The sequence below is a fragment of the Pieris brassicae genome, chromosome 6 (genome assembly GCF_905147105.1).
Source record: "Pieris brassicae chromosome 6, ilPieBrab1.1, whole genome shotgun sequence".
NCBI classification, from domain to species: domain Eukaryota; kingdom Metazoa; phylum Arthropoda; class Insecta; order Lepidoptera; family Pieridae; genus Pieris; species Pieris brassicae.
The window spans coordinates 8,900,185-9,108,754 of record NC_059670.1 but is presented as its reverse complement, the minus strand read 5'-3'; the positions used below and the strand labels follow the sequence as shown (position 1 = coordinate 9,108,754).

Below are 208,570 nucleotides of genomic sequence, written 5' to 3'. Positions count from 1 at the left end.
GAAGGACGCATAAAATGATTGGTCGATTCTACGGCAATTTATTTCCAACACAAAAATATATAGAACAGATGTTACTATTAGTATATCAGTAGCTGACCCGTCTTCGTACCGCCTAACAATCAATGAAGGTCCTGTTACAGTTTCGCTGAACTTAATTTATGATTTGATGAAAGGAATAAAGTAAAAAAAAATAAAAAATATTAAGTACACTACTATCACCGAATTTCAATACTCAACGCCTTGATTTGCTGTATATTTAAAAAGCTTGATATATTTTCCTTAGTTTACATAAATTACATTTCTGAACGTACGCATAAATATTTGACAACCCATATAGGTATATAGACTAGGTAGTCTAGCCATAAATACTGAAACCTTTTTCACAAAGCACATCTCAGTCACTCCTTCATGGTAACTCGTGGGGTGTTGTTCTTAACTATAACTGAAGTCGGATAGTGCCCACGTTGCACTCTGTCAACTAATTCGAAAACTTCCTTAGAGCTTTGATCATAAATACGGTCATTTTGTTTGTTAAATGTTCCTCAGTTGCGTACCGCTTCAGTAGTTGTTTTCATTTTACCACCCTATTCTTTTTTTAATTATCAGTAAAGAAATGACCAGTACGTCTCTTATAGGCTACAAGTCCTAAGTCATCTTTTAATATATGCGACATGTTTCTAGGTAGGTTCTATCTTCATCTCCCGAGATAAAATCTTTTGCTTTCGGACAGGACCCTTTTCGTACGAACACTACGTGGACGGCCAGATCTTTTTCTGTCACAAACAGAGGAGGTCTCGTTGTACGTATTAATCGGGCTATTAACACAAATATTTTTCTAATACCAAGCGTATGGAGAGATTTAAAAAGGTATTTGGCTCCATACCTACTTTATGTAATGCAATCACGGCGATTCGGTTCTCTTTATCACCCCACTCCATTTTAATTATATAAAAAATATTAAACAAAGTATTGGCGCCAAAATGAGAAAACCCAATGAACAATCATATTAAAATGACAGGTCAATTGTAACGGTATACTTATGGCCAGACTAAGTATATCAATCCTATGTCATTACTGTCATTATTCTACACTTTAAAAATATGCCATTATATGAATGTATTGACAGAATGAACACTAAAAGTTTGACAGTTACGAAACCCTTGAACATTTTTTTTTCGTGCGGTGAGAAAGATTCCCGGAGCCCATCCCCCCCCCCCTCTACAAGAAATATGAAGGTGCAAAAGAATCAGAATCTACTCCAGGGGGGTACCACACGCACTTGCGGTGGAGAATCCCCCTCTGGGCGTCCACCACCGGGACACTCAGCACCCGGTGGTGGACGCACAGGCTGCCCTTCGTATTCTGGGGGGGCCAATTCTGCGCTCTTTAAAAAAAATATATCGGTCTCGGGGCAAACGGAGCAATCCAACAAAGGCACCCCCATCCACACTCACCGTGGACTTCACAAATATTAGGGGGCTCAACTTCAACATCCACGCTGTCCACTATCATTTAGAGACTGCGAAGCCGGCCTTGCTCTTTCTTACCGAGACTCAGATTTCCTCCGCGGCTGATACTTCTTACCTCTCCTACCCGGGGTACAAATTGGAACATTCATTTGTGCCGCGGGCTGGAGTTTGCGTGTACGTCAGAAAGGATATCTGTTCTCGTCGCCTCGGGACGCTTGAAGGAATCTATCTAACCCCTGGCTGCGCGTAGACTGCGATGACCATCCGCGATTCTACGCATGCCTGTATAGGTCCCATAGCGGAAATACCGAAACTGACCGACTCATTGAGCACATCCAAATGATTATACAGATTCCCTGCTCGAAAGGATTCCTACCGCTGAAATCGTGATACTTGGCGATTTTAACGCCCACCATGCCGATTGGCTCGGCTCTGAAACCACCGATAACGCGGGAAGATCCTTTCACGACTTTGCTTTAGCCTACGACTTGACGCAAATGGTCCCTGTGATTACGCGAATACCAGATGTGGATGGTCATAAACCTTCTTTGTTGGACCTTCTGCTGACTTCACATCCGGAGACCTACCAAGTCTCTGTTGACCCGCCATTGGGTTCATCACATCATTGTGTAGTACGGAGCATTGTGCCGTTCACGCGCCCTTTACGGCCTAGCTTTGCGGGCTGTCGCCGTGTGTGGCACTATAAGTCAGCAGATTGGGACGGGATGCGGTCTTTTTTTGCGTCCTACCCTTGGGGGCCCATTTGCTTTTCGTTGAGTACTCCGGATGCCGTCGCTGACTCTGTCACTGATGTGGTCCTGCAGGGCATGGAACTTTTTATTCCATTCTCTGCGGTGCCGGTCGGTGGCAAGTCCCAGCCTTGGTTTAGGCGATCGTGCAAAGAGGTTTTGCGCCGTAAGCGTGAATGCTTTAAAGCCTGGGCAGAAGCGGCGAACATAAAAAAGATTACAATTCAGCCTCTAGGTCCTTCAAACGGGAAATCGCTAAGGCAAAGTCAGAGCATATTGCCAGGTTTGGTGAGAAATTGGCCCACCTTCCTTCGGGAACTCGAGCCTTCTGGTCTCTTGCCAAAGCTGTCCAAGGGAATTTCTGTCAGCCCTCTATTCCACCACTGCATAGGGAGGATGACTCACTGGTCCATACTGCAAAAGAGAAGGCCGATCTTCTAGGGTGTCTCTTTGCGTCGAACTCAACTTTGGATGATCAGGGGAAGGAACCACCGACATTATTGCGGTGTGATACTACGATGCCTGAAGTTACATTCCGGCAACGTGCTATCCATAAACATTTATTTTCCCAGGACATCCATAAGTCGAGCGGACCTGATGGCATCCCCCCAATTGTGCTGCGTACTTGTGCTCCTGAGTTGGCTCCGGTCCTAACGCGCCTTTTCCGGTACCTGTACTCCCTCAACACTGTTCCGAAGTGCTGGAAGACAGCTTTGATACATCCGATCCCTAAAAAAGGCGATCGCTCTGATCCGTCCAACTATCGCTCAATCGCAATAACCTCCTTGTTCTCCAAAATAATGAAAACCATTTTTAAAGGCCAGCTCTTGAGGTATCTAGAGGGCAGCCAGCTGATTAGCGATTCTCAGTACGGCTTTCGTCGTGGTCGCACAGCTGGTGATCTCCTTGTATACCTTACACATAGGTGGGCAGAGGCAATTGAGTCCAAGGGGGAGGCGCTGGCGGTAAGTTTGGACATAGCGAAAGCCTTCGATCGGGTGTGGCACAGAGCACTGCTCTCGAAGCTTCCGGCCTATGGGCTCCCCGAGAAATTATGCAACTGGATTTCCAGCTTTCTCGCTGATCGGAGCATTAAGGTCGTCATCGATGGAGCATGCTCCGACCTTAAACCCGTCAATGCTGGTGTCCCACAAGGCTGTGTCCTATTCCCGACCCTGTTTATTCTGCATATTAATGATATGTTGCAACTTAGCAACCTTCATTGCTATGCGGACGACAGCACTGGGGATACTTTTGACACAGGCCGGGCAGGTATTTCTCGGGCTGTTGTTGATGAGTGCCGGAACAAACTTGTGGCTGAAGTCGAAACTCTTTTACGTGGAGTCTCGGGCTGGGTTAGACTAAATCTAGTCCAATTTAACCCCAAGAAGACACAAGTCTGCGCGTTTTCCGCTAAAAAAACTCCCTTTGTCGCTACTCCCCTCTTTGAAGGCACTCTCCTTAAAGCCTCAGCTAACATCGGAATATTGGGCGTTGACATATCCAATAACGTCCAGTTTCGCGGTCATTAGCGGGAAGGCTAAATTAGCCTCCAAAAAGCTTGGTGTGCTCAGCAAGGCGAGACGGTACTTCACTCCGGGCCACCGCTTACAACTCTATAAAGCGCAAATTCGGCCCCACATGGAATACTGTTCTCACCTCTGGGCGGGAGCTCCCCAGTACCAGCTCCTTCCACTTGACAGTATTCAACGAAGAGCGGTTTGAATCGTCGACGACCAATCACTTTCCGTGCGGCTTGATCCCTTGGCGTTGCGTAGAGATGTTGGGTCCCTCTGCATCTTCTACCGCATTTACTATGGGGAGTGTTCAGAAGAGTTGTTCGGTCTAATACCCGCAGCTGAGTTTCATTATCGGACGTCAAGGCAAAATACAAAATACCATCCGTATCACCTTGACGTCCGTCGTTCCACAACTGAGCGTTTTCTAAGGCAGTTTTTGCCGCGCACCACCACTATGTGGAACCAGCTGCCCACTGAAGTATTTCCGAACCAATTCGACTTAGGGTCCTTCAAGAAAAGAGCGTACCAATTCTTGAAAGGCCGGCAACGCACTTGCGAGCCTTCTGGCAATGTGAGTGTCCATGGGCGGCGGCATCGCTTCACATCAGGTGAGCCTCTTGCCCGTTTGCCTGCTATTACATTAAAAAAAAAAACCAGACTCTGGAACCTCTCTCGAAAATACGATATCTATAACACAGTAATTTATGAAAAGGGTGAAGGAATAGCATCGAAATGCGCCGTAGAAATGATCAAGCGCGGAGCGTCTTTTCAAAACTAAAAAAAGGACTTTGTGGCAAGCGCCTAAATTTACAGCTTAGAACAGACGATTTTACGTACTCTACTACTACTGCTCTACGGCGTAGAATTTAGGACGCTGACTTGCATGCATTATCGACGTATGCTTAATATAACTTAGACAACCGCATAGGAAATACAACCGTGCCGGACAGAAGAAGAACAAATAAGTTAAGAAAAGGAAACCTAAGTATTTCGAACACGTTTTACGAAACACCAAAAAATACGAACTCCTTCAATTAATCATACAGGGCAAAGCGGCAAGTAAAAGAAGACCTGGCGGCAGACGCAGGTCTTTGCTGAAACACCTTAGATAAGGGTTTGGTCAAAGCACCAAGTCATTGTTTAGAAGCGCAGCATCCCACATTAAAGTAGGCATGATGATCGCCAACTTTCGAAAGGAGATCAATTTCCAAATTGCATATAAATACAATGATATTAAAAAAATATTTTAAAATATTTCCAAGAAAATCGATTAGATAATTAACAATTATTAATAATATAGTATGACGATAATCATTAAGATTTAATGATAAGTCTATTTATTGTTCTGCATGAAGTTGTTTTTATTAAACAATTAATAAAAGCGCTGAAAAATTACCTAATTATATGTTAACTTTTTACATTACAACCATCATGTTGAATGATTGCGGATACTTAAGTATTTTTCTTAAATCGTAAATCTTCTTTGTGGAATATAACATCATTGTTAAAATAATAAAAATTTCATAATAAATACATCGAATAATAAAAGTAATTTAATTAACAAAATACTTCATATAAATACTAAAATTATGCCGGCATATTTATAGGCCGTGATGGTTAGTTTTTTGTTTAAATAAAATTCTAAATTCTTCTAAAAACTTTTCGATCACGTTTTTATTTACGACAACGCACTGTAAGTCTTAAATGTGCATCTTTCCTTTTGTGTCCGTATTATTTTCAATTTACAAATATATTATCGTGATAAACGTTATTTAATTAATGATTCATCTATTGGTGTCGGTTGCATTGTAAAACTTGTACTAGACATCCGTGTCCGTTACCATGGTTACGATGTTTAGTGTAAAAACAACGGTAACAAACTGAAAATACTGTTAGAATATAAAAGTGAAAATGGTGATACGAAAAATTATATTTTGTTTAGTATTACAACATAATACTTGAAGTAAAGAAAAGTCCCCGTTCTCAATAGCAGGGGAGTAGATCGAGAAGAAAAAAAATTAAAACATTGGTTGGTTGAGATAAAAAATTAAAAATATTTTATATTTTATATATATTATACGAATGAAGGTCGCATTGAAACAGAAAAGGATTGTACTCTTTCAGGGCCAAGAGAAATCCAAGTGCAAAACGTACAATGACGCAATATTGTTTTAATATTAATTTATCTTTTATGCTACTAATCCATTTTAATGAAAGTATAAATTTTTATGGCTCTGTTGTTTGATAAAAGCATATCCCTACGTTATTTTTGCATAGAATTTTTTAAGTACTCAGTATGTTAGATTTCTTTAAGAATTATTTATACATCGAAACAAGCACAACGAATGTTTCATTTACCAAGTACAACTTTTGAAATTATTTTATTAATTACAACACAATAATGCATAAGGCCATTAAAGAATATTATGTACAGGTCAATTACCACATTCATAGAGACATATTATGGATTCTTCCATTCTACAGTTTGAACCAAGAACGCCAATTAAGGTACAATTTTGATGTTAGACAAATTTCTCATTATTTTTTACATCAGTAAAATTATATTTAAAAAAATGGCCTCAAAAGCCTGCATTGTGATTTAACAAAATTGACGTATTGTTTGTTGTATCACGTTCCATAAGGCAATAGGACAGATTAAATTAATCAATTTGCAGATATATAACACCTCCTGTGTTTCAGCTTTCTAAGCCGGCGAAGTCTAACTAAGTCGTTCGAAGGACGGGACACGTTCGGGTATACGCCATGTCTGTTACCAACTAAACCACAAAGACGCACGTACTTGTTCGGGAAGTAATAAAACTCAAGTCACAAATCTAATCTGTTGATGAATTTGATAGTAACTGTTTGTACATGTATTTTGCATTTTCACCGCTTAACCGATAAAAACAATGTAATGAACTTTGGGAAAGACGGGCTAGTCTTGCGCTAAGTCTCCGCTCTGAATATCAGCCTTATTGTTTTTACTGTACGAAGATGACATCGCGAGAATTTACGCTATATGTTTTTGAGACTAATTCTGGAGGCCAAAACGAAGGTTGACTGCTTGAGGAAAATATTATTCTCACAGCCTCGAAATGTTTAGTTTAATAATTACTATACACAGAAGCCATTGTTAAAAATTGTTATCTAAACATGTATATATTTTTAAACTGTTTAGTGATAAAATTTAAAAATCTGTCTCTGATCGTGTCTGTGAATCCAAGTAAAAGTACTTTTATGCAACTGTATGTTTACATAAGATAAGAAATCCCCAAACGCACTTACACTATTCACTTTACACAATATCTATTTCACAGTTCACTATACACTTCTTCCGAATTGTTATTAAAACATTTTATAAATGAACGCGTCGTGGTTACGTTATGCTCATGCGCAGCGCTCAAAGGCACGTCTCTGACTGTGAACGTATATCCGCCGAGATCCTACTAAAGCCTTTCTCATTTAACCAACTATTAACAAAATGATATCTATTTAACCAACTTCATATTAACTTAATAATAATTAGGATTATATAATTTAAAAGTACTTTCTCCTGAAACTAGGCACAAAATCTTATACATTTATTTATTTTAAATTCAACTTGTGAATATATAATTTTATTTACATAATTTTGCAATAAAATGTCCTAAATTTTATTAATTAATTGCATTGTAATCCCGTAGTATGGATTTTCGAGTTTATTTAGTAAATTAATTCATAGTAAGTAATAAAATATTCTTCTGTTTGTGCAGCATTCATGGTACACTATTTAAATATATTATGAAATATTATCGAGGAAGCCTCGTGAATCATAGGAAAAAAACAGACCTAGATAATGTCCCTACAGATAATATTATGTACTTTGCAACCGCCCCCTTTAGCTTAGCGTAGTCAAAGATAAGCAGCAAACAATGGATTGTTAGGATTGGGATTATCATTTATAAAAGCAAATGTCTTTTAAATATGTGCTGATTATTTCGATTTGAAAATTAGGTCACATAGAACGTTAACTAAATTCATGCCTTTAACTGAACATCCGCTAAATATTCGAAATATTTATTTATTTTTATTATTGGGTTCTAAAGCTGAGAGCTATTTGAAAAGTGCGTGACCAACTGAACTATAGAGCCGCTTGTAAGTACAATGAATGTGAAAGTAAATGTTCGTTCTCAGGTAATGAAAAGGCTCAATAGAGAATTGCATTTTTTTTGTAGGATACATCGACAAAGCCGCCTAACATAATGATTCCTTTGCGACGATTCGTTTTTCAAATTGTTTTTTGCTCGAAGACAAGTTCCACATATAAAAAAATACTAATGGTATTGGTCGTTGTAACTAGATACGCAAGAATCATTCTATCTTTACTAAAAAAAATCACTTAGATCTCATATTATTTGCTTAATGTGAGTAAAAACCCAATCAATTATCTAAAGGTCATTCATGTGTTTATTAGTAATTTTAAATTCTTCAGAATGTTATAACCGCCTCCCCGGCTAAATAAGTTAACGAACATAAACTAAAAATAGAAATCCTATATGATTTCCGTGAAACAATTTTGGCTGGTCGGTAGAAACTTCCTATTCAACAAATATATGGGATTTTAAAAATACATCGCAATATACTTTCCGTGAAATCGAACAATATTACAACAGTTAAAATGACAAATATTATAATTATAGGAAATATATAAATAGATAGATGACTAATGTTATAAGAACGTTGGACTTTGACGAACTTATCACTTCACGAATCGAAAATATCATTACAAAGATTTTATCTCATTTGACGTTTTTTCAGATAAGTGTTAATTAATGGTAAGTAAAGTGGTTCTGTATGCAAAGTGTCCCACTTTCTCAACGGATGTTGACGGTGACGAAATGGCAATATGCATAGTTGAATTTCAATAGTCCTATATTGTATTTAATTAAAGATAAATTGTTTATATTACCTATTATTGTACCTTTATATTCTTGGTAGATAAATACCAATTGGCAAGCTTCTTTTGCGCACAGGAAAATAGCACATTTAGGTATAATTAGGATGTAAAGCGATATAAAAAGGAATTTACCCATTACTACTTTATTTGTATAAAGGCAAGATAGACACTAATTATATTAAATCTTAATTGGAATTAAATATTATCACGAACTACTGTTAAATATTTTAAAGATTTCTTCGAGCTTTTAAAAACTGACATGTACATACACGATAACACAAATAAGTAAAGAATAATTTGTGCTACACACTTGTCAACCTTACATAAGTTGACAGCCTTTAATTTAAAGTAAAAGCTTAGTCATATAAAGTATTACAGACTCTTTTAACTGTATAGCGTTAGGAATAAATCTACAAACAAAACAAAATTCACCAGTATCATCGACGTCCGTCTTTCCGCAATTAAGCGCTTTTCAAGGCTTTCTACTACCACTGGAACCAGCTGCCCGCTGAAGTATTTCCGAATCAATTGCACTTACACCTACCAGATAAGAGTGTACCAATTCCAAAGAGACTGGCAAAGCATTTGTGAGCCTTCTGGCAGTGTGAGTGTCCATGAGTGTCAGTTAACATCAGATAAGCCACCTGGCCCCTGTTTTATAGCCGCAACACGTAACACCGCCACAAAATTTTAAACTTTATATATAATCTTACTTGCGTAGTATGTAAGAAGATTAGATTACGAAAACTTCCCCATTTGACATTCGATATTTATGGAACCTATCCATATTTATGAAGTATTTACCAGTTTTGTAAGAAGAGGGAATTTCCAACACTGATTAATCTTGACAACAAACAAACATGTTAACAATATGTATCGTGTTTATCAGTACATATTTTGAATGGCATCTAAAGTCGTTAGTTAGTTTATATTTAGGTAAGTTTCGTAATTTATATAAATATAATAAAGTTTAACAATATAATTAATGAATTATTAATCAACGCACAGATATTTCTCAATCCATAGCATAAACACAATTTGACAAAAGACAAATTACAAGACTTTTTTAATTTAAGAATAAGAGGCATCAAACTTTATAATTTTATATGGTAAGGAAAAATTACTAATAAACGAACTATGCCTTCAGTAAACCCGCAACTAACAAAGCGAATTCTAAGCTTAAATAGAACCAATCTCAAAACAATGATAGGTACAATTACGGGCCACTGTCTCCTTAATAAACATATCTAAGCGCGACAGACAGCCCCTTGTGAGAGGTTGTTTCAGCGCAGAGGAGTTAGCCACCCACCCCTGGAATGCGACGCTGTGGCTTAACAACGTACAGAAATCCTCGGAGCAGATAAGTCGCTCCGTGAAGCGTGTCAAGAGCCCAGGAGACTTCTGTGTTTCTGGAAGGAGTTAGGCTGGCTAAATTAGCCAGGACTTTACGCACAACGGACCAACTGTGAGTCTTAGTGCAGAAAATCCACTAACCAATACCCATTGGTAAGGAAAATCTAAAATATCAACATACATTTCTCATTCGTGGGCTAACCGGTAACAAGAAATGGTTTTTTATAAGCTATATTTCGTGTTTGGTAGTACAAATCATATTTTCATTCTTAAAATTCAATAAACAATAATTGGTTTAAAACTTTCGATTGTATAACCTTTTTCAAACACCTGAACAATCTTTTAAGAATTATAATATGGAACAATTGACCGCCGATTGATTATGCGCAGAATTAAGGTCAATCTCTGTATTAAAAAATATTTTTGAACACTAATTCGCATTATAATAACATTGTTTTGTTACGCCGCAAACGTGATGCAAGTATAGAATATTATCATAACAAGTATTCAACCGTGGTGTTAATGTTTTAAACATTACACTTATCACGTTCGCCGACTCGGTTTTAATCAGTATTTTATTACTTCTCAGTTAATTATGTTTACTGGCTTACATCTTAGAGCAGTTGTATAAAGTATGACGAGATATTCCTAATTCAATCGTTTGTATAATATATTCTTACATTTAATATTAAATACATACACATATTAAATTTAACGCATTTAGCCTTACAAATCTACTATATATGTATGGGGTAAGCAGAGACCATCTCTACTGTCCTGTCATACGTCTCTACCTTCATCAGCCTTCATAACATTCACGATGTGTGCTCGTCGCCAAATTAATAACAATTGGTTAATTCTTAAATATTTTTTAAACAGTCTGTAATAAGAAATCTAAGGTATTCAAGGTTGGCAAAGAATTTGATTTTGTATTGAATGTGACCCATTTAGGAAGCGTGGAATAATGTTATTGCAACAGCGTACCGTTCGTCGAAAAAAAATTTTCTTTCCTGCCAATCGTGCAACATTGGCCATCACCTTATTAGCGCCGTTTTCTGACATTTTTGTCTGCGTTTCCTTGTTTATGTGTTCAATTAATATTTTTATATTCAATTACTTGAAAATATTAAAAGAAATTAAACTGTTCAAGTTTTTGTAAATCATGTTGACAGTCAAAATATGACATACCGTAAAATACTCCAACTTTGCCACCAGGGAAAACTTTGCCCAAAATACAATTTCTAAGGAATTCATCTCATGTCAAAAAAGTATCAAACTTATGACAACATTGATAATATTAACAGAAAATAAAATATACATGTGGCAACATAGAATAACACGTGTGCTTTCAACTAGACTCGGTTACCTGTCGGCACTTGTTAAAGATGGGGTGTGCTTTTGCGGGCAAATTTCCGTGGATATTTGGAAGTGGATTGTGCGTCATGGCGAAAACACCGATACGTTTAATGGATTGTTTGACATGTAAAACAATTTGATGAGTATTTTGATAATAGTTTCGTTGCTGTAACTCATGCTTTACCAAAGTTATGATAGCGGGCAAAGTTACTCAGTAATGTGCAGCAGTATCATTGTCAACATTGCCCGCCGTCAAAAAACATCTAGGGTTGTCAATTTAGTTTCATTTTATATGGCTGCCAAAAAATGAGAGTAATGTTTTCAGAGTTTATGTCTGTATGTGGTATTTTATATTTCACCAGTCATCCACATAATATATTATATATAAATAAAATAAATCAATATTATTATGTAGGTATGATGTATCGTTGGAATCCTTACATCATCTAAATTCTCTACAAAAAAGAGTGTAAAACACTTTGTAGCTAACGTTCGTTCGATTAATAGTGTAAATCATACAGTAATTTATTTACGAAAATTTAAGAATCTAAATGTGATACAGGAATGACCTTTTCATATCCAACAGTTGATGACATTTGCACCATAAAACATTTTGAAGATATTATAACAGTTTTACCCGAGCCAACTATAACTCGACGTGGTCAAATATTATTTCACGTGGATTTTAGTAATTTTAACATACAATAAAAGTTTACTCGACGGAATTTGTGTAAATTTTAAAATAAATAAATTAAAATTCAGTAATTAATGACTGAATAATTTGATTAAGACTATATTTTAACAGTCATTTAAGAATAAGAATAAAATTATTTTGTTAAATGAAGAATAAAATTATTATGTTAAATGACTGAAGTGATATCTTAATGACTGTACTGTCCAAAGAATACTTTTAATAATAACTGAGAAAAATTGAAAATGCTCATTTCACCTACTCATAAAATTGTTTTTTTTTTAAATTTACGTACGACACAAAAGGAAAGGTACGCCTTGAACTTTTGAGGTGTACATCTCTAAGTTTATGTTTTGTTACAAGCACTTGTTTAATTTATTTTCAGATTTTTTAAATGTTGATTTTTGAAAAAAAATACAACTGTAACTATTTTACAATAAGAATTTAAGTCTTTAATAAAAATAAATATTTTTTATTTATTATATCTTACTTTCCTCTACTTATGTAGGTATTTTCTTATTTACTCAAATATTACAACCCTAGCACATTTAAATCAATACAAACCGTTTGTATGGAGAAGTGAAAATATATCAGGGTAACATTGCCCACTAATTTTTGTAGAAAAATATTTATGATTTCGAGTAAATCTTTTGAGAGAACGCTTTCATTGCCAAAATGCTTTTACTAGTTCTTTTGGCCTCCAAATAAGTGCTATAATTCGGCTACATATCATCATGGGCAATGTTGGCTAAAAGTCCAGATAACTTTGCCCGCCTCAAAAATTGTTTATAAAATGGGGAAAACAATGAGTAAAGTGATATTTTTTATAAATCAATGCATGGTTATGATCTTTCCATTGCCACAGATAAAAAATATGTTGGGGGCAACATAGAAAAAACTTGAAATATTTAAGTTTATTTTTAAAATGTGGGCAATGTTGGCATGTTTTACGGTACCTAGTATTATTTCATAGCATTCTAGCAGGTATACTATATAAGGGCAAGTATTACTTACGTCCATCCGTGGTGCAACCGCTCATTTTAAGGATTGAGATGCTTTCTTAACTGTATCAGTCATTTTACAGTTTTGGAAATGATATATGCGAAAACTGTTTAATTACACAAAAAATCCTCAATCCCCAAAATCATAAAAAAATGTTTTTAGAACTTAACTAAGCTTGACTAGTTTATAATAATTTACTAAAGAGGATATTATAAACGTTAGGCTCAGTATTTAATTAATTTCTATGGGAAACAAATAAGTCTATATCATAAATTATAGAAGCGTTACCTGTTAAACGACTCTGTATCCGGAGTTTTGTCGTCTCTGATTCCTCTGTTGTTTTTAAGTGTAACAGTGTAATATGTAAATAATAAGAATATCTGTTTCAGACGTTTTAAAACTATTAAGGTTTAAAACAATATATGTAGAAACAAAAAAATATCCTAAGGTAAAAATCAACAAAGCTTACGTACAATACGTCAAGGAAGATAATTAATAAATTATAATAATTTGACCCATTGGAATACAGTTTAATGTTACACATTGATTGATTAAATAAATACCTTTACAATTTTAGCAGTAATATATAAGGCGGCTTAAGAATACATGTTACAAATATGTAATCCGATGTTACGCACACAGAGACATCTCGTTATTCAAGTGTTTAAACGTGTTAAAGAACGGTAACTCCACGTACCTGGTACGACGTAAATAAACGTCGTATTACAAGAATTTCTACATTGAGACCGCGTTTATATAAAACACAATAGCGTCCTTTTGATACACAAAAAATGGAGACTTTAATAACAAAATCCAAATACCTGTGTTAGTTAAACTTTACGTTTAACTAACACAGGTATTTGGTAACGTTTAAAACACAAACTGAGTGAATACAAACAAAGCAGCTCCACTAATCAGCTGATTTCCTACAAACGCTTTCAATTTTGATGTCTGGCGACAATTCACGCTGCGATGTCATTAATAGAATTGTTACCCGACAACAACGGAAATTCGGCAGTATAACAGTGCCTTAGTCTCAATGTGCGAGATGGGTAAGTCAGGAGGCGATATCGTCCGACGTTACTGTGTCCACGGTTAGAAGTAACCTTCTATTATGACATTATTCTTATTGTACTTTGATGAGTGGCAATTCTAGATAATATTTGATAAATTATATAAAGTTTTTACAGATTAGACGTGGCGGTGATGCCCCGCATTTGCCTCGCAATCGCGACGTCACTTATTACTTTACTTTAGTAACGGAATTGAAGCTGCCAAAGGACACCTATCAACTACTTTCAGTCTATGACTCTGAACTTGTTCAAGCCCTCGATTGTTTTAGTAAGTCCGAATCGAATGAATCCGAGGATTATTAAAGAAGAAAATAAAAGGAATCAGATAGGATAATGTTTAGGTTTGTTTTAATCTGACTGTGAAAAGAAATCAAACAAATAACTTAAAATTTGGAAATTATGTATTTTATTGGTATTCTTAATTAGGGAACAATACAATCGTACACGGAATAATGTAATATGCTAAACATATCAATTATTATTTACAGATTTTTTACAAGATACTGGAATGAAGATATTGTTTTACATAAATAAAAATTCTTGCAGAAAAATACTTTAATACTTGTTTCATTATTTATCAAAAGCTAAGACATAATTTGACATATCATTTCTTTTCCTTCTGGAACACTAGACGTCGCTAAGCTAAAAATATTTTTTTCGTTTGTTACAACATAAATTAAAAGGGCTATCTTTACCTAATTGTGCATCTGACTTTGTATGTGTTGAATTATAAAACTTTAGACTTCTGTCTAATTAATCATGTCGATTGCCCGTCGTCATTTTTTTGTAGGTATACAAATTGTCTCGGTATTTCCCCTTTAAAAAAACAGTGGTGAAACCACCTTATATATATTTTCTGTATCTGTTTCCTTTTCTAGTAGGCAAGTAGGGTATATCAACACTCTGTGCCTGACACATGTGTCATCAACTTTTTGGATCAAAGGCATGTATCCAAAAATCAGGTACAGCCGGGAATTGACTACTCAACTTCAGATTAATGGTGGTGGTTGGTGAACAAGTATTTTACAAATATCTTACAGAAAAATATTTCCGTTCATATACAACGTGCAAGAGCTCGTCTATCCGGACCAGTGACGCACGGCACTCAGTCGTCGTCCTTGGTCCGGAAAAGTCATGTGACCAAGTGTGCGCTAATGTAATTCCGATACATTTTTTTACAAACTTTACAGAGAAATTTGTGGTTTAATATTTATTCCTCAAACTGCAATCTCGTGTAAATCTAATTGACTTATAACATACCTAACATTCGATAAAACAGTTCAGCACGGTTTGCTTAAAATAATTATTGATATATTATATAAATAAGTCGTAGTCATTATTATCTAGTAAGAATTTCATATCTTTCTAAAACATTTATCTAATTCCCTTGTAATACTTATAGGATATATAAGCGTCTACTCCATGAACGATGCCCACCACAACTCCAATATACTGGAAATAAATGAATTGTTAATTTAAAAAAAAATTCTCTCAATATTATTTTATCGGTACGTGGGACAAACATAACCACCAGAAAGTTTAACACATTTCGTCTTGTGTATTCAAATAGGTATTCAAAGTTTTCAATAAGTCGTCAAATTGGTTTCGGTGTTTAATAATGAGGTTATAGCAATAATTTATTAAATATCTTTGAATTCAATCATCTAAGGTAGATAACAGGTATGTGATTGTCAAAATACCTATTGATTACCTATTTTTTCTTTATTCACAATACAATAACTGTTTCTTAAAACTTTCCACGCTGTGCGTCTGCGACATATTCCATGAACACTGTTTAACAGAATCATTAATTACAATGAAATATGTCACCATCGCCTTGGTCATGTAGCAATAAAGCAGCTCTCTGTTAGTGAGTTAATTTTAAAATTCAGTGTATGCACGCCATCTATGGTCGAAAACATCAAAATGTTTACCATACAATGGTTTGTACTAATAGTTTAAAGACGGAAATATGTTTGTCCCAGCCCCACTGCGAGGTTGCGGGATCTTAAACTTGCGTTACTTACATATACGGCAGTCATAGCGGGATATGCGGCGTACATATTCACAATAGCATAGCGTGGGTAAAGATATATGTTTACGGCAACGCCCATGTACGATGACGCCGACAGGTACATGAAACATGCTACCGAGTTAAATACGCACTCCTGAAACATAATATCTTTGTATAAATTAAACTATAGGTTACCTTGCTATCAACCTAGATCGTACTTTAGAATCACGGCTGAGAAGCAATGTGTACGGTAGCCCTGATACGGCATACCTTAGACCGAAAAGGTGTGTTGTGTAAAAAGTTGAACACCTACTTATCTATAAATTAACTATCAAGAAACAGATACACTCATCTGAGGCCAAGACCAAGAGTTGTAGCTTGTTGGTTTATATAAATGGAAAATAGCTTAACAAACAATAATTCCAACCTATACGAATGTAATTTGTAATTCTTGTTTTTCCTTTTCTTTTGTATTGCCGTTCATGAATCCGTGAGATTGGCTATTAGTTTGTTTTATTAATATTTTTTGTATTATTTTACATTAAGGTTGTATATTCTTTTTTAAATCTTTGGTTATACACTTCTTTTACTTTACCCATCACATTTTTCCCTTACTAAGGTTGCCTGGATGAGATCGCTTGTTAGCGATAAGACCGCCCGTTACATCCCTAATTATTTTAATGTATTATTTCTTTTGTATATGTATAAATGTAACGAAGTGAGAATAAATAAATAAATGCTTAAATAGGAAAGAACACGCATTGTTTCGCTATAATAAAAAAATCATCATAGTGTCATAAAATGTTTATATTCTCTTACAACGAAACATTACATACACAGTACATTGTAAAAGGTACAACAATGGATATTAAGGTTATCATTGTATGTCTTAGATTGCATTCATTGCAACACAGGTTGCATAAGACAAACTCTTTCGATTCACTATTCATTACTTCTCTAAAATATAACAACATCTAGGTATTAGGGTACAATGTAATCGTAATGCAAAGACGTATGTCTTCTTTGCTTTGACTGAGTTGAATTCGGTTTAAATAAACTGCAATTAGTCGCACTTAATTTCCAAAACAAAATGCGATCCACCGCGTTGTACGCTGTTATTTCGTTAGAGTCCATCTACCAAAAACACCATGGCGTATTCCAAACGGCTCCACTACTACATCTACTAGTACTAGATGTATATGATTGGTATTATGTGCCTGCTACGTATGGGATTGAAGTTAAATGTAATACTCGTGTGTATTTGGTTATGTGTTTTTTTATATATCTGATATGAACCAGCGTCTATGAAATTATTACTATATTTTATTCACACAATAGTTACATAGTTTATATTTTAATATTTATAGAGCGACTAATATTTCTATTTTATATAGCTTATTTTGTAATAATTTGATAGCACGATGTACACTAACGTAAAAGTTAAATTTTCACTTAGTGAATGATTTTCAGAAATAAAGTATCTTTGAACCGAATGTACTTTATATCTAAAACTATCAATATACATAGTTTTTATTAAGTATATCCCATTATGATTAAAGTATTACGAAGTAAGTTTTCAGTAGAGAATGTATATTAAAAGAATTGTAATTATGAAAGGAGTGTATTGTTTGTATTCACATATAGGTTTGCAGTATAATTGTATATGTTTTCAGTAAAAGCATCTTAAATTATAATTAATTTAAATCATCATAGTGCCAGTTTCTATATTTGTTAAGCTGTTGAATAAGATGTAATTGTTGTACTTTGAATATATTTTTTAATATACTTACGAATATTGACTGGCGTATTAAGCTCTGTGAATTTGATGAGAGAACATAACAAGCTATGAGTAATGATGTTGTAAGGAGACAGGCTGATGCAGTAGTAAGGAATCCGTGGAAAGCAGAGCCCATGCTGCTGGCTTCCGATAGACCATACTTCACGAGAAGACTCTGGCACAGGGAGCCCAATAACTGAGGAAGAAATATCGATATAAATATACAATCTTCAAAAGTTTATAAGCAAAATTTGATGCGAAACTGAGTGGAAAGAGTTAAGATAACCATTTCTATGTCGCTTTAAAAAGCTTGGGCCAAACAAAAAATGGGCCTTGACAACATGCGTATGTCTCAAAGTTAAAATGTTTATTGTAATTTAAAAAACCATAGGATCGCTCCACTTCAGGTTTGGACTAATAAAATAGCTAATATTTCTTTTATTTTGGTATTACTTTTAAAATGCAATAAAAGTAACAAAGTATTTCGAGTGAATTATTTTTTTACAGTTAAATGAACTAAAATATGGGTAGATCTTAGCAAACATCAGAAGCGGATTTACAAATTTTCAAGATATAGGCTATGAAGTTTTTGCCGCCCTTGCCTATACAATTGTCATGTCCAAGCTCATTTTTAGAAGCCAACAATTATGTTGCACGTAAAATAATTTAATAAAAATAATAATTTCTGGGTTGAATTGTTGAGCACAAAATTATACACAAAGCATCCAGTTCACAGCCTCCCACTAGTAGGACTTACATGTATAGGTTGATAGGAGAAGAGGAAAGAGGGAAATACACTTTCTGCAATTTTGCTCTTTTCATTCATACAAAAGCGCTATAGGCGCAGAGCGTCATGCAAAAATCTGTTTGATTTCTGAGGTAGCAAAAAATTATGTTCCCATAATTGCCGCCCCATAAATCTGTATATAAAGGCTCCAGACTACTGAGCCTGCTGGTAAAACCGCCACTGGCAAGCAGACGCACAAATTGCCATGAATAATGCTTTAGGGAACTTATTTAATTATTCTTACTCTTTTGTTTTCCAATATTCGGTAAATATGGATCAAGTATCAGTAATGCGGACACATGATAGTCTTTGATGTTTTCTGCTATACATAATTAACATAGTATTCATAGTACTTACAGCTTCCGTTAATTTAATTAATCCATGTTGTGACGTCAAATAGCCAAAATTTATGCATTCACAGCATCTACAACAACAACATTTAATACCACGACCAGAATTCGGCGCCACACGCACTATAGTAGGACCTCTGGTCATTTTTAACCAAATGTGTGATTCCCAGACCGGTATACGCGAAACAAACAACTTTGTTTGACCCGGCAGGAAATTGAGCTTACACTCGCGCGTTAGTCAAAAATATTTTTAGACAATTTTCGCACGCACACAGTTCATTAAACTCACTGTCCTAATAACACAATTGCTCTCGATACAATTTAGTTTTATAAATCGAACAACCACACGATCAGAATAGTTGGTTTGACTACTGCGCGTGTCAGGACTATATCCTAAACGAAAATAGATGCGCACGCGCTGCAGGAGGGTGTCCTCTAATATACATTTACTCATCCCATTCTTTGTTTTAAAAGCTATAAATACCTTATGCATAGGCCCGTGCCTTTAACTACATATTATAGTAAAGGGTTCAAAGAGTAACCTAGGCCAGTTTTAAAATATAATGTAGTTTATTAAAATATTAGAAATGTTAAAACTCTATAATTTAATATATATAATCTCAAAAAGATTAGATTTTCGTTTTATATTATCTAAATACCCGTCGGAATAGGAATAAAATATAGTAAGTAAAACACGTATTTATAAAATTATAAATGTAAATTTTTTAGATATATTTTTATAAAACGTCCATCAAGTAAGCTGAAACATAAGTGTTAAGTTACAGAATTACAATAATGTGCTTAAGTAATAATTAAGACAAATCTTACAAGCTAAGATTAATTCAACGAAGAGACTAGTAATTCAGTGTAACAATTACAACGTACTCATTGTATAGTCATTCATACATCTACCTCAATATCAGTATTAAAAAGCCGTAAATTTACCCAAAACGGCGTTATAAACATACGTACCTATAACATAAACATTAAACATAAAACAATGCTTGAAAAGTTCACTCCTGCGAAAAAAGTTGTGCGGAATGACAGCGCTCCAATTTCTAACCTTTTCAATTCTGCGTATTTATATACTTATAATATAATATATATATTATAAGTGTACTGGCGCTAATTAAAGATTTAAGTTTGCGCCTGCTTTTTAGTACCGGTGTTCCCAGAGGTGCTTTCCTCGCTCAACGAATAAGTATCGCAATAAAGCGAGAAGATGCTTTGCAACAGGGACCACGCTTTTTAAATTTATCCATTTTTATTTTTTTTAGTACGTAGGTTACGAATATTATAAATACTGTATATTTGTGTGTTGGAAATAAACATGTCTGATGATCAATGTTTTTACTTTTACTTTGTTTAATTGGGAATGCTAAATTACTCATCATATCATTTTAAATACATGAAGACTAGATAATCTGTTTTTACGTGGCTTTTGTTGCTAATAGTCCAATTTATAATATAAAATTTTTGCCTGAGGGTAAATCAGCTAAAACATTCACGTCAATAAGGCCCTGCCGCAATTGTTTTATGCCCAATTCTATGTAACGGTCTGAAGTTTTTATATGTTTCTCTCAGTGAACATGTTAAATAAAAAGTTTAGTAACATTCAGGCTTAATTGTTTAACGTTTATATAAAGAGTTCAATAAATATTTTGTATATAACCTTCCTGTATGTCCTGTGTATCCTAGAGGAGTAGAAGTGGTAAAATATAAGATTCTGTTATAAATACAATATAATTTATACTTCCAGTTTTGTGCTGGACATGCTGGCTTAAAAATGTTAAAATATATAATTCATATAAGAAGTACGAAAACACGTTATTAAATATATTAAAAAATATAGTGTTTGAGAATTGGTCTCAAAAGCTTATAATTTCAGAACAGTATATCCTGTTTTATTCGAGTAAAGGCATATTCATTTATAACTATTTTATATACCAAACTATTTTCAATGGCAAGTCAATAGCCAAGTTAATTCACCAATATATAAATATAAAAATACCCAGGTATTTTGGTAATATACATACCATGTACATACATTTTTTGGACAATCGATTTAATTATAGCAAAGACAATTTAAGTAAATATACACACCATTGCAATGGAACACCGGAACACTCATGGTTTATAAAAAAATTGACCTACACCCTGGCGAGATTGCCAATCTTTGAATAGCGACGACTGAATAAGTATCAACGTAGGCGCGGCAATGCAATGCAAAAATTGTATGGGATGCGGGACTTAAGATTTATAAAATTATTCAAAAAAATTCTTATATTAAATGATATCGTGGATTTCAGCTTCAATGACGTCATCCCACTCTATCCAGAATTTTCGGTATATTTATTTTTAAAAACACATTGCTGGTCTATTACTTGAATTGTCTTTGGTTATACTTTGTAAAACTGTATATGTGAGTACATACAAACCAACTTAAATTAGAATGTGTTGTTCGTGCAAATATCATAATGACAATGTACAATTTTTAGCATCACTTAGAGTCTAGACATTTTAAATATTCAAAAGCAACATTAATATTTAATAAAAATATCGTTTCATTAATTTAAATTTATAAATAATATTCTCCGATTACAGCTCAAAAATATTTTTTACTACTTTTAAAAAGTAAAGAATATTTTCGCTTGTATGAAGAGAAATTCTCAATGTATTGTCAAATGTAAATGTGAACTTCAAACCTGTATAACATGCGCTTATGAATGAACTTATTCCATTCAAAACCTTATACAACAATAAATTAGTTCTTAATTAACAATATTATACTTATTCGTATAAGTTATAAGCCTCTGTAGGAGCGGTTCGCTAAGAATGTACTGAATAAATAAAGGATTGCCATCACGAGACCCATAACCTGCAAAAAAACGGTGATAAAAGTTAAAAAAAAACTATAAGTATTGCTGCTTGTTGATTGTATTGAAATATTATTTATAATTTTTTTAATGAAATTGTCACGATTTCACTATTTATCCAATTGGACTGAAACGAAGGAACTCTTTTTATTGTAAACTAAAAATTAGTTCATGTGACTTTCGTTTACACGTAAAGAAAATCTTTGGAATTGAAAATCAACTATTTAAAAAATAATAATAACCACTAAAAAAATACTAGAACCTTTTTAGTCCTAAATCTCAGAATTCTGTATCTGTTTCATGGTCATTTGTCAATCTAATAGGCAATTACGTAATCAGCCTCTTGTGCCTGATACATTCCTTCGACTTCTGGATGTATCGCAAGCCTGTTTCCTCATGATGTTTTCCATCACCGTTCGAGCTGATGTTTAAAGAATACATAGACATAAAGTACCAATATTGGTACACATCCAGGGATCGGACCTACTCTATACTGATCTCAGGGATGAGAGTCGCACGCTGAAGCCACTAGGCAACACTATAAACGCTAAAGGATTTTGAATATGCTTTGAAAATGTTCATAAAAAAGACTAGATACACTTACAGCGGCAGCTAGGTAGGGTTCGAAGTCATTCCTATAGCCAGTTCTCCGATGATTCACCTCTATCAAAAGCGTAAGACCCGCCGCTAGGTAGAGCACGAACGCAATCCCGTGATACACGACTTCCTGAAATATAACCATCAATAAATATTCTGACGTCACCATGTCAATGATATTTCTCAGAGGGTTAGTGTAATTCTTTGAGAGTATTTGATATTGATTTTTATAGTTCGGACGTAGCGATTTTTCTTATAATTTATATAGAATTCGTTTAGTCGTGATTTTTACAAACTACGAATGACTGGTTACAGAATCTATAGCTTTTAATTATTTTTTTAGTTGTTGTTATTAATTGATTTACTTATGACTTCTCCAAAGATACTTACATACAAAGTTTTGGATATCATAGTAGCTGTTGAAAATGACATGACGCACGACAGAAGCAAACAGAATGTTCCTATTAAAAATGCCACTGATATTAGAAGGAAGAATAACTCTGGTTTCTGATCATTGTATTTAACATATCTCGGCTCGAAGTAATAGCTAACCACACCAACGCAGGCCGCTCCAAGTATCTAAAAAAATATACTCAAATAACTAGATATCTTAACAAAATCTGTAAACCTGTAAATGAATGAAGAAATAAATGAGTAAGTTGTATTGAACAACCACCGTGGCGTAGTACTTAACGCACAACAGGGTCGGAATTCGATTTAAGCCAAGTATGGCATAATGAATTGATAATATGGTACCTGCGACCTGAGTTAAACGTAAATTAATCAATAAATTTATAAATGTGACGATTATTTACATGATCATTGGGATTGATTTCCTCCAGTTCAAATATTAATGGCTGATCTGCCTTACAAACAATTTGTATGACTTGGCGATTAAAAAGAGTGGCGGAGAGTTTCTTGCCAGTTCTTCTTGCCCGCTCTACGCCCTTGACTTGCAAAATGGTAGTAAATGTAAATTTAGAATCAATTTAACATCTTTTCCGTTGACGTTCATAAGTGTACTTGGTTTAGTACCATAGGTAAATTTAATTATTCTCTCAAAATAACTCTTAATAAGTTTGAGAGGAAATTGGTTTTCGAAATATTCAATATTTTGTTAAACTGAAAAAAATAGAGCTTTATACGGAACAGCACATTGTTTATATTCGATAGCGCATCGGAATGCTTTTTTAGAATAAACATTAACATATGTTTCGGAACCGTCAAAACGTCTTCTAGCCTCAGGTATCGATTCTTTCGCCAAAGCCAGTGTATAGAGGCGTAAGAAAAATGTTTCTATTTCGTGGGCCCCAAAATGTGAAACACAAACTATTATTTATTAGTTGAATTTATGCATTCCATTACATTTATAAATAAAATTACATTACGGTTCTTTTCCTGTGTTTCAAATAATTTTTATTTAAGTTTAAAAGATCGACCTTTGGTTAGACCTTAAAATCTTGTGTTAATAGGAAAACATGACATCAACAATACAGTATCATTCGACATTCCAACTATTTAACCCTGTAAAAGGTCAGCCTTACTCTTAAAAGACAAAACATTTGAATCTTGTAATGCAAAGGTCTAATGCAAATAAAAATCTCGGAATCCTATGTCTTCGCTAGTCAAAAATATCTTTGATATGCTCTCGCATTATAAAATTGAGTGAATTTATCCAATAACGGCTCCACCTACAAACAGCTCCAAATGCTTTTCTATATATCTTCATCACTCGACAATAGTGTAGTGGCATATCTACTTTAGCCCTATATAAATTAATTAAAAAAACATGATTTGACAAATGAAATGAAAGAAGCTCCAATTTTTTAACCTACCCCGATCACAAACACACGATGTACTTTGAAACATCTGTTAAAATAAAATGACCTTGCTATGTATGATTTATAACAATTAGAAAACTTGTATTGTAACAATTTTAAATTAAGGACTTTTGCCCATGTAACAAAGATGCAAGGAACGAAGGAGGTGTCAAAAAGCCACTTCTTCCTTGCGTTTTTATCTTTCTGTGTGACATTATTGTTTAGAGTATAAGCTCATCCATAACACAAACGCCACTGAAATGAAAGAAGATAAAATCCTAATGTAATTCACTGGGAGCAGAGACAACATCATGCATGTAATATTATCCCTTGTTTGATTTTTTTAAGTCGTGTAAAGCCATGCGCCTCCTTATTATTACTTGACTACATACAAGTCGTAAAGAAAGATAAAATTTGGAGCTGTTTTCAAGTGATTACAAAAATCTTGATGAAAACCTTACTCCTGTTATACAACTCGTTGATGTTCGACAAATCGAACATCAACGAGTTTTATATCAAAAATAATAATTAGAATTTTTATATATAAATATTAATATGTGAAATATTTGATGGAGACGGTAGAACTACCGATGGCGACATGACATCATTGACAAATAATTCAAGGAAATTTGTTTGAGGTGACTAATTAAGACAAATTTTATTGTTTTGCAAATTTTATATACGAACTTTTTATAAATTTAAACATATAAAGACAAAACCAATTGTGTCTGCACTACAATATATTTTTAAAGTTCATCATATATAAAGTAAAATGAAATAATAATATAAGGAAAATAATGTTAAATGTTGACATAGCTTGACCTAATTTTTATAAATGTGTACATTTTACGTAAGAAGTCTTCCAACGATTTTTGTAACGGTAAAATAGGTCAATTAAAAATATCATATCCTCCGTGGCTTAGTGGTTAATTGGCGTATAACCTGGTTTAGTTTCTAAACATTATTTGGTATGCGGAAAGCTTCAGAAATTGTAAATGAACTGCCAGAAATGTCACAGTGACATTGACATTAAGGATTTAATTTAATAATTTGTAACAAACCATTCTACATAACCTACATATTAACTGATTCATCAAAGAGGATCTTCAACCAAATAGAAATATACCCTTAATAAGTAGTACATATTTATATACATCTATTAAAGAGTAGTTATATTGTTGTTTATTATTTTTAGTATTGAATGTTTTCTCTATCTCGTGTATCAATTTTTGTACATATACTATAGAAATATTTTGAAATACTCGTTAATATAATAAGGTATTTGAAATTTAACGTTTCAAAATTCAATTTCGCGCGAAGGAATGTGAGTCATAAACTGATTACAACTGACCCTTTTAAACCAAAATGTTATCCCGAACATTGTTATAGTCGAACAGATGACCATCAGACTAAATGCATTAACGAAAATATTTGACCCATATAGTCACCACTCAGGGCAAGCAGGCACTCTCAATATGACGCAGTATTCTACTTGAGACTTTTTAAGAACCATACCAGTTGTGCTAATTTAATTAAGCCAGGAACAGTGCCAAGGTAGCCAGTGTTGACAAAGAGCGGCGTTCCCGATGTGGTAGCAGTTGTCCTGGTTATGGTCACCGTGTGAGACATTGCTGGTGGCTGTAAAAAAATGACGATTGTGTATAAGTGCGACAATGTTTGAAAGAACAATACACAAAATGGCATGTATTTTTAATGTTTTATAGCCTAGGATAGAACACTTTATGCCGAAATGAAATTTCTGTAATTAAGTGTAGACTTTGTCTATGATTTGTATAATCATAATAGATGTATAATGATGAAATGTATGATCATACAAATCATAGACAAAGTATAATCTGCACTTTTAGAGTAACAAATTACCATTATTCCAAATTTAAAGTGGTGTGAATAAGTTTTGTTACATTCGAATTATAAATTATATTCTAAACGTTTATTATTTAAATGTATAAAACTTAATAGGCTCAGAAAATAAAATCTTATATTTGGGAGGTGCTGGTATATATAGTGAAAAATAAAGCATGTATATAGTACAAATAGTAGTAGATATTTATAAATACTAATACTAAATTAATAATTTTGCTATTCACAGCAACTCTCATTCAGTTTTACAAATGTCCTCTATAGTAAACGATATCAAACTGCTTGCATGAAAATATACAAGTAGGTACACAATTGTGATGTGACATAAAATGAAATAATTTAAGAAACGATTGTAAAATACTTGGTTACCGTTGATAGTGAAGGGTACGGTCGTCCGGAAATCGTCTGTATTGAGGACCTATTGCGAAAAGTGCGTATTTATTTTTTAATATGTCAATAAGTATTACTCCATCACCCAAAATGTTCGGTCTAGGTCAACGCGTTGGCGTGCCGACGCGAGTTTTATGAGGCGAGGCCGCCTGGAACCGCGCGTATAAACATATCATTGAGTACCCATGGAATAACAACCACGTTGAAACATCTGGCACCATATTGTAAATTAAATTAGGAATTATAGTTTGACGCTAAAGCATTTTAATGTCAAAATATAACTCGTTAAAGTATTTATACTCTATGATATACAATATCAGTTATGCCGACGATAACAGGAAAGAGGTATTAAACTCAAATAAATATATAATATATAAAAAACAATTGTTAAAGGATAATTGTATAAATTCATTAACTTTATAAATAGAAATGACACATAGGTATTATTAAGTGACTCGACGTACTTACATGTTTTATAGATTCCAAAATGCAAGTGACAGTGTAAATCTGCGAAAATAGCGCGCAACTCTGCGAACCGCGACTGAACAACTGCTGATTGCAACAAATCAGACGCTGACTCACTTGTGGCTTTGCGCATGCGTAAGGCTATACAATAATCCTATATAACATATACTCGTAACTCTCATGTATATCTCGCAAGATATACAATGCCCCTATTGTTAAGGTTTTTTATTAAGTAGAATAAAATCCGTAATGAGATATGGTGCAGGCTGCGTTTTTAACTGACAATTTATCCGTAAATGTGATCAGCAGCTTTTGTGGAAATTCTTTTAGGTCCATCCTAGGGCGCAGGCCTCCTCCAGTCTCCTTTTACTTCGCCGGCGTGGCGCCTTTTAACATCCTGCATTCTTTGTGATGTTGTTAGTCCATGATGGTCGTTTGTTCTGCCGAGGTCTCTATTCAAGGAGCCTTCGGGTCTTGTAAATGCGCGCTATATTAAGAAAAGTACGTTGTTGTTATCGTAAAGAAGCAAATAGTATCCAATGCAATTGTTACCCAGAACAGTACATAATATTAATTTTTCGATCTCAAGAGGTTTGAGTCGTAACCATATTTGGTTTTGTTATCGAGTCTCAGTTCGAAAGATCTTATTGTTTTTATAGCCAATATCAACATCAATGAGATTAATATCCATATTGAATTCAACGTTGGTTAAAGGTTTTATCATAATATTTCGTATCATAAGTATAGGATATTTCTTCACCGCTCGCGTCAGGCTGCAGTTACGTCATATTAAACATGCCGTCTCCAAGAGCGTGATTCCCAGAGGCTGAATGCTTAACCCCTAATGCCTATTTTAACACTTTATTGAAATGATCTTAAAAATTAAGTTTCTTAGTATACAACATCCTTTTTATCGGAAACGACACTTCATTAGTGACGGGTTACGGGTTCTTGTTATTCGGTTCTGTACCATGATTTGAAAAGTATTGTTACAAGGAAATATTCGTTTATTTATATATTTACGAACTCATTAAATATATTTTTAATGTGTCTGATATCATTTCAATTGTTCAACTATAATTGTGTCGTAAAATACAAAAATATGACTAGAATATTTATATATTTGGAGTCGAAAATACATCTGTATTGGCACATTGAGTCAGTCATTATTCAGTTTTAGAAAACAATTAACCTACCCATTGTTTCTTCTTTAAGAATATTTCATCAGACCGAAAATGAACTGTAAACGGCATTATATTGAGGGCCTACAGGTGAGATTCAAAAACGATACGAGTTTCGTATGATAAATGCCAATACATTTCCTAACCAATTTTACTTCACAAAAAGAGCGCACCAAGGCAACAAAAATTTTAAAAGGCAACGTAATTGCGAGCTCTTGTATTGTGAGTTTCCATTGTTACTTAACATTAGGTGAGCTTTCTGCCCGTTTGGCCAAAAAAATAGGTAATGGAGTCAGATATAGTATCTGAATGAAATGTTGTAACCAATAGCCTTTTTACACCATCTAATAAGGAATAAAGTGTTTTTTCTCTTATTTATGCTTATCGTAGTTTTTCCTTCACTCACAGGTCAAATAATTGCCCAGAAGAACCTCTGTAAATTTAAAAAATGGAACAATTGTTATTAATCAAAACCGAGACGGTCGCGCTCTCGTTGCGCGTCGCTAATTAAAGAAACCAATAAAAGATAGCTTTGTTAACATACATTTATTATCTTTTTACAAATTAGTTTATAAATTAATCTAATATTGTGAAATATACTCTCAGAAGGTACTCGATTTAATAATTAGATATAACCTAAGTATAAGAAACTTCTCATCGAAATTTAATTATATTCGAGATAAAAAATTTAAACTCCGTAAATCTAAATATAAAAAATGAAATGCCAAACTGTTGCCTTTTCTTACGTAACCCTTTAAACCCCCAAGTAATACATATAAAGTATATAACAAGTAACCTTTTTGAATATGAATTAATCCTTATTCTCGACTAGGCTTTATAATTAAAGAAATGTGCAGTCATGCAAATACGTGTAACTTTAATAAACTATGTCAAATGACAACAAACTTGGACGGTGTATGACGTACTCAGTACAAGAAACATTAATACCAAAGCTCACCGAATATAACCGTTTAACCTCGTGTTAATGTAAGCTTAGTGATATTTAACGAAAACCTGTGAACTTTGGGCTAATAGCTGAAAGTATACACAAACATAACTTAGAAAGCTAGAAGCTGAATTTTCAATCGTTTAACAAAAATTCAAGTATTCTTTTTAACTACAAAACTCACTAGATTATCAGAGAAATCGATAACAGTTTCTAGTTTCCAGTAGACAACAACTAAGCTGAATTCGTGCTTATTTATACATTTGATATTTATATATAAAGATCATTTGTTTAGAGACATAACAAAATGTATGAATTTGGTTTCTTTTCCGGGAATTAGTCAAACGCAGTCAAACTACGCTATAGATTTAATGAGATGAAATTAAGTATTAAGGGTCAAAGATAAGCGTTTGAAAGGCGCGTTAATGATTGAAAATTCAGCAAAAATATAAAAGTTTCAAAAGAAAACAATAGTCACGATGAACACAATCAGAACAATAATAAATATAACCTGTAACCAATATCATTGGTATTTTATGGCCATTAAAATAATTTCAATTTCGTTAATAAACTAACATTAAATCTTATTAATTCATAAAAATCGCATATTAATTCGTCAAACGGTGCAAAACTATAATATTGGCTGTACATTGAGATAATTTTAAAATTACAGCTAAACCATAATAAACTTAATATTGTTCGGAGGTTATTTGCCGCTCAAGCCTTATTAAGCTCACGCCAAGCCTGAGGCACCGTTTCTGTGCTCATTGTACAGCAAGTAGGAGCTGTAGCCATATGCCAGGGTGTTGAAGATACCGAATACCTGTAAAAAATATTAATATGTTAACTTAAAACTATGTTATTTTTTTACAGAACAAACGAGCAGGAAGCTCCTAATTCTAAGTACCGTTGCCCGTGTACACTGTCAATGCGATTGGGTTGCCCGTTAAGAAAATAAATGTGTGGAATATCGTGCTTGATTTTGATCAGTACTTTAATGAAATGAAAACTCGGTAAATTTAAGAACGAGTTGACTATTTGAAGTATTAATAAATTGCGTTCGTTAAAATGCTCAAAAATATTATTGTTATATAACGTGTTTCGTAACAGCGTATCGATAGTATAAGATATAGCTTGAGTTAGCTAAGTCACAAATAGTATAAAAACTATGCCACCCTTTTTGTCATAATTAACCTGACACGTTATGTTTATTGTGGACAAATATTATTATTTGTTGCGTGAAGAGAATTTTTATTTCATTATATACATACATAATATACAATGTTAGGTTTATCAAAATCAAGTTCGCAGTACAAAACAAATAAACCAGGTAATTTTATCGAGAAAGCGAGTTTATGTTTTGGTGCACGTAATTAACTTGTTTATAATAAGAATTGGTTAAAGAAAATATTAGTCAGACATTTTAAGCTCGTGACTAAATCGTTCGATGATCTCAGCAAAGGTGAACACTTGTTTCCGAATGTGATTAGATAAGACAAATTATAACGTCATGTATTTTTTTATATTCATTTCAGGCATCAATAAATTCTACAATATTATTATTCGTCCAAAAGTGAATTTGTTTTTAAGCGCTTTCTGACTATAACTATTTCAATAAATATCTTAGAAAATAGTTTTGAAAAAAATCCCTAAAGATTAAAACTTTTCCTTTGGTAATTTAGAAGAACCACCCTCAGAGCAATTCACAAATTCAAAATCATATTTTATTCATATAGGTAACACAAAGTACACTTATGAACGTCAAAACAGAAATGTATATAAAATGCTTTCAATTTTACATTTTTGCCAGTTCTAAAATCAAGGGCAGAGAAGAACTGGCAATAAACTCTCCGCCACTCTTTTTTCTATAGACTATAAGTCAGTATATTGTATTTCTGCATAGAATTTTACTTACTGCAGCAGCAACGTTGCGTCCATAGGTGCCATATATCGATGTAAACATCACGATAAAGGCTATCAGGTAGAACAGCGTCTCTATAGCGGTGCTTATCAGCTCCTGAAAACAATGAAAGTCGAATTAATACATTTTTTATCGAATCGGTTGAATCTCTAGTATTTTTATTACCTTAAAATTACTGCGCGCTTTGTTCTGTTGTATTCATTTTACATAATATGGAATTTTGAAAAAAAATGGATCATTTTAAATATTTACATCGGATTTGATAATAATAAAATAGGTATTTGTCATAATTGACGTTAATAACTTTTGAACTAAATTTTTAATTAAATTTGTAATGATGTCATATAGGTGCGTATTGGTGTGAACTAATTAGTTTTCCAATTATAAACGACTTTGATAAGCATTTAGGCTATAGATATTATGGTTGAATGAGAACATAAAGTTAGAAAAAAGTGCTTTAATTTGTTGCTATATTTCTATTTTACTTTACATTTAATATCTTATGATTAGTATCATATATTATTATTTTGTATGTACGTTTTCTATTATGAAAACCCAAAAACAGATACTTTGTAGTGAAAAAAATATAATGGAATAATTTAGTATAAAATTAAAATTATATAAATGTTTCTACGTTTTGATGCTTGTGAGCTTCGATAACTTATAGATGTACTATTAGTCAAAAATTTAGTATTATATAAACTCATCTAGAACTTATGTAAAAAATATTTGTTTTATGGTCATTCCTGTATCAATGGGAGAAGAAACAGACAAGTTTAGGTGCCAACCCAAAACAATATAATAGTTTTGTCCGACCCCGTACTATGTGCCGAACCATTATATTTATGGTCTATAGATTACTTACAGATAAAACCCAATTGATCGGTATCTTCAAAGCGTCCTTGACACTCAGTAGGTACACGAAACTCCACATGAGAGTGGTGATAAATGCAGTCACAGCCACGAACACGTACCATGACGAGGAGTATGGAGTGCCCAGAGACATACATATTATGCCGACAATCTGGAAATTTAAAAATGGACCATAAAACTTTTGTTAGAGCCGTTAAGATCAAAACTGTAAAAATCATGTATGAGCAGAAATCCAATTTGTTATACCATATAAAAAATATAATGTATATGTAGGTAGGTATTTTTTTTTTAATACGTAACAAATAATAACTAAAGCCTTCATAAATTTAATAATAGTTTCGTCACTCGACACACATCTCCCGTCTCTATCAATTTGACGTTTGTTGTTTATGGTAAAATAATAGAACATTTGTGGCATCAGTTAAATTCAACCAATATTTAATTAAATTAACCTAAACCAATGAGATTTTAAATTATTCTATTTTTTATATACAGCCTACGTTTAGATTATATTTTAACTAATTATTAATTGTAACCTAGTTGTAGTTTCATTTCTAATTAATCTTTGTTATTTGGTAAAATATTTAAAAACTGCTAAGCTTTATTCTATTACAATTACAGTAATGTAATTCATCATTCTTCCTTTTCTCACAAATACTGACCCTCTAGGTCGTTTTAACATTTAACTAAGAACATATTTGACCGTCTGGTTATTGCACTGGATGAAGCATCCTCATATTCATTTCCTAATAGGATTTAAACTACAGGCAGTCTAGACGTAATCTAGTCTAGACAATAATATTGATTTAACAACTCTTTAAAAATGGTCACAAATATTGATTTTCCTGGTCCTTGAACCTGACCTTTATAAACATGTTTAATAACAACGACAAATGTTTAATGAATACTTTATGTATTACATCGTGTACGTATTAATTAAGTAACTTTAAATTATCAAATAACTATAAATAATAATGAGTTAGGTTTCGCGTTCTCTGAAAGCATAGTCACGAAACCAGCAAAGTCTGTCATACTATATCTTAAACATTACACATGCATTTGACTATATAGTTGCAGTAGTATGTTACAATAACTATAAAATACCTTTTGAGGTTGGATCACATATACAACGAATATATACAGAAATCGTAATCGTAAATCGTACGATTTAAACTTAACTATTACTAGAAATTATTCATAAGGCGATACAAAACAGCTCCATAATATTTACAATTGAACAGTTTGCTTAGTTAATTGAAATCTTAGCGGTAAAACCCTAGTACTAGGGCAACGGGGCCAGGTAAATGGACTCCGGTGCCTCCCCACCGGCTAGAACCGGTTATAGCCGATGCCGGAACATACGCGAGCTGCGTGTCGTAATGTTCGCAAACAGGTGTTATTTACACTTTTGACAACTTATACTCGGTTTCTATAAACAATTTACCAGTCGTTATTGCTACGAATCGTAATGCTATAGATACTCCTTTAGACAGCTGTTATATAGTCATAAAGAAACAAGATGTTGATCACCTAAAATATGAATTGAACAAATTGTCTTACTAAAAGAGTAAAAATTATCAGTTTAAGTTTGTAACCTGTGTGCTCAGATAAAATAGTAAGGTATTCATACAAATTAGGTAAGCAATAACGATTTCACACTGCGCCATTTAAACTAATGCGTTTGGAAATGCAACAAAGACGTTGAAAGTAAACGAGGCCAAAAATCGATGTCATGTGTGCGACTCGTGCGCCGGTGAAAGTGCGTACTCCAATGTGCCACGCATTCACATGGGACCCCACCTCCATATATCAATGGTCATACATGTTAAAATTTCGCTCTAAATAACAAGTACCGGATTTCCGATACAACGATAGAATGATAACTAATCTGCATGTAGATAGTGTCTACCAGCGAATTGATAACGTAAATTCTGATTACGGAGAAATCTCTCTTTTTTGACTGACTTCAAAAACGTACTTATCATTTCCAATTTTTTTTTTTAAATTAAATTGGGGGCAAACGGGCAGGAGACTCACCTGATGTTAAGTGATACCGCCGCCCATGGACACTCTCAATGCCAGAGGGCTCGCGAGTGCGTTGCCGGCCTTTTAAGAATTTCTACGCTCTCTTCTTGAAGGACCCTAAGTCGAATTGGTTCGGAAATACTTCAGTGGGCTGGTTCCACATAGCGGTGGTGCGCGGCAAAAATTGCCTTGAAAAACGCTCAGTCGTGAAACGGCGGACGTCGAGGTGATACGGGTGGAATTTTGTATTCTGCCTCGACGTCCGATGATGAAACTCAGCTGCAGGTATTAATCCGAACAACTCCTCTGAACACTCTCCATGGTAAATGCGGTAGAAGATGCAGAGTGTCTCCACATCTCTACGCAACGCCAAAGGATCAAGCCACTCGGAGAGGGATTGGACATCGACGATTCGAATACTATAATAATAATATTAATATTCGATACTGTCAAGTGGAAGGAGCTGGTACTGGGGAGCCCCCGGCCAGAGGTGAGAACAGTATTCCATGTGGGGCCGTATTTGCGCTTTATAGAGTTGCAAGCGGTGGCCCAGAGTGAAGTACCGTCTCGCCTTGCTTTTTGGAGGCTAATTTAGCCTTTCCCTCCAAATGACTGCGAAACTGAACGTCGTTCGATATGTCAACGCCAAGTATTCCGATGCTGGCTGTGGCTTCAAGAAGAGTGTTTTCGAAAAGAGGAGTAGCGACAAAGGGTATTTTTTTCGCGGAAAACGCGCAAACTTGTGTCTTCTTGGGGTTAAATTGGACTAGGTTTAGTCTACCCCAGTCCAAGACTCCACGTAGTAGAGTTTCGACTTCAGACACAAGTTTGTTCCGGTACTCATCGACAACTGCCCGAGAAATACCTGCCCGGCTAGTGTAAAGAGTATCCCCAGTGCTATCGTCCGCATAGCAATGAATGTTGCTAAGTTGCAACATGTCATTGATATGCAGAAGAAACAGGGTCGGGGATAGAACACAGCCTTGTGGGATTCACGGGTTTAATTCACGGAACATGCTCCGTCGACGACGACCTTGATGCTCCAATCGGCCAGAAAGCTGGAGATCCAGTCGCATAATTTCTATGGAAGCCCGTAGGCTGGAAGCTTCGAGAGCAGTGCTTTGTGCCACACCCGATCGAAGGCTTTCGCTATGTCCAAACTAACCGCTAGCGCCTCCCCCTTGGACTCAATTGCCTCTGCCCATCTATGTGTAAGGTATACTAGAAGGTCACCAGCCGAACGACCACGACGAAAGCCGTACTGATAATCGCTTATCAGCTGGTGGCCCTCTAGATACCTCAAGAGCTGGCCATTAATAATGGATTCCACTATTTTGGAGAACCAGGAGGTTGTAGCTATTGGACGATAGTTGGACGGATCAGAGCGATCGCCTTTTTTAGGGATCGGATGTATCGAAGCGGTCTTCCAGCACTTCGGGACAGTGCCGAGCGAGTACAATTGGAGGGATACCATCCGGCCCGCTCGACTTATGAATGTCAGCGGTGGAATGGATGGCTGACAAAAATTCCCTTGTACAGCTTTGGCGAGAGACCAGAAGGCTCGAGTCCCCGAAGGGAGTTGGGCCAATCTCTCGCCAAATCTAGCGATGTGCTCTGACTTTGCCTTAGCGATTTCCCGTTTGAAGGACCTGGAGGCTGAGTTATATGCTTTTTTTATGTTCGCCAGTATTGGAATCACGAGATATCGCCGCTTCCGCCCATGCATTAAAGCATTCTCGCTTTCGACGCGATGCTGCCTTGCAAGAACGCTTAAACCAGGGCTGTGACTTGCCACCGATCGGCACCGCAGAAAATGGAATAAAGAGTTCCATGCCCTGCAGAACCACTTCGGTGACAGAGGCAGCGACGGAATCTGGAGCTTGCGACGAAAAGCACATAGGCCCCCAAGGGTAGGACGCAAAGAAAGACCGCATCCCATCCCAATCTGCTGACCGATAGTGCCAAATACGGCGACAACCCGAAAAACGGGGCCGAGAAGGGCGCGTAGTAGGCACAGTACTCCGGACCACACAATGATCCGATGAACCCAATGGCGGGTCAACAGAGACTTGATAGGTCTCCGGATGTGAGGTCAGCAGAAGGTCCAACAAAGAGGGTTTATGACCATCCACATCTGGTATTCGCGTAATCGCAGGGACCATTTGTGACAGGTCGTAAGCTAAAGCAAAGTCGTGAAAGGATCTTCCCGCGTGATCGGTGGTTTCCGAGCCGAGCCAATCGGCATGGTGAGCGTTAAAATCGCCAAGTATCACGATTTCAGCGGTAGGAACCCCTTCGAGCAGGGAATCTGTAGCCATTTGGATGTGCTCAATGAGTCTGTCAGTTTCGGTATTTCCGCTATGGGACCTATACAGGCATGCGTAGAATCGCGGATGGTCATCGCAGTCTACGCGCAGCCAGAGGCTAGATAGGTCCCTTCCTTCAAGCGACCCGAGGCGACGAGAACAGATATCCTCTCTGACGTACAAACTCCCGCCCGCGGCACCAATGAATGTTCCAATTTGTACCCCGGGTAGGAGAGGTAGGAAGTATCAGCCGGGGAGGATATCTGAGTCTCAGTAAGGAAGAATAAGGCCGGCTTCGCAGTTTCGAGGTGAAAGTGAACCGCGTTAAGATTAGAGTTGAGCCCCCTAACATTGGTAAAGTCCACTGAGAGCGTGGAAGGGGATGCCTTCGGTAAATTCTTCCGTTTGCCCCGAGATCGAAACCTAAAGTTAAAGTTTTTTGCGCAGTTTTTGCCCACCCCAGAATACGAAGGGCAGCCTGTGCATCCACCACCGAATACTGATTGTTCTGATGATGGACGCTCAGACGGGGGATTCTCCACAGCGGAAACGTGTGGTACCCCCCTGGGGTAATCTCTGTTTAAACTGCATCTTCATATCCTGGGGGGGGGGGGAATTGATGGGCTCCGGGAGTCTCACTCACCGCACGAAACGCAAGTACAATAAGATGAACATATTGGTGATGATGGTGATGGTGGCGTTCAATAGGTGATGCCACCTGTACTTATATTGTTGGAATATGATAAGGTTAGACTTGACATTTTCCTATATCCCACGAGGGGCAGAACGCGTCCACAATGCATCGCCGTCGCGTTGTTTCTTGAGCTACGCAGTTAACTTGGCCAAACCCAATGGCCTCAAGATTGTTTACGGCGGCCACGTTTCCTTTTTCCTTGGGGAGTCGAATCTACACGTTTAGGGATGTTGTAGGGCTCCCTTCTAAGACTGGATAAGATCCATATCGACTTAAGATGAGGTGGCTGATTAGCGTTTCGCTGTTCATCTGACTGTTCTATTTAAGCAAGTATAAAAGGCGCCATGTATAAACAATAAATTATACCGTTTTCCCCTTTTCATTTGACAGATATGTATATGAATTCGGTTATATTTGTTTTAATTACTTTTATCTATAATTTACTTTTGATTATTAGGAAATCCAATATGAAATATTTATCCTTCATGCTTGCATTATTAAGCTTAGCTTCATTGCTGGAAGTACATAATAAGCACAATTGTTAAATTACGAAAACTGCAATTTTAATAGAAACCTATGCAATATAAATATATTTTAAAAGGCATAATTGATTAATACATTGATTAATAGATCTATTTCTAGTTAGTCGGCATAAGAAAGTTATGTTAATACTATACTTATCAACGCCCAAATATAAATAAAATTCAATTATCATATTATATATTCGAGGTCAGTGAATTTCTCACCCGTCGATGTAACCTTTCGCCATACCCTTTGTTTGTTTTGTTCATTTTAATTCTAGTTGGTGCCAGCGATTTCATTTGGCTTAACACAAGCAGTTCCGATTCGCATCCAGGGTAAGCATTGGTTTAATAGACATGCTAATTATATACGTAATGTTATAATGAAGTACTCGTACATTGTTTAAACACTTTCCCATTTTCCTCCATACCGCCAAATGACCATAAAAATATCTGATAGACGCCGCACGACGCTTTCGAGAGGTGCTGCTGGCAACGTATGTTGCATATTCTATGGACAGCTCATAGGACCAACGTCTAAAGTCTTCAAAAACTGCAGAAACACCAAGAGAATTTCAAGCATTTGTCTCCAGAGTGTTGCAATATTTTGGCCACATTGCCAGGAAACCTCATGACAACCTTGAAAAACTTATAATAACCTGGAAAATGGGAAGAAAGAGACCAAGGGGACGCAGTCCACGACGATGGACCGATCAGATATCAAAACCTGGCCACTAATGTCTCGACACCATTTACCTAGATGGAGATTATCACAGATGGCAGCAGAACAGTAATCGGCCTCAACAGGGTTGGCAGCATCACGACTCTCAGAAGTGAGAAAGCGATAGTGTTATAACATAATTGTGTCATTATATTTTTTTTTATCCAAAATGCGATTTGTGAAGCCTTTCAAAAGGCTAGAACTTTCATTTACTTTTTCAGTGGCTCTATGTTACTACTACTAATATAGACTATTGCATGGTAAAGCATATTCGATTTGTCAAACAGGAGTCATGCTGCTAAATCTCAGCTCTTCCTACCCGTATATTTATATACGATTTCCGTGCCCATAACGTGCCCAACGAAAGTGCATGGAGCGAGACAGGTATGTCTGGACCGTAGCAATTTGAGATCCGTGGTCCCTGTCCTACACCTTCGCAGACAATGCGAGATTATGTAAAAAAAAAACAACGTAAAAAAATGTCGGTCAGTTGTGAAGTTGAACTATAAATAGTTTTACGGTCAATGACCCGAGTCAATATACGCTTCCCGTTACCACACCTCCCAGTTGCAGCTGTTCCCCATAGCAACGTAAATGGCTTTGTGTAAAACCTTATTGTATATATAAGCAGTCTACCGTGGCATCTACAGTTATTGAGGCATACAAGGATTTGTTCTTGAGAACGCCTTAGTTCCCGTTATTCAAGTTAAATTAATAATTAAGTTAAATAATTTTTAGTTAAATTTTACATTTACACCATTATTAATATGATTTTATGAATTGTATTTCAAGAAAATATCGTTCGACTAAATTAACTGCAACTGTAGAACACAAAATCTTCTTAACGTTTCCACCTACACGTATTACGCAAAAACTACTTAACGGAACGGAAGTTATGTGGTTTAAAGCATTGTGGGAAGGAACATAAAAATGGTACAAATTAAACATTGAAAAGCCTTTTAATTGATTCAACTTAACTGATGTTCAAGGTTATTTATTTAAGTACTTTTTACAATAATAACTTTTATGTTTTTTTTAATACAACTCTTAAAAGGACTTGTAATAATCCATAGATTAGTAGACCTAGGTTCGATCGAAAGGCATAAAAGTCTGGTTAACTTGAAAGAATAACAATTTAATTAATTAATTCAAAGCCTTTTGTTTTCTGTAACAGAGGGAAAACATGCAAGAAGCTCATCTGATGTTAAATGATACCGCCATCGATAGACACTCACATTGCCAGAGGGCTTGCAAGTGTGTTGCCGGCCTTTTAATAATTTTTCCCCTTTATCTTGAATAATCCTAAGCCGAATTGGTTCGGAAATATATCGAAGTGTAGCAGTTTCCATAGTGATAGTGCGCGGCAAACTGCCTTAAAAACGCCTGTATTATTAAAGATACTTATTTATATTCATATTTTTATATAACGACCTACTGCAAAGCCAAAATTGGATGTAACCCACCTTGGACCAACAAATCACAATTCACATATTTTATCGCCTACATGCAGCTACAGTTAGAAGTTTCGTATATTATAAATACATTGTTCGAACAATAGCTGGTTTACAACCTAAAAGATGCATTACATTTTCCTTATATAAAATGCATTTTGTTTAGTATCATTTAAATAGACGATTTAACTGATACTTATTAACAGCTATTTGTTAAGTAAAGGTAAACATCTTAAGGAAACCGACAGGTTTTTCTAAAAACAATACAGAAAAAAATTTATCTGACAGCTAAAATTATGATTCGCTTTTGTTTATTTGGACAATATGGCGCAGGAATCCATGGACGCTTAAATCAAATTGTCCTATTTTTAGCCTTTTAACAAATACACATTTTATGATTTTGGCCACTTTTCACCGATTTTAAATAAATCTGAAGGTGGCCTTTTCCATCTGTGCCTTGATGATTGAGGTGTCATATGATTCAACTCGGCTGCGAAATTATGCCACAGTTATATTATTTCATAATCTCAGCGAATTTTTGAAGTAATTTAATGAATAAAATTTAAAAACAGATAATTTTTCATCAACACTATGAGTTATAATATATTAGTATATAGCGTAGAAGGTCTATAATTATTCAGAAAAAAAAGTACTAACTGTTTTTGTACATTAAATGTTGCGCAGAGTAACAATAAACAATCTATTATTTGTCTGAATTTCAATCATAACACTTGCGCGTTCAATTCGTTACAGATTTTAGCACAATATTACGATAATGAGGTCTATCTGTGCTAAAAGCCAACGAAACATGCTTAACATACCAATATACAAATATATATTTGACATCAATACAACTTTACGTGACTTCAAGAATTTGTTAGTATTATCGACTTGAATGTCGTGTACAATCGCATCGAAGTGACCTTGGCAAGACATACAATACTTTAGTATACAAAGTGTTTAGGTATGTATAGGTACATCTGAAAGACATTCTTGATACTAAAAAAATTTCGTGATACTGTAATGACCGATTCACTGATATCTTCTTATTACAAGTTGAAATGATAATTCAGCACAAGTGATCACATATATGCATGGGGCAGGCCTTAGATCTCTTTCTTTAGCTTTTTAATATGATTGGGGCAAACGACCCTACGGACCAGCTATAATACCTACTCGTGGATGGACAACCATGTTAGTGGGTGCGATGCCGGCCTTTTAGAATATTCTGAATAAAAGACTTGAAAATATGTTTTTATTGAAAGTATCTCCAAGAATATACAGCTTAACATCCTTTTCAGGTACTTTTATATTTTATATCAATGTCAAATAACATCATAATTGGATAGACCCACGTTCTTTCCGTTTATAACCACTAACCAAGAAAATTAAAGTATCCTCGTGAGACACCTATTTGTCTATTGTTTAACTAACAAATGCTATAATGCGCTCACGGGTTAATGTTGAAGTTGTGTAACTATTTTAATAACACATTTTCACATCCTTTTTGTTGTTAAGTGGCCTAGCAACGGTAATTGTTAATTAAGAGATCAAAAGTCACGGCTTGAACCTTTTTAATACTTCTTAGTCATCACGCTTCATTACATACTTTAAACCTACGCGTAAAACTGACGAATCATAATCCTTATTTTGTTGATGATATCCTCGAAAACCGATAAAATAAAATTTACAAGGTAAGGGATATAAAATATCTCTATTTCATTATATAAAACAGTATTTATATAATGAAATAGACGAATTTCTTATTATCTCAGACAATCACATCCTTGAACATTCCTGCGCGGGAAAGATTCAAAGCCAAATCTGACTGTAAACTGACAAAAAACTAATGTTAGGGATCCCATATTCATAAAAATCATCATTTTAGTAAAAAACTGACGCTTCTTATATTTAACTCAAGTGTTAACATAATATGACTGAAACTGATTTTATTTTATTAAATAAAGAGCATAAATATATAAGATGCGTGAAATAAATGCAAAATAACCTTTATGTTGATGTTGTTTACCAGATACCTTGATAATTTCATTGTAATTGAAAATAACTAAAAGAAAAAGCAACCAGATCCAATAACAATAAATGTTTTAAAATAAAAATATGCCGACACTAAATAGCGTTCAAAGTTTAAATAACTATTCGTTTATAAAATTAAAAAGCAGAAAATCGGCCTAGATACTGTAATAAAGACAACAGTTTCTAAAAATATCAGTTGCTGTAAGATCCCTAAATATCACGGGTGTTAACGTTTAAAATTGTGCGTGACATAATGCTCAGTAACAATACATCTGCTTATTATTTAACATTTATTTAATTTCTATTTTAATGACGATTTCATCAAGATTTTGTGCCAACCCAAATCCTTAATCTTCGCTCCACTTCGCATCGAACCCAGAACCTTTTCAAGCTTCATGTAAGCTACCACTAATGCATGGTGACGGTTAGGAAATGGTATAACTAACCTATTAATGCCTGTTAGTGTTATTGTCTGTGTAATTAGTATTTTACGTTTCTCTTTACACGCTTCGATAGCTTGAACATTCTTGAGAATTCTAACACGAAAACTAAACGTTTTTTAAGACCAGTATGTCACTAATACTGAAATTGTTTAATAATTAAATTTATGATTAACGCCCGTTTAAACATATTTAAGTCATCCGTAACCCACAACGCACTAAAATACTTTAACTACTATCACAGCAAATTAGTAGTTTTGGAATATGTTGCATTTATTATATTTTGTACTTGTTTGCCTTTTATAAAATAAATCACTAACTTTGGTATTTTTTTTCTCAATATATAAAAATCTCTAAACAGGCCACACGGTATCCACTTATATGTACGAAAAGTGAAATGAGAAACACCAAGAAATACCGGTCAATCGTGTCAACATCGATCGGCACACGCGTCACCGTTGGGCCAGGCTTCGCCAGAACTACTTTCACAGCTTTCACCCACCTGATACGTAAAGTTATGTGTGGCTTTATATAAATACGCTCAAGTAAAACATTGCTTGTTTATCATATATTTAGCCAATAAAAGGACAAATCAAGAAACATGAATAACTAGTGGATTATCGTTGACAAGCGACCTCTTCTAGGCAAACCAAGTACAGAAAAATTATAAATATGGGAAAATAATTAAGATATAATTTTTACGGCAGAATAGCAATTTTTTTGCTGTAAGCAATTTATGCTGTAGCTGAAGGAGATTTTGAAGGAACAATTTATGGAGGAGAATCTAAAGTACCAATCATATTCACTTAATCCGTATCAGATTTTTATAGATGTTATTTGACACGCGTTCATTTCTATAGAATCACCTACGACTCGTAAGAACTCGACTCAGTATATCTTAATATTATAGCAATGTTTGTCCAAAGATCGAAACCTTTGTAATAGTGATACTTACGGGAAGTTGAGAATAGATGATGCAATTGGTTACTCCTACAAGATCAAACTCAAAATATCTTTATTCATATAGGTAAACAAGTACACTTATGAACGTCAAAAAGAAGTTAAATTAATAGTAAAGTTACATTTACTACCAGTTCGCAAGTCAAGGGCGTAGAGCGGGCAAGAAGAACTGACAAGAAACTTTCCGCCACTCTTTTTAATCGCCAAGTATTGAGTCATACAAATTGTTTGAACTGGATCTAGTAGACGTACCTATACATTAACTTTGATGTTTAGTTATAACAGTTTACTATTATAATTTTGCAACTTAAGACTTTAATTATCTGATATTAAATAATGGTTGTCATTTAAAACAATTTCAGAAAATTTCGAACAGATTTCACCATTTTTAAATGGTTGTTATGCATTTACGCAATTAACCGGCACAGCTTTCTCTCAAAATTAAAATTTGCCGCGAAAATGGCAACTCGCAAAAACATCGTTTTGAGGAAAATATTCATACGTTAACGTTAACTGTACTGTATACATGCTGTCATTTAGTGATGTTTTATACAAATATAAACTCATACGAATATATGTTTATAAGTTATTTTTATGATAAAAAATATTGATTCGTTGAAAGATGAACCAAAACGTCCTACGCCATGACATACCACTATGGCCCAGAGACGGTAATTTTATAAAATACTATTTAATACAAATGTGATACACACATGACAACGTATTTTTAGTTTCTGTAATAGAAAGCGAAATAATCATACAAAACAACAATTCCAGGGCTTCTAAAGAAAACTGTAGCGTAAATTGGTCACACACTTGATATATGTATTCGACGTAATGACTGATGGTTGTCATAACTCCTAACGACGAGTTAAGAGAAAAAAATCGTATGATGAAAGATTAAATTACTAAAAAAAAATTCAATATGGAATGGACCCTCTGAAAGATTAAGGACTTTTATTTACCGAACGCCTACAATGTTTCTTCAACGTGATTTATTATCGATGTTGATAAGGAAAATCAGAAAATTCTTGAAATTTCATATGTACTGATTTGAACATATTGTTAAGCAGAAATAAAAACTTACTAGAAATAATTTAATCGTCGTCGTTTCAGTATATCTTATACTAGTAGATTGTCGTATTGACTATGAAGCACATTTATTCTAATTAATGAAAAAATACCTGAAGGTGAAACTGTTTAAACTAAAAAAATGATCTTCTAGAACATTCTTCTATATATTTGTTCGTTATTGTAGCAAGCGTGGGCGATATTACTCGGGTTAGGGGTCAATGTTTTCACTTTCCTAGCAATTAGTTTTTAGATGCGACCTTTAAGCGTGAGGTCAAGTAATTCCTTGATATAACCTTAAGATTTATTATATTTACACAAAAAAATAGTTCCAACTCTGCCTTGGCTACGTAAGCTAAACAGTGCGGTAGAGGACCACGAAGACAAATGCGTTAACTGGTATGAGGCGATAAAGCGATACGACAGTAATTTAAAAATAATAGCTATAATTTCTAGGATTGTGGTACATAAATGTTTCATACTTTATATTATTTTTCACAAATATTAAAGTACATATTTTCCGTTAGCAAAAAGTAATATACTGCAATATAGTTTCGATAATGATTACGAAATAATGCCATTACTTAATAAAGAGAAATTAAGTAATTAGACTGAGTAACTTATAATTAATCACATTACCGAATTATATATATAATACGTGGTATTTTTACCATGTTTATCCTTAAATACCTGACATATTTGTAAACGTCATTCAAGTCAGAGCAAGATAATATAAATTCAAGGTCGTCCTGTTAGAATTTTCGTGACTTAATAGTTATGAATCATTTGACCGTATGTATTATGTTGAATTTTATAAAATTACATTTATGTACACAAAACATCTGTTAAACCATGGCTTGGGACAGTCGACAGACACATTTTGCAAAGCTTTACCCAACCTTTATTATGAGTAACCATAAAGTGTGTTCATTTATTCACCGATGATGTCAACACTACATCTCGGCACAGCTCCCAGTAGTCAGAACCCACCCACAAAATATACCTAAGTTTCAAACATTTTATGTAACTTGTATAATAATGCTTATACTGAAATTCCGTCGAAAATTCTTTCATCTAAATATAAAATTACAACGTATTTATTTTATTAATTGTAACTTACTATGATTGACAAGTGAGTCGTTATTCTACGTCCGTCTTAAGTAATAAATAAAAGGCTGGGTTTATTTGTATGTATGAACGCCATTCCTCAACGTAGTGACCAGCTCTCGAAAGAAAGTCTTATGTGGTGCGCACAAACAAGACTTTCTTTCAAAGTAGTAGATATTTTTCACGTGACCTCGATAATTACAACTTAGATGGAGGTGACGTTATTACATAGGTAAGATACCTACTAAGCACCGGTTACAGAACAGCTAACTAGACACAAACGAAGGACATTTGTCAGGTAGGTTCGCTAAACAATATATAGATACTTGTCATATCTTACAAACTGCGCAATGCCACTTGCAAAGATTATAAATAAGAATTAACACATGCTGCGTTCTCATGGGTGTTAAAATTATGAAATAAGGCGAAACGAACGCTATTTACAGCCTTAATAAAATGACGCGAGATATTATTTTATTTCAATGATTACGATATTTAAAAAATACATACCAATTCAATAACTTTTAATAAGCCCGGTGTTGATTTAAAGTATTCTACGTCGATTTTGATCCAGTCCAATGCACCGCCTTGTTGCTGTTGCGGCGACGCCGCTTGGTTAGCGGGTTTATTACTACCATCGACTGTTACCACTGTCTCGGGAGCCATCATTATTTTTCTTTAAACTTTGGGTATTGAAAAATGTATATTTATATTTCGGCACACGAACACACACTTAAAACTTTAGCACATTTAAAACGCGTAATACATTTTCGTGCGGCTTGATCGTAGTATAGTGCGTACGGCGTGCAACTATAGAATGGCGGGGTACGGTGGTATTGGGTGGCGGCTGGCGACTAGAATGTCGACCGTCCTCGCGTCCCTCGCCGTGCTGCCTCGATTACCGCTAGAGAATGCACTCATTCAATGAAATCACCGATTCTGCTTGCATGACATGAAAAGTTCTTGGTTACAGCCGGTTTTTATTTAGAGAAAAGTCCACAAAGAAGTTCAAAAAATAGCTTAAAACAAAAGAAATAAATACATACAATATTACATGTAACTTAAACGTTATTGTGTATGTTTGTCATAGCTTACAACCTGTAGCATTTAGTAAATTTTCGTGCGGTTATAAATCGCATTATTTAAGTAAGAGCATAGAGTAGGTAACTTACTCTACAAGTTATCTACTACGATGGTCTAGACTCTAGAGCAACACGGAGCATTTTTTTTTAATACAATGTTATTGCTAAGTCAAAAACGCACGCCATGTCACTTTTTATAGCAAATATGTAGTTCATTTTGAATAAAATAATAAGCACCATCATTGTTTAAGGCGCAAATAAAATTACATTTATAGATACAAGTAGCGGCACGAAACTCTAGCGCTGACCGTTATTGCGCAGAAGTAAAAAATAAGGTACCTGAGGGGAGTGATCATGTCGTGGATTTGGTAACAGAACAAATCATTATTCATGTCGATGGAGATAGTTCCGAGGATAGCAATGAAGATGACGCTAGTGCCGACGAACGATGCAGTCCTGAGCCCGGGCCCTCAGTAAGCAAAAGGCCTTGTCGCGAGACCATTGAAGGCGTGATACCGTTCTCTGATTCAGATTAATAAAAGATTTTTTTTTATTTTTCTACATCCCATAAACTTGTTAAAATATCTTAGGTCTGTTTTGGAAATACGTTCTATGTACAGACACTTTTTTACTGTTGTGTAAAAAAGTGTCATATTATATCTTATAGATAGGTAATATTACTTACATGCGCGACAGTAATTATGCGCAGCACCTATCCGTCACATTTCGTTCAGCTTAATATCGTTATTTAGGTAATCATTAATCAAAGTGGCATATAATGTATTGCGTGCGCGACTGTACACATGCGCAGCAATCCCCTCCACGTATGGGCCAGCGCTAGACTTACGTGCCGCTGCCTATAACATTACACATTAAAAACAAAGTATTCTTAATAGTAGTATGCAATGGTACATATATCATTATAGAACACCACTACGTTCATTTTCGTTGTAACTGCTAATTTCACAGGGAGGACCCGATATCGCCATCAAGTTATACTATTCCAGTGTAGACTAATTTAGGTTGCTCATTGTCACATGTTTCATCAAAGATAAGATAAATTGAGCGTGCATCTCCCATTTGTTATTTTGAGACACGGATTTTTAAGGAGACACTAACTTACAAACCCTAACTAAATCATAATGTTTATAATCAGACATTTCAACCAAAAACCACTTCAAATAACAATGATACTAAAAATCTTAAAGCAAATCTGTGGCGCCATCTTGTATGCCAAAGCATGAATGTACCAAACCAGAATTGATACTTTGTGTACAGTGAAAAAAATTAAACAAAGAGTAAATTTTTAATGTATATTAGATTAGAAGAAGAAACCTAATATTTTGCCTCCAAGATGTTTTCTTCTGGCTTCTTCATGATCCATGATACCTCCACTGGTTGTTAGCACTAAGTATCTATAAAATAATAAAAGAAATATAAATTAAATTTATCCACAATAAATTTTCTTCACTTGGAAATAAAACAAACAGGTGTGTTTCTTTATTCACCATCCAAAGTATATCTTAACTAAATTTATGATTATTTTATGTATGTCTATGTATCATTTGAGATTAATGTGAATCGAAAGCACTCTGTATTATTAACCAAATAGTTTATTAATTAGTTATTTCAGGAAATTGTTAAACTAGTATAACAAAGTTATTTTTACTCCAAGATTAGGTGAGAAGACACAGGCAGAGAAGGTACAGCCTTAAAAATAAATGTTATTTTCATACGAGCATACCATTGTGTACCTTGTGATATGGTAACAATGAATTTACAATTGCTACACCTATTCTTTCCTAAATATTTGCAATTAAATTTCTCCCTTAACTTGTTTATTTGCATGATGAACATTATATCTCTATGACATAAGAGACAATGTTTACTATAGAGTTACATCAAACTCAAACTATTCTAAGTTTGCACAACACATCAAATAACAAACAACAAGAACTTTGGGAGATTTGCAGTAGTTTATATAACAACCAGTATATTAACTATTTTGTATGCCTCCTTATATTAGGTAGGTTAATTAAGTGATATTTGTGTACTTTTTAAATTTTGGAATGTTGACACTGTTAAATATTTTACATGACTATATATTAATTCGTTTAATTTACACGCTGATTTTTTTGCTTATTGCAAGCAATAATTGGCACATGAGATATTGACAATTTTACCCCAAAAATAACCAATCGTAAAATTAAACCATAGTGTTAATGTTTGCAGCCAATTCAGAAAGAAGTCAGTCGTTGATAAGATCCAGGTAAATTACTTGTAGTACTATACGAAACAGTATCCAAAATTTAAAAAAAGTGCTTACCCGAATTGTCGAGAGGGCAATAAGTTAGTCCACCTTTCTATATCATTGATTGGTACATCAAATCGTGGTGAAATAACTCCGCATTTGTTTAATCTGCCTGTCAAGTTGACGACGATTTTTCCTGCTCTGTGATCGTCTACAATCTCGAATTCTCCAATGTAACCATGCTTCATCATCACAGTAAGAAACTTCACAATAACTTTAGAACAAGGGCGGATGAGCACTTGTCTTTTGCCTCGCTTTTCGGCATTGTGGATTGATTTAAGAGCATCACTCAATACGTTCATGCGCACCATGGCTGTAAAGATTTAAAACATTTATTATAATGACCACTGAATACATGTATTATAACCTCGTAACACCGTAGGCTAAACAATAATACACTAGGGCACTTTTCGGATTCCGCACTAAGTTGAAGTCAAAATATTGTTCCCATTACACAAAGTAACTATTAAATACACCAAATATTAATAATTCTATACTTATTTTTCTAATAAAAGGGTGATTACCTAGGATTTAAAACCCGCCGCAACTTTCCGTAATGACAGGCTAGTTGAAAAAGAAATATTTTGGCAATTGAGATCATCTATTGTCAATGTCAAGATGTCCAAAGTCAAAATACGGTTCTCTGTAATGTTGCCAACTTGAATATAGGACAGACCATACATAAATATGACGATACCACACTTTCAGGGCTTTATCAAAAATTCATAAAACTAAAGTAGTCTAATTAAGATAATCTAAAATATTTATGTTTGGCAAATATATTGTTGTTGTTTTTCGTTCGTAGTGTGTAATATATATTCCTCCATCAAACGTTGTGTGGTCAAGTCACATGCTAAGGTATTGCAACCCTATGCATGCAATAGCAAGTTTATATTTATAATTAATATTAGTTAAAAAAAGAAATTGATTCATCGTACGTGTGTAAAATTTACATGGATTACCTTCCTACCTTTATATTAATAGCAAAAATATATTAATATTATGAAACATAGATTATATTTTATATGCTATTTCATATTCTGTGGTTTTATTAAATACCATTTTATGGTATGGTACTTCCATAGCTTCGATTAATATTACTCAGGCACTCTGTGGACCAGGCACAGATAAGTGATGCTAGAATTGAAGTGAACCTCGTTACTGTCCGCGAGTCTGCGACAGATATTGTAACATACGGTTGTGTTTTGTCTCAACTCTTAGCTTTTGAGTTTAGAGCGTCCTTCGGGAAGATTGCGAAAAGAAGTTAATGAAACTTTCGAACTTTAAAAAGTTTTTTTTAAAGAAATTCGTATACGTCACAGTCTGTTAAAACTTAAGGAAAGTGTTTTGTTTCAATATATGAATGTATAAAGAGAATTTAAGTAAAGTTAGATGCTTTATGGGACAAATTATAAAGTTGAGTGAACTTTTGTACTTTGCTGGCAAATGGTAATCCCACAGGTACTAACGTATCCTTCTGTTGTGGTGAATTTAAAGCATAGCAACGCCTAAAACATGAGCTTTTATTACTTAAAAATATCGTTGGGTATTTGTATAGTTAATAATGAGGTAAACAAATAATGTGCCTGTGTAGTTCTAAAATTGTGAGTAGTTTTGTGCTATGGAAGAACTTGAGCGGTGGAGAAACATGTCGCTGAAATTAAAAGTATTTGTATTTGTTGCCTGCTTCGCACGAATTTCATCTTCAGCAGAAAGTATAGGTAAGTATTTTGTTTTGAAACAAAAGGTTTTTATGTAAACATACATACAATGACTTGTTACCTTGTACTGTAACAAGCAAATACAGTTAATTCCTTCCGAGTTGACTAATTTGTTACATTTTTGTATAATAATATAATTGAGTCACAAGATTACCAGTTGCTACTTTCATTCATTCCACAGTGCACAATGATTATAAATTAAACCGGTAATTACCCTAAAGTGACTCACTATAGAAAAATGTTTGGAAATTTTTCATTCTTTAACTCACTGGGCATATAATGGGAAGAAATAGCACAGACTGATGACTACTCACTTACCTTTAAAGATAAAGAATCATCATATGCATAATTAGGCTCCACTGTGCATTTATTATAGGGCTTCCACTCAAAGACTTCTAACTAGGAAAAACATCTATGTTAACTAGAAGGGAAAATCTTAAAACCTAATTACATCATACTTGTATCATACTAAAATCCTTATGCCTTAATCTGTGTCAGGCAAACTTTACAGTCAGCTCCATCATAATTCTTAATGAACTTTGCCTAGTTAAAGTGCTGTTCAAATATTCACCAGCAAATTAACACTAGACAATGACATATTGCTTATTCAGAGCATCTTAGCTTTATATTCTGTGCCACAAGTTTATTTCAATGTTGACACATGTAGCTGTATTACAAAACTAAATGTCATATTAAAACATAATACTTGAGTGAATAATACATACATTCACCAATTTTACTGATATTTTCTTTATATTTATATACCACATGCATTGTATATACCATGCCACATTTTTTTTCATCTGAATGCGCAACATATTTTCACCTTGAATGTCAAAAAAGCGTAGTTTACAATGTGACGATTTTCAAACAAATTGTTCTTCGTTCATCATTATTTTGACGTTTTCGGACAACTACTTTTTATACTACATATACAATAATAAGAAGAAAAGCACATTCATGGTACCGGAATTTTATTTGTTTTTATCCTATATAGAAAATTTCACCCCTTATTTAACTGAACAGATGTGCCTGTGTGCTGTATTTATTCAAATTAACTACCGTTAAACCATATCCTATTCTTAACGCCTTTTAATACTGTCAAATTCGGTGATGCTACTATGCACCTATTTCAGAGTGATATGGTTCATCATTTGGATTAGCCTTCAGTGGCGGCAATCGATGTCATTAAATTAAGATAAGAAGCCATAAACGATACCGACTAAGCCACGGAGACGCTAAGTTATTATGAACGATAAGAATTTAAGCATTCAACCCGTAGATTAATTCATCTAAAGTACGAGTATTACATGTGTGGAAACTAAAACAAAAGAAATAAGTAGGACAAAGCAAGAAATGTGGGACAAAGTTCAAGAAAGATTTTAGAGACTGTAAAGCCCCCCCACTTTTTTATATTCACGACGCTATCAATAAAATACAAGGATATCCTGTATTTCATTGATTACTTTAGTATGAAAGGTCTATGTATCGTCATGGTTTAGCTTGTCTTCCATACAAAAAAATACATCGTGGGTATAATGCATGCCAAAATTAGTTAAAATTGCGGAGCTGTGTATGATCTTTTGTGGTTTTTTTTGTTTTAGCCCGTAATAAACTCAACTGTCAGCATCATACGTAATTACATAGTAAATCCGTTCTTTTGTTTACAAATTGGGATTGCTTGGACGTGCTTTATCAGGCCTCAATATCGCAAGATATGAATAAATAAGTAAAAAATACAATATAACATACTGGTCCAGCAAAAGGCGACAGACGAAATTAGCAAACTAAACGCAATAGTGTTGGATTACTTAATAATTGATTTTTATGTAATTACTAACACTAGTCTGAAATAAACTTTTTCTTTCTTTCGTTTACACTGTATACATATGTATATGTATGTGTACTCAGACGTTGATATTTAGAAATAATATGATCGGTTAATATACATACATACTAATGGAATAGAGACCATAGATTGAAGTCCTTAGTGCATTACAGCTATAATGAACTTAGTCTATGTAGAACCTACTGCCGCAAGAACGAGACCTGTTTAATAGGAACGTTGGGAACAAAAAGCAACTTCGCATGCCTAACAGCATTCCAGAGTTTAGATTCAAGCAAATTTCTGAAATAAACTTCTGGTTCATTCGAAATTGTTTCCGTTTTCTCGGCGTCTACCTGTCAATGGGTCGCTACTACGGCTTATGATTATGACACTGTGTGACTGAATAACTCTTTGAAAATCCTGAAGGGCTTGAGAGTACTAGCCGTCTCACAAAAATGCATTCAGGAGCATGAACGCAAAGTGCCGTGAACACACATCAATGCATTTTCTTGCTCGATTATCCTGTGTAATGAAAATAGTAACTAAAGTTTAATATATTTTTTGACTTTTTTAGCTCAGTCTTTTTATTTTATAAATCATTATTTGAATTAATAAATATAGTTGCTACAGTAACGAACTAAATCACTATCTCCTTTATTTAAAATTTAATTTTCAGTTGAACGTATCTAACTCGTAATAGTGGAAAATCTTTGTTACCATTTGAATAAAACCACTGACCATATTCGAATTTCAAACTTCACTAATAGCAAGCGAGCAACTAAGCTAATTAGCAGCTATAAATTCACAAAAGTGCATACGTGTTCATCCTGTATGAGCCAGTGGCAACCACGGTAAACATCGTCATAAAAGGTTCTAGCTCTCGTAACTTCAGGAGCGCCTAGAACCAGCTGAAGCTTTCTTGTATGGGGTGTTATTAATATTAAAACGTGTGCGCTGGCCGAGTAAATACGGGCAATGAGCCATCGCTCCTGTTAAGGTTCAATGCCTTTCTCCCTATTTCACTTGTAACCTTATCGCCATTTCAAGAAATTAGATAACATTTTTAACCTCTTTAGTTGTTTCATTTGTAATTTGTAGTATAATTATTTCACACCATACACGATAAGAGTTTACAGTTTTGTTGGGTCGCATTTAAGGAATTTAAAATATTCTTTAATGTGTTTTATACGTTTAAAGTATTTTACCGACTGAAGTTTTTAACCAATACGACTTATGGTCTTTAAAGGAGCGTAAAAATTCATTGAAGGCCGGTAACGCGCTTACGAGCATTCTGGCTGTGTCCATGGGCGGCGATGCCACTTAACATCAGGTGACCCACCTGCCCGTTTGCCCCTTGGTCCACCAAAAATGTAATAAATTTTAATTCAATGTGTTTATTTCTACACTACACATGTGTTACTACGGTAACTCCTTCCTTAATTGATATCTGTGCCAAATTGAGATGCCGATTTGCGTACTAAATTTGAACTTTATACAACCGTACCTACAAGTTGAACTTTCTGAAATTGAATTGAAGACCTTGCTCTCTATTATAAAGATCCCTAACATATGTGTAGTCGGTTGCATGCAAAAATAACCCTTTAACCTGAATTGTGTTACGTATGTAGTTGTACCTTAATACTATACATATATGCGTTTCCAGTGTATTGCAATACCTAGCTGGCTATTGGGTTAGGAACCCTTCTTTATTATTCAAGGTGAGTTGGGGAAGATCCCAACAATTGAGTACCGTGGAATTAATTTCTAAATATTAATATGAAATAGATTTCGTAGTGTTAAAAAATACTAGCTATTAAATAATATTACAATTCAAATTGCAGGTATATGTTAAATTGTTCATATTTAGCCGTAAAATATAAACTTATGGGACTCCACGCGCCAGCGTTGAACTTCCTTGCTAATCAATAATTAATTTACGTTTAAATTGCGGCGTAATTATAACTGATGTGGAGTAACTTTATCGCCTTTAACCTTATGCTGCCTTATGAACGATCGCCCAGGTTAACGATTTCCATAAATCTCAAATAATACTGATTAATGCGGAAGGAACTCCATACTTTTATTTAAATAAAGGTATGTGTAAATTATTGTATAATTAAAAATTCAAATAAGCTTTAGGCTTGTTCATAACTATAGTAGGGTTTATCTCAAATAGTTATATTCTTTTGTCAGGTTTATGTATTCGAAGTGATAAGAGTGTTAACACTCCTGTCTTTCATTCAGGAATTTATTTCTAATATTTATTTAGGCATATCTCACAATTTCGGTCGTAAGGCAACATTGCACGTTTCTATATAAAAGACCCTGGTTTTTCTAAGATAAAACGATTTTTATCGTTCAGTTTGTTTGATAATATCAATAATGTGCAGATAAAATAAAATTGTTTGCATTATAGTAGCATAACCGCTCAATGCATTAGTTTTCTTTATCATTGCTTTTGAAATGCCGTGATAACGAATGGTAAATGTATGTATAATTCCTTAAACTGCGATAATTATGAAGAAGTACATATTAGTAACAAAACATCTTAAGCATGTGCTCAATCTTTATTTTAGTGTCATTTATATATGAAAATGAAAACAAAACTTTATAGTGATCGTATTTATTTTCAAACATTTATAACTATTGGAACGCCTCAATAGCGTTTCTATTGTGAGGTATTGTAGATTAATAAAAGTATTGACCACAACATCCATCAGTACTTGATGGACACATTTTACATGAAAATAATTTTAGGCTCAAATGTTAGCATCCTTTGTTAATCATTACACCCGAGTGACCGTTGCCTCTCAACCGTGCTACGTCCGAGAGTAAAAATAGAATTTAATCGATCCTATAATACATGTCACTTGTCCTTAACAAAGTCAATAACAGTTTTTTAAGGTTCTAACTATTCTACTCTGTATGGTTATTTCATATATATGTATCCCATGAAGGCTAAGGAAAAGTGACTTTGAAACTAAAGAAGATTCTATTTTCAAATACTGAGTATTTGAGGCACTACATGTTCGAATTTCGAACCTAATGATGAAACTAAAAAAAGGTTTAATACAGATTAGATTTACAAATATGACATTGACTTTCATAAATATGGAATAAAAATTTGAAATCTTGAAACAAACTAATTTAATTATAGAAGTGCAAAATACTATTGGAACTAAGGTTATATACAGTTGTTTAGTGTTCGTAAAAAAAAATTAGGTAAAGATTTCTAACGCATTCGAAATTATGACTCGCCGGTAGGTAATCTCGTCCGATGATCGTTTCACTTTAGAACCAAAGAAAGTAAGTAGTGGCCGTTAAAATATTTTCTTTGGTTCTTGCATTCCTTCGATATCTATGTTGTATTAAATAAGTAAACTATAATTTTTAAAATATATTTGTATACATATAATATCAGATATTTAGGGTGTAACTTTAATTTGGTCAATCCGTGACCATGCTCTAAAACACAAAAAGTTGAATAGTTTTTAGAATTGTTTATTCAAATGTTTATTTGAACTGTGTGCTCTTCATAAACGCAGTGTATTTTGACGATTTAAATGATAGCAGTGTTGGACGTTTAATAAAAACTGGAGAATGCCTTAATTGGTTGGTTTAAGTCGAGTAAGCACCAAGTCGGGATGCCTGAGAGTTCAGCAGATGTAACGGGATGATCGAATAGTTACGCGGTAAATGTATAAATAATACATATGAGTTAACGGTGAACTCGTATTATAACCAATTTACTCTGATACTTTTTGCTTCCTTTTTGTTTTTATAATAAAATATTAATTAAGCAGATGTTCCTAAATTAAAGGTAGGTTAAGAGTCGCGACTTACCCAAAAGTCGATTGTCAAAATATATTTGATTTGTTTACCGAAGTTGTACTATAAGCACAATGGCTATGATATAGAAACGTCAACGTTATATCAAAATCTCATACATTTTTGACATTCGGTAACACTAATTATTGGTATTGAATCTCAACCAATGAGCTATGGGCATGCCTTTCCAGTTCCATATCAACAAAAGACCATCTGTCTATACATTTTTTCGCTGTAGACATCGGACTATAATTTTATAAATAATATTTACCTACATTATCGTTGATGTAAGTTTTTGAAATTCAAAAAGTTTTTTTTTTCTGGGCTGGACTCCCCTTATTCTCAGACAAAATACAGTAATTTTCATAAGAATCTGCTGAGCCGTTTCGGAGGAGTATGGGAACGAACATTGTGACACGATAATTTTATATATAGAGATACTGAGAGATGATCTTTTGACCGAGAGCTTTGTCTAATATACCAAATTGATATAGCGTGCATTTCAAGTTTTTTCTTAGTTGATCCGGTTTCGATTAGAAATGGCCAATTAACACAAAATGCCGTGCGCCAAGGGCATCTACTCAATAAAATTTCTTATATTTCTGAACTTCTGCTGTGAAGTAAAATAATTACCAGCATTTCTTTCTATTGATTTTTATAATGTACCTGTACCTAAAGATTTTTCAGAAATAATAAAGATGACCGAGGAATGTATGCAATGTAAACAAGCATACTTAGTAAATTAATATTGTGATGTGAAGAGTATTTATTCTGTTTTATAAAATGTTGATTTCTATATTTTTAAGTTACTAAATAAATTTACAGAAGGCTGTGTACTCAGTAAACCGCCAAAAACACACTTTCTTAAAATAATACAATTGTTTAACAATTAAAATGCATTCTCTTGCCATTTAACATCGGATTGGGTAAACTTTTAATTACTAAACCAACGAACTGTTCAAATCTGCAGCATCGCAGTTTTCACCATGTTGATTCCCGAATCGGTTTTAATTGTATTTCAATAAATTTCTTGTGCCATTGCTCATGTAGGTTAATTTTCTATACATTGAAAATAATTATATTTAATTTAATATTAAGTATGCCGCGGGGAATTAGGGCAAACCTTTAGCATGCACTGTAGCGGGCAGCGGGCACGATATTCTGATTATACATCACTCAATTTTTATTTGTTGTGATTTTTAAAAGGATTTATCAAAATACTGTTACGTGTTGGAGTGGTCATTCCACTGATCGTGAGTCATTAGAGTCGAGACCAATGTTTCATTGCCTGCTGGAGCATTTCATGAAATCTTTATTATTTTATAATATAAAAACTAGTACAGAATCCTGAAGCCTTGTATAACGATATTACTGTACAACTAATAGTTTTTTGTAAGCAAGGAAATTTCACATGAGTTTTATAACTTCGACTGGAAATATTGTATAAGTACATTTATGGTTAGGCTTAACCGGAAAAGATGACGGACAATGTTCACTTATTCAGCTGACTATGACTCAAGACCCGAACTTCGAGTTACGTATTCTAAATTTAAAAAGGAACGTCGTATAGTAACTTGACAGGCTTCGTTCACTCGAACAAAGCATGCGATGGCGAAAGGTTTCTCTGGTCAATACAGAGTACGCGGGTGCGGTATGTGGTACAGCTCGGATTACAAGACCGGCCCAACTGGCGAGTCACATTGCGATTACAAAGACTTTGTGTCTATTGCTACAAATAGAGATATATTAATATGTAATTATGTGTGTGTACATTTTCATTAAGAATTTGTTCAGATTCAAGAAAATGTATCATTTATAATTGAAGTTTAATTACGATCTTACGTAAATAGTCTTTACGCAGAACGCTGATTTTAATAGGTCCGAATCTACTTTATTTCCTTGATTGGGTATGAAATGTAGCGTTTCTTTGATAAAAATCTCTTGTCTGCAATAAATGTTTCTTTCTAACCAAATGCGCTTGAATTGTTAAGACATTTCACGATGCGCTTAGAATTGTTATATGTATTCAATCATTATTAAACGTCCTGAATTCCCCGAATAAAAAATGGCCTTCTGTGGCTCTATTAGTATGTTAGTGGTCTTTACGATACGTGCCAATGCTATGAGTCACGTAACGGAAATGCTGCTTCACTTTGAAATGTAAGCCTCAATGAATTTTACATAATATATTGGGATGTTTTTCTTTAGAATATTACCTTAGGTTATCCTTTTAAAAGAATTGCTTAAGGCGATGTATTAATAAGGTCCTTTAAAGGGCAAGGCAAGTAACTAGAACCTTACCATGAATCATTAACGCCCAGTATAGTTGTTGAGGCTTACTTATGCGACCATAAAGTAGAGAGTATTTTGACCACTTCCGTGGCTGAGGTGCCTACTGAGATAGTTAATATTTGATCTTGAGGAGGATCTTGAAGTTTCGCAGACCGAACCGCCCAGGGTTTTCGGTCTATATAATAATACTTTAGCGGGAATTTTGAGGAGACCTATTAATTCTGCAAATACAATAATTCATATTAGTTTTAGTACCGAATAGTTGGTATGTGCATACTTAAATCATACTTCTCACATAGGTAAGGCTTTTAACTCTTTCCTTACTTACCCAAACATCTTAATAATTAAATTCTCCTCGATTAATCTGGGCTCAGCTGTGACATACTTTAATAAAAAGTAAGAAATGGGAGTTCCCTAAATAAACTTTGTTTGAAATAAAAAGTTTCTACAATAAAATGTAATACAAAGCTCTTCAAACAACAAATGGCTTGGGGCTTTGGTTATTAGTGATATATCTCTTTTATATAACCACCACTAAGCATTATTTGTTTATATGCAAGGAACAACCAAACTATTTTCAAAACGACGAATTAATATAAATAAATATATGTAAAATAAATGTGTTATCATAACTTTTTTGTTCTACATCCTTACTGTATTCTTGTCCATTTTCCCACAATATCTTATTCATTATATTGCATTACTTGTAATGATTAATAAATTCCTCAATAATAAGTTTTCGTAACGTGTGTACGTTACTGTAAATCCTTTGATCAATTTGAATCCTAGTCTAGAGCGTTATAGAATTCTATTTATTTTATAAATATATGATTATAATTCGGAGATCGAAGTTATGTTAACAAAGTTTGATTGAAACTTGAACAATGGGACGTAAATACTTTAAGTTTACGAAACAGTTCAGATGTTGGCATTTAGCCAGGGGTAAGCTTGTTATATTGGAAATGCAATTACTAGAAAACGCGTAAAAAGTTATAAACCACAGGTGGTCCGGAGAACTAGAATAGTAAGATATTTATAATATTATTAATAAGTTAGGTTTAAGCAGGTTTCAATGCGGTCAAAATGGTTAAGAAATTGTTGTATTTTTCGCCTTATAAAGTAGTATTATAGTTATTAGTTTTAAATGCTTTTATCTAATGAATTTAGTTTCCGCTATGTTATATTTCCCATTTAAAGGGTGAATGAAGCTTTTTTGAATGAGGCAAGATTGTCTGGAAATAATTATTGTGTCGCCTGGAATCAAACCTAGGACATAGGTAAATGGATTTAATTATAGGTTACGAAGGCGTTAAAGCTTAGATAATTGTACAAAACTGAATGTTAAAGAAGTATTTACCCAATAAATGAAGTATGAAAATAATTGCTAACCTTAAAAATTGTGAGCAATTTACGCGATAAGTAAAATACAACACACGTGAACACGCGATGCAAGTAACAAGTAAATGCTAGTAAGAGCGTTAATGCTATAATCAGAGTTCATGTACATTCTTATATCGGGTTCACATTCTTACTGTTCTTTTAAATAATTTTAGTGTGTATAATTTCGGTAGTCGGTCATTAGTAAATAATAATAGTGGATGCATGTCCATTGTTTTTGATACAATTAAAAACATCCAAAGGCAATCTGGCATAGCAATGTAAACGCTTTGCAAGCATAAACTATATTTAAATATGATAAAATACATATGTTTATATTCCGGAAATCAGAATTTACCGATTAAAGAATTTTCCGAAGAAAGAAGAATTACAGAATTTACAGTAAAACCAGCTTAAAACGATTTCTCACGGACCCTACCAAAAACGCGGCTTAAGCGAGAAAACGTATTATGCGGGATAGGAAAAATAAAACGTACTACATACTATTATGTATTATGTTCTAATTTTACATAATAATAATGTAATACATCATATTACATCATAATTTATACAATACGTACGTACGAACATATTGAACTTTTAATTATTACCCAGTGTAATGTACATTTTCAATCAAGCAACACGAGCAACTTCCGTCCAACCTATTCATATCTGATGTGACCTGAGGCATTAGGTAAGGGACCTAGGTACGCTCGATTCTGCATGTTTGAATTGCTTTAAAAAAGTTGTTCTAAACTCGTAACCATTCTACTACCACAATGAAAGTATTAATTACAGCTTGTTAGCTGCTAAACACTAAATTAAAACAAACGCTACAACCTTTTAGGATCACACATCAGATTTATGTATCTGTTTCGTGATAATTTATTCTGTGTCTGACTTACGCCATCGACGTCTTAGTCTCAAGGGATGCCGGTTACCTCGCGATGATTTGTTTCACCTTACGTGTGATAGATATCACAGTCTAAGACACAAAGTCCATTAAATCACAGCCGGTGGGAACCTACGGCAAGGGATCATTGTCGCACGCTAAAGCTACTAGGCCAACATTACTCACTAAACACTAGGAATCATTCATATTCCTCTACAATCCCAAATATATCACTATTGTGGTGCTGGTGACGTTCAGACAAATGGATGAAAAAGGACGTCTGTAAAGAAGGGAGAATCTATGTGAAAGTTATTGGATTATGCCTAACCAAACAACGACGACAAACAGCATTTTATTTAATCGCGATGAATACAATAGAACTAAACCGGCAGTATTTAAAATCGCTTACTTTGAGTGATTCCTGTACTTGATTGGTTTCATTCATTCAACTTAATGTAATTGGACTAATATTTTCATGTACCTACCTTCACGTTTGACTGTAATCCAATTAATATATAATTGTAATGAACGGCAAGGCAATTGCCGCATTTATTGATTTCGTAACGAACGTCAACAAAATATATATAAAGACTGCTTTAATAGAGGTTCAAAAGTAGTTAAACAGAGTTATCAAGAATAAAGTATAATCGCGTCGTATAAGGTATTGAAATATTGTCTATGCGTAAATGGGTACGAGAGATTTTGACGAGTTCCAAAAAATCGTGCCAATTAAAGTGGGTTAGGCGTTGAGCATATGATAGCTTATCTAACTTTATCAGTTTAGATTATAACCATGCAGTCCCCTATTCATTACATACAATAGCTTCATTTATTATGGTTCATGAACTAGTATGAATGAATTGTCCTTGGTCTAGTATGTATAATCTGACACTATACAATTTAGTTTTGCTATGTTTTATACCTGAAATAATAAATACAAAATCAATGGTTCAAAATTTACATTTACTGCCAGTTCTCAAATCAAGTCGAAGAACGGATGAAAGAAACTGGAAATAATCTCTCTGTAGTTTTTTTAAATGGCTCAGGTTTTCTATACCAAATGTATGTAGCCTGCAACCACCTCACACGTTGAAGTAATCGATTGTAACAATTTTAATAATATTTCTATTTATATATTTTATTATTCCAAGCTCTATAAAAATCATTTGTTTAAACACGAGTTTGCCGTCGACTTTCTGCTTATGGTCCTTATGACTTACGTTCCTTCTAGATAAGAGCGTACTAATTCCTGAAAGGCCAGCAACGCATTTGTGAGCCTTCGGACAGTGTTAGTGCCCATTAGTGACTGTATCACTTACCATCAGATGAGCCTTCAGCACGTTTGTGTAGAATAAAAAAATTGTGGTTATATGGAAATCCTTATATTTAAAGAATTTATTTATTTTTTATTCCACCTTTTACGACATTTCGCTAAATATATATGTAATTGAAGCATCTTTAAAATATGTAATAGGTCGTTATTGTTTGGTTCCTTCATGAGTTATTGTTGCACGACACATTCAATGGCATAGTTCCGTTTTGAAAGAGGAGCTTCACTTCCCCGGATCCGGTGAAAAGTCTACAAAAAACTTTTTAAACCAAGCGGTAGTTTTAGTGTACTATTGATGTATCAATGCACACATTTTTATATTTACATAACATTACTTTTTTTTTCATGGAAAGGAAATTAAACTAAGAATAACAGTTATATGTTCGACTTAGCGCGCACTTAGATTCCCGTATGTCAAAAACCCATACAGTTATGAATTTTTGTCAGCTCAGCTTAGAACTTAGATCTAAGTCTTGTTTCTGAAACTTAATGATATACTCGCGGTTGTTATTATTTATTTTGAACGGCCAAAGTGTGTTTTATATATATAATCTACTTAAAAAGAAGTAAAATTAATAAAGACGTGCAGCTGGTCTATATCATATCCCTACCACAACTCAGAGAGGAGTCAGGCATGGCCCAAACCTTCCGTTTCTTTTTGAAGTCATAAGATAGAAAAAAAATATATAGAACTCGATACATCATCCGGATATTGTGTAAAAACTTTCGTAAAGGTTATAAATTACGCTGAAGCAGCATATATCGTAACACGTGTTGAGTGTTTCTGGGCCAGTTACTGCAGTCAATCAATAACACACAAAACCAAACAAATTACACATCTGGGCATAACATCCCTTTTATTCTAATTCCCTAGAATACATTATCATAAAGTATTTTTAACTATTGAGGTTAACTATAACGCCCCGATTTATTAATTTCGCAGTGCTCTGTAATACATAATGTCTTTAATCCGCATCCAATGCTTCACTAGCTGTATTGGGGTTAATTTGATCTTGGATAAATATTAAGATAGACAACATCGTAACTGCCCGATCTTTGCATTAAAGATACTTTAGAATGAGAGCTCTTCTGCATCAGTGAAGAAGCTGGTAGCGACAGGCAAACTTTATTAACGAAAATCACAAGAATTTATAGGTATTTCAATTTTAGGAACTTGCAATGTCTGGGCATATGCTGCACTGGACTAAACTGCACTAAAACCCATGTATCAAGATTTAAGTCAGTAAAAAAATCCATAACTTGAATTGTATTTTTCTGTTGAAGGATATGTATGTTCTATCTAAAGTGTATAAAAGCAATATTATATATTACAAATTGTAATTGGTCTTGGGTTAGTAAGTACTTTTGAATAAAAGACAACATAAAACTAGATATTTAAACGCGGATTGATACCCACGGTAAGATCTCTGTCATCGCTATTCCGCTATTGAGTGAAGTCAATTATCACAAAAAACGTGTGAAGCCATAAGTTCCGTATCAATTCGAAGAGAAAATGCTATCAGTAAGGTTTTACGCGACAAATACGAAAGTTTACTGACTTACTACCCTTCAATAAAACAATAGGGCTTAGAACTTTCGCGTGAAAAAATATCTGAAAGGAAAAGACAATTTAAGTACTTACAAAACAGTGATTTTCTTTATCTGTTTCGTTACATTATTTTGTTTAACAACCATGAAGGTGATCAGGCTTTTGGGTTGTAGATTTTTGGGACTCTTGATTCGAACCCACAACCTCAAGTTTGAGAGGCGCTCAAGCCACTAGGCTAACATTGCTGTTTTGAGTTAAAAGGATTTTCTTATAGAGATTTTTTTGTTCATGTTCCTTTTATTGAGGTAACAAAATGAAGTCACCATAATTAAAATATGTTCTTAAAGGCGTATACAACATGTCATTATAAAAAATCCCGCATCCACTAATGAGGAATTTTATTGAGAATTTCAACTCGCATAAGTTATAATTTCAACCAATAGTTATAATTTGTACCAAAATTGAACAAGTTACTTACTACAGTACTTATTAAGTTATTACGTAACTTATTATTTAAGGTAAGACACTTTGAATTGGCGAGTTTCTACTGATGATACTCTTATTATTTTTCTACTTTAACTTCTAATAAAAAAAATATTTTTAATCAAAGCTATACGTATACTTTTTATTAACTTGCTAATTTACGTATTTGCTATTTGTAAAAATTTTTTTAGACAAAATTGCATATATCATTAAATACAGTACCGTTTAAGATTTAAGAAGTACCAATTCTTTCGACTGTGCTACTTACAGACCAATTTCTGAATTAGCGCCGCGGCGAAGCTTCTAATTTTCACATTTTTCGTTTCCTTGCTCATAAGGATGAATTTTGTATGAATACATACATTCATGCATGGCTATAGGAATTTAAGAAACTACGCTTGTGGGGCCTGGTCCCGAGTGATCCGCCTTCATTAAAAATTACGATGTTTGATGACGCAGACTTTCGAGTCCCAAATAAGTTTCTCGGAAGATGCTGAATTAATAATGTCATGATAAATAACTGGCCGATAATTGTAGGTAATTAGAATTGTAATAAGAAATTAAACAGTTCTAGTTATAATTAAATTATTTTTCTTTTTGTTACAGCACAAATGCAACCACCTAGATTCACCACGCAACCATCTTCCTCAAATAGCATTGTCAGAGAAAGTACCACAAAGATATTACAATGTTCTGCAATCGGTAAGAAATTCAATAATATAAAACATTTTGTTGGTATTGTCTTTTGTTAAAATAGCTTTTACACATTAAGAAAAACACTTTTTGACCGGATTAAAGCTATGTATTATTATAAAAACTTATAGTTATTTACACCGTCACCGTGACCACGCACGCTGAAAAGCACGCGAAACGTCGATAAAAAAAATTAAAAAATTAGAATTATGTGAACGGATTAAAGCTATGTATACATACATACATATACATAGCTTTAATCCGTTCAAAAAGTGTGTTTCTTAAACATTTTGTTCTTTGTTTGGTATGTATTCTGTATGTACTCATAATGTTGTAGGTATTCCTCAACCGATGTACAGGTGGTTAAAAAACGGTATACCACTTGGAGATTATTCATCGGAGCTCTTTTATAAAATTCAGAATACTCAAAAGGATGACGCCGGAGCCTACCAGTGTATAGCAAAGAATGACGTCGGTGCTATATTCAGTGAAAAAAACAACATTTTTGTTGCATGTAAGCAAGGAGGTTTTAAACCAACTTTGATCTATTGAATTTAAAAATAATCTTTTACTCTTGTTCTTTTTATTAATGTTTCGAGAATATTTATTGCGAAATGCGTGCAATTATAATTAATGACAATTCTTTTTATTTGGAATCATAGATATGGGAATGTTCGAAAATACTGTCGAATCAGTTGTGACTGTAGAATCAGGAAAGGCTGCTATCCTGGACTTTCCACCGATTGATTCCGAACCACCTCCGACAGTTGTATGGCAGGATGAAAAGGGGGTTAATGGAGTGCCTAGCTACGACCAAAAATATGCTATCACTGATAAACATCAACTTGTTATTTTGTGCGCTTCTAGGGAAGATCAAAAAGCGTATAGGTAATAAATAAATAATCAAACTTTATTTGTGTATTTCAACTTAATTATAGAAAACTGGCATCCCTAGTAGTATTCTTTGGAAATGAGTTGGTAATTTAAATGTACCCTAACAAAAACTCTAGTTGACCACCATGTTGCTTCGACTTATACATGAAACATTGCGTTTTAAACTAATTTGTCTCAAACTTAATAATTTTACTCTAGACGTGTAAGGTTTCTTGTAATTTTCATAAACTGTTTTTGCTTCAGAGCTCGTGCGATCAATACTCAATTAGGTAAAGTAGAAAATAGCCCTTACATCAGATTAAACGTATACGGGGACGACAATAAAGAAATTGCCCCAGAAATTATTATAAAACCTCAGGACACTAAAGTGATTAAAGGTCAAGAATACACAAACTTATATTGCATAGCCAATGCTCGGCCTCTGCATGAACTCGAAACGTTATGGTTCAAAGACGGCATATTGATCGACTGGGCGGGAATCACTTACGACTTAAATGACCAATGGAATCGAACATTAAGTCTGATATCCGCCAATGCCAAGCACACGGGAAAGTACATGTGCCAAGCCAGGTTGAAAACTGGGGGCTTCACAACCGTCACCGCCGCTGCAAGTGTGACGGTATTCGAAAAGCCCATTATGCTTACAAACCTAAAAACTGAGACATATGGAGAATACGGAAACGCAATTGTATTGGAATGTAACGTACAAGGTACACCTTTACCTGGTATCACGTGGTATAAGGACGCCAGGAAAATTGCGAGCGTTGGCGCAGATGCTGGCGAAGCAGATAACGCTGATGTCGACGATGGCGGGGGAAGGTATAGAGTTGAAGTTGATAGAAGCCTTGTTATAAACGACCTTAAAATGGAAGACATGGGCATTTACCAATGTATCGCAAGTAATGAAGCCGGAGAGTCATCCATTTACACTTGGTTGAAAATTAAGAGTAAGTACAGGTCTCCGTTTAATTGGTACTTATAACAATTATATTAATAGTTAAAACTGTCGCAGCATTGGATGGTACACGCATCCGACGCAGTCACATGAAGTTAATTCGAATGAGGACTTCTGATAGAAAAACTAAAACGTTTAAATTCGATGCCGGCAGTAAGCGACCAGTTGGTGTATTCCTGCACTTTTACAATTTTTATCACAGTGTGGATGCTTTTAATTTTTAAGTTCATCACCAACACGTAGATGCAGTTTTGTCATCGTTATGAATATAATTTGTTCGCATGTGACAGTCATAATTTTATCGAAAAGCATGAATCAGTTTTGTTTTCGCGAAACTATCATCGTTCAAAAATATTACGAATAAAATAACGTGATATTGAGTTTCTTAATAGACTAATTAAGGAATGTTATTTAATCATTAAGACTCTGCGTTGAATTAATCTTACGGATCCTTTTATTAAAATTTGTGAACCTTCAACCAAAGAATGCCGCATCAAAATATGTCCGTATTTTAAAACGTATTTCTAGACGAAATGTATTTGTTGTAAATGTTTATTAGATGTTGGAACAGAATCTAAGTCACGTTTTTGGAATACCGGTATTATATTCGATCATATAATTGTTTATGCATGCTTAATTGTAATTATAATCTGCTTCGGTATTTACGATCACCGTGTGTAAACTAACATTAGAACAATGCGAATAACACATGTGAAAGAAAAAACTACGCATCAATATTAATGAGCTATTTGGTCATAACAAAATCGCACATTACCAAAACTTAAAAATATTTTCTTCCATATGTAGATACCGCATTTTATATTCATATAGTGTAAATGTGTGTCTGTAGACTAACTGATTGTGTGGCTTGTAGCGTCTCCACCAGTAATGCAAAGTGCGCCATCAAACCTCACCGTTTTGGACGGCAAGGATGCCACTATCACCTGCCGGGCTGTAGGAGCCCCGACGCCTAACGTCACTTGGTATTTCAATGGTAAGATCCACTAGTTCTGTACATACATTAAAAAAATATAGTTAAAAATGAAGGCAGCTATTACATTTGTTTGTAATACAATAAAAGATTAGGTTAGATTAGTTTCAATGTCAAAGAGATTTAAGTATAAATATGGCATTACCTACAAAGCAATTATTCATTCGTCCATTATTCTAGTGCCAGAGAAATTGTTATGGTTAAAATTTTAACTATTTACGCAAAGATTTTCTATGACAATTTTCCACTGTCCGCTCTATATAGTTAAACCTCTTTGAAAATAATTGATTATTATTGTAATTACAATCGCTAGTTTTTCGCATCCTACAACAATGCTTAGTATTTGCTTGAAAGCAGCTCATCATAAGGTAGAAATTGTATAGTTATTTTCTACAATATGATATATATTTTATGTCGTAAAAAGTATTTTATTTATTCAAATATCTAATAAATGCACACATATATCGGAAGAAAAGATACCCTTAACTTAATGTTAACCAATTAGTTAAATTATATTATGCTCATTTAAAACGTAAAAAATATTACAATACTAAATTACGACTTAATTAATGAATTAGTAAGTACTTAATGTATAGCTTTTGTGTGATAAATTTTTATCTAAGTGAAGAAGACTTATTACTTAACTATTTTCACGCAATAACGCCTTTTTTATAACGCGTATTAAACATTGAATGCTTATTTTTTTTATAAACATACCTTTTTACTAGAAACATAATGATTTACAGACTCACTAATAATAAATTTATCTGGACGGCTGCAAGCCGTGGAAGAAGGCGATCTGCTAATAACAAGTACTACCACAGCAGATAGCGGGAAATATACGTGTAAACGTGCTAATGAAGCGGGCAGTGTTTCGGGAGAGGCTTTCCTTACTGTGTTAGGTAAGTTAAAATGAGAATTAGTTTAGTTTTATATTAAAACAAACTGGGTGATATTTATAACATTTTCAATCCGCTTTTATTTTCGTATATAATTGTTATATTGACTCTAACTATAGTGTAGTTTTTAGGTATAAGTACTAATAATATAATATAAACACACGGGAATCCCTGCAGACGTTTTTGTTTTTAGTGCCGTTGGGATTATATGAAATTTATTGTTAAGATAGCAAATTATTTATATATAAGTCCCACCAATGCAGCAAGTCACAGGTATACCAGAGATTCTATGGTTCCGGAGAAACAAATAGTATTTCGGGTATTTAGGTACAAAATGCCAATCGCCTATTATCTTTAATGAACATTTTTTTTGGTTACGGACTTATATTTTTAATTAAAATTTACTCTATGGTAATTTAATAATATATAAGCATGCATTTAATGTATTATTCATTTAATTTCCAGTAAGAACTCAAATCATCGCACCCCCCGTAGACACACGCGTTCTGCTCGGCCACACAGCGACGTTGCAGTGCAAAGTATCGAATGACCCCAACGTCAAGTATAATATAGACTGGTTCCACAACAATCAGTAAGTATTTTAATTACTATATTTATTTGAATATTCCGTATATTCAAATAAAGAATATCGTTCACATCTGTTTATCATATACTGAGATTTATGCTGATAATGAATGCGATCTCAATTCTCAGTAATCAGTGATTTTACTACTCCGGAGAAACTACATAAAATTATTTTCAAGAAACTGAAAAATTATTATAAAATTTATAAAAATTAAAATAATAGAATTTCCTAATCAATATTAATTACATAAATTATTACTAGATGACCAATTTTTTATACAAGCGAACAAAAACCGGCAACGCATTCGCAAACCCTCTGGTATTAAGAGTGTCTATGGGCGACGGTATCACTTAACATGAGATGAGACTCCTGCCCGTTTGTTCTATAAAAAAATACAATAATGACGTGCTAGTTACGTACGTTAAATGATAACATCGTTCGTTCGATCATCGATGCATGATCACATCACAGAATAATTACGATCGCTTTTTGTTTTTATTCAACAGAGGTAATTCCTATACAACAGTGCCAGTCTAACAAATCCTAACAGTCATTACAGGGTTATTATGCGTATTAACCCCTAGTTATTAAATTACAGACCAATGACCGCAGGATCCCGAGTGTTGGTATCGGGCGATGGTGCTTTGCAAGTTCAAGCGGTACGAGCTAGTGACGCGGGTGAATACAAATGTATAGTGACGTCACCGGGGGGAAATCACACGAGGAGAGCTTTTCTCTCCGTCATCGAGCTGCCATTCTCACCTACGAATGTGAGAGCGGAGAGATTGGACGCTACGCCGCAACGCGCCGTCAATGTCTCGTGGACTCCGGGCTTCGATGGGAACTCACCGGTACAAAAGTTTATCGTGCAGCGACGGGTTGTACCTGAATTTGGTAAGCATTGTCAACTTATTCATTTTCGAGGATTGATATAGTAATAATCCAGTGGCGCTTCAACCGTAAATAGGTTTTGGTAATTTTATCATTTTTATTTCATAGATAAGTAGGTTTAGCCTTCTGTCTGACACATGTTGAAGATTTTTGGATTAGTTTCATTCTCGCGATGTTTTCCTTCGCCTCAAATGCGCATACAAACAGTCCATTGGTGCTCGGTTCCATCAGCCTATGCGTAGTTATTAGATAATATGAAACTAATACTATAGTTTTCCTTTTCGTTAATATTTTATTAGCGCTAAAGACTACAGTCGAAGTCTATTAAGGTAAATATTACTTTATAAAAATGAGACAAAATAATCCTTATTAATGACCTGCTTATGTTAATAAGTTGACAGTTGCTAATATGGACGGGATTCTCATTACCTCGGTTGAAACTTTTAACCAATCTCTCGAGTGGTTTCATAAATTTCATGATTTTTTCATTCGTCCAACCCAGATTAGGTAATATATTCTTAATCATTCAAAAAAATTACTTGGCATAGTGCGCGCATAATAAATGGTGTTGTATTCGGTGCAAGACAGTTCGCAAACAACGTGTGTGTGCGCGTCGACACGAGCCCACTACTTGTAGCGTGTGCGCGAATATTTCAGCAAATTTGTTAGTGAGTCGACCAAAAGAAACATTTGTGCCGTACGCTGTGCAACACTGTGTCGGACAGTTCAGCACACTGGTGAAAACGTACCTCTTTAGATTTTAAATGAAAAGTAAAAACAGTTTGTTAAATTAATATGGTTGAACGATTAGTATATTTATTTGAGTATGTAGTTTCTTTAAATAAGTAAGAATCATATCGCTTCACAATGATTATCCATGATAACTCACAATTAAGAGGCGTTAGCGATCTGGTGATAAAATACTTACCATTCTATACTCACATAGGTCCCACACCAGATCCTCTTCTGAACTGGATAACGGAGCCAATGAATGTGTCAGCAAATCAACGTTGGGTTTTACTAACAAGCTTGAAAGCGGCAACATCTTATCAGTTCCGAGTGTCGGCCGTGAACACTGTGGGTGAGGGACCTCCGTCCGACCCAACAGATGTTCTGACATTGCCACAAGAAGGTAACTTATTATTATATAAATTTTAATTTAAATACTTTTACGTCTGTTGTCTTCTAACACTCATCAACTGTAAAACTCGGAGTCGGAAGCGAACTCTTTTTGCGGTATACGGGAAATAAAAGGGAACATATGATATAATATAGGATAACATATATATATATATATATATATATATATATATATATATAGGATGTTTCCTTTAACCTTACATTTTGAAAACTATCCAAATGGGACGGCCCGGACTGAAAAGGGCTGCCTTCAACGCAAGGCTAACACTGATCTGTCAAAGTCAAAGCCAAAAATCATTTATTCATAACGATAACATGGTGTACATATGAACGTCATAAAAAAAGAAATATACATTAAATGCTTCTAATTTTACATTTACTGCCAGTTCTCAAATCGAGGGCGTAGAACGGAAGAGATGAACTGGCAATAAACTCTCCACCACTCCTTTTAATCGCCAATATACATATTAATATATAAATTATTAACATTACTGTTTTGTACTATGGTTGTTTAATTTAATTCGATCTCGGAGGTTGAATATAAAGGCTAAGTAAGGAACTATGTAAGTAGGCTATTACCCATACTATTAATATATAAAAACATTTATCTTGATCATGATCATTTTTCATTCATTATTTTCTCTCAAGCAGCCAGTGACATTATATGCTGCCAAGGTATGCAGTAGGGTTAATATTTCTATATTCGTATTAAAAATATTCCTGTTTAATATGCATGTCACGCTAGCATGCTTGTCCTCTCATTATATGTTAATTACGCCTGCACTGCATGACAATGTTGTACAAGAGATACAAATAAGTAATTTGAAGAAAGTGTATCCTAAATATTACATTATACTATTTCTAATTTTATATATTTCCCTACCGATTTTTTAAATAGTTTACAAATCACAAATTATCACCAAAATCCTCATACAATCGTCCTTATTTGGGTCGAAGTCCCTTGAAGTGTATTACGTATTGACTTACAGCGCCATCTGGACCGCCGATTGGGTTCATGGGTTCTGCCAGATCTTCCTCAGAAATTATAACACAATGGCAACCACCGTTAGAGGAACACAGAAATGGGCACATCTTAGGTTACGTTATACGATACAGGCTAAAGGGTTACGATAACAGTCCCTGGACGTATCAAAATATAACGAACGAAGCTCAGAGAAATTATCTCATACAAGATTTGATCACTTGGAAGGATTATAACGTACAGATCGCTGGGTATAACGATAAAGGCGTTGGAATGTTCTCCGATAGCTATACTATAAAGACAAAGGAAGGCGTGCCAGAAGCAGCACCGGATAGTGTACGTTGTGAGGCATTTAATTCTACATCAATAACAGTTTGGTGGACACCGCCTACTCCACAGAAAATTAATGGAATTAATCAGGTATGTCTGTATCATTTTAAATTTTAATTTAACGTTCCGTACTGCGCAGGTTTTAATGATTATAGAAATGGATGTGTCTATACAAAGAACTCGTGTCATTTTGTCCACGACCTAGTCATGATAGAAGTACTATTTAACTTAAATAGAACCAAGCAATACACTTAATTTTTATCGATTAAAAAGCCTAAAAAAAATGATAATTGATGATGCTCATTAAAAGCGGTTGTGCGGAAAACTTTTTAAATTGTTAATCGACAAACCTCAGAATCTGAATAAAGACCCCTCTAAAACTCGTACAATTTCTTTTCTGTTACAGGGATACAAAATTCAAGCCTGGAAATGGGATGATATACAAAACGACAGTTTAGAATATAAACTTGTGAGCGTACCTCCAAATTTGTTGGATCCATTAACTGAGCAGTCTTCCATTATGAGTGGTCTCGAAAAGTTCACTGAGTACAATGTGTCAGTATTGTGCTTCACCGAACCTGGTGATGGACCACGAAGCGAGTTTGTTGCTGTGAGGACTAAGGAAGACAGTAAGCAAATAGTGTTTATTTGTCACCTTTAATTTATCTTTTTAGATTTTTCTGTTTAAAAAAATAAGCTTCCATAACAGATTACTCCAATACGGCAACTTTTTACATTCATATCAGATACAGGTTATACATACATATGGAAAAAACAGCACAAAATTAAACAGTAATTGATCAGAATATTTACATAATGTTTCTTACAGTACAGCAACTGTCATGAAGCAGACCTTTTGCCATATTTGATAATAGTATATAATGAATTAGTCTAATAACTCTTTGGTGAAATCTATGCAATTGTTGCAGCGAATATCTTTGTAAAAAAATAATAGCTTTTGTAATTAAAATTGGTGTTAAATATCTTCGTCTTTAAACCAGCCATTAGCGCCTGATAACCTTATTTTTATACTTAAGCAATTAATAAATAGGGACTGCTATTCTTAGTACGTAAGATTGTTAGAGACTTGAACCTTAAATAATTTCATTTTTAGTGCCTGATGAAGTCGTCAACCTTCAGTTCGACGATATATCAGATAGGGCAGTTCGCGTATCTTGGTCACCGCCAAGGAAATCAAATGGCGTACTTATTGGCTATAAATTATCATACCAAGTGAAGGAAAACCCAGACACGTTAAAGGAAGAGATATTGCCTCCGAATGTTACCAGCATTCATGTGGAACATTTGCAGGTTAGTTATGACATTGTCACTTTTGAACCGTTTAGTAGTATATTTTAACTAAAATTCAAAAGTGAGTACATATTTATGAAAATCGACATATACACTGTTTTCATTAAATAAACATAATTTGCTTTCTTTGACAGAATTTTTCTTTCATATCATTGTTTTATAGGCGAGTACACAATACAACTTCTGGGTGAGCGCCATGACTGGAATCGGTGAAGGTCCACGCAAGTCGGCCTCCATACAGTCTGGAGTAGAACCAGTGTTACCAGGTGCTCCAAGGAACCTCGCTCTGTCCAACATTGATGCGTTCTCCGTACTCTTACAGTTTACACCTGGATTTGATGGAAACTCTTCTATAGCGCTTTGGACCGTGCAGGTATTTGTCATTAATGACTAGATAAGATTGTGACATAAGTCTTTTTGGATATGAGTTCCCAAATAAAATTATTTACCTACGCGACGATATATATATTTCTGGATCTATTTCATTAGGAAAGTAGGACATCAACATTCTGTGCCTACCTACCCACAATAATTATTATTTTTACAGAAACTAAAGCTGGACCTCCGACACAAAGTCCCTCGACTTTATACACGGTTTTCACACGGGTTATATTTAAAAAAAAACCTCTTTATAGGCACAAACAGCACGTAACTCGTCCTGGGTGACAATATATGAAGTGAGCGCACCAGATGCTCAGTCCATCGTGGTTACTGGCCTAGTACCATTTACTACATACCGGCTTCGGATTATTGCGACCAACGTTGTTGGGACTTCGCCCCCTTCGGAACCCTGCAAAGAGTTCCAAACAATACAAGCGCCGCCCCAACATCCGCCAAGAAATGTCACCGTTAGAGCTGTCAGTGCCAATAATCTTCGAGTGAGATGGATCGTAAGTGATATATCTTATGTACTAAGGAATATAATTTGTGATAAAAAACCTATACTGGTGGTATAGATTGTGAGAATGCCGGGCTTATAAAGAATTGCTGAACTTGGAACCATAATAATAAATAGATATATAATTTGTAAATTATATATAACAAATTAACAGTTATAATATATTGTTTTAAGTCTCGTTGTTATACTACCTATGCGAGTCACGGAAACATTAGTACAGTGTTCCTTAGTCTATACATAATATGATAAAGAGTATTTTTTAAATGAATAAACTCAAAAACTTCTGCTTTAATTTCGAAAAACTCCACCATTTGAATGCAGTTCTGAGTCATGCGTTAAGGCAAGGCTATATTTATTTGCAAAAAGTCGAGTCGAAGTTTAGTCGAAAAGTTCACGAATTCGAAAACAGGTTTTTAAATGCAACCAGATATAATACTAACTATAGACATATGTATAAAGAGTCGCGTAAAATTCGTCGTATATGTTTGATGTGTAATCGTGAATCGCAACTACGTATTTGAATAGAATACAAAAATTTAATATAATTTGTGACAATGATATCTTTCATGTTCATCACAAGTGAAAACAATAGTATATAGAATCTATGAATGTACACATATCCGGTACATAAACACTAATGGTACCTCACATTACAATAAATTATTAACTGTAACTTCGCGAATTTCTTTTCGCCTTATTTTTTTTACTTAGCCTTCTTTTTAGTATCTACGTACCAACATAAGTAACATTTTTCTCTGCTACCCTACAGAGACTGTTTGCTTTCCGACATAAGATCCTAAGTATCAAATAAAACTAAATATTTATATTTTTCAATATTTCCTCTCCATCAAAACCTTCCTCAAAGTTTAAGGAATAATTTAAAAAAATATTCAAATTGGTCCAGCCGCCTTCGAGTATAGGCTAAGCAACATATTCTGCGATTCGTTTTATTTATATATATCCTTCAAAATGCCAGAATGTATAATCTTCAGCCTCGACATAAATTAGTCTCTGACAACGGCAGATAATCTAAACGAAATTATAAATTATGTGGCTTATTCCTTGTGGGTTAACGACTGTGCCACCTTATTAGCGTATACAGTGGTGGCTGATTATTTGTTTAAAAAATACAAGTAGTAATATTATTACCATAAATAATAGAAGATATCTTTTATACCTCACAGGACTTAAAAAAACAATATTACTAGTGAGTAGTGTAAGTCGTATATATAGACAATTAGTTCATGCATGATATCTTTTTTCTTACCACAGCCTCTGCAACAAAGTGAATGGTATGGCAATCCAAAGGGATACAACATTACCTATAGAAGAAGCGGTACAAGTGATACATTGTATGCAGTTATTGAGGACCATACAGCAAATTCTCACGTGCTTTCAAACTTGGAAGAGTGGTCCCTCTATGAAATTCGTATGACAGCCATTAACGAGGTCGGAGTTTCTGAGGAGAGTCCTATTGCTACCGAAAGGACGAGGGAAGCTGGTAAGAAATATTTTAATTTTACACAAACTAAGAGAAATATTGAAGAATACTGTATTTATTTAACGAACTCGTTTATATATTTGACATCGAAAACAGAATAAAATTGATAAATTTAGAAGGGGTTATCTAGGCATTGCCATTTTCCGCTAGTATAAACCGTACTGCGTGGTCATACAAATATATTTTACATTTTACGACAAAATTTACATTCTAGTCCACCCTATATACACCGATAAACTTTATACATGCCTTAACGAGCTTTGAATATTTAATATTATCCGAAAAAATATTTTCCAAGTTTAAATATTTAACAGAATCCTCCGACTAAATAAAAGATGCTGTATTTCCTATTCTTGTATGACAGTGCCATCCAGTGGACCAACGGACGTCTCGGGCAATGCCACGTCGTCGACTACAGTTGTTGTACTATGGGGTGACATACCAGTGCAAGATCAGAATGGTCTCATAGAGGGGTATAAAGTCTGCTACGCGGCTGTAGTCCCTCCACCCCAGAACCATAAAAAGGTTGAATGTCAGGCCATACCATCAAACCTGACGCATACAGTTACATTAACAGAGCTGAGGAAGTATGTGGTGTACCATATACAAGTATTGGGCTACACTCGTCTTGGTGATGGAGCGCTTAGTGATCCACCAGTTACCGTCAGGACGTTTGAGGACAGTAAGTTATCTTGTTCAGCGACTGTTTTTTTCTTGAAACGAAACAATATGTACCGATATATTTTAGAAGCAATTTTACAAAAGTTATTTATTTGTTACATTTTTAAATTATTGAAAATATATTTTAATTTGAAAATGCAATTCATAGAATTTATTTCATATTATACTCTTGACTTTAATTGTAAAATCCCAATATGTATAGACTATAATTCTACGCTGATGATATCGACAGATTGATGCTTTGCCACGTAACTTACTTTTTAATCTTAGTTTACAGACATTAATATTATTAAATTTATTTACTCAAACGTCAAAAAAGAAATAAAAAGTCTGTTAAAATTACACTTTAGCCCGGTTAAATCGATACGCAGTTAGTTAAAACCTTTACAGTAACTTTAAGGGTTAACTAATTCCGCTACTAAGCTTGCCAACTTATATTAAAACTGTGAAAGTATTTCTTTTGTTTAGAAATATATTTTTTTAAATACTGGTGCATAAAAACCTTGGTCTTACAGTTGTCTCTTGTTTAGCTATCGTTAAATCTTTATACACTGTAAAGCCATAAAAGTAGATTGAGAATAATCATTTACAGCTCCCGGACCACCCTCGAACGTATCTTTCCCCGATGTGTCGTTTACATCTGCCCGAATTATATGGGATGTTCCTGAAGACCCCAACGGTGAAATTCTCGCGTATCAGGTCACATATCACTTGAACATATCAACGCAACACATGTTCTCAAGGGAATTCCTACCCTCGGACAGGACATTTAGGTATGTTACGTTATTGTGTAACAAGACATTTTATTATGAAAATATGATTTATTCTCATATATATTCTTATTTATATATATAAGATTCTAATAATGAGTTTTTTTTTTGAAATCTTATTAATTGCGAAGTTTTAAAATGTCAAGATAGGATCTTATGCTGTATAAATATTAAACTAAACTACTTATTTAGTTAATCCAAAAGATATTTCTTCAACAGAGCAACGGAACTATCGTCAGAGCAATACTACCTATTTACGGTGCGTGCGCAAACGCGTCTAGGGTGGGGTGCGACTGCACGTGTGCTCGTGCTAACGACGGCCAATCGCGCTGCGCCTGCGCCACCAGCTCGACCACATCTCGCTCGCTCTTTACTTCAACCACATCAGATCACCTTCTCTTGGACACCGGGCGATGATGGATATGCGCCGTTGAGGTATTTTATATAATTTTTTTAATGATAAAAATTGGGGTGACGCTCGGCCAAGTCGCTAATCCTTTACTACTGTACTAATGTATTGACTTAAATAATTTACTAAATAATTTACTAAAAAAATCTTTTATGTATATTATGAGTAGATATGCATAACAATGTGTAATATTTGGGAAAAAATAATTGGTAAAAAATACCTGTCAGGGTTCCCAGCTCTTCCATAAGTTAATATATATACTATATTTTGATTGTACAGATACTACACAGTCCAGCAAAAAGAAGACGGTGGGACCTGGCAAACTTTACCCGAAAGAGTTGATCCGTTCGCGACGTCATATACAGTGGACGGCCTCAAACCTTACACAGCCTATCAGTTCAGAATACGAGCAACCAATGATATTGGCCCAAGTCGATATAGCAACGCCACTGAGACTGTTCGAACTTTGCCCGCAGGTAATTTTTGTATACAACTCTATTTTATTATATTATTCCATTACGATATTAATTCTAGATTGTGACTGGTCGTACTTGAATTCGTGTATGCGGTGATATCAGTTATTTTGACTACGTATTAGCGTGTTGTTCCCACGAGAATGTAAGTGCGTGCTCCTATTTCACCATGCCTCCTGATAGACGACAAATCTTTGTTTTTGCATTTATTTTATTATTATTAATTACTTAAGATGTCACGTGGAACATGGTGTAATGGATGCAGCTCCTTACAAACGTTGTGAAAAACAAAAACTTTAAGATTAAAAAGAGTGGCGGAGAGTTAATTGCCAGTTCTTCTCTTCCGTTCTACGCCCTCGATTTGAAAACTGGCAGTAACTGTAAAGTTATAAGCATTTTATATACATTTCTGTTTTTGACGCTCATAAGTGTTAATTGTATTACCTAAATGAATAAATGATTTTGAATTATAAATCTATTCTAATAATATAATTGTTTTTCGCATTCATTTATTCAAGACTGGTCAACTTATGTGTCTCGCGTTTTTTTTTAATATTGACAAGGTACACTTATGAATGTTAATAAAAAAAACAGTATACGTATAGTTTTACGTATGTGTTTATTCCAGCGCCAAGCAAAGCCGTAGAGAATCTACGTGTAGTACCCATAACACCTAGCAGCGTACGCGTTCAGTGGTCACCGCTCCCAGAGTCACATTGGAGTGGCGATGCTCGGACCGGAGGGTACCGGGTTCTGTACCAGCCACTCACCGACTTCACTGCCACGCTCCAGAATACTATGAAACAGGAGGTGCCTGGTATTAAGGTGAATACTTTATATTTAAAACTATTTTGTATAGAATCTCTTTTATCTATATATATTTGTCAATATCAGCAGTGTTGGCCAAGTGGCTTCAGTGTGAGGTCGTAGGTTTAATCCCCAACTGAGCGCCAATGGATTTTCTGTGTACGTGAGCATTTAATAATAATAATAATAATATTCGTAATTCTGCATAATGGAACAGTTGTGATATCGTCAGTTTAACGTCAGCATAAGATTTGAAATAAAATGTGTACATTATTCGTTTTATACCAAAACCTTTCTATATAGAAGATGAAGAAGAAAACAAAATTTATAAAATATGTGTTTTTAGTCAATTTCACATTTTTATAAGTGTCGTTTATTTTTTTACAGAGCGAAGAAGTGGTTCTAACGGAACTAGCAGTTGACCGTAACTATGAGATCAGCGTGTTTGCCGTGAACTCCCAAGGATTGGGGCCCGCTGGGGTTCCAGCTGTCGTGTGGGTGGGCGAAGCGGTGCCCACTGCACCCCCACAAGAGGTCACGGCTGAACCCGTTTCGCCCACGGAGGTCGGTCTTGTGTGGCGCCCGCCCCTACTTGACCAGCAAAATGGGGATTTGCTGGGATATAAGGTATATTATTTTATAAATAACTTTAATTTTAATGCATGGCATAGCCACAACTATAGTTTCTATAGATAAAAGTAGAGGACCAATGTATTTTTGAGAAGAACCGCTTTTCGCGCGTATAAACTCTATAAAGTATGATCACACTTCACACTTCTTGCGACACGTTTGTGAAGACTAAAATACCCACGAGCTTCTGTATTTTGTCAATTAAAAAAAAACAATCACTAGCCCCTCCGTGGAATATAAAGAATAAATAAATCATGTTTGACAAACAATTACAATTTTACTAAAAGAAAAAGTTTTTTATTGTTACCAGATTTTTTATCTAATGACGGAGTCACCCGAGGAACCAGAGCCCGGAAGACGCATTGAAGAAGAAATAGAAGTCGTTCCCGCTACTGCCACTTCCCACTCACTCGTGTTCCTTGATAAGTTTACACAGTATCGCATACAGGTGAGGTTAACGATACATAAACATACACCAAAAAATAGTTATTTTTTCATCGTCATATACACGAAAGTGATACGGAAATTATCCCTTATTGGTCCCTATCTCGCTTCAACATAGTGTAAACACAATTCGATAGATAGAGACGAAGGATTTCTTCAAAACTATGAACACGTAGAATTAAATTACATGTTTTTTTTTTGTAAATACGAATTCGATTTCCTTACAAGTTAAATTACTTAAACAGGTCTTAGCATTTAATCCAGCTGGCGATGGGCCGCGTTCACACGCAATATTGGTACGAACACATCAGGGTCTACCGTCAGCGCCTCGAAATGTCACGTTCAGCGATATCACCATGAACAGTCTAGTAGTGTCGTGGGAAGCACCGCGACGACGAAACGGCCTCATACATTCTTATCTAGTCACTTACGAGACTATCGAGCAGGATGAACGTAAGTAAAGCCGGAACCAGCATGTATATTTTGTGTTTTTTTTCTTCAGATTTTCATTAAAAAATGGTACTGTTGCGATATACATGATAAAATACATAGAAATAGTTAATTAATTAATAATTATAAATAAGTATGTGGGCCAAAGCTAGGATTATTGGTTTAAAAAGAATTTAGTTCAGTAAACATTGTTTTGGCTCTTCCATGCCAGCCGTGCTCTTTCTTTTACCTTGAAAGTTCTAAACTTGGTTTTTATCGTAAATATGTAATAAACAAATGTATTACTATGTCCTTACATATGAAATTGGCGTTTTGTATGGGGCGAACAAAAAGTACATTTATTTTAATTGAATATTTTTAATTAGTTAAAGTATGTACCATTGTTGCTATCTATGCACTTTTGCCATCCTATAGGTATTTAAAGAAAACATTTATAATTATTTTACATAATTTAAAAAAATTCCGACGTTTCGCGTGCTTTACAGCGTGCGTTGCCACGGTGACATATATAATCGGGACGGGAATCAATAAAATCTTTGAATGCGGTTTCGAATGCTCCATCAGAGTTGAATTTTTACTTGCAAGAAGTTATCCATATTTCGAATAAAATGGTAATCTCATGGAGGAAGGTCTAGGGAGTATGGTAGATGGGAAAATGAAATGATTCATGGTTTTCGAACAAATGCACGAGTCAATAGCTGTAAAAAAATTAATTTGGAATTTCTAACTAAAGAGGAGATATTTGAGGTCAAAGTGGCCGTACGACGAAACGTCATATGTAATCAATTTCATATGTAAGGACCTAATATTATATATTTTTCTTAGGTTTTAGCAAGCAAGTAAAACAGAAAGTCTCCGAGCGCCGACTTGCTGTCGGAAGCTTAGAAGAAGAAGTCGAATATAAATTCACCGTCCGAGCAGTGACTATTGGCGCTGGGGGAGCTGGGGAATCACGAGTTCGCACTGGCCCGCAGCCCGGGTCTCCGGAGCCCCCACGGGCCCTTGCCTTACGGGCTGACCCCGCAGCTTTACATCTACGCTGGACCAACGCCCCGTCAGGACGGGGACCTCTTCTTGGATACTATATTGAAGGACGGAAGAAAGGTATTTTTTAATTGATGGCAAATAATTCTTGGCTTCTGTCATAAGTTGTTTTTTTTACGTATTTTTTCCAGTTACAGTTACTTTGCCATAATATTGTATGTTTGAAAATACATTTTTTTTTAATAAATTTGCTATTTCGTCATTTTATACTATTCAAAATAAAAGGTAAAAATTAAAATTAAATCTTCTCTGGTGAAATGGTGTGAAATTTATACAAAGTGCATTCAAAGTCAATCATTTATTCACAGTCTTGAATATTGAAATAACTATAATGTTGATAAATGTGTATGATCAGTAACAATCTAGTATTAAAAGTTAATTTAATTTCAATGCAGCAAAGGAAACTTGGCAAGCATGTAAGTCTCCATTAACAATATAGTTCTACGTATGTATACTACATGACCTGGTAATCTTGGTTTTGCCATATAAATGGGTGATAATTGACAACGGTACACGACTGGCGCACGAATAATTTATTGATGACTAAGCGTTGAAGATTATTACAATACTACATCGCTATAAAAATGAGGGTTCGTGCTAGAAGAACGTTAAAGATTTTTATTGCCAAACCAAATAAAAATGGGCCACCGTCACCTTGGTTTAAAAAATGGTACCTGAAAATAATAAATAATAATATACAATAAAATTAGTCAAGCCGTTTCGGAGGAGATTCGTTACAAATACTGTGACATTATAATTTTATATATAAGATACTACCACTACTAAGAACGATGCAATAGAAGCATATTTCTCAAAACCTTAAAGTAAAATCTACACTTTTTAATCCATGTCTTGAAATCGTGAAAAAATATTTTTATGAATTATGCCATTAAATAAAAGTTCTTTGACGGGATAAGTCAGTGTTTACTATATTATTACATACTGCTGGCCACGATTGTTGAAAAGCAATAATTTTTAATTTTTCAGATGACACGCGGTGGGAGACAATAACGCGTACCAGTAACGGAATGTTGGAAGAATTCACGATATCTTACCAAAGCCTCCTTCCCTCAACAGCCTACTCTTTCCGGGTGATCGCATACAATATGTATGGGATCAGTAACCCTACTTACAGCGATAAGGTATGTTTTAACACAAAGACAGTACAGGGTGTAAATAGGGCTCCTATTTACACCCTGTACAGGTAAGTAGGTGATCAAACTGACACGAGCTAAAATTTAGGTCTAAGACGATTTGCTGTCTATGTTTTCACAATATCCTTGAGAAATAGTCAAATCCCTGGGGTTCTAAGCATGCGACACCACTTTGGTGAACCAGGGTTGTGCACCATTACATATTACAAAAATCGAGGGAAAGTTTCTTGCCAGTTCTTCTAGCCCGCTTTACGCCCTTGAATTGCTTGTAGTAAATGTTAATTTACAATTAATTTAACTTCTGACGTTCATAAGTGTACTTCTTTGCCTATATGAATTACATTATTTTGAGTTTGTATTAGTTCAGAAGGCTAATCCCATACAGGTTAGTGCGTCAAGCTAAGGCTTACATGTTCCTGAAAGTTTGGTTAAAAGGTCGATAACTCGACAGGTTTTATTCTAGTAATATTATTGAAATCTGTGATCCTTTATAGATAATTGTTTTTAGGTGATAGTGACGCCTTCGAAGTTGTACCTAGAGTACGGATACCTGCAGTATCGGCCTTTCTACCGACGCACTTGGTTTATGGTTGCACTTGCTGCAGCCTCCATTATCATCATCATTATGGTCATAGCTATATTGTGCGTCAAAAGCAAAAGCTATAAATACAAAAGTGAGTTCAATTTATATATACTTTCATTTTTATTAAAAGTTTTACTTGTTTTGTTAAACATTTTACAGATTCGTTATAGTTTGTTAACCTTAAGCCCTTTGACGAACATCCATCCAGTTTTGTTTTTCCCGTTATTCTACCTTGTGAGGAATGTTTACTCTATTCAAGGGAATTATATCGGTCTCACAGAGGAAGCGCAGAAAACGCTGGAAGAGTCACTCGCCGGGGAGACGGAGGAACGGGGATCCCTGGCTTTGGACTTGTACCGGTCGAGAGCTGGATCCAGCGCTTCGGCTGCCGCCTTGGGAGCCGGGACGCTTCGTCGGAAGCCACCTCCCGCCCCCGCTTTAGCTAAATCACCTCCCCGACCTTCTCCGGCCTCCGTAGCCTACCACAGCGACGAAGAAAGCCTCCGCGGATACGACGAGAACCCAGATGACTCTTCCGTCACCGAGAAACCTTCGGAGATGAGCTCCTCCGACTCGCAGGTAATAACCATCAGGATCACAGTCGTCTAAACCCCAAGGGCTTACACTAACTCGTTCTTTTCTCTTCCGTACTCTACGTTCGGATTTTCCGGTAAATATAACAAGTTATGTGTCACGCTTCTCCCCAGCACGTAGTTCGATTCTTCTAACGCTATCTTTCGAGCTTCAAGTAGCGTGTTGTGAGCTAATAGCGATATTTCCGCGTTAAATCTTACGTAGCTATCGAATTATATTTAATGACTAATAGCAATCGTATTTTTTAGAACTCGGAAAGCGAAAACGAGAGCGTGAGGTCGGAGCCTCACTCGTTCGTCAATCACTACGCTAACGTGAACGATACGTTACGCCAATCGTGGAAGCGACAACGGCCCGTTCGCAACTACTCCAGTTACACGGACTCGGAGCCCGAGGGCAGCGCAGTGGTAAGCCTGAACGGGGGTCAGATAGTGATGAACAATATGGCGAGGTCTCGGGCGCCGTTGCCGGGTTTCTCCTCGTTCGTATGACAGGACGCCGCCGCGGCGCACGTACACGCCAGTGACGCGACGCACGCGCTTCATATCTAACACTGCCCATTCCTTAGAGTTAACGCTGCTTGTTCATTTCGACTTTAAACTTGATTAAACGAATTTAAATGATTCGATACCAGGATTTATTGGTTGAATACCTCCTTATTATGAATAAGAGAACAATTTCAATGTCTAAGTGAAAAAGCTCAAGAAAAGCTGATTCGCCTTTTGAAATATTAATAAATTAATATAAGACTACAATTCTTTTACATTACAAATTGGTATTTATTCTATCTTTATTTTTTATTTGATATTATTTAGATATATTATCGAAATCTACGTATATTATGTTTTCTTCATCTGACACTGTGAGACCAATAGAGACAATCGAACAAGCAGAGTTAGGCTTAACTGTACATATCAATCATGAGTAATGTTCAACTTATGAAATAGTTAATTTAATGTGTAAGTTAAGGTACCATTATGTAATTTTTTAAATGTTCCGAGTTGTAGTACAATTTGTAAATATTTTACTCTTATTTTTGAACCCTAATGTACTTACTCTATGTATTTTTATATTTTAGTCTTATTTTTTACTTTTTTATCCATCCAGTTTATTTTTGTAACATTTTATGTGCAGCTTTATACACCAGTTTTTTACAATTACGTGTAATCAAATATTCCGAGGCCTTAGCACAAATCCATCAAAGTAATCGATTAACTTGGTTGAAAGACGGGTGTACTACACCCTCAAAGGCCAACAATACACCAACAACATGGGTCTTCATAGGCTACGGTAACTGCCTAGCTAGCTGTCCCGTCGGCTCGTGGCCTTGACATAAAAAAATAGTATTCGAAACGATTGTTATTTACTATTTGCATTAACAATTTGACTGTTTGTGCTAGGGATAGAGTTCGGAAGCACTTTTATGTGCACTTTGATATAATAAATAAGAGATACGTAAAATGTATGAATTCAAGAATTAGCAGTGAATGAAGTTTATTATGTTTAGTTTTTACGATTATGTTCTATTAAGAACGTAATTTTGACTGATTTAGAATATTGCTTCTTGTAAATAATCACAGTAGTTCATATAAAGTTATTTGGCACAACCTTATGAATATGAAAAACACTCTAAAATATCTTTACATTATGAATGTTAAAGTTAGATGTTCGAAAATGTTTGTCTTATATATCATTAAATAATCAAGACTAAAATAAATATTTCATTTGAAGCATTAGCCACATATGGGCTATAGACATTTTCTATATAGTTTAAGAATAGTCTTAACAGTTTTATAATAAGGCAGCTTCTCCTCTGTTTTGTATCGGACTTTTTATTAAACGTTTAGTGCCATTACCTACATTTTATACATTTGTGTTAAAAAGTATTAACACTTATTTTTAATTATACAGACTATGATGTGAATATATTATTAATTATAATGTATTTCTTTTATTGTACTACCCTTTCCTATAAAAACAATAACGAATCAAGTACCACGTTTTTATTATGATGTATGAAACTCGGTATGAATCCTCGGAGAACAGCTTTACTTTTTTTTGGGCATAAAGTATAAACTCTTTTTTCAAAACCGTATTTGAATATAAATAAGTCCAGTAAATAAATACGATTTTTGTATAGTTTACGCGTTTTAAATGGAAACGAAACTGCTGGCTTCTATGCAAGTCACGTTTTTTTTTTGCTTCATTTACCCATCATATCGTTACCGAAATGGTTAGGTGAAACGACTTCACGCTTGATCTGTTATTACACGCGGTATTGTTTATTTATTTATTTTTATTTATTTACACTTCGTTACAGTACAAAATAAAAATAAACATAGTTAAATCAAAAGGAGGGCAACTGGCGGCCTTATCGCTTACGAGCGATCTCTTCCAGGCAACCACTGTGAGTAAAGAAAAAAGAAATGTATTAAATAAGATAGGTAAGTAGTGCAAAAATACATGTTATACACAGTTATTAAAACAAAAACTCAACTGGAATAAAATATTAAAGATACATTAAAGATAGAAAGTAAAAAGACACATAAATCACGATAATTTAAGATAAGTCTCACGTCAGTTATTGTATAAATTGTTTTATAGCAATACCACGGCCTGCATTCTTTTTCGCCGTCATTCAACTTTGTCAATATAATAATCCAGTACTATACTGTTGTTGGTTAAATCAAACAAAATTCGTGTATGTTAATAAAAATTTTATTTCTTACATACAATAAGTTTACCTATACTATGCACTACCAAAGTAACTCAAGTCAAGTTATAGCTAACATAATGTTTTTTTCATAAAAATGTATATAGGTACATAATATTCTTCCGAGAAGAGCATGTCAGCTTATGAATTGTCCGTGTGATAAGCATTAATAAATACAATAAATACTTAACATGAAGCTGACATCTTAATATATATCTATAGAAATAATTTATACAGTTTATTTTCTCCTCCACTTCACTTTACAATTTACAGATGATACAGATCACAAAGAGTAGTAAAATAATAGATACGTCTCCTAAATAAACCGACACAATCTCGGACACACTTAGTTTAATTCACAAGCACTTCTATCATTGTGTGGTTTCAAATAACTTTTCACGAAAATATTTAATTTTTTGTGCAAAAAATGCTTCTAGTCCTTCGGCACATCGATAAAACTCAGAATCCTTTGGATTAAAATATCGGCAATTGTCGAATATTTTAGTCATATCACCAATAAATTCACTCAAAGTACTATACGTTTGGTCGTTCACTTTCTTTTCCACAGTTTGAAGATCTGCAAATACAGATATTATTAGTTCATGTTTTAGATATAAGTATAATACTGTCCTAGTTTATCGTGTTTAAATATTGTTCCTTGTTTGGAATAGCAATTCCAATGGATATGTGCATTGTGCAATGTTGACAATTTTTTTTTAATCATTTAAAGAGCTTAATCGCTATATACGTACATCTGATTTACTATAATCTTATATAAACCTACTTTTATCTAAATCAAATTGAGTATAGGTAGGTCCTTAAGGGGTTGCTCCTGCTTAACTAATTTAAGTAAATTCAAAAGCAGCTCACCCATGGGTTCCTTGATTATTTTATAATACGTCGGGGCTTCCCTAGGATCGACCGGCTCCATGAAAGGCCACGCATTCTTATGCAAGTGAATTTGTTTGATGAGTCGTTTCAAGTTTTCATAATCTTTGGGGGTGAGTTCCTTCATATTTGCATAGTTGACGGAATTATTTTTCTGACAATTAGGACAAATATATTCGTCTATGTTGTCTGCTTCAGACTGGAGTATTCCGACACATCTGCCGTGGAACCAGTCTTGACATCGATCACAGCATATGTAAAACCTGTGAATTGGATTTATTATTGAAATTCTCATGAATAATAAAATGTAGGATTTTTTAATTCTTGCTAATATTTGAATTTAACAATGCCGAAACACATCATATTAGGGCCATTCACAATAACTATAGAAGACTTATAATTATAGTTAATATTAAAGGTAAACAGTTGTGTAACAGAAGAGCTTAGAAAAATTAAACTGATTTCAAATATCTGTCAATGACAATTTCGATACTATCAAATCTTAAAACTAAAAAATCGATTTTGATGAAACTTGGACTGTTCCGTAAGATGGATTTAACCGGATTTAAATAAATATATGATCTACATTTCAATATAATTTAGACTATATATTTATTTATAAATTACAAAATCGTAACATACATACATACTCATACAGGTTCGCTGATTACCTCTTTATTCATGTAGGTCAAAATAAAAGCAAATGCTCAAAATGAGACATTGTTTAGTCGAAATAACTTACTGTGAATTATCGTAGGGTTGCCGACAGAGACAATAGAGCTCTTGCGTCTCTTCAGCCCTTCTGCACTCGGAGCAAACATATTCCTCCATAGTCTTACTCATCTCTTCAGTGACGCCGACACAGTCGCCGTGGAACCAATTACTGCAGTGTTCACACCCCACGTAAAATCTGAAATTTTTTATAAGGTATAGTGACTTAATAATATAAAGTATAGGGAGAAAATTAGATGAAGATGGAGCCGGTGGGAGAAGTCTTTTTAATAGGTCCCTAATAAATAGGTATTAATGTTTTGTAGTGTGTGAATCATTTGGAAATAGTGTAATTTCAAGAAATAATTTATTATTATTAATGTCTAAATATTCTTAGGACGACGCGGACACGATATTCATAATTGTATTCAAATTAGCCTTGTCCAACTTCGGAAATCTGTTTATATTGTTTCTGGTATGATTAAAGAGAAAACTTTTTACTAATCCGTGAAGCTAGAAAAAAAAAAGTATTTATCTCAAAAACATATTTATATTTTAAACTGCAAGAAACATAAATTTTAGTGTATACTCTAAGTAGAAAATAGTTTCAAGTATATTTTAAACTAATAAAATAGAATAACGATATTTTAATTATATTCTTTAATTTATTTGTTTAGCATAGTATTTTAAAGATTGTGACAATGACAGAATTCATTATTATCTGTATTTTAAATTACATGTTTGTCCGTTTGGTGGCGCCAGAGTCGCAGCTTACTTTCGTTCAATTCATATATTTCCAACTGAATATCAACTTTATTATCTAATTTATAAGTGCTAACGCTAACATTAGCGAATTTAAAATACAAAAAGACACTTTTATTTTATGGGCACCGGTGATCCCAATAAAACTTACTTGGTATTATCATATGGAGTCCGACATATACACAAGAGTTTCTCTTTTTTGATTGACTTCTTAGTTTTCGGAGTTGCATCGCGACTGACCGAGGTAGTTCGACGTTTGCCTCGAACTTCTTCTTGTTTAGTTCTCTCGGCACGAGTTCGTAAAGCCAATTCAGCGGATAACTCCTTCTGAAACAATTTATAATCAGTATATTTATGTTTGGATGTAAACTTATAGAATACTTAATAAGAGCTTTTTACACTAGAATATACGATGCAATGATATGTGCCTCTCTTAGTAACGTGCGTGTAAAATTAAGCCATTGTACCTGTTAAGTCCATATTTTTTTTTACTAATGTCGATATAATAAAAATAAACACCTGTATTTCAACACCGAGCTCTTTCTCCAACAGCCCACGCTTCTTAATTATATCTTTTTTGAGCATCTCCTTGTGTTTGAACAGTATCATTTGCAGGCGCGAGTTGTTCGTCGCCGTACGTCGTCGCTCGTCGGCGGCCGATAGGGGTGCGGGGTTGGGGGCCGGGGGGGCTCTGGGAGGCGTCGGCGGGGCCGGCGCAGGGGGAGGGTGAAGGGGCTGCGCTAGCACGGGTACGTGTCTCGGTGGGGCGCGGGGCGACGCTGTCAGGTTTGGAGATGTGAGGGTGGGGATTGGGGAGGGCGGACGCGCTCGACCTCGCTTCCGCGGGCTCGTCTCGATCCACTCATCGTCATCGTCGTGTCGGATGGGGGGGCGGCGGCGGGGTGCAGGCGCGGGTGGCGAAGGGGAGGGGGAGACGACGGGAGGTGGAGGGGCACGCACTTCGCGCTCCACAATCTCAGGCTTCATCTGCTTCTCTTGGTACCGCTGTAGTTGCAGTAGTTTCTCCTCGATTTCAGGATTCAAGTTCTCCTGCTTTAAGGCACTTTTGATTGCTGCGAATTTATTACGTAAATTAGAAGAAGTTAGAATATAGCCAATTTATAAAATTGCACAATATGTAACCAAGTAATGTAGACATTTTTATTTTTGCTATTTTTGACAATTGCTATTTTTTTAATTGCTTGCATTATATTAACTTTTGTAACAGCGCTATGAGTGTCAACCTGGTATTAAAACTTGGTAAAGACAATACTTACTCTGTTGAATGTAGTCAGGAGTGAGGATAAACTTATTATTTAGAGTCTCATCTTGAGAGTTAACAATATCTGTTTTAGTAATATTTCCCAGTATATCTTCAGGCTTCGAGGGCACGGCTTCTTTGCTACTAGCAGCCACTGCTACGTTGTCTTCGCCGTTTACTAAAGATCGCTTTAATCTATCTTCATCATTTGTCTCCTAGAATATATACAAAATCATATTTCTACTACCAACATAAATAAAAAACAAAACAAAAAAATAAGAAACAAAAACGTTTTGTGGGAATATATGATAATTTCATTTACTGATTTACAATACGTTATTAAACAATATGTGACATAATGAAATCTTTTCTTACATAATTTTCTCGACTAAGATTGCCCATACACCCCCACAAAATAGCAATAATAAAAACAGAAATTCGATCAAACAATAAAGGTCTATTCAAATGAAAGTCAATAATTTTCATATTATTTTATTTTTTACTGATTATATTGCACTGTCCGTTATATCGATGTAGTACTACAATTTTACATTTCACGAGGTGTATGAGCAATTCAGTTACTACGATTTCATTATTCATATTTAATATATGACGGTAAATTAAAAAGGATGGGACATCTAAAGAATTATAGTTATATATTTTGTTTTCATAAAAGTAATTAAAATCAAAATAATTTAGATTCCCCATCCCCTGTACAATATTCAGGATTAAAATGCCCCTTTTCGTTGGTCAGATAAATACGAAATCCTTCGATATAAAAGTGATATAATACTGTTTGAATGTAAATTAACGCTAGCAATAATTGTTCTACTTTTGAGGCGAATTTTTTATAATATATCACCTTTTACAGAATTTTTACTACAACCGTCACAATTTACATACTTAGAATATGTTGAACATAGTATATTGCAACTTGCCCCAAAAGCCACATTAATTGAAATTAAGAAATTGTTTTATTATTTTTAATTACACTACGAATATAATTCGGCGGAAACGACAGAATGTCAGCTTTTATTTCAAGCAAATAACGTAAAATTTTCAGCCTATTTCTTTGGTATAAAATATGACCATAAAATCGTCCAAACAAATCAGTCCATTACCTACTTTCTAAGCTTATGAGAGTCTATATTAAACCAGTCTTATAAAAATCTTTACATTTTTCGTAAGGATAACTACGTACTTTCAATTTTATCCATAAAAATACGAAACAAAGTCTACTTGGAAGAAAATTCCTAAGTATGAGCACAAAACCATATTCATAAAGATTTTAAATAACGCTTTAGGACTTGTTAAAAATAGCGTAAGACTAATATTTTCAATTTCTGCTATCATTTTAATAGTTTCTACAAATTTCAATAATAATCCTTATTCAGTAGAGACAAAAATTGATATTTCCAGTATAGAGTACTTCCAAATCAAATTAATATGGTTTTGTGTTTAAATCTGTGAACTATACACGCTAAGTAACCATATAATAATCAGTGAATTTTACAAGTCTTCGTTGTTATTATTATACCTAACATAGAGTTGGATTACAAATAAACATTAGATATGATCTTAATAAACATAGAACTGAATTCAAGAGATATATAGCGGAAAATCTTAATATTCGTTTAATTATAGAAATATGTACATTGTACAGCGTGTATATTACAACTATGAAAATCATATCGCCATTTTAATTAAAAACAACGGCAATTGAAAACCGCAAATATATCAGATTAAGATAAATATATATACTGTGGCCAGTATGGTTCAGCTGTTTTGTTCGGAAGCATATAAAATTGTACATTTAACAAATACGATTCGAATATCAAAATTGTTGATTTCTATAAAATTCAACAAATATATCACTAACCAGATTCGGATTATTAGTCTTCAAGTTCATTCTGTTGCATCTGGCTTGAAGTCGATTTTCACAGTTGCAGAGACATGACTGTATTAATAATAATAAATTACCTGGTGCGCGGGAGTGGGTATCGTGAGAGAGTGGATGGGCTGGATGGGCTGAATGGGCTGCATGGGCTGCGCGGGGAGGGCTGTGGGCGCGGGCTGCACCGCCAGGTACATCTTGCGCGGACCCAACATTCCCTGCTTGCCGGTAGACTCTTGCGCTGGAAGAAAATGGCTCAATTTATATTAGTTCCTTTTAGTGGAGATTTTAAAAACGCAACCATGTGTAAACGTTACATTTCCTGTTACCTTTTAGTAGTTGTTGTTTGACTTGATGTTGCACCAATCCCAACTGTTGTGGGGTTAAGGAATAACCATGAAGTCCCTGCAAAACTATACTGGGACCGCTGCTCGTCTGCATCACCTGAGAACGAAATTTATTATTTTATTATACAATATTATTTTTTCAGATATACAATGTCTTTAAGATTTTATAATAAATCTATTTAACTGTTTAACGACAAAACACACCTGAGCCGTAACAGTCTTTATCACAGTTCCAGGCGGTTGTCCGGCAAGCAGCCTCTTTTCCATGATCTGATCCTCCGTAAGCTGTTGGGGCGAGTTGGAAGTGGCGGGAACCAGAGCCGGGGGCCTCACCAAGGACGGGGCGGAAGGCGCCGACGAGACGGGCTGGACGGTGGGCGCAGGCGTGAGAGCCTGCACCGTCGTGGCCGCCGGAGAAGCCACCTGCGCGGTCACGGGGCTCTGTCCTATGTGGGCGACTATCTGCGCTTGGTTGTTGCCCGTGTGCCGGATGAGCACCTGCTGTCCGTTGACCGTCGCCAGCTGCACCTTGCCGGTCGCGAGCTGTTGGGCCAGGGCAGGGCTGTTGACGACGATCTGCTGAGCGCGCGGTCGCGGCGTTTGAGGGCGGATGGGGGTCACGGGGGGTGCGCGAGGAGGGGTGGCGGCGCGCTGCACCAGCTGTCCCTGCATCAGCACGGTCTGCATGCGAGGCGTGGCAGCGGCGGCCGCCCTTCCACCCGCATTGCCCGCCTGTACCACCAGCTGCTGCGTCGGCTGGACCACCACTTGCTGCGAGGGCACCATCACCTGCTGCGACGCTTGCCCCACCACCGGCTGCGCGGGCTGCACTACCAGATGCCGACCGGTAACGCTCTGCGAAGGCTGCAACACTCGTTGCACTGGTTTCGTCTCCTCCGGCTTTACTTTGGGGGCTTTGTCGTTCGAATTTTTGCATTTTTCCGTGTCAATCTTTCCTGAGGCGGCCGCGATCAACTGCCCCGTGCCGCCTTGCTGGCCCGCCATCACGACGTGCAGTTTTCCGTCGGCCATTTGCACCAACTGTTGCCCCGGCAGGAGACCCTTGACGGTGATCTTCCCGTCGGGCCCTCGGATGATTTGAACTTTTTGGGGGCCCTCTTTCTGGGAGGGAGTCATCGACTTAGGTGATTCGCTGGACAATTTCACACTTTGAACGGGTTGACTGATAACGCGTGTCGTCCCGTCTGTCCCCTTAGTCATTATGATTCTTCTAGTTCCTATAACATTCTTCTGTCCGCCCGACGTAGGGGTGTTTGCTGTCAATAGCGTCGACAAAGTATTTTTCCCTGAATTGTGGTTGGGCGTTCCCTTCGATTTATCTAAAAAATATTTTTTCTATGAAGTATGTAGTTGATAAGTAAGACTAATTATTCAAAGCAAACATTGATTGATAATTTTGGAATAGCCCCCTCGGTTAATAAGAGATCAGGCAAACAAAGCAACAATAAAAGGCGATAATATGTATATACCCTGCGACATCTCGAGCGCCCTCTTCTGCTGGTGGGCAGCGCGTTGCTCGCGCAGCTGCTGCTCCATCTTGTCCTTGATGTCAGCAGCGTGCGCGGGGGGAGGTGTTGGCGCTCGGCCCCTCGGGGGCAACTTGCCCGTGGTGGTGCGCGTCACTGGCGTCATCCGCTCCGCACGCTCGCCGTATTGACGCACCTCCCATAGTTCCAACTTGTCCTCGTCTACCCATTCTTCCGTTACCTACAGTTTTCACAAATAAAAACTTAATTATGGTCATATAAGTGCCCCAATAAATTGGTTTTTCATGCACACTTGGGATAACAAATTAAATGTTCCAGTTTTAAAGGATAAACTGGTCCTCCTGATAAGCTCAGCGTGTCTGCAACATGGTTGCCATTGCGAGGGTTGCCAGCCTCGTAAATTACTTTTTCTCAACAAATATACTAACTACAAGAAATTTAAATAACGAAAAAGGAAACATATACTGACCTGTGGTTCAGTATTTTGTGGGGACTCCGCTCGTTTCCGTTTCCTTAAACCGCTGCGAATGGACGTCACCTCGCGAACCGTTTTGGGTAGTTCGAGAGGAATGACGACCCGACGTCTTAGATATTGTGTCCTTTCCGAAAATTGGCCCACGTGACGATGTTTCAAAAGCTCCAAGGAAACTATTTCGGTGTCCGTGGTGAGTTGGTGCTTGCCGTCAGCCGTGGCAGCTTTGGCTGCCATGTCTTCCCAGCGCAGGCATGCCCACATCACTCTAAGTTGCAGGGCCGCACTGGCCAACCACTGGAGGTTCACTGTTCTGTACAACCAACAGGTTTTGAAAAGAGGCCTAGCACAAGGATACGGCCAAACCAGCTGATTTGGTTTAGCGCTATGGCTAAATCCATGCACCGTCGAGTGACCTCCTTGTCGACTCAATTTCCTTAGTTCATGGTTAGGCAAAACCATTATTGTTTTCGTTTTACTTTTCGTGTGAAATGACGAACAAGGTGGATACTTCACTGGCGTCCTCTTCTTTTTCTTTTCGTTTGCGGATGTTTGGACTCTTTTCAGGTAAAGTTTTCCACATGGTTTTTCTGTAGAATAAATTCTAACGATTCCACATTCAGTCTTCTCCTCTTTGATTGTTTTTTCTTCCCTTTTAATACTTTTTGCTCCGAATCGTCTATTTATTGCAGCTCGATACTTGGGTACGTCTTCTGTTTTTTCACTTTTCACGGAACATTCATAATTTTTTGTTTCTTTATTTAACTTCGCAGACTTACCTCTAGTTATTTTTAACTTGGGAATTGGAGGACGAGACTTATCGTCGCCGCTTTCTGCATTCTGACAATCACTTTCCGTTAGCTCCTTCAAAGGTCCAATTTCCACATCATTATCATCAATGTTATTATTTCCTATATCTATATCCATTTCATTGCCAACAGCTGGAACTGCACACTCATCTAAAGTATTTTCACTTTTAAGAATACTATCAGCATAAGGCATATTGGTGTCACTTCTTTCCGTTTTCAGATTGGGTTCAGAGTCACTACTGGACTTTCGCTTGATGAAGCATTCCTCTGTATTTCTATTGTCACAATCTTGGGCACATGCAACTGCAGACAGTAAATCAGTCAAAATATTTTCATTTGAATTAGATCTTTTGCCCAGAAGATATTGCTCTAAAATTGACATTTTATTATTTTCCTGTGAGTTTAAACCAAAACCTTTGTTGTTGGCAGAACTGCTTTTTAACAATGACAGGAGTTTATTTAGTAAATTAGCTTTCTCAATACACAAAGGTGAATAACAGTTTACTTTTAGTCCAGTGTGGTTTAAGACCGTTTCAGCATTCCTACAATCTAAGGAATAACAATTGTACTGCTTGGTAATTCCACTTAATACTAAATATTGTTCTCGCAGAGTAGCAATTTCGCTACTTATAGAATTATTTTCTTGGTTATCATCATTGGTTGTATTACACATATTTGTCACATCGGTTTCTGAATCTTCAGTTTCAATATCAATACTCTTGTCTTCTTCATTTCTTACTTCTTCTTCTTTTTTAACTTTCTCTAAAAGGTTTCCAATTTTTTTCTCCTCCATGAACTTTAGATATGTACGCCGAGCCAAAAGATCATCTAATTTGGATTTCCTTGCAATTTTAGGGTAGTACTGTCTTACTGTGGAACTCAGAGCTTTCTCTACATTAATTTCCTCAAAATCCTCAACATCCTTCTCCAATGTCATGTTTCTCATTGAAGGGGGTACTACAAGGGAATCAAAAAAGGTATTATAATAAAAACTAAAATCTAAATTGTCTTTTCAATTGAATGCTGCATGAGTAATTGTTATGTATTGATAAATTTACTTACATTTTGCCAAAACATTTTCATCAGTTGATCCATCAGATGTTAGGTAATCATATGTCTTAGGTTCTACTGCCAACACTTTAATGATGCTTCCTTCCCTTACCCTAACTGCTATTTTTGCAGGTCCATTGCTCAAGCCCAATTTGTTAGACTTAAATCGCTTTTTAAACTTTCTAGTAGATGAATTCCAGAGCCAACCCCACTGGCCATGAATTCTATATTCTTCACCTTTTTGTTTCCACACCTAATACATAAATCATATTTTAACCAAATATTTGAACTAAGCTGTATATACATAAATGTCAAAATAGTCATAGAAATGTATATACACCTATATATATTTTTTATTTCATAATTTCTGTAATATAATACCTGATTGTGAAGACCTAAGGAGTATTTAACAAAGTTATATGCAGTGCGGTAGCGTTCTTCTTCTTCGTCCCTCTCTTTTTTTTCTCTCTTGTCGATTTTCTTACGTTCTTCGCGCTCCAGCGCTGTAGTCCGCATTAGCCGTACATGTCCCAGCTGTTCATGCCATGCTGGTACCCACACCACACTTCTAATGCAGGCCTATATTTTTTTTTAGTAAATTTAATTCTTTCAATGACAAATTATATATTCCTCTAATTGACTATTAATATACAAAAAATTTAGTTTCCAAAATAATGTACATATAATAAGTGAAAATGACAACATTACCTGTAAGACACAAAGTGCTCTTGCAAAGTCTCTAGGCGCTTGACAGAGCTGTACAGCTTGCACCCAGGGCTTCCTAAGGAGGCTCCAATTGGGATGCATGAATTGTATTACTATATTAGACTCCAAGTGTAGAAGTGTTTGACGCAATGTTGCTACAAGCAATGGTTTTGTCGCTAAAATAAAAATAAACATTTTAAATAATAAAAGCTATTGGTAATTTTAAATGTACAAGAAAACACTATTAAAGTGCTAATTTATTCTATACACTTTTATAATTTTATACTACAAGTATGGTGTCTTTACCTGAGATCAAATAGAATATTTATAGAATTGAAGTGAATGGTAACAAACATTTATTTATAAATACATACAAGTACTATAACAGAAGGAAAATATATACTGCAGCTTGAATACAATTTATACATACCATTCAATAAACCAATCCATTTGAAATCCTGTCCCGTTGATAGTGAAAACTTGTGTGAAATATATCTCTTCTTATCGCGCTCTTCATTTCTCTGGGGCTTATTAAGGGCTAATGGATTACATGTATATTGATTGACATAAGTCTTAAATACATTTTCATTTCCAAGCTTAAATAAGTATGTTCCATTTGAGATTTGATTTGATCTTTGTCTTGTAAGACGTTCAGACACTGAAAATATAATGTAAATAAACACATGTCTATGTGATGATGATGTCAACAAATCTTATTATTATTTTATACTATTCATACATTAGATTTGTAATAAAAGCCAACTTGACATCCTATTTTTTTGTACTTTAGATGTCTTTATAGCAAATTTTTTAAAGTGTGAATAGCCATAATGATTGATGCATTAAGTTACACAAATATATTTTGACCATTAAGACTATAAAATGTCTCATATTTCAGCTGCACATATCAAAAATTGAAGGATTCATTATGGCAACTCAACAATAATAATAATCCATTTCAATAATAATAATAAACCTAGAGGTTACAAGATTACCTTCTTCATTTTTCTTGATTAACTTATTTTTATTAGTACTTTTGTCATCAGGATAGGTTTCATTTTCGTCATGTTTTTCATTGTCCTCACTAGACACAGTTACTTCATGTACAATATCTCCATCATTCACAAGGGAATCTGACCCCTTATCATCATCATTAATACTGAATCCTTGCTGTTTATGTGTTTCTTTTGATATTTTCTTTTTAAGAATAGTAGCATTCTGTACTTCTAAATATGACTTTCTATTTCCTTTAGCTTGATTGGTAAGTTTTTCTGTAATATCCATTTGACGAAGAATCTCAGACTTCATTTCAAGTAATTCGTGAACAAGGGGAGCTTCCATTTCCTTAGAATCTAAGATATTAAGTAATTCTTGAAACTGGTCTGCTGTTGTGTAATACCAGACATCACTATTTTCAGCCTCACTAGAATGAATAAATTATGGAATAATTTTTTTTAAACAATTCCGTCTGAATATCAACCAATTATAAAAATGAGGATACATTATCATTACTTACATAAAAATTCGTCTTGAGATAAACCAATATTTTCTACCATGCCTATCAAATCCTAGGTGTTCATGACGACAAAGTAATCCTTGTTTTTCAGCATCAGATACACAATCAGTAACACCAACAGTTTTATGTTGTTTACATAATGAACATTGCCAGTCTTCAGAAGGCACATCTTCTAGTGGAGGATCAACACATTCAAGATGATATACTGCTGGGCATGTTTCACAACACAATAAATCACCTAGGCGGTGACATACTCTACAATGGTCATCATATTGTATAGGTGCTGCAACAAAAATTTAGTTTTCAGTATTGTAAATTGAAAATGTAGGCATGCAGCAAGCCAAGCAAATCACTTCTTAAAACAATATTTATTAAAATGTCTATCTATATTATATAAATAATACAATCTAATTATACCTTCATTAATCAAGTCATCACGAACTGGATTAGTAATAAGAAATTGATTACACAAAAATTGCAGAACAGCAAGACGATCCTCGACCGTTGTGAAAGGATATTCACAAGAATTCAAAATTCTTGATATATTTTTATCAAATGTTTTGTCACTATCCACATAAGCTCTCAAAACTTCTGGCCATGTCATGACATCTAATAGAAACAGTGTTATATTTACACTATCTTTATGGTCTATAGGACCATAATGAGTTTGTTGGGCATCTTCCTCCCGTAAAAGCGCTTTCAATAGCATTATATGTACTTCCGTTAGTAGTGTACTTTGCTCATTACAGCTAACTGCAGCACACAAGTCTTCTAATCTAAAAGGTGATAACCGTACAAGATGCCTAAAGTGGCGTAAGACCTCATAAACACCAACCACTTGCAAAACTAAACTATGAGGAATTATTAAGTCATCAGATGAGGCTGGAAGTACTAAATTGGGTATTTGACGTTCTTGCTGTAGCCATAAAGGATCAGGACTAGGAACTCTATTAAAATTCGAAACTAATTTTCGTGGAGTTCCTGCTGCAGAATTAATAGAACAAACGGAGAAGTCACTATCACTTCCAGCAGCACCATCACTCGCGGAACCATCTGAGCTTTCACTAACTCGCTCCTCTTCAGGCTCTGATCGATCACTAAACTCATCTCCAAAATCAGATCCATAGTGATATTCCGATTCGTGATAATCTGCAGCATGAGGATTATATCCTCTTCTCGAATAAGCGTTAGATAGACCACCTCTTCTACTTTTGTGTGATTTCCCACCTCTTTGTTTTCGAGTACTACGTTTGCTAGTATCACTACCTTGAGGCGATGACGCTCTTGATGCAGATGGAGTACTCGTTAATGATCCAGTTCCAATATTTTGAGCTTGCAAATATTTGGGTTTCTTTAATAAATGATATTGAAATTTCCTGTTCTTTTCAAAATTGCCGGATTTTGGGGGTCTCCCGCGTTTTTTAGCCCCCCTCCCCGACATCATTAGTTACAACTGTCAATTATTTACTATTTCGCACGTGTATCGCAAACACATTCTTGTTTACAAAAACAAAATGTTACCAATATTATTTAGCTTCATCCTAAATCCAAAGGATTCATAATCTTAGCCTCATACGACGCTTAGCACAAAACTATTGTCACAAATCACAAAATTACTGTCATTTTACACTTCCACGTCTAAATTGCAAGTTTTTAAGATCACTGCTAACAGTACATACATAATGTAATTTTTATTTATTTTACAGAAGGCACCAAAAGCTTTTCGTGACGCGAAATGTGAATAGGTAGGTAGGTACCTATTCATGCAATTCTCAAACGCTTGATTCTGAGCGCCTATTGGCTGGTTTTTAACCCGCCATGTTGATTTTGTACCTTGTGGTTTATTGAATTTTTATGCTAATAAAAAAAATAATTTCACTTAAATTATTAACAATACAATATATGACAAATTGTGTATTTTGTTGAAGAATAATATTTTAATGGCAAATACGACTTGGCAGACACTAAATAACACAAATACATTCAATGGCCGCACGTCGTAAAAGTTAAGCTATTTCCGAAGATGGCAGCCATTTTCTTTTTCCCATTTATCGAGTCAATATGTTGCAAGCTTGTGTTACCCTGCGGCATAATTGTAATATATGAATTATAATCTGTAAATTAAAGTTGGCTTTTTAAGATTTATCTTTAAATAAATAAATAAACAAATATTAATTTTAGTTTCTACACAGAGTAAATACATCCTTTTACTTTTGGTACAAAAGTTGTGGAAATCATCAATGAAGATCTTTCCATTCTATATCCATACATCATTATAGATTGGACTTGCAGAAAAGTATTTTAAATAAATGTTTCTTAAATGAAACCTATTAAGTTATTAAGGGCGTATTGGATTTCAATTTACAGGAATCATAGAAGTTATGAGAGCTTGGTAATGGCGAAATAAGCAGATTGTGTGCTTTTAACACAATATTTTATAATAACCATAGATCACAGGTAAAAAATACAGCAACACCGGTACCGACTATGTAGAGATTTGAAAAGTTAATGTTGCCGTGATGTTCCTGCTGGTTATTATTTAAATGAAACAAAATATAGATTATACTCATTGGTTACTAATTGAACTGGGGTGGACTTTCTAGGCGGGAAATTGAAAACTACTGAAATAAATTCTATTTATATTAAAATAAATATTATTTCTTTGTAAATAACATTATAAATAAACAAATTAAATATAAATATCCTGTGTAAATAATAAAAATCCTGAGATGTGATTATTGCCTTTATGCAATAGTCACATCCAGGTATTTGTGTTAATGAAATAGCAGACAAAACTGCATATGAAGGAGTTAATGCTTTTCATGTCAGAAATGTGGTACATGTTCCAATGACCGATTATTATGTAGATAACTCATAAAAATATATGTGGATAAGCTTTTGGAAAATGGACAAAAATTTAAAGGAAAATGGTATGTAAGGAATTTTCCATAGACTACTATTGGCAAGTGAAATAATGGAAGAAAGTGATCCCTCCCTCCGCCACTTGTGTGATTTGTTCAAAAGTGTTATTGTGCATTATATTATATACGTTAAAAATACCGCATGGATGATTTTCAATCACTGCTTTCACCGGGTTCGTACTAGGGATGGCGTATTTTCCCGAAAAGTATCGATTTTTAAACCGATTCTAATCGTAAGCCGGTGAATCGAATTACTTAAGGTTTTAATCGTGGTCTAAAAGATCGATTTTTAAATATATCTATGTATTTTTTTTCAAGTTAGTTTTTAGTTACTAATTCTCTCTCTAAACTCTTCTGTGCAATTGAGTCTTGACGTTGACTGAGCTCGTAGCGCGCATACTGCACAGTGCATTAGGTAAATATATAAAATATTATTAATACTGAATAGTGTAAAGGTAATGTATTAAAACATGCTAAGTTGTTGATTCTTAAAGATGAGATGTTCTCGGTATTACTTTTTGTATATTTAATGTACAAAAGTGTGTTGTGTTAGAAATCTAACTAACCTTTAAAATCCAAATCTATATATCTAAAGTCAAAATCAGTGCACCTTTTAACCCTTCTTTGCATGATTTTTGCTATTTTTTGAAAATAAATCAGGGTGATGTAATTAATGCTCTAGATTAAAGGAAAAATATTTAAAAAAATCCTAATGTAAATAAAAATATGTATTATGTAAAAAACAATATGATGGAAATTTACATCATCATGCATTGTCACATATTTGGCTCAGTACTAAATAAATAAAAAAATATTGTTTACTCAATCTTTATGATAATTTAAAAAACAATTATTATTTTTATTTAAGCACAAATTGACGCCACATTTACTACACGAAATTGTGAAATAGCCTTTACATTTGGGAAATTTGCACCGGAGTGACCCACCTACTGTTGGCCAATGTTCAGCACCATCTTTTCTTATGTCTTTTGGAGGTGGTGGTGCTGGAGAACCTTTTCTTTTTTTTGATAGTAATTCCTCTTCTAGTGAACTGGTACTAGGACGACCTCTTTTAGCGTCTTTGGTGGGTCCTCTGTTGCATAGCACAAAGGCCAATTCATTTCTGAATTGGCCCATTGTAAGTAGACTCTTTTTGGGTTCACCTCTTTCTTGAGCATTTTTTTTATATATAATCCAAGAGTTTATAATAGCTAGATCAAATAAATGATAAAATATACGCAAGTACCACTTTTAAGACCTTATTGTTATATGATTTCTGCCCAAAAAGCTATCCATGAGATCTACTCCTCCCATATGTTTATAATCTCTTGGACAATAAACGGGCAAGTAATATCAATTTTTCCTTTTATTGTCCTGTCATATCTATTGACTTTAGTTACAGGCAATGCTCCAGCATAAGAAGATAGCAGGGTTACTATTTTATTATCTTTCCAAGCCACACAACTCAAATCTATACCATCATGCACAGACACTCTTTCCTCAAAACTACCTCTAAGCACAGATTTTTTCATGAAGTTTTTCTTCTCTGGAAGTTTATTATTTGGAATCCTGTTTTGTTGCACAGTTCCCACTGTGTGAATGCCTGATTTAGCTAAAAAAACTACCAATGGCAAAGATGTATAAAAATTATCAAAGTATATGATATGGTTTTGCTTTCTTGGCACTCCTCGAAGTAAATGAACTACAATATTTCCTGTTGCACCAAGATCTGGTTCATCTGTGAGCTTTTCTGTATTCTCTTGTCCAGAATATACCTCAAACTTGTGGGCATATCCCATCATATCACAGAGAACATATAATTTATGGGGCTTCTTAGGCAGATATTGTTTTAAAAAATGCCCTATTTTGGTAGAACACATCTGTTCATCCACAGAAGGTCTTTGATCCATTGGCACTGTGGCAAACATCTCATTCAGATGCTTGATAACAGGGCGGATTTTATAAAGCCTGTCATGTTCTGGATGACCTATAGGTTTGTGAAGATCATTGTTATTAAAATGTAATGATAACTTTATTTTCTCAAACTTGGTCAGTGGCATTGTTGAAGAAATGGGCTCATATCCAAACTTTGTGCGACCAGTATGATCTTGTGCTAGGAAATTTGATTACTAAAATGTACAATAATATACCAAAGAACTTATACAAATCATATTCTGTAACTGTTATAGATGAACTGGGATCACTCTGTATTATGTATAAATTTGTCTCCGCTACTAATGTTTTGATAAAATCTTCAGTGATAAAATAGTTAAAACATTGATATGGAGTTTCTAGGTGTAATAGACCACCTGAAGCAGTAGAACTCCCCAAGAAAGTAATTTTATCTGTGTCATACACCAGATTCCTTTTTTTCCAAATCAAGCTTCTTTTGTCAAATGAAAAACTGGATGAAGTCTGCAAATTAGATGAAGTTGATGGGTGAGAGGGTTCTTGATCTTCTGCTTCTACAAGAGGAGGATCAATGTCAGCAGTTTCATCCACATCATCCCCATCATCATCATCGTCGTTCTCCTCCTGCAACACTCTTATAACTTCAACAGAATCGCGGTTTTCATCATCGGAATCTTGGTCATCTTCTGAGAGCCAACCGCCTTGTAACTTACTAAGATAATCTTCAATATCTCTTTCATTCAAGTTTCCCTAAAAAACAACATAAAATAAACATTTACAAAAAAATGTTTGCCATACATTACAAGTGAAATTACTGCATAGAGATGTAAATTTCCATCACATAGTTTTAAGAAATTTATTCACAGTGTTTTGATATAAATTGTACATAAAACAACAAAAACATGAAAACAAACCTTATTTCCACTCATTTTCACTTTTACTGTATTTTATATATCCGTTTATTTCTATAAAACAAACTAAAATCTCGCTCCTTTTTTCCTGTCGCAACAAACAGCGGTATGACAAGTTCTAGGCCTGGTATTTGACAGTGATGTTTGCTATTTTTTGACAACTGCGTTTTGTTGTACGCAATAGTCGCTTAAAATGTTTCCAGCAACAACAAATTTACAGTACAAGGGTTTTGAGTACCTTTTTTTTTGTTGACTAAATATTATGATTGAAATTTCCCTCACCATGCAAAGAAGGGTTAAGTAGCATTCCTGTCTTCCAAGTGCTTTTTTTTAAATAAGACTACCACATAGTACATTAAATTTCAGGTTGGCGCGGACAATGTTTGTAATGAAAACTATTGTTCCAATGAATAGTTGTATAGATCTACCAACTTGCATGTATAATATGAGGAATCCTACGCAAGAACTTTCCAAAGATGATATTGATATAAAAATATGTGACCAGGTTATACAATTAGTCAAGGTTTTAATCAATAAAATAATATTTTTAGTAATCTAAATTATATAAGAACAGAGGTGGCATAGTTAGCTTAAGAGTAGCCCTCGCACCGTATGTTATGGTCGTATCACAGCTGTGCACCAACCCAATTTCCTTTCTTCTGTGCACTTTCTCCGTCTTTGGAGACAAACATCATGAGGAAACTGGCATGTTTAAAACCGTATTATCAGTGACATGTGCCCAACACAAATGGCTGATTACCTACATATATTAAAATAAAAATGATCCAAAACATGGATGCAATTTGAGGCCAAGACCCATATAGGGTTGCAGCACCACTGAACTATTATTATTCTAAATTATATAAAGTGATATATTATGTAGATTTTTTTGTACACATAGTTTTCCACTTTGAATGAGAAATTGTGACGAATAACAATATAATCTAAGATAACTCTTGCTTATTTCAGAATACATCACATACAGCTATGGTAGATCTTGAGGAAAGACAAAAACAACTACTACAGAAGTTGGATAAACTTCATGATCAAATAAATATAATAAGATCTTCTTGCAAGTTAGATAATACACAACAAGACAATTCTACCCTTGCACTAAAACCAATAAAGGTAATCCTTATAAAGAAAAATGAACAACAATATAAAAATTAAATTTACTAAAATTACTCTCATTGGTGATCTATTCTATATCTAATTACACTAGTTGGTGATCATTTACAAAAAAATATATAATGTCTGTCTATCTTACAAAACCTCAAAATATTTCATCTGAATAATTATATTGTAACAAAAAAAAATTAGTAATTTTAAGAACCAAAACTAATTTAAAAACCAGTATTACTATAAACTCTTACTTTTAGTCATAACTGGTTTCTTAATATTTTCTACTTTGTTACATCAGTAAGTTGATCCATTTCGACATAGGATTGATTACACCTATTTCTGTAGCTACCTCATATTATGTATAAAACTAGTTGCATTTTTTCAGGAGCATCTGAATGAAGTTGTAATCACTTTAAATCAAGATAAGTTACCATGGTTTCTGAAACCTTTGTTAACTAATAATCCAGGTCTAAAATATACATGGCACATTCATTCCTCAGTCCTTGCTAACAAAATTCAAAAAATTCAGGCCTATTTCAAAAACATAAATATGCCACCAGCAGGAAGCGATATTTCCAGAGTAAATTTGAGGATAATATTTAAAAATAGTAAGTTATAGATATTTATTAACTAGCTGTGTCCTATGGTATATATACATGTTGTGGCCCATGGACATAATAAACACACATTCCTTCCTTTTAAAAATTTGTTGAAATCAAATTATGTCAAGAGGAATGTTGACCAAGTTTAATGCTTGTTATGAATAACATATTCTTTTGGATAATTCTTAATGAATACTGTGTTTAAATAAACAGTTTCAGAAAAAAATATTATTCATATAATGTTATTGCTATATTTAGGAACGCTGCCTTAACAAACATAGATATATGATTGAGTTCTAGAGAAAAGTTGATAGTACAGCCTCATATTGCTAACAAAAAGTCAAAAACATGTTATGTCTAATTTTTATATATACACATATTTTAAAAAGGAAAGATTTAAAAAATTCTTTCACCATTAGAACCCTATGTTATTCCTGGTGAACATATGCTATAGACATCATCAAGATATACAAAAAAGTCCAAGATACCACCATATGCTTAATAAAAACATATTATTTTTGCATTAAAAGCCGATATGTACAGATTTTTTATAAGGAAGGTTGGCTACCACTATAATTTTCGCAAAGTTACGATACGCATGCAATAACATTCCTTGTTAGATAAATGGACTAGCCAACCCAAAAAGATTAGTTCCAATAGTAGCTGTGTGAGCTTCAGTTTTTAAAATATAAATGTAAAATAATTTAAAAAATAAAGCAACTATCACATTTTTAATTCTCTGAATCTTTTAGGTTTTTTTTTGCAAGTCCCTTTAATGTCTAAATATTAATAGTTTTGATTCCTTTTAGGTGCCACGGAACTTAAAATTTCATCTCTTGGGTTACCAATTAGGGGTAATGTAAATATTTTACGATACCTTTGTGAACATTATCCAAACACTGCTGTTTACAGTTACAATGATTTCGAAATGGAAAATTTTCTGGATACTTGTTATTTGCTTGAAAATGCATTGGATTCTCAAAAACCAATCTTGTGTAAAAAGTTCTTTGCGAGTAATGATATTCAATGGGCTTTTAAGAATCAGTTTAGCATTATAGATCTTGCTCTATACAATGAGATAAAGCAAATTCAGAATTATAAAAAACTTGTACCTCACAAATGGCTTTCTAATTGTGAAAAAAATATAGAAAAGTAAATGTTCTATCCATAATAATTTATTATTTTACATTTATTACTTACTTATTTATGAAATCCAGCTATTGTAATGGAAATGTCTACTAGCCCTAATGGATGCAATCCATAAGATACATGTACATAATTCTACTTTTATGATTATTAAGGCATACTGTAGTATACTCTAAATCTCATTGTATTTAGGGAACTCTACTACTACAGCTTAGTTTTGATATTTTCATTCAGGAATGATAAGTAACTTTAGCGTAGCAAAAAAGAGAACACTACAAGAATAAAAGTAATTTTGAACAGGTTTAATTTTTTAGGATAAATACTACTAAAGCTTGTTGTTTATATATAGAAAAACTACATTTAAGTTGTAGTTTATATTTGGTTTAGTTTGTTGGTTGGGAATTTAGGTTTAATATAAATTTTATAGAATCATGCGTTAAAAAAAATCCTGTGGTCCCATAATTAAATGCACCCCCTAAATTTCATGTACGCTCATATGTGTACTTGGTAGTAGTAAACAGATTCTGCTGCTTGAATGCCTTTTAAATACAATCAAATTAAATGTGTCGCTCAAGCTGAAGTTTTCATGTAAGTGAAGTAACGACGTTATTTGGTCACATTATAATTACAAAATGTCATGACATGTTAGCGTTTTCCTAATATATAAGTTTCGCCTAAAGCTTGGAACGTAAAACGTAAAAAATAATTATGGAAAGACATCTTCTGTAATTGGATGTCGATACAAAAAAATTGAATTATTGTACTTTCATCTGTAAGTTTATGTAGCAAATAAATAAACAAAATTATACTTTCATACAGTGGTGGTCATATAATTAGAAACACTTAATAGATAATAGAATAAAGAAAGTATAACTTCAACGTATAAATGTTCGTAAAAAATATACACATTCAATCATTATTAATAATATAGCCACTCATATAAAACTCATTAAATGCATAAAATATATCTTACTTTTAATTACAAAATGAGTCTTACACATGTAGGAGTTTATTTTCTGTTACTGGTCGCTTGAATGACTAACATTAAAAAAGCATCAATAGGTCGTTCTTTTTTCGTAATTGGAGAATAACATTTCTTTTTTGACTTTTTCTATTATTTTGGCGGCAATTCAAAATTTAATCTGAATTTTATAAATAATGGGCAAAAATAAAAGTGGTGACGCGTCAACTAGGCAAGTAATTTTTAATTTACATAAAGAACATAAGTGGGCGTACGGATGAATAGCTGAGCATTTAAATTGTTTACTTAAGAAAGTTTTTAATCCATTTTTTATAAAATACATGGAAATGTTGAAAATGTTCATAGAAAGGCTCGGCCATGAAAAACCTCTTCCAGAGACCCAACAAGGTAAAGGTTCCAATAAGATTTAAAATGAAGTTTTTTCGCCTAAAGACCCAAGAAAAATCTCGTCAAGACTGATACGCCGAAGATAAGTGAAAGCTAAATCGTTTGGAAAAATCTCTCGAAAGGTACCACATCTTACCAATCAACACCGAAAGAATCAGTTGTTTTCAGATTAAACAAAACTAATTTGGTAATGGAAAGCGCTATGTGTTAGACGTCCTGTAAACAATGCTTTTAATTATAAATCCACAAAGAGTATAGTCAAGCACGGTGGCGGTAACATGAAAGTTTGGGCCAATTTTTCGGATGTGGAGTTAAAGAAACAATGGCATTACAAAAATATCTTAGAGCGCACAATGATTCCCTACTCGAACGATCATTTGCCTGTAACCTGGATCTTTCAGCATGACAATAGCCCTAAACACATGGCCAAATGTTTCCTTAGCGAACAGCATATATCCGTTTTGGACTGACCACCAAATAGTCCCGGATTTAAACCCGGATAGAAAATTTCTACTAAATCGTTAACAAGAAAGTCTCAAACAAACGTAACACCAGTCAAAACGAACTATACGAAGTATTGAATTCAATTACACTAGAATAAAATGTATGAAATTGATTAATTGATTATAACTATTGCTAGGCTACTATCTTAAAAAAATATTGTTTTTAATACTGTCTTGTTGTTGTTTCTACTTAGTTAACCACTAATTTAAAGTTTGTCGGTAATGTAATATTGAAACTGCACTTGTTTTTCTAATAAATGATAAATTTGTTGAACATATTGTTGTCCTATTTAAAACAATAATAACCACTCGATATTTTTATCGCTAAAGAATTTCGACAAAGGCGATTCTAACCCGCAAGAAATCTGCTACCCGCCATAAGTTAAAACCTGTTGTTACCCAGTATAATAACCCGATAGTAAACAAAAGACCTACATTTTCGTCCAAACGGACGGATCTTTAGTATGGTAGTATGCTTACTCTTATTCTACAGCCCAATTTTTTTTTATAACCGTTAACATAGTCCTTCAGTCGGAATCATAGAGATTACATAACGTCCTTAATTCTACGGCCCAAAAAAATTAAAAGATAGGGTTACCAGGGTCTTGTGAGTAAATCATTTTACAACAGATAGATTTCTTAAGCCCTGATTTGCTAAGCCTCTTTGTTATGTCGAGAATAATATTATAAAAAAAATAAAAATATAATTTTTGTGAATAATTGAAATAATTATTATATGAAATCATATTGCATACGCTACGCGCACCGGTTCTCTTTTCGCACAGACTCTACCGTGTGTAAAAATTAAATGCATTCCGTATAAGCATATTTTAATAAGTATCAAAATAATATTTTTTATAAACTGATTGAAGCTATGTATTATCTTATAAGTTTCGCATGTTTCATAAGAATATTTTGATTTTGATAATTCTATGGACATGATTTCTTTTTATATTGTCCCAAAACTAACTTCTGTATTCTGCCACAGGCTTATGTAATTCTCTATTATCTACTAAAATATATATAATAAATATACAGTCCGACCATAGAATAGAAACGTGAACGAAGATTGATCATTGGTGAGTGGTGACAATGATCAATGAATAAGGATGACAATTGACAATAGGAATTAGGGTAATTCAGTACGAGGTTATGTTTACTGGTTAATTTTGTCGAGTCAGATTTTGAAACAAAATCCTTTTATCAGTAAAGATAAATAATACCTTTAAAAATGTTGGTGACTCTAAAAACATTACAACAGCAAACATTTCAAATCGAAATAGATCCCGATGAATCGGTAAAAGCATTGAAACTCAAAATAGAAGTTGAAAAAGGTAAAGATTATGCGGTAGATTCCCAAAGGCTTATTTATGCTGGAAAAATTCTTCTTGACGATCATAAGCTTAGCACATATAATATAGATGAAAAGAAATTCATTGTTATTATGGTTACTAAAGTAAAGACAGGTGATACACCACAAACATCTACGTCTACCCCTGAGGCAGGTGAAAGTAAGTCTACTGACAGCGGGGATGCTACAAACAAAAGTTTGGAGTCTCCCAACCCACCTCCAGCAGCTGAGCCAGAACGTGCCGTAGAACCCCCAACAATATCTACTGATCCGGATTTTGAATCTACTGTTCTTAGTATTATGGATATGGGTTATAATCGTCAACAAGTTGAACAAGCTCTGCGTGCGTCTTTTAACAATCGGGAACGAGCTGTAGAATATTTAATAACTGGTATACCTGAAAATATATTACAAGAACAAGAGGCAGAAGCAAGTTCAAATGATGACCCATTAGGTTTCCTCCGTGATCAATCCCAATTTCAACAAATGCGGGCTATGATCCAGCAAGATCCTAGTTTGTTAAATACTATTTTGCAGCAAATTGGACAATCTAACCCTCGACTCCTTCAGTTAATAAGTCAAAATCAACAGGCTTTTGTGAGAATGCTCAATGAACCAATGAGTACTCCTGCAAGTGATGGAGCTGCTGCTGTATCTGAAGATGTATTGCCCCCTGAGCATCAGTTACCTCAGCCACCACAAAATGTTATTCATGTTTCACCTCAAGATAAAGAAGCTATAGAACGATTAAAAGCTCTTGGTTTTCCAGAAGACATGGTTATTCAAGCCTACTTTGCATGCGAGAAGAATGAAAATCTAGCAGCAAACTTCCTTTTATCTCAAACCTTTGATGACTAATTTGCACCGAGAGGATATTTCATTTTAATGCTTTTTCCAAAATGATTTACTTATTTTACTGTCAAACCAGCTTTGTATATTATTTCATCCTTATTGTTTGTATGTTATAAAAGAATTTGGTAACTTTTAAAGTTTTCAATATATTCACTTTTAACATGCAATCTTATAGGTACTACTTACCTATGTAACTTTTTTAGAAAATAAAAATAATTGGATTGAAAATTTCAACTATTGTTTCATTTTTTCTTGACAAGGCAAACTCTTGTGAAGTGTAAACTATGGACATGAAATACTTTCCAAATAAACTTAGTAATAATAATCAATTGTATATAGTCTTAGATACATATTTTCAATAATGCATGAGGCCAGTGATGAAATATTTATCTGTCTGAAAACTAGGCAATAATAAAAGAATGCATTATTTCAATAATATACAAATAAATCTTTTTCTTGATTTATTGGATACTGTAAATATTATATTCATGAACATTACCTGTTCTTGGATAATATCATATCTATTTGTAGTGTGATGTTTCCTTAACAGTGTTATACACAAGTAAAAATATTATTTTGTAAGTCTTAAATAAAATAACCCATTTACATCAAACAGTTAATATTATTATTTATTATAAATAGCATAAGTTAACATAAAAAGCTATGTTGGTATAAACTTTCACATTCTAATTTAAAAGGCACTTTCCACAATGTCTTACATTAAAGATATCATTTGCCACTAAAACATGCTGACATAAGAATGTAACAGAATGAAAATGTAAAGTTAATAACAATTATTTTAAAAACGTCATTCTGTCTTAATGGCAACTGATCACTTATATAAACTTACACCCTAATTTTAATTCTGAAAATCAGTTAATCATTATATCCTTCAAGGATAAAATAATAAGAAAATATTGTTTTAAGTTTTTTATAGCAGAACTAAAAACAACATGTACAAAATTGTACAAAGTAATGAGCATACAATTTTTTTGTGATATGCGAAGTGAGTCAAATGTATTTTCATTGTTAATATTATGTACAATTTGCAATACCATCTATATAAACACTATCTGTACAATCTGAAAATTGGTATAATATCTAATATACTGTACATTGCAATACTTATTGCACAAATAAACTAAATAATAACTTTGGCTTATCCATTAAACCATATTATATGGTTTTCATAATACCTAAAAACTATATGAATTGGTTTATGATAGGTAAATTTAATTTTTATCACTTCATAAGGACTTCTCTGTCAATTCTCATTTTAACGGTAATAAAGACTTATTTACAATAATTTTCTATACAATAAAATAACAAACAATATTACCACTGATATTTAAAAACGCAGTTGTGTGCTAACAGAAAATCATTATTAATTCCATAAAAATAATAAATGGCACACAACAGAATTATTATGGTGTTCTGTAAAAATAACAAAAATATTATATTCATAAAAGTATAACCTTGTGAACTACTCATTTTAGTATGAAAAATACTCTCTATTTTCATAAAATCTAAAAAGAAGTAGGCCAACAAGAACGTTTTTAGTAGTTTAAAACAGAAAGAGAAACTAGAGACTAACCCCTACCTCCAATATATTAATAACATAATTCAGTATGATAATGTTTTGTTTTTTCAATTTAAATTATATTTTAGTGGTATTTAAAAAGTAAGTTGTAAGATAAAACAATAACATCACTAAGCATGATGAAATGTAAAACATATAAATAAAACTCTAACAATACTCTAGTTTTAGTAAACAATAGACCAAAATTTACTTAAAATAGACATCTTTTCTTAAGTTTTATTAAATTTCATATTAAAATTTATACGTTCAGGCAAAAGTACCCATTTTATTTACACTTCATTAAAAAAAAATACAGTTTAAAATATGTATCTGTCCATATAGTTTAAGTAGCTCAAAGGTGTACAGAAAAATATTTCTTGTCATTTGGTGAGAGAACTGTATTCCAAAATGTTGAATATTTTGATCATCTCAATAGATCGAGCTGACTCATTGATTTCTCATCATTGACGCTATCAAGCTGTGCCTAACAGTTCCTGCCAGCATTTCAGTGGCACGTCTGGCTAGCCAGCTGGACCTCATTCAGTTTTTTGTTGACAATATAATTCTTTTAATGACTTTAGTTCTTCAATAAGTGCTTTATTCTGATTTTCCAAAACGGCCACTCTATTTTCTAAACACTTAATGTACTCTTTTTTTTTGCGTCGACATTCTCGAGCAGCCTCACGATTTTTCAATAGGCGTAATTCCCTTTTCCGAGTCTGATCTTCTAGTATAGGACCTATAAATATAGCACCATTTGTTCATTTCATAATAAATAAAATATTGTTTATTTATTTTTCTAAGTTCTAACATGTTTTAACTCACCCGGAACATAAAACTGTCCATCTTGGTTCGTAGCGTATTGTACAATGGCCGTGCCGCCCGTTGTTCCAGATACAGCTAATGTGTGAAGACCACTGTCAGTTTGTAATGCACCCGCTGGGATAACTGTTCAGAAAGTCAATTAATAAAACCTTTGCAGAAAAGTACTTGATGCTATAAAGTAGTGACAAAATATATTTAAAGGGTTTTGAAAAAATAAGAAAATGCCATCTACCAATGTATGTAATGTACAACTTTTATACGCAATGGGAGTCAAATTTTAGTAGAAAGATTGTGCTTAAAATGAATTATGTTAAAGAACTTTTTATCATTTACGTCAAAGAGTAAATGTATCTATGTATAAAATATATATATTTTTTATGCAATAGATCAAGCTCTTCGAAAACGTTTGTTAAATAAGCTATAGAGCATTTAACAGACAATGACGGCTATAAAAAATCATTAATAACTACATAATTTATGCTCAGGAAAATATATGTTGAAACAGCGAATGCAGTTTCGGAGATGACATATACGTTTGTAAATACATACATTAATGGTAAGATCTACACTCAAAGAACTTTCGATCTGTGTTTTTACAAGTTAAGGGTGACTTCGCCGATTGTCACATTAAATACTGTTTAATGAGACAGCCGTAAATTGCTTGATTATTTCTCGTGTAACTATATCATTAGAAATATAAATATCCAGGGTAAAAGGCATATGAAACTAACACCATTGATGTAGGTAACTTAACTTTTCTTAAGTCAGCTGATCACTTGTGTGATTAACTTGAAGTTATTAAACTTTCTATTTTCGATAACAACATATTAATTGTATTGTCACGTTAGACATAATATATTAATAACTCCGTTTTGAGGTTTAAATAAGCATATCACTCTTGCGTTCTCGCAAGAATATGTTCACGTCAATAAAATAAATTTTTGTATCTGAAATGTAGATTTAGAAATACGACACACATAGTAACACTGAAAATGTTTAGAAATGAAAAAACGGCTTAATGTAGGAAGTTGCCAATACTTTTATTGTTTTTCGAAGTAATCTCCGTTCCTCTCTACACATCGTCGCATTCGATGGAACCACTGAAAAAAGCAGTGAGCCCATGCTTCCTTAGGGATCTCTTCTATGGCATTTTCGTACGCTTTCACTGCATCTTCAGGGCTCGTAAACCGAATACCTCGAATTTTATTCTTAGTTCTTGGGTATAAATGAAAGTCACAGGGCGCCAGGTCAGGACTGTATGGCAGATGCCATAGTCAAATATTCACCAGTCCATGCGAAGGTGTTTCTGGTCGTCGGTGTGGGGAACGGTACGGTAGGTATGGGGGAATCCATCTGGTACAAAGCTTCCTGACGCCTGACTATTCGAGTAATATTTTTTGAACTAGACTCATACAAATTACTAGGCTTGCCCGTATCTGCTAATAGGTCACTCTCTTATCTTCCTCTATCATGCATCGCACAGCACTGATGTTCTCTTCAGTAGTCGCTGTTAAAGGACGTCCCTCACGCGGACCATCATTGAGATTGTTACGTCCACGCTTAAACTCGTTAAACCAATGGTAAATAGTAGCACGAGATGGGACTTCATTAAGAAATACTAATCGCAGTCTATTATAGCTTTGTTGCTGAGTAAGCCCACAAAGAAAGTCACAATAAATTATTGACCACAAATTTACTCGCGTTAGGTTCATTTTTACGTGTAACAAGAGTTTTAGATTTGCCGCCAATTCACAAAAACAAATGAATGCATAATACTACATTATGTTACCAAAGAGTTCTAAAATTGAAATTCAAAAAGTTTTCATTAGCAATGTTTCTAACTGGCCCATTCTAAACATTTTCAGTGTTACCCACGTAATGCCGTTGACCTAGCAAAGGCGTTACAATAAAAATAGGAAAGAGCATCTCTGGACTGACAGAACCATAAGATACCTAGTTTGAGGCTAAGACAATTTGCAACCTTGGCAAAACTAAACCAATTACGATTTGGATATTGACAGCAGAATATGGATGCAAAGTACTGAGAGTCCTTTGGAAAGTAGTTGGGAGGCATTGAGGATCTATTTTAAACTAAAACTTATTTAAGTCAGCTTACAAATAGTAAAATAATATTCGTTTTAATATCTCTTATTACAACTTCCTCGTTCTACCATCACGATAAATTTAAGTATACAAGTACATATATACATATATTGAAACTATTCCATATTATTATAAAATATTCGAAATGTAAATGTTCCTAAGGAAAACTTAATACACAAAATTATATTACGCAATAAATTTAAATATCTATAATAATGAATGGTTTTTATAGTGCGTGGGGGGTGAGAAGATGGAAAAATGTACTAGAGAATATCTTTCTTATTTTATTATAAATCTTTCTTCTTTTGATATATGTCTTTTGTATTACTGCAGTAACCATTTTTTTAAATGATTGTTATTATTATTATTCAATTCTTGATTAATTTTAAATCTAAGCCATATATTTGTTTAAGGTAATGATTCAAGTCTGCGGCACATTACACAGCTGCCGGCATGACGTCATTGTCATTGGTTCAAGCACGATTACGTCATCCTTCATGAATAAATTTAAACATGTTTTTAGGTACAGTCAATTTTAAATTTGTCGACTTTGAAAATATTTAAAATCGTATATTTACTTTGATCAGTTTTCTTAATAATTCTAAAAGTTTATTGGCGCTATTTATATAGATATAAACTTCTTTTCAAAGTTTTACTATACTAGATGTATCCAGAGGTTTATCATAACGCGGATATTCCATACCTTTAAGAAAATTTATGAAGTTTTTGTTATTGCAAATATAGTATATATGTACATACCATACATAATAGAAATATCACGACACTTGAGGCTAGATACTTAATAAAGTAGTATTTTTCATAACTTTGTAATTCTTGATTTGGATTTCATATTGTGAGCTTTTCCAATTAATATATCATAAATCAGATAGAATACTATATTTGCAATCTATAAATTAAGAGTTTTACGTATATATAATCACCTAGTTAAAATGGAGTATAAGGTACTTGTTATAACACTTACACTTAGTTAAATTGAAAACTGAAAATGGCAGAATGACAAGATAAAAAATAAGGATATGTATTCAACAGATCACCATGAGACACTAAATCAAGACCGAGCCAGTAATGTCGTGATATAAAAATGATGACATATTCCAAAAGCTAATGGTTATACGCCGTGAAAGAACACGGTTTATGGTTGTGATGAGCTGGAACAGGTTAGTGACATGTTGCACACAGAAAGTCAAGTGTCAACTGCAGCACATTTAACTAACCTGGAGCAAAGGACAAAGGAGATGACAGCGACACTTCATTCTCGGGTCCTGGTTTAGTTCCCATGCGATTGTCTGTAATACCATATTTCCTTGTACTGTAGCTCATGCTACATGATAATACTGAGTTTGTAGCAATGTAAATTCATACAATAGAAAGTTGTGGAAATAATTACCGGTTATACTATGAGTGTGCTTAAGCATTTTACCAATAGCACAGGTTAAATTTTATCTTGCCCTATGATTTAACACATCCTTTATAATATACTGCACTGTTCCAACACTTCATGGTAATTATTTTACCCACTTAATAAGAATAATTAAGAATACCACCTATATTACCTGCAATTTCTGCTCCGCCTAAGTCATTTAAAATTTTCCTATAAGAAGGACGTCTTGTGAGCATTTCCCTATATTTTCTTTTAGGACTCTCATCATCACTACAGCTTTCATCACTGCAAGACTGCCCCTGTGTACTCAATAGTGTGTTAGGCTCTGGTTTTATCTAAAAAAATTCAGATGCAAAATATTTAAATAAACTAGGTAACCCTATGTCTAGATAACAAAAGTTATTATATAATAAGAGCTCAATAACTTCACTGTGAGGAACATAATATAATTACCTGTAAAGTTTGAAGGGTTCCTTGTGTAGTGTGTATAACAGAATTAGGTTTGCTAACAAGTATCACATTTCCTTTAGGCAGTTGCACTGATTGTATATTAGAGGCAGTTTGAATCACTGATTGTTGATTAGGTTGGATAACAGATTGCACCTGAAATTGTAAATAAACATTTGTGTACACATTTGTAAACAATAAGTAGTGATCATAATAAGATTTTTTTAATAATAGTCATATCTTCATATAAATATAAAATTACGATCTTAACTATAAACGTAATAATAATAGAAACCTGTGCTGAAGGAGCTTGAGTAGGTAATGTTAATTGAACAATACTCGTGACAACAACATGTGGGGGACCTGTGCCCGCAGACGAACCAGGACTTGCTAATGGGTCTGTGACATTTGCACCACCGCTAGTTCCGTTCTCCTCCACCATTCCGTCCATGCCAAATTAGTTCACCTAGAACATTCAAGGTCATCGCTCTGTTTTCGATGATATTCTATAACATAACCATTACCAATGTGATTTATTTTCACAGATATAAAAACTGTTGATAGTTGCTGACATTCTGAACTAAACTATCACGTCATAATAAGGAAAATTTCCTATTGCGTACATAGTAGTTTACATTATTTCGAGACCATTGCATCTTGATGTAGAGTGAGGCTTCTAGGCCGCGGAGTAATCATTTTTATATCACCACTTTTTGGCGACCGTGACAGAACGCAAGATGTCTTCTATACATGCACTCACCAGTTACGTATTCCTCGTCACCGTATATGCTGCGTCCGGAGTGGGCGAACGGGACGGTACGTAGTAGCCACGTCAACTGCGAGAAGAATCGTCACTGGCGGAGACCTATGATCTTGTATGCGTCATAACAATATGGCCGAAATTGTCAAGCGCATGCGCCAGGGTCAAATTACAGATCCTACTCAACTTTGTTCAAAGACTAAATACTTGACATTGACATAGATAAAGCTCGAAAGGGTAGTATATAAATGAAGCAATGATAATAATTTTAATCGTAGACATAATGTAAAATGACATTCGACAACCCTCAAATCTATCTTAAGTCAAATTGTCAGTTATTTATATTGGGCAGTGGGTAGAAACTAAATAATAATAACTATTATGTTTATTTGGATATGTAAATAGATTTTATTTATTAGACAAGTGTTCTTGAAAAGTATTAACGAGTATCGTATCGTCGTAAGAGAATAGTGGTGATTGTATTATATAAACTTTATATTTATCTTATTTTCAAACAAGGAATGATTTGATGACTTCTACTGTAAGGTTAGTATTATAAATTAGGTAATAAATACGTTTCAATAACATTAAATAAACCTTACAGACTGAATCAATAATGATGAATTTTTATACTACCTAATAAGGAACTTGCTATGTGTATGTGATCAAGATTACTGGTAATTCAATAATAATGAATTCAATCGCGATCGAGACCAATAATCAAGAGGGATCTAAATTGTATAAGTGCCGAGAATATCCTTACAAAGTGTCGGCAAACCTACATTACTTTAGAAAAGATGGAAGGTTCTGTGACATAGAATTAATTTCTGGGAAGACAAAAGTCAAAGTAAGTTTAATATTTTTTTCCAAAAAAGGATTTATTGTAAGAAAGTTATTGTCTACTAAATGTATAATATTAATAAGATTTTCCCTCTTTTTTATTACTCATTCATTAGTCTAGTTATGATCAAAACTTCTGTCAAATGTGTTTTAGTAAACTAATGTGTAACTTTCTTTAAATTGCATTCATTTAGTTCATATAACTACATATTTTTTAAATGTTTGCTGTAACCTACAGGGTACAAATATTCAATACAAAAAAGGAATATAAAATTTAAATGTCATTCAATTTCTTATTTTTAGCAATAATTTAATAAAATAGTTCTAACTCTCTTACAGGCCCATAGAGTAGTTTTAGCAGCTAGCTGTGAATATTTTGATGCAATGTTCAATGTTGGGCTTGAAGAAACTCAAAAGGGGCGTGTATTACTACATAGTGTACCATCAGTTATACTTCCTTTAATTATTGATTTTATATACACAGGTATGAAACTTACTTGTAGTATGCTTTTCTACATTTCTTGCTCAATATATACAATGTTAACAAATCATATTGCAGGTGAAATAACAATTGACAAAGTATCAGTACAAAACTTATTAATAGCTGCTGATATGCTACAGTTAAGAGAACTAGTTTATGGCTGTGGTGAATTTTTAAAAAGAGAACTTCATCCATCAAATGCCCTTGGTATATTTAGGTAAATGAATATAATAATATACATATACTCACTGTTTCTATCTAGTTTTGTTTTGATTAAATATTGTAAAATAATAAATCGTTTTCTGACACATATTGCAGATTTGCAGAAACACATAACTGTAAAGAGTTAGCAGAAGAAGCCTTAACCCATGCGCAAGCACACTGGAATTTGGTAGCAAATGGTGATGAATTATTAGAATTACCATTGCAGCAACTAATAACACTGTTATCATCTGAACAACTTAAAGTTGATAATGAAGCACAGGTAACTCTAGTAATTTAAAAATTATAATATTTAATTCTTGGGGGATTAATGATCCTACTTGTAACATATATTGGGTTATATGGCTTAAAGGAACTTTGCATCAACCAAGTCCTTTTAGTGTAATAATGTAAAATACGTGAATGTGTAAGGTAACATATTTTAAAATCTTTTCAGTAATTTATTATTTCAAAGGATTTTATAATGTTTAAAACATTTTTTAAATTAATTGATTTTTATTTAGTTTAATTTGATATGTTATTTATTTAATAAATATTTTTAATTTAGGTTTTATACCCAGCTTTGAAGTGGTTAGAGCATGATCCAGCAACTAGAAGACGTCATTGTTTTGAAGTTCTAAGTCATGTACGGCTACCATTGATTTCACCACAAGTGTTGGATAGCGCTATAAAAACTGTTCACGACCCGTCCATAGCAGTTGCCTTAAAAACTGTCCGAGTGGATATGGTAAGTATCATAACTCTCTAGACCATATATATTTGGATATTTATATAGAAATATGTATTACAAACCGAGGCCGCCCTAAATAGTAACAAGGTTTAAAAAAATATACACGGCCAGGGGCGTAAGGTGCGAATAGGTGAGCCTATAAAAAACTAGGCTATGTGCTATGTCTTATAAGTGTTGTATATTATAGGTATACAGAAAAATCTATTATTTTTATATAAATTTATTATAGAAATCAGGACGTGGAGCCCTAGTATCACTATCAGCAGAACCCCGTGCCCGCGCTAGGCGTGTCCTTGTAATAGTAGGCGGGTCATGTCATGACAGTGTCCCTCATCCTGCTGTTACCACAGACAACATTCTTTTTTCCGCTTTAAAATTTGATTTACATAAACGGTTAGTAAAAATAATTCACCTTTATAACTTCTTTGATAAAAAAATTAAAATATTTAGCGGTAGCGGCTTAGGGCAACATTGCAATGATTAAATTTTGATAGGGAATGGGAGGAGCTTGCGCCAATGGGTATAGCTCGCATACAGCCAGGTGTTGCCACATTAGGTGGTCGAGTTTACGCCGTCGGAGGTGAACAGGGAAGCCAAATATTGGCTAATGGAGAAGTTTACGATCCACAGGTATGATTATATCACGGCAATATGTTTACGTTTCCTTTTTGAAAACAAAATCTCCTTTCTATTTTATGTACTTTATCATTATGTATTTTCTTCTTATAAATTCTTCTAATTATTCATATAAATGATTATATGAACTCGGTACGCGTGTCGAGATAATTGATTAATTAAACTCCGTCTAAAATTTATTATGTCTAATTATAACCGGAATTACAGTTTTAATTAACTCTAAGAAATTTTCAAATCCAGTGTAATAAATCGTGGAAAAAACGCAGCTCAGTTCAAAATATAAAAATAACAGTTGTATATTATTTGAAGATTTTTAAGAAAGTTTGGATCTGATTATTGAATTTGTATACAAGCAAATTGTAAGATACTTTTGAAAGTTTACAGCTAATACCTATTCTGTTTCTTTATGATTATTTTAATTACGTTACGTAGCACCAATTAGGATTTTCTACCTTACAAAGTTTTCGTAAGTAGTTCTTTTTGGTAAAAAGCCTTCTCCAAAATATCAGTTAATATTGTCAGTAAACTTACATGTTATCGACTCTTGATATTACGACTAATTTTTTCCGTTGTAAGACGGCTTGATACATTCGCTTCATCTTTAATATATAATTTTTTTTCGAGTTGTCTATAAGTTATACTTACTGGTAGATTAACTAAGTTATTAAATAGCGGTGCAACTCAACTTATAAAAGTATAATGGACGATTATTTGAAGAAATATAAAGCGAAAACCTTCTTAGCTTCCGACTAAATCTGTAAACTTTATCCAAAATTTTAACGTAACGTTTAAGTTCCCGTTAACTTAATAAATAACTGTAAACTGGATTTTAGTTTAGATTTTAGGATTTTATGGATTGCTTAATACATGCATGATGCAAGTATATCTTTAGTTGGTTTTAATATTTTTCAGCTCGATAAATGGTCAGATATTGCGCCAATGAAAGAAGCGAGATGCGAATTTGGTCTGACGGCTTGGAAGAGCAATTTGTACGCTTTTGGGGGATGGGTTGGGTCTGACATGGGGTCTTCTGTGGAGGTCTATGACCCGGTTTCTGATGAATGGACGCTGGTTGAAGACATGCCAGAGCCAAGGTTTGGCATGGGCGTTGTTACTTTTGAAGGTAATCAATTTATATGGCTTCTGTAGTATCAAACTTTATCATAGTATAAAAATATGGATAACTATTAGCTGAAAATTTAAAATACCTTCTTTCTACTTCGTATTTTCTTCATTTATATTATAACTTTTTATTATTTCATTACATTTTAACAAATGTTATGCTTTTATTTTCTAAAAACCGAAAAACAGTTATCTAATATATCTCAAATAATAATCTTTTGGCGTTTTGGTCAAAGGAGTACATATCCTTAGTTACTCCGATTTATTTCAATACGTTTTGCAACTTCTTCTAGGTGTGATATACGTAGTAGGGGGCTGTACACACACGTGGCGTCACACACAAGACTTACTTTGCTATCACCCGTTGTTACGCAAATGGCAGACACTAAAGTCCATGCGACACGCAAGAAGTCAGGCAGCAGCTGTTGTATTAGACAACTATCTCTACGTTATAGGAGGGATTGGCCCGAGACGCACTGTACTTGCTTCGGTTGAGAGATATAGCTTCGATGATGTAAGTACAAAATTGTAGTCTGGTATATATCACAGTAAATGCAAACAGTTCATTTGTAATCTTGTGTATTTAAAGTAAAACAACTTTAGATATCCCGAATTATGAAATGAAAACATTCGTTATCTCATTTAGGAAACTTTCTAGCTGTGATAATAATAAATATATGAAGGCAGGCATTTCAGGTTTCTCGCATATAAAATGTAATCAATATAAATATAATAAATGTAAACGGTTTTCTAGACAAACCAAATACTTAGTGTAATTAAAAATACCATCACTGTCCGATGTAATTGACGATACTTTCACCCATTTGCGTTCTACTAAATTGCATAATTTCAGGACCGATGGGAGGAAGTAGGTAGCCTTAAAGAGGCTCGCGCTTGTTGCGTAGCTGGCGCAGCGGAAGGTGTTTTAGTGGTCGCAGGCGGGGACACAGAAACCGAACACCGTGCGTTCTACCAGGAACGAACCACGCTCTCCTCGGTAGAAATATATGATCCAGTGGAGAACAGCTGGCGATCTGCCCCTCCGTTGCCCCATTCTAGGACTGAAGCTGGCGCCGCGCTCCTCTGACATATCCTCAAGCCCGAGTACACTGTATACTACCCGATACCACATAAATTTGACTCTTATTCTTTTCTTTATTTCTCGTAGTTAATTTTAGTGAATCTTGTAAAGTTACTCCAAAATAATGACTGGTTCTATTTAGGGTTTTTTCTTTACTTATTATTATTTTGTCACTTCCATAATACAATGCACTATTTGTCGTTCTGCTTTTATATTGCTAGACTTTTCAATATTGGCTTTTTGATGTTTAATTATACGTAATAAGAACACAAGATATGAGCCATGGGATAATGTTAACACAAAACTGATTAAGTCACAATAATTTTCGTATAGATTTCGGTAAGCATTTATTATAAATACATATTTAAATACGATAATAGTCAACTTTCTTTAAAAAAAATTAAGTAGATTAATATTTTTTTTGAAACTATAGATTTATTTCTAGTTGGTCGTAAGAATTATTCCTCATGCAAATTATTTTAACTAAGTTAGTATTTTTAGGTTGTGATATTTTAGGCGATGCAATTTTTCTTTATCATTGTCAAAAATTCAACACCTAACGAGTTCGATTGGTTCAACAAAAATAATGCCTGTATGATTAAACCACAAAATGTTCTAATTATATTTGATAAAACTTATGGAATAACATATCACTTACAAATATTTTAAGTATATACTAATGAATATAAAAATTTGAATCAACACAGTTTTTACGGAAAAAAATATATTTGAGATCTGTTAAAAGCTTGTTTTTTATTAGTTTCACACTTACACTCGCTGGCCGCTTAAGGGTTTAAACCGCAAATTACTAAAGTTACTGTCGAAGTCGTACTTAGATTGGTGACTTGTTAAACAAGGTTGAAATCGTTTTATAATACTACTACTGACAATAATCAATTATATGTGCGGGAAGAGAGTCGTGGCGGTTATGCATACTAAAATAATGAATGTACTTTTTATAAATATACAGTAATACGGAAGAAAATAAACCAGAAGGTAATTAAGCACTACTGCCAACTCAGATACCACGGCGGTTCTCTTTCCATGAGGCTCTACATTGTTAACAGCACCTTCATTTTATCCCAGCGTATTAGCAATTTGCGGCATTATATTTTAGTTGTTACAAATCATATATTTAGTTGTTTGTACAAATATTTAGCATAAACGAAAATATTTAAAAAAAATATCGAATAAATACAATGTTTGTTATCAATTCATACATTAAGAGAATTTTACAATTTGAATAACCTATATACTTAGAAATATACATCCTTCCTTTAACTATGTGATATATTTTATACAACACGAATGTAATAAATGGAAAATAAAACCCAGTATTATTTCAATATATTATTTTAACATTCATGAACACAACATTGAATTTAAACTAAATCAGATATTTATAAACAAAATGCTGGGAATCTAGAATCCATTGGCCTGGTAATATCCTCAGCTAAAAATATTCGTCCCAGCAACCCTTCAAAGAGACATGCCGGACGGTCGGGTCGGTGGAGTTCCGTACCTGGTCTTTCTACTGCACACCACTCCATAAAGCAGCACGCCCGGTACAGATGAACTGGTTTCTATACACGAGCATAACATTAAACTCTTTTTCCCGATAAATCTGTCTAAATCAACTAAATGTACTGTTTAGTCTCATTCTGTCAAATTCTGTTTATACTGTGATGAAAAAGGGCAAAAGCGTACTTTTGTTAAAAGTCTGCGGAAAGAAAATCGGCGTGGCAGTCATACGAACTAATATATTTTTTATACGCTTGCTACACGTCATTTCCTTTATTTAAAAAATAATTTTAATAAATAATAATGACGGAATGAAACAAGAAAAGGTAACACTATCCTCACAGTCAATAAAAAGGATGTAATGATAATTTAACTATTTAGTTACACGTTAGAAGCTGGTTTATAAGTCATTAATAGTAATATGCAATAACGAAATATAACCAAAGAATTTATAACTCGATGAGATTTAAGTATATAATTACAGATTTAAAAAAAAACAACAGTGGTGCACACAAGCTTTTCGTGTTAATTTTTTTGTAGTATGTTTTCCTTCAGCGTACGAGCGACTGTTCAATGCTCACGTAGAAAGTCATTAGGTACAAAGCCAGGGTTTGAAACTATGATCTCCGGGATAAGTCACACGCCCATTTTCAGTGGGTCATAAGCCAGCTTTTATAGAGGAGTACACTCTAAGTTCAAATAGTTGGAGTTCGTATCTCTCAGGGAAGACCCCCACCGGTAGTCGATTCCAAAGTTCGCTAGTTCGCAAAAGAAAGTGCCTTATGAAACGGACTGTGGAAGACTTTCAGGTGAGGTCTATGAAATTTTGAATTGGCACGCCTCGTACGGTGTTGAAACGAGGCAGGAGGGATTAAGCCAAACAATTTTTCAAAACACTCACACTTGCACGTACACATTGTAGAAAAAGCGAAGAGAGGCAATGTTTCTGCGTAGAGAGAGAATCAAGCCGATCAGTAATAGGTACGATGGAGATTGGCAATTTGACAAGCCCTTCCCTGAATTTGGTCAAAAGGAAGATGCTGGTATTTGGAAGTACCAGCACAGATATGTGAGCAGTATTGCCAACACTAAGCATACTTAGGCTGTGTAAAGTACTAAGGAGAGCGCCTATTGAGGAGACACGACAAAATAATCTTTAAGGTCCCTGAGTCAACGAGCGTGGACTTAAAGGCAAAGAAAGAGCAAAGGAGCTCTGCTTTCTCTTTCGCCAAGTGAGCCATCTAGTCATCCTCCTTTCGCAAGGATGGTAGAGAGGGCTGACAAAAGATTCTCTGAGTTGCTTTCGCGAATAACCAAAAGGCCATCGCCATTTATAGCCATTGAGTGAGCCCAGGTTTTATAAAGCTCTAGTTTAAGACGGGAAGCCTCTTTGCAAGAATGACCAAACCATGGCTGAGTTTTACCACGAATGTGGGATATAGAATTCCATTGCTTGTAGCACCACATCGGCGAAAGATTCAGCGCTAGCATCAGAATCACTACCCTTGAAGCGAACTTGTGACCATGGCTATACTGCAAAGAAATGTCGCAGGTCATCCCAATTGGCCGATTTGTAATGCCACATACGACGGCATTCTATAAACTATGCCCCAGATCATATGCTGAATTCTCACCTGGGCCTGGGGAGTCCACAGTCACCTAGTAGAAGTCCAGGTGAGAATTCAGCATATGATCTAATAGCGAAGGCTGATAATCAGGTCGGTCTGGTATTCGCGTAGGCCTTATGACCAGTTTAGTTAAACCATATGCAAGAAAGAAATCATGAAAGTATATTGACTTCAGCAAGCGATATAGACAAAAGGGAATCGATTATAGTTTGGACATTTTCTATAAGTCGGTCGATTTCGGTGTTGCTATTGTGTGACCCGTCAAGGCAGCAGTAGGTGCGCGGATGGTCAGCACATTCTACGCGTACCTACAAGGAGGAAGATCGGGTTCTTCCAAATGTGAGAGGCGACGGAAAATTATTGGTGGTTTAAAATTATGCTCTGAACATTTGAGCACAGACGAGGGATGTATCTTGGTCTCCGTTAGAAATAATAAGGCCTGCTTAACCGTCTCAAGGTAAAAAGGAGGGGATTTATATTAGAGTGAAGTCCCCTAATGTTAGTAAACTCAGTGTTACATTGTGGTGTCCTGAGTTTTCTTCTTGTTTGCCTCTGCAGTTGAGCGGTATTTTGTCCCCCTCAGAATACGCGGGACTGCCTGAGTGAGCACACCCAGGGACGGATTCTCCAGCACAATAACGCTGCTATGATTCGGAGAGGAAGGAAGCTTCCGGGAGTCTCACAAACTAAACGAGACGCGACACGTCCTGCGTGGGCCACTTTACGCTTGTTTTTAGTGGGAAAGTGATATTTCCCCAATCGTATCGGCTCATTCGGATATGAATGCAGCTCTCACTAGTTGGACTAACTGCGCTGGTGAAAATAGTTGTTGCTCAACTATACCACCTTAGGGCGATGGGGTCGTCACTGCCCTACGCCTTAGAAACCCTTAGTCGTCTTTTACGACAACCACGGGTTGATGAGAGATGGGGAGGTGCTATTCTGATAAGCCGGCACCACACGGCCACAAACAAAGTCTATTATTCTTGAATGAACTTTAATGATCTTATCAGGGATATGAAATTATATATCCAAAGCAGACGTGATTATGACATTTTTTAAACATCTAATAATGTTTAAATCATACCTTAGTAACTTGATATAACTGCAGAAACGCGTACGCATTGCCACTTACACCATGGCAGAGACTGTATCCCTTCGTACACAAACCCCGCTGCCATATCACTTCACCACATTGGGTAGCTATCTTTAAATACTTGTCATCGTCAAATGCCTGTTAAAATTATATCATAATAAACACTATATCACAACTCAAATCATTTCTACGTCATATATTTGAATATGAATTTTTAACCAACTTCGAAAAAGTATAGTATATAATTTTGGATATCCACGTATCTGGAATGTGTACTAGGTTCCTATAAATAATGTTGAATGACATATTAGTCAGTTCTGAGTTTTTTAATTACCTGATACGCTGCTATACATAGTGGCACAAATCCTGGTGCACCATGACACCATTGCACCAACCTATCTCCTGAACTACTACGAAGTGACGAAGGGAAATTACCACTAGATAATCGACATCCCAGTAACCAGTCTATGGATGGTTTTATGAAAACTCTTAAATCATTGCCCTTTATATAGCTGCGAGCCTGTAGAAAGCAATTGATAAATACTAAATACCACAAAAACATAAGATTTAACATTGTACAGTGCGCCATTGTCTCAGTATTTAATTGGTTTGAACATTTGCCTCATTTTCTTATATAAGTATTACACTCTTACCTGTAATAGCATGTAAAGTATTCCTGCCATACCATGAGCTGCACCAAGATATATCTTATCATGCCATTGCCATAGTAAAGGACTTTCTGCTTTAATTTGTAAAGAAAATTGCTTTCCAGAAGAAATTAAAGCATTTACCACCTATAGTAAATAGACTGTTAAAAATTATACAATATTAAAACACTGTATATCTAACATACATAACATATTTTTTTGTCTTACTGTTGATCATTGGTTTTTCTAATAGGCAAGTAAATGAGCAGCTTGTCTAACACACACTGTGACTATTTGGGTCTGCTGGTTACTGGTTTCCTCACAATGTTTTCCTTCACAATACAAGCGACTATTAAGTGCTAACATAGACAGAAAGTTTATAGGTGCACTGCTGGGGTTCAAACTGACAATGCACAGAAGATAGCATGTTAAAGGTGCTAGGTCATAGATATTGCAAAGCAAAGTATCCAAATATACTTGACCTTCTCAATGTGGTGAATGGGTATTATATCCTTGCTACTAACATGTTTATTAATAAATAATAATGAAAATAAGTATCCTGCTTTTCCATACAAAATTTCATCAGGAGATTCATTTAGAAGAGACGCAAGCTTTATTACTCTGGAATATAAAAATAAATACAACAATAAATCATTAAAAAAATAAGTATTTTATAGTTTTTATTATTTACCTTTGCACTAGTTCTTTATAGTCAGGCAAAGAATTTAACTGTCTATTTCCCAATTTATATGAAATAACAGTAGCAATGGCTAATGGTCCAGCATCACCACATAGGAAACTAATTCTCCGACCTTTTAAATTTTCAATATCCACATATTTTATAGCTCTCTACAAATAATAGAACTTTTAACTTTTATAGCACTTAAAATTCAAATCATACTAGAAATAGTTACCTGTAAGTGTTCAGAACATGTCTGATTCTTATTTAACAGGCAGTTAAATGTGTAATAAAGAGCAAGTCCAGAGGAACCAGTATATACCGTTCCATCACAATATAATTCTGTTACTAATTTGGTCATTAATAGATGAACTTTTGAGGCTTTGAAATTTTCCAATTTCTTTCGTAAGACATCTGAAATCTTTCAATTTCATTATTTCAAATAGGAAATGTATTAATTTTCATAAATGCACTGCAACTTGATTTGTAAGTTATTTTACACATTTTCTTTTACATATTTTATTTTACATGTGTGATGTTTGAAAGCATAAATAAAATACAATATTTTGGTAGGCGAAATAAATACAATTTAGTTAAATTTAAGAATACCAACCCCATCCTGAGAATCGTTGAGAATACTATTTTGCAAATTAGAAGAATAATCTTCATAAGGATTCTCAAAAAAAGTATCTCGCCCAGACATTGCTGTGGTAAAAATAAAAGGTGAATTAGAAACTAGATATGGAATAGACAACAAAAATAATTTAATATAATATTTACCTCTTTCATTAATATTTAGTTGAAATTATTATATTTTTTCTAGGTTCATTGTTTTGTTTACTTCATTAATAGGAAAGTGAAATCGGCACATCCCTACTAATGAATCGTATCGTCGACACACGATCCAATCTATCCAGATCCGAATTTAATATAATAAAGCTATTTCGTTAAAATACACCCCGTTACGAAATGGATTAAAATTAAACTTAAGTATACATAAGGATTGTATTCTTAGGGACTCAGAAAAAATAAGTAAAATAAATCTGGAAAGTCCATAAACTATATATCTAGTTTTATATTAGGTGATTTCGGGTTCTACTTTATAATTTTTTGAAATGAAATTTAGTAAAAACACAGTTCTTTTTATAAAACAAGTTTCCTTATATACAAGAACTTTTTATCTTATATATATTTTAATGTTATGTTTATTCAAGTATTGTATATCGATATTGTAACATAGGAAACTCGGCCTTTTAAAACGGCCTCGGCCTTGTTAGCGATAAGGCCGCCAGTTGCCTAATATACCTAATACCTTATTTAACCAGGGTTATATATATTTAAGATAATGAAGTGTAAATAAATAAAAATTGTTAAAATGATTGTAAAGACAACAAAGACCGACAGAAAATTCCGCATAAAATGTATTTTTTAATGTAATTACATAACTTCAATACACTTATTAGATAGGAAAAGTAACATTACAGTAACTTTTAAAAAATGTTTTTCATCTACCTTATTATAATTTTTTAATAGGACAAGAATTAAATGTTTGATATTAATCGGTTCATTGTTTATATTTGTTTCAATTTCCTTAGACTGCAAGTTGTTTTAGCTTAGTTTGTGCGTTCACCACAGCTTTCCTTTTTTGTTTTTCGTGATCAGTCAAATCTTGAATATTTTTTTGTCTCTTTTTTATTACTAAAGTTATTAAGGTATTTTACCCTTAATAGGTTTTCTAAGTGGATGGATACAGATGTGTCTCAAATCCTCTTTCCTAAAAATTTACTTAATTTAGATAATGGGGATAGGGACGGCCGGCTGTCACTACATGGCCTTTGAAAGACAATTCAGCGTCTATTTCTATGACCAGGATCCTTTTTCTACTTGTTTGTGTCATTGGTACTTTTTTAATCGTGAAGTGCGGGTCGTTAAACTTATGCTTGCCTGCCATTGCATTGGTTTTGTGAGGCGCAAGATCCAATATACAATTTTCTATTTTGGTTACCTCCTCTCCCGTGACTCCGATCATCAGCAGGACATTTGAAAAAAATAAAAATACCATCATGATAATAAATCGGACGCTACGCGATTTACAACATAAATATGATACTTCTAAAACCTAACGCTAAGCACTGAATACTACTTATAAATAAATTGATGCTCCTAATAACTAAACCGTTACTGTAGGACATACGAAAAAGGGCTATCTTTAATGGATATTTAATGAAACAATAGGGCTTTCTCTAATTTATGAAATTTTCCCATTCCCATTAGTTCGAAAATCGAATCAATGAAGTCACTTGCACTACCATTACTATATAATCAGAATGTTAACAGTGCCGGTGCTTCACACTTTACAGAGGGGCTGGGACGAGATAAATTGCCTATGGCAATCTTTTGAGCTATAGTACAGTTTCGGTGCGTGCTAGGCTTTTGGCCGTGGGTACGCTTGAGGCCGGCTATTGGCTTCACGATTACCGTTCGTCAATTACAGGAACATTTCTGGAGCCTGACCCGCTCTGAATCGCAACCTGTCTATGGCTTGGGGCTCTGGTCTGCGCTCCTCATAAATGTCCCTGTGGCAGTGATGTCGACAAGCTAGGACATCACGGACTGTCATGCCATAAAAGCAAAGGCCGCTTCTCGAGACACGCCGCACTTAACGATATCAAATGCCAGTCCCTTCCCACCGTCAGCGTTCCAAGTCTACTTGAGCCGACTGGTATTGCAAAAGACCGGACTGGTATGACTTTGATTCCATGGAAGATGGTCGGGGTGCTGGTATGGGATGCAACCCGTTTAGACACGCTGGCCCCGTTCCATCTACTTTGAACAAACAACAGAGGTGGTGCGTCTTGTGAAGTGGGTCTTGGTCCGTGGGGTCCTAGCGCTATAAGGGTTTTTAAGGAAATAGCTAAAAGGTTAGTCGACATCACACGAGACCGAAGACTACAGGCAGCTACCTCGGACAAATAATTAGTGTAGCTATTCAAAGGGGAAACGCTTAGTAGCTAAAGGAAGTATCTTCGGAAGCTTGCTTAAAGGGCCTCCTATTAATAATATATTTTAGTTATTATATTTTAAAGTTAGTTATTGTTTTTTGTTATATTCATCTATATAATTATATCCTAGTACATTATTACTTAAACTTGACAGTTGAAAGTGACAAGTCCCGATTATGAAAAATAAACCTTTGAAATTTTTGAATTAAAAACAAACAGTGACTAAAATAAATTATGGACTTAATATAATAAAAATAGAGTTATATGATACTCAATATTTAAAAAATCTGACGAAATACAGATTTGTAAACATGCTCTCACTTTTTAAAAAAGTTTTTAAATTTAATTCTTCGAAAAGTACTGAAACCTCTCTTTGTACTAAGTCATTGCTTTTTGTGATAATTGCTAATGTTTTAGAAGATGTTTTGTTTTGGAAAAAGACGTGGTTATCTTTGTTGTTCATCTTTTATTTTCATCTTATTTTCTTGTAAGTTTAAAGTATTGAAGAATTTATAAATGTTTGATGGTAAAACCCTTTTTAATAACCGAGTTTTTTTAGAGTGTGCTTTTATCGTCAATTTGATCTATTTCGTATGGTATGTGGATTATCTATTTTCATTATAATTATTGATGCCTTGGAATCATGGCTAAGGTACAAACATAGAACAACTTGTCTCAAGCGTTTAGCACAACAAAATGACAACAATAAATTATCATCTATTTTGATTCAAACATACTCATGGATGCAGAATCAAATGTTTTACTTATTGGACCTGCGTGGGAATAATCCTACCAAAGTAAGTTGAAATGTAATCAACTGATCACTTTTTTATAATTTTACTCATTTATAAGTAATTAAATTAATTTTTTGTTGCACCCATCATCTGTCTAACTTTAATATCATAATAATATAATGTGTTGATGATAATAATATAATGAATGCTACTCTCTGTGGTATATCTTTCTATTTTCTTTCTAGACATTTTTAATATTGGAAATAGTTTTTGGTACAATTTTCATGACTGGCAGATACATAAGTGGATATACATTGATGTACATTTTCTTTATGCTACTGATGACTTTAAATAAAACTTTGCCTCCTTTGTCTATACTGATAAAAAAAATTCGACAACCAGCAGGTATGACTGTTTATATAATATACATAGTAGTTGAGCTTATGCTTTACTAAATGAGAATTTCACATACGGGAAATCTGTTCCATTGTACCAGTTTTATGAATAAGAATAACAGTTCTATCTCATTTATTTGTAAAAAAAAATATTATAATATTTTTTTACAGAATCTGAATTTGAATTGGAAGGTCTTTTGCCAGATGCAACAGCTGCTAATTTAGATCTACTCTCTATTGAAGCTGAAATTAAACCACTATATGATGACAAACAGAGCTTAGGTCTGTTTTTAATACTATCACAACATAACACTATACTTAGTTTGCATATGTGAAATCTGTTTGAACATGGCCCTTCCCAAACCCAGAAAGGGTCTGGTGTTTTGGATGCCTGTCTTATACTTTATATATCACCTACATTTCAGATTGTTGGAAACCTGAAGATTTACCTACAGATGATGTAAGTGATAGTTCAGATAATAGTAGCTCTCTAGTAACAAATTTATCCATGGAAAAATTACAGACATTAGGCAACGGTGAAGAATCAGACTCCAGTGAAGATGAATATATTCCACAGGGTATGTTCAAAATTTTATTTTTCTTATTAGTTTTTATATAGTCAGTAATAAGTTGTCAATTACAACTATGAAATTAAATTTCAGGTGTACATCCTGAACAGTATAGGACATCAATGGAGGTACAACCTGTTGGTACATGGAGCAGTTCTGCATTCAATGTTATATCTTCCTTAGGAGGGGCTGTAGCAAATATAGTATATAGTTCCAATGAAGAAAAGAAAAGAAAAAGAGTATCAAGTATTGATTCATCTGATGGGTTTGAAATGGTAGATAAAAATGATTTTATGTAAATGGATAATTAATATCTGTATATATTTATTTTAAAAGTACAATAAAATAGGGTGGTTCAAAAATTTAAACAAATTGTTTTACTTATCAAAATATATTTTTTATATATTACAAGGCATATTATCTAATCTGGACATTAAATCTTGATGATGCTTCTTTAAAGCTTTCAGACGCACACTATTCAAGGCATTCCTTGTTACAAGTGCCTCAAGCATTGGTCTTGATACCTGAAACATTTTATCAGTGTAATAAATAGTTCAAAAAATATATTCATTAGCCATTTTTTAAAGCTGTTTAAAAATATTTTTATAAAAACTACTGAGCTTAAATTTAACAACAATTTAAGATTATATACAGAGTAACTAGGGAGCTAGCTAGCATTTAAGGATATGACTTGCTTGTATTTCATATGAATAGGAATTTAAGTTACAATACAACAAAAAATGTCTTTTTCTAAAAGGTTGAATTGGTTCGGAACTAATTAAGTGACGCTGATTCCACATAGTGGTGGTGCGCGGCAAAAACTGCCTTGAGAAACGCTCAGTTGTGCATCACGGACGTGGAGGTGAAACGGATTGTATTTTTTTAAATATAATAGGAGGCTCATCTGATGTTAAGTGATACCGCCGCCCATGGACACTTACATTGCCAGAATGCTCGCAAGTGCGTTGCCGGCCTTGGAATTGGTACGCTCTTTTCTTGAAGGACCCTAAGTCGAATTGGTTCGGAAACACTTCAGTGGGCAGTTCCACATAGTAGTGGTGCGTGGCAAGTTTTCTAAGGCAAAAACTGCCTGCACCCAACATCTCTACGGAACGCCAAGGGATCAAGCCGCACGGGAAATGTCTGCTGATGGCGACTCAAATCGTTTATTGAATACGGTTAAGCGGAAGGAGCAGGCAGGAGCCCCCCAGCTCCCGACCAGAGTTGAGAACAGTACTCCATGTTGGGCCGGATTGAAGTACCGTACTAACCTACTAAGTAGCTTACTACTTAGTAGGTTAGTAAAGGTCGGAGTCCTAGATGCCTGCCTTTTTGATTTTTTTTTATTTTGACAAGGTTTCTAAATATCAGCCTTAAAGTCGGACACATGCAAATAATTTAGTACACATTTTTATTTTTAAGGCAGTGTCAATTGAAAATGCAGCGCTAGCATGATGACAGACATTCCTTATCCTTTAATTTTCACTATTAAAAAAGTCTGCCGCATATATGATTTATATAGATATTTTGCTTGCCAGCTTTAGCTATAATATGTATTTGGTTTCTAATTATTTAAATCACAATTCACAACAACAACTATCTTGATGTGATTATCATAATTGTAAACTGAACTTTCATTATAACAAGGTAGACCAACTTTTAGTAAATACCCAAATTTTTATTTCTTAGTCATCATAGTAATCTATTTCTTACAATTATACATACCTTTTCTACTATGTGCCCAATAGCAATAGTTCTCACAGCGGTGTTGTGCTGATTAATAATTATATCATCTGTTTCTATTTCTCCAGCTTCCAATTTAAAAGCTTCATCTTCTTCTTCTTTTAGAGTTGTGGGTAATTGAGTAAGTATCTATTACAAGAAATCACTTATTAGATAGTGTTTGTCACAAAGTAACAAAAATGTAGTAAATACAAGGCAATCACATAATTATAGTATTATATATATATAAATGATGGTAAAAGTTAACGTAATATTAATTCTTACTTCAAAATTATTTTTTGTTAAGGAATCATTACAATTTGTAATTTCCAATTCTATCTCACACCGTCCCTGGCTTGATCCTTCACTTACAGATTGAAAGCAAGTAATTTGAACCTAAAATACATTGAAAGTGATTAAGCTTATTAAATTATTGATGGAATGTCATTGCAAAGTAAAGGATCAAGTAAAGCATCTCAATATTTACCGAAGGGGCTTTTGCAGTTTGGTCTGAGAGAAAGACTGCAAAAATGATGCCAACAAAGCTTGAATCCATTCTTTGATACATGAATTGAGTAGCTAAGTCTAAAATATAATAATAATAATAATAGTCAGCTTTGTCTTTTATTTAAAAGTATCATTAATTAAAATATGAACTTGCCAACATGAGACGGCCAAACAGTAATATGAGGATGAGAATGGTACCACCCTACAACTCTTAATGGTCTCCCAACTTCAGCTGCTAGTTCTTCGGCTCTAAGAGTTGCTTGTACAAGTTGTTCTTCTGATATTTCAACTCTGTCTGGTTTTTTGTCTAACCTTCGTAATATTACTGACGATACAATAGAGACTAAGGTCCCATTATTATGTACCTAATAATTAAATGTTATATTTAATAGAATAATGTTTATATGCAATTTATTAAGTATAGAACCTTTCACATATCTAACTTGGTGATGGAAACAGTAACAGTCAATCCGCTAGGTAATGGTGGAATTTGGTTGGCCTCCTACCTCCCCAATTAACAGTCCCATAATTTCCTCTTTCTCAGTTGAAAGAGCATGTTGCACACACACCAAAGCTACGTCGGTTGATAATAAAACTTTATTTAACATTTTCAGGATTTAATTCTTACAGCCGCTTTCTATGTTCTAAAATCGATATATAATCTAAAAAAAATTGTTGTAACTATGAACCAAATCTACAAATAATTTTAATATTGTTAATTTTTTTTTTTTTTTTTTTAATAATTTTATGGCCTGGTAACGAGACCTTTAAGCCAAGTCTTATTTACGGTCACTAATTCACATGTTATTCTATCGTTTCACTTGTTTTCTTAAATCTTCCCCACGGTATTTTTGATGTATTTATATAATTGATGTAAACTTCTTGCTTAAAACTATCAGCCATAACTTGATGACATTGAAAAATGATATCGCAAAGTCTTCTATACGTGCAATTTAATAAGCTAATAACGCAACATGGATAAATATCTTCGCCCTGAAAGATTTGATATCGACCCGTCAGATAGCTCTAGTACGAGAGCTTGGATACACTGGCGTAAGACTTTCGAAAGCTTCATTTCCGTGCAGAAACCGACCGCTTCAGAAACAGATGCACAGTCGGTTCCTCCGTCAGAATGGGACAGCATAAAGTTTCAGCTTTTGGTAAATCATATATCACCAAATATTTATACATATATAAGCGAAGCCACGAACTACGAAGAAGCGATCACAATACTGCAAAAACTTTATGTAAAACCGAAAAATCTAATATTTGCAAGGCACATGTTAGCAACAAGGAAACAACGACCAGAAGAAGGTATTGACACATATTTACAAGCTTTAAAACTGCTTTCTAAAGATTGTGACTTTGCGGCTGTTAATGCAGAAACAAATAAAAACGATAGCGTGCGTGATGCATTCATATCCGGTATATCATCGCATAAAATCAGACAAAGGCTTTTAGAAAACTTAACTCTAACACTTGATCAAGCTTACAACCAAGCACTCTCTCTAGAAACTGCAGAAATCAACTCTCAAAGCTTCAATACTGTATCTTTAAATGCTGTTGCTCCAAAAGCACCAACATTACAAACTGTGCACGACGAGCCCTGCTCTTCTGTTAATAATCCTCGACGACGAAAATGTTTCTTTTGTGGGGGACAAATACATCCTCGCAAGAACTGCCCTGCATTTGAAAAGACTTGTCAGCTCTGCAACAAGAAGGGGCACTTTGCCACTGTGTGCAGAAGCTCTTCCAAAGCTACAAACTCTGTGGTAGGTACTGAAGATCTTTCCGCTTGTATCACAGCAGCGTCACCTTCTTCACTACGTAAAGCTACTGTACCTGCTTATATTCGAGGAATAAGAGCAGAAGCACTTCTCGACACCGGCAGCTCCATCAGTTTTATAAATGACAGCTTTGCAAGACTATGCGGGTTAAAAAGAAAATCCTGCAATCAGACAATTTCTATGGCCTCTCTTAATCATACTTCACAAGTGGAAGGCCAAACTTTGCAAACCCTGAAAATCGGAAATCATAAATATGATAATGTGAATCTTCTTATCGTGAAAAATCTTTGTGCTGACATTATTATCGGCCATGACATCCTCGAAGAACATTCATCGCTAGAGTTCTCTTTTGGTGGGCCAAAACATCCACTTCAAGTATGTAACGTAACGGAAGCATCAGTACCAGCTGTACCACTTTTTGCGAATGTATCTCCCAACTGCAAACCTATTGCTATTAAGTCTCGAAGGCACAGCAAAGAGGATAGTGAATTTATTACAGAAGAGATCAGAAACCTTATAGCAGAGGGCGTGATAGAAGAAAGTAAATCACCGTGGAGGGCCCAAGTACTAATAACAAAAAGCGAAACTCATAGAAAACGCCTTGTGATTGATTACTCTCAGACAATTAATCGTTACACAGAACTCGACGCGTACCCTTTACCAAACATTGAGGACTTAGTTTCGAAAGTGGCAAAGAATAAATTTTTCAGCCTTATAGACCTGAAAAGCGCGTACCATCAAGTGCCTATACTACCCAAAGAAAGGAAATTTACAGCTTTTGAAGCGCTGGGAAATTTGTACCAGTTCAGGCGTATTCCTTTTGGAGTAACAAATGGTGTTTCGAGCTTCCAACGAACAATCGATTGGATAATAAGAAAAGAGAAGCTTCAAAAAACATATGCGTATATTGATGATATAACTATTTGTGGCCAGGCTCTTGAAGAACACGATCGTAACTTAGAAAATTTTATGAATGCCGCAAAGAAATACGGTTTAACACTGAGTATACAAAAATGTAAATTTTCTCAGGAGTCAATTAATATACTAGGCTATAATATTCAAAACTATATAATTAAACCTGACAGTGAGCGACTCAAGCCACTGATTAATTTACCTCCACCAAGCGATGTACCTACCTTAAGAAGGACACTCGGCATGTTCGCACATTATTCTAAGTGGATTCCAAACTTTTCTGAACGGATCCACTCAATTGCTAATACAACAACTTTTCCGCTCACAAGCGAGCAAATTAAATGTTTCGAAGGCTTGAAAAATGATATCGCAAAGTCTTCTATACGTGCAATTGATGTAAATATACCCTTTACAGTCGAAACTGACGCTTCCGATCATTCTATTGCAGCAATACTTACGCAAAATTCTAGACCAGTGGCGTTTTACTCAAGAACATTAAATTCAAGCGAACAAAACCATTCTGCCATTGAAAAAGAAGCATACGCCATTGTGGAATCATTAAAGAAATGGAGACATTTCCTTATCGGTAGACACTTTAAGTTAGTAACTGACCAACGCTCGGTTTCTTTTATGTTTAATATGAAACATTCAAGTAAAATAAAGAATGAAAATAGCAGAGAGCTAGCGACCGAGTTACCGTCATCACCACAGCCGGAGCCAACAGTTCGTAGATCTGACCGCGTTCGTAAAACACCGGAATTTTTAAAAGATTATGTTTTAAATTAGTGCGGGTGAATGATGTAAACTTCTTGCTTAAAACTATCAGCCATAACTTGATGACATTGTCACTCTGTTTTGTTAGTGTCTATATCAATGTATCTAATGTAACCAAAACATATTTTAGTGTTAATTTTAGCTTATTAAAACCTTATATTCATGAAAGGTTTTCTCTTATTTCAATAATGCACTATAACACTTTTTGTTTTTGAGCAAATCACACAACTGGCGGCGGGAGGGATCACTAATTTCCATTATTTCACTTGCCAATATTAGTCTATTAAAAATGAATATTTGGTTTTGGCATTTAAAAAAGATATGGTTGATATCTGCGATCTCGTTATTATTACAGAAAGAGCAAATATTGTTAGTTATAATATTAAGTTTAGCGAGGTGCGCGGGTGCAGTGTTATGCCCAAAGCGCAATCTGTTGATTGTGGTAACGAACTCACGACTCACGATACAGCTAGTATTCAACTCATCATACCAGGGTCTTATATGTAAATCTTCCTGTATACTACCATACCATTTTCCTTTCAATTTTTGATCTTCTTCCCATAATGCTGTCCATAAATTTTTTATCGAGTTATTGATATAATAATAATAATCAGTCATAGGAACCTGTACCACATTTCTGACATTAAGAGTGTTAATCCCTTCATATGCAGCTTTGTCTGCTTTTTCGTTACCAGTAATACCTTTATGTGAGGGTACCCACATAAAAGCAACAGTTATATCTTTTTTATGCAACCGTAAGACAGTATCTTTAATTAAATAAATAATATAATTAGTTTTAAAATTATTAATATTAGAATGCTTAAGGCTATTTAAAAGACTCAAAGAGTCTGTCAAAATTAGAAAATATTTACAATTATTTATAGAAATTATAGATTTTAAAGCGGCAAAAACTGCATATGCCTCTGCTGTAAATATGGAGCACTTTTTATCGAGAGCAAAGCTTTGAGCAACATCTTTTTGAGAATCATATACCGCACTTCTCACAAAATCATTGCCTTTACTGCCATCAGTGTAGATTGTATAATACTTGTTATTTTCTTCTATAAAAGCCAGTAAATCTGAATTATTTTCGATTAAATTGGATAAAATCGTAATAGGATGAGTGATACAACTGTATGAATGAGTGTAACACGACCAGTGTGAAAGTTTTTTGATGTTCGAATAATGAGATTGTATTTCTAAGAAGATCTGGCACAGAGTTGGAGATGTACCTCTCAGGAGATCATTTGGTGAAGTGAGTGGACCATCTATATTGATTGGGTGAGGTATTATCCTATTTATAATTTGGATATTATTTGATGATAATAGTTTCAGGCAGTATCTTTCTGCAAGCATAAGTCGTCTCAATATCAATGGCATAATATTTGTTTCGACTTCCATGGCCCTTATGGGAGTCGAACACATTGCTCCTGATATGATCCTCAAAGCTCTGTTCTGCAATATATCCAATTTATGTACATGAGTGCTATTTAAATAAGCTAAAGAACTATAATCAAAATGACTTCTTACAATAGATTTATATAATAATGAAAGTATTTTGGGATCTGCACCCCATGTAACACCTGCTAGACATCTTAAAATGTTAACACCATTTAATGCATTTCTAGATACATATTTAATATGTTCTTCAAATGACAATTTCTGGTCAATGATAATACCTAAAAATTTGTGTGAGGTGACTCTTTGAATGACATCACCATTATAGACAACATCCACTACTGGTGTGTCCTTTCCAAATAGCATTAAATTACTTTTGCCAGCATTTATTTTCAATTTTAATGTGTGTTGATAATAATTATTTAACTGTCTTAAGGCAGTGTTAACATTTTCAATGGCTACTGTTAAATTTACATCTGAACTATACAACACTAAATCATCTGCAAATTGAAGTATATTTACATTTTTAGTATTAACATATTTACATATCTCACAAGTATACAAATTATACAACAAGGGTGATAATGTGGCACCTTGTATAGTACCTTTTGATGCAGTTCTAGGTCCATATAAGATATTGTTATGCCTAACATATAGTATTCTGTTATTGAGGAAATCATAAATCCATTTACATAATTGTCCAGGTATACCAGAATTACTGAGTACCTTCACCAGTATGCCAGGATCCACACTGTCAAATGCACCTTGCACATCTAGAAATACACAAACTGTGTGTAATTTATTGTTTTTTGCATTTTTCAGATCAGATATAAGAGAAATGAAGCTATCAACACAACTTCTTCCTCTGCGAAATCCATATTGAATGTGTGGAATGACATTATTGGATTCTGCATACCAGTCAAGTCGAGATTTCACCATATTTTCAAATATTTTTCCAATACATGATGATAACGAGATTGGACGATAAGAACTGATCTGTTCAGGTGACTTATCTGGTTTTAATATAGGTATTACACATTGAGTTTGCCATGAACTTGGTATGAGTTTTTATGCCATAGATTATTAAGAACATTCAAAAATAGCTTTTGTACAGATTCAGATAGATGTTTTATTAATAAATATGGAAAATCATCTAAACCAGGACTAGTATTTCTTCTAGATTGTATACTCATTAAAAGTTCAGACCATGAAAAAGAATCCAATAAAAAATTAGATTGAGGATTTTCATTGTTAATATTAAAATAATTGTCTAATGAATTTGGGTCAAGTAAATTGTTACTATCTGATAACTTATCTAAAAGTGGCTCTACAAATTCATCCCTATATGATTTATTACCAATTCTGATACCCTTAAACTTTTTAATGAGATTCCAAATTTTACTGATGGGTGTAGTTCTATTGAAACTATTGCAAAAACCATTCCAACTGATTCTTTTTTGCTCCTTTATAGTGCGTTTTTTTAAAGCATCTAATCTTTTATAGTTGATGTAATTATATTCTGTTGAATCATTTCTATACAATTTCAAGGCTTTGTAAGATTGTATTACGGCTTGTTCACATATACTGTTCCACCAAGGGGCTGGTGGTCTACTCCTAAAGTTAGTCCTAGTGAATCTAGGAACTGCCATGAGTTTGAGTTTATTGAGCCGGTTACAAAACTCATCATAAGATTTTATTGGACTCTCTACGCTAACCATCATGTCATCGAAGACCAAACCAGACAATTCACTATACTTTGTCCAATCTGTTTTATCATATAAAAATCTGTCAATATGTCTATTAATTGTGTATCTTTCAATGCACATTGTAATGTTTGTTATGGTTGGATAATGATAACTACCCATAGCATCATCATGTACTGACCATTCACAAAGAGGAGCCACACATGGACTAACAAAGCTTACATCTATTGCTGAGGGGTTGCGTGTAGGATAATTTACTGTAGTAAAGCTACCATTATTCAAAATACATAAATCACATTCATCAATTATATTATATAAGTTATTCCCTCGACTTTTCGTAGACATACATCCAAAAGCAATATGATGTGCATTGAAATCACCACTTACAAAAAGAGGCTTCGGTAATTCTCTTATAATATTGTGCAATCTATTCATTCTTATACTCCTACGTGACGGAGGACAGTACACACAAAGAATAGACAGTGTAGTATTTTCTGTGTATATACTTATGGCTATAGTTTGAATATCTTCATAAAAAGTAGTATTTATAACATTGTGTTTCAAATATGGTTTAATTAATATTCCTACACCATTACGAGGATTTTTTGAATTTTTATTGTAGAAATTATAACCGGAAATATAAAAAGATTGATGGTCTTTTAACCATGTCTCATTTAGTAAACAAATATCAATATTATTTTCATTTAAGAATTTTGTAAGAAGATGTTTTTTGTGATTTGCACCTTGAACATTAAATTGCGCAATACGTAGAGATGATGTTGTATATGGTTGTGTATCCATTATATTGACAAATTTTTAATAAGTATATCTTTAATAAATGTTGTAGTTATAGGCTCATTATCATTCTTATTACCTATTTGAACCAGTGTTTGTACCAGGGCCATAAGTACATCACTGTTTGCAATTATTTGTGATTTTATATCATTAATACTTACAGCCTGTGAGACAGGCTTAATATTTACAGATTTATTTACATGTTTGGGTGCATTATTTACACTAATCACTTTTTTATTTACAGGGTTGGAGCGTGGTGGAAGGGGAGGGAACTCATTGTTATCTTTTGTGCTGGCAATGCTTGCATATGTTATTTTATTTTTCTTTTCTAGGATTTTATTCATTTTTATTGGACACATTTTGGATATTGCTAAATGAGGTCCACTGCAATTTACACAGCAAATCTCATTTTGTTTATTGCAGTCTTTATAAGAATGTTCACCTGAACAAATAGAGCAACGCTGTTTGCCATTACAAATCTTAGCATAATGATTAAATTTCATACATTTGAAACATTGTTGGAGAGGAGGTATATATTCAAACACTCTGTAAAAAAATAAATCATATTGGACACTCTCAGGTAAAGAGTTTGCCAAAAATGTGATACTAACAGTTTGTGTTCCGACTAATTCATTGCCTATTTTTTTCATAAATCTCCTAACTGCAATTATTTCATTTGTAGAAGTTAATTTCGTAAATAGTTCTTTATTTGATATACTTGCAGGCACAAATCTGATAATACCAGTTTTTTCAATTTGAGCTGCTGGAATGTATGCTTTCATATCATGTTTCTCAAGAAAATGTATATTGTGTATCAAGTTATTAGCTGTATTATGTTGTTTAAATATGACAACAATTTTATTTGCGCTAATTCGCCTTATTGCCACCACGCCTTTAATTTCGGAGAATATGTGGTTTAAATATATTGGGCTTTTATTTCCCAGCCTGTCCTGAATATTTTTGTTTTCAATAAAAACCTTAAATTCCATATTAATAGAATTTTCAGGATAAAGTCTTTTATAATTAGGCTTGAGATATGGGATATACGAGTCTTTCTCACCGCCTCCGCCGCCAGCATCAGAAACATTTTGGGGATCTTCGAGCCGCCGTCGTGGTCTCTTTTTTGAGTTGGGCGGGTCAAGCCCGCCCCCCTCGTTTCCTTCCATTTGTATTATTTATACACTATGTTTATATTTAATTTGTCTATTAATACTGTTATTTACAAAGAAATAATCTTTATTTTAATTAAAGTATTATTTTAGAAAAAAATAGTACCGCGCTTTTTCAATTTCCCGCCAAGCTTAATATTGTTAAAGCTAAATGTAAACAGATCAATTTCAAGTAAATAGTCAATTGTGACAAAATCATATTGTATTTCTTCGACACAGATTATAGCAAATACAAGAAAAAATCTTACGATTAGGATAAACGGCAAAATATGCAACGAGCATAAAGTTAAAACTATTGCCATAATAGATATATATATATAACGTTGATGTTAGCCCGTTTATGAAAAAATATATATTTCCAATAATTACCTGCTACCGAATCAACGGAGACTTATGTGACCCTTCCAACTTATATTTAACAGTTATCATTGTAAAGTTAAAATTTTATACGATTTTTGTATAATGTTCGTCTCTCTTTTCGCAAGGGTTCTTTCTCTTATTAGATGTTTGTTTAGTAAGCCCACAATTAGCCAAATTTCCTGCATAGCTGTAGTTCTCACGGTCAAGGTCAAGGACCTTGCTTGCGCGATCTAAAATTCCCCTGCACACAGTCATAGTAATAATAATAAAATCTATAATATCACATCTAAATTTGTTTATAAAATATATTAGTAAAATTACTGATAGATATTAATCGGAATTATGCAGTCGGTAGACAGAACACGATATTCGAAACCTACTGATTTTCTCGCTCATTTAATATATCGCTATACAGGAATGAATAGATGTATCGCAGAGTTTGCGATAAGAAGTTACAGAGTACCGGTTTAATCTCGCATCAAATTGAAAAAGTACATCATACCCAAGTGTACATTGTACCCAAAAAAATCTACTGAAATGGAAGAAAAAGGAAGATTTATAAATAAAAGACAAGGAATAATAAAGCAAATTATAGTTTATTTTTTATCAATTTCTTTGTGTTCAGTGCTCATTACTAGCTGACAAAAATTTTGGTTGGGCACAAACATTTCAACTATTTACATTTCAAAATGATAATAATGGCACACGAAAAACAAGACTGCCATAAAATTTTCCAATTACGAAAATGTTACTTTAATGCAAAAATTACTTTGGGGCTATAATTTATTATCCTACATCATTATGAATAAGATCTTAATTAAGTACCTACTGAAAAGCCACTTTTAGTCATAAAACCATACTTTAAAGCGAGTTAACGCCACTAATGTTAGCTAACGAGTCTCACTGCTTACTAGTCACGGATTTTTAAGTAATTGCAATTTACAGAATGAAAAGCCTTGTTCAAAGTTTACACACTAAAGCAAATATATTAAAGCTTGCGTAAATCTGTTAATTTATACATTCTTAAAATTCAAGACAAATATTTGTGATGATTGTCTACCATAACAGAATATTAAATGAAAGGTAGAATTATTTTGGTCCTAATGTAGTATAAGCTTAGAAAATTGTGATATTTTTAGTTTATAGACATTCTAAATGTTAATTTTTGATTATGTATAATCAAATTACTAAATAAAGCTTGGTTTTTGAGGTTACAATCTTTATAAAGCCAAACATTAATAAATAACTCAACTAGGTACAAAACCCTATAAATTTTCTAGATACAATTTTAATGCTCATCGCGTTTTTGTAATTACAACACAGCTCTTAAAAACATCGTGTGGATTACTTAATATTATTGTTACCTACAACACCAAAAGGTTTAAATTCGCAGCCATGGTAAAATTCTAATCCATGAGTCGAGATCAAAAAAGTGTGACTAAATATAGTGAACTTAACATGAGCAAAATACAGTTATTTTCAATTTTAGATATTTTAGTTTCTCAATATGTCAAATTGGTAATGATTAAGTAATAGTGTAATTAAGATAAATGTTTGAACAGTTTATCTCTCAATCGAGTATGGTAGGTATTTGGATCTGGTTAAGTAATGGTTAAAATAATTAAATTAACTGTATGTTAGTGATTGAGGTACACCATTGACAGTCTTTGATTTTAGGACCCCATTCTCGTAAGACATCACAGTTTCTCGACCATTCTCTGTTACTCTGAAAAAAAAAACGATATTGAAATCGGTTAGCAATATTCTTATATACCTATGAATTCATGTCTCAATTCTGTTAAATATCACCATTACATATGAACAATGTAGGCATCGAATACTGCAAAGTGTAGCTGAAAAATCTGAATCTCCGGTGACGTTTTGCAAGCAGTTTCCCTTCTTGTCAAAAAATCTGTTTAGCAGATTATCTGTATATCTTTGATTATATCAAGACTTTGACTAGGTGTATCAATTGTAGATATTAATACATACATATATCTCATTTAGATTTTATTTATATGATAACTAGTGAAAATGAGAATAAAAAAAGTAGTTTTGATCTAAGTAACTTCCATAAATCATTTTATTGCCTAATAAATGTTTTTAATGTAACAAGTTTTAATGAATTTAATTTAAATTGATTAGTTATTTATATATTTTACATTTAAACTGTAAATATTTATATTAACACGCAACATTACACGTAACTGGGTATTAACAGGCTCCTGAAACAGTGTCTCGTGTATTGTGCCTTTCAAATACAGTCAAAGTCAAGGGACATCGAAGGAACTACTCATATTCGGTCGTAAAAACCGAACCTAATACTTTTACCCTTTACCCGCCGGGACCTTTGATTTTGGTCAATAACCGGTATGTCCTTCTAAACCATGTCGTCGTAAACGGTTTTGACTGTAATATATATTTTGTGAAATAAATAGTATGTATTATTTAAAAATGCAGTCGCATAATTAATTTCTGAAACTTAATCGACATCTATTTATCGTAACTCTCACGCAAACACAAAAACTGGTCTTGTACGTTCCGCGCGTATGTGTGCGTTCGCGCAGATACATGAAGTAGTGCGTACCTCAGTTTGCCTTGGTAATTTTTGGATAACCTTATATAATGTACTTAACTGTAAAACATTAAGTCAATTAATTATTTTTATAATTGGTGGTTATTTCTATATATATACCCCATATGATATTGCTTACTTTTTAGTAGTAATCTTCTTTCCATTGACTACTCGAGTGGTGGTTGTAGTACTTCTCATATTAGCACTTCCAGGGCCCGCCAGCGAGCTATTGAATGTCGAGAAAGAAGTGAATGCGTTGCCATTAGAGGCTTGGAAAAAATCATCCAGACCCTGCATCCCGAAACCAAACGGATTGAACAATGATGATGTTAGGGATGTGCTTGGATGGTGACTACGACGTCCGTGTCTATGGTTACCGTGTCCATTTATATCTGGAACAAAGATTATGAAGCTCTAATGTGTCCAATATTTAACTATAATATATATTAGACAAGAATATTTGAGATATTTATCCACCCAGAGACAAAAACAGCTTATATACATGTGGTATGGAACCACCAAAGGTATTTTTTTATTGAAAAGGGCTGGCAGGAGACCATGCCGCGAATGGGCACTGACATTGCCGCAAAGCTCGCAAGTGTTGCCGGTCTTTTAAGAAATGGTACGCTCTTTTCTTGAAGGACCCTAAGTAGAATTGGTTCGGAGATACTTCAGTAAAATACTACGCTGGCACATAGCGGGGCGGCAAAAGCTGCCTTCAAACATGCTCAGTTGTGTAACGAAGGACGTCGAGGTGGAATTTCGTAATATGCCTTGACGTCTGATGATAAAACTCATGACAACAGAAACTGAACCATTCTTCTAAATATTCTTATGGTAAATGCGGTATAAGTCGGAAAGTGCCTGGTCGTAGACGATTCTAATAGCTTCGTTGAATCCGATCAAGTGGAAGAAGCAGGTAGCGAAGAGCTCTCACACAGAGGTGAGAATAGCCTTGATGAGCACGCCAAGCCTTTTAGAGACTAAATCTAAATGACAACGTACTTTACGTTATTAGATATGCCACTCCGTTGCTCAGTACTCTAATATTGGCTAAGGCTTTAAGAAGAGTGGAGATATGTAATGTATCGGAATCAACAAGGGGCCATGGAGCGCGCATTTTAAGCTCGCGACTAACGGCAAGAACGTGATCACCCTTTTGTAAATTGGGAATTTTACCCATTGTATAGCTTTTAAAAATGTACCTGCAAAAAGTTCACTAAACGGAGATCCGCCAAAGAATTCTCTAAACACTTCCTCTGGATCGCGGAATGTGAATGGGAAGCTGTGATAGCCAAAGTCATAATCTTCATCAGTAGTTGATCGGCGCCCGCGGCTGCTGTTTAGACCTTCTTTGCCATATTGATCGTAAACGCGTCGTTTTCTTTCTGTTAAAAAAATATTCGAATTAAATATTAGCATTCAAATTTACTTTTAAACTAGATTTACTTTATTGAATTATAAAGATTCAAGTTGTTTGGAATATTATTATATATTATTGCATGGCATTGTACTCAGTAATGCAGAAGCAGCTAGGTCTACAACATATGGTTAGCTGTATCTTATTACTATAACATGATCGAATATCTGAATCGTGAATGTCTCTTGCAAACACACAGAAGTTTTTAATTATCACCGTTTAATAATAATCTATATTTTAAATGCTGTTGTTTCTTGTTTGTATGTTAGTCTCAGGAACTATGGGTTCGAATCAAAAATCTATATTTTTGTATTGGACAGATATTTATCGATGGAGGCTATTTGACGCTTTGCTAATACAAACAAAATATCCTTTTTAAGAGTTTCCGCCGAAGCGCTGCGGATTAGTTACTATAGAAATGTCATGTATGCAGTATGGCGGAATTATATCTATTTAAATCTTCTAAATAAGAGCAACGGTATATGTCTATCATTACAGGTTGACTCTAAAACTTTTTTATAAATATAAATTTGTATTAAAACATATATTTTATTGCGAAGCTGTTTTTATAAACATGATTATTCTTATCCAAATAAATAATTGATTAATAACAAGTTTTTAATTTCAAACAAAAGCTCTTGACATAAATTGATTTCAATTAAGGAGAGACATAATAGTTTTAAAATGACTCTGCAGCTAAGTAACCAAGAACCACGCGCACATTATGATATGCACAGGTCTTAACGCTGGTGACAAGATAGTAAAAAGAAATCTAAAATGTCTGTTTGCAATAGTGAACACACACACCCGGTAGCACAAACACTGTATAACTGATACCCACATATTCGCGGTTTTAATGTAATAAGAATGACTTAATTTATAGCAAAAGTTGTAAGTTGAACACACAAAAAACACTTTATTATTATATAAAAAATTCATGTTATTAATTGCACAAAAATAAAAATATTGTATGAAATAGATATAGAGTATAGTTTAAGTAGTCAACAAATTTATTTCTAAATTATTTAAAGTTATATGGTCTATGACTCAAGATAACTTAATTACAGAAAGACTAAAAAACATTATTAACATTATTACATATGTATTTGTTTGTTTGTAGAGATATGGTTAAAAACCCACACAAACTCAAATGCTAGCTGATCATTAATTAAGCGTAAAACAAGATAATGACTGATTCCTGTATTTATGTTAAAAATATAATACACTGCACTTTATTTTATGTTAATTCATAATTAAACAGCGTAAAATATATAAGGTTGGTTAGATACATATGTTTGAATAGTATCATTACATGCATATCTTTATTATTGTATTACTTATTAACTGTGTTATTTTAAAATATCAATTTATCCAAAAAGCCATTGGGTTATGATAATATTCAAATTAAAGCAAAAACCCTACAAGAAATTTTCATCTACCAAAAAACCGATGAAAAGGTGTGTCTCCAAAAAAACCCTTGAAGCTAAAGTGCCGATGGCCATTAACTCCATTCTTGCTCTGATATCTGTGGCCATGATGACTGGACCCACGTGCATCATACACTTTCCGCTTGTTAGCTACCCAACAACAAAGTTTCTTTACACTTTCTAAGTTTTGAAGTTTCAAAGCAGTTTAAAAACTTTTAAATCAGGAAACAGTGTCTACTTGGTACACAATATTTTTTAATATCCAGACACCAAGATATAATAAAGGTTAAGATATTACATTAACATATAAACAACAACAAATTAATGTTAGAATGAGAGCAAGAGCTTAGTCACTCAATAGGATTGTAATGTTTTAATCTTACTTATTCTGGGGCAATATCATTACAATTGATTTCAGATCTGAAAGGTCAGAAATGAGTAATAGCCACTATTTGAAATGTTGCATAATGTAGAAAAATATGTTACTATTATTATTTGTAATTCATTGTCAAACCATTTACCATCAGATAAAACCTCATAAGCTTCAGATATCTCTTTGAATTTCCTATTAGCTTCATCTGCATTGTCAGGATTCTTATCAGGGTGCCATTTAAGAGCAAGTTTCCGATACCTGAAATTGTAATAAAGTTTAAGCTATGAGTGATGTATAAATAATTTAAATTCTGTTCAACATACATCAATAGAATATTATATGACCCAGAAATGAACTTGAAATTAGTAAATGGTGGAGAAGCAAGAAGATCAAAGAAGAAACAGATAAGAATGACAACTATGAGTTTTCTAGGTGAAGCTTAAAATAGAAGCAAATGCAGTAGGTAATAACTACTAAGTTAGTTTTATAGGTTGCTACATAGTCACATTAACCCATAAATTATAAAGGAATTAATCCCTAAATGAAGTTTTCTAGACAAATGTCAATTGTAATTTTATTTTATGTTATTTGTATATTATCAAGATACTTACGCCTTTTTTATCTCTGCGTCTGAAGATGTACGAGTCACACCAAGTATACGGTAGTAGTCAACCATTTCTAATTTCCCTCAAGGGGTGTTCAAGTAGATCTAAAATAAATGAATATCAGATATTTTATTACAATATTACTCATATGACATCAGTTATAATTAATAATATTACATTATTTTTTTTTTAAATCATGTATGTCTACATTATTTGGTCAAGTTCACTTTAGGAGATTCTTTATTCATGAATAACATTGCATTTTAAATAATAATGAGGTAGGCAGGTCCAAGCAATGTAATTTTACAACTTCAAGAATTTTGATCCCTGTTTCTTTTTATTTTTTATACATACCCATTTATAATGCTTATCTTATGACAGCTATTTTGTTGATATTTTTTTATTGACAGTTATGAATAATAGACAAACAGCATTTTATTTTTAATCTCATTTGAAGTAAGAAGTGCATAAAAAATAAGTTTTGGAACAAGTTACGAGGACGAATAACAGAAGTTTCTTTTTAAACACATCTTAATAAAGAAACATTAATAATGAAAAATTAAATTTTGAAGAAAAAGCCTAGGCACCAAATGGCACCAGTGGTCAAGTTTCTAAATAATGCAAAATAGTGAACAACATGTTATTACTGAATCTTTTCTAATTTCAAATATCTAGTGAATATAAATCAAGAGCTAGTGTACTAAATTAACATAACTTAGAGACATAGGTACTTCTTCTAGAGAAATGACACAACACACCTACACAAAGTATGATGCTCTTCAAAATGATAACATGACGATACCTAGAAAACATCTGTGTTTGGTAAATTATGTCGTCTAAACATTTGATTTACAGTAAATATTATGTAATATTTAAATACCTTTGCATTTGTTGTTTTAAGCAGTATACTAGTGATACACAAATTTCAACGACTTTACTAATACAACCTCTCAAATGTCACTATGTAGGTAGTATGTATCACCATTCACCACCAACAATGTATTATTCACTGATCACTCGTGTAAAATAAGTATCTTTGTAAATTTCTAATAATGGGCTCTTTATAAAGTTTATGATCGCTTAATTCATGTACTAACATACATTTAATATACTTAAAGTATTACACAAAGAGTACCATTAACTTCAAATAACAACACAAGGAAAGGATCAAAGATTTTCAATCAAGTTTCAGCTTTCAATAAATTACCAAATGCGAACGGACTAGACAAGACACAAGTAAACTAAACATTGAACTGTAAATTCCCATCAGTCATTAATGACAGATGGATCTAGAATGTTTTAATTTATATTCTGTTATAGCAATCCACAGAGCACACTTAAAAAAATCTAGTTGAGCTGGTTTTATACTCGGTTCAAAATAACTTCGGGACCTCAGTTAGCAAAATAGAAATTTAGACTATTTAAAACTAATTTTCATAGCGTTTATATGTTCTGATGTGTTACATATTTTAGTTGTTCGATGTTAAGTTGTATGAAATTCATTTGCTAATACTCGCAGTGACAAAATATCGAATATATTGTAATTCAAAAATACAGTTTAATAAAAGACAGGCAATCCTAACATTATTTATTTAACATTATTGGAAGACAAAGGTGAGTTAATATTACAGCTAAATGGCACAATATAATTTAGACTAAAATAATATACTTTTTCTTATTTGGCTCCAGATACCGAATTAAATAATTTTCTTAACTAATTATATAACGGACTCTGCAAGATTTTTATCACCAAGATTTCGCTTTGCGCCACAAGTCTAAATTTGGCCATTTTTTTCGTAGAGAACTTTAGGTTTCTCAATTATTGTTGATGGAAAAAATATAAATGCACCTTTAAAAAGTTAAATAATACCTATTATTTTCAGGTATATGGACTTACTTTTGCCTAACACAATCACTATATATAGGATTTTAATAGCATTAATAATAAATTAGATTTTGAATATACTAAATAGGAAATTAGTTGATATTTTTCAAAGTTTTACGCAGTATATCCAAGTAAATGCCCGCGTGTTTTGGTTGAAAAATAAGTGCCGGGCGCAACCTTATGGCTATCTCTCCACACGTGCCGCTAAGTATACCTGCAATTATAATAAATAAAACATTATTATTCGTGTGCCAATTGTCGGAGCTATAATAATTGTGAATCTTATCAAATTTATCAACAAAACGTTATTATTTTATATTTTTCGAAATGAACATACCAAAAGGCATACGTACCGTTTTTCTTTAAGTCAGCATTAATTTTGTCTCTGCAATCAGTCGTTGGTGCATTGAAGGATAAAAATGTACCACGTCCTCTAACGCTATTTATGAGATGTGGAAATTCCTTCTCAAGTTCAAGAAGACCATTTTTAAGAGTCTTTCCACTCTCATTAACGACATTGAGTAAATTTTGAGACTTTATCACTTTTAATACTCTGTCCAGTAAGATAAGTTTTCCTGGATCACCCATCCATGTGTTGAAAACTCGGTACGCTTGAGGTGGTCTAAAAAATTTAAACAGGTGAATAATACAGATTTAAAAATGTATACACTGTGAATAGGTCGTAAAGTATTTTTTCTACTGCTAGGTGGTGAGAATATCTGTTTGCCGAAACTGAAATTGCTTCCCACCAACTTTACTCTGAGATCTTTTAACTAGGCTTTCCTGAATCCACACAAACGCAAGATAATGCAAGAATTACTGATAAAATTTATAATAACCTTTTACCAGATTAAAATAATTGAATCTTGGAATAGATAATAGACGGACCGTTTTGCAAGGTATATACATATACTTTTTTTTACCCAGACGACATCACACACTCAGCTAGTAATAAATTTTAAAGAGGAAATACTATGACGCACTAAGAGTCATTACTAAAATATTTTCACCTACACTAATTTATTTATAGGAATGTTATTTTTGTAGCATCTAATCTTATATAACAGCAGAGGTGACTTCGTTTTATCTTTGTCTTAGCGAGATTTCTCATGATTACGTCAAGGTCATGAAAATTCATTTCCCCATGGCGCGTTTTCACGTTGTTCTAGTATAGTTATACTAATATGTATCTACCAACTTTGTAGCATGTACATGGAGGTGATAGCTTCAATTCCCAGGATATTGTCTCAATTTTTATTTGTCAGTCGATATGTTTCTGCGTCAGTTTCATTGATAATAATTAAAAACTCGTCCATTATTAGTTGAGTTAACCGCTTACCGCCAAAAACTATATGGACAAGTTTTTCTTTGTAGTTTTTATAAGCTTAGTTCTTCACAGACGAAATCACTTGTAAAATATAGAACAACTAGGAGTTAAATAACGGATGCAATCATTTATATTCATATATTGTAATGTTTGTGAATTGGCTTGGAGTCACAATAACAGCTCAATAACGATGTAGCAATTGAATAAATCAGTGGAGGGCTATATATTGCTATTTTAATGGGCCTGAAATATTTATATTACTAATGCAAACTTACGTTAACTTAACCAAAACTTTAATAAGAGAATTTGATTTTTAAACTCTTTGTCCAACACATTCCTTGTATTGTTGGGTTAATTGAATCCGCTTTATGCTATATAATATTATGTATTAATTATTGACATTGATACATTCGCGAGCGATTACCGAAATGCAAATTCTAAGCTATAATAAAGTATAGAAATTAAATTCAAGGCATGGTTTACCTCTCCTTGGCTCCAAATGCAAATAGATGTTGGAGATACTTACCTGAACTCAGTGTTAAAGTAAAATCCACCTGTCAGCATTTTCTTACTAAATGTAACGACATCGGGCGGGCACGGCAAGTTAAAGTGTTCATAACACCACATTTTACCTGTCGGCCCACACCCAGTTTGAACTTCATCTATGATCAATGCAACTCCATTCTGTTTAGAAGAAAGACAATTAAAAAGACATTTCTTTAACATTCAAACTCAAAAATAAGCTAAGTTTAATACAGTAAAGAATAGTTGAATCTTAACCGCTAGGTGGAGGTAGTGTTCATTTGGGTTTTCTTCATTGCTGAAGGACGTATTTTTGTATCTGAATTGATGCATTTATATCGATGTTATAAGCTAACTATAGGTATTTGATTTCAAATATCCAATGATTTTTTTACTAAAAATTCAAGGAAAAAGATTTCATACTGATTGGCATATCTTTTGTAGTTTTTGAAAGAATTCCGGAGATGCCTCATGATCACCACCTTCAGATTGGATGGGCTCCACTATTAAACCAGCTACAGGGTTACCATTTTTATTATACTTCTCAATAACATCTGCAGCTTGTTCTAAACACCTGAAAAAAAAAACATTGAGAAAAACATTCCGACTAAACAATGTGTACTACAACAAACATATACTTAAAATATTAATTAGTCTACAACAAAAATAAACCAGCACCTACCAGTATTTACTCCGCCTTCACCTCTTAAATAATCACCATTTAATAAGACTAGAAGAAATAAAGAGAAATAAAAAGATAAGTAAGTAAAAAAAAAAGAAAACAAAGGAAAAAAAATGTTATGCATAATAAAACTAAGTATAATCTGTCATACTTGGCGTCTTCCTGTTGGTTCTCAGATCCATGTTGATCGAGGGGATATTTATATCTTGGAAAGGGAGCGACAGGCCAATCAAATGCAGGACAATCCAATTTATGTATTGGTTTTGACCTCGTTGTGGACAATGCACCAAATGTACGTCCATGGAAACCTCCCTAAAATTATAGCAATATATTGAATGTTTACATTCTCACAACCACGACATACGCTCCATCTAATTTTGTACTAATTGCAGTTTTTTTTAATTGAAAACGGTATATTATTTATGATTTATATTTAAAAGTTTTGAAATTGTTATTTTATAGTTACTAATGCTTAACTTATGTATTGTATCTTATTGTACAAATTTATATACAATGTGTACCTTATACAGCGTATGGGATAGTAAAGATATGTTCAGCAGTCTTTTGTACTAATAGGTAGTTTATCTTGAAAAGAAGGATTAATTTTTTTGTTTCCAATTAATATTATTTTCCCAAGTAACAAAATGGCTTCAATCTTATATTAGAATGTCACTCCTTTTTTTCGTAGGGCAGAGTCATTACTTTACGTCCGTCATTATATCATGAATGATAAGTTTTAGAGAAGCAGCATTCGACTCTACTAAATATATTGGGGTAACTAGACAAAAAAGATTAACATTTTCTAATTGTCTTTCTACTTTAGAAGTATTACAAGTCTTAAGACTTACCTTAAATGACAATATGGATAACTTTGGAGAACCTGGATGTTCATTAAGCATGCAAGTCGCCAGCTCTTCTGCTGTAAAATCAATATTACCACCTCGTTGCTTGTTACGGTACCACATCATGACGGTCTTGTAAGCATTCTCATTAGAACACGATCCACACATCATGGTAGCAATTCCATTGACACCGTTAGGTGCCACTGACATCAATACATTTTTTAATCGATCAGGCCAATTTTGAGCTGGGAATACACCAAGAGCTGGCCTGTTTATTAGCTCTCTCTACAAAAAATTGCTTAAATTAATAAAACAAGAACAATGTCGAAGTACAAAAATACGTATAAAATTTATCAAGATACAAAAGCATTGACATAATATCTTACCAAGTTATGTTTATCATCAAATGTTGTCAGCAACTCAGGATGATTGTATCCAAGAGGCACAGAAGATATTTGTGTGAAAGCATCTAAAAATGTATTACCATCTGCATCAACAAAGTAGTTTCCAATACTCTTGTCATAGTCAGCAAATAGCTGTACAGAATCAGCTTGCTGAAACAAAAATCATTAGAATCTACACATATTTATCAAGAAATTCAGTATATTCATCGTTATGGTTACTTAGCTGGTGAATTACACAATTTTGATAAAGTATTAATACGAATCGATGTACGATGATGCATAGAACTACTGTGCCCTAAATGCAAAATACGAACAAAAACCGCGTGGTGGTTTACCATACGATAATCAACCCTGAAACTTTGGGTTCAAATGCCGGCAAAGCACCACTGTCTTTTCCTATGCTTTGTAAAAAAATCAATGTTTAAGCAGTGTCAGTGCGCCTTTTGCGCCTTTTACGCCTTAGCGTTTCTGGATTTGTAGCTATGGACGTTTCTTCCTGTAATCGCGTAATTAACACTCGTACGATTAAGAAAACCGCCATTTCATAGCCCTAAAAATCAACATTGTGTGTCAGGCACAGAAGGCTGAATGGCTTATTATACTTATTTCCATATTAAGAAAATCCGGACACAAATACAAATCTTAGGGATAGAGGTTGCACCGCCATACGTTTGGTTTTAAAAAAAACGTCGTACGGACTTCATACAGTTTGAAATAATAATCCAAATGCAGTAGATGGCAGGGAAAAAATTGATCCGATTCACATCCTAAAAATATATGAGAATCAGTATAATAGCATCGTAATCAAAATTAATTCATAAGTATTTATATTTTAATAAATAAATTCTCATACCATAGAAGAATGTTATTTTTAACTGGCTGTTTCTCGCACGTCAAGGCCCATGAACATTATAAATGTGCAGACGGTATTTGACTTTGTTTCAGAGTTAAAACTATGACATCTTATAAGGTAAAATAAAATGACATCAATAGCAATTTTGTTCAAAATTATTGCCTACTTGAGATTAATGTTTTTTTTTATATTGATTGAGATTGTGTTTATAAAATCAGCTTCGGAAATAATGAATTGTTGTCATAGTGAATCAGCCTTAAAAGGTTGAATAAAAATGCTATTTATTAAAATGCTTCCATTGGTAGTAATTTGTTTCTGTGGTAATGTTTGTGATAAATATTTTATGATACATTTTACAAAATAATAAAACTTATACCTGCAAAGCTGAGAGTTCTTTAAGCAACTTTTTGGTTTTGGGTCCAGGGACTGTTGTTTTGATTGATGGTCCTTCAGGTTCAAGAGGAGAAGAAATGCTCAACTTTCTAGAATCTAAAAAAACAACTAGTTTAAAGGGGTGACTCTTATAATCAGACATGGAATAAATTACTTTTTACAGTTTAATCTTATAGTAAATAATGTTGATTATTAAATACAATAACCCGTTTTTAATGGGTTATATAGTATAATAAAATATTACATTCACAATTATGCATAACTTTTGAAAAATGTAAAACCATGTAGTGCTAAATAATAAACTGATTGTTAATAAAGCCACCTTTACATTTATGCTGGTAGGTATTTTATATTAATTGTTTTGGGATTTATACTTGGGATTGGGGTTGTGATATTCTTTGCTTTAAGAGGGGTATTACGGACTAAGGCCAACCATTGAAACCAAAGATCAATAACATATACAATGCCAAAAAAATTTAAATCAATTGAACTCAGCATATAAGAGAGACTTTCAAAATACTTTTTTTGGTAGATAATTGTGTGATAGGTATTTAATGTATTTATTTAGGTAAAAATAAATTAATTGAACTCACATCGAGCCGATGTCACTAAAATTTTCTTCTCAAGTAAGGTGGCAAATCCTTTTCGTAACATTTTATTACTTGAACAAAATTATTACGTTGTATTGCAGTGTTGGGACTTGGGCGGGTCGAATGTTTTTCGTTTAAATCAGAGTTAAATAATAATATACAGGATATCAAGATTAGGGAATATAAAAGCCACTTTCAACAAAATGTTGTCACTTAATTCATATTATACGCCCTCTTAGATTCAGCCCCTGACCTAAAATGATAATATATACAGGTGTGCCAGAAATAATGTATAATCCTTGAACCCCGCACGGGACAGCTATTCAGTGCTCAGAAAAAAATATCGAAAAGAAAAATTGCAACTGATACCCAAAATATGTTTTTTTTTTAGAAAAACATACTGTTACGAAGACGGGTCGACTGCAATTTTTCTAGATTTTTCCACTAATTAGAGAACTTTTCAGCAGGCTGTAATATGGTTTCATACCCCTTTGATGAAGGAATATTCTAGACCAAACTTTCTAGATGTGAGACAAGGACGAAATGATACGAGAGAGAGAGAGAGAGAATATCAGAACTTTCTCGAAACTAGACTGAGCACTCTAGAACGCCGTACGACAAGGACGGAGCAACGTGCGAAAGAGACAAAGAGTGCGGACGTTCTAGAATTGTGCAATCGCTACTCAGTAGCAAGCCCGCCTAGAGAGTTCTCGAAAATTGTTTAGAATTATTCCCAGGGATATATAAGCGAAAAGAAAAGCGACCAGTCACCTTTAGTTTTGAATTCGATAACAAGCGAGAAACACCGAAGCGATAAAGTGCGAATAAAGTGAATACAAGTGATAAAGTACAGTGTGAAGTGTGCATAAGTGAAGTAATTAGTGACTGTGTTTTTGTGTGTTATTAGTGCATCTCTGCAATTAATTTGTGCCCATAAATTCCTCATTGTTTTTTATAAGAAATAAACCCTCGAATAAATCTACGGCATTTTCTATCCGATCCCCTAGCTCGTAACAATAAGTTATTTTTACTTAACTTCACAGTCATTTGCACAACGGCCACAAAGTAATGAAATTTGTGGCGTTTTTGCTGTCATCTTATTTCTCATCGACTATACTACTAGAAATACATTAAATAATATAAGTATCTATGATCCTTTTTTTAAAAACAAAATAAGAACTTGAGTTTTTGACATGAAATTTGATACTAAAATAATATTGGCACAGTTTGAGTGTTTCATGTAAAAAAAATGTATGAAAACGTAAGTGAACAGCTATTTAACAAAAAATGCGCAGTTCATACAGTTTACAATTCTAATACCACTACGTAGTTATTAAGATGCAAAAAGAGTAAATACGACTAAAAAAGAAAAGATAAGTCAATATCGTAAAGTTCACACTTTATCTAAAACTTATTACCGCGACCGCTTAGCAACTTTAATGTTCTGGTACTTTGGGTGCGCAGTAGTGGAGTTGAAGAAAAGAAGATGTACCAAAAGAAAAATTATTAATTTTTTATTAGATTTTCGTAAGAGTAACAATATGAATCTATAAACCAAACCGGTACTAAGAAATTAAATAGAGTATTCTATTTCATTGATATGCAATATTTGGATCAGAAGGTATTTAAATATATAACTTATTGTGTTTGTTAGAATCGCAGAACAGAAAGATAAAATAAAAAATTGTTGAGTAGGCTTCAAATGTGTTCAAGTAAGTGTACTCAACCCTAGGTCACTACCTCACTACTAGGTTTTAAATATAAAAAATATAATAAAATTGACAGCCTTTTCATCATTTTATTTCACATAATTTTTTATTCTTAAGCACAACACCAGTTTACTACAGAAAAGAAAAGATAATGATAAATACAAGATATCAAGAAAATGTTATTATACCTTTTGAACCAACCAACATTTAATTTGTAAAATTTTAACCATCCTACATCTAACAGCCACAATAAAAAGGCAGAAGTGTTATACATTAATTATGCCTACATAATTAACTCTTTAGTCAACAACTACTATATCACTATGACTTAAACAGAGCTGACTTGCATTGCAGAAAATCGTGATCCTGTTTCGATATCCAATGAATCGGTTGTTATTTGTGAACGTGAATCAGATGTCTCAGTGCTATTTTGAACAGAAGTCATGGATATTTCATCTTTTTGACTGCTGTTTCCATCAATATCTGAACTGCCTGATTTCTGTTGAGCATCCACCATGTCTCCACCCCCACTTATAGAGTTCCATATTCCTTTTGAAGCTTCCTTGATATTACTTTTTTTATCAGTTGTATTTGTATTCTTTTCTTTGGGGTCTTTTGTTTTCTTACCCAAAACTGGAAAAGCACTTAGTTTTGGCTTAGAGTTTCTTACTTGAGCTCCCCTTTGCATTGGTGCTGCATTTTCTACCTCAGCTTCTTCTGTTATTGATGTCAGGATATCTGTTGAATCTGTAGGTACCACCTGGCCTGCTTGTATTGGAATGTCATCTGAAAAACATATTTTAATTAGTAGAAAAATATTTACTTCAAGTGACACTAAGCAATAGTATTACAAAAATGTATAAAATATAAGTACTTCTATGTCTATGCTTGAAGTACCTATGCCTATTAATAAATATTTTAACCAACCTTCAAATTTAACAACATGCAAATAGAGAATTGATTGGAGAATTTACAATTTACTAGTTATAGTTTAGAATCTGTAAATGGAATAAAGACATAAATTTATTTGATTTAATGCCAATTTTTTTACTTAAAAGATACTACCTGGAAGCTTTTTAGTCCGAAAGGAGGCATTTGTTATCATAGATTTTGACATAGTAACTGTGGTTGTTGCTGGTGATAAAGCTACACTGATGCCCATTGGACCATCACAAGGTTGTCCTGGAAATCAAATTCATCAATCAGTAAATGTATATTTTACTTTTAATAAATAGGATTTCAGATGTTTTTTAATACACACCTGAAGGATTACTATTTAGTGAATTTATAACTGCACTTGTAACAAGCATAACATCTGGAAGAAGTTCATACTGAGCTCTTTCATCTATATCTTGAACTGCTTGTAGAGCTAATGTGTAGAATTCATTAAACATGGCAAAATATGCACCTTCAATCATTTCTAAAAGGAAATTGGATGATACAGGAATCCTTTGGATGGACTTAGTTTTGGCTGGTCCCGTTTTAAGATTAAAGCCTTGTGTGACTATTCTATAAATTTATAAAAGTTAAGATACATAAAATAATCAAGTATATACCAAGATAATAATAATAGATCCATGTAAGTTTTAGAAATGTTTTGTTTATAAGTTTAGAAATATATTGGAAAGTAACTCTATGATTTGGGCCTCACAAGAAAAGAAATAATCTCTAATGGTGGAGCGTAACCAAAATAAATTTACGAGATACATTTACATGAGGTTGTATGGAATGTACCCACTTTACCCAGTAATGTATCCAACTTTGTTTGTCTTGGGTATGGTGGGATACAACAAGTTAGAGGTAAGGAGGGACCTTACTATCACATTATATTTTTTTAAGGTCCTTAGAGGCAAAATATATAATGCGGAAATGTTGGAGAGACTGGGGCTGCGTGTGCCAAATAATCACTCTCGGTGTGGTAAGCGATCGCAATTGTTGGCAGTGCCTTGGGCTCGTCCGGGCTTACTTAGAGAAGCACCATTTACGCGTGTCTTGTGCACCCTAAATGTTATTGCTTGTGGAGAGAGATGTTATTTGCACACTGGCAGAATTCACAAGAATTGCATTATATATAATTAGTTATAAAATGGTTTAGATTTTAAGTTTTTACTTATGTTTATATTATGTTTTTAGTTTAGTTTTCTATAGCATTAGTGTTAAGTTACTGTAAAAATAGGAAATAAATAAATATTTAAATTACCTGGATGCTGAAATGCAAAAATATCTCAATGCAAGTTTTGGCAACAAACTAAGATGTCTGTTATAAATAAATAAAAGTGCAGCCATCACTTTTAATCGATTCTGAGCGTTTAGTATTTCAACTTGAGATAAAGGTCCCCAACTAACAAGTTTTGTGTTACATTCTTCCCACCTCCGTAAAGCACTTTCAGTAAGAAATTGAGAGCCTAAGCTTAGGGGCTGCAATAAAAAAACATTAATCAATAAAGCATAAAAGCTTCTTTTTAAAGATGTGTCAGTCTAAACATATATTTATGAAAAATTTGTTTACAAATTCAATAAAATATAATTGATAAGAAAATATTACCTCATGATAGATGGAAGCTTGTGCTAAAGAGGGCAGCCTAAAGGAGACAACTTTGGGTTTTCCATTTTCATCTACCACTTCAAAATTGTATAGACCTTTGAAATATGTTTTAAGAATTAACAAGGTAAGTTTAAGGGATTTTTACTATATGAATTATTTATAACATACCTATAAGTAATGTTTCTATACTTCTTATAGATTTAGTATTACCAACAGCAACAGAGCTGAGATATATGTAAATAAAGATTGGAACAAATTGTAATGTAAATCTTTGCAATTCTATCTCTTTAGATCTGTAGAAACTGAACAACTGCATACAGACATTTTCTAGCATCTGCAAATTGAATGTAGTTACATAAATTAACTTAAAAATATTTGAATATTTCTTTATATTAAACCATAATAAATAATTAATATTATTAATATTATTAATTATTTATTCAAAAGTTTATTTTACCTCTTCACATACATCTTGACTCAGTGTTGGACTTTCTGTATGATTTTCATTGTATATTAAATTAAATATAGCTGTTGCAATTTCATGATTATGTTCATGTTCTGCAGCAAAACTTTTTATTTCATGTTCTTGTAATGAAGAATATTCACTGAGCCACTCTTTTATTAAATGTTTTCCATCAGCCATTTTGATAACTTTTATTATTAGCAAGAACCACACTTCTAAGCGAATTTGGTTTGGAGGAAAAGTTTGATTAGGGTACTACTGAGCTGAGCAATTTCTTTTAACTGATCACATACTTGAGTCACTTGGTATTTTCTATTTATGATTCTGTAAGTTATTTGTCTAAAAATTTTGTGATTTTTGTTATTGGTTGTTTTTAAGTTATAAATAGTTATAACATAATAAAATTTTACAAACCAATTTAGGTTTTTTGAAGATTTAAAGATCTTAGTTAATTTCCATGAATATTGTAAATAAAATAATAACTAGACCGAGTTAAATACATATTTAGTTACTTTTAGTATAAAATAATAACAGTAAATATTACGTACGATTTAATTAACTTATTAAGATATATATTTTAATTTTAGTTTTTTCTTGGTACTGCCTATATAGTGACAAACCAAATTTTAATTGTTTATGCTTATGAATACAGCTGTCAAAACTAATAGACACTTTTTAGTTTAAGATTCCTACAGTATTTAGTTACATACTCGATTCGTTCTATAATATTTTTTACCTATTTATCCAGGTTTTCAGTTTTCACGAGTTAGTAAGTGTAGCCGTAAGATATATAAACTCGGTAACGAATTTAAAATCCCGAATTGGGGGTTTCAGGAGAAGCGGTATAGTTATCACCCCCACCACTTTCACGTGCCGGAAGCAGATATGTTTTTTGTTTTTAATGGGGAAACCCGATTACGATTACCCTCACGCTTGGCTAAGTGTCAATTACGCGGGGAGTGTGACCCTCTTAAACCACCAGGGCCCATACATATAACAATACATAGCCGGGTAATAGCCAGTAGGACTGAATTAAATACATCGAATAGATCCGTTGCTTTAAAGAGGTAGAGTTAGAGTTATCATCTCTAAACACTTCCACACGCCGGAAACAGCTATTTAAAAAAATATATTAATATACTAACCTAACCTAACCGAACAATAGATAATATTTTTTATATAATTAATAGGGATTTCACCTAAAATCTATCAACACGAAATTAGATTAACTTCAGTGTTTATTATTCTTAAACTATAAAATTCAAAAATTTGGAAATAATCGATAAATGAGGGGTATAAAAGCAAAGTCGCTTCAGTCACAAAACATGCAAACTGAGATATTTGAAGTTTTTCACTGTGGTTTAGAGCATGTGTTAATTTACACGTATAATAACTGGTTAGAAATATATATTACACGAATCAACCAAATTGACACCAGAGTCGCAAAAAATTGGAATATCCTGGGACTAATGAGCATTTTAACTTTGGACTTAGGTGGGTTTGCTTTTAATCGATTTGGATCGAAGCGAGTTTGCACCTATTTCCTGTTGTCATCTGTCAAAATCAACTATGGTGTTGGGTACTGATGGCAAATAAAAAACGTTTTACAAAAGTATGTATTTATTGTAATACAAGGAATCAACTCAACAATGCCAAAGTCCCTTTTTAAACTGACTTCCATGGTCATATTACAGAGGAAGGTATTTTATATGTACATGAACCAAGATTTTAAAAGGGCGTTTACATTAACACAAAATATGTAATATATTAGTTCACTATTGCTTTTCCACTGCGACCCATAATGTTTCTCCAATAACTTTCTCACGTCATTGATTTTTTCTCTTTTAATGGGCACATTGTTTTTTGGCACTGGTAGTGGAAGAACATCTTTAAAAGATTTACCTCTTTTCAAAATAGATTTGAATTGTGTAAAGTCTGATGTACAATGGGGTTCTCCTTTGACTTTGATTTTATTACCATATCTTTTAATAATAATAAATCTGGGAAAACAAGGTCAATGTCGTTTATATGACCTGGAGCGTTGCATAACCACGCACAGCACATTCCAATGAAAATGGAATTTTTATTTTGGGCTCCGCATCCATCAGCCACAAGTCGTACAGTTTTAATATCCTCCAAGTTTAATGCATTCAACCGATGATAAACTGAAGAAGCAATTTTATTCGCTCCTTTCTTGTATTCATTTTCAATCCATGTGTACAAACTGATCGTATCTTTATTCAGTTTTTTCCTTCAACTGATAGAACTATTGCAAAATTATAAATATAGATTTGTCGACTGTAATATGTTATTTGATCTGGTATTTTAGGTAAAACCTGGTTTTTCTGGCAGTCGAAGGACACAGTGTCAACATTCCATGTTGTCTTTCATTCAAAAGTTCGTAATTTTTTTTAGATTTGCGTTTGTGGATAGTCTTTTCAATCATGTATTTGGTTTTTTCTGCTAGATTTTTTTTCATTTTTAATTCGTTCATCCAATTCCGTGCACTTTGAACACACATCTGTTCTTGGATTGCCAAATCCAATATTGTATTGCGTGTTAAAAATCCTGCGAAAATAGCACTGCTTCACTTTATTCTCAGTTTGATCATTAAACATTCGCCACATTTTTTTTATATTTGATGCAGAGTCCAAATATTTTCTTTCCGAACTAGATTGACAGTAGTGTGATTCTAAACACTGAAAAGACTCTATAAAAGCTCTAACTTCCTTGCTTTTTCAGGGTATTTTAATGGGATGTGTGATCACCACCCCTTTTTTCCTTCACAAGACCTCCAGTTTTCTTGTACACTTCCGCAACTCTACGTATTCTATGACTTGGTATTTGTAGTATGCCTAAAAACGCTGACTGACAGACGTGCAAAAGGGGCAGTGGAATTCTTTTTTTTAATGTACAGCTTTGTCGAGTACTTCGCTTGGCGTCCACTTTGTGTTCCTGCTCGTGGTCGACGACGTTGAACATCAGTCACGTGACAGAATTTGAGTAGAAAAGCATCTTGAGCTTGTTTGGTTTTGTAGGCATAAAAGCCGTCATGAAAGCCTTTAGCATCGGCAAGCGTTAAATTTTTGCACTCATAAATGGCTTTTTTGTTATGGTTGCATGTAGGTACTTGTGGAAGATCTTTTGCAGAATACCTGAATTGAAAATAAAATAAAACAATTAACCTAAGCGAAAGTAGCTAGTTTCATTAAAAATAAGCTCATTATTTTTTGGTGAGAATAGCTAAAGTAAACAGAAAGACATCATTCACAATAAATATTAATAATCAGATAAAAACAAAAAACTCATTAGGTACTTAGGTATGTAGGCTGAATCTGCAGACCCTACCAAAACATGCGTTTTACTAGTGAACTTTGTAATACCTTTCTGCCTTTTCCTGTGCACGCCGCCATTGACTTTCATTTCTAGCACGTTTTCTGGCTCGTCCTGGATGGACAGGAAGAATGTTTTCTTCCATAACAATGTGATTAATACCGCAAATCGCAAAAATATCGGACACTGTTCACACGCGACTTGCTATGAAAAATACCCGATTCGCCATCTTTAAAATTTTGAAATGCTTGCTTCTGATTGGCCTGGATTGGATATTGTGACTGAAGCGGATTTGCTTGTGACACATTTTGGATCGAAGTGGTTTTGCATTTGACTGCTACTTTTGAAGTCATTTTTGTATTGGACCGAGACGACTTTGCACTTTAACATTTGAATGAGTATATAGCTGCTTTTATGTACTATAATTTGGTGTGCCTAGTTCAAAAAATGTTAATGTTGGACTGAAGCGACTTTGCTTTTATACCCCTCAAATATTCGATTTTTCACGCTAAAGAAACGATTAATTAAAAATCATTTTTTTATGCAGAATGTCACATCTCTATTAACCAACAGAAAAGTAAAAAATGTACGGTTTGTTTACAAATTTCAAAACATTACACAAAATGTATAAATCTTTTTTTAATACTTAAACGCAACTCCGGTAGCCAAGTTCCAATCCAAGTCTCCTAAGACACCTACATATTCAGTATCGTCAATTCAGGTCATGAAATTCTCCCATATTCTCAAAGGCTTGCAACAATATATGGGCATGGCATCTTACTATTTGCCATTTTTTTCTTATGCCTTTATTCGTTTTGCGTTAATGTGACCCGACTGACGAAAAGTGACTTTGTCTCAAGCCCAATAACTGTTTTTTTCCAGGAGACCACTAGCTAATTTATAATATTATCAAAATAATGACTATTGCATATCTACATCGAAAGCGTAAAGCGTAAAATATTGAATTATAATTTTAGAGTCATGTTTCATACATATAATTTGGATGTACAATTTTCGTAACATATGAAGTAATAATAATAATTATTAAAACTTAAAAAGTTTGTTGCTCACTTTATTGCGATACTTATTCGTTGAGCCAGGAAAAAACAGTTATGAGATCACCGGTACTATCTACTAGACGTCAACTTAAATCTGTAATAAACCACTGTGCAAGGCTTCACGGCCCAAGAGTCTACTCTAACGGGAACAAAATGGAAGTTGGAGTTAGAGAGAGTATAGATTCTAGACTTAGTGTATAGATTTTAGTCTGTATGAGAGGAAAATTTACCTGTGGCTGCCACGTATGATTGTCAACATTTTTATATTTGTGACAGCTAATTTGCAGCTTGACATTTGGCGACAGCCAACAGGCAAGTGCCAGGCAGTCAGTGAATAGAAATTAGGATAGTGTTTCTGTTAATTTGTAATGATAATTTTAAAATCCTCAGAGGAAGTTAATTTTTGTTTCTCAAGCTAGCTTTCATCATGGGCTCTTCACAGAGTCTTGAAGTACCGGGTGGAGGTTCTGAAGGATATCATGTTTTGCGGGTATGTTTCGTAGGAAATGACCTAATGTATAATGATAATGTTTTGTGTTATTGACTCGTAAATTTTATTTTTCAGGTTCAAGACGGTTCTCCGGGTCAAAAAGCGAGACTAGAACCGTTTTTTGATTTTATCGTGTCAATAGAAAATACTAGACTAGATCAAGATAACGAAACATTGAAGGAGTTATTAAAACAGAATGTTGATAAAAACATTAAAATGCATGTTTATAGTAGTAAAACTCAATCAGTGAGAGAAGTATTGATTACACCTTGTGCAAACTGGGGTGGTGAGGGTCTTCTTGGTGTCAGCATACGATTTTGCTCATTTGAGGGTGCAACTGAAAATGTTTGGCATATTTTGGTAATACATATTTGAATTTGACTATATGGTAAATGCAGTGTAAAGATTATTAACATTTATACTGATTGATATTAATTATATCATAAGAAAGATTCTAGTCTAGAATCAAGATTTAACATACTTCAAATTTATGTACATTAAGTTGCTAGAGAAGTAAATAATGTTATATGTTTGGAGGATTATAGATAAAAAACAAACATCAAATTCATCACAGTCTTTTAATGAATGCAACATGACTGAATAATAAATTTGATGTGTAATGTATTTGTGTTAATTTCATCAAGTATTAGGTAATTGGCCTGCATATATCTATAAAAGGAAATAACAAAACACTAGACAATCCATGTCGCCTAACTTAGTTATCATTATTTAAATTAAACTGATTATTTTCAGGAAGTTCACCCATCATCTCCGGCAGAACTAGCAGGATTAAGACCATTTTCTGACTACATAATTGGTGCAGATTCAATTATGCATGAAAGTGAAGATCTATTTACTCTGATTGAAGCTCATGAAGCGAGACCTCTTAAGCTGTATGTTTATAATGTTTCTGAGGATATATGTCGTGAAGTTGTTATAACACCAAACCATAAGTGGGGAGGAGAAGGTAGTCTGGGCTGTGGAATTGGATATGGATACCTTCACAGGATTCCCATTCAATATGAAGCAAACAAGGCATCAAAGATGGCCAAGCCTTTTGAGGAGGTACGTGAAATTAATTATAGACATTTTGTCTTGCATGTAAGTAGTCAATCAATACAAACTTGTTCTTATTGTTCCGATTGTAGTAACAGAATATATTTTACCAAATTGGTTTTATGTTAAATATTGTAATTTTTTTATTATGTATGTATATTTGTTTCAGATACCACAAAAACAAGCTAGTGGTTTAGCAAATGTTAATGTATCTACAAATATTCAAGCACAAAATGTTCAGGTTCCCCCACCATTTTTGTCTGGAGTACCTATGGTGAATCCAGGAATAAGTAATCCTGTGGGTACAAATGCACCAATAAATGTTGAACCACAAACATCAATTCAGCCAACAATGTCACAACCTTCATCTGTAGTATCTAATATACCACCCTATTCTACAAGTTAGTATATACACAAATTTTCTGTATATCAATTTTTCAAAATAAATCCGTATGTACAAAATTCTTGCAAAATGTATTTACGCATAAGAATTATTCTTTTGCTACTTCTTGTACCAAATAAAAAAGGTATGTTTGTATGTTGGTAAATGATGAAACATATTTCAATAGGCATACTGTATCACTTGATATTTATTTACAGATTTTGCTGATACAACACTAATGAACTTAGGCAGCATCCCATCTGTATCCAATATACAGCCACCTGCTCCATTGCCAAGCTTGCCAGGCATTCCCATGAACCAGCCACAGCCATATATTCCAATCATGCCTAGCTTCACCCAAAACCAGGATCCATCATACCCTCAGACTTCTGCAAATCTGGTACCAACATTTGATATGAGTAGTTTTAATGTTCCAATACAGCCCCCGCCGTTAGTAGGTCCCACGGGGCTGCCTGTTGTGACCCCAGTTTCTCTCCCTGGTATGCCCTCGATAACTGTTAGTGCCACTTTGCCGGTAACGACAATGCAAGAAATACATCAACAACAAGCCTATCAACAACAAGACTTACTATCGTAAAAATTGACATGTTATTAAAGATATAATTCAGATTTGTATAAAAATATTTATAGCTTTGTATATAATTGATACAGTTGACCCAAATAGTTGAATCAATTTTAATTTCTTTTTATTGCTTTGAGTCATTGTATGTATGAGGAATATTTTGGGCCATACTGTATGGTAAAAATTTAAAAGATTATTTAGCATTTTTATTATTTTACATCAGACATTTCCAGATGTTTCATATACTTATATTATATTTGTTTTCCATTTATTTGTATTAATAAGTTTAATTTAGGTTGAAATAAATAATAAAATATACATAAGTTCTATTTATGGATAATCTTTGCCCCAACTATCACAACTGATAAAAACCAAAATTGTGCTTATAACAAAGTCTAAAATATTAGACAATTGCACTGTTTTATGTGAAAATAGAGTATAGATAAATCCGACATTCAATTTAACTGACTTTTTCTTATCTTGAAATTATGGATCACTTGTATTTATGATGATACAATGGAATCCCTAAAACCTATTTGGAATCTTAAGCATTTTTTAGGAACCAATCATTGTGATTTGGATATATTTACTAGAAAAACAAGTGCCATGGCAGGTCACACAAATTAGAAACCTATAAATAGTTAATATGCATTAAAATGCACAAAAGTTAAAGTATCAATCTCGCTTCAAGGTCATGGTATGCTATTATATGGCTCTTTGGGTGCCTACTTATACAGCTATGTAGGTTTATTATGCTTGACGTATGAGCTACGTGAACAAATTGATTATTTATTATGATTCTCAACGTTGCGATAACATAACAGTAACTCAAATTCGACGATGCAAAACAATTGAATAATATTCCACACATTTTCAAAATCTAAGGTCATTAATAAACTGGTTTGCACTTGTTAGACATTTAATCAATAATGACACGGTAAAATTAGTCTTAACACACACTTTACCGGAATAAGTAAAGTAAGTACATAAGTTTATGGAATATAAATAATTAACAGTGTATTAATTTGGTTATTTTCATTAGGTACATATAATATAACTATTTATATATAATTTAATTTGTAACTTATGGTTTCTTGGAAATAGGTACCCTGGAAGAATATTGCCTTTATTATTTGTTGAATACCTGTACGTTGTATTACTTTACACAGTAATACGCTAATATACTAAACTTAACAAGTAGATGTTCTAGAAAGTTGAGGACTTGATTGTGTGTCCAATTTAAAGCTAGTGCGATGGTTATGGTCACGGCTTTTCTCTGTGTCCAATGCGAGGTTGTCATGTCCTTGCGTAAGGATCTGTGCGTCGCTATAAAAAACACCACCAGCTAATTCCGAGAGGCGCCTGCGCCGTCTCGTGTCCTTGTCATCTGCAATACTTGGCGGCCGCACGCTCGAACTTCGCCGCCTTTCCAACCCCATACGCGTTGGTATCCGTAACGCTTTCTGAATCATAAACAGTTAACCAATTCTTACAATGTAAACAAGTTCACTGAGTGGTGAAATCTCTAACCAAATTCTTTTAGGCAAAGTCCGAAACATTTGTATGTCTAATCGAAGGACATCCGGACAAACATACTATTTACTGTTTTGGAAAATGTAAGAATGTGTAAAAAATTAAATTGAGGCTGATTTAAAAAAGTCTTGTAGTTTTAAATATTGCTAGGGTTTTATATACGCAAATGCCAGAATTTTCGTATGTCGAGTGTTTTCCTAACAATTACTAACATGTTTCACCGGGACCGATGTACAATTTTTTTAAACGTTATGTTTGCTACTTTATAATAATAAATATGTGTCTTAAAGGAAACTGATGCATCATTGCCTACCTTTATTTTTTTCGGCAAGGAGCTTAATAGGGATATGACGGGTGGCGAAATGAGATCAATTGGCACATGGGCGGGATCCGTTACACCTGTTATTACTGATACAACCATTCCAGCTAAGATTGTAGCTACACAACCTAGGCTTGAATACCATAGGTATGAGACTTTGAATAGCCAAAAAACTGCTTCATCTTGGTTTTCGCTGCAAAATATAATTTTATATTACCAATTATATGGTATACAAATAGACCGTACGAAAAATTTTAACTGATTAATTAATTAATTGTTATCATGTGTGAACCACAAATTGTGGCAAAAGTGCCAAATAAGAAACAGTCTATAAACTAATAATACCTTGGGGATATACTTAAGGTAGTCAGATTATAGTAAGCAGGACAGGAATCCGTTGATGTAGGAAGCCGCGGGAGTGGAACCTGCGCTAGTTGTGCACCACCGCCCGCCACAACCACTACGAGTAGCCCAAAAATACTACCTGCCACTGCACCCTGTGAAGAAAATAAAATGTATTCAAAAGATTAAGGTTTTTGCTGCACCCCTGGTACGGGTTTAAAATGAATGGTTTCCTTTAAGTTAGGATCTCACGTAGTCGCATTGCTTTCGCCAAGTGCGCGCGGTGTGGTTTAAGTACAACGTGCACCCAGAGTAAAATAATTATAAGCACAAAATATCAAAATAACGAAAAGGATGCATATAGTTTTAACAAATTTACCGTAGAATTAGCCCACGGGAATAACATTCCTAAGCTAAAGAGACCCAAGGAAACCCCTCCGGCCATGCCGTTGAATGAGAGCGCCAATTGTAGAACTGGCCCAAGTCGTTCCACTATGAAAACCAGAGCAAAGGAGATAGCACCACAAGCCAAGCAGACCCACTTTGCTATCTAAATAATAAACAAAAATTCATAAAAAACTTAGAGTTTGATGTGTATTCTATGTTTTAATAAGATGTTAAAATAATGATTAAAAGACAAAAGTATAAAAAAATATTTAACTAAGGTACCGTTAGTTACTATTGTCTAAGAAGTATTAACGTTTTTTACCATTGCCCCTTTTTCTTCTGGAAGTGTTATTCCTAATAAGCCGTTCGCTAAGTCTTGGCACGCGACTGCAGCCAGAGAGTTTAGGGCTGATGCAACAGTACTGTGGAAATAATAAATATATCTAAAAGTTAAAATGTAGCACTAAATTTGATAGGCCAATATAAATAATAAATGCTCAAGTTCGCTGTCTAATACATCAAATCTTTTTAAATAAAATCGTGTCGGAAGTTTAGCATGTTTAATTTGTAATCAATTACCGTATTCCTCTTTGATTCGCTCATTATTATACGTAACATATTAACAAGTAAGTTATTTATCTTAGGAAATTTAATAATCCGTTATAAGAAGAGCAAGAACTTGAAGCTGTGGAGTACGTCTGCTCCACAGCATATTGCTGAGCCAGGGCCAGATACAACCACTACGCACACACACTTAAAATGTACCTTAATGCTTTTTTTTTCTGCCCATAATTTTTTGGTATTATTTTTTTATTATTATTATTATTTTGTGTATTTCTGTGTGTGTGTTTCGTTATTAATAAATGTTATGTCTATGTCTTATGTCTAATTTTAATAGTTTTAGGTCGGTATTATATTTACAACTACAATCATACCTCTACGACTATTTACAACTACAATCTAATTGAGAGCTGTCAAACGATTTTTCATGAAGGTTGAAATTATTGAAAACCTGGTTTAAACGGATGATTAAAGATAATTATAATTAGTGGAACTGTTTCTTTTATTAAATTTTATTTAGGCTCCTTACATAAAAATATTAACGCTGACATAAAATGGACTTGATTAAGGTTAAATTCGAGAGAGATGTCTCAAATTGAAACCGGAATGCTATCTGGACATTTCTGGTTAGTTCTTAATTTAAGACCTGAATCTGAGTTAGTTATTCGAGAGCTATCATACCCAACGGGTTACGAGTTTTAATTGAGTGTATTATTATGGTGTTTTAAAAACGGTGAAATTTATTTGCAACAATTCTGAGGTTACAAAAGTATTTAATTTGGAGCGTTACCGTTCGTAGGTTATTTGTCAGCGTCCAGGAATGATGCTTTATAATAAACTTTACATAAACGTAATTTATTTAACCTTAAATACATATGTTTATTTTCGATTTAAATATTCTTATAGCATCAGAATGAGCAATAATATATTTACCCAAGACTAGCCGCGAAAATGCCTGCGACGAAGAAGCCAGGAATGCCGGGGTATTTTCCAAATTCCCTCACCACATATAATGGAAGTAATCGATCTGATGCACTGATAACTCCAGCCTAGAAATTGGTAAGTTTGAACTATTGTATACCTACCTATTGCTAATAGCTATAAGATTTAATATTTATGTATTTTTGGTTTCTGACTTAATGAGCTTTGTATGAATTCATAAAAAAATCTTTTAATTATTTTTTTTTGTTTTAAAATGGGATAACGACGTATATATAATAATAATAATAAATCATCTATTTGCAAGAAAGTGGTACATTTAGATCGATCAATTGAAAAATCCATACAATCAGCGATATAAAAATAGGTGCTGCAAATGTCATATTAATATGGATAATCATAACATATAACTGTGAAATCATCTTTAAACCATCATTCTAATATTTTATTTTCGTTTTCCCGGAGACTGATCCTCCGGATTCGATTTGAATAAACCAAAAATGTCTCCAAAGCTAAGTCGTAGTTATTGAGACAGTACCTACATAATATCTGACCTATTATACTAATTTATATTCAACTCACCTGTATTGGATCGCATCCAGCATAATGGGCGGCAAGAACTGCGCCGGTGATGAAATTCACAGAATACACGGCAATCAAGCCAATTGCAGATACCCAAAGAGCGATTCTAGCTTGAGATATGCGCTCAACAGATAAGTATTTTTGTACAGATGCCTGGTTTGCGCAAAACATGCTCACCCAGTACATTGTGCCACCAATAACTACTGACCAAAACGAATGGCGCACCGTGGGATCAGGGTCCATACTAAAATAATAAAGTTTTAATTATATTATTAACCATTTAAATAGGCAATAAACAGAACTTCTCTTGACAGCCTGTTAAGGGAACATAAAATAAAAGAGAAACCCAATAAATTTAAAATACTATAAATTAATATAATAATTCAAAATATTCAGTATTTTTACGCTATTTTGTTTAAGAATGTTTACTTAGTAATATAGTTTTAAAATAATTTTGTTTCGACTTTATTCACGTTCGTCCGTTTCACTAAGATAATTTTTACGATTAAAAACAGCAAACTTTTAGTGTAACAAATTATTTTTCTAATGTTAACTTTTTAATTTTATTCAGTAATGTTTGTTTATATGATGAATGCTTTGCGTTCAAACGGACGCAAGTTTTTATTGGTTATAATCAACAAATCAGCACTGTCTTTGAGTTTCGTTAACATTTAATATTGTTCTAATAAAGATGACTAAGTATAGACAAATTACCGAAAGCTCTAAATATGCCTGACACCTCTCCATACAATATAATGCTGCATATTTACCGAGGTGATAGGGCAAATAGTTTATCGCGGAAGATTGTTGCCTCATCTACTATTAAATCGATGTCGAAATGGATTAGAACGTATTACTTGCAAGGAGAAATTATTTTACAAAAGTGAACGGTGCAACTTTGAGATAATTAATATAGAATATAAGATAATTAAATTAAATTAATTAATAATTATTTCCACTTTGCAATACTCACTCAAATAAGTGTAGTCTATCAGAACGTCTAGAATAATCCCATACTGTGTTAAGTCCGCCCACTTGATTTGCACCTAAAGCCAATATTGTCGCTAATGATGCTAAAAGAACTGCTGATTGAAAAGAGTCTGTCATGATTACTGCTTTCATTCCACCCTGAAAATAAATTAATAAACCACTTTCATAACGGAAGGATGTCAAGTGCCAATAAATTTTTGCGATAGAATTATATCGTCTAAATAGTTTTACATAGATGTTGAAAGTTAAAACAAATGACAATCACCGCGTATTCCTTTTAGGAAGAATTTATAAATAGTCCTACAATTGGCGTATTATTAAATGTTAACGCCCGTAATTCGAGAAAAAATCAAAAATAGTACTGTACCCCTATAACAGTCTCATGATGTTTATTTTAGGTTATATATGAACAATCCCACCATACGTTGGTTTGTTATAATATAAAGTTTAGTAGGTTTTGACCCTATTTCATTCTAGTAGAATAAAGTGATTACTTACTTGGGAAGCGTAAAAAATACAAACTACGTAGACCAGCGATACTGCAACGTAGGTATTTAATCCAGTTACTGAAAAAAAAATGCAACTGCACTAAAGCACTTTACGTATACAATTTTAAACCAATTGAAAAAAATCAGGCATTTTTATCAGTTCCGCGGTAATTCCAAATTCTAATGTATTCATTAAATTTTCGTGCTTTATGGACTATATGAATCATTTAAAATAATAGGAGATATATCATGGATTTTCATTTATTTTGTCCATTCTTTTTAAGGCAATTCATCAGCCTTCCAAACCTTCTAGCGATTGCTGTTCCACGGGAAAAGGATCTAGAGCAATTCTAAATTAAGCATTTAAATTATGTGCATGAGTGAAAAAAATCCTATTCCTAACTAGTCTCAAAACCGAGCCTAAATTACCATAGCAGATTTACAATTTTACTATCCGTTATTGAAAAGGAACTGTTGCGAAATGCTATGAAGTCATATTCACATTACTATAACTGAATTAATTTTACGACCCTATTATTGTGTCATTGTGTGTCGTTGTATTCGCGTTACGTTTGGAATTTCATAATCGGTCGTTATCATAATTTCGATTTTCTTTTGTCGACAGGAATACGCGCTCGGAACGATTATTTAATGTAACCTCTCTCCGAGATTATTTATGTTAACATCTTAGATCATAATAAGATTAAAGAATGCTATTGCTTCAGAAATTTATTTTTAGATCTCGGGATTTTGTGGTTTCTTTTATATTCCATTGCCCAGGGTGAGGGTAAAATCCAAAAGGTTTCTGACACAGGTACGGGAGTAACAGTTCTCAATACGTTTTAGATAATCAATAATAAAATTAAAATCCAACCATCCGAGAGAGCAAGAGCTGGAGCATAAACAGCCACTGCAGTGTACAATATCATTTGAAGCATGTATAATGCGCTTGCATAAACTCGCATAGATTTGCAGAATCGCACCTCCTAAAAACAATACGTAATAAATAAGTAAATACAAGCAATTCCTTCACTTCTTATCCACATACCTACATATGTATTACAGTCGCATGTTTCTTACTTAAACTGATGAACAATTGATATACATTGAAGGAGGATTAGATGTTTATTTTTATCATATGAAGTTCTAAATTCAACGAAATATTTATATTACCAACAATTAAAGCAGTTTTAATGTTGCGAGAAGGTGATCAAAATTTTCTTACTGTTTATTAAAAAGTTACGGTTACCAGGTATTCGTAGCATGATGTCAATCGTAGCCTCATAAAAACAGGTAGATAAAGTTGACTAGAAATGGGAACAACCAGAACAAAAGCAATACAAATCATCCAAAACTGAGCCCCAGCTATGTACATTTCTGCTGGATTGCCCAATAATTCGATAGCAGTTACGAAACTGAAAAATAAGTTAGATTTATTTCGAAGATGTATTAAAAGGATAAAATCATTTATGTATAAAGGCGCATTTTCTTATGTGTGATATACAACACAGGAGCTAAACAGCGGATGCATACATTTATTGAATTACTGCGTAAACCATAGAATTGTGGTCCTAGTATTATCAAAGCTAAATGTTCTGAAATATTAAAAAAAAAAACAAAACACACCATAAACAACGTTAGCTGAATAGAAGCGTAGATCTTACCTAGCCGCTAAACTTAAAGCCATGGGAAAAGTTCCCATCGATGATCCACCTAAAAGAAAATCATCTCCCGTCGTTTGTTTCTCACCACAATAGCCATAAAATACTCCGATTGCACAAGAAACAAATAACATAGCAGCAAGTACCCCATAGTCTTGCCAGTGAAAAAGTTCCGAGAGATCGGTCTCGTTGCCGGAGCTAGTATTGTTTATGGATGTACTGACATTGACGGTTGATGCGGAGGCGGCCGCAAAAATGCATGATGTAGTAGTAAAAATAACCAGCTTATTTAACGTCAGCTGAAACAAAAATCTATTTCTATGATAAATTCATTAAACAAATAATATGGTATTTTTTAGAGTAATCCATTCTACTTGAAGATCAGGGCTATACATATATCAGGATAGTGAATCTTTAGACATAATAGTCCTCACCACAGTTAATGGTTTTACGCGTTTATTAACGTATAATGAACACCCTACAATTGCATTAATAACGGAAGTTAATTGTGCGTAGGTGTCTGTAAAAACGGTTTTGATCAATGAGTTACAAGGAACGGGTGTATAACTTTAATTCTAGCGATTTTCCAATTGCGCTAATTAATAGATTGCTTTAGTTTTTTAAGCCAATTGATTGTTTTATTTATAATATTATATAAGTTATCTGTATTTGCTCGAATCCAACGGAGGAACAAGTTCCGACCCACATCGAAGGCGCACGCTAGGAATTAATGGCATCCTTAAAAAATCTATAGGAGTTTCTTATAGCTTTTGGTGTTAAAGCCACTAAATTACCATGAATCGAAATTAGTGAACCGTATTAACATTCTTTATAATTTTTTATCACCATAACTTGCTTATTAAAGTCAACGTTATGGCTATTATTTCAGCTTCTGCTACGAAGCGTACTCGCGAGAGAGCTGAATTGGAAAAAACCGGTTCAGCGTTCATTAAAACTTCTTTACGGCGGTAAGTTCCGGATAATAATAAACTATATGGGGTTACTGACAGCTCATGGGATTGTTTGCGTGGCTCCATTCATGATACATTCCAAGCAATTAAAAGAAACTTGTCATGCGGAGTTTAGAGAATTCGAGACCATACAAAAAATAAATCAATAGATTTTCCTGTTCCTTCCCGTATATTTACGAAATCAATGTTTTGTTGAATTCAGGAAAAGTAAATACAACTACCAAAAAATGAGACGTGGCTCGTGTGGCTCTAAACGAGTCTCAGTCTATCTAAAACACCAACAACTATCAGTTAAGGCATTTGAATTAAAAGTGTATTAAATTATTTATTTATTAACACGATACATACCTATAATAGTACCTAATAAATACCGGCAACATAATTTATCAGGGAAATAATTAAGTAGACGTAAATATCATTTTATTAACAGTTTCATATTTATATTTTTCTTCTATATATACTAGTAGGGATACGCTGCATAAAAAATATTTAACGTGTGTGATTTTGAATAAAACATATTTGGATTAAAATGTAACCTGAATTGACCAGTTTAACTTTAAAACTTCTTCTTTTGAAACTTTATGAGATTTGGATCGATATATTTATTTTATATTGTACCCAATATAAAATAAAAACATAAATCCAATATTAAAACCAACTTCTGCATTTCGCTCACGTTCGAGATTCTATGAAATTTACAAACAACCAATAAATTTTAAGAAATTTTTAACCGAGAATAAGAACGAAGAAGCCCACGGCTTCATTTATATATTTTTGTAATATTTTATTTCTGTTTATTTATTTAATATTTATGTCTACTATATGGAGTATTGACTATAACGTCAGGCCAAGAAAGCTGCCAACCGGCGCAGGCTTACCTATAAAGGAAAATGCTTAATGATACCGATACGAAAATCTGAGCCAAAAAGGAACACCAAGTGAAAAAGGCCAAGAGAGGTTTGTAACTGGGTGGATGTATAGATATATGTATTGTAAGAAAATATTACAATGCCCCAATCAATAGGAACTTCTTTTTGGAAATTTTATTACTGGAAAGGTGCACTGCCACAGGGATTATGTAGCAAAATAATGTAATTGCTGTTGGCATTTATTACTGGTGGCATTCATATATCTACTGAATCTAATAAAAAAAATTGAAAATAATAAAATAAAATCTAGAAAACATAAATTTACTCATAATATTAACCTTCCATGTCATATAATAATTACTTTATGTGTGTATTAAGTTACGAAATTATGACATAGTAATTGGCACGTAACAACTTTTCGTGAGTGTTTCCAAGAGCGATTTCTTAATTCTCTAAGACGCGGACCATCTAAAAGTGAGTGTAGCTATCAAGTATGAACCGCATACGTAGAGATAGATTTTTAATGCATATACATAATTATTATTCTGATAAACTCATTAGACAATCTAAATCATGCATAAACTATAAAGCTTAAAGATATTAAGTACATTTTTACCTTAAGTAAAGGACAACGCCGCTTGAAATGATCTATTGCCATTCTTGAATATTTTTTATATCAATTTATTTCCATATTACACTTTATCAAAGAAAAAACATACGACTGTAATCGAACTAGTACACGTCCTGACCACACTGTTTAGTTTTGACTGTACTGAACGCCCAACATGCACACCAATAAATGGTAATTAATCCGATGACACAGAACACTTTGTCTCACTCCACATTGTTTATATACAGCTCTTTTCGGGATATCTAAAAAAATCCTTCACTAGTTAGCATATCACTGCACTACATTAATATATCCATTTAACTTAAGAAACATGTAAAATTAAGTGAATTTAGTAATCCACCTTGATCTCATCACGCTCATTCACGATATTATTATTTATTACGGTATTTATCAAAATTTGTTTTTATTTGGTAATATTGTGAAATTTATTTTCAGCTGAAACAATTGTAACGTTAGATCCGTTATTGCGACTTTTTTGCAGTAATCAAGAAACATTATAAAGCCTCATACAATATATACAATAACATCTAAGTTGTGCGTGCTATCAGAAATGATTGGTCAACCGTGGAATCATTCGTCAGTTGCATCGGCATCATGATTTCAGTCTAACCAATTTAAAATGCACAATATGTTTATGTTAAAATAAAAAAAGGGCTGTATGTTTTGATCTGTGGCCATTAATAATCATACACCTACAATTAATACGTGATTAATATAGGTGCTTCTTACCAATCAAACTGTATACTACGATGTAGGTTTGAAATAAATTACGTTAAATATTTTCCCAATTTTGCTTGCTCAAATGGATATTTCCAACTTATTACTGACATTACTTCAAACGCGTCGCGGGGCTTAGGCACGCTTAAATTTTTATTTGTTTTCAACAAAAGGGGCACTTATCGTAAAGTCCATATATCACGGTTATTTAAAATTGTCAGATTGTTTTTGTAGTAATTTATAATATTTTTAAACTTTAACATTATAATAGTACCTATAGGAAACAGGCTCATCTTCATTAATTGTAGGACTTATTAAATGATAGGTAACAATAAAATTGATGGGAGTCACTTTTTCTCAGATCCTATTATGTAATTTGTAGATCTTTAACCAACTGTAATAGTATAATAATAATTATACATTTTTAAATACAATTTCATTTGTAAAACTAAATTTATTAGAATAAATGTTTCGATAAATGAAAGAAATTTCCTGCAAAATACTAATTTCTTTTAAAGTAATACGTGTTGCGATGTTGTCAGCAGGAGGGCTGAACCATAAGGTTGCGCAAGGCATGAGGATCATCGAAAGTGCCCCCACCCTAGGTTAGAGCGGAAACCTCTTAAATACTCTGCTTCATTCTCTCTGCTGGACATAACACTGTCTTGCCTGCGTACTATTTGTGCATCAGGATGTGTCAAAAAATGGTGCGTGGCGTATGTAATCAACGTTGTTATTGTGCTATTTGAGTAGAAACTATTTACATTAATTTATTATTTGTTCTATAATAGTATTTTATTTGTGTAGGTGATGCAAAAAATTATTTTCGCTGCGGTGTTGGTGTGTGCTGTAGCGAGGCCGGAGCCTCCATCGTCGTATGGTCCCCCGGCGACGTCATACGGGGTACCTGCCCCGCAGTACGGTCCCCCTCAACAACCGATTGTTCACAAACATGTCTACGTTCACGTCCCGCCTCCCGATAACGAAGTGCCCAAACCCCAGAAGCAAATATACGTGCCTCCACCACAAAAACACTACAAAATAGTGTTCATCAAAGCACCAACACCGCCAACGCCGACCGCACCAATTATTCCAGTACAGCCTCAGAACGAAGAAAAGACACTCGTATATGTGTTGGTTAAGAAGCCTGAGGATCAACCTGATATTGTGATTCCCACACCTGCCCCGACACAGCCTTCCAAGCCGGAGGTCTATTTCATCAGATATAAGACACAGGTAAGTTTCTTTATTAATCTGATTTTACGTTATAAAATTATTTTTAAATATTAAAGGACTTTTGACAACGTTATTATAAAAATGTGTTCCATTGTGTACATATCCTACAAAACAATTTTGTAAATCTTTTTATAATTATATAAGTATGAGGCCATTTTTTTAGAAAAGGAAAGTATGTTAACCACTAAAATTATTTATTGTTATGAATGGCATTACAACATATATAATGGGTATGGCTTGAATACAAATTACTATGAATAACAATTTAGTATGAATAACAATATATATGATTTAATACGATAAATTCGAGTAACACTTAAATCAAGAAAACTTATGTTAATGTTAAGAGTTATTTTAATAATTTTATGTTCATTAAGTAATTTTTGTTATTTCAATTAAAACAAAATTACATTAATTAATACTTTCAGAAAAATCGCGATTTATCATTTTAGCAATTCATCTGAACTGTGTTTTATTTGTCTTTATTTTATTTCAGAAACAAGACGGTTACCCTGCTGCAGCGCCTCCAGCTTCTCAATACGGTCCACCCGCTTCAGCTCCATCTTCTGAATACGGCGCTCCTTAAAAATATAAAATTGTTTAAATATGCTTTCCTTAGAATACCTTTTAACGTAAGTAGGAAAACAAAAAATATGTACATATATATTTCTATTTTTATATGCTAAGTTTTTTGACCGTGACCGCAAAACGATAAACTGTAGTTAGATTGTGCCATTTTTAAACCCTCTTAGTTTATGTCTCCAAAAATTTAAACTTCGAAAGTTATATTTCTATAGACTATCGAATATCGAAAAAAAATTCTATTTCTTGGCAATCGAAGCTCTCATTACGTAGATAGACATAGCTACATAAACTGTAACACAAATTAACCGATATCGTGTCGTAGTAAATACATAAAAATATTATCTGTGATATCCGAAATAAGGGTACTTAATAAATTAATACACAAGATTTCAAAATTCGACTATTTGACGATTATTTGAAATTTATATTATTTGTATTTATGTATTGGAACTTATCAAATTTAATATTTATATATTGGAAACCTATACCTACACAGATGATCGAGTAAAGCCAATTGCCAGCCAGTTACTTTGATTAGTTCAATGGGTCATGCGGGTACAATCATTAAAGAGAAACATCAAATTCAGCTTGATTGTATTAATTCCATAATGCAAAATATATTTTTTTGTAAATACGCTTTTTTATATCTAATCGTTGATAAAAAAAATAAAATGTTAATGTTAACTGTCCTTTTCTTTTAAAACCTTTATTTAACATTTTATACCCACAAGTGCAGTCCACAGTGATAAATTTTAAAGTAAATATTTCTTAATCACCGTGGATCGGCCATATTGTGTAATACATTGCTAAATGCTTACGAGAGGGTTGTTAGTGTGATGCTAAAAAGGAAAACTTCGTTATGTGTAAGACAATATAGAAACATTGCAATACAATCTATATAAAACCATAGTATGGTGTCCCTTTATAGAATATAATTAATATACATACAGGGTTTCCCTAAACCCAAATTTTGCAACTGATATTTTTATGGCAAATACCTGAAATCTATAGATTGAGATATGTGATACGCAATATTTCGATATTGATAATGTGTGCGTTGCCCATACTCTTCGCTAAGCTATGGGCGTTGCCTCTATAGTCATTACACATCGTCTACATTCGCTCTATATAGATCTATTAAGTGCATAATACACTTCATATTTGTTCATCTAAAAAATAACAATGTATGTAGAGATTATGAACTATCACACGGAATTATGGTTATATCCGGGCTCCATACTTTCACGATACGAGAAGCGACGAGGGCCATTGTATTTTATTTCCGCGTACTAAATTGCGGGTTGTAGCGTTAGTAATGTAACCTTGGAAGAATCGTGACTTATCTGAAAATAACATTTTACGATTGATTTCCAATATGCGTATTTTATGCTGCATTAAAATTATGTCGTATGAGTTTGAAATAAGCGCGAATGTTCTATATTTAAATCATCCAAAATATCCTCAGTTGCTGTTGGCGTTTATTTTGATACTGATCTCGAAGTTATTGGCAGTTTCTTAGGAATAGGTCACTCTTCTAGACGTTGTTTGTATATTTTTAAGTAAAGATATGACGCTTGAGATTGAAACCGATGTTAATGTAGGCCTTGAGCCATGTGTGGCTGCCTGGAATAAAAATCTATATGTCGGAACGGAATGTGGGTCTGTTATTGTAAGTGTTTGCTATTGAAGAGATTTCTTGTGTTGAATCATAATAGTTTATTACGTTAGTATGTCAGATTAAAGCAGTGCTACGTATGCTCAGTAGGTAGTAGCTAAGCTAAGTAGTTCTTATTCTAGGTACTAAATGAGAATCTTCAATTTGAAACGAAATGGACAGCTCATGAAGTACAGATATTTGCTATAGCCATAAGCAAAACTAATGTTTATACAAGTTCTAATGACGGATGTATAAAAGTTTGGACATTAAAAGGTGAAAAAGTAACTGAATTAAGAACCGACGGCGCCGAAATAGGTGCCATGTTTGTATTAGGTGAAGAATTGTATGCAGGAGATGAAGGTGGAAATGTAAGTTTAACTTCTATAAAAGAAGCAATTATAATAACAAAATGATAAAACGCTGAAATTTTAATGTATTTTGTGTAAACTATTTAAATTCTTAATATTATTGTTCTTTAGCGCAAGAAATTTATATAATTCAGCCATTCAAGTGCCTACGGGAAATCATATGTCTGTAAATAATGAAATAGGAGTTCGCGTTTATAACCGATTAAATAAGTTTTATTTAAATGAGAAGTACTCGCTTAAACTAAGGAAAAAATAATGCGTTAACTTAAGAAAGCTTACGGCATTGTTACCTTTAGGATAAAAATATATGTGTGCACAGTCGAAGTATATACTTAATATAATCAAAAACTGTGTTGAGAAATAACACCATTTTATTGGTGAAGGTTCACAGGTTCACAGTGAATTACAAAAGGCTTTTATTGGTAGACAAATTTTTAATGGTTAGAACAGAATGTACACTGGCATACAAAACATAATAGGAATTAGTTACTAAGAAAGTAAACTCGGGATAAATATTTTATATATACGTCTATATACTTTTACATTACGTTTATAGTATTATTTGCTAAAGCTTCTTTTAAGGCGCAAAACGTTCCTAAAGTTTCTTCTTTTACAGATTTTTGTCTACGAGAATAACGCCTTGAAAGCCTTCTACAATGTTTTGGAAGAAGTCAAAGATGTCGTTGTGCAACCTCCATATATGTTTACTGCTCGTGATCTCTATGTAACAATAACTGAAATTAAACCAGGCAAGTATTTTGAATTTAGCTTTCATATCTATTATCATATTATATATAAACTATTACCTATATTAACGTGGAGTATATTTTTTCTAAACCTATAAAATGTTGAAAATCTAAATATTTAAGTGAATGCTGTCATTTATTTACATAAATAAAAATCTAAATAAAATTGCGTAATCGAACAGTAAAAATAAATTACCGTTATAACTGTTAGCAACGTAATATATTCAATAGCGTTTTAATTTCATAAACGAGGAATAGTCTTTAGTGCTTTTGAAGAAGTTATAGAACTTATGAAACTCATTATTTTAGATCAATCAAAGGATCGATTTGTCACTCGCCATGTTATGGAGGGAAGGGCGCCAATGAGGATACTTAACGAATCTCGTTTAGTGGTGATAGGGAGAGGTGGAAATAATTTACAATTACATGAGTTATCTCTTGAATCAAAATTTAAAAAACTGCATGAAGTAAAGGTATTTATTTATTGAAGTTTACAACATCATACATACCTCATATTATATCTACGGTACAACTTCTTATTCAATTTGCTCACAGCAGCCAGAACAAAGGCACGTGTACGCGGGCTACATAACTTAGCTACCACGAACTGACGCCTAATATATTGTTTATAATTTAAAACAAAAAACAACTGCTTTTGTAGTACCTAATGCATATTTACTTACCAACAGCAATTTTCTTTTTATCTTATTAGTAAGGAGTACTAATTTTACTATTACGCATTTACAAACTTTACATACCATACTTATGGTTAATAGCCAAATAATACATATTCATAACTAATGTTAGGATACATATTTTAATTTCAATTAATAAAGTATAAACAGAACCATATAACTTTATCCAGAATTAATCAAGCTTATTGTTATTAGGTAAGTGAGATGATTCTGACAAGTCTTACAACAAGTGGTGACTTTGCTTGGACTGCAGGCTGGGATGGTTTTGTGCGTAGATGGAATGCATCCGGGGAAAGACTTGAAGCTGCGGGAGAAATTAATCTTGGTGGATGTATTAATGCTTTAGTAACATCATCTTTGGATCATGTTTGTGCCATTATAACAGGTGGTCGTGTTCTTATAATAAAATCTATGTAAGTTAATAGATTTTATCAGATTGTACTTAATTCTAATATTAGTTATTTAAAATTGCATTTTATTTATAAAACAATGTTAAACTATATCAATAGATGTAGCTAGAGCTGATATATTATTTTGCTTTAGTATATATTATATTCTTCTATTAAGAATTCAATAAAGATATTTTCTATTAAGACTTTTTTTTATTTGTTTTTATATAAGGATAATAAGTAAAAGTCGTATTTTATAGAACACTTTTAATAACTACTATATAGATTTTACATAACCAAGCACTGCCTTAAATTATAATTTCAATATCACATAAATCACTTTCAGATGGAAGCTTTATGGTTTTAGGGTTCACATAATTTGGATCAATTGGTTTTAAGCCAGCCTTCTCACGTCTGTACAATTCCAGATAAGCTTCTCTTTGCGACCAGTCTTTCAGATGAATATCAGGATAGTATGCCCAAAAGAAACCACCAAATACAATGCATAAGCTTACAGTAAAGAAGTAAGATGCATGATGAGCATTAGTGTCGTCTTCCTTACTAGTATAGTCAAACCCATAGCTTACCCAGTTTTTATCTTCGGTTTTAGTTTCAGTGACAGTGGCAGCGCTATCACTATTCTTCTTGGATGTAGAAATAGCTCGACTACTTTTAGATAAGTGATTCCAAAGAGATTGCCGTATCATAGGCATATGCCTTAGTTTTATCAGCGCTGCCATTGTATACTCCTATTAGAAATTTTACGTTTAAATCAAATATGGTCGAATTTTGAACGGATTTCTCTATAAACTTAGTTTATTCTTTCGTCTTACAGCTGTGAAAATTAATTATGAAACCATTTTCTTGACAGAAAAGGTAAAAATTTGCGAAAAGTAACTAAATACTATTGTCAATTTGTCAATTGTCAATGTACATACGTATTACTTTATCTATCTTTAGTATATTAGTTTTCGATGTCACAAACTTATCTGTGATCACATTATATAGGTACTGTAACATGTTTAGAAGTTTATTAGATATAGATCGTATTCACCGGGTTTTTCGATCAACGTCCCTATTTATAAAATATTTTTTCCACTCCCTCGTACTTAGAGTGAAAATACTCTATATTTCAAAAAAATTTTAGACACACTTGAAACTAGTGATCAAGTTAATTTTTGTCACGATGGTGGTTCGCCAATACAACGAGGAGCTCAAATATCTGGAAAAGATCAATGCGCATTGTTGGAAAATTAAAAAAGGCTTTCAACCCAATATGAAGGTTGAGGGCGTGTTTTATGTAAATAACACTTTAGAGAAACTTATGTTAGATGAGCTACGAAACTCCTGTAGACCTGGAATGACAGGGGGATTTTTACCTGGCGTAAAACAAATAGCCAACGTAGCTGCATTGCCGGGTATTGTTGGTCGATCTGTTGGTTTACCAGATGTTCATTCTGGATATGGTTTTGCTATTGGTTAGTATACTTGTGCAATGCCTATATAACTACTATATCATAATAGATTGTTTAAGACTTAATTGGATGTTGATTTAATCACCCTATAAAATGCAGTTTACAATACCAAATTCTTTTAACATATCTTTCATATAACAATTCATATGATCAAATATTTTATTTCTGATGAATTTTGAAACATTTAGAGAACTTAGAGGCAATTTGGTTTATATTATCTAAGTACATAAGTATCCCTATTTTTCCCCACAAGATCACTGATTTTATTACTAATGATCAATATTCCACCTGAATAATTTTTACCGCAGGAAACATGGCAGCTTTTGATATGTCTAATCCAGACTCTATTGTTTCCCCGGGAGGTGTAGGATTTGATATTAATTGTGGAGTTAGGCTTTTAAGAACAAATCTACATGAGAAAGATGTTATTCCTATTAAGGTTTATATGAATTATTATTAGTTTTGAAATTTGAAAAATGATAGCTGCAATTGAGTTATAAAAATTATTTGGTATATTTTAGGAGCAATTGGCCCAAAGTTTATTTGATCATATTCCTGTTGGAGTAGGTTCAAAAGGAATCATTCCTATGAATGCTAGAGATATGGAAGAGGCGTTGGAAATGGGCATGGATTGGTCACTAAGGGAGGGTTATGTGTGGGCTGAGGATAAGGAGCATTGTGAAGAATATGGAAGAATGTTAAATGCTGATCCTTCAAAAGTAAGTCTTAGAGCAAAGAAAAGAGGTTTGCCACAACTCGGGACTTTAGGTGCTGGCAATCATTATGCTGAAATTCAAGTTGTTGATGAAATATATGATAAATTTGCTGCTGGTAAAATGGGACTTGAGAGATTAGGTCAAGTATGTGTTATGATACATTCAGGAAGTCGAGGTTTTGGGCACCAAGTAGCAACTGATGCTTTGGTGCAAATGGAGAAAGCAATGAAAAGAGATCAGATTGATGTAAATGATCGACAATTGGCCTGTGCAAGAATTAATTCAAAAGAAGGTCAGGATTACCTAAAAGCTATGGCAGCAGCAGCTAATTTTGCTTGGGTCAATCGCAGTTCAATGACTTTTCTAACAAGACAAGCTTTTGCCAAGCAATTCAAAATGGCTCCTGATGATCTAGATATGCATGTTATTTATGATGTTTCACACAATATTGCTAAAGTAGAAGAACATGTAATAGATGGAAAATTAATGACTCTTTTAGTTCATAGAAAGGTAAGTTTTAAAACATATTTAATGATAATCATAACTACATTTTGTATGTTTACAAGGAACAATTGCTAAATTTTTTATTAAGGTTCTCTTCATCTTTTACAGACAATAAAGTAAGTTACTCATTACAAAACACTTGTCCATGGTATTTTAGCATATGCCACTGTAAACTGGTCTCCACATTTCAAAGTGCACATAAATTTCCATTAAAAAAGTTCAAAAACATTTCCTTAGAAAGCTTTGCAATTGTCTGCACTGGATTGATCTCAATGGTTTATGTAGGCACGCAATAGGCTCTCTCGCTCTTGCAACTAAGTTCTTACATTAATGAAGATATTGATACATTTTCAGCTCTTAATGAGTTGTAACATATATCTCTAGGTTTTTTTGTTTGCTTGTGTTAAATTTTTATTTGCAAGTTTAAATTTTTGTCTGATATAAATTGATGTGACTGTATGTGTGTAAAATATATGAAGTCATATTTTCTTGTATATTTTAGGCATACATGTTGATTTAGGACTTATAAATAAATAATTATGAAAACTCATTTACAGGGTTCCACCAGAGCTTTTCCACCTCACCATCCTCTTATACCTGTAGATTATCAATTAACTGGCCAGCCTGTATTAATAGGTGGTTCTATGGGTACATGTAGCTATGTCCTCACGGGTACTCATCAAGGCATGACTGAAACATTTGGATCCACTTGCCATGGAGCAGTGAGTATAATTTTATATAAGAAAGCTTGAGGGACGTCGAATCGGTTGTGGATGGTTGACGCACGTGTCAGTGAGATTTTAGTTTTTTTTTCCGGTGTTTCTGTGATTTTCCAAAGCTAAAATAGTTGTTATTGTTCTATCTTCACAAAACTAACCCTATTGGTGCTGGTAAAGTATAAAATTTAAACTTATATAGTCGCTGCAGTTCCGGTAAAATGGATCCTGACCCCGAACCTCCCGACCCGGGAACCTTTTCTATGTCTCGCAAACGACAAGGTGAGGAGAGAAATATGCCTTCCTTTAAAAAAACAATTACGGATCCCACTCAGGCGAACCCGTCTGTTCAACACCTATATGTCCACCCCTCCTTTTCCGATGGCCCTCGATCGTACTCTAATGATGATAAAGGTCCATTCATTGTCCAAGTTTCCCGGGAAGTAGAGGACCCATCTTCTGGAGCCTCGTTACGTGCTATTACATTCGGTCAGTTTATGCATAAGCACAAAATTAGTTCTGTCATACTCGGTGGTGTAAAAAATGTAGGCCGTAATAAAATTGCCGTTGAGTTCTCTTCTGCTGAAGCTGCCAACAAGCTGCAAGTTTAAAACTATTATCCCTTCTTATAACATAACCAGAATGGAGTTGGTCAAAGGTGTACCGGTGGACTGGTCAATGGACGAACTCGTTGATTCATTAGAGCTTCCTCCTGGATGTGGTGAGGTGTTAAAGTCAAGGCGACTGAACCGAAAATCAGTTACGAGGGTGTCACCACCTGGGTGCCTACCCAATCTGTTGTCCTTACCTTCAGGGGACAAATGCTCCCTTCTAAGATTTACTCTTACCACACTTCCCTCCCTGTCGAAACCTACAAACTTCCAACCATACAGTGCCTGAACTGCTGCCGTTTTGGTCATATCAAATCGGTCTGCCGATCTAAGCCCAGATGTTACAGGTGTGCTCAGCCCCATACAGGTGATACGTGCGAAGTCACCTTAGAAACATCCACATGTCTACATTGCTCAGGTAAACATTTTGCTTCTGACAAGGGCTGTCCAGAATTTACTCGACAGCAATCCATAAAAATGGTGATGTCCCAGAACAATATCTCATACATTGAAGCAGCAATTCAGTTTCCACCTGTCCGACGTTCATATGCTGAGATAACAAAAGAAATGTTTACCCCTCCTGTCTATTCTCTAAGGTCTCCTCAAACAGCCCAAACTCCTACCAAAACTTCCTATCGCCAAACAATCTATCGCTCCTCTCGTCCCCAAGCTTCTCTAGCAAAGGGGTACGATAGAACAGCTCACCAGACTATTGTTGGTGAGTGCTCCTCATCTCTCCCAAATGGTTGTGCTCTCAACAATAATGTTGACACCCTTCCCTCTCAAGGCAAAATGTTAGAATTTATTTCTGAATTCCTTCTCAGTATTGTCGCCCCATGTAGCGAAATTCCCCTACCGCCCAACGTTGCCAAAAACCTATCCCAACTCTATAAATTATTACAAAACGGACCCAATAACCGTAATTCAATGGAATAGTAAAAGCTTACGTTCAAGAAAACACGAATTGATCTCCCTTATAAACCTCCATAAACCCACAATTGTTGCCATCTCGGAGACATGGCTGAGACCTGGTTACCGATTTCGGGTACCTGGTTTCTCCTGTCTGAGGGATGACAGGAATGATGGGTATGCGGGCAGTGCTGTCTTTGTACGGCTCTCCCTCCCTTTCTCCCAAATTCCTCTTCCTACCCATAGCGAACAGATTAATGCTGTTGCTGTTCGTACCTTAGATATTTCTTTTGTATCTTTGTATATTCCTCACCCTTCTCCTTCTGTTCTTCCCGAGACACAATCAATTTTATCATCCCTTCCCAGCCCTATCATAGCCATGGGTGACTTTAATACCCATCACACTATGTGGGGGTGCCACGCTAGTGATAGGTTTGCTCCACTGCTGAATGACTTACTCGACGTTGTCAATCTCTGTATCCTCAATGATGGCTCCCCAACTCGCAGGGTATACCCTAATCAGAATCCCAAATCTGCAGTGGATCTCACCCTCTGCTCCCCTAACCTGGCCTCGCAACTAACTTGGAACGCCCTTGAGTCCACGTATGGCAGTGATCATTTTCCCATACTTATTACATTGAACAACAAATCCTTACCCCTCTCTTACCACAACCCCCTTTTGAAATATAAACTCAAAAAAGCAAACTGGAAAGAGTATGCCCAATCCGTTGATTGTATGGTAGACTTTCTGCCGGATTTGGAACGTGAAGAAAATGTCTTGTCTTGCTATGATCTATTTTTAAATTCTCTCAAATCTTCGGCCGATTATCAGATCCCCAAAAAGCACTCTCCTAAAAATCTGCTGCTTTCCTCTCCCTGGTGGGATGATGAATGCAGCGATTTGTTTGGTAAGAGAACGGCTGCAGAGAAATCTTACTCAGCCTGTATGTCTCAGGAGAACTTTAATAATTATCAGAGGCTTGATGCTAAAATTAAAAGGTTAGTATCGAAAAAAAAAAGATCTAGTTGGATACAATTTTGTGAATCCCTTAGCCCTCGCTCTCCATCCACTATTGTGTGGTCAAATGTGAGGAGATTCCGTCGTTCCCTGAACCATGTTGATGCTTCTTCAAATAACCCTTCTGACTGGATTAACAACTTTGCAGACATTTCTGAGTTCTATGCCAGCTCCAGCTTCCGATGAAATGGATGCTCCCTTTTCTTTCTCTGAGCTTCAAATCGCTCTTCATGGTCTCAAAGATTCGACTCCAGGGGAAGATGGCGTTCCATATTCCTTCCTGGCTAGACTAAATGACAAAGCTAAACTTTACTACCTTAAAATAATAAACAAATGTTTTGAAACTGGTATTATACCGGCATCTTGGACATCTCAAATAGTCATTCCCATTCTCAAACCTGGAAAAATCCCTTCAGATTCAAATTCATATCGACCCATAGCTTTGTCATCTACTTTAGCTAAAGTAACAGAACACCTTCTTAAAAACCGACTGGAATGGTTAATGGAAAGTAGAAATATTCTCCCCTCCTCCCAATTTGGGTTCCGGAGGGGTTTTAGTACCACAGACAGCCTCAGTATACTGACAACAGACATTCACCTAGCCTTTACAAAAGGAGAGTACCTTGTGGGTGTGTTTCTTGATATTGCTTCTGCATATGACAATGTCCTACTTCCGGCGCTCAGGCAGAAAATGCTTAAGCTGAGTGTGCCTTCGAGGATGGTTCATCTCATATGTAATCTGCTATTTTGCAGATCTATTCTGATAAAGCATCAGAATACCTCTCTTCCCCCCAGACTAGTCTGGAAAGGTCCCCCTCAAGGCTCAGTTCTCAGCCCTCTGCTCTATAGCATTTATACCCACGACTTCGAACTGTCTGTCACCAGTTTTTGTAATATCTTACAATATGCTGATGATATTGTCCTCTATCACAGCTCAGGCAGTATAGGGGAAGTATCCTGTCGTATCAATTCTGCTTTGCATTATCTAGGCCAGTGGTTGTCTGACCACGGCTTGTCCCTGTCAGCTGGCAAATCTCAGGCAGTGGTTTTTACAAGGAAGAGATACATTCCTACTCTACTCATTTCATTTGAAAATCAAGCAATCAACATGACAGATAAAGTAAATTTTTTAGGTATTTATTTAGACAATCGGCTGAACGGAATTTCCCACTCTGAACACATAATAAAAAAATGTGAAAAAGGTATTAACGTACTAAGAGCAGTAGCGGGGGTTTGGTGGGGTGCTCACCCCTATTCTTTAAAGTTATTGTATAATGCCTTAGTACGTAGTCATATGGATTACTGTATGTTTGTTCTGGATCCCTTTAACAAATCAGCTGCTGGAAAATTAAACAAAATTCAGTATAGGTGCCTAAGAATCATTCTAGGTGCAATGAAATCCTCCTCTACACATCCGCCGGCAGTATTTATGTGACCGCTTTGTTAGCAAGATGTTACAGATATCATCCCACCCTCTTTGGCATCGATTAACCCGACTATCACATGCTCCTTGCACTCGCAACTCCTCTTCCTATCTGCTCGATAGTTATCTAAAGTACACCAGCCTCCCTAACCCCATAATATCTTTTCCAACAAATCCCCTATATTCTACTCCTTAGAAAGCCCTGGTATACAAACCTCCCATCATCACAGACCTTGGTCTGATCAAAGGAGCCCCAGATACCAACATCAAATTACAAAGCTATATTAATTAAAATTGGTCAAATCATCTTCTTATTTACACTGACGCATCAAAGCTGTCTCCAGATGGCTGTGTTGGTGCTGCCTGTTGGGTTTCTCGGCCATGTCCATTAAAGAGAACCCATTTCGTAGCAAATCACGTTTTCCTATTATACTAAAAATCAGGGAGACTCTGCTCTCTTGTAATCAAAAAGGATTGTCTATCATACTAGTTTGGATTTCTAACCACTCAGGTATCCCAGGAAACGAGACTGCTGATTCATGTGCCAAAGCAGCTGTTGAGTCAGGTTCTCTAGATCATTTTAAAAATTCAGCTCAGGATCTTTGTTTTCTTGCAAAGATATATCTGGACAGAAAGTGGAAGACATTTTGGAATGACTCCAAATCGGTTAAGGGTAAGTTTTATGCTTCCATCCAACCAAACATACCAAGACAACCCTGGTTTTGTTATTATCGAAATGCAAATCGCTGGACATGCTTGCACCCCTGTTCATCTAGCCAAGCTCCGGATTAGGGATCACTCTATCTGTGAGTGTGGCTTGGATGAAGGCACTGTATCTCACATACTATTTAATTGTCCCAAACTAACTTATCCTCTTTATGACATTCTTCCCCCTAAAGTCCCCCGTCCTTTAAGTGTTAAATGTTTGTGTTTAGTCCATATTGTAGATTTTTATGTTAATATATAGAAAGCAATAGAATTAAAGTGTAATATATAAAAATTATTCATAAATAGTAAACAGTATTTAATAATGCTTTTACTCATATTTGTGTTGTCTGTGCTGTCTCAAAACTAACAATCCAATTTCAACTATTTTTTTATGCATATTCAAAATTAGCTTAATTATTATTTTTACCGATCAATCTCCTTCGTGTCTTCTCCATCTACACGACACTGGCGAAGTACCTTGTGCCCAGTTGGCATAAATAAAAGCCATAACAAGAGGAAAAAAAAAGAAAGCTTGAGAGCTATTTATTTCATATATGACTTGTCTGCTTAAGTACACACATAGTCTGAACTATTATTTACCTAAATAGGTTTTTAATGAACTTTGTGTTTTCAGGGAAGAGCTCTTTCTCGAGCAAAGTCGAGGCGTAACATAGATTATAAGGATGTATTGAACAAACTAGAAAGCATGGGAATATCAATTAGAGTTGCATCGCCAAAATTAGTTATGGAAGAAGCTCCAGAATCATATAAAAATGTTACAGATGTTGTCAACACTTGCCATGCAGCTGGGATAAGTAAAAAAACTGTCAAATTGCGTCCTATTGCTGTAATAAAGGGGTAGTTGTGTTATTATAATAATATAATTATCTTGTTTCTCAACCACTCTAATAACCTTTATTGTTTCAACTCTGTATCAAGATTGTCATTTATGTTTATTTTCACAAAAAAAAAAACAAATTCCATGCATAATGTATTTATTTTCTCAACAATCTACTAAAATTTACTATTGTAATAATACTACATCTATTAAGGCCTACTGTAAATTATAATTTAATAAATATTATGGCAATTTTTTTAATTTGTCTGCTAAAATTACCAGTAGAGCTGTTCCTAGAAAAAATAATCCAGGAGGAATAACTGTAGAAGTGTGATCAATTTTATCTGAAACAAATGTTTTATTAAATTTTTAACAAGATATTTGAACTTTTTAAAACCATACAAAGAAAATGATACACGACTAGCAATGCCCTGCGGTTTCACTCACGTAGATACCGAACTCGTGATAATGGAAAGTTTATTAAGCCGGAATATAGACATATTTTACTTAGTTTTTAATTATGTACTTTCTTTCAGATTATTAGATACACAATTACATTCATAATCTAATCAATATACAGATTTTACTTATACAAATATATATCTAATACATTTTTTACATAGAATGTCCGAAATTAGTAAATTTAAAATACTCTACAGGTATTGAAAAATTCTTGATTTCAACTAGGTAATGAAATCATTTTTTTAATCAGTCCAGGAATTGTTAGCGAAGAGATTTATTTGTAGAACTGTGTCTTAAAATTTCCCTATACACAACATTTGATGTACTTTTGTTTTGTAGCAGCAAAATTCTTAAATTTTGGAGTTCCGACTCGAGATAGCCCAACTATATGTTGGGCTATTGCTCATGGGTAAAACATTATTTTGTAGATATTGATACATTCTAGAATACAACACCTTGATTTATGTATTTTTATCCAAAATTTTTTGAAAATGTAATATAGCCTATGTCAGTGAAGATGCAGCTTTCTAATGGTAAAAGAGTTTTTGAAATAGGTCCATTAGTTTTTGTGTGAAAACATTACAAACGTTTTTTTTATTTATAATAATAGTATAGATTTAAACAAATTGGTTCTCAAGATACCATCTTTTTCTCTGTCTTCATTTGTCCAACCCATACATCTATCAAGTGCTTCTTCCCATCGCTTGCGGCGTATTTCTCGCTCTGAAAATTGATTGATTTTTGCATAACCAGCTTCTTACAAAATACCTTTTGACCATATGCTATCAATCATATTTATGCTGTTACTTGTGAAAGCAAAATTACGATTATTCACGTAACCTAACAATAGCCGTTTATTATAGAAAAAAAATTACATACTTGAAATTTTTTACTATTAGTAACGTTGAATTTCTGTCTTACCTTCACTAGATATTACTGGCAAAAATGTATCTGACGGTGGACTCGGTGTGATGGGAGGCCAAACACGCAGGGCTCGGCCGGCCACAATGGCTGCCCCCAGAGCTGTGCTCTCCATCATTAATGGTCGAATCTGATGTTTTTACACAAAACAATATTTTAAAAACAATTAGATTATTAGGATTACATTTTTGAAATACTTTAAAACTGCCCATTAAATATTTTAACTATGAAATCAATATTTTGCAGTTTTCTGTCGTTCTTTTAAAATATTAATATCGACATGGAATTTTGTTACAAAAGAAACTATTTTCATATAGGGAATAACTATGTTATCATTGTTTTATTTCCATTTTTGGATCGCCAAAGCCCGATTGCACCCCAGGCTTGAAAATTATACAGACAAGTAATAGGAGTTACGGAAAAAAATACCACAGGAATTCCAAGTGTGTCGGCTTGCATTTGCATTAAAGCTGAGTTTTGTGACATGCCACCGTCAGCTAAAAGCTTTCGTAATGGTGCGCAATCACTGGCCATAGCCGCGGCCACTGCTTGTGTTTGCTGACAAACTGCTTCTAATGCCGCACGGATTATATGTTCATTGCGCGTTGTACTACTAATGCCACACATCACACTGTAAACATTATTTGATTGTAACTTCCGCAAACCACGATTCTTGTTTGGTTTGGTCTAGACTAAGAATGAGCATATTGAACATTCACTTACCCCCTAGCATCTTTTCTCCAGTGAGGTGAATACAACCCATTGAAAGCTGGTACAAAACATATACTTCCTTCCTCATTATCTGCCACCTGATCGGCTAAATATTCTGAATCTGATACATCATTCAATATACCCATACTTGTTTGTAGCCATTGCAGTGTGTCACCTGTAGAGTATTGTACTATATGATTAGTGATGTTAGATTGCATCCCATTTGGAAATGCAGAGTAGGTTTCTAATCCTAAGAAATCAAATGAACATTTATTCTAATTGGGCCCCATTTTACACATTTTTGCAATGTGTTATCATTATAACATAAAAACAGCTATTTAAAATATAAAAGGTTTGCCTAAAATTTTGCTTTTATTAGTTAAAAGTTTAATTTACAATTTAAAAATGTAAGATGGATGAAAGATGGAGTAATTAAAATGTTCAGACAAACATGAAGACAACACAAAGAAAGTAATGTCATCATGATTCTAGTTTTAGTATACAGTGTAAATTCTATGTAACGCCCCTTTAGTTATCAATAAACCCCCTAAAGCGTCGAAAACACTCGGCTTTAGTTGGTTTAGCTTGTCTTCCATACAATGAAACACCCTACATAGCATTACACCCACCCTCTATAACAACAACGACAATAAAAAAAGTATTTATTAAGTTGCCGAAATTAGTTAAACTGCGGAATTGTGTACGTCCGTAATAAACTGGAATTTAGACTATCTAAGAAATCTTTTTTACAACTACTACTTTTGTTTACAAATTACGGAAACGGAAATAACAGACTATACGTAATAGCGTTTAAAAACGAATTGTTTTTTATGTAATTAATAACACTAGTCTGAAATAAACTTTTTCTTTGTCTAATACAGATTTTTCTTCTTTCCATTTAACGACTTTGTAACGATAAAATATGCACCGTCCTTTGAGTGTCGTTATAAAGAGTTTACATTGTAACTTAGGGCAAACTATGTTAAAATCTACAGTTTGGACATTCAAGTCTTACTTAGCACCAATTTTTAACTATGAATGCAAATATAAACAAATATTTATTAATATCTCCAGCAACAATTACCAACTAGAAAACATGTTAATACTGAGATTTCATATATTAGGTCCTTACATATGAAATTGGCGTATTTCGTACTGGCCACTTTAATCACGATCTTTGGTAAGGAATTACAAATTCAAATATGTAGAGCTATTTACTCATGTATTTGTGCTTCGATGACCGTCATTCATTTTTTTTTCTTTTGTTTTTTCTGTTTGCGTCACTCATTTTACAACATGGAAAACTAAAAGTATCGCATTATTTACGAGTACGAAGTTCCGCCGTGGCACTAGTGCTGCGGAAACGACTCGAAGGTGAATGATGTGTATGGCGGTCATGTTGCAAAAGAAAACACAGTTCGTTTTTGGTTCCAACATTTTCGTTCTGGAAATTTCGACCTGCAGAACAAGCCCCGTGGACGGCCTGAGACCCAAGTTGATAATAAAGTATTGAAGGCTATTGTGGAAGCGGATCCATCACAAACCACGTCCGAGTTAGCTGCAGGCTGCGGTGTTAGTGATAAAATTGTTTTAATTCACTTGAAGCAAATTGGGAAGATTAAAAAGCTTGAAAGGTGGGTACCTCACGAATTGACTGAAGCAAACCGGCAAACGCGCGTCGACTGCTGCGTTACACTACTGAACCGGCACAATAATGAAGGTATTTTAAACTGAATCATTACCTGTGATGAAAAATGTATTCTTTACGATAATCGGAAGCGCTCAACGTAATGGTTGGATCCTGGCCAGCCAGCCAAATTCTGCCCCAAGCAAAAATTAACCCCAAAAAAGTTACTCGTAAGCGTTTGTGGACTAGTGCCGGTATTGTTCATTGCAGTTTTCTCAAATCTGCCCAGACTATTACGGCCGATGTCTATTGTCAGCAATTGCAAACCATTATGGGAAAGCTAGCGGCTAAACAATCTAGGCTGGTCAATCGCTTCACGCCACTGCTACTTCACGACAACGCTAGACCACACACTGCACAACAGACGGCTACCAAATAAGAAGAGCTTCAATTGGAATGTCTAAGACATCCTCCGTACTCCCCGGACCTTGCTCCAACAGATTGCCATTTTTTTTCGAAATTTGGACAACTTCTTGCAAGGGCAAAAATTTTACTCTGATGGGGCAGTCCAAATCGCGTTCACAGATTTTACTGATTCCCGTCCGACTGGTTTTTTTTAGTAAAGGGATCAATGAACTACCTATGAGATGGAAAAAGTGCATAGAAAACAATGGTTCATACATAATATATTATATTTAAAAATATTCGACTTTTTGTTCCTCCCATACAAAATGCCAATTTCATATGTAAGGACCTAATATGAGCAATCTAAATAATAGTTATATTCTTACCAGCCACTGCTACAGAACCTTCTAATGCATATATGGCAGGTGTATCAGGCCCCAATTTATAAGCTACTGTTGTTAATAATCCATTTTGTGAGTGAACAATAGATTGCCCTAGAAATAATATATTTTAACTTTTAGAGCTCCATTCTTCCTTTTAAGTTATATCTTAAAATATTATTGAATTGATTGAATATTATACCATATATGTATATAAATCTATACCTGTATTATACAATAAAAAACATCCAGTCCCATATGTACATTTAACCTGGCCAAAATTCATACAATTTTGACCAATTAATGCTGCTTGCTGATCTCCTAGGCACTAAAATTAGAAAAGGAAAATTTTCAAATGGCTAATTTTATACACACTTCTGCTCTGTCATTATAAGCAAACTCTTTTGTTTATACTAAATAACTTACGCATACTCCATAAGAAGCCTACCCCTGCAATTGGTGTGCCTAGAAGAGATCCTGTTGAAATGTAACCATATACTTCAGAGGAACTTTTAATCTTTGGTAATATTTCTAGTGGAATGTTGAAAAATCTCAACAATCCTTTGTCCCATTGTAAATTTCTTAGGCACATTAGCTGTGTACGTGATGCATTCGTTACATCAGTTACATGCACACCACCCCGGCATCCTCCAGTTAAATTCTGTTATAAATAAAATTAAATTGTTAAGAACAAATATACAGGTGTCCCAAGACTATGGGACATCAAGGTAAAGTACCTTAAATATTGTAGATAGGATATTTTGCTATTTGATGACTTTATTTTATTTTGAAAAGTATTACTGCATGATTTTCTAAAAATTACTTCTCGTCTGGGAATCAAACCCTCACAAAAATGAAAAAATCTGCCATTTTTTTATGGCAATCAAGAATATATCTATTTAGATAAAAAAAAAATCTTCTTTAGTAACAGTGCATATTTTGAAAGATTGATTAGACAATGGGAGAACAAGCACTTGAAATGTAGGTAAATAGTAAAATTCATATTTGTGTTTACAATGTGTTTTACTTGCTTTAACCAAACACAATTTATATTACACATATACTTTTTTTGTACTTGGTGTTTTATATTTTGAAATAAAAATGTTTTGTTATATATTTTTTATTTCTTATCTATCTTAATGTGCCATCAATGTAGTATATATTAAGTGTCATAAATTAAGTAAGTACAATGGTATAATGACATCAACTCAATATTTTATGTAAAGCCATGGTATTAAAGATCTGTATGTTATAAACTTACCCAAATTAACCATGAGTCCACGGTTCCAGCCATACAGTTGCCATTTGTAACTGCATCTTTAATTGCTGTCACATTTTCTAAGAGCCATTTTAATTTCACTGAAGAAAAGTAGGTTGACAATGGAAGACCGCTAGTTTGAGTGACAGCAAAAATGCTTTGTGTTCCTTTACTTTTAATCAAATCATCAACAATTTTGGAAGTTCTCACATCTAGCCACACTAAAAAAATATAATCATTTATTAGAGAATATTATGTTAATCATGAAAAAGTATATACTATGTAATTAATACAAGTGTTATACAATCCTCACCTATTGCACTATATAAGGGTTCTCCAGTCAAAGAATTCCATACTATGGTGGTTTCTCTTTGATTCGTCAGACCAATGCCTACTAAATCAGCAGGATCAATGTCCAATTTTCTCAAATTATCTATGGTAACCTGTAAGATCACCCAAAGCACAGCTAATATAAATGCAGTTCTTTTTTTCTTTTTTGGGAATTCAATTACAATAATCATAAAGATAGGGAAAATTCTTACCTCTATGCATTCTAACACAGCACTTAGGATTTCTAAAGCATCTTGTTCTACCCACCCTTGTTGCGGACTAAACCTTTTGAGAGTAAGCTGATGGTAAGTTAATACTTCAGATGTATTCGCAGCAAATATCTGTTAAAGTTATATGTTGATACATTTGTTTGAAAAATAAATTGTTTTAAAGGACAAACTAGAATCATACCAGAAATTTAACATTTGATGTTCCTTCATCAATAGCACCAATCAGAGGGCCAAAATTTCCAAATTCCCGCATAATATCGTTATCTTTATTTACATAATCATGTGATAACCAGTAAGAACTAAATTTGTTTTTATTTAAGTTTTCTAATATTCACTACTTATTAGACATTTTTCAATTTTCTGTTTTTCTAATTTCTGTTATCCCTTGACCACACAGATTTGTTGACAGAAACTGACAAGCAAGGGCACAGAACACTATTACTTCTTTGACACAAATTCACTTTTCGACAAGTATGACTCGCTCATGGTAAACGAATTTGTAAGGGAATAACATAACCTTACTCTTTGTCACAGTTGTGTTATAGGTTTGGTGCGTCACGCCTATTGCAAAGAGACTTTGTCTCAAGTTTAATTTAGTGTAATTTAGATAGATTTAGATAGCTGTGAATAATAAACCTCAAAATGATGAAAAAAAGCGCGGGCAACGTTGGTAGTGGCGGGAGTGTTTTTTCTAGTGAATTTTTTAAATCAGTTTGTATATGCATTATATATACACAAACTGATTAAAAAAATTATATATATATGTATTAGTTTAATTTAATTGTTTTGTTTATTAATTTGTGTATATATTCTACAGTATCTTGTAAGTTTTTATACTTTTTCCTCAAGGCCTGGAGTCAGGCGAAAAAATGGACGAGCCCCCGGATATCGGGGGCTCGCCCCCCGAGGTAGCGTGTAATATTATAGTAGATAATAGATTTTCAAAACTAGACCAGAGTCCAGTGTAGATACAGATGTGGATCAACGGAGTGACCGAAAAAGAATGCGTCTAGGAAAAATTTGTAAACACTGCAACAAAAGGAAACGAAGATTCGATCCGAAGCGTCGGAACAAACAAAAAGACTCCGATTGTTCGTGCCAAATACCGGAAATTGAAATTCCCTCAATATATACTGAGATTAAGAACGCTCATGCTCTAGATAATTTTCAGAACAAAGTAGACTCTGCAGATTCTATAACTGTTAATACCCAACACCTCCATTAGACGGTTCTCATTCTCCAAAAAATCCTACAGGCCGAACGTTTTATGAGGCCTATGACATAGGGCCATTTGTAGTTCATGCGCAAAAAGTTTCTTCAGATACGAGCGTCGCTTCTCTGCACCCCGTCCAATTTGGCTATTTTCTCCAAAAAAAAACAAATGTGTGCGTATACTAGTGTACACACGTAAGAAGTGAAACTTCTTTATGACCGTATTTTTCGAAAAATTCTCTACTATATGCAACTTTACAGAAATTGGTTAAATAAACAGAGGGCTTTATTATCATAGACATGAATACAAATAATGCAATTTCATTTTACCTTATTACCACAAAGATTATTACAGAATTTCATTAATTGTAATAGAATTATTAATATCATTGTTATCGTTATTATATATTTTTGTTATTAATGGCTTCGAATCTCTTCCAATCAACCGTGGTAAGGGTAAGAAAAAAATGGCGCCTAACTGTAAATATACAAATTGTATGTATATTTCTGTCTCATTCTTTCCCCTGGCTTCATCCTACACATTTTTGTATTTGTGTCTCTTACCTGTCGTTTTTTCGTTGCATCCGGTTTGAAATCACAACGATTCTAAAGAAGTTTCACTTCAAAAAATATTTTAAAAATATTATTAATGGTAGCATCAAAACGATAGGTAGAAACCGAATTTTCATATCATTCTCAGACCACAAATGTGCAAACGAATTCATTAATAACCCTTGCCTGACAAGAAATAACTACAAAGCTTTTATTCCCTCATTTAATGTGACCCGAATGGGCCTGGTGCGAGGTGTTCCCGCGGAATGGTCGCCTGAAGAAATATTAGACAATATATCTCTGCCTATAGGCAGCAGAGGAATTATAAAAATTAGACGTCTAAATTATAGAGTGCGTAACAGCAGCCCTCCTGAGTGGAAACCATCACAGACTATTGTCATAACTTTTGATGGTCAAACCCTTCCTAAACATGTATTTGTCTGCTACAATGCTCTGTCCGTGGAACTTTACTCTTACCCTACTATTCAGTGCTATTCTTGTTGCCGATTTGGTCATACTAAATCTAATTGTAACTCTCGGCCCCGTTGTTACAAGTGTGGCCAAGGCCATACAGGGGACACGTGCAACATACAAGATGATGCCGCGTCTTGCTGTCTGTGTTCTGGTCTACACTTTGCAACAAACAGGAAGTGTCCAGAATACGAACGGCAGACTAAAATTAAATTATATATGGCTCAAAGATGTGTATCTTACGCAGAAGCAAATAAAGTGCATGATCCTGTTTCAAAATCTTTTGCTGATATAGTTAGGTTTTCAAACATGCAGAATACTCCTAATTCTCCTGTATCGCCTTCCTCTCCCTCGATTCCGTTGTATAGTAGATCTTATAAGAAAACAATATTTGCTAAACCAACATCCCCCAAACCAAAACGATTGGGGTATAACAAAACAGAACACTTTAATTTGATAAAGGACTACGATGCTCCAGCTTCTTCTAACGAGGTCGCTTTAATAAACAGTAACCTTAACAATAATGAAACTATGTTCTTAATCTCTGATGTAATGAGAAACTTTTGACTGAAATAAAAACCATTTCTAACTCTGACAACAATGTAACCGAACAACGCCGCCCAACTATTGCTTCCTTAGCTCAATTAAAACCTCTTATGCGTCACGAACGCGAACAAATAATCCAGTGGAATTGCAGAAGCACCATCTGCAATAAAAATGATTTAATCCATTTGCATAATGAATTTGAACCATTTGTCTCAACTCTGTCTGAAACATGGCTTCGCCCGGAACTGAAATTTCGGATTCCAGCTTATGTTATTCTCCGACAGGACATACCTGACGGCTATGGCGGTGTTGCCTTCATCAAAAATAATCTCCCTTATAGCTTATTTCCACTCCCCTCATTCGGTGATGACTTGTCAGTCATTGCTGCTATTGTAAATAAAATTTGTATAGTGTCTATTTATTTTTCTCGTCCCAATGTAAATATTTTTTCTTATCTCAATCAACTGTTCTCCATCCTTCCAAAACCATTCTTAGTCCTAGGTGATTTTAATTGCCAACATCAATCCTGGGGAAGCACTTCTTCCAACTATTATGGAGATCAATTATTAGATATTATAGATTCTCATTGTATCTGCATTTTAAACACTGGGCTGCCAACTCGTGTTACTGGACCAAGTGAAGGTGCAAGTGCGCCTGATCTTTCTTTATGTTCACCTGGTTTAGCTTCAACTTTGGACCGGCACCCTCTTACATCTTCGTATGGTAGTGACCACTTTCCACTTGTAATTACTTTTCCTTCACAAAAACCTATCAAAACCACTCGTTCTCCTCGTTTCAAATACAGATTGAATAACGTTGATTGGGAATTATTCAACTAAAGAGTAGAGCAGAAAACTAGTACTTATTCTTAAGAAGGTAGCCAGATCTCCGCCGAAATTCTTTCTCAGGTTTTGATTGAAACTGCAGATGAATCTTTTTGCACCAAAACTAAGTTCCGATCGCAAATTCCTTCGCCTCCCTGGTGGGATCATGAATGTACAGCTGCAATAAAAGCAAGAAAACAGGCTGAAAAAAATTACTGTGAGGACATGTCAGAAGAAAATTTCGAGTTATATTTAGAATCTGCTAGATAGAAAACTATTCCGTATCGTTTGCGTGGGTTCCTGGTCACAGTGGAATATCTGGAAATGAGAAAGCCGATCGTATAGCCAATGAGGCGGTGGAGAGTGGAGTTGTGGACATTTTTAGAAATTATGCGCATGACTTGATGGCTCTTTCCGGGATTTATCTCAGCAATTCGTGGACTGGGCCCAAGATAGTCTAAAAGGTCGCCATTATCGTGCTATTCAACCTTCTATACCCATTAAGCCCTGGTTTTGGAGTCTGAGATTCGGCAAAAGAGTTACAACAATATTGTCTCGTATGCGACTGGGACACGTCTGCACCCCAGCTCATCTTGCTAAGCTAAATATTATAGACAGCCCTACGTGCGAATGCGGATATGAAGAAGCTGATTTGAACCACATCATGTTTGTTTGTTCTCGACGCGACCGGTCGGCTCTTCTGGAAGGTCTCATTTCCCTTCAAATTTCTTTCCCTTCATCCATATCCTGTTTACTTGCAACATTAGACCCACATGTATATAAACTTTTAGCAGCTTTTATCTTAAGTAATGATATAAAAATTTAGACAATATGAAAGTAAATTTATGTAAATATCTTGTCTTACACTCCATTTTTATGTAGCTCTATAAGAATAGATCTTTTATTTTTTAGATTCCTTTCCCTTTGATAATTATATGTTTTTTTACCCGTTTCCCTGTTTTTACCCTGAGCCACAATGCACAAACCGTGCGGGCCATAAAAAAAAAAACAAAAAAAAAAACTCAAAATTATTTCATTTTGGTATTACATATTTTTATCTTAATAATACAATGACGTTGAAATTATCTATAACTGAAGGTGATCAGATAGTAGAGAATGTTGTGCAAGATGCAAATACAGATCCTGCTGAATTATCTAAAGCTTTAAATGTCTTTCGTGAAAGAATTAACACTTTATTCACAAAGAAACTTATAGCACATAGCCAAAGTAGGTATATTTAGTATAAAAGTAATTGGTTACTTAAAAATTCACATGAAATCGATATCTATATTATTACTAGTATTAGATGTCTTAATAGTCTGATTTTAGATATGTAAATAATGGGGATGCTGAAAAAGTCCAAGTTATGTTTTTCTTTGAGGGCATTTAACACTCACTCTCGCTATGGAGAAGGACAAAACATCGTGACGAAACTAGCATGCCTTAGAACCAAAAGTCGATGGTATGCGTTTAGGCATGAAGGCCGATGCCTATTAAGAAATTTATTATAAGAATTCTGAGGCCAAGACCTTTTCGAAATCTAAGAATCAAGGGTATTAGTGCCACTGTTTTTTACTAAATTGGAGAACTTTAAACAGCAAGTAAAGGTACTTTTTACAATTGCATAAGGTTATCTGTAATTTTTAGGTTCAATCATGAATTCCAGTGACAACAGTAGTGATGATGAAAATACAAGTCTTAGTCCAAAGAAAAAAAAGAGATAAATGTAACCTTTACCAATATTATAAAGTATGGATATTATAATTAAAACAAATGTTATTTATTATGTCTTATTTATTATACCACATTCTTGAAACATTCTCAATGTTGTACTTACATCATTTTACTATAAAACATGATTTTCAATCACATTCAGTATTTGGTCAAACATGAATAAATATTAAAATACTTTAGAATGAAATGATTGGAATGTCTTAATCACAGTTATATGTATTATTTGTTCCATGGTGTTGGTAATTTTCACACACTTCACAAATAACCTCCAATGGAACCTCCACCAAAAGAAGAAGTAGGTAATTTTATGTGTGTGTTAAAATAATTTTTATTAATGTGTTGTGCAGTAGGTGTACATTATTTCTGAGAGTATCAGTTAGGACCAGTATATAATTTAATAAAATTAAAGAACTGAATATAATATTAAATGAAGGTTTTCCTTTATAGAACAAGGGCCATTCTGTATTAATTTTTGTTTGTAAAACAATTTAAGCTGTGGGTAATTCACTAAGAGCAAGTGCATTTTAATTTTTTTTATAGCAAGCATTCCAAATTATCAAACTACAATTCAAATTATCTATTTTATATTTGTGACATTAAAAAAATACATTGTGCTGTTTTGATGATGACAAAAGGAGAAATAACTGTTTTATTTGTCATATAAATATCTGAATATAATCTAGAGCATATATGTTC

At 33.9% G+C, this 208,570-nt stretch overlaps 25 protein-coding genes across 56 annotated transcripts; 10 read left to right on the top strand and 15 right to left on the bottom strand.

Moving 5' to 3' along the window:
* Positions 1-14,676: 14,676 nt before the first annotated feature.
* On the bottom strand, positions 14,677-19,381 carry LOC123710987 (protein singles bar). Its single transcript, XM_045663343.1, has 4 exons — positions 19,085-19,381; positions 17,954-18,136; positions 16,177-16,317; positions 14,677-15,601 (listed from the first exon to the last, which is right to left on the bottom strand). The coding sequence occupies exons 1-4, from the start codon at positions 19,220-19,222 to the stop codon at positions 15,524-15,526; spliced, it is 540 nt and encodes a 179-aa protein (XP_045519299.1). The 5' UTR covers positions 19,223-19,381; the 3' UTR covers positions 14,677-15,523.
* A 1,365-nt stretch (positions 19,382-20,746) lies between these two features.
* LOC123711194 (CKLF-like MARVEL transmembrane domain-containing protein 8) lies at positions 20,747-27,200 on the bottom strand. Of its 2 annotated transcripts, XM_045663645.1 has the most exons (6): positions 27,110-27,197; positions 26,621-26,669; positions 25,886-26,008; positions 22,941-23,129; positions 22,558-22,680; positions 20,747-21,955 (listed from the first exon to the last, which is right to left on the bottom strand). In XM_045663645.1, coding segments are annotated over exons 1-6 (561 nt in total). In that variant the 5' UTR covers positions 27,112-27,197; the 3' UTR covers positions 20,747-21,880. The 2 variants fall into 2 exon arrangements, with proteins under 2 accessions (XP_045519601.1, XP_045519602.1); XM_045663646.1 differs by lacking the exon at positions 26,621-26,669 and having other exon boundaries at positions 27,110-27,200.
* Positions 27,201-28,818: 1,618 nt separating this feature from the next.
* Positions 28,819-46,228, bottom strand: LOC123711224. The gene is made up of 4 exons (XM_045663709.1): positions 45,868-46,228; positions 32,020-32,178; positions 31,149-31,250; positions 28,819-30,056 (listed from the first exon to the last, which is right to left on the bottom strand). Exons 1-4 carry the CDS (start codon positions 46,024-46,026, stop codon positions 29,967-29,969), a joined length of 510 nt encoding a protein of 169 aa, XP_045519665.1. The 5' UTR covers positions 46,027-46,228; the 3' UTR covers positions 28,819-29,966.
* Positions 46,229-47,738: 1,510 nt separating this feature from the next.
* Positions 47,739-49,382, bottom strand: LOC123711406 (40S ribosomal protein S15Aa). The gene is made up of 3 exons (XM_045663980.1): positions 49,275-49,382; positions 48,766-49,063; positions 47,739-47,854 (listed from the first exon to the last, which is right to left on the bottom strand). The coding sequence occupies exons 2-3, from the start codon at positions 49,059-49,061 to the stop codon at positions 47,761-47,763; spliced, it is 390 nt and encodes a 129-aa protein (XP_045519936.1). The 5' UTR covers positions 49,062-49,063; positions 49,275-49,382; the 3' UTR covers positions 47,739-47,760.
* Positions 49,383-49,941: 559 nt separating this feature from the next.
* Positions 49,942-86,067, top strand: LOC123710676 (protein sidekick). Of its 4 annotated transcripts, none has more exons than XM_045662740.1 (30): positions 49,942-50,471; positions 64,657-64,752; positions 65,081-65,257; positions 65,406-65,631; positions 65,881-66,584; positions 67,467-67,586; positions 68,330-68,485; positions 68,948-69,074; positions 69,667-69,962; positions 70,906-71,091; positions 72,089-72,501; positions 72,818-73,040; positions 73,526-73,722; positions 73,886-74,095; positions 74,358-74,612; positions 75,893-76,121; positions 76,486-76,803; positions 77,395-77,575; positions 77,792-78,007; positions 78,261-78,457; positions 79,083-79,279; positions 79,649-79,888; positions 80,202-80,339; positions 80,581-80,788; positions 81,611-81,889; positions 82,225-82,245; positions 82,817-82,971; positions 83,492-83,657; positions 83,847-84,145; positions 84,409-86,067. In XM_045662740.1, exons 1-30 carry the CDS (start codon positions 50,372-50,374, stop codon positions 84,649-84,651), a joined length of 6,573 nt encoding a protein of 2,190 aa, XP_045518696.1. In that variant the 5' UTR covers positions 49,942-50,371; the 3' UTR covers positions 84,652-86,067. The 4 variants fall into 4 exon arrangements, with proteins under 4 accessions (XP_045518696.1, XP_045518694.1, XP_045518698.1 ...); XM_045662738.1 differs by having other exon boundaries at positions 83,826-84,145; XM_045662742.1 differs by lacking the exon at positions 82,225-82,245.
* A 795-nt stretch (positions 86,068-86,862) lies between these two features.
* Positions 86,863-100,820, bottom strand: LOC123711452 (nucleosome-remodeling factor subunit NURF301). Of its 2 annotated transcripts, none has more exons than XM_045664053.1 (18): positions 99,214-100,820; positions 98,797-99,079; positions 98,276-98,703; positions 97,711-97,938; positions 97,284-97,456; positions 96,957-97,154; positions 96,588-96,828; positions 94,714-96,482; positions 94,227-94,464; positions 92,941-94,076; positions 92,719-92,833; positions 92,476-92,630; positions 90,512-90,710; positions 89,754-90,307; positions 89,386-89,561; positions 88,504-88,671; positions 87,744-88,024; positions 86,863-87,450 (listed from the first exon to the last, which is right to left on the bottom strand). In XM_045664053.1, the coding sequence occupies exons 1-18, from the start codon at positions 100,238-100,240 to the stop codon at positions 87,245-87,247; spliced, it is 7,575 nt and encodes a 2,524-aa protein (XP_045520009.1). In that variant the 5' UTR covers positions 100,241-100,820; the 3' UTR covers positions 86,863-87,244. The 2 variants fall into 2 exon arrangements, with proteins under 2 accessions (XP_045520009.1, XP_045520011.1); XM_045664055.1 differs by having other exon boundaries at positions 89,386-89,558.
* A 1,170-nt stretch (positions 100,821-101,990) lies between these two features.
* LOC123710858 lies at positions 101,991-107,444 on the top strand. 3 transcript variants are annotated; one of them, XM_045663114.1, is made up of 5 exons: positions 101,991-102,132; positions 104,906-105,062; positions 105,509-105,667; positions 106,047-106,269; positions 107,073-107,444. In XM_045663114.1, exons 2-5 carry the CDS (start codon positions 104,919-104,921, stop codon positions 107,417-107,419), a joined length of 873 nt encoding a protein of 290 aa, XP_045519070.1. In that variant the 5' UTR covers positions 101,991-102,132; positions 104,906-104,918; the 3' UTR covers positions 107,420-107,444. The 3 variants fall into 3 exon arrangements, with proteins under 3 accessions (XP_045519070.1, XP_045519072.1, XP_045519071.1); XM_045663116.1 differs by having other exon boundaries at positions 102,128-102,172; XM_045663115.1 differs by lacking the exon at positions 101,991-102,132 and adding an exon at positions 104,735-104,834.
* A 2,962-nt stretch (positions 107,445-110,406) lies between these two features.
* On the top strand, positions 110,407-111,718 carry LOC123710932 (UV excision repair protein RAD23 homolog A). Its single transcript, XM_045663259.1, has one exon. The coding sequence runs from the start codon at positions 110,513-110,515 to the stop codon at positions 111,488-111,490; it is 978 nt and encodes a 325-aa protein (XP_045519215.1). The 5' UTR covers positions 110,407-110,512; the 3' UTR covers positions 111,491-111,718.
* Positions 111,719-112,086: 368 nt separating this feature from the next.
* On the bottom strand, positions 112,087-118,740 carry LOC123710933 (cyclic AMP response element-binding protein B). Of its 10 annotated transcripts, none has more exons than XM_045663262.1 (7): positions 118,601-118,740; positions 118,136-118,346; positions 117,847-117,996; positions 117,566-117,728; positions 117,227-117,298; positions 113,889-114,011; positions 112,087-113,802 (listed from the first exon to the last, which is right to left on the bottom strand). In XM_045663262.1, exons 2-7 carry the CDS (start codon positions 118,289-118,291, stop codon positions 113,600-113,602), a joined length of 867 nt encoding a protein of 288 aa, XP_045519218.1. In that variant the 5' UTR covers positions 118,292-118,346; positions 118,601-118,740; the 3' UTR covers positions 112,087-113,599. The 10 variants fall into 10 exon arrangements, with proteins under 10 accessions (XP_045519218.1, XP_045519216.1, XP_045519223.1 ...); XM_045663260.1 differs by having other exon boundaries at positions 118,136-118,306; positions 118,601-118,721; XM_045663267.1 differs by having other exon boundaries at positions 112,087-113,787; positions 118,136-118,306; positions 118,601-118,721.
* LOC123710929 (actin-binding protein IPP-like) lies at positions 118,578-124,411 on the top strand. Of its 4 annotated transcripts, none has more exons than XM_045663256.1 (11): positions 118,578-118,660; positions 119,393-119,447; positions 119,780-119,924; positions 120,000-120,138; positions 120,240-120,405; positions 120,691-120,870; positions 121,103-121,266; positions 121,368-121,503; positions 122,422-122,632; positions 122,925-123,145; positions 123,485-124,411. In XM_045663256.1, the coding sequence occupies exons 1-11, from the start codon at positions 118,578-118,580 to the stop codon at positions 123,716-123,718; spliced, it is 1,734 nt and encodes a 577-aa protein (XP_045519212.1). In that variant the 3' UTR covers positions 123,719-124,411. The 4 variants fall into 4 exon arrangements, with proteins under 4 accessions (XP_045519212.1, XP_045519209.1, XP_045519210.1 ...); XM_045663253.1 differs by lacking the exon at positions 118,578-118,660 and adding an exon at positions 118,969-119,073 and having other exon boundaries at positions 119,205-119,447; XM_045663254.1 differs by lacking the exon at positions 118,578-118,660 and adding an exon at positions 118,969-119,164 and having other exon boundaries at positions 119,245-119,447.
* Positions 124,412-124,993: 582 nt separating this feature from the next.
* Positions 124,994-130,203, bottom strand: LOC123710931 (lanC-like protein 2). The gene is made up of 9 exons (XM_045663257.1): positions 130,064-130,203; positions 129,897-129,988; positions 129,519-129,704; positions 129,296-129,453; positions 129,087-129,225; positions 128,611-128,751; positions 128,292-128,477; positions 127,949-128,095; positions 124,994-125,295 (listed from the first exon to the last, which is right to left on the bottom strand). The coding sequence occupies exons 2-9, from the start codon at positions 129,984-129,986 to the stop codon at positions 125,113-125,115; spliced, it is 1,230 nt and encodes a 409-aa protein (XP_045519213.1). The 5' UTR covers positions 129,987-129,988; positions 130,064-130,203; the 3' UTR covers positions 124,994-125,112.
* A 2,267-nt stretch (positions 130,204-132,470) lies between these two features.
* LOC123711226 lies at positions 132,471-134,349 on the top strand. 2 transcript variants are annotated; one of them, XM_045663713.1, is made up of 7 exons: positions 132,471-132,772; positions 132,845-133,082; positions 133,265-133,424; positions 133,586-133,696; positions 133,840-133,874; positions 133,938-133,992; positions 134,077-134,349. In XM_045663713.1, the coding sequence occupies exons 1-7, from the start codon at positions 132,597-132,599 to the stop codon at positions 134,280-134,282; spliced, it is 981 nt and encodes a 326-aa protein (XP_045519669.1). In that variant the 5' UTR covers positions 132,471-132,596; the 3' UTR covers positions 134,283-134,349. The 2 variants fall into 2 exon arrangements, with proteins under 2 accessions (XP_045519669.1, XP_045519667.1); XM_045663711.1 differs by having other exon boundaries at positions 132,472-132,772; positions 133,840-133,992.
* Positions 134,340-137,075, bottom strand: LOC123711227 (lys-63-specific deubiquitinase BRCC36-like). The gene is made up of 6 exons (XM_045663714.1): positions 136,719-137,075; positions 136,367-136,577; positions 136,193-136,290; positions 135,991-136,101; positions 135,709-135,855; positions 134,340-134,507 (listed from the first exon to the last, which is right to left on the bottom strand). Exons 1-6 carry the CDS (start codon positions 136,818-136,820, stop codon positions 134,382-134,384), a joined length of 795 nt encoding a protein of 264 aa, XP_045519670.1. The 5' UTR covers positions 136,821-137,075; the 3' UTR covers positions 134,340-134,381.
* Positions 137,076-137,177: 102 nt separating this feature from the next.
* LOC123710627 lies at positions 137,178-139,697 on the top strand. The gene has a single exon (XM_045662649.1). The coding sequence runs from the start codon at positions 137,187-137,189 to the stop codon at positions 139,695-139,697; it is 2,511 nt and encodes an 836-aa protein (XP_045518605.1). The 5' UTR covers positions 137,178-137,186.
* Positions 139,698-140,299: 602 nt separating this feature from the next.
* Positions 140,300-142,142, bottom strand: LOC123710626. The gene is made up of 3 exons (XM_045662648.1): positions 141,216-142,142; positions 140,387-141,140; positions 140,300-140,322 (listed from the first exon to the last, which is right to left on the bottom strand). The coding sequence occupies exons 1-3, from the start codon at positions 142,020-142,022 to the stop codon at positions 140,300-140,302; spliced, it is 1,584 nt and encodes a 527-aa protein (XP_045518604.1). The 5' UTR covers positions 142,023-142,142.
* Positions 142,143-145,687: 3,545 nt separating this feature from the next.
* On the bottom strand, positions 145,688-152,764 carry LOC123710577 (dnaJ homolog subfamily B member 6). 4 transcript variants are annotated; one of them, XM_045662565.1, is made up of 7 exons: positions 152,391-152,764; positions 151,517-151,614; positions 151,054-151,163; positions 150,545-150,682; positions 148,891-149,073; positions 147,825-148,077; positions 145,688-146,836 (listed from the first exon to the last, which is right to left on the bottom strand). In XM_045662565.1, the coding sequence occupies exons 2-7, from the start codon at positions 151,579-151,581 to the stop codon at positions 146,737-146,739; spliced, it is 849 nt and encodes a 282-aa protein (XP_045518521.1). In that variant the 5' UTR covers positions 151,582-151,614; positions 152,391-152,764; the 3' UTR covers positions 145,688-146,736. The 4 variants fall into 4 exon arrangements, with proteins under 4 accessions (XP_045518521.1, XP_045518524.1, XP_045518523.1 ...); XM_045662568.1 differs by lacking the exon at positions 152,391-152,764 and adding an exon at positions 151,865-152,137; XM_045662567.1 differs by lacking the exon at positions 152,391-152,764 and adding an exon at positions 151,688-151,857.
* Positions 152,765-153,085: 321 nt separating this feature from the next.
* On the bottom strand, positions 153,086-159,164 carry LOC123710576 (4-aminobutyrate aminotransferase, mitochondrial). Its single transcript, XM_045662564.1, has 9 exons — positions 159,012-159,164; positions 158,402-158,514; positions 157,155-157,322; positions 156,775-157,053; positions 156,078-156,238; positions 155,668-155,818; positions 155,249-155,406; positions 153,749-154,017; positions 153,086-153,609 (listed from the first exon to the last, which is right to left on the bottom strand). Exons 1-9 carry the CDS (start codon positions 159,070-159,072, stop codon positions 153,488-153,490), a joined length of 1,482 nt encoding a protein of 493 aa, XP_045518520.1. The 5' UTR covers positions 159,073-159,164; the 3' UTR covers positions 153,086-153,487.
* Positions 159,165-160,792: 1,628 nt separating this feature from the next.
* Positions 160,793-164,656, bottom strand: LOC123710782 (hyccin). 6 transcript variants are annotated; one of them, XM_045662980.1, is made up of 8 exons: positions 164,274-164,656; positions 163,720-164,064; positions 163,431-163,596; positions 163,263-163,357; positions 162,918-163,135; positions 161,979-162,226; positions 161,783-161,899; positions 160,793-161,503 (listed from the first exon to the last, which is right to left on the bottom strand). In XM_045662980.1, the coding sequence occupies exons 2-8, from the start codon at positions 163,903-163,905 to the stop codon at positions 161,046-161,048; spliced, it is 1,488 nt and encodes a 495-aa protein (XP_045518936.1). In that variant the 5' UTR covers positions 163,906-164,064; positions 164,274-164,656; the 3' UTR covers positions 160,793-161,045. The 6 variants fall into 6 exon arrangements, with proteins under 6 accessions (XP_045518936.1, XP_045518932.1, XP_045518937.1 ...); XM_045662976.1 differs by having other exon boundaries at positions 164,462-164,656; XM_045662981.1 differs by having other exon boundaries at positions 163,720-164,049; positions 164,462-164,656.
* A 3,766-nt stretch (positions 164,657-168,422) lies between these two features.
* Positions 168,423-170,927, top strand: LOC123710783 (Golgi reassembly-stacking protein 2). The gene is made up of 5 exons (XM_045662983.1): positions 168,423-168,606; positions 168,682-168,966; positions 169,360-169,671; positions 169,832-170,063; positions 170,263-170,927. Exons 1-5 carry the CDS (start codon positions 168,544-168,546, stop codon positions 170,640-170,642), a joined length of 1,272 nt encoding a protein of 423 aa, XP_045518939.1. The 5' UTR covers positions 168,423-168,543; the 3' UTR covers positions 170,643-170,927.
* Positions 170,928-171,595: 668 nt separating this feature from the next.
* LOC123710871 (sodium-coupled monocarboxylate transporter 2) lies at positions 171,596-181,694 on the bottom strand. Of its 3 annotated transcripts, none has more exons than XM_045663146.1 (14): positions 181,630-181,694; positions 180,886-181,142; positions 178,433-178,728; positions 178,018-178,183; positions 177,643-177,754; positions 176,779-176,846; positions 176,264-176,418; positions 175,291-175,534; positions 174,703-174,818; positions 173,531-173,630; positions 173,201-173,371; positions 172,825-172,976; positions 172,474-172,672; positions 171,596-172,090 (listed from the first exon to the last, which is right to left on the bottom strand). In XM_045663146.1, exons 2-14 carry the CDS (start codon positions 180,925-180,927, stop codon positions 171,818-171,820), a joined length of 2,094 nt encoding a protein of 697 aa, XP_045519102.1. In that variant the 5' UTR covers positions 180,928-181,142; positions 181,630-181,694; the 3' UTR covers positions 171,596-171,817. The 3 variants fall into 3 exon arrangements, with proteins under 3 accessions (XP_045519102.1, XP_045519101.1, XP_045519103.1); XM_045663145.1 differs by lacking the exon at positions 181,630-181,694 and adding an exon at positions 181,241-181,461; XM_045663147.1 differs by lacking the exons at positions 173,201-173,371; positions 181,630-181,694 and having other exon boundaries at positions 180,886-181,466.
* LOC123710874 (pollen-specific leucine-rich repeat extensin-like protein 1) lies at positions 174,791-184,058 on the top strand. Of its 2 annotated transcripts, XM_045663149.1 has the most exons (4): positions 174,791-174,828; positions 182,160-182,324; positions 182,425-182,853; positions 183,350-184,058. In XM_045663149.1, exons 2-4 carry the CDS (start codon positions 182,310-182,312, stop codon positions 183,437-183,439), a joined length of 534 nt encoding a protein of 177 aa, XP_045519105.1. In that variant the 5' UTR covers positions 174,791-174,828; positions 182,160-182,309; the 3' UTR covers positions 183,440-184,058. The 2 variants fall into 2 exon arrangements, with proteins under 2 accessions (XP_045519105.1, XP_045519107.1); XM_045663151.1 differs by lacking the exon at positions 174,791-174,828 and having other exon boundaries at positions 182,323-182,333.
* An 840-nt stretch (positions 184,059-184,898) lies between these two features.
* Positions 184,899-187,433, top strand: LOC123710873. The gene is made up of 5 exons (XM_045663148.1): positions 184,899-185,107; positions 185,236-185,463; positions 186,080-186,212; positions 186,519-186,682; positions 187,100-187,433. The coding sequence occupies exons 1-5, from the start codon at positions 185,006-185,008 to the stop codon at positions 187,319-187,321; spliced, it is 849 nt and encodes a 282-aa protein (XP_045519104.1). The 5' UTR covers positions 184,899-185,005; the 3' UTR covers positions 187,322-187,433.
* A 118-nt stretch (positions 187,434-187,551) lies between these two features.
* On the bottom strand, positions 187,552-188,186 carry LOC123710589 (NADH dehydrogenase [ubiquinone] 1 beta subcomplex subunit 11, mitochondrial). The gene has a single exon (XM_045662601.1). It carries the CDS (start codon positions 188,031-188,033, stop codon positions 187,602-187,604), a length of 432 nt encoding a protein of 143 aa, XP_045518557.1. The 5' UTR covers positions 188,034-188,186; the 3' UTR covers positions 187,552-187,601.
* Positions 188,187-188,290: 104 nt separating this feature from the next.
* On the top strand, positions 188,291-196,467 carry LOC123710588 (RNA-splicing ligase RtcB homolog). Its single transcript, XM_045662600.1, has 5 exons — positions 188,291-188,771; positions 189,077-189,207; positions 189,290-189,994; positions 190,546-190,710; positions 196,008-196,467. The coding sequence occupies exons 1-5, from the start codon at positions 188,480-188,482 to the stop codon at positions 196,233-196,235; spliced, it is 1,521 nt and encodes a 506-aa protein (XP_045518556.1). The 5' UTR covers positions 188,291-188,479; the 3' UTR covers positions 196,236-196,467.
* LOC123710586 (glycerol kinase-like) lies at positions 196,352-202,975 on the bottom strand. The gene is made up of 12 exons (XM_045662599.1): positions 202,717-202,975; positions 202,518-202,646; positions 202,289-202,418; positions 201,979-202,196; positions 201,166-201,378; positions 200,943-201,045; positions 200,724-200,831; positions 198,318-198,480; positions 198,024-198,225; positions 197,595-197,724; positions 197,316-197,396; positions 196,352-196,555 (listed from the first exon to the last, which is right to left on the bottom strand). Exons 1-12 carry the CDS (start codon positions 202,786-202,788, stop codon positions 196,455-196,457), a joined length of 1,650 nt encoding a protein of 549 aa, XP_045518555.1. The 5' UTR covers positions 202,789-202,975; the 3' UTR covers positions 196,352-196,454.
* Between the last annotated feature and the right edge of the window lie 5,595 nt (positions 202,976-208,570).

Excerpts from the sequence above, each read along its gene's own strand:
- LOC123710782 (XM_045662980.1), bottom strand. The coding sequence starts at position 163,905 with ATGGCTGATGGAAAACATTTAATAAAAGAGTGGCTCAGTGAATATTCT. Across the intron at positions 163,597-163,719 it reads GTCAAGATGTATGTGAAGAG|ATGCTAGAAAATGTCTGTAT; the intron begins GTAAAATAAACT and ends TTCAATTTGCAG. Across the intron at positions 163,136-163,262 it reads AAGCTTCCATCTATCATGAG|CCCCTAAGCTTAGGCTCTCA; the intron begins GTAATATTTTCT and ends TTTTTATTGCAG.
- LOC123711226 (XM_045663711.1), top strand. The coding sequence starts at position 132,597 with ATGCTCTCACTTTTTAAAAAAGTTTTTAAATTTAATTCTTCGAAAAGT. Across the intron at positions 132,773-132,844 it reads TATTTTCATCTTATTTTCTT|AGTGTGCTTTTATCGTCAAT; the intron begins GTAAGTTTAAAG and ends GAGTTTTTTTAG. Across the intron at positions 133,083-133,264 it reads GTGGGAATAATCCTACCAAA|ACATTTTTAATATTGGAAAT; the intron begins GTAAGTTGAAAT and ends TTTTCTTTCTAG.
- LOC123710577 (XM_045662565.1), bottom strand. The coding sequence starts at position 151,581 with ATGGTTGACTACTACCGTATACTTGGTGTGACTCGTACATCTTCAGAC. Across the intron at positions 150,683-151,053 it reads TTATGAGGTTTTATCTGATG|CTAACAAGCGGAAAGTGTAT; the intron begins GTAAATGGTTTG and ends GTTGTTGGGTAG. Across the intron at positions 149,074-150,544 it reads ACCTTTTCATCGGTTTTTTG|AAAGAAAACGACGCGTTTAC; the intron begins GTAGATGAAAAT and ends TTTTTTTAACAG.
- LOC123710931 (XM_045663257.1), bottom strand. The coding sequence starts at position 129,986 with ATGTCTGGGCGAGATACTTTTTTTGAGAATCCTTATGAAGATTATTCT. Across the intron at positions 128,478-128,610 it reads TACTTTACATGCTATTACAG|GCTCGCAGCTATATAAAGGG; the intron begins GTAAGAGTGTAA and ends TGCTTTCTACAG. Across the intron at positions 128,096-128,291 it reads TATGTATAGCAGCGTATCAG|GCATTTGACGATGACAAGTA; the intron begins GTAATTAAAAAA and ends TAATTTTAACAG.
- LOC123710589 (XM_045662601.1), bottom strand. The coding sequence starts at position 188,033 with ATGGCAGCGCTGATAAAACTAAGGCATATGCCTATGATACGGCAATCT.
- LOC123710871 (XM_045663146.1), bottom strand. The coding sequence starts at position 180,927 with ATGGCAATAGATCATTTCAAGCGGCGTTGTCCTTTACTTAAG. Across the intron at positions 178,184-178,432 it reads GCTTTAAGTTTAGCGGCTAG|TTTCGTAACTGCTATCGAAT; the intron begins GTAAGATCTACG and ends CTTATTTTTCAG. Across the intron at positions 175,535-176,263 it reads GATAGACTACACTTATTTGA|TATGGACCCTGATCCCACGG; the intron begins GTGAGTATTGCA and ends TTATTATTTTAG.
- LOC123711224 (XM_045663709.1), bottom strand. The coding sequence starts at position 46,026 with ATGATGGCTCCCGAGACAGTGGTAACAGTCGATGGTAGTAATAAACCC. Across the intron at positions 32,179-45,867 it reads TATTAAAAGTTATTGAATTG|ATTGTCGGCATAATATGTAT; the intron begins GTATGTATTTTT and ends TTAAATTTCCAG. Across the intron at positions 30,057-31,148 it reads GACGCAACGTTGCTGCTGCA|GTATTCGGTATCTTCAACAC; the intron begins GTAAGTAAAATT and ends TATTTTTTACAG.
- LOC123710873 (XM_045663148.1), top strand. The coding sequence starts at position 185,006 with ATGACGCTTGAGATTGAAACCGATGTTAATGTAGGCCTTGAGCCATGT. Across the intron at positions 186,213-186,518 it reads AATAACTGAAATTAAACCAG|ATCAATCAAAGGATCGATTT; the intron begins GCAAGTATTTTG and ends TCATTATTTTAG. Across the intron at positions 186,683-187,099 it reads AAAAACTGCATGAAGTAAAG|GTAAGTGAGATGATTCTGAC; the intron begins GTATTTATTTAT and ends TATTGTTATTAG.
- LOC123710627 (XM_045662649.1), top strand. The coding sequence starts at position 137,187 with ATGGATAAATATCTTCGCCCTGAAAGATTTGATATCGACCCGTCAGAT.
- LOC123710987 (XM_045663343.1), bottom strand. The coding sequence starts at position 19,222 with ATGACCAGAGGTCCTACTATAGTGCGTGTGGCGCCGAATTCTGGTCGT. Across the intron at positions 16,318-17,953 it reads TAATACGCCAGTCAATATTC|GAGTGCGTATTTAACTCGGT; the intron begins GTAAGTATATTA and ends ATTATGTTTCAG. Across the intron at positions 15,602-16,176 it reads CCGCTATGACTGCCGTATAT|TATATTGGAGTTGTGGTGGG; the intron begins GTAAGTAACGCA and ends ATTTATTTCCAG.
- LOC123710586 (XM_045662599.1), bottom strand. The coding sequence starts at position 202,788 with ATGCGGGAATTTGGAAATTTTGGCCCTCTGATTGGTGCTATTGATGAA. Across the intron at positions 202,419-202,517 it reads CTGTGTTAGAATGCATAGAG|GTTACCATAGATAATTTGAG; the intron begins GTAAGAATTTTC and ends GTGATCTTACAG. Across the intron at positions 198,481-200,723 it reads AGGTTCTGTAGCAGTGGCTG|GTGACACACTGCAATGGCTA; the intron begins GTAAGAATATAA and ends AATACTCTACAG.
- LOC123710588 (XM_045662600.1), top strand. The coding sequence starts at position 188,480 with ATGGTGGTTCGCCAATACAACGAGGAGCTCAAATATCTGGAAAAGATC. Across the intron at positions 188,772-189,076 it reads TGGATATGGTTTTGCTATTG|GAAACATGGCAGCTTTTGAT; the intron begins GTTAGTATACTT and ends TTTTTACCGCAG. Across the intron at positions 190,711-196,007 it reads GATCCACTTGCCATGGAGCA|GGAAGAGCTCTTTCTCGAGC; the intron begins GTGAGTATAATT and ends TTGTGTTTTCAG.
- LOC123710858 (XM_045663114.1), top strand. The coding sequence starts at position 104,919 with ATGTTTGTAATGAAAACTATTGTTCCAATGAATAGTTGTATAGATCTA. Across the intron at positions 105,063-105,508 it reads AGGTTATACAATTAGTCAAG|AATACATCACATACAGCTAT; the intron begins GTTTTAATCAAT and ends TGCTTATTTCAG. Across the intron at positions 105,668-106,046 it reads TTGCACTAAAACCAATAAAG|GAGCATCTGAATGAAGTTGT; the intron begins GTAATCCTTATA and ends GCATTTTTTCAG.
- LOC123710676 (XM_045662738.1), top strand. The coding sequence starts at position 50,372 with ATGGAAGAACTTGAGCGGTGGAGAAACATGTCGCTGAAATTAAAAGTA. Across the intron at positions 66,585-67,466 it reads CACTTGGTTGAAAATTAAGA|CGTCTCCACCAGTAATGCAA; the intron begins GTAAGTACAGGT and ends TGTGGCTTGTAG. Across the intron at positions 72,502-72,817 it reads AAATTAATGGAATTAATCAG|GGATACAAAATTCAAGCCTG; the intron begins GTATGTCTGTAT and ends TTTCTGTTACAG.
- LOC123710932 (XM_045663259.1), top strand. The coding sequence starts at position 110,513 with ATGTTGGTGACTCTAAAAACATTACAACAGCAAACATTTCAAATCGAA.
- LOC123711194 (XM_045663645.1), bottom strand. Across the intron at positions 22,681-22,940 it reads TGATATCCAAAACTTTGTAT|GAAGTCGTGTATCACGGGAT; the intron begins GTAAGTATCTTT and ends GTTATATTTCAG. Across the intron at positions 21,956-22,557 it reads AACCCTACCTAGCTGCCGCT|GTTATGGGTCTCGTGATGGC; the intron begins GTAAGTGTATCT and ends GTTTTTTTGCAG.
- LOC123710783 (XM_045662983.1), top strand. The coding sequence starts at position 168,544 with ATGGGCTCTTCACAGAGTCTTGAAGTACCGGGTGGAGGTTCTGAAGGA. Across the intron at positions 168,607-168,681 it reads AAGGATATCATGTTTTGCGG|GTTCAAGACGGTTCTCCGGG; the intron begins GTATGTTTCGTA and ends TTTATTTTTCAG. Across the intron at positions 170,064-170,262 it reads TATACCACCCTATTCTACAA|ATTTTGCTGATACAACACTA; the intron begins GTTAGTATATAC and ends ATTTATTTACAG.
- LOC123710929 (XM_045663253.1), top strand. The coding sequence starts at position 119,292 with ATGAATTCAATCGCGATCGAGACCAATAATCAAGAGGGATCTAAATTG. Across the intron at positions 120,406-120,690 it reads AAGTTGATAATGAAGCACAG|GTTTTATACCCAGCTTTGAA; the intron begins GTAACTCTAGTA and ends TTTTTAATTTAG. Across the intron at positions 120,871-121,102 it reads AAACTGTCCGAGTGGATATG|AAATCAGGACGTGGAGCCCT; the intron begins GTAAGTATCATA and ends AATTTATTATAG.
- LOC123711452 (XM_045664053.1), bottom strand. The coding sequence starts at position 100,240 with ATGATGTCGGGGAGGGGGGCTAAAAAACGCGGGAGACCCCCAAAATCC. Across the intron at positions 97,155-97,283 it reads GAGCACTTTGTGTCTTACAG|GCCTGCATTAGAAGTGTGGT; the intron begins GTAATGTTGTCA and ends AAAAAAATATAG. Across the intron at positions 88,672-89,385 it reads ACTCCATATGATAATACCAA|ATTTTACGTGGGGTGTGAAC; the intron begins GTAAGTTTTATT and ends AAAAAATTTCAG.
- LOC123710576 (XM_045662564.1), bottom strand. The coding sequence starts at position 159,072 with ATGTTACGAAAAGGATTTGCCACCTTACTTGAGAAGAAAATTTTAGTG. Across the intron at positions 156,239-156,774 it reads TATCCATATTGTCATTTAAG|GGAGGTTTCCATGGACGTAC; the intron begins GTAAGTCTTAAG and ends CTATAATTTTAG. Across the intron at positions 154,018-155,248 it reads TACTTTAACACTGAGTTCAG|ACCACCTCAAGCGTACCGAG; the intron begins GTAAGTATCTCC and ends TAAATTTTTTAG.
- LOC123711406 (XM_045663980.1), bottom strand. The coding sequence starts at position 49,061 with ATGGTGCGCATGAACGTATTGAGTGATGCTCTTAAATCAATCCACAAT. Across the intron at positions 47,855-48,765 it reads TTGCCCTCTCGACAATTCGG|ATACTTAGTGCTAACAACCA; the intron begins GTAAGCACTTTT and ends ATTATTTTATAG.
- LOC123711227 (XM_045663714.1), bottom strand. The coding sequence starts at position 136,820 with ATGTTAAATAAAGTTTTATTATCAACCGACGTAGCTTTGGTGTGTGTG. Across the intron at positions 136,291-136,366 it reads TGTTTGGCCGTCTCATGTTG|ACTTAGCTACTCAATTCATG; the intron begins GCAAGTTCATAT and ends ATTATATTTTAG. Across the intron at positions 136,102-136,192 it reads AAACTGCAAAAGCCCCTTCG|GTTCAAATTACTTGCTTTCA; the intron begins GTAAATATTGAG and ends AATGTATTTTAG.
- LOC123710933 (XM_045663262.1), bottom strand. The coding sequence starts at position 118,291 with ATGGACGGAATGGTGGAGGAGAACGGAACTAGCGGTGGTGCAAATGTC. Across the intron at positions 117,299-117,565 it reads AGGCGGAGCAGAAATTGCAG|ACAATCGCATGGGAACTAAA; the intron begins GTAATATAGGTG and ends ATGGTATTACAG. Across the intron at positions 113,803-113,888 it reads TGGACAGTTTTATGTTCCGG|GTCCTATACTAGAAGATCAG; the intron begins GTGAGTTAAAAC and ends CTATATTTATAG.
- LOC123710874 (XM_045663149.1), top strand. Across the intron at positions 182,854-183,349 it reads TCATCAGATATAAGACACAG|AAACAAGACGGTTACCCTGC; the intron begins GTAAGTTTCTTT and ends ATTTTATTTCAG.
- LOC123710626 (XM_045662648.1), bottom strand. The coding sequence starts at position 142,022 with ATGGTGAAATCTCGACTTGACTGGTATGCAGAATCCAATAATGTCATT. Across the intron at positions 141,141-141,215 it reads CATTATTATATAAATCTATT|AACAGAGCTTTGAGGATCAT; the intron begins GTAAGAAGTCAT and ends GATATATTGCAG. Across the intron at positions 140,323-140,386 it reads GTGGGTACCCTCACATAAAG|AAATGTGGTACAGGTTCCTA; the intron begins GTATTACTGGTA and ends TCTTAATGTCAG.